We start from the raw sequence: 270,519 nt of genomic DNA, 5'->3' as shown, positions 1-270,519 counted from the left end.
TGTAAAGCGTCTTTGAGTGTTTGAAAAGTGCTATATAAATGTAATGCATTATTATTATTATTATTATTAAATGTACTGCTGTGGGCAGGTGGGATGGTCTTTAGATGTTGCATGTAAGGCACATCCTCTCGTAAATGCTCTATTAAATGAGTCAACAATGTCTTGTGGCTTGGCCTCTGAGCATGTTTACTGCAACTTCCCCACTGAGAATCACATGACCTTGGTTCAAGAGTTAGGTGGAAGAATTCTTCTTCTATTATTTCTGAAGGTTAGATCCATTTCCACTGGAAGCTTGTTGGAGGTGTTGTGCTGAAAGATTGAGGAAAATCTTGAAAAAAAATGATGCAGTCTTGTTACCCTAGGTATCAACAGGCAACACCTGGTGAATTTCTTCTGCACTCCTTCCAATAATACCACATCTTACCTGCAGTGTGGCAATCAGAATTATAATGATTTCCCATGTTTGGCTTGACTAATGTTTTGTGCAGCTGCAACATGATATCTCAACTCTTATACTCAAAGCCTTGCCTTGTGTATGCCAAAAACCTTTTGCACCCCAGATTATACCATTCACCTAAAAAACAGAGATAATATAGAGTGGCACATTTTGGGATGTGGGAGGAAACCAGAGTACCCAGAGGAGACCCATTCAATCACTGAGAGAATGTATAATCTCCACATAGACAACCAGGAAGTCAGGATTGAACCTGGGACACTGGAACTGTGAGGCAGCAGCTTTACTAGTTGCCCCTCTATTCTACCGATAACAGTAGCCAAAGAAGGCATACTGGAATAAACGGGTCCTTTTCGGAATGTCAGGCAGTGACTAGTGGGGTACCGCAAGGCTCAGTGCTGGGACCCCAGTTATTTACAATATATATTAATGATTTGGACGAGGGAATTGAATGCAATATCTCTAAGTTTGCGGATGACACGAAGCTGGGTGGCAGTGTTAGCTGCGAGGAGGATGCTAGGAGGCTGCAGAATGACTTGGATAGATTAGGAGAGTGGGCAAATGCATGGCAGATGCAATATAATGTGGATAAATGTGAGGTTATCCACTTTGGCGGCAAGAACAGGAAAGCAGAGTATTACCTGAATGGTGCCAATTAGGAAAAGGGGAGATGCAACGTGACCTGGGTGTCATGGTGCACCAGTCATTGAAAGCAAGCGTGCAGGTGCAGCAGGCAGTGAAGAAAGCGAATGGTATGTTAACATTCATAGCAAGAGGATTTGAGTATAGGAGCAGGGAGGTTCTGCTGCAGTTGTACAGGGCCTTGGTGAGACCGCACCTGGAGTATTGTGTACAGTTTTGGTCTCCTAATCTGAGGAAAGACATTCTAGCCTTAGAGGGAGTACAGAGAAGGTTCACCAGATTGATCCCTGGGATGGCAGGACTTTCATATGAAGAAAGACTGGATAGACTAGGCTTATACTCGCTGGAATTTAGAAGACTGAGGGGGATCTTATAGAAACATATAAAATTCTTAAGGGGTTGGAGAGGCTAGATGCGGGAAGATTGTTCCCGATGTTGGGGAAGTCCAGAAGCAGGGGTCACAGCTTAAGGATAAGGGGGAAGTCTTTTAGGACCGAGATGAGAAAACATTTCTTCACACAGAGAATGGTGAGTCTGTGGAATTCTCTGCCACAGAAGGTAGTTGAGGCCAGTTCATTAGCTATATTTAAGAGGGAGTTAGATGTGGCCCTTGTGGCTAAAGGGATCAGGGGGTATGGAGAGAAGGCAGGTACAGATTACTGAGCTGGATGATCAGCCATGATCATATTGAATGGCGGTGCAGGCTCGAAGGGCCGAATGGCCTACTCCTGCACCTATTTTCTATGTTTCTATGTTTCTATGGCTTGCAGGTTAAAAGTGAGAGTTAGGAGGTTGAGAGGCAATCTGCGGGGGGAGTTTCTCACATGGAAGGTAGTTGGAGTCTGAAATGCAGTGTGCGAATAGCTGATACTCTCAGTACATTCACAAAGCATCAGAGAAGTACTTAGGGTGCCAAGGCACAGAATGCTACAGACCAAATACAAGTAAATAGAACACAGTGGACATGGACTTCACCGTACAAAAACTTCAAGAAAATTACAGAAGCAACACCAGCCACTGTGCGCTGCTTTCTTGGATTTGGTGTGACACAGTAGGATAACAATTGAGGTAACTCTCAGCTCCAGCAACCTGGGTTTAATCCTGACCTTCAGTGTTGTGCGTGTTGAGTTTGCACATTGTCCCTGTGACTGTGTAGGTTTCCCTAGTTCAGTTTCCTCACATACCTCAGAGATATACAATTTGGGATATTCGCCAACTAATCTCAACTGCTCAATTATATAGGTGAGTGGTAGACTCCCCGGCGAACTAATGAGCATGTTTGAAGAATAAAATGGGATTAGTGTAAATTGGTGCTTGATGGGGTGCCAAGATGGGATTCCAAGCAGCTTGTTTCCGCACTGTATGACTTTATAACTTCTGTGATATAGAGGCAACTATTCGTCTTTGCAGCAGCACAGTGACACAGTGGTAGAGTTGCTGCCTTGCAGTACCAGAGACCCAGGTTTTCGATCCTGACAATGGCAGCTGTCTGTATGGAGTTTGTACGTTCTTCCTCTGACCTGCGTGCGTTTTCTCCAGTGGCTCCAGTTCCTCCCACATTCCAAAGATGTTGGTTAATTGGCTTAGTTAAAATTGTAAATTGTCTTAAGTGTGTAGGATAGTGTTAGAGTGCGGGGATTGCTGGCCAGCACGGACTCAGGGGACTGAAGGGCCTGTTTCTGTGCTGTATCTCTAAAGTCTAAAATCTAAAGGCTGGGTTCACGATCAACTTAGGGCACTTCTGCTCTCTCTGCAAGAAGCAGGATAGGATCTTGATTCAGCTTGAACAGAGCCTCTAAACTTCAGAAACTAGCAGAACAAAACAATTTTCAACGTTAGTTATGTCTCCAACCAGCCAGCAAAGAGCCAGAGGCAAAACATTCAGCATAATGTTGCTCTGATGGCGACACCAATGTAGTTCTGGCTTCACAGTTGTAGGTGTGTCAGAAACCTGTGAGGACCTGTTTACTGAGGTGGAATCTTCAGAAATATAGCTTTTGTGAAGTTTTATTGCTCCCCAAAAAAAAGGCAGTAGCTCCTTCTCCATTTATTCCTTCTCACCCATTTTTCCCCTCTTCTGGCAATATGCTCAGAGGGTATGATCTGTGAACCGCTGCCTCAAAAACTGTTAGAACCAGAGCAGAATCCACCAAGGCTTTCAAAAAGGGGGTGGATATCTCGATAAAAGGGGGGTGGAAATATTTTGCACAACAATAAACAAAGAAGTGGTGGTTATGGAACTTGGCTGACTGGATTGCAATATAAGGAGCTGGCATGGACTTGAGTTGAATTACTTTGTTAATCAATTTATGCTTCTCTGCTTTTCCTTTAGCAGTTTTTTCTTGCCATCTCTGGAAGACTAGAGCCACAGCCACTGAAGGCACAATTCCTGGCATAATTAGTGCAGGTGTAAATGCAATTCCACCCTGAGGCCGTGCACTCTCTTCCCTGAACTAAGACTTTTGTGGTATATCACCATAAATAGTAAACAAATTTGCAGAAAATCATTCAATTCATCACAAATATACCTGCATTACCTCAGCAAGGCCAGCAGCATAATCAACCCAGCTAACATTCCTTCTGAAGGAATCACAAACTACTGGCCAACCTCTATTACTTCTAACCTCTATTACTTACCAAACTACAAGTCCAACTGGCCAACCTCTATTACTTATCACTTTGATTGCATGAATGTTTGATTTTCTAAATGTTATTTCCTGTTTTAAAATTCTACGTGCCAGATGTTGAAAGGCATTTCCCTGATGTTCAGGCTTCATGGCATATGTGTTACACCTAGAAAGGAGGTTTTTCATTAGTAAGCTGGGCAGATAAAGAAAGAGTTTAGTTTGAGTCTAGTTTATTGTCGCAGTACCGAGGCATAGAGAAACAGTGAAGAAACAGACCCTTCGTACCAGTGAGTCTGCGCCAACCAGCCATCACCCCATACACTACACATTAGAGACAATTTACAGTTTTACCAAAGCCAATTAACCTACAAACCTGTATGGCTTTGGAGTATGGGAGGAAACTGGAACACCTGGAGAAAACCCATACGGTCACAAGGAGAACATAGAAACATAGAAACATAGAAAATAGGCGCAGGAGGAGGACATTCGGCCCTTTGAGCCAGCACCGCCATTCATTGTGATCATGGCTGATTGTCCGCAATCAATAACCCGTGCCTGCCTTCTCCCCATATCCCTTGATTCCACTAGCCCCTATAGCTCTATCTAACTCTCTCTTAAATCCATCCATTGATTTGGCTTCCATTGCCCTCTGTGGCAGACAATTCCACAAATTCACAACTTTCTGGGTGAAAAAGTTTTTTCTCACCTCAGTTTTAAATGGCCTCCCCTTTATTCTAAGTCGGTGGCCCCCTAGTTCTGGACTCGTCCAACATTGGGAAAATTTTTCCTGCATCTAGCTTGTCCAGTCCTTTTATAATTTTGTAGGTTTCTATAAAATCCCCTCTCATCCTCCTAAACTCCAGTGAATACAAGCCTAGTCTTTTCAATCTTTCCTCATATGTCAGTCCCGCCATCCCATGGATCAATCTCGTGAACCTATGCTGCACTGCCTCAATTACAAGGATGTCCTTCCTCAAATTAGACCAAAACTGTACACGATACTCCAGATGTGGTCTTACCAGGGGCCTATATAACCTCTTTACTCCTATACTGCAGAAGAACCTCTTTACTCCTATACTGAAATCCATTCGTTTTCTTCACTGCCTGCTGAACCTGCACGCCAACTTTCAGTGACTGGTGTACAAGGACACCCAGGTCTCGCTGCACCTCCCCCTTACCTAACCTAACTCAATTGAGATAATAATCTGCCTCCTTGTTTCTGCCGCCAAAGTGGATAACCTCACATTTATCTATATTATACTGCACCTGCCACGCATCTGCCCACTCACTCAACCTGTCCAGGTCACCCTGCAACCTCCTAACATCCTCTTCATAGTTTACACTGCCACCCAGCTTTGTGTCAAACTTGCTAGTGTTGCTTCTAATTCCCTCTTCCAAATCATTAATATATATGGTAAACAGTTGTGGCCCCAACACCGAGCCTTGCGGCATTCCATTCGCCACTGCCTGCCATTCTGAAAAGGACCCGTTTAATCCTACTCTTTGCTTCCTGTCTGCCAACCAATTTTCTATCCATGTCAACACCCTACCCCCAATACCATGTGCTCTAATTATGGTCACCAATCTCCCGTGCAGGACCTTATCAAAGGCTTTCTGGAAGTCTAGATACACTACATCCACTGGCTTCCCTTCATCGATTTTACAACTCCGTACAGACAGCACCCGTAGTCAGGATTGACCCATGTCTCTTGCACTGTAAGGCAGCAACTCTACCGCCGCACCACTGTTCTTCTGTTAGAATGGCCCAATTAAAATCAGCCACGTGCTGAAGCCATAACATATTTCTTCTTTAAGAGGTGATGTGTACTTTAATTAAAGCAGGCTGACCGTAAATGATATCAACTTATTATAATATTGTACCACTCATTCAGAGCAAGCAAAAGCTTAGCAGCAATGGGGGGCAGCTATTATCTTATTAATTAGCATGTATTCATTGAAAGCTACATACATGAATCAATCATGCATCGTGATCTTGTGACTCCGTACTCAAGGATTATTGAATCTTAATTTCATAATCTTTTAAAAGTTATTTATTTTGAAAGAAATTGCCTTCTTGGATATGGTACTGAGATGCTGTGCATTATCTATGAAAGCGTCACAAAAACTCATGAACAATACTTTCAGCCTTAGAGATCTCTGATTCATAGTATTTCTGTTCCTGGTCTTGCTTAGTCTGCTGTCCTTCCTCATAACCAAAATGCATTTCTAAGTATTCCCAATATTGGCAAGTAAGAGCAGAATTGTCTGGTTGACCCCAGAATTTGGGATTTACACTGCAAATTCTCCAACTTTGTCTTTTCCATTAACACACGTTTTGACTAGGTTTGACCTTATGTTTTCCTCTTTGTCTCAGGTTAAACTTTATCTTATTCATATGGTCATAAGTGATAGGAGCAGAATTAGGCCATTCGACTCATCAAGTCTACTCCGCCGTTCAGTCATGGCTGATCTATCTCTCCCTCCTAACTCCATTCTCCTGCCTTCTCCCCAATGCATCACGTATTATCTTTCCGCTGACTGGTTAGCATGCAACAAAAGCTTTTCACTGTACCTTGGTACCAGTAACAATATACTAAACTGAACGAAAGGTTGCAAGTTTGCAGATATTGGACAAATGGCTGAGAAGAAGAACCAGGGATCTTACCTCTGTGCCCTCAAGGTGGTCTACAGGAGGCGCCCCCAGGGCACCTACGTTAAAGGTGGCCAGGTGAGATGAGGGACAACTGTTCACGTGAGGTTCTAGATCATGGCGACCACTGCAATGGGCCTTTATGGCCAGCTGCAGATGGGACTTTGAAAATGGCGCCAAAACCTGGCGGCTCTTGCGTATGGACTCAGCGGGCTGTTTCTATGCATTCTGCACTTAATTGGGGATTATACTTGTGTATGACATTAATCGTACTAATCTGTATGTAAAAAAAAGAATTTCACTGTACTTTGGTACATGTGATAATAAAGAACAATTGAATTATTAAATAGGAAGAGAAAATGCCAAAAAAAATCAGCAGATCGGGTAACATCTGTGGAAAAATAAACTAAATTAATGTTTCATGTTTGAGATCTTTTTTCAGACTGGGAAAGAACCAAATTATGTTTTTGTAATTGCAGAGAGGCTAAGGTGGTGGAGGGATCAGTAGAAGAAAGGAAGTATCTCCAAAACGAGACCAAGTGTAACAGTTCGAGGCAGATTACAGGTCTTCATCTGTGTTGCTAATAGCCAGGGTGTGGGATGTTCAGAGTAAGCTTGGCCACAGGAATAGAGGAAGAAATGCTGAGCCAAAGTCACAGATGGACGACAGCCAAAATGGCCAGTTCGTATACAAGTTCAAAGAAAGTGCACTTTGAGAATTCAATATTGAGTCCCGATGGCTGCAATGTGGTCAGGCAGAAGATAATTTGCTGTTCCTCAACTCTGTGTTGCAACGGCGAAGGAGATGACAGACGATAGGCCAGAGTAGAAATGGGATGAAGCATGAAAGTGGCAAAGCCGTCGCCCAATCTATATTTGGTATCTCCAAACATGGAAGAGACCTCATTGGGAACACTGAATGCAGTACACTAGATTGGAATTAGTGCAAGTTAATCGTTAATTCCCCCGGGAAGATTGTTCAGGTCCCTGGGTGTGGGGATAGGTTGCATGTTGACATTAAAAGGTAGTTGCATTGGTGGTGGTGAAGTGCATAAAGGTGGATAAATCCCCAGGCCCTGACCAGATGTAACCCAGGACATTGCAGAAAGCAAATGAGGATATTATTAGCTCCATGGTGGCAATTTTTGAATCTCCATCAAAGATAATAGAGGAGCTTGATAGACCACTCAACCCTAAAAACCATATAGGTCATGGGTAAATTTCAGCGCCATTTTTGTACATTCTCCCCGTGACTGCGTGCATTTTCTCAGAGATTATCGGTTTCCTCTCACACCAAAGACGTACAGGTATGCAGGTACATTGGCTTGGTATAAGTGTAAGTTGTCCCTGGTGAGTAGGATGGTGTTAATGTGTGGGGATCGCTGGTTGGCGAGGACTCGGTAGGCCGAAGGGCCTGTTTCCGCACTGTATCTCTAAACTAAACTAAGTTGTGATCACTATCCCTCGAGTGCTCTTCCACTGCAACACCAATCACTTGGCCAGGCTTATTTCCCAACAGGGTCCAGTACCTTCTCTGGTTGGACTATCTACATACTGTTTTAAGAAACTCTCATGGATACACATAACAAATTCTATCTGATCTAATTGAGCAAGCCCCAGTCAATATTGGGGAAGTGAAAGTGACCAAATAAGACAATCCTGTAACTTTGACATTTTTCAGTAATCTGTCAACATATTTATTCCTCTATCTCTCGCTTACTATTGGGGAGCCTACAGTACAATCCCATTGGAGTTCAAGTACCTTCGTCATTTGTAACCTTTACCTTTATGGCCTCAGTGGACAAACACTCCAGAATATCCTCTCTGAGTGCTGCTGAAAGTGGTGGAATTAGATACAGTCGTGGCTTTCAGAGGCTTTCCGACAAACATAAATATGCAGTGAATGGAGGGATAATATGCAGGCAGAAGGGATTAGATTAATCAGGCATCATGGTCGATGCAGACAAAGTGGGCCAAAGGACCTGTTCTTGTGCTGTCCTCTTCTATATTCTATAAGGAGTTGGGAAAACATGTAGTTTGAACTCAATGTTTGATTTAAAAGCAACTAACTTGTAAATGACTTTATATGTCTGTATTTGGCAGCTGAGAGACTGATACAATGGCCACACAGTAGGTAAACTACTAACTGATAATCATCAGTTGGAGCTGCACCATGGACTAATCACAAGCAGCAGGCTTGTCGCTCCTGGTGCAGCCAAACATGAAACAGAGATAGCAAGTCTATTCATTTCATCTGTTGACTTTAAAAAAAGGATTGAATGGAAAAGCATACATTTCAAACATTGTTGTACATTCCAGAACAATGACAGCCTTTATTCAAATTGCCTAAATTCCTCATTTGTAAGGTTTGCACTGAATTAAATCATACAATGATTGAAGGCTTTACAAGGAAGTGGATAAGGTAGGGCCCGTTTTAACGTTACTATAGTCTGGATTGCTACATTAGAATGGCGGCAGGGTGCTTCAAAAGGTGTCCAATTACAGTAAGGTGATATGCCTCATTAACCACCAACTGGTGGCACTAACATCCGTGTGATGAAGTGCTTTCAGAAGGAATGGGTGACGTTTCGGGTGGAGACCCTTCTTCCGACCTCTTGACCCGAAACGTCACCCATTCCTTCTCTCCAGAGATGCTGCCTGTCCCGCTGAGTTACTCCAGCAATTTGTGTCCACCTTCAATTTAAACCAGCATCTGCTGTTCTTTTCTACACTAAGTACTTTGGGAGGTTGGTTATGGCGAATATCAACATAGCAAGAACCTGGAAGCAATACAAATTGCCTTCTGCCACAATAGATCTATGGGGATGCGATTTCACTGGCTCTCCACTCTGCACTGGACCGCTTGGACAATACGCACACAAACGTCTGGCTGTTGTTCATCAACTACAGCTTGGTATTCAACACCATTATCCCCTGAAAACATGTTACCAAACTCAATGAACCGGATCTCTCTGTATCCCTATGCAACTGGATTCTCGACTTCCTCACCAACAGAACACATTCCAGAATTGGCAACAAAACTTCTTTCTCGATAACCATCAGCACAGGAACACCCCAGGGCTGTGTGGTCAGTCCCCTGCTCTACTCACTCTATACTCGTGACTGTGTAGCCAAGTCCCAACTCCAGTTTGAGTTCCAACTCCATTTTTAAATTCGAAGACAACACCACTGTTATTGGACAAATTACGTAATGATGAGTCAGAGTAATGGAAGGAGATGGATTGTCTGATCGGAGCCAGGACAACAATCTTACTCTCAACAACAGCAGGACCAAGTCGCTAATTGTTGACTTTAGAAGAGGCAAAAGTGCAGAGTCTTTTATCTAGGTTTGGGGAATTAAGAACCAGAGAACTTGGATTTAAGGTTAGTGGGACAAGGTTTAATCGGAACCTGAGAGGCTATTTTTTCACACGAGGGTGATGGGTTCATAAATTCATAAGTGATAGGAGCAGAATTAGGCCATTTGGCCCATCAAGTCTACTCCACCATTCAATCATGGCTGATCTGTCTTTTCCCCTCAACCCCATTCTCCTGCCTTCTCCCCATAACCCCTGACACCCGTACTAATCAAGAATCTATCTATCTCTGCCTTAAAAATATCCATTCACTTGGCCTCCACAGTCTTCTGTGGCAATGAATGGGTATGTGGAACGAGCTGCCAGAGGAGGTCATTGAGGTAGATACAATAACAGCATTTGGATAGATACATGGATCAGAAAGGTTTATAGGATAAAGGCCAAATACAAGAAAATAGATCTAGCTTGGTCAGAATGAACATGTTGGGCCGAAGGGCCTGCTTCTGTGCTGTGTGACTCTATGACTCAATGAGTACAGAAGCACCCAGGCTATCAAATAACAGAGTTTACATCAAAAAACAGTTGGAGAGAAACAAAAGCTTCACCCAACATCCCTCTGGACAGGAATGGTTCTGTTCTGTCTGCAGGGGGATGGGCTGAGAACGGAGATCTGAGAGACGAAGGAAATGTGGGTGACAGCTTGATTGGCCACAGTGAAAAGGAAGCTATATATCTATACTGGCTCTCTCTCTCCTCACCACTCTCAGTTCTGGTCCACGGTTTTGACCTGAAACATCAACCTTTCCTTTCCTACCGATGCTGTTTGACCTGCTGAATTCTTCCAGCAGATTGTTTGTAACTACAAATGAAGGTTGTTTGAAGCACTTTGAAGTGAGTGAACGGGTGATAGTGATGAGAGAAAAGAAGCACAATGTCATTATGATAGGAACTTCCACTAAATCTGACATTTTCAAGGGGAGCAGTTTGCATATTGCTTCCTATTCGTAGACTACAGCTCTGATTTCTATACCATTATCCCATCCAAGCTCATCTCCAAACTCATGGAACTTGGAGTCAGCACTCCCCTTTTTGCAAAGTGAATAAGTTTAGGGTAAATCTTAAATCTTTTCAACTGGATCCTAGACTTCCTGACCAACTGACCACAATCAGTGAGGACAGGTGACAAATCATCCTCTATGATAATCAATGCATGTTCCCCACATGGATGCATTCTCAGCCTCCTACTATACTCCTTATATACGCATGTTTGTACAGCCAAATACCAATCCAACTCAATTTGCAAGTTTGCGGATGATAGTGGGTCATGTAACAATTAATGATGAGCGAGTAATTCATAAGTTCATAAGTTCTAGGAGCAGAATTAGGCCATTCGGCCTATCAAGTCTATTCTGCCATTCAATCATGGCTAATCTATCTTTCCCTCTCAACCCCAGTACAAGAAGGAGATTAAGAACCTTGTAACCTGGAACCAAGAAAACAATCTCTCCCTCAAAGTCAGCAAGACAAAGGATATTGTGATTGACTTCAGGAAGTGAAGCAGTACACACAACCCGGATGGAATACATTGATGGCGCAGAAGTAGCAATGGTCGAACGCTTCAAGTTCTTAGGAATATGTTCTGGAACAGCCACACCTGAAGTAATGGCCATGAAACCACACCAACGCCTCTATTTCACTAGAAGGCTTTGCAATTTGACATGTCCCCAACAACCCTCCCCAACTTCAGCAGATGCGCCGATAAAAGCATTTTATCGGGATGCATTACAACATGGTTTGGGAACAGCTCTATCCGAGACCGTACAAAATTGCAGAGAGCTGTGGACATAGTCCAGACCATCACACAAACAAACCTCCCTTCCGTGGACCATCGACACTTCATGCTACCTTGGCAAGGCCACCAGCATAACTGAGGACCAGTCTCACCCCAGCTACTCGCTCTTCTCTCTTCTCCCATGACGTAACAATAATGATAAACTAAATGAAATGAAACAAAGCAGTTACACATTGTTACCTATTCTCTTGCAGAAGGTGAACCAGTTACGTACAGGGCCTTTTGGTGTTACTCGTGAGCTATACTGCTGTGTGTGGGTGGAAACATTCCTGTTTCTGGTTCCAGCAACTGATTTTTGTTCCACTGAAAGGTCTGCAGTTTATCTACTAAAAAAGCATAGTGATCTGAGTGATGAAACACAGACTATAACCCATCCTTCTTTTCAGCCAGACCAGTGGCATAAAAGGTTAGCTTTGTGATAACCTTCAGTGCCATGTTGAAATCTGTGTGATATTTGATCTTGTTCTCTTGCAGTAATCGCACCTCTTCTTTACTTCCAACGCAGCTGTGCTCATGAAGATTTATCCTAAACTTGTGCAGTTTGTAAATTCTTGCAAGGATCTAATGCCATTATCAAAAGTGTCCCATATCATTCTCTATCTTGTCTTGCTATTCCCCTCCATGTGCATGAGAGGTGATCTAGTTGAAAACATTCAAGACCCTAAAGAGGTATGACAGGGTTGAGGTTGAAATGTTTTCACTAGTGGGAGAGTCTTGAATGAAGAGACATTTTTTTATGATAAGGGACTGGTTATTTAAACTTAAGGTTATTTAAACTTAAGTAAAACATAGGAATTACTTTGGAGTGGATGGAGAATCTCTGGAATTGTTCCAACCTAGAGGTTGTGAAGTTTCGGTCATAGGGGTTATTTAAGAAGGAGGTTGATACATTTTTGAAAGATCAGGGAAACAAGATCTGTGGGGATCTGGTACAGAAGAGGAGATGAGCCTTGGAGTAGTTCTTCCATGATCATATTGAATGGTGGGGCAAGCTTGAAGGTGGTTTACTGCGTGTTCGTACTACTGAAAACCTCTTGCTATGAATGATAGTGGAGGGGGTAAGAGAGGGGAACTGATGGAAGAGATAGATAGTTTCTTGATTAGTACAGGTGTCAGGGGTTATGGGGAGAAGGCAGGAGAATGGGGTTAGGAGAGCAATAGATCAGCCATGATTGAATTGTGGAGTAGACGATGGGCCAAATGGCCTAATTCTGCTCCTGTCACTTATGCCCTTATGACCTTATGAGTGGGCTGGAGTACTATTGGAAAACGCATATGGAAATGTCATGTTCTGGCGGGTGATGTCTTGAAAGACTGAGGAAATGGAACCTGCTGGTCATCATTGCTTCAGAGTGCAGGAACAAGATAATATTATTTCCTCCGATCTTGTTGTGGCTGCTTTTATAAGTGTTGCAGCCACACACCAGTCTTTACTTGTGCTAACTCTGTCAACACTCTCGAGCTTAAACTCTTCTGACCACAGGCATGAATGTATGACAGCTGTGGATTAGAACTAACATTGCCTGTACTATTTCCTGTGGCAGTTTCTGTTAACCAAGGATCTTTAATTTATCTACTCAAATAAATGGCACGATAAACACAGATATTCACAAAAAAAGGTAATTTACCACAACCCTGTCACAAATGGTTGAGGAACTGAAGGAAATCCACATTAGGCAGGAAATGGTTTTGGGTAGACTGATGGGACTGAAGGCTGATAAATCCCCAGGGCCTGGTGGTCTGCATCCCAGGGTACTTAAGGAGGTGGCTCTAGAAATTGTGGACGCATTGGTGATCATTTTCCAATGTTCTATAGATTCAGGATCAGTTCCTGTGGATTGGAGGGTAGCTAATGTTATCCCACTTTATTAAGAAAGGAGGGAGAGAGAAAACGGGAAATTATAGACCAGTTAGTCTGACATCAGTGATGGGGAAGATGCTGGAGTCAATTATAAAAGACAAAATTGCGGAGCATTTGGATAGCAGTAACAGGATCTTTCCGAGTCTGCATGGATTTACGAAGGGGAAATCATGCTTGACTAATCTTCTGGGATTTTTTGAGGCTGTAACTAGGAAAATTGACAGGGAAGAGCCGGTGGATGTAGTGTACTTCGACTTTCAGAAAGCCTTCGACAATGTCCCACATAGGAGATTAGTGGGCAAAATTAGAGCACATGATATTGGAGGTAGGGTACTGACATGGATAGAAAATTGGTTGACAGACAGAAAGCAAAGAGTGGGGATAAATGGGTCCCTTTCAGAATGGCAGGCAGTGACTAGTGGGGTACCGCAAGGCTCGGTGCTGGGACCGCAGCTATTTACAATATACATTAATGACTAGGATGAAGGAATTAAAAGTACCATTAGCAAATTTGCAGATGATACAAAGCTGGGTGGTAGTGTAAACTGTGAGTAAGATGCTATGAGGTTGCAGGGTGACTTGGACAGGTTGTGTGAGTGGGCGGATGCATGGCAGATGCAGTTTAATGTGGATAAGTGTGAGGTTATTCACTTTGGTGGTAAGAATAGGAAGGCAGAGTATTATCTGAATGGTGTCAAGTTAGGAAAAGGGGACGTACAACAAGATCTCGGTGTCCTAGTGCATCAGTCACTGAAAGGAAGCATGCAGGTACGGCAGGCAGTGAAGAAAGCCAATGGAATGATGGCTTTCATAACAAGAGGAGTTGAGTATAGGAGCAAAGAGGTCCTTCTGCAGTTGTATAAGGCCCTAGTGAGACTGCACCTGGAGTACTGTGTGCAGTTTTGGTCTCCAAATTTGAGGAAGGATATTCTTGCTATTGAGGGTGTTCTTAAAAATGTAGTCTTCACTTGGCCTTACAGGCTTGTTGTCCTGCGTGTCCCATCACTGTGTTGAAGCCTGGCCTGGCGATGATGTAGGTGCCCTGCACTGCTACTTCATGCTGCTGCAGGCCATGTCTGATTCACATGCTTGTCTGGCATCCATGGGGCCGCCAGCGGCGCCTGATCCAATTGATACCCAGCTGCTGCAGGGTCTCCAGTGGACAACTCCACTAGCACAGCGACCCGGACACAGTGACCCGGACACATCGTTCCTTGTCTCCGATCGCTCCGGCTCCATGCACTGCAGACCTTGGAATACCAAGAGCACTTCGGTGGGCGCAGGAGGGGAGCCCCAGACCACTCACCTGCACGGTACCTCTCCTCCATCTGCCATCACCGCCACCTGGCTGGGATGGATCCATCTTGCTATCTCTGGGTGAGTGTGATCACCAGCACTTTGTGATTTGATTGAAGAGTCATCACTCAATTCAGTTGACTGAGATAATAGGTTTTTTGCTTTCTTAGTTGTAACTATCTGGAAAAATATTACAGATGTTTACAATGACAATAAAGGGTAATTTTCCTAAAGAAGTGTATTTTTTGACATGTAGATTCTTGCTTTACATCTAATAGATTTGTCAGAGACAAACACTCACGTGACAGACGTATTATGGGCTCATATCTTGTGGTTAGAAGTTAGATAGTCATGACTGTTTTTGGAAATGAGTGGCGTATTCAGTGAATTCGATTTTGTGAGATGACATGTAAAGATGGATTGAGAGTCGTCTATTGAAGTAAATAGAAATTAAAATTCAAAGAGGTGTAATCTTCCATGACTGAATTTGAATCAGAGGATATGTGATGGAAATGTTGAACATTATTTCAAGGAAAAGAATATGAATCGTTATTAGACACGAATGAGGTACTGGAAGATTGGAGGGGGATTAACATGCCTCTATTGAAGAAGGGTTACAAGGAAAAGTCTGGGAACTATAGACCAGTGAGCTTAACATCTGTGGTCAGAAAGTTACTCTTCAGAACTGCTATATTGAGAAAACTAACATGCAGAAACAAAACAGAAACATAGAAAATAGGTGCAGGAGTAGGCCATTCGGCCCTTCGAGCCTGCACCACCATTCAATATGATCATGGCTGATCATCCAGCTCAGTAACCTGTACCTGCCTTCTCTCCATACCCCCTGATCCCTTTAGCCACAAGGGCCACATCTAACTCCCTCTTAAATATAGCCAATGAACTGGCCTCAACTACCTTCTGTGGCAGAGAATTCCACAGACTCACCACTCTCTGTGTGAAGAAATGTTTTCTCATCTCGGTCCTAAAAGACTTCCCCCTTATCCTTAAGCTGTGACCCCTGGTTCAGGACTTCCCCAACATCGGAAACAATCTTCCCGCATCTAGCCTCTCCAACCCCTTAAGAATTTTATATGTTTCAATAAGATCCCCCCTCAGTCTTCTAAATTCCAGCGAGTATAAGCCTAGTCTATCCAGTCTTTCTTCATATGAAAGTCCTGCTATCCCAGGGATCAATCTGGTGAAACTTCTCTGTACTCCCTCTAAGGCTAGAATGTCTTTCCTCAGATTAGGAGACCAAAACTGTACACAATACTCCAGGTGCGGTCTCACCAAGGCCCTGTACAACTGTAGCAGAACCTCCCTGCTCCTATACTCAAATCCTCTTGCTATGAATGCTAACATACCATTCGCTTTCTTCACTGCCTGCTGCACCTGCACACTTGCTTTCAATGACTGGTGCACCATGACACCCAGGTCATGTTGCATCTCCCCTTTTCCTAATTGGCCACCACTCCACTTTCCTGTTCTTGCCGCCAAAGTGGATAACCTCATATTTATCCACATTATATTGCATCTGCCATGCATTTGCCCACTCTCCTAATCTATCCAAGTCACTCTGCAGCCTCCTAGCATCCTCCTCGCAGCTAACACTGCCACCAGCTTCGTGTCATCTGCAAACTTAGAGATGTTGCATTCAATTCCCTCGTCCAAATCATTAATATATATTGTAAATATATATATTGTAAATAACTGGGGTCCCAGCACTGGGGTCCCACTAGTCGCTGCCTGCCTTTCCGAAAAGGACACGTTTATTCCTACTCTTTGCTTCCTGTCCACCAACCAATTCTCTATCCACCTCAACACTGAACCCCCAATACCGTGTGCTTTAAGTTTGTACCCCAATCTCCTATGTGGGACCTTGTCAAAGGCCTTCTGAAAGTCCAGATATAACACATCGACTGGTTCTCCCTTATCCACTCTACTAGTTACATCCTCGAAAAATTCTATAAGATTCGTTAGGCATGATTTGCCTTTCATAAATCCATGCTGACTTTGTCCGATGATTTCACCACTTTCCAAATGTGATGCTATCACATCTTTAATAACTGACTCTAGCATTTTCCCCACTACCGATGTTAGGCTAACTGGTCTATAATTCCCCACTAACTGGTCTATAATTCCCCACTATCTGGTCTATAAAGTAGGAAGAAGAGTGGTGGGAAGGATTTGCTCCAGTTTATATGTTGTTTTCTTCACCCCAATAATGGCCAATACTCTTCTTTAGCACTGATAATAGATATATATGACTTAGTTTTCAATCCTTGCATGCTCTAGTTTGCTGTGAAATAAAGTGATTGTGTACAACTTCCAGCAAAAGACAGACGTGCATTATTAAATGTCTTGTATATTGTTTTCTTTGAATGACATACAAGGTTAGAGATGAGGGTGTGAATATTGGAGCGTGGCCAAAAGTACGAGTGTAGGATATGAATCATCTGTTTGGGCACAGGACTTTAAGTGTGTCAGGTTGTTAAATCTGTTGCAACCATGTCGTGCGCACTTCACTTCTATATGTCATGTTGGGACATGACATATAAGTTAGTCTAGACCAGTCAGCCCTTGATGCCACTTCCCCATTGAAATCATGGGTAGTCTTCTATAGTGCCACTTTCCTGCACCAGCCCTAGCACCCACAATTTCCTTCACACCTTAAAATCTATCAATCTCCATCTTGAATGTACTGATTACTGAGTGATGGAGCCCCTCCCAAGCAGGGAATTCTGAAGATTCACTATAGTCTGGATGAAGAAATTCCCTAGCATTTCATTTGTGCATGTCCAATCTTTATTATGAGACCATGACCCTAGGTAAGAAGCAAATGACTACATCTAGCCCCATCAGAATTTTGTTCATTTCAAGTAGATTAACCATTGATCTCAAGAATGACTTATTTCCATGGACATTACGTGATGGATCTAGGTACCCTGGTGAGCCATCGTGCATAGAGGACATCTCTACTCCTCTCCTCTCCTTCCAGTGACGTATTGAGGTTGCATCAAAGGAACAAAAATAGGAAAAGATGATGGAATAAGCTATTATGTGGGTAAATAGTAATAGGTCAGTGCGACAGTTGTGATTTTTTTGTATGGCCTGCATTGAATCAGTTGTGCATTGTGATTCTACCTCTGGGTGTCCAGCCGCATCCATGTTCTCCACATTTAAGCACTGCTTTCAGCTGTGACCTGACAGGAGGCTAATCCGTCAGCATTTACATACATCTAACTGGTTAATGTGTTTAACCAGTTGGTACTTCTAGGACAAGATTCAATTCATGAAAGGTGTCAAATTCCTGGCTCCCACTCCACCTGGAGTAAGAATTCTTCTCGCAATCAATGAAGGTTGCAAAAAATTTTAAGTGTATATTTAAAGCTTGCAAAGGAAGAGGTTGACAATTCACACTGAGTGGTAGAATGTGACAAAGCTTCAAATGAGGTTATAATGACATTTTTTTGCCATCTTCTCCATTTTACATGGGATTAGATACATACTTTCATTCAATTTTGTTTTTTTGATCAAAAGATGCAACATGAAAACAGGACCTTCAGCCCACCAGAGACACGCCAAGCACTGATCACAGACTGACCATCAGTCTGAAGAACGGTCTCGACCCGAAACGTCACCCATTCCTTCTCTCCGGAGATGCTGCCTGACCTGCTGATTTACTCCAGCATTTTGTGAATAAATACCGATTTGTACCAGCATATGTGCAGTTATTTTCTTACACATTCACATCAGTTCAATGTCATCACACTTTCGCAACTACTCCCTACATACTGGGGAAAACTTAGAGGCCAATTTACCAACAAACCCGTGCGTCTTTGGGATGTGGGAGGAAACCAGAGCATCCTGATTAGACCAATACAATCATAGTGAGAATGTGCAAACCACACAAGCAGCACCCGAGATCAGGATCAAACCTGGGTTTTTGGTACCGTGTGGCAGCAGTTCTACCCGCTACAGCACATTCAAGGAGGAGTGAGTGATTGATTTATTCTGGATCTGGAGTTACTGAGCCTTTCCCCTTTAGGAGATGCAGGTTTTGTCTTCAATTAGCACCCTTTAGTTTCAGCTACTGTTGATCATCGAAATTGCACCCAGTTAATGTCCATAGACTTACTAAACAGCCTAATGGGAGCTGGTTGAAAGCTGTACTTAATACAATGATGCTCATTCAGTCATTTTAAATTAGGGCTGTATCAGGTCAACTGAGGTGGAGGTTTTCCAGCTTAGTATTCCAGTTCAACTTGTTCCAAATGTAATCATTAAAGGCCAATTTGATAACAGTGATTTCATTGCTTGTGTTAGAATACTCTGAATATTTTTCAGATAAAGTTAAAAATATTTCATTTAACATCATGGCCTTGGCTAAACATTGTAACATTCCTATTGTGCAGTATGTGGCATCGCATTCTTATATTCAGGATAAATTTGCTCTTGTGCATTCAACAAGCAATTGAAATGTCATAAATTCAGCTTCTGAAAGCAGTAAGATTTCCAACAGAATTTGAGGTTGAAAGAATTTTTTTTTAATCATCTTGTGACAACTCATTGAACTTGACTAAAGACAATCTTCACACAATCACTATTAAAATTTCAATGGCACTGCATTTTTCTTTCTGAAATTGTCACCCTGGACAGATAAAAACACAAAGAATGTAGAAAGGGACAAAACAATTTATTTTGAATATTTAAGTGCACATTACCGGATGTCTAAGGCCTTTGTAATCAAATAAACTATAAAATTATGTATACATATACAAAACAATTTATCTTGCATATCTCACATTCACTTTAATTTACAGCAAATAACAATGGTTTTGTGTTCAGTGCTTCTCTCAGTAGATGAAAAATGAAAAGTGTGAGTTGAAAATCTTTGATCAAAATACACTTTTCGATATCCTTCAACTCCCCTGCAAGTAGTTCAGAATAACATGGGGGCCTCATTTTTGCCAGACTACAGTATTAAATGTCTTAGATACAGTGTTTAAATTTCCCTAATAGTCAGCTTTATTCAATGTGACACAGATAGAAGGTTTATATTAGAAAGATACAATTAGTTATACTCCTTTGTCCAATTTCCCCAAGAGATATTCTCGGAAATAAAGCTGAAATCTCACAAATGTTATGAAGGCTAGACCACTAAAACCACAGGAAAACAAATGAGGGTCTAAATGATTTGCAAAGATAAAATTTAAACAAAAAAAGATGGGCTAAGTGAAAAGCAGAATACCAAAGTTAGGAATTTCCACTCTTTAGTTTCCAGTGAAATAATGTTGAGTCTAGCATGCTCAATGAACTGAAGGTTATCGGGCTCCATAAGGATACGAGGAGACCACTAAAAAGATCCAAGTGGGTAACAGAATAATTGTTGAATAAGATGCTAGTAGATAAATGAACAAAATGTAGGTAAAAATGCCTCTTAGGTAATGCTAAAAGGCTTTTCACCTGAATGCTAAAGTTGAAGCATAATCGTGTTATTACAGCCAAATTAGGGTCAAACATTTTCAGAGCCAGTAGACTTCACAAAAAACAGATAAATTAATAAAATAATTTAAAATGTTGGTGCAGTTCAATAGGGATAATTTTACAAATATTTTGGGAAATTAATCCCTATTGATGATTCACTTAAACAAAATCATCTTCATAAATACAAATCTTTCCAGCCAGTGTCACCAAAAGTGTTGTGAAGTTTAATGATTGACTGGAAACCCTATGAAGCAATTCACTCTTCCAGAGAATCAATTGCATCATTTCCCACTAATTCCATGAATCCAATAATGAACATTTAAAGTTTAACAACTTACTCAGCTTTGACCTTGGTTCTCACTCCATTTCGCTTTTGTTTATCTAGATAAATAGATGCTTCCACCACTCCTACTGTGAGTTTATATTAGCAGAGTTGGACTAGTTTCAAATAAATTCCTAGCCTTGGTTTCAGAACCTAACGATGCCTTTAATCATCAAAGTTAAATGTTTCTTGGATTGGCATTAAGTTTTTACCAATGCATATCTGGTACAAATATTTTCAAGATTTGGTTGATCTGATTAGTGTATTAAACACGCTACGTCACTAAACATGTCACATTAGAAGATCACATTAGTAAGTGTGTGGTGCAGGGGTCCATAAGCTCCAATGCAAAATAAAATAATTTTGCTCGTTCAACCTAAATGGGATACTTGTTTTAAAGATGCCAATGAAAATGATAACATTTGGTGCACTGGGTACTGTTATGGTGAAAGTCAGACAGAATATACATATTGAGGACAGTGATAGAAGAGTTTGCTCTACTATACTGTTTAGTATAACACAATCATAAAACAGATGATAAAGATCATATAAATAATTTCATCATATGTTAGGAACTTGATCACAATTTACATCTAAGCTGCAGTGCATTCATAAGTTACAATGTGCAGAGAGAAATACATATAAATGCAGTAAATAAGCATTCCTAAACAGTAAAGGATTTAGAACATTCAATACAAATGTAGTATGAGATAAATTGGTGGCAGAAGCAGGATTTTTGTGGCCAGTGTTTACCTTTAACCCTACTGGATTAAACACCATTCTTCAAGGATATTAAAATAGGGTTGAAGTAGAAACATTATTCTTTCCTTAACTCCAACAATATAACTATAGAAAATGAAAGGTAACAGAATGAATGTGGCAATTTTGAAATTAGGCTCAGGTTTATTATTGTCATGTGTACGGAGGTGCAGTGAAAAGCTTTGTTTCGCATGCTATCCAGTCAAATCTGATTATACTACACATAAATATAATTAACCTAAATTCATGTACAGTAAGTAAAGCTAAGGAAAAGATCAAGAGCGCAGAATATGATTCTCAGCATTTAAGCACAACAGTTCTAGAGACAAAGTCTAATGTCTGAAATGAGGTAGAGGAGAATCAGACAATACACCAGCTGATGGAAGGACCATTCTGAAGTCCGATAACAGAGGGGAAGAAGCAGTTTCTGAGACTGATGGTGTGTGCATACAAGCTTCTGTATCTTCCACCTGACAGGAGCGTGGAGAAGGAGGATTAACCAGGGTGGGGCATACCAAATTTCCTCAGTCTCCAATGGAAGCAGAGGCATTAGTATGTGTTCATTAGTATCATGTTACTTGTAGATGGACTTAGTGCACAATTTGGCCATGTAGTTATGAGTGTATAGGGAGTATAATATGGGACAATTTTGCAGATGGCACCACTGTGGTGGACCGAATCACAAACAATGACGAAATAGAGTACAGGATGGAGATAGAGAACTTAGTAACATGGTGTCAGGATAATAGCCTCTCCCTCAATGTCAGCAAGATGAAGAAGCTTGTTATCAACTTCAGGAAGCATTCGGTGGAATACATAAGTCAATTAGCATCAAAGGTGCCAAAGTGGAAATGGTCGAGAGGTTCAAGTTCCTAGGCGTAAATATTACCAATAATCTGTTGTGGACCAATTATATTAATGCAAAATTCAAAAAAACACACCAATATCTCCACTTCCCCAAAAGACTGAGGAAATCATGCATGACTCCAATCATTCTTACAAATATCTGCAGTTGTGCGTTAGAAAGCATACTGTTGGGTTGCATCACAGCTTGGTTTGGGAACAGCTCTGCCCAAGACTGCAAGAAATTGCAGAGTGTTGTGGATGCAGCCCAGTCCATCAATACAGAGTCCCCAATACCGATTCCATCTATACTTTTTGCTGTTTTGAGAAAGTAGCCAACATAATCAAGGACTTTTCCCACCCCTCTCATTCAACCTTCTCCCTACTCCTGTCAGGATACAGAAGCTTGAAATGGAGTACAACTAGACTCAGCAACAGCTTCTTCCCCTCTGTTACCAGACTTTTGAAGCAAGGTTACATAGAAACAGAAAATAGGTGCAGGAGGAGGCCAGTCTTCATTTGCTAACTAATGTCATTGTGCTCATTGGATTTTTTTCTCTGAAACTGCGATGCTACAATCAGGAAAAACTATATTCTGAGCTCTGCTACTTTTCTCTTAGCTCCAACTTTTGAGGTTGTGTTTGGCTTTATTGTATTCATGTATTGTATTATATTTTTTAATTGGAAATGATGAAAAACAAAGCCCCTCACTGTATTTCGTACATGTGACAATAATTATCCTAAACCTAAACCAACCAATGACTCCAATAAAAATGGAAATCACAAGTGCTGTTTTAAGGATGGCTGAACATAAATCCCTGGGACCCGACCAAGTGTATCTTAGAACATTGTGGGAATCTAGGGAAGAACCTGTGATGCCCATGGCTGATATATGCATCATTGATAGCCATGGGTGATGTCCTGGAAGACTGGCCAATTGTGTTTCTCTGTTTGGGAAAAGCTGAAAGGAAAATCCAGGAAACTACAGAATAGTGAGCCTAACTCCAATAGCGGCAAGGTATTGGAGGGGATCCTGAGAGACATTATCTGCATCCATTTGTAAAGGCAAGGGCTGATAAGTGATAGTCATCATGGATTTATGATTTGAAAATCCTGTCTAACAAATTTGAAGAAGTGGCCAAGAAGGGCAATGTGGTCATGGACTTCAGTAAGGCCGTGACAAGGTGCTCCCTGGTAGGCCATTCCAGATGGTTAGATTGCATGGAATTTACCCGAAAGTTAGTTTGTATGGCAGCTCGGGTAATTTAGCCAATTGGATGCTAAAATTGCTTTGAAAGTAGGAGACTGAGGTTGGTTGTTTTCAGACTGAATGCCTGTAACAAGTGTGTAGGAAAGAACTGCAGATGCTGGTTTAAATCGTAGACACAAAATGCAGGAGTAACTCAGCAGGACAGGCAGCATCTCTGGAGAGAAGGAATGGGTGACGTTTTTGGTAATTTGGTATCAACCCGAAACGTCACCCATTCTCTCCAGAGATGTTGCCCGCCCGCTGAGTTATTCCAGCATTTTGTATCTATCTGCCTGCCTCAGGTGGTGTGCCACATGGATCAGTGTTGGGCTTACTGTTGTTTGTTATTTATATCAATGATTTGAATGATTAGGTTATCTAAATGGAATCGCGATTAACTGGGCCAATGTGCCAAGAAATGACAGATTAAATTTATTTTAGATAATTGCGAGGTGTTACAGTTCAGTAAGGCAAACCAGGGTAGGACTTGCACAATGAAATGTAGGACATTGGTGAGTGTTGTAGTTCCTTAAAGTGGCAATAGAGGTGGCCACAGAAAGAAGCCTGCTTGGCCTCATTCTCAGGGTATTGAGTACAGGAGTTGGAACATCATGTTACAGCTTACAAGACCTTGTTAGGCTGCATTTAGAATACTTTGTACAGCCTTACTCCAGGAAGGATGCCATTAAAATGGAAAGGATGCAAAAAAAGTCTTACAAGAATGTTACAAGGACTGGAAGGATTGAGTTATAAGATTAGAGTCAGACTTTTTTCCCTGGGGCATGGAAAACTGAGGCGCTTCCTTATAGAGGTAAATAAAATCATGAGGGTCATGGGTAAGGTATATATTTCCCCAGTGTAGTGTAGTCCAAAACTAGAGGGCATAGGTTTAAGATGAGAGGGGACCTTAGGGGCAACCTTTTCACACAATGGGTGATATGGATCTGGAACAAGCTGCCAGAGAAAGTGCTAGAGATGGGTACTGTTACAACATTTAAAAGATACTTGAAGGTTTACAGATTGGAAATGTTTGGAGGGATATGGCCAAGTGCAGGCAAGTGGGATTAGCTTGGTTAGGCTCTGTCAGCATGGATGAGTTGGGCTGAAGGGGCTGTTTTCATGCTGTATAGCTAACTCTATAACGTTATGTCACTGGCTATGTGTCACCAGTCTATCAATAATTTTGTTCCAATTTACTTTCATATTTGAATGATCAAATGCTCAAGCCCAAATAACTTTACTTATCACACTGCAGGACCAATTACCCTGGGAAACATCTGTTGTTTCCGAGTTCTATACAGTGATCTGAATCATATACTTTTGAAAAGAGTGGGCTTTTTTGTTTTGGGACTTGCAATTAGAGGTTAGGAAATAGCAGCTGCTTCATAGATCAGAGCTTTGTCTGCAGTGAAGACCACTTGTGAGCCAAGAGGTTGGATAATGAGGCAAGAGACTTGGAGTATCCCTTTTAACTTCCCAAACGTCTGCATCTCCACCATCCCATCCGTCTGCACAATTGTTGAAAGTATCCACTTTTGGCCACCTGTAAAAATACTTCTTGATGTTGGAGTTAATTATTGTCTGATTATGCTTCTGTGAAGTATTCCGAGTTGTTTTACTATGTAAGTTCAAGTTGGTGTTAAAATAGATGAGGGAGGGCCATACAAATTCAGATAAATGCAGTGCCCTTTCCATCTGGTCCCTGAGAGCCCAGAAAAATATAAAGGAGAGGATGAGCCAACAATTCAAACTTTCTCCTCCGACCTGGTCTCTTTTCATTCAAGGCCTGAAGCAGTCCCTAAAGGAAGGGATCAGAACATTTGGGTCGTCAACCTTTGCAAAATAAATGTGCTCGAAAGGAGGTTAATATATGGAGCAATAGATTTGCATTAATAATTGGAATGTTGTGATAGGAAGAAAACTAAAACTACCTTTACTCACCATTATTAATGAATAAATAAATAATACAGCAGCTTCTGCCATGGAGTGACTGCCTGAGTTAGCTGGCTTCTCCAGGTAATTTGGGCTGCTAGGTTTGCCAAGTATTTATCAATGTGATTGATCAATGAGACAAAGCATTACTTGCATTATTCACGAGTCTCACATTTGTAACTATTATCTACATATTTCTGTGTAACAGCCCAGAGAGAGAAATAATGAGGGGGGAAGAGGGGCAATTGCTTCATTACTGACCATAAATATACTAGTTTACCATCAGGAACTCCAAGGTCAGTAAATGTTAAAATATAAAACAATTTAAGAGAAAATTGTATTACTCACTTGCGAAGAGGTTTTTTATATTCCTTACTTCAAGAATCACATAATTAGTAAAAAATTGACAGAAAAAGGTTGCTGGTTCCGATGCTGGCCCTCAAATATACAGTATTTCAATAGTGGAAGATAAGGTTTAAAGGCATCTGTTTCATTTACAGAGTCTGTCTTAAGTTCTAAGTAAAGATCTCCTATTAAATTCATTAGTGTAATTTTTTTGATGTTGTGTATTCCCCATCCATTATGAATCCCTTTTATCAGTTAGACATACCAGTCATGTTTTTCCTTAATCTTTAGCACATCTTTTGGTTATGAAATCCATTTACTTGACTCACCGAATGCCTTGCCATGTGAGTTTTTTTCGGTGTGATGGGATCATACCTGACCACTTATCTTCTTTTCCCTTCCTCTAGTCTGCAAGTTTCACCCCTTGACTCCAGTCTTCAATTACCAGGTTGGAAGCTTAGTGGAGGCCAACTGAGCCAGAGGTAGGACATGAAAGAAATGAGAGTTCCCTTCAATCCCTTTTAAATAAATTCTGGACAAACCACAATTCTCGGTACATGTCTGGAGTTTTTGATCTCCTGGTGGACAGCGAGAAAGGTCAAAACTATCTTGGCCGACAGTACGTCGTGTCACCACCATTTTGTACTGACAGCCTTGCAAAGATTGGTTAGTAACGTATGCAAGGGGCCAAAGCTAAGATCTTCTGGTGGATTACTGTGAACAAACGGCATGCCTCATTTTCGTTGGAAAAACCTCCCTCTTTACGTCTGTTTTCTCGCACTTCATTGGCTTCTGTTCCACTATGACACATTATTTTGTCTTTAGTGTTTCAACATTCCTGGCATTTCTTGTCATCTGTCTTTAAGGTTCAATGCACATTGCTATTATTATGGAGAATCTTTCTTGTAAGCACTTGTGTGCTTGCTAATAGAGAGAAACAAGTTGATAAATTCTAAATATGTACATATCATGTTCTACTGCTGTAAATAAAGATCTATTATAAAAAAGATATTTTAAAGTTTGCCACAAAATATTCCACATAATGTGAAAGTAGTTTTAAATCTATAATTCAAAAGCATCTGCCAGCATATGTAAGTGTAATGCGAGTTCAATCAAATGAATAGGATCTTTAAATCTAATAATGTCAACAAATATACACATTCACTGGGCAACATACACATTATGTTTATCTTCTGAAAATCAGGTATATTTAAAGTAACTAAGTCAGAGGAGAACAGGTAAACCTCTCATATTTAAAATCATTAATTCAAATGGTACATTTCATTGTGCAAGAATGTATTTTTTCAATAATATACAATAAAAAAGTTAAATATATACATGATATTAACAAATTATGTTCTGGTTAAGAAGACAAGAGTGGCTTTGTAAATTATTTTCACTACGAACATCATTTTACAACTCGTTCTTAAAGGTAGCTACCTACGAAACCTTTGCCTTGTATTGTCTGTTAATAACCTCTTGTGACCTTTCACATTTTTTCTTTTAAAGGCCTTCGGAAAAATCCAGCCTGCAAATAGAAAAGGTATTAATAATCTTGAAAAAATATTGCTTCAGCAGTTTGAACCTAACAGGTAGAAAGTTTCAAATGTCACATGTCAGATTGCAGGTGTGTAAAGTAGCATCAACTGTTGGATTACTGTCACATTTTCAATTTGAATTTTGATGGATGTTTAAAAGTAAGATAATTAAAAATTTAAAGTTGACTTTAATGAGCAGTTGTAACAATGCAGCATCTCCTCTTTCCATGATGATCAGACAACGTTAATTCAGTCATCAACACTGCCAGCTAAATAAAGAAAAGACGTTGAGACCTCTTTGTAATATTCTCTTGCAGCTGGCCAGTGCATGTCATTGCGATTTTAAGGCGACTTTAACAAGATAATGAAGATCTTGTTCCTGCACCAATATCAGGCGTTATACAATACAATATATCTTTATTGTCATTGCACAGGGGTACAACAAGATTGGGAATGCGCCTCCCATACGATGCAATAAATTAATTAGCTAGTCAGTATTAATTTAAACAATCAAATGAAACAAATTAGAACAGTTTTAAAACAGAATAAAGTGCAAGTAGATCTGTGCCGGTTCACTGTGCGATGTGACCATTCGGCTCAGCTGAAAGCCACCAATGTGATCATCTTTGCCTTATTGAATAAAATTGGTGGGATAAATATAACATTTGGAGCATTGTGCACAAGAGCCAGGAAGTCATGGTGTAGCTTTATAAGACTTTTGTTAGGATGCATTTGGAGTATGGTGTGCAGTTTAAGTCACCCTATTACAGGAAGGTTGGGGAAGGCTTTGGAGAGGGTGCAGACGAGGTTTACCAGAATCTTGCTTGGATTAGTGAGTACTGGAACGCGCTGCATGGAGGTAGATAGGAAAGTGGCATTTAAGAGGCATTTAAATAGGCACATGGATCTGCAGGGAAGGGTGGGGCATGGATCATGGGCAGGCAGATGAGATTAGTTTGTTTTGGCATCACAGATATAATGGGCAGAATATCTTGTTCTATACATTTCTATGTTCTATTTGATCATTACTTTAATTCTTATAAAACCATATAGAACACCGTGCAGCAAATCAGCAGGGAGACATAAATTAATGGGTCCCTGCTGGGGCATTAATATTCGGCTGTTTACATTTGCCTTCCAGAAGTTTTAATGTCTTGTACATTTCACGCATTACTGCAATTTGTAATTTAGAGCTCAATTTACCCAAAGATCACTTCGTTTGGGAGGTATGACCATACACTAAGAAGGCTCATATCCACAGATTCACAAGTTATAGTAGAATTTGGCCATTCGGCCCATTAAGTCTACTCCACCATTCAATCAGGCAGATATCTGCCTCCTAATCCCATTTTCCTGCCTTCTCTACATAACCTTTAACACCCGTTCTAATCAAGAATCTGACTACCTCTACCTTAAAAACATCCACTGACTTGGTCTCCACAGCCCTCTACGGCAATGAGATCCACAGATTAACTACCCTCTGACTAAAGAAGTTCATCCTCACCTCCTTTCTAAAAGAGCACCCTTTAATTCTGAGGCTATGACTTCTGGTCCTGGACTCTTCCACCAGTGGAAACATCCTTTCCACATCCACTATATCTATGCCTTCCATTATTCTGCAAGTTTCAATGAGGTCCCCCTTCAACCTTTTAAACTCCAGTGAGTACAGGCCCAGTGCTGTCAAACACTCATCATATGCTAACCCATTCATTCCTGGAATCATTCTTGTAAACCTCCTCTGGACCCTCTCCAGAGCCAGCACATCCATCCTCAGATATGGGGCCCAAATTTGCCCACAGTATTCCAAATACGGCTTGACCAGCACTTTATGGAGCCTCTTCAATACATCTGTTTTTGTATTCCAGTCCTCTTGATATAAATTAGCAAGTTCAGCAAAAGATTAGCAAGTTTGCTGATGATACAAAAGTGGGTGGTTTTGCAGATAGTGAAGATGGTTGTGAAAGATTGCAGCAGGATCTGGATCGATTGGCCAGGTCAGCTGGGGAATGGTTGATGGAATCTAATACAGAGAAGTGTGAGGTTTTGTATTTTGGAACGTCTAACAAGGGCAGGACCTACACAGTGAATGGTAGGTCTTTGGGGAGTGTTGTAGAGCAGAGGGATCTAGGAGTGCAGGTGCATGGTTCCTTGAAGGTCGAGTCGCAGGTAGATAAGGTGGTCAAAAAGGCTTTTGGCACATTGGCCTTCATCAGTCAGAGTATTGAGTATAGAAGTTGGGAGGTCATGTTGCAGTTGTACAAGACGTTGGTGAGACTGCATTTAGAATATTGTGTTCAGTTCTGGGCACCATTTTATAGGAAAAATATTGTCAAGCTTGAATGGGTTCAGATAAGATTTATGAGGGTGTTGCCAGGACTAGAGGGTGTGAGCTATAGGGAGAGGTTGAGTAGGCTGGATCTCTCTTCCATGGAGCGGAGGAGAATGAATGGAGATCTTATAGAGGTGTACAAAATCATGAGTGGAATCGATCGTGCAGATGCACAGAGCCTTTTGCCCAAAGTAGGGGAATCGAGGACCAGAGGACATAGGTTCAAGGTGAAGGGTAAAAGATTTAATAGGAATCTGAGGGGTGACTTTCACACAAAGGGTGGAGGGTGTATGGAACAAGCTGCCAGAGGAGGTATTTGAGGCTGGGACTATCCCATCATTTAAGAAACAGTTAGACAGGTACATGGATAGGACAGGTTGGGAGGGATATGGACCAAGTGCAGGCATGTGGGTCTAGTGTAGCTGGGACATTGTTGGCGGTGTGGGCGAGTTGGGTCGAAAGGCCTGTTTCTACACTGTATCACTCTGTGACGCTATGACTCCAAGTATTGGAGGAGCGAGGAGGATATTTTCCTTCTCCCAGAGTGTGTGGTAGGGTCTGGAACCCATTGGACAAAGGCAGTAGGGAGAGAAATTCTCTTCCCACTTAAAAGTACTTGAATGTACACGTGGAGTACCAGTATCTACAACCCTATGGACCTATTGGGCAGAACAGTGATGCAGCCTTTGAGTTGCTATCTTGCAATGCCAGAACCGGGTTCGATCCTGACAATGGATGCTATTGTATGGAGTTTGGAGGTTTTCCTTGTGACCACGTGGGTTTTCACTGGGTGCTCCGGTTTCCTCCCACATTCCAAAGACGTGCAGGTTTATAGGTTAATTGGCTTCTGTAAATTGTCCCTAGTATGCAGGATAGAACTGGTGATATACTATTGATCCATCATTGGTCAGCGTGGATTGAAGGGCTTGTTTCAACGCTGTATCTCCAAAAACTAAAACTACAACTAAAACTACCACTGGGAAAAATAAAGAGGTTGGCATGCTCTTTATTGACTTGCACAGAATGGCATCATTTTTGTCATTAATATTCTAAGATTCTATTCTACATTTCTTTAAGCTTCAATTTCTGTGCCAACTAGCAAGTTCTTCATTACAGTATGGAAATCAAGATTTAAAACATGCTTAAATCATGCTGGCATATCTAATTGGCACAGTACAACTTAACCCCTGCCTTCATTGTTTAAATCATTTCACTCCTGAGTTTCACAGTTTTCAGCATTGTGAATGCATCCTTAGGCATTCAAACAGTGCTGCCTGTGAAATATTTATCTTTCAAGCTTACAGAATCTGGCTTTTAACTATGCAACAAATCATTCTTGTTTGCATTTACATTTCTTAGCGTCGTTTTAATTTTGTGGTACTAAAAATTCAACAAAGGTTAATAGTGGATAACGTCTAGATAAATGAATTCCGATTAAGATCTGTTGGTATAAGTTGTCCATATTATTAGTAGGAATATGGATTAAAGATATGCGATCAGGCTGTACAATTCACCACCTACAAACATTAAACTAAAATGCCGTAAGTTATGATGGTTTTTACTATTAACATACTTAAAGCTCAGGATATTTCGATTCAGTATTTGTACCAATTTCACTTTTACTTGGTGTTTCATTAAACAATGCCAAGAGAGAGAGAGGAAGCATATAGTAGCAAAGCAGATTGGTTGGGAGTTTGTACTGCTGAAAGAGGAGGTTGTAATGTCACTTGAATACAATAATGATTCACTAACCTTCCACAGTGCCAATATTACAAGAGCTAGGAGCAGCAGGCCAGCAAGAATGCTGAGTACAATGACCCAGATTGGAACCCCTCCACGGGTTCCATCTTTTGATACAGTTAACGTCACCTGTAAATTGAAATAATTTCATTATTATTTGGGTAAAATCAGTTCAGAATAAAAGATCAAAAAGTCATTTAGAAATCTAGAACCATAGAGAATAGGTGCAGGAGTAGGCCAATTGGCCCTTCAAGCCAGCACCACCATTCAATATGATCATGGCTGACCATCCAAAATCAGTAGCCCGTTCCTGCTTTCTCCCCATATCCGTTGATTCCGTTAGCCCTAAGAGCTATATCTAACTCCTCTTGAATACATCCAGTGAATTTGCCCCCACTGCCTTCTGTGGCAGAGAATTCCACAGATTCACAACTCTCTGGGTGAAAACGATTTTCCTCATCTCAGTCCTCAATGGCTTACCCATTATTCTTAAACTGTGACTCCTGGTTCTGGACTCCCCCGACATCAGGAACATTTTTCCTGCATCTATCCTGTCCAATCCCTTAAGCAGCTTCCAAGTGGTTGTGTTCTGATCCTGTCTTGATCCTTCCACTTTCTAGAGGCTGCAGGTTGGGGTGATTTTATCTAGGATATCTTTCTGCAGTGCATCCTTTAGATGGTACAAACTGATGCTATTGAGCGTCACGACTGGTGATGTAAGAAAATAACTGCAGATGCAGGTCAAATCGAAGGCATTTATTCACAAAATGCTGGAGTAACTCAGCAGGTCAGGCAGCATCTCAGGAGAGAAGGAATGGGTGACGTTTCGGGTCGAGACCCTTCTTCAGACCCAGAGCCTGAAGAAGGGTCTTGACCCGAAACGTCACTCACTCCTTCTCTCCCGAGATGCTGCCTGACCTGCTGAGTTACTCCAGCATTTTGTGAATAAATACCTTCGTCACGACTGGTGACGTGAATGAACAGTTGTAGATAGGGTGTCTGTGTCCGAGGTGCCCGGCTGCTGTGTCCGAGGTGTCAAACCTTGAATGCCGTTGAAGCTTCACTGAAGCAGGCAAGTGGAGAGTATTCCATCAAACTTGAACCTTACAGATGGTGTACAGGTTTTATAGAGTTAGGAGGAGTGCGCTACTCACCACAGGATTCCTAGTCTCTTACGTGCTCTTATAACCTTATTACATACATAGTTGCTCCAGTTCAATTTCTTTAGTTTAGTTTAGAGATACAGCCTTTGGCCCACTGAGTCCATGCTGAACACTGATCACCCATTGACACTAATTCTATGTTATGCCACTCCCATCCACTTCCGACTCTAGGGACAATTTACAGAGGCCAATTTACCTACAAATCCGCACATCTTGAGGATATGTTTAGAAACCGGAGCACCTGGAGGAAACTCGCACTGTCCCAGGGAGACCGTGTAAACTCTGCACATATAGGTCGGGATCAAATCCGGGTCCTTGGCGCTGTGAGGTAGCAACTCTAGCGCTAAGCCATTCTGGTTTGTGGTCAATGATGAGCCTGAAGATATTGGTGGTGGGGCATTTAGTGATGATAATGCCATTGAATGTCAGTGGGTGATATCTGCATTATATCTTGTTGGTTATATCATTCCCTGGCAATTGTGTGGTATGAATGCTGCATGCCACCTAAAGCCCTGGCCTGAATATGGTCCAAGTCTTGCTGCATTTGGATGCATTTGGGTTAGGTGTTCAATGTTGCTTGATAACACCATTGAATATCCTTTCCATCACTTCACTAATGATGGATAATAGACAAATGAAATAGTAATTGGTTGGGTTGAATTTGGCCTGTTTTTTTGTGGCAATTTTCCACATTTTTGGGTAGACGACAATATTGTGATTGTATTGGAACAGTTTGACTAAGGGCGCAGGAAGTTCTGGAGTACATGTCAGTGAGGAGGATGAACTCTTGGTTTGGTTGCTTGCGCAATTTGGGGGAGAGCTGTGTTGGTGGGTGGGAGAGGAAGTCTAGATAGAGAATATCAGCAACAATGGTCAGAGACAGCCTTGATTAACACCATACGAGAAGAGAGGATGAGGTTAAATGTGGATGCCTAGAGGAATGTTTGTATAAAGACATATTTATTCAGAAACATGAATGAATATAGCCAGAATGGGAATAATGACAGTGTAGGAGTTGAACCCTAACCTACGGCACTACTACTTTCCAGCAGTTGTACGTTACATGTTTTCATTAGGTAAACTTTATGATGTTAGCAGGAGCACAGAAGAGCACTTTCTCACATCCCGTTCCTGCTCACTGGCTAGCTGCCACTTCCTGCCAAAATTCAAACAGAGATTGATGAGGCACAATCTCCTGGGCTACATGTGGCCGAGGTCAAAATGGTTTCCTGATTGCCTTGAACCCACTTGCCTAGTTTCCATTCCACTCCAACTGAGTCTTCTGTGACTGTCTTCTCTATGGTGATTATAAAAGATATTTAAATTTATAGAGCCACGCTCTTACCCTCAGAATGTGCCAAAGTACCAATAAGTAATTTGAAGTGACATTTTATGGTTATGTGGCAAAACAGCTAATTTGTGTTCTACAAGATCCTTCAAATAGAAACATAATAATAGGTGTAAATCTGTATTATGTTGATTGAAGGATAAACCCCGGTATGCACACTGAATTATTTTGATTTCCATTTCAGCTCCTTGCTTATTCAGGGAGAGCGTCATTGTATCATCCACCATGATTTAAGTGAAAGAGCTGTTGGCGCCGACAAAAATGATGTTAACTTCATTTGCCTGGACTTTTACTGGTGACTTACAGAGGACAAATTAGACTTCAGTCAGAATCAACTGGTGTCAACACTGAAAGGCTATTGACATAGAATAAATCGCACAGAAAGTAAAACTACTTACAGCCCTCACAGCACTTCTTTCCATTGCTTTGTTCAGAACCACAAGTGGAGAATCTTCAATTGTTAGTGTAGCTGTTACAATTAAACTGATTGACTTAAAATCTGCCTGTAACAACAAAAGACCTTGGTTTTGTCTCAAAATAGTCAATATATCACATATATTAGTTTAATATGTTAAAAAAAAATCATGATAGAAACATTACCAACAAACATCAAAGTGAAACTCAACCAGTTCCACAATACAAGAAGTACTCACGATTTTACCATTTGCAAAAATAGTTTACGGAGGTTAATTTATATGAATTTCAGCATCAAATCAATGTTCGGTAAAACCAAAACCACAGCGTTTGAATAAAACAGGGCTTTGTAATCGGAAGGTTATCACACAACTTACTCATACATCGAGCGGCACAGTGGCGCAGCTTGTAAAGCCACTGCACCTGGTAAAGCCGCTGCACCTGAGACCAGTTCAATCCTGACCGCCGGTGCTCTCCATGTGGAACTACATATTCTCCCTGTGAATAGAAGGGCTACCTCCCACATTCCCAATTTTCAGCCTTGTAGGTTAATATTTCACTGAAAATTACCCTTAGTTTATAGTTGATTAGTAAAGTCTGGAGGGGAGTTACTGAGGACAAGGGAAGCATAAAATAAAATGGGATCAATGTAGATTTCATGTAAATGGTTGGTTGTTGGTTGATGCAGAATCTGTAGGCTGATGGGCTTGTTAATTCTGTGTCCATACCTGAAACCACCACTGTATTAAGTTTTATCTTACTCAGAGCCAGATTACGTTAAAGAGAAATATAATTGAGAGCAATTCTAATCAGAAATCAAAGTGAATCAGAAAAGAAATACAAAATAATAGAAACGGCAATGCTAAGTGAAGAATGTATTGAATCAGAACTAAGTGAAGTATGTATTGAGTCAAACTGGAAATCAGTGATCCATGTAACAGGGATAATACAGTAATCATGGGAGACCTTCTCCTGCATATGAACTGTTTTATTAAAATTGCTGGAATGAGGTGGAAGATGAATTAATGGAATGTAAACAAGATGGTTTCCCAAAGAACTAGGTAGGGGAAGCAATCAGGCAAAAATCCTACAGAGCCCATAATCTACATCCCAGAGTTATGAAAGAGGTGGCAATAGAGGCAACAAACACTCTGGTAATATCTTCCTAAATTCTTCCTGTGACCCAACTATTTGAGAAAGGAGTGAGGAAAAAACAAATTCAAGCATCTGACCCCGAAGGTCAGCAGGAGGGAAAATGCTGGAATTTATAATGAAGGATGTAATAATAGAACACTTTGCAAAGAATAATAGGAATGAGCAGTGTCAACGTGGATTTATGAAAGGAAAATCACATGTGACTAATCGGTTGACACTCTTTTGAGCATTTGACTGTCGGAATAGAAAGAGATGAACCAGGTGATGTGGTGTATTTAGATTTCTGGAAGGCACTTGTAAAGTTCCTGCACGGATGGTTCGTCAAGGAGGTTAGAACACACATAATTGGGGGTAATGTAGAAATCTGGTTTAAAATTGGTTACTGGACAGAAAACAAAACATGAGAATAAATGGATCTTTCTCAGGTTGTCAGGCTGCAAATAGTGAGGTGCCTAAGAGATCCGTTCTTGGACCCCAGCAGGTGACCAAATATCAGGCTTCTGTGTTTGCCAAGGATATTAAACATAGTGGATTGTGAATTTGGAGAGGATGTAAAGAGCCTTTAGGAGATTGAGCACGATGGGTTGCTGTTAATTACTTAAATTATTGCATCGTATGGGAGGCGCATTCCCAATCTCGTTGTACCCCTGGGTACAATGACAATAAAGATATATTGTATTGTATTGTATTGTATTGTATGCTGACTCCCATTGTCAGAATTAGGTCTGTATCCCTCTACTTCTTATCTAGCCTGGTACCTGTCCAAATGCTTTTTAAACATTGTAATTGTATCAGGTTCTACCACTCCTTCTGGCTGCTCATTCCACATAAACACACCCCTCTTCCGATCTCCTTCAAATTTCTCCCTCTCACCTTTGCAACAAGTAAACACATTTCACTTACTTTAATAAATGAAGGCTTCCATATTCTTAACGACATATTAAACTGGACAAAACTTGATGGAGAAACAGTGCAGGAGACGGAGACACATCCAGCATTATTTTCGCAAATCTGCGAAGAAAGGAAAGACCATTAGTCAGTTCTTTGATGAATTGTTATCAAAAAATATGTTTTATTCTCACTTTTATTGGCAAAAAGAAAAGAAGAAGAAAAAAAATCTTGGTGACAACAGGAAGGGATAACTATATTAATATGCCCATAAGAACATAAACATCATAACAAAAGGAGGCAAGAATAGGGGATTCAGCCTCCTTTGCCTAATCCGTCATTCAGACCGTGTTTGATCTTTTATCTTTGCACTATTTTCTTCAAGTAACCCTGTAATCTTTGATTCTCTTAAGACCTATTTCAAGAATGGAAAAAAAACATACATTGTGGGAGTTCGGTTGTACTGAGGAGAGGCACCAGGTTCATTTCCTGAAATGACATTGGTGAATCATTTAGTTTGACTAAAGCCTGGCGTAATAGTTAATGTATTTCCTGCTTTCAATCCACATGGTGGATCATTTGTGGAACTAATCTGACGTTTCAGGGTTTGAACTTACAACCTCTGTTGTTAGCACAGTATTATGACTAATCTAGGTTTTGTGACGTGGAAATTCCATGCATTAAGGGCATGATGTAGCACCACATAAAGTCAGATATCCTATATTTTGGAATAATGTCACATTCATATGCCTTTTTATGTTATTCACTTTTCAACTGGGTGCAGAAATGTCATGGCTGGTATTTATTGCTTGTCCATAATGAGCCTGAAGCCCAAGGCCATTGGTGCCTGGGTCAATGGAGCCCGCGGTTGGGGCCTGGGTCGACGCCATGGAAGCACCCGGAGTGGACCCGACAGCCTTAATGGGGAGGACGGTAGTCGATGATGGCGCCGACCGACGGACGAGGACGGACACGTGGAAGTGAGGACGCCGCTGCAGAGGGAAGGAACAAAGGAGGACATGGCGTGGGGAGACGCTGTGAGGGAGGGGGAAGAGCAATGGGGACTCGACGTGGAGGGACCACTTTGAAGGGGGGAGGTGTAGAACAATGGACACAGGGTGGGGGGGCAGCTGCGACAGAGGGGGAAGAACAATGGGGACCCGGCATGGGGGGACTGAAGGAAGGGGGGGGGGGAGAACTGGTGCGGGGGGTGGGTTGGGGGAATTTGTAACTTTGTAAGCATCCTTTATGGGCAATTATTTGCATACCTTGGGTATGTATGCAAGCAAAGAATTTCACAATGACTTGACACAAGTGACAATAAAGTATTCAATTCAATGCAATCAATTCAAACCATCATGTTGAATAACTACTGTCCTTCTGAAGGACTATATGGGTGTTTATTGTAGTCAACCAAAACAACATTTTCATCCATGTGCATTGCCATGGCCAGGAAAGCACATCGATGCCTCAACTTCCTCAGAAAACGATGAAAATTTAACACTCATCATGAGAAGCATCCTATCGGGATACATTACACTTTGATTTGGCAATTGCTCTGCCTGGATAACAAGAAATTGCAGAGCTGTGTAAGTACCCCATGTCAAAATGGTCTTGCCACTCCCAATTAGTAAATGAAAACTTCCATATTCTTATCGTCATATTAAACTGGACAAAAGGATGGATATATAGTGCAGGAGAAGGTCATCCACAGATCATGCTTCCCAGGGAAAGCAGCCAACATGATCAAGTGGTGGGGAAGATGCTGGAGTCAATTATAAAAGACGAAATTGCAGAGCATTTGGATAGCAGTAACAGGATCATTCCGAGTCAGCATGGATTTACGAAGGGGAAATCATGCTTGACAAATCTACTGGAATTTTTTGAGGATGTAACTAGGAAAATTGACAGGGGAGAGTCAGTGGATGTGGTGTACCTCGACTTTCAGAAAGCCTTCGACAAGGTCCCACATAGGAGATTAGTGGGCAAAATTAGGGCACATGGTATTGGGGGTAGGGTACTGACATGGATAGAAAATTGGTTGACAGACAGAAAGTAAAGAGTGGGGATAAATGGGTCACTTTCGGAATGGCAGGCAGTGACCAGTGGGGTACCGCAAGGTTCGGTGCTGGGACCCCAGCTATTTACGATATACATTAATGACTTAGACGAAGGGATTAAAAGTACCATTAGCAAATTTGCAGATGATACTAAGCTGGGGGGTAGTGTGAATTGTGAGGAAGATGCAATAAGGCTGCAGGATGACTTGGACAGGTTGTGTGAGTGGGCGGATACATGGGAGATGCAGTTTAATGTAGATAAGTGTGAGGTTATTCACTTTGGAAGTAAGAATAGAAAGGCAGATTATTATCTGAATGGTGTCAAGTTAGGAGGAGGGGGAGTTCAACGAGATCTGGGTGTCCTAGTGCATCAGTCAATGAAAGGAAGCATGCAGGTACAGCAGGCAGTGAAGAAAGCCAATGGAATGTTGGCCTTCGTAACAAGAGGAGTTGAGTATAGGAGCAAAGAGGTCCTTCTACAGTTGTACCGGGCCCTGGTGAGACCGCACCTGGAGTACTGTGTGCAGTTTTGGTCTCCAAATTTGAGGAAGGATATTCTTGCTATGGAGGGCGTGCAGCGTAGGTTCACTAGGTTAATTCCCGGAATGGCGGGACTGTCGTATGTTGAAAGGCTGGAGCGATTGGGCTTGTATACACTGGAATTTAGAAGGATGAGGGGGGATCTTATTGAAACATATAAGATAATTAGGGGATTGGACACATTAGAGGCAGGAAACATGTTCCCAATGTTGGGGGAGTCCAGAACAAGGGGCCACAGTTTAAGAATAAGGGGTAGGCCATTTAGAACGGAGATGAGGAAGAACTTTTTCAGTCAGAGAGTGGTGAAGGTGTGGAATTCTCTGCCTCAGAAGGCAGTGGAGGCCAGTTCGTTGGATGCTTTCAAGAGAGAGCTGGATAGAGCTCTTAAGGATAGCGGAGTGAGGGGGTATGGGGAGAAGGCAGGAACGGGGTACTGATTGAGAGTGATCAGCCATGATCGCATTGAATGGCGGTGCTGGCTCGTAGGGCTGAATGGCCTACTCCTGCACCTATTGTCTATTGTCTATTGTCACTCACACCCTGGTCATTCTCTCTTCGCCCCTCTCCTATCAGGCAGCAGATACAAAAACTTGAAAGTATGTATCACTAGATTCAAGAACAGCTTCAGTCCCCTGTTATCAGTCTCCTTTAAATGGACCTCTCATATGTATTCCCGATCTCTTGATGTTACACGTTGCAGCTCTTGCACTTTTTTTTCAATCAGCAGTATCCTTGTAGCTGTTAGGATTATATTTTGTACTGTTTCCTTTCTCTTTTGGCACTACCTGCTGCACTTGTGGATAGTATGATTGTACATTTGTACAAATGGTATCATTTGCCTGAATAGCTTGCAAAACAAAGCCTTTTGATGTATCACGGCACACATGACAGTAATAAACCAACAGCAACGGCAAAGTGAAATCTGACAGGTTTATGATTACCCCCATGGTATTTATGAAACGCTCCTCTTCTGGGACTGGTTTCTGTGGATTTTCTGGGTGTATCTTCAGAGGATCCACAAAATGTGAGTCATGACACCTGCCTACATTATTCTGTCAAATGAAAAGAAATAAATTGAAATAAGTTTCAAATTAACCAAGACCACATTCATAAATTAGGCCAGATTAATACCGAGATATTTAGTACTTACTAAAATATCAATGGGTAATGATTCTGGTGAAATCGCTGCATTACATGTTACACTATAATCACAACTGAAAATGTAATGTGCAGTTTTGTGGTAGAAGTACAAATTATAATTATTTCATTAAAATTAAGACATAATGGCCAAGATTTTCTTCTGTGGCATTGCTGACTTGTAACTTTGATGTCCATGAAAACAAATAGAGCAGTGGACGAGCATGTGACTAAGGTTTTGCCCATTAATTAGAACTGGGTGGCATGGTTGCCTACATTTTTGTTTTACTCTCCCTCTCCGTCACGTGTCCCCCACCGTGGTCGTCAAACTAGTTTCACTATCATCCTGTTGAGTTTCATAGTCTGTATAACTCGTTATCACCTAACCCTTCAGCCACCAATGGATCATTGTGGGCTCTACGTTTCCTTGATCATCGTTACTTTTTTGCATATATTTCAATCATTTGTTCTACATCTCTATATCACCGTCTATATCTCTCATTTCCCTTTCCTCTGACTCTCAGTCTGACGAAGGGTCTCGACCCAAAACATCACCTATTCCTTTTCTCCAGAGATGCTGCCTGACCCATTGAGTTACTCCAGGTTTTTGTGTCTATCTTCGGTTTAAACCAGCATCTGCAGTTCCTTCCTCTTAATTATTTGTTGGGGTTGGCCTGTAATAGTCCAGATGCTACCTCATAGAAAACGTGGACTGCATGGGTACCTTTCCTTTAGGCAACTTTCCTAAATCACCCACTGATTGGCTTGATCTCAGATAAGGCCTTCTATTGACGCGATTAGTAAATGTTCTGGGGTTAAAAGGCATAATTGCTACCAACTCTGCATCTTGTATTTTCATGTAGTGCAGTTCATTTTCTGCATTGTGTTAATAATTTGTGAATACTCCAATTTCATTTTGGGGAAAATATATGCCATTGATCACTTAAATTTGCAGTCTCCAGCATCCTTTACTATTCCACATGTTTAGGCCAGTTTTATTTACTAGCGATACAGTACCAAAAATCTGGTACATAAAACTGGCCTAAATGTATGAAATAGTAAAGAATACTGGGGACTGCACCTTTAGAGGATCAGTGGGCATATATTTATCTCAAAATAAAACTGGAGTATTCCCAAATTCCACAAACATTTTGGAAATCACAAGCCACATTTTACAAATGATCATGATGGCATTCAGAAACCTTTGTCACATTCTTAGCCAGCAAGTTTAGCAGTATGTTCAACACATTGATAAGATTAAACAAAAATCTAACCTAGTTAGAGTTTCATTTAGCTCAACAAATAGAATTGTGCAAACAAAAATGGGGAACAATAACCAAGAAATCAATATTATTTATTTTAACCTATTTCCTATAACTGTGACAACATTCCATCACCTTCTAGCACCTCGTGGTGGCTTCAGAGGGCTGGGCCTTGGGCCTGGTCTGTGAGTCAGGGAGTTTTGGCATATTTGGGCTGCTCTGACATTGGCATGTCATTCTGCCAGCCAATCTGTGGAACTGAGTCCACATTGGAGGTCAGGTTTTATTCAGATTCTTTACAAATGGGACTAATGGGGCAAAGAAACAGTTTCTAGGAAGCTCCTGCTATTCCCTGTCTAGTGAGACCCCCCCTATACTGTGGAGATCGGGTTATTAAGAAACTTGTATTGCACTGCTTGAGTCACCGTTTTTTGAGCTGTATACCTTCAAAGATGATGTTAAGATATTTTCACCATAGAGATGATTTATTTAATTGGAGCAACCTTCTATTAATAGGAATAACCTTGATTATTAGATGTTTACGTTTCACTGAAGTCCACTGAAATGCACTGATATTTATGATGACTTTTAAATGGCTGACAAAGGCTAAAGGATTGCCAAAAAGGAATGCTAGTTTAAAGAATTTGAAGCTAGGAATACCTACTGGGGACAAACAGCATCACTCTGTATCAATTCGGAAATAAACTATTGTAAAGCTGATGTGCTGAAACCCAGATTTTCTGCTCTGCTCTGCTGGGAGCACAATAATTTAGAAACCTTGAGCACATTCTTATCCAGAGAGTTGGGCAATACCTTCAACACATTACTATGCAAGATTAAACATACATCTAATCTAGTTTGAATTTTATTTTCCTTAAAATTAAACGTATGAAAGCAAAAATGAGTAGAGATTACAAATAAATTAATACTACTCACTTCAACTTAATTTTAATTTTAACTAATCACTATCCGATTAAATAGAGGGTCATTAAATAGTTTTCAGGCACATTATTAACTTGACCCATTGGAAACAAACAAACCAATCCTCAAAATATAAAGTGGTAACTTACTGAAGATAATGTCATTCCCGTCAAATATAAAAGAGTATTATTTGCTGGAGATAAGTATGGAAATGCTACATTCATTGTAAGATGTGAAATTGGAAAATCTCTGTCATTCTCGATCTGCGAACAAACAAAAGTGAATATTTCAAGAGAGTTTGATTCTTTTAGCATTCTTAAACTTATTGGAATACACCACACACAAATAATATTTGTTCAGGCAAAATGAGTGAGAGTTAGAATATTACAGTCAAGAAATTATCTCTCTGCTAATACTAAAATCAAACAATTGTTATAAAACACAAATAACAATTTTATACAATTCCAAGAGCAATGCAAATCTTTGGAGTCCCAAGATTAACTTCGAAGGTATCACAAAATGCTGGAGTAACTCAGCAGGTCAGGCAGCATCTCGCACAGACAGAATGGGTGACCTTTCAGGTCAAGACCCTTCTTTAGACTGATGTCAGGGGGGCGGGACAAAGAAAGGATATAGGTGGAGATAGGAAGACAGTGGGAGAACTGGGAAGGGGAGGGGAAGAGAGGGACAGAGGAACTATCTAAAGTTGGAGAAGTCAATGCTCATACCACTGGGCTGTAAGCTGCCCAAGTGAAATATGAGGTGCTGTTCCTCCAATTTCCAGTGGGCCTCACTATGGCATTGGAGGATGCCCATGACAGAAAGGTCAGACTGGGAGTGGGAGGTGGAGTTGAAGTGCTCAGCCACCGGGAGATCAGGTTGGTTAAGGCGGACACGTGGCGGCGCCTAACGGCAGCGGCTGACTAGCAGTCTGTCCGTTTTTTTTTTTCCCTTTTTTTGTTGTGTGTCGGTGTTGGGATGGTTTTTATATATATTTTTTTGGTTGTGTATGTGTGGGAGGGGGTGGTGGTGTGGGTGGGTGGGTGTGGGGGGGGGGGGAACTTTTCTCTTCCTCACGGCGCGGGGTGCGGCTCGGCTGCGGGGCCTAACATCGCCCGCTGCGGCTCGGCCGCTGGACTTTACATCACCCGGTGCGGCTTGGCCGCTGGACTTTACATCCCGGTGCGGCTTGGCCGCTGGACTTTACATCCCGGTGCGGCTTGGCTGCTGGACTTAACAGTGCCCGGTGCAGCTCGGCTGCGGGGCTTAACATCGCCCGGTGCAGCTCGGCTGCGGGACTTTTCACCGCTGGTGCGGCTCGGCTGCGGGACTTAACATCGCCCGGTGCGGCTCGGCCGCGGGGCTTAACATCGCCCGGTGCAGCTCGGCTGCGGGGCTTTTCATCGCTGGTGCGGCTCGGCTGCGGACTTGACATCGCCCGGTGCGGCTCGACCACGGGACTTAGCTGCGCAAGGCTTGGTCGCGGGCCTTTCATCGCCCGGTTCGGCCGCGAGACGTTTCAGCGCCCGGTGCGGGGACTGTGCGGGTCGGTCGGGGATGAGCTGTCTGTCCGTGGGCGTGGGGAAGAGAGTGGAAGTTTTGTTGCCTCCATCACAGTGAGGGGGTGTTTGGAGTCACTGTGATGGACGTTTGTGTTGGGGTTATGTGTCTTGTGTTCTTTTTTTTTTCTATGACTGCTATGTAGTTTCGTTCGGTACTTCGGTACCGAACGACAAATAAAGCTCTGTTATACCTGTTATACCTGTTATACTGAGCAAAGGTGTTGAGCGAAACGATCGCCGAGCCTGCGTTTGGTCTCGCCGATGTACAGAAGTTGACATCTGGAGCAGCGGATACAATAGGTTGGAGGAGGTGCAGGTGAACCTTTGTCTCACCTGGAAAGACTGTTTGGGTCCTTGGATGGAGTTGAGGGGGGAGGTAAAGGGACAGGTGTTGCATCTCCAGCGGTTGCAGGGGAAAGTGCCTGGGGAGGAGGTGGTTTGGGTAGGAAGGGACGAGTGGTCCAAGGAGTTACGGTGGGAACGGTCTCTGCGGAACGCAGAAAGGGGAGGAGATGGGAAGATGTGGCCAGTAGTGGGGTCCCGTTGGAGGTGACGGAAATGTTGGAGGATGATTTGTTGGATACGCTGGCTGATGGGGTGGAAGGTGAGGACAAGGGGGATTCTGTCCTTGTTACAAATGGGGAGAGGGGGAGCAAGAGCAGAGCTGTGGGATATAGAGGAGGCCCTAGTGAGAGCCTCATCTATAATGGAGGAGGGGAAGCCCCGTTTCCTGAAGAATGAGGACATCTCTGATGCCCTAGTGTGATACACCTCATCCCGGGCGCAGATGCGGCGTAGACGGAGGAATTGGGAGTAGGAGACTTTTTGCAGGAGACAGGGTGGGGAGAAGTGTAGTCCAGATAGCTGTGGGAGTCAGTGGGTTTGTAGTAGATGTCAGTCACTAGTCTGTCTCCTGTAATGGAAATGGTGAGGTCCAGAAACGATAGGGAGATGTCGGAGATAGTCCAAGTATATTTAAGAGCAGGATGGAAATTGAAAGTGAAGTGTATGAAGTCAGTGAGTTCTGCATGGGTACAAGAGGTAGCACCAATGCAGTCATCGATGTAGCGGAGGTAGAGTTCGGGGATGGGGCCGGTGTACGTCTGGAACAGGGATTGTTCGAAGTACCCGACAAAGAGGCAGGCATAGCTAGGGCCCATGCGAGTGCCTCTGGTTTGGAGGAAGTGGGAGGAGTCAAAGGAGAAGTTGTTAAGGGTAAGAACCAGCTCTGCTAGGTGGAGGAGAGCGTTAGTAGATGGGGATTGGCTGGTTCTACGGTCGAGGAAGAAACGGGGCTTCAAGACCATCCTTGTAGAGTGACTGGACATCCATGGTAAAGATGAGGGATTGGGGGCCTGGAAACCGGAAGTTATCGAGGAGACGGAGAGCATGTAAGGTGTCTTGGACGTAGGTGGGGGGGGGGATTTGACCAGGGGGGGAATAGGATGGAGTCAGGGTAGGTGGAAATAAGTTCGGTGGGACATGAACAGGCAGAAACAATGGGTCTGCTGGGACAGTTCTGTTTATGGATTTTAGTGAGAAGGTAAAATCGGGCCATGTGGGGCTGGGGAATGATAAGGTTGGAGGCATTAGAGGGCAGAGCACCGGAATTGGTGAGGTCAGTGATGGTGTTGATGATTAAGGTCTGGTGCTCATCAGTGGGGTCATGGTCCAAGGATAAGTAGGAGGAGGTGTCTGAGAGTTGTCGTCTGGCCTCGGTCCGGTAGAGGTCAGCACGCCAGACTACCACAGCACCTCCCTTGTCAGCGGGTTTGATGACTAAGTCAGGGTTGTTGCAGAGTGAGTGGAGGGCTGTACGTTCAGGAACGGAGAGGTTAGAGTGAGTCAGGCGACTGGAGAATTTGAGGCGGTTAATGTCACACCGGCAGTTGGAGATGAAAAGTTCTAATGAGGGTAGTTGGCCAACCGGGGGGGGGCGGGGGAGTCCAAGAGGAGGGGGTCCGCTGGAGATGGGAGAAGGGGTCATCACTGGGGGGGGGTGAGGACTCCTTACCAAGGAAAAAGGCTCGGAGGCGGAGGCGACGGAAGAAGAGCTCCACATCATGGCGGACCCGGAACATGTTGATGTGGGGGCGGAGGGGAACAAAGGTGAGGCCTCTGCTGAGAACAGACCGAGATTAACTTCGGTGAGATGCTTGGATTGAAATTCTGCTTCCGATTCTTACCACAGGCTGACATCTTTTTGATGTCTATTTCATTACAGAGGCTGTGAATAGGCTGCCTAGAGGTATATTGAATAGATAAGGACAGTAAAGATGGAATGCACTTGTTATTATGGAGGGGCCAAGGTATCCTTTTATATGCAAGTTAATATGCAGATACAGTAAGCAATTAGAAGAGCAAATATGAAGGTATTTATTGCTGGAGGATTTAATTATAAGAGTATAGCCAGTTATGTATGCTTCTAAAGTATCCCTACCTGAAAAAGGTTAACCAAATTGATTCCTGATATGGGAATTTGTCATACGAGGATAGATTGAGCAGACTGGGCAGATACTTTGAACAAAAAACAGAATGCCAGAAGGTCTCAGTGAACGATAAAGCTTTTTATTTCAGGTCTTGACAGAATAGATGCAGTGATGCTATTTCCCCCAGCTGGGATATCTGTACCAGGTGTCACAGTCTCAAAATCGGGGTTGGCCATTCAGGTCAGACAGGAAAACAAAATATCTCCAACCTGAGGGTGGTGAAATCTTTTAATTTCTCCATGTAAGAGTGCTGCGAGACTCGGGCGTAAAGTGCATTCAAAAGAAAAATTGATAGATTTTTAGCTATTAAAATAATCAAGGGATTTGAAGTTAGCGTAGGGAAACAACATCGAGGAGAAATATCAGGCATGATCTTATTGAATGGCAGAGTATAAATGAGGGACAGAATAGCCTACTCCAGCTTCTATTAATTATTTTTATATTTTTATGAATGAAAGAGTTCAAGATTTGAAGGAACCACAATATAAGCAAACATGTAGCACTCTGCGGACTGGACCAGATAAGCCAAAACATATATAAATTAGGGGCAGATAATCTTCCACCAGACAGGTTTAGGATACATGTTAGTCATTCATAGCTGTATCACCAGTGAAGGAGAAATAAAGGCCAGGCCAATAAAGAGTGAGAAAGTGGGAAATAGGAGGAAAGGAAGGAAGGCAATTTCAGGCAAAATTAAATAATGGTTAACTATGACCATGTGTTGTATTTTTGCATTTGACATTCATTCATTCACAAAAGTATTCTGATTTTTCCATTTAATTTCTTTCTGTTGAGCTTTTTCAGGAAGTAACTTGGGCAATGACAAGGTAATTATTTCCTCACCTTCCTGAAAAATACTTGGTATAATATTATCATGTGCTCTTCTGATGTAAGACTGTCTAACACTACATCTTAACATCTGTAGTTGGAAAGTTACTAGAGAGTATTCTGAGGGATAGGTTATACAGGCATTTGGATGGGCAAGGGCTAATTAGGGATAGTCAGCATGGTTTTGTACGTGGGAGGTCGTGTCTCACAAATCTGATTGATTTTTTTGAAGACGTGATCAAAATGGTCGATGAGTGCAGAGCTGTAGATGTTGTGTACATGGATTTCAGTAAGGCGTTCGACAAGGTTCCGCATGGTAGGCTGCTCTGGATGGTTAGATCACATGGGATCCAAGGAGAGATAGCTGAATGGATAGCAAATTATCTTCATGGAAAGAAGCAGAGGGTGATGGTGGAGGGTTGCTTCTCGGACTGGAGGCCTGTCACTAGTGGTGTGCCTCAGGGTTTGGTGCTGGGCCTGTTACTGTTTGTCATCTACATCAATGCTTTGGATGAGAACATACAGGGCAAGATCAGCAAGTTTGCTGATGATACAAAAGTTAGTGGTTTTGCAGATAGTGAAGACAGTTGTGAAAGATTGCAGCAGGATCTGGATCAATTGGCCAGGTAGGATGAGGAATGGTGAATTCAATTTAATACAAAGAAGTGTGAGGTGTTGCATTTCGGGACGTCGAACAAGGGCAGGACCTACACAGTAAATGGTAAGCATCTGGGAGGTGAAGTAGAGCAGAGGGATCTAGGAGTACAGGTGCATGGTTCTTTGAGGGTCGAGTCGCAGGTGGATAAGGTGGTCAAAAAGGCTTTTGGCACTTTGGCCTTCATCAGTCAGAGTATTGAGTATAGAAGTTGGGAGGTCATGTTGCAGTTGTATAAGACATTGGTGAGATCGCATTTAGATTAATGTGTTCAGTTCTGGGCACCATGTTACAGTAAAGAATATTATCAAGCTTGAAAGGGTTCAGAAAAGATTTATGAGGACGTTGCCAGGACTAGAGTGTGTGAGCTACAGAGAGAGGTTGAGTAGTCTGGGTCTCAATTCCATGGAGCGCAGGAGGATGAGGGGTGATCTTATAGAGGTGTACAAAATCATGAGATGAATAGATTGGGTAGATGCCCAGAGTCGGAGAATCGAGGACCAGAGGAGATAGGTTCAAGGTGAAGGGAAAAAGATTTAATCAGAATCCAAAGGGTGGTGGATGTATGGAACAAGCTGCCAGAGGAGGTAGTTGAGGCTGTTCATGCTTGGTCCATTGTTTAAGAAACAGTTAGACAGGTACATGGATAGGACAGGTTTGGAGGGATATGGACCAAGCACAGGTAAGTGGGGCTAGTGTAGCTGGGACATTGTTTGCCAGTGTGGGCGAGTTGGGCCGAAGGGCCTGTTTCCACACCGTATCACTATGAATCTATGACTACACATGTCTGGAGAGATGGCAAACAGACATTACTGTTCAAATTGATGAACAAGAGATACTAAGTTGTTATTTAATTTCATCTGGGCTAAATTAAAAATATGTCTCCAGGTAAATTAAAATGCTGGTATTACTTACCATGTAACTGATGTCCACTGCATCACCAATCTCCTCGATGCTTTTAATAACATCAGGAATTGTATCATTGGTTGCTATTTTAAAATGATAATCTTTTAAATTGCTGAGAAGAAAGAATAAAACAAGTGCCCATCTTTATGTTTCCTTTTAGTTAATTGCCTGACTATACAATAAGCATCTGGTCCCTTCTTCAGAAGTCATCTGATGAAGGCCCCCAACCCGAAAAGTCACCAATTCTTTTTCTCCAGAGATGCTGCCTGACCCGCCGAGTTACACTTGCACTTTGTGTCTATCCTCCACAAAGTATTGTAGGAAAATAACTGCAGATGCTGGTACAAATCCAAGGTATCACAAAATGCTGGAGTAACTCAGCAGGTCAGGCAGCATCTAGGAGAGAGGGAATGGGTGACGTTTCGGGTCGAGACCCTTCTTCAGTCTGACCTGATGCTGCCTGACCTGCTGAGTTACTCCAGCATTTTGTGATACCTTCCACAAAGTATTGGTTACTTGATGGTAGCTCATGTTATACCAATATATGACTTTCACATAATGCCAACTTTTTGAAAGGTCAAGTAAAACTTATTTTAAATGTACCACTCCATATCTGAGTACGAAACTGAGTACGAACCATCAGGCATTATTTGCAGGGGGCAGTATTGATATGAATATTCAGTAACCATGCAGCAAAATTGGCCTAGTTGTTTCTGGTATGTAATTTTATATTTTCATGCACACTTATACCAAGGTAGCCTCAACAGAGGGCATATAGCTTGTTCTTTTAAAGCAGTAAGGATGTGTTACCTTGAAAAGTGCAGCCCAGCTTGATATAATAATGGAATGGAGATGGTGACTTCATTGTCACTCATTGTTTCATTTAATTCACTGCTGTCACTGAAATGTTAAAAATAATTTATATTTCATGGAATCTTTTCTCAGCATAATACTTTCTGCAAAGAATCAAACCAACTTTCATTTGTTTTAATGAAATGCAATGCATTAGGTTAAAAGATAACAAGGGGGTCACGATATACTTTTGAAAGGGTTGGTTACAATGAAAGAAAAACCATGATCTTTGATTTATCTTCTTTAATTTGTCACTTAATCCAGACACAGCTGTGAAACGAATAAAGGCTCAGTCAGACTTGCAATGGAGTAACTCTTAAAAAAAAATCTCTTGTCACTGTAATTTTGGGAGTGGTCCAATGGAACCACTAGCAGTCTGGCTGACTCATAGCTCCAATATTTTGGATTCACCCTTCGCCATTCTCTGTGCAGAGTTTGCATTCTTCCTGGGCTGTTGACCTTCCTTCTAAGTGACCTTCCATCCTTTATTCCCTGCCATGTTTAAAAGATGTCTAATTGATCGATAGAATAACAATTGCCCATTGTAAATTTCCCCTGGTGTGGCAAGTAGTAGAATCTGGAGAGAATTCAAGTAAATGTGGAAATAAAATGGGCACTTGATGGTTGTGATGGACTTGAATGACCTATTTCCGTGACATAAGTTGAAACAGAGGATACTGGAAACACACAGACTGATCTGATGAGTAATGCCAGCATCTTCTGTTTCTATTGCATTGACCTTTGGTGTTTTATCTGATTTTACACAAATAAATTTGACTCTAGTGAATTAAATATCGAGGGGGCATGCAGTAATTAATTATTTTTCCCTAATACTTTCTTAGAATTGGATGATTTGCTACCTTTATGTTTTTGTAGGCCTCAAATGCAACTTTCTGTTGCAGTCTTTATTCTATTAAACCATTTGGACAGACACTTAAATAGGCAAGGTTTAGAAAGATTTGGTCCAAATTCAGGCAACAAGGATTAGTATAGCAAAAAGGTTAGCATGGACATGGTGGGCTGAAGGACTCCTTGGTGAGCTGAAGGGCTCGTAGCTGTGCTGTATGTTTCAATGATTTTAGAACACTTGAAGCTGATTTATTGAACAAATAGTTCGCAATATTAACATTATGTGCTTTAATGTAGAGATTTCTATCCTCAGTTCTGCTTCATACTTGTTGCAGCAATTAAATTTGGTCTCTTCAAAATTCTTCTTTACCTTGTCGCCCCCAGGTGTATGTAAACATCACTAAGGAGATGAGTGGCATTGAATTCAAATTTCATCTTAAAGGAAATCTGAGAAAGAGAAAGAGAAAGTTAACATACAATAAAATGGCCATGTAATTATTCCAAATGTCTGAACAATTTTGATTATAAACTCATCTGTAAAACTCAGTGTCTTTTCTTTACAATTTACTCTGTTTGTGATCCTGGCCTTTGCTGTTAATGTGCCATGTAATTCAATTGTGTTTTGCTTCAGAAATAGTTCCGATTACCATCCGTCTTTGCTCTCAATTTTCTAATTTTAACTTGTAACCAAGACTATTATATAAATAAGAATCTATTAAATTATTCTATAAATTGATCTATACAATTAATTGAATCTTTTAATTGACACGGTACCAAATTATAATAATTTGTTATCAATCTCCTGCAGATGAGAAACAAACATTCTCAGAATGAAATCTGAATTCTGCAGCCTGATGGGTTAGGACCCGCAACGTTGCTTATTCATTTCCTTGTATTCTACACAACATTCCAGCATCTGCAGTTCCATGTGTCAAAAATACTTCAGATGCTGGAAATCTGATAGAGGAACAAAGATAAGTACTGAAGGACAAAACAGGACAGGCAGCATCTACCAAGAGAGAAAGACAATTAAATTTACCGATCAAAGACCTTCCATCAGAACTGGGAGAAGTTAAAAACAAACAGTTTTTATATCGCTGGGTTAATAAGGAAATGGGTGGAGAGAAACAAAATCAAAAGGAAAGGCTGGGTTAAGGTGGTGACCAGGAGAGACTGAATAACAGATGTGCTGGTTGGGCCAGCTGAAAGATGGAGGGTAGAGGGAGGGGATAGGGACCAAGGCTTTTTACAGTCAACCACAGCAGTTCCACACAGCCTGCTTAAAGTGCCAACACAACGTCCATGGCTTCCTAGCACCATTCCCTTGGAAGTATACTGCCTCATCTCCAGGACGAATCTTACAACCTGGCCTCCAATTTCACAACCTCCCACAAGCACAGGTCCAGACACCCCAAGCGTGAAGCATACAGTGCTAGGCATCAACCTCACAATTTCTTGATGTCTTGGATCCACCTGACTACCTAGCCCAACAGAGGTGGCAATCTCAGTACCCCTTCTTGAGACAACTTTAGCTACAGAAATGGGCGAATAAATCACAGATGGCAATTAATCCAAGCAGATGTGAGATGCTGCACTCTGCGAGGTTGAATGTAAATGGGAAGTGTACAGTCAATAACAAGACCCTTAGTAGCATTAATGTAGAGGAATCTTGGAGTCCATTCCATAGGTCCCTAAAAGTGGTGACACAAGGAGACAGAGTAGTAAATAGGGCACATGGCAGCCTATAGTGCTGTAAGGCAGCAACTCTACAATTGTGTCCCTGTGCCATCTCTTGATCCTAGACTATAATCTCCAAGCAGTCTTTCTGCGCAAAATTTAGATTTAGTATTTTCATCTACACAGAAAGTTAGCAGCAGTGAAGAAGTAGCATCTGAATCCTTGGGCAGTGTTGAATTCTATTTCACCTACCTCACGGAAATTGTCAATAACTACACAATTAAATCTGCAGATGAATATTGAGGCCCATATGCTTCAAAGAGTGGAGATCACCAGCTATGTTAAATAAATACCCTGAACTCTGTGTCCCTCTCTCTGCCCCTCTCTCTGCCCCTCTCTCTGCCCCTCTCTCTGCCCCTCTCTCTGCCCCTCTCTCTGCCCCTCTCTCTGCCCCTCTCTCTGCCCCTCTCTCTGCCCCTCTCTCTGCCCCTCTCCCTGCCCCTCTCCCTGCCCCTCTCTCTGCCCCTCTCTCTGCCCCTCTCTCTGCCCCTCTCTCTGTCCCTCTTTGTCATGTTTATGAATTGCATTATATTACAAAACATTCAATTGGACATGACATTGTAGGTTCATCTAAAAATAAAAGAATAGTGTTGTCCAAATTCTGACCTTTTCTTAACAGTGCATAAAACTTTTAATTCATATGTTGTGCTAACCTATAAAAATAGCTTTCGTAAATTTTGTAAAGTGCAGGTAAACTGGTGAATACATGTTATCAGAGAACTAGTCAAAATACTCTTGAACCATTCAAACCAATTGAAATCATAATTCAAATTGTCACCATTTTGTATGCAAGCACAAGACAGTTCTTCTCTTCTCCCCGACAAACGTCCAACCGAAGTGATTAACCTAACATTCCATGACATTAAGGATGCATACTTGTGCCCCTCCAAAAGCCAATAGATTTAAACTGCTCTGCATCCTCCTGCTCCGATTTATAGATATACACTTACCTCGGCATCTGGTGTAATAAATGGATATCCAACTTTGCATGTTACATTGTTTGGTCCTAATTGTGTGCAATCATCATTTTGCTACAAGAGAGCAAGAGAGATATCTCATTATCTAAACAGAATAATTGTACTAATTATTTCAAGATAGCTGAAAATCATTTAACCATCTAGCTGCTGGTTTCTGTTCAGTTTGGCAGATTCATTTTGTTTTGCACTCAAGTTAGGTATTCTCTGTACACAAATTGCTCCTTAGCAAGGTAGGTTGTGTAGCTAATGTTACCCAGGTTTGTGACTGTGTTATTTGATGTGTGGGCTGCATGCACGTAAGCACTTGTCTTCAACTTGTGACAAAGACCTGTTCAAAGACAATCTTTGGAAGTGCTGGATTGCAGCAGTGTATGGTGGATGACACTGCATTGGCAAATATTTATCCTCGTGTCTTCACATTCTAACAGCCACAGAGACATGCTGCTGTACAGCATTGTAACATGCCTTATGTTAAAAGATGATGCAAATGCTTCTGCATGGGGATCTGCAGGTTTCTCAAGGTCTGAGGATGTACTTGATCAGGTCCTAGGGATTTTAATATGCTTTAAAACTGCCAATGCTTCTTCCTCTTTGGTAGTTTGTTTATGAGCTCAAATATTCTTACGTTACAGCTTAATAAGGCACTGGTGGGGCACAGTTAGTGAATTGTGTTCAATTTGGGCCACCCTGCCATAGGAAAGATGTTGATAAGCTCGAGGAAGTGCAGAGAAGATTCATGGGGATGTTGCCAGGACACGAGGGCCTGAGCTTTAGGCAGAGGTTGGGCATGCACAGAGCATAGGATGATGAGTGGTGATCTTAGAGAGGTGTATAATATTATGAGGGGAATAGATGGGGTAGATACCAGAGTAGGGGAATAAACAACTAGAGGACATAAGGTTAGGTTGAGAGGGGAGATATTTAATAGGAATCTGAGGGGCAACGTTTTCCACACAGAGGGTGGTGGGTATATGGAATGAGGTGCCAGAGTCGGTACTTGAGGCAGAAACAATAACGCCATTTAAAATACTTTTTGGCAGGTATGTGGATGGAAAAGGTTCAGAGGGATATGGGCTAAACACAGACAGGTGGGACTCGGGTAGGTGGGGCACCTAGGTCAGCATGGGAAAGCTGGGATGAAGAGCCTGTTTCCATGCTGTATCACTATGATATCACAACTCTTATGGCTCAGTTGCCCTTAGCTCCCATGATCTACTTCTCAGTGAAAATGGGTGAGATGTATTCATTTAATATCAATCCCCTTCTCTTGTGGTTTTACAGAAAGACAGCCATGCTGATCTTTGAGGGTACCTAGTTTTTTGCCAAGCCACCCTTTTGCTTTTAATACACGCACAGAACCACTAGATTATATTGACTGGTTGCATCTTGGCCTGGTTTGTCAACTCGAACACCCAGGAATGAAGATTACAAAAAGTGGTGAACATTGCCTGGTCCATCTCCGGTACTGACCTCCCACCAATCGAAAGGTTCCAAATGAGATGCAGTCTCAAAAAGGCAGTCAGCATCATCAAGGATCCAGACTATCCTGGCCATGCTCTCATTTCACTTCTGCCATCGGGCAGAAGGAAAAGGATACGACAAACTCCAACACCCGAAATTCTGAATATCTTAGTGGCCAGACACCCCCACATCTTGATAGTCCCTATTCCTGGTTCTCTGATCCCCTGATGGTTAAAGCTTTTCTTCTCTCTGATTCCCTTTGGTCCAGATTCCCCAAATCTCCTTTTCCCAACTCCTTTTGATTGGCAATCCCAAGAGCTATCCCAGTTTGCCTTCTTGCTCCTTGTACAGATCCTTGATGAAAACCCTCTCCCCTTATCTCAGCTTCTACTTCTTAGCCTTGGTTTCAGTCCCAAGTGGTTCAATTTCCATTGATGGTAAATGCAATAGCCATTCTTTAAAGTTCAAGGAATAAACATTACTGAAATAGGCAGTGGCAATCCAATGTCCAATGATTTTGGTGCCATGTTCAAATGCCCACCCTGCACACCCATTTGAATTCACTAGAATTTCAAGCCCAGTGAATTTGAACGGAGCAAAGAGAAGAATAAATGACACAAATGAATAAAAATTATGAAAAATAGCAAATGTTTCATTGTTTTCATTGTCAAATTTGAACTCCTTTTCTCCTGTGGACTACATGGATAGGCTACATTTCAGTTGGGACCCTTCTTCAGATTCAAACTGAATCAGAAATCAAAGTGATTCAGTAGGGTCCCGACCGAAAACATCACCAATCCATGTTCTCCCAAAATGCTGACTGAGCTGCCGAGTTACTCCAGCACTTTGTCTTTTTTTTTTTTACACAAGATCCAGGGGCCACAGTCTAAGAATAAAGGGGAGGCCATTTAAAACTGAGTTGAGAAAAAACCTTTTCACCCAGAGTTGTGAATTTGTGGAATTCTCCGCCATAAAAGGCAGTGGAGGCCAATTCACTGGATTAATTTATAAGAGAGTTAGATAGAGCTCTTGGGGTGAGTGGTATCAAGGGATATGGGGAGAAGGCAGGCTCGGGACACTGTGTGTGCATGATCAGCCATGATCACATTGAATGGCGGTGCTGGCTCAAAGGGCCAAATGGCCTCTTCCTGCACCTATTTTCTATGTTTCTAAGATTCCAGCACCTGCAGTTCCTTGTGTCTTCTATTCCTTTTGTCGTCTGTGGTTCAAATTAATTCATTGTATTGCCCTACAAAAAAGTTGTTATCTTATTGTAACAGTTGCAGATTCAATGACACAGCCAGGATCAAACCCGGGTCGTCGGCGCTGTAAAGCAACAACTTTACCGCTGCGCCACCATGCCACCCCTTTCACAGAGGTAATTTCACGTTTGAGTGATGCTTTGAGCTAATATATAATAGTACACTATAACTCTTAACTAATTAAATTGCAAGTGGGATCTCAATGACAGTAGATTAAAAATATAATAATATGACTTTGTTCCTTACCTCAACTCCAGCAAAATAGATATTCTTAGAAAATATCACTGCTATTCTTGAGTTGTAGGCATTTTCCTTTTGGTTTATTAATTTTATCATCAAATTGAATTTTTTCTGATCGATTTGCACAATATAAGGATGCATCCTGGAAACATGAAGATTTTATTTGGATTAATGGTCATAAAAATGCTATTTCTATTTGATAATTTGAAACAAAGGTTAGGACATTGTGCTTAAAAATATTTTCTACGCAAGTAATTATAGTCAAATTATAATTATGACCAAAAAACTACATTTGTATTTGCACTGACTATTTGAGAGTAACAATAGAAACATACACAAGAGTACTTCTGAGATAGAAGAAGCAGTATTCAGATTGTACTAATCTGCTGGTTTAAACCCCAAAGGATTGCAGGAGGATGGGAAGATGAAAAGAAACAAAATGGTACAACTTTGCATCTTTGGAAATAACTGCAATAGTAAAAGAATGAGAAATAGAGCTCAACTGTCATAAACTGATTGGAGAAGATGGAAATCGGTTAGCTCAGGAATATCAATAACGCTCCAAAGAGTAACAGCTAAAAACACAATGGTATAGCAAAGATATACAAATATTTTGGCATCAGTAAGAAATTGAAGGCTATAGTTGAACAGGAAAAGGTCCATTAAGCAGTAGGAATTTACATAATAATAATAATAATGCATTACATTTATATAGCGCTTTTCAAACACTCAAAGACGCTTTACAGGGATTACTAGAACATAGAGAAGAAAATAAATAGATAAATAAGTAAACGAACATAAAAAGGAGACAGAAGGTGAGGTGACGGTCAGTGGTTGAAGGCAGTGCTGAACAGGTGAGACTTCAGTGATGTTTTGAATGTGGTGAGTGAGGAGGAGTCTCTGACGGTTTGGGGTAGTGAGTTCCAGAGGGTGGGAGCAGCGATGGAGAAAGCCCTGTCCCCCCAGGATCTGAGTTTGGTCCGGATGGGGGGGGACAGGAGGTTGGCAGCAGCAGAGCGGAGGGTGCAGGTGGGAGTGTGTCTGTGGAGGTGGTCAGTCAGGTAGGATGGGGCCAGGTTATGGAGGGCTTTGTAGGTCATGGAGGATTTTGTACTGGATTCTCTGGGGGATGGGGAGCCAGTGGAGCTTGTAAAGGACGGGGGTGATATGGTCACGGATCGGGGAGTGGGTGAGTAGACGGGCAGCGGAGTTTTGAATGTATTGAAGTTTACTGATGATTTTTTAGGGTGAGCCATAGAGGAGGCTGTTGCAGTAGTCCAGACGGGAGGTGATGAAGGCGTGGATGAGGGTTTCTGCAGCTGTGGAGGAGAGGGATGGACGGAGACGGGCGATGTTTTTGAGGTGGAAGAAGGCTGTCTTGGTGATGTGTTTGATGTGTTTGTCGAAGGAGAGGGTTTGATCAAAGATGATTCCAAGATTCCGGATGTGAGGGGAGGTGGATACTGGGAGACCATCAATATTGAGGATGAAGTTTTGGGTGGATTTGGTGAGCATTTTTGGACCAATGATGATGATTTCGGATTTGTTGCAGTTGAGTTTGAGGAAATTTGATTGAAGCCAAGATTTTATTTCAGTGATGCAGTTTGTCAGGATAGAGTGTGTGGTGGTGGAGATTGACTTGGTGGAGATGAGGAGCTGGATATCATCGGCGAAGCAGTGGAAGTTGAGACCATGACGGCGGATTAATTGACCAAGGGGGAACAGGTAGAGGATGAAGAGGAGGGGGCCAAGGACTGAGCCTTGGGGGACACCTTGGGGGAGGGGAGCGGTGGGGGATTTACAGTTGTTAATGGAGATGAACTGGTGCCTGTCGGAGAGGTAAGATTTGATCCAGGATAGGGCTGTGCCGCCTATCTATAAATTACTGCCTGAGAGAATGGGTGACAGCATTCGATTAGCGTCCAGATGAACACTTCACTTACTTAGGCATAGAGGACATCAAATGAAGTGCTAGGGACAAAGTTAATACAGAAGGATGCCCACTGGACAGTATAGAAAGTTGGATCAAAGGGCCTAATTCCATGCAATACAATTAATTGCATGATTCTTTGAAAGATCATCAATGTGAAATCTTAATTCTGATTCTCCACAGACACAGTTAAACTACCACGTATTCCAGCAACTTTTGATTCCATGTTGTAAATTACCTGTCGCCCTTTATGTCTGCCTGGGCACTAAGCTTTAGGTCATTGATGCATTCTCCATCCTCTCCACAATCTTTTGTGAAAGGCACCTGGTGGAACACGGAACACAATAAAATGATCTCTTGCATGGTCAGAAAACTGGAAGACTTGTATATTTTCCAGTAGTAATTAGAAATAGAGTCATAGAGCTGTACTGCACCAAAACAACATTCCAACATCTACAGTCTCTTGTCCTCCATATCATCCAGTTTACTTCATTGGTACCTCATCCATCATTCAATGTAATTGCATCCACCAACATTGTATTATGTCTACACCAACAAAATGCACAGCAGTTGTTTGCCCAAACTACTCCCAAGTCCACAACATCTACCACCAAAACGACGAGGGCTTCAGACATAAGAAAATACCACTATCTATTGGTCATGCATTATCTTGACTTGTAAATGGTCCTGGATCTAATAGCGCAGCGGTAGAGTTGCTGCTTTACAGCGAATGCAGCGCCGGAGGCTCAGGTTCGATCCTGACTACGGGTGCTGCACTGTAAGGAGTTTGTACGTTCTCCCCGTGACCTGCGTGGGTTTTCTCCGAGATCTTCGGTTTCCTCCCACACTCCAAAGACGTACAGGTATGTAGGTTAATTGGCGGGTAAATGTAAAAATTGTCCCTAGTGGGTGTAGGATAGTGTTAATGTACGGGGATCGCTGGGCGGCACGGACTTGGTGGGCTGAAAGGGCCTGTTTCCGGCTGTATATATATGATATGATATGATACTGTGGGATTATCTTCACCAGACAGACAGCAGTAATTCAAGGAGATATCTCACCACCACTTATCGATGAATAAAAAATGCTGACTTTGCTGCTCACATCTCCAAAAATAAATTAACTAATAAAAACACCCGAGCACCTGGAAATTAGTCCAGATCAATGAAATATTGAGTTCTGACTTTAATTTGATGTTATTTAAGAGATTCCGTTGTCTTTGCAGGAGTCCCAGACAGATGGATAGGAAGGGTTTAGAGGAATATGGGCCAAATGGGACTAGCCCAGAGTGCTAACTTGATCGACATAGACAAATCAGGCCAAAGGCCCTATTTCCATCGGTCTATGGCTATTCTTTCTATTCCAATGAACTCAATGGAATGCGACGTTGTGAAGAACTATTCCTCAAATTCCCACTTCACAGATAATTCATGTCTCCTTGACAGTGGTAGGCCTGGCTTTCAGGTGACACAATAATATTTTTTGTTGGGAATCATTTCCACGAATAAGTAAGCAACCCTTTGACATGTTATTGAGTGTTTCATTTTTTAATCTGTGCTTTGGTCTAAGTTAACCACTAGATGGCAGTAACTTCCATTCACAACAATCTAACCAACAATGAAGATAGACACAATAAGCTGGAGTAACTCAGTGGGACGGGCAGCATATATGGTGACATATGGTGAGAATATATGGTAACATTTCAGGTCAAGACCCTTCTTCAGACAATTATCCCAGTTTTAAAGAAAGGAAGGTTTGTATTTGTATATTTGAGCAAGTCTGCTTCAAATGCATAAATAAAACTTACAAAACGATATAATAATGTGATAAAAGTTCCACCTGCAAAATACATTCAATCTGTTTCACTTGTAAAAGACAACAGTTAACTAGCAAAATAATAGGCAACTAGTGCCCAGTACGTAGGTTTCTATGCATTGTCCTCATCTACCATTGCAAATTCCTGGCATTTATACTATACTGATAAATTCTTTAATTGAAAATATTAACATAATTCAGTTGTAGAATAGGTGAGGAGATACTCAAGGGTAAAGCATGTTTATTTTACTTACTCCATCAAAATCCTTCTTAACATTCACTCATTAGTCAGCAAAATACTGCCTCTAATCACGTCTTCCAACTTTGTTAGGAAATATAAAATACTACTGGAGCATTCTCACAGAAATATGTCATTCAATAATTATGCCTGAGCTAATGTTATTGTTTTGAAAATGACTTCACTTAACGCACCTTTTCAGTCAATAGTTCCACAGAATTAATATTGTGGGTTCATGGCCCTTATCCCCTTGCTCAGAAATATTAAAAACATTTCAAATGCATTAAAAAACATTCAAACTATGAAAAATTTAGGAAACTATAAATCTGAGGTGCTTAATAATATTCAAATAAACTCAATTCTGAAACAAAATTATGGGGAGAGAATCCAGAAATCGGAGGTGCAAAGGAGCTTGGGTGTGCTGATGCAGGATTCCCAAAAAGTTAATCTGCAAGTCAAATCGGTAGTAAAGAAAACAAACTCAATGCTTGTATTTATTTCAAGAGGGATTGTATACAAAAACAGGGAATGTAATGCTGAGGCTCTATAAGGCGCGGAAAAGGCCACATTTGGAATATTGCGAGCTATTTTGGGCACCATATCTAAGGAAGGATATGCTGGCTCCGGAGAGGGTCCAGAGGAGATTTACAAGAATGATCCCAGGAATAAGTAGGTTAACCTATGATGAGCATTTGTCGGCACTGGGCCTGTACTCGCATAATACTTGGACTTTAGAAGAATGAGGGGGGACCTCATTGAAACATACAGAATAGTGAAAGGCTTGGATAGTGTGGATGTAGAGAGGATGTTTCCACTAGTGAGGGAGTCTAGGACTAGAGGTCATGGTCTCAGAATTAAAGGGACGTCCTTTTAGGAAGGAAATGAGAAATTTCTTTAGTCAGAGGGTGGTGAATATGTGGAATTCATTGCCACAAAGGGCTGTGGAGGCCCTTTGTATATTTGTACAGTCAGTGTAGATTAGTGTAATGGTGTAATGGTACTTTCCTTCAGTTTGTCATCGATTGTTATACATGACGTGCTTAGTTTATGGGTCTGTATCACTGTTGATTCTTTAAGAGGGGGATGTAGATTAGTGTAATGGTGTCACTCACGCGATGCGTCATGATTTTGTAGTTACGCCCCATTAGCTTTTGAGTGACCACTGCTTGCGAAATTCGGGTTAGTATAAGTGGAACGTGTAGGCGTGAAGTCGTGCTTGCTATATAGTTAATAAAGTATTTGGATCATTATCCAGGTGTAAGGCTCCTGTTATTATACGGTCACCACAACAATCAGTGAATATTTAAGGCAGAGATATAGATTTTTGATTAGTACAGGTGTGAGTGGCAATGGGGAAAAGGCAGGAGTATGGGGTTAGGAGGGAGAGGTAGATTAGCCATGATTGAATGTGGGAGCAGACTTGATGGGTCAAATGGCCTAATTCTACTCCTATCACATGACTTTATGAAATCTAAAACTACTAAGTTCTCTATCACTGATAGACATTCTGATCTATTTAAAATCAATGGAGTAGATCACCATGAGATGGACCATCTGCTGCAGGCTGCTCATGTGGCATTCCCAGCACATGTACTGGGCAATTGCCACATTTTAAAACTCCTTTGCTGGATTTAGTAAGAATTTGAGAGATTGCCTGTATTCGTGGAATGGCCAAGAAATGGCTGCAAGAAACTTCTAAAACTTTTGCATTCAGAATTTGCTGACTGCTTCACAGAGAAACACCAACATTTCTGCATGGACTTGCTGTCAGTTCCCAGCAAAATATGACCCAGTTTGCTTTAAATTGTTTGATTACTCTCAATGGCAAAAAAATAGTACCAATATAATGCCATGGTATTTTACTGTGATACAGCTCAGACACAAGGAACTGTATATGCAAAGATAGAAACAATGTGCTGGAGTAACTCAACAGGCAATATCTCTAGAGAACATGGATAGATGACATTTTAGGTTGAGATCCTTCTTCACACCGATCTTTTGTTATTAAAGGATAGCATCCTTGCAAGAGAGGATGGGAGGGGGCGTAGTTCAGATAACTGTGGGAATCGGAGGGTTAGTAGTAGATGTTCGTCAATAGTTTGTCCCTTGAGATGGCGACAGAGAGATCAAGAAAGAGGAGAGAGGTGTCAGAGGGTATCACCAGACATTGGGATAATGAAGGAGGTGGCACGAACCATTTATTTTTCTTTATAAATTGATCATTCCACTGTCAACAATTGGACCAGGCACTTTTTGTATATTGCATGAGGGTTGCATATAACGCTTATGCCAACACAGAAATTACAAAAAAAATAAATAAAATTAGTACTTCCTTGCTTTAAGAGACTGTTATCATGGTTTGTTTCTCTATTACTGAAGTAAAATCTGGTCACATTTTACAGAAAATAGTTGTTTTATGAAACAAATGCAAAATATATGACCGGAACTGCCCATTCCAATTATCCAATGGGTAAGGCCAAGTGGAAATGGGTGCAAAAGCAGCTGCAAACCATTTTTTACCTGTGATTGATGCAAATTGATACAATTTTCACAGAATAGATTTAAAAAAAAAAAAAAATCCCATCCGACGGTCAAATTCTTGTCACATTTAAACAAAAATACCAAATTGATTATACAAGTGTAAGTTGTTAAATTACCAAAGCTTTCTTTGTTTTTGGCAGGTCAACATCCAGAACTGGTCCGTCCTCTGGATTTATGGTCTCAAACTCCACCAGAATCTCTACAGGATTTAGAAAATCTGGAGCATCCTATAATATTGCAAGAAATGAACAACCATTGGTCAAACTTGAGGATGGCCAGTCAATCAAAATGAATGTTGACATATGAGGAAAAGTCAAAAACAAATGATAACATGTTCAACATGAATGGGGTGACAGACAAATGGTAATAAACAGGTATAAATTCTCTACATGGAATTGAAGTGAAAACATTTTATTAGCCAAGTATGTATACATACAAGGAATTTGCCTTGGTGCTTTGCTTGCAAGGATAACAACACGATATACAGTAGACAATTGAAAATAAAACATTATAATTTAAACATGTGAAGAATAAAATAAAATACCAGAGCAAAAGGAGGCTACAGACTTTTGGCTATTGAGTAGAGCTACTGCTTGTTGAAAAAAGCTGTTTTTATGTCTGGCTGTGGCGGCTTTGACAGTGCGGAGTTGCCTCCCAGAGGGAAGAGCTTCAAAGAGTTTGTGGCCAGGGTAAGAGGGGTCAGAGATGATTTTACCCGCTTGCTTCCTGGCCCTTGCAGTGTACAGTTCATCGATGGGGGAGAGGTTGCAGCCAACAACCTTCTCGGCTGATCGAATGATGTGCTGCAGCCTCCGGATGTCGTGCTTGGTGGCTGAGCCAAACCAGACCATGATGGAGAAGGTGAGGACAGACTCTATAATGGCTGTATAAAACTGGACCATCATTGCCTGTGGCAGATTTTGTTTTCTCAGTTGCCGCAGGAATTACATCCTCTTTTAGGCCTTTTTGACTGTGGAGTCGATGGTGACCCCCCATTTAAGGTCCCTGGAGATGATGGTTCCAAGGAACGTAAATGACTCCACAGATGTGACTGTGGTGTTGTTGATGGTGAGTGGGGGGAGGGGGGGGGGAGCTCTCCTAAAGTCTACAATCAATCCCACTGTCTTAAGAGTATTAAGCTCCAGTTTGTTGCAATGGCACCAGGACACCAGCTGTATCACTTTCTGTCAGTAGGCAGATTCCTCCCCATCCTGGATCAGTCCAATCAGGGATGTGTCGTCTGCAAACTTGAGAAGTTTGACAGAGGAGTCTGTGGAGGTGCAGTTATTGGTGCAGAGAGAGTAAAGGAGAGGGGAGAGTACGCAGCCTTGCGGTGCTCCTATGCTGATGGTCTGCGCGTCCGAGATGTACTTTCCCAGCCTCACATGCTGCTTCCTGTCTGTCAGGTAGTTGATGAGAGGTTCAGGCACAGTCAACTGGGAGACTGCTATGAACACTAAATTAATGGCTATCAAAAACTGTTCTCATTATAATTCAGGAATTTGGAACATTGGTGATAACTTCCAATTGTTACAAAATGGCTGAGTTTGGATCGGGTGAAATTTTGGTATTTTGACTATCTGAATCTGAAGTATCTTGCCCATTTCCAGCTTTGATTCAGGCAGGACAAAACATTGTTATTCTTGCACCAGAATCACGTTTGCCTACTTCACCACCATTAATGCCCTCCTCTAATTACATTGGATTCTATGGTGGGACCAGTTAAATTAGGATTGGAGTTTGGTTTCCCAATTGGTGCTTGATTCCCTCCAACCTATGGTCTCTCTTGGGTTACATCTTTTTCCTAAGATCATTAACAATTTCTCTCCCAAATTCCACCTGATTTGGTCTGTGTTGCTGTTTTGTTAAAAGTTAAACAAGGATACAGTTAATAATAGCAGATTATATTCTGTATACAACATAACATTGGCAATACTAAAAAAAAGATAATTTATCCCAATTTCAGTTACAACTATTGTTGATGTTTCAGCAAAAGGCTTGGTACTTAAAAGTCTAGTTCAAGGAAGTGCTAAAGAGCACAAGTGAGTGTTTTCACCGCAGTTGGGGAATGCTAAGGAAGTTAACCATCCTAAATCATCACTGGTATTAAATATTGCAAATATTGTATTGTAATTCATTTTCTACTTAAGTACCTTGGTACACATGGCAATAAACTGAACTAATTTAATTATGCTTTGAAATGTCCATAGGTTTGTGCTCATTTCTGGCCAACAAATATACTTGTGTTTCTGAACTGAGGACAGGGGGGTGGAAGAGAGTTGAGTATTTCATGGAGAGAGAAATCAGCACTGGAGAAAGGAACACTTTTCCATATCTAGAGACAACGCTTCGATGTTCATTCCCCATAGTCTACTCTAATAATTGATTGCGATCACAGAACTGCAACCCTTGTCGCAATCATGAATATTTTCATTTCTTCAACCTTATAACTAGATGTCTGGCTAAAATGTTTGTCAATTAAGACAATGGGTGAGAGACATAGGATTTATATCATCTGGACCTTGGCTGGCACATGAGAAGAAATTGTCAACCTAGATATCCGTGATCCATTCTAAATCCCACAATGAAAATAACATCCTGTGTTGCTGAGCACTCCATGGACTGTGTAGATCTATTCTTAAACAACTGTGTTGATTCCAAAGATGCATTAATTCCTTTCCCATAAATAAATGATATCATTCTGAAGAAAAAATGAATGATTTGTAAAAAAAAATGTCTTTCAGAGATACGAGCCCGATAACTGTAAGGAACGGACAATAAATGTTCTTATTCATTTAAAAAAAAAATCTTTTTTGTAGCCAGAGATTTGTTTTTACAGACATAGGACATTTTCTGGAGCATCAAACTCACATAAGGTTCTGCCAGTGGGTGGATCTGGGCTATTATAGTTAAATCCAATGCTATCCTTGCCTGCTATTCAAATATGTCTTTGCATGAGGCGTTGCTGGTGGTTCTATTTTGTTATCATACTTTGGAATGGTTACCCACTGAATCACAAGGAAAGCTATTTCCATGTAAGTAAAAGCATTGTTTAAGAAAAAGTATAGTTTACTTGCCAACATGTAGATGATGTGTTCAGTGCAGTTATGGAAGTGTAGGGTGATATTTCCTTGGATATTTCTCTCATGTGTTTCATTGAAGAGTCCTCTGGTGACATGTCGTGCGGAGTCTAGTTTGACTCTATATTCAAGAACTGCAACAAAAATTAGTACACTCTGTCAACTCAAGTCATGTCAAGAGTCAAGACTGTCCATTTATTAAATGTACCGGATCTGAACCGCAATATGATTTTTTTTAAAACTTGCTATGGCTTTGCATGCGTCATTAGATGCTGCAATAACAAAAAATACAATTAAATATGTTATTCTAAGTACACTAGAACACGATAGTGTAAAAACCAAAGTACGCAGGGTAACCATAGTAACATAAAGTCCATTATTCCTCATTATAACAGCTCATTGGCTATCTGCAAACCTCCACACTCAAAGTCTGTCCCTGACTCCTAGGATCCTGAGTTTTTTCTAACAAATATACATGTGTCTAAGTACATATTAAAGAACCACTCATTGTATAAATAAGGTGATTAACTTCCAGACCACTTATGTCACGAGGCTCCCTGCTGTACCCTGTTCTAACAGAGAACGGGCTTTGTTTAGATAGCTGCATCTTGTGATTTCAAAACAGATCACTGCTTGGAAGTTGCAATGGAATTAGCTGTTGGCAAATGTCATTTTCTTTCAGGTATTTAAAAATGTTAATGTTAATTTATGTGTATGAATACATTTAAAATTATAGGTTATATTTATGGACATTTGTGGGTGCATTGGGTGGAAAGGAAACCACCTTAATTAGTGGTATTCGATCTTTTTGGTGTCTGCATGAGGTCTGTGCACTAATCCTTTCCCAGAAAATAAGGATATGATATATAAACATTGTGTGCTATCAGGCCCTGAAATTGGGAACTTCAGATAGCAACCTTTTATTTGTGAATGCATTTGTTAGTAGACACAAATTTGAAAGCTGTCATTGGGCAGGCAAATTGACGTGCAAGAGGGAAACTCATGGTATCATATATATATATATATGGCTGTTGAGTTCACACTAACCACCAAATACCCAGTTACACTAATTCATGCTATTCTCACCACATTCTCACTAACTGTGCCCCTATTCTACCTCCCACCTACACACCAAGAGCAATTTATAATGACAAATTAACCAACCACATACAATAGACACATATCTAATGGCATGAAACCCATGCCATTAGCGAGACTGCGACCTCCACACAGACAGTATGTAGGACAGGGATGAACCCAGGTTGCTGGAACTGTGTGGTAGACGTTAACACTGTGCTGCCAGAAATTGAATTACCAGCTGAGCAATAAAATGCCTTTGTAGTATTAAGAATTAGGCCTGATATTAAACTGGCACTAGTACTTTAATTATTTTCAAAGTGATAATGTGCATAATGATATTTTAGAAAATAGTTAAACCAAGGGAGACAGGAGTTACCCTCACATGCCAAACGTCTAATTTAATTTAACCTTTTTAACATTCAACTGGAGCTTCCAAGCAATAAATGCTTCAGGGTTATCAAGGATGATATTGCCGTGCTGATTAAAATTCCTCCTTTTCATGATCTTGAATAAGCACACGTTCTATAGTTTATACAAACTCAAAGGTTATTTACTAAGAGTTGATTATGTTCCGAATAATCTAGACTGTATACATACAGTCAGCAGACTTGTCTTTTTATTGAGTAACCTCAGATAATAAATTAAAACTCATCGGGACACCAAAGTCAAGCATGGGAGAAACCCGAGAATGATAAAATCATCTTGTTGGCATGCGTAGATATTTTTAGTGGACAAATCCCTCATCAGCTAATTTTTGATTAGTTTTCAAAGCTCATTGCTAAATGGTACTGCTATTGATAAAAATAATAACCAAAACAATCAAGCTGTCATTGCATTAAAATACAAAGTTATTAAAATTCTATAACTAGTTAACAGACTCATTAACAGGGTCGACACAGTGTCGCAGTGGTAGAGTTGCTGCCTTAGAGTGCCAGAGACCCGGAGTTTGTACGTTCTCCCTCATGGATTTTCTCTGATTTCCTGGCACGCTCCAAAGACGTACAGATTTTGCAGGTTAATTGGCTTTGGTAAAATTATAAATTGTCCCTACTTACTAGGTCCAATTTACAATTTCACTGAAGCCAATTAACCTACGAACCTGTATGTTATTTGGAGTGTGGCAGGAAACCAGAACACCTGTAGGAAACCTACCCGATCACAGGGGGAACATACAAACTCTGTACAGACAGCACCCATAGGATCCATAGGACCCATTTGATCCCACAGGATCGATCCTGGGTCTCTGGCGTTGTAAGGCAGCAACTCTACTGCTACGCCACTGTGCCGCCTAAAGGTGATGTAATTGAAGGAGATGAATAAGAACAGAGGCGAGAGAAAAAGTGCTGGCACTCAGGGATATAAAATACTCTGGCTGCTGGAAATTTGGAATGCAAGAGAATGCTGAAATTACACAGCTGCTCAGGAAGCATTTTTGGAGAAACAAAAATCGGGTTATCACTAAGGAAGATACAAACAATCTCCCAGATGTTATAGTGGCAAGAGATCCTAGGGTGACGGAGGAACTGAAGGAAATCCACATTAGGCAGGAAATGGTGTTGGGTAGACTGATGGGACTGAAGGCTGATAAATCTCCAGGGCCTGATGGTCTGCATCCCAGAGTACTTAAGGAGGTGGCGCTAGAAATTGTGGACGCATTGGTGATCATTTTCCAATGTTCTATAGATTCAGGATCAGATCCTGTGGATTGGAGGGTGGCTAATGTTATCCCACTTTTTAAGAAAGGAGGGAGAGAGAAAACGGGAAATTATAGACCAGTTAATCTGACATCAGTGGTGGGGAAGATGCTGGAGTCAATTATAAAAGACGAAATTGCGGAGCATTTGGATAGCAGTAACAGGATCAATCCGAGTCAGCATGGATTTACGAAGGGGAAATCATGCTTGACTAATCTTCTAGACTTTTTTGAGGATGTAACTAGGAAAATTGACAGGGCAGAGCCGGTGGATGTGGTGTACCTCGACTTTCAGAAAGCCTTCGACAAGGTCCCACATAGGAGATTATTGGGCAAAATTAGAGCACATGGTATTGGGGGTAGGGTACTGACATGGATAGAAAATTGGTTGGCAGACAGAAAGCAAAGAGTGGGGATAAATGGGTCCCTTTCATAATGGTAGGCAGTGACTAGTGGGGTACCGCAAGGCTCGGTGCTGGGACCGCAGCCATTTACAATATACATTAATGACTTGGACGAAGGGATTAAAAGTACCATTAGCAAATTTGCAGATGATACAAAGCTGGGTGGTAGTGTGAACTGTGAGGAAGATGCTATGAGGTTGCAGGGTGACTTGGACAGGTTGTGTGAGTGGGCGGATGCATGGCAGATGCAGTTTAATGTGGATAAGTGCGAGGTTATCCACTTTGGTGGTAAGAATAAGAAGGCAGATTATTATCTGAATGGTGTCAAGTTAGGAAAAGGGGACGTACAATGAGATCTGGGTGTCCTAGTGCATCAATCACTGAAAGGAAACATGCAGGTACAGCAGGCAGTGAAGAAAGCCAATGGAATGTTGGCCTTCATAATAAGAGGAGTTGAGTTATAGGAGCAAAGAGGTCCTTCTGCAGTTATACAGGGCCCAAGTGAGACCGCACCTGGAGCACTGTGTGCAGTTTTGGTCTCCAAATTTGAGGAAGGATATTCTTGCTATTGAGAGCATGCAGCGTAGGTTTACTAGGTTAATTCCCGGAATGGCGGGACTGTCATATGTTGAAAGACTAGAGCGACTCGGCTTGTATACACTGGAATTTAGAAGGATGAGAGGGGATCTTATCGAAACATATAAGAGCATTAAGGGGTTGGACACGTTAGAGGCAGGAAACATGTTCCCAATGTTAGGGGAGTCCAGAATCAGGGGCCACAGTTTAAGAATAAGGGGTAGGCCATTTAGAATGGAGATGAGGAAAAACTTTTCAGAGTTGTAAATCTGTGGAATTCTCTGCCTCAGAAGGCAGTGGAGGCCAATTCTCTGAATGCATTCAAGAGAGAGCTAGATAGAGCTCTTAAGGATAGCGGAGACAGGGGGCATGGGGAGAAGGCAGGAACAGGGTATTGATTGAGAATGACCAGCCATGATCACATTGAATGGTGGTACTGGCTCGAAGGGCCGAATGGCCTACTCCTGCACCTATTGTCTATTATCGATACAGATTAATGGCACTTCAGAAATGACCAGTTTTGATATAAATTACCAAGGCTGATTGCCTAAAATTATTAGATTTAACTTTGAATCCCGAGTGTTATAATTTACCCAGTTGGAAGATGAGTTGCTGTTCTTCAAATTTCCATTGGCTTTGGTGGAGCAGTGAAGAAAGTCAAAGACAGAGGAATCATGGTAGGAGTAGGATGAAGAATACAAGTGAGGGGCAACTGGCACCTACCACAATGACCATTGCTGACTGATCATCTAAAGTGCAATTGGTTTCTTCAATGTCGAGGAGATCATACTGTAACTATCTTACACGGTACAGTAAAATAAGAAATGCAAGTGAAGATAGGCACAATAAGCTGGAGTAACAGCGGGACAGGCAGCATCTCTGGAGAGAAGGAATTGGTGATGTTTTTGGTCATTTGGTATCGACTTGAAATGTCATCCATTCCTTCCCTCCCGAGATTCTTCTCTCCAAATGCAAGCAAATCTATACTTCAACTGGACAGAGTGTTTGAGTCCCTGTATCATGGGAAAGGAAGAGCTAAAAGTGTTTGTTTGCATCCTCTACAGTTGCCTGGAAAATGGTTATGGGAAGAGAAGCAGTCATCAAAATCTAGGAAATAATCGCTGTAAAATTAAGCAGGCACAACATAAGCAGGTTTGAGCCAATGGAACTGGCGCAATACTGCTTCTGACCAAAAATCCCAGACAAAAAGCTTGGGCTTTTAAAGGCCATTAATATCTGTTATCTTGACAAAGTATATATTGCTTCTGTAATAATTTATCCTGTTACTTAGTTTTAAAGAGGCTTGATTTGCTTCTGAATTATTCACCCTTTTACTGAGATTGTAGCATGGGTATCGTGCCTTGAAGATATTTATCCCCACAATATTTCAAAAACACATTAAGAATTGTGACTAATTACACTATCCTCACTTGCAACATCCTCATGTGGAAATATATTCTGAGAATTCCAAAGACATAGCAATCAACTCTGCACACTGTTTGCATTGTGTTTATATTGTTGAATCAAATCATAATTACTACCAAACATCCTCCTGCTTCACTAAACACAAATATTATTGTTATATAAATATACATATATAAATTATTGTATTAACTACAAGAGCAGTTCCCTCCATTCGATGAAATAAATTCTGCCACATTTTTAAGTTTGTGCATTTCATCTTTTTTGAATAAAGCACACTCGTCCCAGTCCTTATTTTGCTTTCTGTAAAATCTTGGATTGCTATCTGGGAGTACACTTCATTCTACTTGCCTACTCAGCCCTTGATAGTCTTGCTGCACCTAGATGCTCCATGCTCTCTACAGATTGCATCATAGAGTCATACAGCATGGAAACCGGCTTTTTGGCCCAACTGACCACGATGCACCATCTACACTAGTCCCACCTGCTCGCATTTAGCCCATATCCCTCTAAACCTTCTCTACTCGCGTACCTGTTCAAATGTCTTTTAAATTCAGCTCGAGAGTCACATCAGAATAAGGAAAATTGATGGTCTGGGGTCTGCAAAAGCTACTCAAACCAGTTTATCTAGGTGAACATTAAATCTGAGTTGTTATCTTTATGCTTTCAGCCCATTTTTTTGCATACTTAGAAACTAAGAATATAACAAGTAGGAGTAGTTTATGACACCTCAAACATCTCTCCATCCAATAAGAACTTGAACTTAGCTCCACTTTCCTGCTTGTTCCTCATAACCTTTGATTACAGTGGAAGCCAAACGTACTTTACTTGGCCTTAAATAATTTTAAAATATATTATTTTTCCAAACTTCGTGGCATTTCAACTTTTATGAAATCTGAGGAAAAATACATTGCTCCATACATAATTGTGTTTTGCATCAAGAATGTTATGCCAGTAAACATACCAATTGGCTCAGGTTTGTTCGACTTCAGCCTGACATTAAAGCAGATATCTGCAGTGATGCACACGGATTGTTTTTCATCGATTACACAGTTCTTGTTCTGGACATTGATTTTGTGGGGCCTGAACTGCAGTTCATTAATCGTCACTTGAGCTATGTTCCGGGACCTGATAAAGAATGTTTTAAAAGACAGTCAATTTACAGTAACCTTTTAATACTTCACTGCAACTCTGAAGAAACTAATCAAACTCAGTATGTGAGAATCACATTCTATAAAACATTGCAAATAATTTGTAAATCAAGGCTTGGAACGGATGCTTTCGGAATAACAGAAATGTAATGTTCAGTTTATACTTCAGTTCACAGCTACAACAGGTCTGGTTGTAATTTTGTACCACTCACCATGTGTTATGTAGCAGAGAGAAGGACTGAGAAAGATCTTGTGGCCAAAAGGCATGGAATAGATTTTATAATAATGGGATTCCAGTAAATTAGCAAATCTCAAAAATTCTGAGGATAATTTAAAAGGATTTTTTAATAAAGGGTATTATGAATTCCTACACAAAGGAAAGGCATATTAACCTAGCAGCCTGAAGAGAGCACATTTCATAGGAGGGCAGGCTGCTGCAAAATTCGACTGTGCATGAGGCCTGAAGCAACCTCAAGGGTTTGTCCACTTCAGGTGATTAGGATCGGCTGCTGGGAGAGGGGGGAAACAGGTGCGAATCTGTGATTGTTTGAGGGCAGGTTGTTGCTGAGATTTAGAGTTGAGTTTAGTTTAGAGGTACAGCATGGAAACAGCCCTTTTGGCCCAAACAAGTCGCTGCCAACCAGCGATTCCTGTATACTGGTTCTATCCAACACAGTAGGGACAATTTACAGAAGCCAATTAACCTACAAACCTGCATGTTTTTGGAATTGTGGGAGAATGTGTGATGAAGGTGGTGCTTGACACACTTGCCTTCTTTGGGAAGGGTATTGAGTAAAAACATTGGTACATCACGATGCAGTGACAAGTCGTTGGTGACACCACTTGGAGTACAGTGTGCAGTTCTGGTCACCTGCCTATAGGAAGGATGTCACTGAGGTGGAAAGGGTGCAGTAGAGATTCACCAAGATGTTACCTGGTCCCGCAGGATTGATTTGTAGGGAGAAGTTGGATAGGCTGGGACTAGTTCTGCTTGGTGCATACAAGTCTAAAGTGTGACTTTATTGAGGTGTGCAAGATCATGATGGGCTTGGATAAAGTGAACACACAGTCGTTTATTCCCAAGGTAAATGAATCTACTCTGGGCAACACTTTTACTCAGAGGGTAGTTGATATCTGGAATGAGCTGCCAGAGGAGGCTATAGGCTATATACAATTACCATTTGAAAAGGACATTTGGACAGATATATGGATAGGAAGGCATAGATAGGTTATACAGTCAGAACCTTTTGGCATAAATAGGTGAGAAAAACCAGGATGGAAATGTCAAAGACGAGATGGCATTTCTTTAAGGTGAGAGGGGAAAGTTTCAAAGAAAATGTGCAGGGCCAGATTTTCTTTTTATAAAGAGGGTCGTTGGAGCCTGGATCTCAATAGCAGATTCAATAGTGGCATTTATGAGGCTTTCAGATAGGCTCATGGAGATTCAGGGAATGAAAGGTTGTGGAACAAGTGCAGGCAGATGAGATTAATTTAGATGAGAAGGATTGAGATGAGACTATCATTACATTTGGCATGGACATTATGGGCCAAAGGGCCAGTTCCTGTTTTGTACTTTTCCATGTTCTAAGAGTTTAGAGGGCCAAGGACCAAATGCAGGCAAATAGGACTAGCCCAGTATGCCAATTTGATTGGCATCGACAAATTGGGCTAAAAGGCCTGTTTCTATGCTGTGCATCTCTACGACCCTGGTGCATGTAAATATTGTGCAACGTGGCAGGTGATAGTTGCAATGCAAATCCACTACAAACCAGAAGAGGGCGGCACCACCTATTGCTCCAACAGTAAGGTCCACCAGACCATCATCATTCAAATCCATCTGCCCATCGATCGATTGGCCAAAATATTTGAAACGGTCATTCGGTAAAGAAGCAGAGATGTGCTATTAAGAGAAACATTTTATTAATTAACTTAAAATAAATAACATACAAAAAAACCTGCTAATCATTATGTGCTCTTTGGTGTTTTGCTGTAACATTTTAAAAAGCTGCTTGTTTATGACTATTTTGGACCAAGTTTTCATTGGTATTCACTATTTCCCTAACCGTTGGAATTCATGCAGAAAATAATGATATTTATTTTCACCTTATTGATGAGCTAAATAGTTTCATGTCCATGTTCACAGTGAAGTCAAAGTTAACACTGCCTCTTATTTACCTTCTATTATCTATCTCATTGGAGACTCTTGGACTATCTTTGATCAGCTTAACTGGACTCAATCTTGCACTAAACGTTATTTGTTATTCCCTTTATCATGTGTCTATACACTGTGGATGACTCGATTGCAATGATGTATTTTCTTTAGGCTGACTGGTTAGCAAGCAACAAAAGCTTTTCACTGTACCTCAGTACACATGACAATAAACTAAACTAAATATTTGTTTGATTATTGTATCAATTTCATCAATGGAATACAGAATCAACACATGCTTTTCTTTTTAGTCCAGTAGTCTAAAATGACCAGTCCTTTCAGTTTCATTCCAGCTTGGTACAAACAGTGGGAGGAATAATTCGGGTGGTTTTGACTTGGTGAGTTAATTTAAAATTGGGGACGGTAGTCATAGGACTCAGACAGCACAAAAACAGGCTTTCAGCCCACTGAACATGTTGACCATTGAGTTCCCACCTCTATTCCCGTTTTGCAACACTTGTCTCTAGCCCCTTATACCTTGGATTCCTACCTTAGATTCCAATTGAATCCTTCAGATATTAACAATCTTAAATGGCCAATTGAGTCCACCACCCATTTACGCCGTCTATATTAATTCAATTTTTTACTCTCCCCAAATTCTCCTAATCTCTCCCCAGATTCTACCACTCACTGATTCATGAGCAGCAATTGGAATTGGCCAATTAACCTACAACCTGCACGACTTTGAGATTGGGCAGAATCAAGATCACGGGGAGAAACCCACGCAGAAAGAATGTGCAAATTCCATACAGGCAGAAGCCAAGGTCAGGATTAAACTCAGGTCTCTGGCACTGTGAGGCAGCAGTTCTACTAGCTGCATCACTGCCCTACCCTGCGGCACTCAGCTGATAAAGTCTGAGGAAAGCATTGAATATTGCAAGTGGGATTGGATGTTAGTGGCTGAGGGAGAGTTGTCATTTGGAAAACAGACTTGGAGGTCAGCAGAGGGAGATGGGCGTTAGAGGCTCATGGTAGTGGAGGATTATTGGCTATTGAGCATCAAGGAATGTAATGGATATTGAGTGCAGGGGAAGACATTGGAGGTTGCAAGTTGGGGAGAGAGTTATTGTTGGACATTTAGGGGAGATTGTTGGAAATTTGTTAGTGGGGTGCTGTATCAGAGGAAGGTCAGTTAGAGAATGTTGAGAGTATCTAAATGCAGGAGTCACTCATGGCAGAGTGAGAAGAAAATTAAGCAGGTAAGCTTGTCGAGCTGCCCAAGAAAGCATTCCTACAATTATTTTCCCACATGCAGTACCAGAAGAGCAAAGAAGTGTCCTGTCTAGACGTTCCTGCCTCACTCCACCACTTGAGCATCTCAACATCCTGAACGCCTGACAACCAAATGCTAAATTAACAAAACGATGGCAACACACTGCCTATGAAAACATTTAAATGATGAAAAGAATGATAATGACTCTCTTTTGACTCTTTGATCTCTCGGGTGGTTATCAAAGTCCTTTAGATTTAGCTCATTATTATCTGATTGAACCATTGGAGCTTCAAAGGTGTTTTATATTGAAATAAAATCAAAACTATTCCTTCAGATTTTACCAATCTGTAAGGTACTCTGTAAACTATAAATGTACTCGTATGAATATCAAGAGTAACTCTCCTTTGGCAGACTTTAATAAATGATTAACAGAAGGGTTTGAATGTGCTGACCATATTTAGGTTTCCTGTGCACTTTACAGGAAGAGTGGCTATCCAGAGTAATTGATTCTATGAAGCAAACTTTCACCCCTTATAAACCTAAACCATTATTCTGTGCACTTTAAATTTAGGTGAAGGGTTCTTAGAGTTACATTTAATCAACATCTCCTACAAACAAAACTACTTCCATTTACAATTCTTTTACTTGTGTTAAAGTTTTGTTTGATCAGTTAGTGTAGAGGACAATGTAACCATTGGAACTTCTGACTGTTTTACCCCACTTTGCAGCTGTGAGGACATCAAAAACGTCTAACCCAATATTGGATCTTTATGTGTCTATTGTTTTCTTTCTTACAGCAAATGAGGGGAAAAAGCATTGCAGAACACAATTAAAAACTGGCTGGCGATGTCTAACCAATCCCACTCAGAATTCTGATTTAAAATAACCAAGGGTTAAGTTTCTTAAGACCCGATAGCCAGCGAGTTCCACCCAATGGCACAATTGAAGCATTGTCTCTCACCTGTCCCTGCTCCAGTCTCACACCCCTGGATCTACTATTGAGGGGCATGCCTTGCTGGCAGCAGGTTGACAGGTTACGATACAGAATAAATCCGGTAGAACATTATTAATCTGAAATATTGACTGTTTCTTTCTCCACAAATACTGCAAGTCCTTCTGACTATTTCCAGGATTCTTTGTTTCGATTGTAAAAGGTTTATCTTGTTTAAAACACCCAAGGTGTTTGTGGGGTCCACATAGGTGTTCATACCACACCATTATGATTCATAGAATATATGTTTAATAAAATCAAATGGAGTCAACATCAAACCTGTGAATGCTTTTTGTTAATAGTTGTGCCAGATCCAAGGAAGAGATAGACCGCCCCCTGGTGGTTCCCTTCCAAAGGTGCTCCGATTGCAACATCATTGTAGTTATCTAGGTTTATGTCTGAAATTGCACTTATGGCTGTTCCAAAGCGGGAACCACATGGTTGCCAGATGGGCTGAGTGCACTTCTGGTCTTCTCCTGTAGCCTATGAGAAGTAACAGAGATAAAATATGTGGTGTTAATATTCACAATGATAAAATCACTTTTCTTTTCTATTCTTTTTTTCCTATTTTTGACAGAATATGCAGAGACGACAATTATATTTTATAAAAAATGATTGATTAGTATGTGATGTCAATTACTATTGGAAATCTGGCATGTTTTGCCAATTTCTAAAGATGCAACATATCCCTATCTGGGTCCATCACAACTTGATATGGCAAATGCCCTGCCCAAGAGTGCAAGATATTGCAGAAGGTTGTGGATGTAGTCCAGTCCATCACACAAATCAGCTTCCTCCACACCTTTGACTTCATCTACACCATACTGCCTTGGGAAAGCAGCCAACATGCTGCAAAAATCACTCCCATCCCAGTCTGAAGAAGGGTCTCGACCCAAAACGTCACCCATTCCTTCTCTCCTGAGATGCTGCCTGACCTGCTGAGTTACTCCAGCATTTTGTGAATAAATACATTCGATTTGTACCAGCATCTGCAGTTATTTTCTTACCCATCCCAGTCATTCTCTTTTCTCTCTTTCCCATTGAGCAGAAGATACTGTAGCTTAAAAACACATTATCCCAGATACAAAAACAGCTTCTTCCCTGCTGTTATCAGACTATTGAACATGACCTTGCACAACCCAAGAATGTATTCCCAATCTCCCAATCTATCTCACTGTGCCCCTTGTATATTTTACCATCACTTTCCCTGTACTTGTAACACTATATTCTGCACTGTTCCCTTTCTCTTCTTACACTACCCTGTTGTGTTCAAGCATGTATTGATTGTGATATGGTGTGATATGCCAGAAAAGCACACAGAACAAAGTTTGTCACTGTATCTCAGTACACGTCAATAATAAACCAATACATCCTTGCAAGAGGAATGATTATATTTAAACCATTGTGTACATAGAAAATTAGTCTTTTCCATCTTTTTTAATGAATGTTTAATTACATACATTGCCTTAGAGAATTTGGCTGTGTATTCTGTCCCCGAGTGAGTATTGCTAAATGTTATATAGTAGAATCAGAATGTTGTACTCTGTCTCTGAATTCACCTTTTTCACTCTTACTCTTAATGCTACCTCATTCGATTATTTCATTATTGTACTTTAATGTATTTTTGCATTACTTCAGACTGCAGTACAATTGTCCACCGTTTTGTTGTTTCAAGAGTCGCGTAAAGAGTGTTTAATTGTCATATGCACTGGGGATTGAATAAATAAATTCTTACTTGCTGCAGCGTTACAGGCACATTAATGTGGCACCACAAGAAATAAATAGTAATATAATAAATTATCTGTAATGTTAGGTAACCAGACCACAATAGTGAAGTATGTAGTGCAATGTGTAGAAAGTCTAAAGTATATTATTGTTGAGGTAAACTTGTAGTTAGGGTTGTGCAGTGTGGTTCAAGAGTGGTTGATGGGAAAAAGTTGTTTTTGAACCTAGAGGTAGCGTTTTTCACACTTCTTTACTTTCTTCCATTCGGTAGCAGCGAGATGAGAATGTGGCCAGAGTGGTGTGGGTCTTTGATGGTATCAGTTGTCTTCTAGAGGCAATAGTATTAGCAGCCTTCTAACATGCAGCAATAAATACAACAATAAATATAACTGTCTATTGTTGTATCTGTTTATTACTGTTTATCTGTGAGCTTCACATGAAGGAGGAATGCACCCTGTTTAAGATGACTATAAACTAGATAATCTGATAACTAGATAACAAATTTGAAATAGTGTTCAACATAAATGTTACATGTGTAACAGTGCACAACCATGATGCAACTATATATTGAGTTTGGAACTAGTGACCCAGAATAAAATTCAAGATTATTACAGAGATTTAAACGTTGAAATAGTTCTGGACCTTAATGTGGAAAACAAAACAAAACAAGGCAAACTACTTGCAAATCTTAGTCAGCTATGAGAAAAATGTAAAGTGAAAATACAGTAGGAGGAAAAGAATCAAATATCAGTTTATTGTGCTTAGATTGCATGGGATCCAAGGAGAGATAGCTGAATGGATAGCAAATTGGCTCCATGGCAGTTCATTGCTTTTAATTGGGGTTATGACTGGGATGAACAAACTCTAGCATACAGCATGCACTTAAATCCCACACCAAGGAATTGCTGAATCCATTCTGACCAGGTTAATTACATTTTATAGGGGGCCCATTCTAAGGGAATTTGCTGAAAATAGTTAGGCTGGAAATTATTTTCTACTGCATAAAACATTGTCTACACCATACAAGTTAGCATGTCTGGAGGGCTTGAGTTAGAAGGATAGACTGGATATAGTGGGGACTGTTTTCCCTGGAGCGAAAGAGGTTTAAGAGGGGATTTACAATTTCCATATTACATCTAAATGAACCCGTGGATAAATCTATCACATTTACTTAAGGAAAATGTGAGGAACATTGAATTAAAATTGGATTAAATTGTTTGTTAAATTTAAAAAAGTATTTTAAGATCAAACACATTAATTTATTGAGAGAAGGAGATGATGTTATTGAAAGAAGGAAAAGACCTGTAAAAGATTAAGGACCAGACGCCCATCCAAGAGGCCGGGCAGGTGGACTGCACGCAGCCTACAACAGCATGGAGCGGAGGAGCAGCTAGCCTTGGCGAGGCAGACACTGCAACACTACTAGGACAATGGGCCTTCAAGGTCAGGCCAAGAACCCTGCACATACAACACTGGGACTTGGAAATGTCGCCAAACTGGCGACTGTATACTGTCTCAGTGTACCACTGCTATACATCTGTACTGTATCTGAGCTTATCTAATGTGTATCTAAATGCTTATGTATAGTAATATTTGTACTGAACTGTATTCGAAAATGAATTTCACTATACCTCGATACATGTGGCAAAATAAAATAAAGTACCATACCAAATAGAACATTTGGGCTACCTGTCCAAAATAAAATTCCAGGTAAATATGTCCGTGTATGCCTGAAATGGTATACTTGATTTGCGTGTGCAAGTTGGGCTGAAGGGCCTGTTTCCATGCCGTATGACTCTGAATCTAAAGTGGAAACTGTGGACAATGAGCACTAGATTTCATTAAAGATATTTGGGCCAGGTGTTTTTATGAATGGCAGATAAGCAAAAATGGTTGCCCAAGTCTAAAGTAGTCATGATTGGTATCTTTGTCTTGTTGCTGCTCCACCTTTGAGCTCCTCAATAATTTGTGGAATAGGCACTAATTGCCATTTTGGACAATTGCTAGTGATACCCGAAGATTGGCCAGATCCACGATTAGATTGTTCATCTTTCAGGTACTGGATGACTGTGGAGTTTTATTCTCCAATATCGCTCACTGTGCTGTTTATTCATAGAATGGGGTATTTATCTGAAGTCGGATTTCTGCCTTGCTGGGTAATTGTTTAGCTTGATCAAAAACTAAAATAAAAGTATATACAAAAGAAACAAAACTTAGTTTTAATGCCATTAAAAAAAAACTTTTTCAACAAAGCACAAAACATTGGTCTTTACCTCATTGAATCTGTCACTCCGGAGACCCAAGGCATAAATGCAACTGCAATGCTGTTTTAAGGGCTCAAGAATCATTTGGTATTGAAACATATTCTGTAACAATATAAAAAGAATAAAGCATTAAACAGATGTTAGTATTTTTAACTTGTTTGTACCTTTATGACGTGGACATATATAGGGGCAATTGATACGATATCCGACATGAACCATAAGAACTATTATTCAATTAATGTGCAGTTGGTATGTGATTATCAGCAATGCAGAAGAATATCTAGCCTGTGGTATGTTAGTCACTTGTTAATAATGTACATGTATAATATCATGGAATCGTTTTGCAGATATAATTTGGAATTAAAGTATCAATGGCTTGAGCTGATTTTAAAATTGGCTTATAACTTTTCTCCTCGATAACTGATGTATGGTTTGTGAATATATTACCTCTTTTAAACTGTATACGTAAACTCTTCCTTGCTCTTCTTTTTCAGTTCCCATGTACATTGGAGCTCCAACTAAAAGGATATCAGTTAGAGAATCTTTATCGATGTCAACAGCACACACAGTGCTGCCAAAGTAGGAACCAATCTGGGAAAGAAAATATATCATTACTGTCAAGTGAACAGACATGTCTATTGATTCTGTCAACATGCTGGAAGGACATTTAGTTATTAATTAATACTAGAGCACTGTCTTTTGCATCTTTCCCTACTGAAAGGTTCCGAGCAAATTTTGTTTTGGGTTAAAGATACCAGAGCTTTACATGATTTTACAAATAGTGGCGAATAGACAATGACCAGGATAAGGCTGGAAAAAATTAGCCTAGAGGTGTAAAATAAATGTCAGAACATGTCAGCAGAGAAAGGCAGAACGAGAGTCATGAGTCACACAGGTCATTTGGCTTCACTCTTCCATGCCGAAGAAGATTTCCCCATCAAAGCCAGCCCCATTTGCAAGCACTTGACCCATATATCTCTAAACCTTTCCTATCCATGTACCCGTGCAAATGTCTTTTAAATGCTATTATTGTACCTGGCTCAACTACCTTCTCCAGCAGCTCGCTCCATATACCCACCACACTCAGTGATAAAGTTGCCACTCGGGTGCATATTAAATCCTTTTAAATCGTGCTAGCTCTTGCCTACATCTTCTGTCATCTTTTTCAATCAGCTCTCTCCCCTTCACTTTATCAGTCTGAAGCAGAGCCCTGACCCAAAATGTTGGCTGTCCATTTTCTTCCACAGCTGCTGCCTGACCCATTGAGTTCCTCCTGCAATGTTACTTTTAACTTTGGAGTAACTGTTTGGTACACTTTCGGTGAGATGTGAATATACACATCTCTCAATGATAATAAAACTGGAAATATTACCTGCAAATTTTCCTTCTACACTCATTGTACCTTCATCATTTTGCAGGACTATTACACCTGAATTTCCAATCAAATAAAGGGATGGAAGCAGCAGGAGTGCCAAAGATAAAGCAGTTGATGGAGAAGACCAGCACCACTTTCCCAGGGATGTGAGGAAACAGCCACTCCAACACTGGCTACAGCACAATACCACACTTCTAGTTAAGAAAAGTGAACTCTGGAGTGTTGAGCAGTAATTTCAAATGTTGAGGTCATTACGGGAATCTAGTAATAAAAATGTACTCAAACCATCATATAACCATAAATGCAATCCATATTTAACTGAAGATCCCTGTGTAAGGTTATCCACTTTGGCGGCAAGAACAGGAAAGCAGAGTATTACCTGAATGGTGACCGATTGGGAGAAGGGGAGATGCAACGTGACCTGGGTGTCATGGTGCATCAGTCATTGAAAGCAAGCATGCAGGTGCAGCAGGCAGTGAAGAAAGCGAATGGTATGCTGGCATTCATAGCAAGAGGATTTGAGTTTAGGAGCAGGGAGGTTCTGCTGCAGTTGTACAGGGCCTTGGTGAGACCGCACCTGGAGTATTGTGTGCAGTTTTGGTCTCCTAACCCGAGGAAAGACGTTCTTGCCTTAGAGGGTTGACAGAGAAGGTTCACCAGATTGATCCCAGGGATGGCGGGACTTACATATGAGGAAAGACTGGATAGACTGGGCTTGTACTCGCTGGAATTTAGAAGACTGAGGGGGGATCTTATAGAAACATATAAAATTCTTAAGGGGTTGGAGAGGCTAGATGCGGGAAGATTGTTCCCGATGTTGGGGGAGTCCAGAACCAGGGGTCACAGCTTAAGGATAAGGGGGAAGTCTTTTAGGACCGAGATGAGAAAACATTTCTTCACACAGAGAGTGGTGAGTCTGTGGAATTCTCTGCCACAGAAGGTAGTTGAGGCCAGTTCATTGGCTATATTTAAGAGGGAGTTAGATGTGGCCCTTTTTGCTAAAGGGATCAGGGGGTATGGAGAGAAGGCAGGTACAGGCTACTAAGCTGGATGATCAGCCATGATCATATTGAATGGCGGTGCAGGCTCGAAGGGTCGAATGGCACCTATTTTCTATGTTTCTATGTAAATTGCTAAGAGCCCCACTTCCTCTGATCTAAATAAGTTTTAACGATTAATACGTCAACAATGTACTGATTGTTGATTCCCAAGCTGAAAGTAAATAACATATTAGATAGTCGTAGGTCAACCTTTTGGCTTGAACCAGAATTTGGGGAAACAAGCTATATATTTAGCTACTGAACACTGCGTGTGGAACACACATAATTATTTGGATACAAGGATCTGCAGATGCTGGTTTACAAAAAAAGATAAAGTGCTGGAGTAACTCAGCAGATCAGGCAGCATCTCTGGAAAACATGGACAGATGACATTTTGGGTTGGAAACTTTCAAACTTGTATTTATTTTTGATGTCATCATATAACATTTGATCAAAAAAATACAAGAAAAATGTAAAAATAAAACTATTATGGTTAAAATGCATAAATAACATAACAGCTTTCAAAGGTATTTATTCACAAAATGCTGGAGTAACTCAGCAGGTCAGGCAGCATCTCAGGAGAGAAGGAATGGGTGACGTTTCGGGTCGAGACCCTTCTTCAGACATGTCTGAAGAATGGTCTCGACCCGAAACGTCACCCATTCCTTCTCTCCTGAGATGCTGCCTGACCTGCTGAGTTACTCCAGCATTTTGTGAATAAATACCTTTGATTTGTACCAGCATCTGCAGTTATTTTCTTATACTAACAGCTTTCAAATGTGCATGCTTGACATTAGTCTTAATATCGAAGTTATTATGGGATAGAGCTTAGCATAATAGGAGCACACATTTCTCAATTCTATTTGTAAAATACCTGTTCTCCTTTCAGGGTTTGTATGACGCTCGTCTTCTTTCCCCTTGAACTGTAAATTACAACTTGTCCAGTATGATTATAGCGAGGTTGTCCAGCAACATACCACACATCTCCAACAACTGAGACAGAGCTGACGGAGTAACCTAAACATTGCAATTGATAACTTGAGATTTCCACATATTAAAAGTGCATCAGAGTGTTGTGTCAACATCAATCAGTTTATCATCAGATTTATAAGCATAAATCACAAATATCTGACATATCCCATGTGTCACAAGGTAAAATACCCTGGGTTTGTTTGGTGGGAATATTCTAATGGTATTATCAAGTGTACAACTTCTAACTGCAGTTATGGTATCTTATGTTAAATTTGTGGTGAACAAGGCAAGAAATCTTTTTTTTAATTTTTAATTTCACCTTTTCACTCCTTGGCAAATACTGCAAAAATGGGAAATTTGTAACAATTGAATTTGTTATGAGGTTCACTCAATAATGGCCAATGGTTAACTAGTTAATACTCTCAAAATGAAGGTTCCCAAAAATAAAGACTATAATACATAATAACACATCAAGCAGAATAGAGGACAATAAAACAATTAACACATTGAACCCATGCATTTCTCGTAGAGTATGAATGGTTTCTGTACTTTAAAACTCCCAGGTTGGGAATGTCAAATACTAGAGGGCATAGCTTAAAGGTAATTATACAGAGCTTAGTGAGTGTCTGAAATGTGCTGCCAGGGGTGGTGGTTGTAGCAGATACAATGGTGGCATTGAAGAGGCTTTTCGAAAGGCACAGGGATATGCAGGGAATGGAGAGATCCTGGGTTATGTGCAGGCAGAGAAGAATTAGTCTTGGCACCATGTTTGGCAGAGACACTGGGCTGAAGGACCTGTTCTTGTACTGTACTTTTCTATGTCCTATGTTCAAACTGTTATGTGAAATAGAGAACTTATTCGTTTTTAACCTGAAACAAACATTTTTTGACCAACCTTAACTGTCCTTGAATCAATTTACTTGTCAAGTCTTTTCAGAGGGCATTTGAAAATTAAGCATATTGATGGTTTGGAGTAATTATTGCCCAGAATGGGTGGAAAACAGATTTCTTTTTCAGAAGGCATTCGAAGGGGGGAAAAGAAGATAAGACTTTATTGCGTTCCATCACAGTGAGGAATGTGGAGGAGGCGTTGTGGTGGATGTTTATGTTAATTTTTATGTAGTTGTGTGTCTTGTTGCTTTTTTGTTTTGACTGTATGGCAAACAAAATTCCTCGTATGTTGCAAAACATACTTGGCTAATTAATTACGATTATTAGGATTATAATTATAAAACCAGATGTATTTTTATGACAAAGTCATAATGTTGTGACTATTGTTATACTAGCTTTAAACTTCAGATTTATTTGATTGCTTAAATTTAAAGTCCCCAGTTACGAGATGAACCTTGTGTCTGTGAATCAACAATCCATGGATTTTATTGTGGATAAGTTTGTTCATACCACACAAATGTCCCACTGAAGGTCAGCTGAGACTTCTATTGAGATTCACAAACTAGTTTACTCGAAACCTTGCATTTCCAAACTTAAAGGTGGGAAGGTTACCAAAGATCCTAAAAGGCTTGCCCCAACCCTTCAATTAACCCTACACTATAGTGAGAAACAGTCATCCATGCAATTAATTTTTTCTCCTAACATCATTTTTTTTAATCGACTAGTACTTATTTAGAAAGGCTTAATTCTGTACTTGTAGTTACAGCCGACTCAATGACTTACTTACCAAAATACCCAGCAAGTGGTTCATTACTTTCTTCGGAACTGTCAAAAAAAGTCTCATTTTCAGGGATGATTGTTTCATTGTCGTTCACCAAAAGGACTGTTCCATTCCAGTCATAGGCTCCAACAGCTCCCAGCATGATGCTTTCCTACAGAGAAATGCACATAATACTGTGGAAAGACACAAAAGGCTGGAATAACTCAGCGGGTCAGGCAGCATTCCTGGAAAACGTAGATAGGTGATGTTTGCGGACGGGACCCTGCTTCAGACTGATCAGTCTGGAGAAGGGTCCCAACCCAAAACATCACCTATCCACATTCTCCAGTCTGACCAGTCTGGAGAAGGGTCCCAACCCAAAACATCACCTATCCACATTCTCCAGTCTGACCAGTCTGAAGTAGACATGGCAAATTAGAACGTGGATTCAGAAGTACTTATAGGTTAATTCCCAGAATGGCAGGACTGTCATATGTTGAAAGACTGGAGCGACTGGGCTTGTATACAATGGAATTTAGAAGGATGAGAGGAGATCTTACCGAAACCAAAAAATAAAGTACATCAATGTTTTGTTCAATATCTTACCTCCGTAATGTGTGTACTGAACCCCACTTGTGACATTTCCATCTCAAAGGAGGCAGCCTGGTTGTCATTTGTTGCTGATAAATGGGAAGTCATCATTAGAAAACAAAGCAGATTCTTTTCAAATAAATTTTACAAAATACGATTTTGAAAAAAATGACGGTAACTGAAGGGAAGTTATTCTGTAGCTTATTACACCATGATTAGCCCGTTTTGTTTTACACATCAGCACCTCAGACAGATGTTCACTTCTTCCCTGTCACACCCTCTCTATATCACTCCTAGTGCTCCAGTTGGTGCCTACTACACCTGTTGCCTCTGTAATTTATGTCCACTGGGCAGGATCCCTCACTTCACTCAAATCCCACTGCTGACTTATAAGCTTCAGATTCTCTTTCCCTCTGCTACTGGAAGTATAGGTCATCCTTCACTCAAGCGCTCTCTTCAATCCATTCTTAGTCCCAAGCGCCTACTTCCACCATCACCATTACCACAGGGTAATAAGCACAGAAACAGGTCCTTGGGCTCAACTCATCCATGCTGACCAAGATGCCCCACATAAGCTATGCCCATTTGCATGCATTTGGCCCATATCTCTCTATACCTTCCCTGTCACTCTAGTAGATCTATTCTACATTCTTGAAAACCTTTGCATTCTTCCTAAAATCGTAAAACCCTCCAGTTGGATTCCTTCCAATATTCTGCTTGGATTGGATCAAGATTTAAGATTAAGTGTTTTAAGATTTTCTCGAAATCTAAACCAGAATATATTCACCCCACAATATATCTCCCCACAAACTCCACATTTCCAGAGAAAAGAATCCAAGTCTGTCCAACCTCTCCCCCTTTCTATGCACAAATGACCTTTGAGATGTGGAAATCAGTTTTCCCATGCACCATGACGATATTGAGGTTCTCTCTGCATCACCCTCTATTCAACTTACAAACATTGTTCTATGGGACTAAAACATCATATTGTTTAGTAACGGGCTCTTCGGCCCACGTTTGTGCTGAACATAATGCCCAGTTGAACTGGTCTCATCTACCTGCACATGTCTATCTAACAGGCTCTTAAATGCCACTATCATATCTGATTCCACCACCAGCCCCAGGCAATGCGTTCCAGTTCCCCATTACCCTCTGTGTAAAAAGCTTACCCCGCATATCTCCACTAAACTTCCCCCTTCTCACCTTATAGTTGTACCCTCTAGTATTGGACATTCACACCCTTGGAAAAAGGTTCTGAATGCCTACCCTATCCATGCCTCTCATAAACGTATACAAGTCTATCAGATCTCCCCACAAACTCCACATTTCCAGAGAAAAGAATCTAAGTCTGTCCAACCTCTCCTTTTAGCTAATACCCACTAATCCTGGCAGCATTCTGGTAAAAAGGTAGAAACAAAGAACTCCAGATGCTTGTTAGTACACAAAATTCTGGAGTAACTCAACAAGTCAGGCAGCATGCCTGAAGTAGGGTCTTGACCTGAAACATCACCTTTCCATGTTCTCCAGAGATGCTGCCTGACCTGCTGAGTTACTCCAGCATTTTGTATCCTTTTGAGCATTCTGGAGCAAGCCACTCAATAGGATTTTTCAGGAAATGATGGAAAGAATCCTATCAAAGGAGGCAGAGCGAAGTGCAACATTGGGAACCCTACTCCTAATTCCTGTTTACAGCCTTTCTTCTCCTTTAAGAACCACAACATGAAATCCAAACTCAACAAACTGCACCTTTCAAATGGGTGCTGAGCAGTGCCGTAGTGGTAGAGTTCCTGCCTTACAGCGCCCAGGGACCTGGGTTTTTATTAGATTTTTTTATTAGACAATAGGTGCAGGAGTAGGCCATTCAGCCCGTCGAGCCAGCACCGCCATTCAATGCGATCATGGCTGATCACTCTCAATCAGTACCCCGTTCCTGCCTTCTCCCCATACCCCCTCACTCCGCTATCCTTAAGAGCTCTATCCAGCTCTCTCTTGAAAGCATCCAACGAACTGGCCTCCACTGCCTTCTGAGGCAGAGAATTCCACACCTTCACCACCCTCTGACTGAAAAAGTTCTTCCTCATCTCCGTTCTAAATGGCCTACCCCTTATTCTTAAACTGTGGCCCCTTGTTCTGGACTCCCCCAACATTGGGAACATGTTTCCTGCCTCTAATATGTCCAATCCCCTAATTATCTTATATGTTTCAATAAGATGCCCCCTCATCCTTCTAAATTCCAGTGTATACAAGCCCAATCGCTCCAGCCTTTCAACATACGACAGTCCCGCCATTCCGGGAATTAACCTAGTGAACCTACGCTGCACGCCCTCCATAGCAAGAATATCCTTCCTCAAATTTGGAGACCAAAACTGCACACAGTACTCCAGGTGCGGTCTCACCAGGGCCCGGTACAACTGTAGAAGGACCTCTTTGCTCCTATACTCAACTCCTCTTGTTATGAAGGCCAACATTCCATTGGCTTTCTTTACTGCCTGCTGTACCTGCATGCTTCCTTTCATTGACTGATGCACTAGGACACCCAGATCTCGTTGAACTCCCCCTCCTCCTAACTTGACACCATTCAGATAATAATCTGCCTTTCTATTCTTACTTCCAAAGTGAATAACCTCACACTTATCTACATTAAACTGCATCTGCCATGTATCCGCCCACTCACACAACCTGTCCAAGTCACCCTGCAGCCTTATTGCATCTTCCTCACAATTCACACTACCCCCCAGCTTAGTATCATCTGCAAATTTGCTAATGGTACTTTTAATCCCTTCGTCTAAGTCATTAATGTATATCGTAAATAGCTGCGGTCCCAGCACCGAACCTTGCGGTACCCCACTGGTCACTGCCTGCCATTCCGAAAGGGACCCATTTATCCCCACTCTTTGCTTTCTGTCTGTCAACCAATTTTCTATCCATGTCAGTACCCTACCCCCAATACCATGTGCCCTAATTTTGCCCACTAATCTCCTATGTGGGACCTTGTCGAAGGCTTTCTGAAAGTCGAGGTACACCACATCCACTGACTCTCCCCTGTCAATTTTCCTAGTTACATCCTCAAAAAACTCCAGTAGATTTGTCAAGCATGATTTCCCTTTCGTAAATCCATGCTGACTTGGAATGATCCTGTTACTGCTATCCAAATGCTCAGCAATTTCGTCTTTTATAATTTACTCCAGCATCTTCCCCACCACTGATGTCAGACTAACTGGTCTATAATTACCCGTTTTCTCTCTCCCTCCTTTCTTAAAAAGTGGGATAACATTTGCTATCCTCCAATCCACAGGAACTGATCCTGAATCTATAGAACATTGAAAAATGATCTCCAATGCTTCCACTATTTCTAGAGCCACCTCCTTAAGTACCCTGGGATGCAGACCATCAGGCCCTGGGGATTTATCAGCCTTCAGTCCCATCAGTCTACCCAAAACCATTTCCTGCCTAATGTGGATTTCCTTCAGTTCCTCCATCACCCTAGGTTCTCCGGCCCCTAGAACATTTGGGAGATTGTGTGTATCTTCCTCAGTGAAGACAGATCCAAAGTAACGGTTTAACTCGTCTGCCATTTCTTTGTTCCCCATAATAAATTCCCCTGCTTCTGTCTTCAAGGGACCCACATTTGTCTTGACTATTTTTTTCCTCTTCACGTACCTAAAAAAACTTTTGCTATCCTCCTTTATATTATTGGCTAGTTTACCCTCGTACCTCATCTTTTCTCCCCGTATTGCCTTTTTAGTTAACTTTTGTTGCTCTTTACAAGAGTCCCAATCCTCTGTCTTCCCACTCTTCTTTGCTATGTTATACTTCCTCTCCTTAATTTTTATGCTGTCCCTGACTTCCCTCGTCAGCCACAGGTGTCTCTTACTCCCCTTAGAGTCTTTCCACCTCTTTGGAATAAATTGATCCTGCAACCTCTGCATTATTCCCAGGAATACCTGCCATTGCTGTTCTACCGTCTTCCCTGCTAGGGCCTCCTTCCAGTCAATTTTTTTTATTTTTTTTTAAATTTTTTATTAAAAGCATATGTACAAATCGAAATAAAAAAAAAAACACATTTGTTACAAAGTTCTTACATAGCTTCAATTTTTAAATTTTTGAAGAGAGAAAGTAAAAATAAAAATATAAAACTATAAACTTGGGAAGAGAGAGTAAGAGGGTTAAAAAAAAAAAAAGGATCTAACAATAAAAATTAACGGGAGTAGATCCGGGAGACAAAAACCACAGCTGTACATCCAACCCCCAACTCAAGTTTCAACTTTTTATTTAATTTTTTTTTTTTTTTTTAATTTTAGTCCTGTGCCAAACCCATTTACTTTTCTAAAAATTCAATAAATGGAGACCATATTTTTAAAAATAACTCAGGTTTATCGATTAAGGCAAACCTTATTTTTTCCAAATGGAGGGTCTCTGTCATTTCCATAGTCCACATTTTAATTGTGGGGGTTATTGGTTTTTTCCAAAATTTTAGTATTAGTTTTTTCGCAGTTATTAGACTGTAATCAAGAAAATGTACCTGACTTACTGTAAAATTTGTAGTATGTTCTGATAATCCTAATATAATTAATTTTGGGTCCATATCTAATTTTTTATTAATAACTTTAGAAACTATTTTAAAAATCTCCAACCAGAAGTTTTGCATTTTTATACAAGTTACGAAAATATGAGTTAAATTAGCTTCTTGAAATTGACATTTATCACACATAGGAGAGATACTAGGAAAAATCCTATTTAATTTCGTCTTCGAATAATGTAATCTATGTATTATTTTAAATTGTATTAAGGAATGTCTAGTATTCAATGAACATTGATGTATATGTTGTAAACTTTCATCCCATATATCTTGCATTATAAATTGATTCAATTCGTCCTCCCATGCTCGTCTATAAGATTCTGATGACGGAATGTCAATGTCAAGGAGAATATTGTAAATAAAAGATATTAATTTATTTGAGTTATAATGTCGATTCAGGCATACATCATGTGTTTCTGGACCTCTAAACTTATATTCTTGCATGTGTGATTTTACATAATCTCTAAGTTGTAAATATCTAAAATAATTATTAACATGTAATCCGTACTTCTGCTGTAACTCCTGAAACGAAAGAAAAGTTCCCTTATGATAAAGATCTCCCACCCTTTTGATTCCATAACTTTTCCATTGAGCAAAGCCTCTATCTAAGACAGACGGTTTAAAAGAAGGATTATTCGCAATAGGAAGGAAAACAGATAATTTACTCAATTTTAACGTAAGCTTTAATTGTTTCCAGGTACGGATAACACTATGTATAATGGGATTACCTCCATATGTTTTTTTATTTAAATTTATTGGAGCGAAGAGGATCGCACCAATATCGAATGGTAAACAATCCTCTTTCTCCATCTTTAACCAATCCGGTTGTTGATCAGAATCATCCAACCAGCAGGTTATATTTTTAATATTAACCGCCCAATAATAAAATAAAAAGTTAGGTAAAGCAATTCCTCCATTAATTTTAGACTTACATAAGTGTCTTTTATTTATTCTATGAGTCTTGTAGTCCCAAATAAAATTAGTAACAATTGAATCAATTTTTAAAAAAAACTTTTTTGGAAGGTAGATCGGAATTGCTTGAAATAAGTATAGTAGCTGTGGAAGAAAGATCATCTTTATAGCATTACTACGACCAACTAATGATATAGGAAGTGTTTTCCAAAATTGGATATTTCTGTGTAATTTAGCAAGTAAAGGAGGAAAATTTGATTTAAATAAAGAAGTATATTTCCTAGTCACGTAAATTCCAAGATATTTAAACTTTTCATAGGCAATTTTAAAAGGAAATTGTTGAAGTATGGCCGGATTATGCTCCATTATTGGCATAATTTCACTTTTATACCAGTTAATTCTATAACCTGAAAATGAACCAAATTGAGTTATGAGATTTAATAAATTCGGAATGCTAATTTCTGGCTTTGTAATATATATTAATACATCATCCGCATATAAAGAAATTTTATTGGTTGTATGTTTAGTGTTGTAGCCATAAATATCTGAATTTGATCTAATACTCTCAGCAAGTGGTTCTATAATAAGGGCAAATAAAAGTGGTGATAGTGGACATCCTTGTCTACAACCCCTAGCTAAATGAAATTTAGATGACAGCATTTGATTAGTTAATATTCTAGCTGTTGGGGATGTATATAAAAGTTTCACCCATGCACAAAAATTTTCACCTAGTTGAAATTTTTCCATCACTGAGAAAAGATAGGGCCATTCTACTTGATCAAATGCTTTTTCAGCATCTAGCGAGATGATTGCTAAATCTTCATTTAATAGTCTATTTGAATAAATTATATTAAACAAGCGTCTCAAGTTGAAAAATGAATATCGTTTGGCTATAAAGCCTGATTGATCGGGGTGTATCAATTTGTCTATAACTAGACTTAATCTCTGAGCTAAGATTTTCGCTAATATTTTCTGATCAGTATTTAAAAGAGCTATCGCCCTATACGAACCAGGGTCTTCAGAATCCTTATCTTTTTTAGGAATGAGGATTATTGTTGATTCAGTCAGAGTTTGTGGCAATCTCTGTTGTTTAAAGGCGTGACTATATACAGTTTGCAAACGTGGAGAGATCAAACCACTGAATATTTTATAAAATTCATTATTTAAGCCATCAGGGCCAGGAGTCTTCCCATTTTTCATGGATTTAATAGTCTCTTCAACGTCTTTCATAGTTATTTCTGCGCCCAGTAAATTTCTATCACTCACATTCAAACCAGGAAGGTTACATTCCTGCAAAAACTTTTGCATCTGCGCAGAAGTATCTGTTATTTTTGATGAATATAATGACTGATAAAATTGCAAAAATCTCTGATTAATATCCTTAGGTAGTTTAAGCAAATCTCCATTTTCTGATCTAATTTTATGAATTGTAGAATCATCTTCTAATTTACGGAGTTGACGTGCTAGCAATTTCTGTGGTTTATCTCCAAATTCAAAATGTTTTTGTTTAGTATATTGAAAAAGCCTTAAAATATGAGCTGAAAGGATATAATTTAACTTATATTTGAGCACTGCAATTTTATTATGTATTTCAATAGAGGGAGCGATGGCATTTGTTATGTCTAACTGTCTTATCTGACTTTCCAGGTCATTCTGTTCAGCTCGGTTCTTCTTGTTTTGAGACGCTTGAAAAGCAATAATACATCCTCTCACAAACGCTTTAAATGTTTCCCAAAGCAGGGACGCAGGTGTTTCAGGAAGGTCATTTGCGTTAAAAAAAATCTCAAATTGCGATTTAAGATAGTCATAACATGCTTTTTCATTTAAGATTTGCGGATTAAATCTCCAATTAGTCTGTTTCCCCGTTACTCCTTGGAGTTTTACCCTAAATGTTAAAGGGGCATGATCGGATATAATAATATTATGATATTTTGAATTATACGTATAAGGAATAAGTTTGGAGTCCACCAAGAAATAATCAATTCTTGAATAAGTTTTATGCACAGGTGAATAAAATGAATACTCTCGGCCTGAAGGATTATCAATCCTCCAAACATCTTTTATATTTGCATTATTTATATAAGAGTTTAATAATTCACACGACTTGGATTTTGTTTTCCTTTGAGTTGAAGATCTATCCAAATAATGTCAGCCACAGGTGTCTCTTACTCCCCTTAGAGTCTTTCCGCCTCTTTGGAATAAATTGATCCTGCAACCTCTGCATTATTCCCAGGAATACCTGCCATTGCTGTTCTACCGTCTTCCCTGCTAGGGCCTCCTTCCAGTCAATTTTGGCCAGCTCCTGCCTCATGCCTCTGTAATCCCCTTTGCTATACTGTAATACAGACACTTCCAATTTTCCCTTCTGCCTTTCCATTTGCAGAGTAAAACTTATCATGTTGTGATCACTGCCTCCTAATGGCTCTTTTACCTCTAGTCCCCTTATCAGATCAGGATCATTACACAACACTAAATCCAGAATTGCATTCTCCCTGGTAGGCTCCAGTACAAGCTGTTCTAAGAATCCATCTCGAAGGCACTCTACAAACTCTCTTTCCTGGGGTCCATTTCCAACCTGATTTTCCCAGTCTACCTGCATGTTGAAATCTCCCATAACCACCGTAGCATTACATTTTTGACACGCCAATTTTATCTCCTTATTCAACTTGCATCCTATGTCGAGGCTACTGTTTGGGGGCCTATAGATAACTCCCATTAGGGTCTTTTCACCCTTACAATTTCTCATTTCTATCCATACTGATTCAACATCTCCTGATTCTATGTCACCGCTTGCAAGGGAATGAATATCATTCCTTACCATCAGAGCAACCCCACCTCCTCTGCCCACCTGTCTGTCTTTTCTATACGTTGTGTACCCCTGAATATTCAGTTCCCAGCCCTGGTCCTCTTGTAGCCATGTCTCAGTGATCCCTAGAACATCATACTTGCCCATGACTAACTGAGCCTCAAGCTCATCCACTTTATTTTTTATACTACGCGCATTTAACTTCTGTATTTACCTCCCCTCTCACATCGGTCACAATTGGCCCTGCCCTTAATTTCTTTTCCCCTCTAGAACTTCTGTTCCCATTCTTCTGAGAGTCTTTTGCAATATCTCCTGTATTCCCTTTTACCTCATCTTCATATTCACAATTTGTTAACCCCTCCCCCCCACTACTTAGTTTAAAGCCACAGGTGTCACACTAGCAAACCTGCCTGCCAGAATGTTTGTCCCCCTGCTGTTAAGATGTAACCCGTCCCTTTTGTACAAGTCACCCCTAGGCCAGAAGAGATCCCAGTGGTCCAGAAATCTAAATCCCTGCTCTCTGCACCAGCCCCTCAGCCATAAATTCATACCCTCTATCTCTCTGTTCCTGGCCTCACCAGCACGAGGTACCGGTAGCAGTCCAGAGATAACCACCTTCGACGTCCTACTTCTCAGTGTTTTTCCCAACTCTCTAAACTCCCGCTGTAGCACCTCCTTCCTCTTCCGCCCGACGTCATTCGTGCCCACGTGCACAACGACTTCAGGTTGATCGCCTTCCCTCACTAGGATTTTCTGAAGCCGGTCCGTGATGTGTTGAACCCTGGCACCTTGAACCTGACTACAGGTGATGTCTTTATGGAGTTTGTGGGTTCTCCCTGTGACCAAGTGTGTTTTCATTGGGTGTTCCAGTTTCTTCCTACACTACAAAGATGTGCAGATTTGTACGTTAATTGGCTGTAAAATTGTAAAATTAAAAGCTATGTTCTATAACCTCAGAATTAAAGGACGTTCTTTTAGGAAGGAGATGAGGAGAAATTTCATTAGTCAGAGGGTGGTGAATCTGTGGAATTCTTTGCCACAGAAGGCTGTAGAGGCCATGTCAGTGGATGTTGTTAAGGCAGAGATAGATAGATTCTTGATTAGTACAGGTGTCAGAGGTTATGGGGAGAAGGCAGGAGAATGGGGTTTGGAGGGAGAGATAGATCAGCCATGATTAAGTGATGGAGTAGACTTGATGGGCCGAATGGCCTAATTCTATCCCTATTCCTTACGACCTTATGATCTTTAGCGTTGAACAATAATAGCATTTTCATCTCTGAATGAATATATTTGTGGTGGCACCATCATGCATTCTGTCATCAATCATTTCACTCCATATTCTTGCCACTGGTTACTCTACATGGCCACATTAACTCCACCATACCAAATGGAAAGTGAATAGAAATTTCCATATCCAGTTGGATAATTATCGACTGATTCAATAATTGACTGGAGTGACTCAGTGGGTCAGGCAGCATTTATGGAGAACATGGATAGGTGACGTTTCTTATGGACCCAAAACCTATCACCTATCCATGTCCTCCAGAGAAGCTGCCCATTGAGTTACTGGAGCGTTTTATGTTTTTTTTTGTGCACCAGCATCTGTATTTCCTTGTTTCCCATATCTATAATGTTAAAAATAAAAAATAAAATGTTTTAAAATTGTTTTTGTTATTTTTATCCTGGGTTGTTCACAGCAGTGTTCTGAAAATCAGTTCTGATTTTCTGGTAACCACAGGACATTTGGAGTATTGTTAACACTAATACACTATCCACATCAGCCATCTGAAAATCTAACAGATATAATGTGATGAGATAAATAGCTGATTTTTATGTTTTTTATCCATTAAATCTTCATTGCATTTATATGCATTGATATTTCAATACCATTTGGAGCAAACAGTATATGAGACTTTTGCTTTACACCCGCAAAAACTAAACTGACATAGAAATATGGCTCAAAATTAGGTTCATAAATCTCTGTACAATTTACAATAGTCATGGAAGAAACACATCCTACCTTCCAAAGCAAAGATTTGTTCTCCAAGGGCCTCTGCTATTGTCACCAATGCTTTTTCATCTGATACATTGAAAAAATGTTTATCTTTTGGTGAGCTTGCAATAAACTCTATTTCTTTCAGAAATCTTTCAGTACTCTGATTCCCTCTGTTGTAACTGCCAAGCACCTAAAATAAGATGCAAACTTAAATTAAAATTAATTTAGCAATTTCTCAAAGAATTAAAAAAACTTGATTTTTCAATAACAAATTAACATTTTGGAATAGACCAACATATGGTATCTGGACAGAAAACCACTCAAGCCTGAACCAAGCTAAATATTTTTCAATTCAGAAAAGGATGGCATGATATAATATTACACTGTCAGAAATACTGCACCCAAAACCACACCTAATATTAATTACATTTAGTAAATAAGCATTAAATCCAGGTGCTAAATCTATCATGGATTATAGGTATCCAGAGTAATGCTTTTCTATTTATGTTGGAAAAAAGGAGGTGAAAATAATTGAGTTGGACAACACAAAGCCAAGCAATGAATGGAAATGAGGTGAAGTTCAAGAAAGGATATCTGGCTTCCATCAGTCTTCCACATAACTACCAGGTACAAAGCAATGGTGTTCTGCTCTGAATTGGACACACCTGTTTCGTTCCCAGAAATGTTTGCTTTCATCTTTTAGAACATTGATTGGACAAGGCAAGTTGAGTTGAAGATTGTAATCGTTGCATGTGAGCAGAACAGAGGTAGAAAGTGGAATTAATTGAGGACAGCTACCGCTGGGTGTTCCTGGAGAGCATGATAAAGAATAAAAACTTGTTTCTATGTTTCTAAAAACATTAGAACATAACATAAAGAATAGGCAAGAACCATGAGGAAAAAGTGGATTGTTCAAAGGTGACAGAATAAAATCTAAAAATATTATCTGGTTTATCCTAGTCCAAATATACAAAGGAAATCAAGGTTCAAGTTGACCTAAAAATGGAATATTAATATATTCTTGATTAACATATTGGCAATATTTTTGTGCATTATTTTAATGAAAATAGTAATTGTTTATAACAAAATTATAATTTGCTGCTAATAATGCAGTGGGGTGCAGGAAATTAAACTTGAAAATGTTACATTGTGTTTTAGAATCTAGTTGTTATTCAACCAAGACTAATTATGTATTTTTATCAAGAAACATTGCTTTCAGATAATGTTGTTTAACAAATTGTAGACTTGTACCTCTTGAACAGAGTGAAAATTAGATAATTTAGGTCTCAGTTCCTTTGTAATGTTTCCCCTAGGAACACCTCATCTGGAAATGAACTGAATAGCTGCAATATACAAAGATTACAGTCACTTACGGCAATAGCAAACCTCCTAATGTTGTCCTTTTCACAATTCTTGATCACATTTGGTAGATTGTAGCTATCATGTGATTCACCATCTGTTACCACAACCATCACCTTTGAAACTCCTGGACGCATGCCTTTCTCCACTGTGAATTCCTTTGTCCTAGAATGGACAGAGCTTAGTTTAGAGATACAGCTTGGAAACAGATTCTTCAGCCCACTGACTCAGTGCTGACCAGTGAACTCAAAAAACACTAACACTATCCCACACACACAAGGAACAATTTACAATTATTACCAAGCCAATTAGTCTACAAAGCTGTAGATCTTTTGAATGTGGGAGGAAACCAGAGCACCCGGAGAAATCCCACAAAGGTCACGGGGAGAACATATAAACTTCATACGGACAGTACCTATAGTCAGGATCTCTGGCGCTGTAAGGCAGCAACTCTACCATTGTGCCACTGTAGAGTTGCTAATTGTGAATGTACATTTCTATATTTTACAAGCTGAAACAATCAAAATTCTTGAAGCTGAAAATTGACTGTTTGATAAATTCAAGACCCATTCCATAAGTGGTGATGTGTGCCTATGCCAAAACTCATACAGTAGACCAATTAGCCACACATATTTCCAGAGAAGAGTGCACATGAACTTACATTTGATAAGTGCTGGGTCCTGAAAATTTAAGTGACATAGGCACTGAATGATATTTTGATCTGAATGTCATGAAAATGAATTTAAAAAAATTAAAAAATTTAAACCATTTCCTATTTGGAATACTTTGTTTTCATTTTGATATTTGAAAACAAGAAGCCGCTGGCGTCCTAGCTTGGCAACAATAACCTATTGTAACATTGTTGTGACTTTCACAATAGTATCTGATTGTAGTCAGTGATCTGCCAAGGTCTAACAGAAGTGGAGAATTGGTAAATTCCTTCCTCCTGTTCCGATAATTGTACTAGTAAATATGCACTTCATAGTTACAAATACTTTTTGTGGGTCTAATAAGAATGAAGAGGGTCCAAACATAGCATTGAGTAACAAAGTCTCCATTTCCAGCATTACCCGCAGCTATTGTGCTTTTGGAGCTAGTGTTTGACAGCATGTTTTTTGACTCGGTGGCAGGGTTTGTTGTCCTGTACGTCACCATGTTATTTCCATTGGTTTTCTGTATTCTGTTATCATGAATCAAGAGTACCAAAATTTCCTTTTGACCAGGAAATGGAAAATGAAGCTCCCCAGTTTTTATAATGAACAAAGATAGACACAAAGTGCTGGAGTAACTCAGCGGGTCAGGCAGCATCTCAGGAAAGAAAGGATAGGTGACGTTTCGGGCTGGGACCCTTTTTCAGTCTGAAGAGGGAATTGACCAGTAACGTCACCTATCCTTTTTTCCAGGGATGCTGCCTGACCTGCTGAGTTACTCCAGCACTTTATGCCTATTTTTGGTATAGACCAACATCTGCTGTTCTTTGTTTCTACTTTATAATGAATAAGTTTAAAAAAAATCTTCAAAGAGTTGCGAATCAATTTCCCTTTTTTTGCCAATTTTTGTGTATCCTAATTCTTATTTGGTCATAATGCCAGAGGCAGACATGTGCTAAGCACATAAAGATTTTATTGCTTCAAAAAAGTTCTATTTATATATTCGGTGTAAAACATTTTGCAGTTTATCCCATTAAAATTTGCACTCAGTAAACTCTTGCATAGACCCAAGGTAACAGCAATGTTGTCTGAGAGCGTTTAGTCTCAGAAGACTGGTAACTTGTGTCAAACGGGCAGCTGTTACAGTCAGTTAGAGCCCGAGTCATGTAGTTTAGAAAAAGGCCCTTTGGCCCAACTCATGCCAAACAATCTACTTCATTTTCCATGTGTTTGGCCCATATCCCTCCAAACATTTCCTCGCACCAACTAAGATGCCTCATCGAAGCCAGTCCCATTTGCCAACGTTTGGCATTTATCCCTCTAAAGCATTCCTATCCATGTATCCAAATATCTTTTAAATGCTATTAGAGTCAGCTAGCACAGAAACAGGCCCTTCAGTCAACTGATATGCCCCATCTAAGATAATCCCCTTTACACACATCTCGACCATATTCTTCTAAAATATTGTTATTCCATCTTTCTCAATTAGTCCTTCTGGCAGCTCATTCCATACATCCAGAACCCTCTGTATAAAAAAAATTGCCCCTCAGATTCTGATTAAATCTTTCCTCTCTCAATAGACAATAGGTGCAGGAGTAGGCCATTCGGCCCTTGGAGCCAGCACCACCATTCAATGTGATAATGGCTGATCCTTCTCAATCAGTACCCCGTTCCTGCCTTCTCCCCATACCCCCTGACTCCGCTAACCTTAAGAGCTCTATCTAGCTCTCTCTTGAATGCATTCAGAGAATTGGCCTCCACTGCCTTCTGAGGTAGAGAATTCCACAGATTTAGAACTCTCTGACTGAAAAAGTTTTTCCTCATCTCCGTTCTAAATGGCCTACCCCTTATTCTTAAACTGTGGCCCCTGGTTCTGGACTCCCCCAACATTGGGAACATGTTTCCTGCCTCTAACGTGTCCAACCCCTTAATAATCCTATATGTTTAGATAAGATCCCCTCTCATCCTTCTAAATTCCAGTGTATACAAACCTAGTCGCTCCAGTCTTTCAACATATGACAGTCCCGCCATTCTGGGAATTAACCTAGTAAACCTACGCTGCACGCCCTCAATAGCAAGAATATCCTTCCCCAAATTTGGAGACCTAAACTGCACACAGTACTCCAGGTGCGGTCTTACTAGGACCCTGTACAACTGCAGAAGGACCTCTTTGCTCCTATACTCAACTCCTCTTGTTATGAAGGCCAACATTCCATTGGCTTTCTTCACTGCCTGCTGTACCTGCATGCTTCCCTTCAGTGACTGATGGACGAGGACACCCAGATCTCGTTGTACGTCCCCTTTTCCTAACTTGACACCATTCAGATAATACTCTGCCTTCCTATTCTTACCACCAATGTGGATAACCTCACACTTATCCACATTAAACTGCATCTGCCATGCATCTGCCCACTCACACAACCTGTCCAAGTCACCCTGCAACCTCATAGCATCTTCCTCACAGTTCACACTACCACCCAGCTTTGTGTCATCTTCAAATTTGCTAATGGTACTTTTAATCCCTTCATCCAAGTCATTAATGTATATTGTAAATAGCTGCGGTCCCAGCACCGAGCAGCTACATTACTTTATTGCCTAAAAACGAATCAGGCTCAAAAACAAGTGTAACCTCCTCACCTCACCAAAGACTCGCAGCCAAAGACTGACTCATTTTGTCACAGCGCACTTCCCTCGTCAGGGCTGCACCCCTTGTGCAAGCCTTGTTTATACCAGTCACTAAATTGTCTAATTGGCCAATTTACCAAACTTCTAATTTAATTGATCAGCCAAACCACGTACTCACTCCGATCCTGCCTTCCTGACGAGCTTGGAGGTATGCGCTTCACTGATTGCCTGCTAGCGTTCCTTTGACTTAAACCTTTTCCTTCTTGTTCTTGATTCCACTACCTTGAGAAAAAGACTTTTGCCCAAACTCATCTCCTCATCTATCCATACACATCTATAAGAGCATTGTCAGCCTTGTGTACTTCAAGGAATAAAGTACTACCTCTCCCAACAGCTCAGGTCTTCAGGTTCTGGTAACATCTTTGTATATCTTTTATGCACTCTTTCCAGCTTAATTACATCTTTCTTATAGCAGGGTGACCAAAATGGAACACAAAGTTCCAAATGCGGCTTCACCAATATCTTGTACAACTGTAACATAACATACTAATTCTCCAGTTAATTCCCTGGCTGATGACAGCTAGCATGCCAAAAGCCTTCCTCACCGTCCTGTCTATCTGTGACGCCTCTTTCAGGGAACTATGTACCCGGAATCATAGATTCTGATCTAAAACACTCCTCTGCATTTCACACCTCATACTTTTCCGAATTAAACTCAATTTTCTACTCCTCAGCCCACTTGCCCAGAAGCTCTAGATCCCACTGTAATTCTTGATAATAGAAACATAGAAAATAGGTGCAGGAGTAGGCCAATCGGCCCTTTGAGCCAGCACGGCCATTCAATATGATCATGGTTGATCATCTAAAATCAGTATCCCGTTCCTGCTATTTCCCCATATCCCTTGATTCCTTTAGCCCTAAGAGCTAAATCTAACTCTCGCTTGAAAACACCGGGTGGCGCCACCAGCAGTGGCTGCCTCACCAACAGTCTGTCTGTCCTTTCTTCTTTTTGTTATTTTTAGTATGTGTTAAAAGTATGTTTTAGTGTTCCTTGGTTTGTTTTATGTGGGGGGTGTGTGTGTGGGGTGGGCGGGGAACCTGCTTACATTTCTAGCCCCTTTATAATGTACCACTTTTTTCTGGAAATGTTGGCTGCCCTGTGTTCTCACAGTCCTCCATTGAAAGAAATGTTTAATACTTCAGATGACTTATTCCCTAGCTACAAAGGGCCCCATCATATGGAACTTGCCACCAGCAAAGATCACCACGATCTTCCACAGTACCACATCATACAGAAACTACAGAACATTCCTCTCGGCAAGATCACTTCCTCTGAGCTGTATTCAATTTGCACCCAGCAGGAAACTGTAACCCCTTCATTTAGTTTCCTACAAGTCCGCAATCTCACCACCAATGCAGTTGCCTTAAATGGATCAGGAATTTAGGAGTTAAACCCCTTACTAAATGCCTTTAAACCCTTATTAAATATTAACCCCTTATTAAATATTCTTTCTGCTATAATTGAACTCTCACAATCTATGTTTTTATTGATATAAATTCCAGCTCAGTGTAAATTCTATTTTTGTAAGTGGGCTTTAAGTCGCAATTTGGCAAGGAACGTGTTATGGAAAGGATAAGACAGCATAGCTTTTGTCATCATATACAAACACCAATCTAATCATTCATCTCCAGCCTATTATGTTGTGAGAATGTTCATGATTGTTTGACCAGGAAGATTCACACCCATGCTTCAGCAAGTGAAATCTATCACCAGTACCTGGCCCTGCTCACCAACATCTGACCTACACTTCAATTAGTTGATGCTCTATCTGCTGAACCATGGAAATGTACAAAATTGGCCTGGAACTACCTCATCTGCCCAATCAACATGTACAATTTAATCATGAGTGACTATTTTTCTCGATATCATAGTTCCACTCTCACCTCTTGATGCATTGAGTCCGAAAATGTGCCTATATTCTTGAACAGATTCAGTGGCAGTGTCTACAACCAATTCTCCTCATCTCATAGATTTTTTCCTCTTTCTTTCTGTCCTTTTCCTTCCTTAATCTATCAACAGTTTAGATTTCTTGTACCTTTCTGATACCTTTTTAAAATTAAAAAGAACAATTAAAATATACTTGTAAACCTAATTAAACAACCAGGTGATTTGATGTCTTGCTCAACAAAATCCAAACAATCATTTCTGTAATCAAAATTACTTTAGTTTAGTTTTGAGATTGAGCATGGAAACAGGCTCTGCATCTAGGCCGACCATTGATCACCTATTCACACTTGTTCCATGTTATCCCACTTTTGCATCCACTCCCTACACACAAGGGGGCAATTTACTGAGGTCAATCAACCTACAAACCTGCATGTTTTTGGGATGTGGGCGGAAACTGGAGCACATGAAGGAAATCCACAGGTGAATGTGCAAACTCCACTCTGGCATCGCCCAAGGACATGAGTGAATCCATGTCTCTGGCACTCTGAGACAGCAGCTCTACCGTTGTGCCACTGTGCCGACCTGTTCCTGTACCTTTATATGCTGCAAAGAATTAGTAAAACCCAAAAGTGCTTATTTTGCTTTCATGACATTTTTTCTAGCATGCCTTCATGTTAGTTCACAAACTCATTAACTGATCTCCTTCAGTCTGTTTGGCAGCAGTGATCCCTGGAGATTCATTCCTCTATGTTGCATGATCGTGCCAGCATTTTCTAATCTGCGTCTGCCATTCAATACCATTATCTTCAATGGAATGATTTACAGAGCATAATATCATGCACTAATATAGTTGCATAGCAGGTCAGCACGACCAACTGTGGATGGATTTCTCAGCAATCTTAGTCTACTTTGTGTGGCAATAGTCAACTACAATAAAACAATAATGAACTCCCCAACATTCAGAAATCCCCATTGTTCAGCATTGGGTTTACCAGGTGATGATCCTCATGTTGTCCACCCATTAGCCAGGTGCACCCAACTACTTGGTGGAGACTTGGGCCCAGCACACACCTGGGACCCAATGTCCTCTTTAAACTCACCCCTTTCTGTTTCCTGCAATCCCATGAAATTAATCAGGCTGACTGACGTGGCAAATTAATATCTAAAAGAAGGTGAGTTAAAAATATATTACTAATTCATGGCACAAATCGACTATTGCCTCAGAAATTACTGGAGTCCACTTCAATTTGCCTATCACCACAATGGGTCAACAACAGATGCAATCTCACTAGATCTCCACTCTACTCTGGAACATCTGGCTTACAGAAACATATACAGCAGGATGCTGTTTGTTGACTACAACTCAGCATTCAACACCATCATCCCCTCCAAAGTCATCACCAAGTTCCAATGCCTGGTCCTTGTAGTCAGAGAGTGATACAGCGTGGAAACAGGCACTTCAGCCTAACCTGCCCACACTGACCAACATGTCCCAGCTTCATTAGTCCCACCTGCCCGAGTTTGGCTCATATCCCTCCAAGCTGTCCTATCCATGCACCTGAATAACTGTTTCTTAAATGTTGGGATAGTCCCTGCCTCAACTACCTCTTCTGGCAGCTCGTTCCATACACCCACACCCATTGTGTGAAAATGTTACCCCTCAGATTCCTATTAAATCTGTTCCCCTTCACCTTAAACCTATGTCCTCTGGTCCTCAATTCACCTACTCTGGTGATCATCTACCTGATCTATTTCTCTTATGATTTCATACACCTCTATAAGATTATCCCTCATCCTCCTGCGCTCCAAGGAATATAATCTTAGCCTACTCCACCTCTCTCTATAACTTAGACCCTCAAGTCCTGGCAACGTCCTCGTAAATCTTCGCTGTACCCTTTCCAGCTTGACAACATTTTCCTATAACATGGTGCCCAGAACTGAACAAAATACTCTAATTGCAGCCTCAAGAACACATTATGTAACTGCAACATGACCTCCCAACTTCTATACTCCCTTTCTTCTTCGGTGCCTCCCTTTGCAACGGGATCTTTGACTTTCTCGTCAGCAGACCCTCATTCAGTGCAGATCGGTAACATCTCCTCACTGACCATCAGCATAGTGCACCATAGGACTATGTCCTGAGCCCCCTGCTCTATTATCTTTGTGCCCATCACTGTGTGGCTAAGCACCGATCCATTGCCACCTATAAATTCGCACATGACACCAGTGTGAATCAACAATGGTGATGAATTAGCCCCATGAGAGAGATACAACACCTGGTTGAGTGTCACTGCAACAACCTCTCAACAGTTTGCATTGGTGGGTTGATGGTAATGAGTGTCTGGTGGAAGCTTCAAATTCCTATTTGATAACAGCCCAGATAACCTCTACTTTCTTAAAAGTTTAAAGAGATTTGGTATATCTCTGAATACTCTAGCAAACCTGCACCATAGAAAGTATCCTGGCCTGGAATGGCACTTCCAATGCAGTGTTGCAAGAGCCTGCAAAGGAGAAGTGGACTCAGCCCAGTCCATCGCGGGCACAGGCCTCCCCTGCATCGAAAGGATCTACATGAGATGTGCCTCAAAAGGCAGCATCGATCATCAACAATCCCCGTGATCTGGGGCATTCTCTCTTCTCACTGCAACCATTGGACAGGAGATGCAGAAGCCAACAAAAAACAGGTTCAGGAACACTAATGTCCTACAGCTATTAGGTTCTTGAATGTGCACGTGTGGAAAAGAAGGCAAATGACCTACGACCTTTCATATGTCGGAGCATTGAGTATAAGAGTCAGGAAGACATGATACAGTTTTATAGGACTTTGGTTTGGCAGCGTTTGGCGTATTGTGTGCAGTTCTGGTCGCCCCATTGCAGGAAAGATTTGAAGGCTTTGGAAAGGGTGCAGAGGAGGTTTACCAGAATGATGCCTGGATTCTGATCTAAATTTACAAAAATAAAACCACTGGAAAAGCTGATTACTTTAAATTGGATCTGCTGTGCTTTGTACTCAATGCAACCACCAGATAGTGTATTTAATGATGCACGCAACCTGTCGGCCAATATATGCAGGAACCAACCCATGATGTTTACATCCCCATCTGGGCATACACTAGCACTTCCATGATGAAGTATTCTGTGAATGATGAAACCCAACTTCAATGGCCCAAGGGTGTAGGTACATAGTTGCTTGAAAGTGGTGAAGGAGGTGTTTGACACACTTGCCTTCATCGTTCAGGGTTGGAAAATCATGTTACAGCTGTATAAGACATTGATAAGGCCACATTTGAAGCATTGTGTACAGCTCTGGTTGCCTTGCTATAGGAAGGATGTCAAAGAACTGGAAAGAGTGCAAAAAAAATAACACGAATGTTACTGAATCTGAAAAGATTGAGTTTAAAGAGAGGCCAAATAGGCTGTGTTTTTCCCCCTTGAAACTAAGAGGCTGAGAGGTGATCTTACAGAGATTTATAAAATTATAAGGAGTATAGATAACGTGAATAGTCAGTCTTTTCTCCAAAGTAGGGAACTCTAAAACTACATTGCGAGGGGGACAATCTAAAAGGATCCGGAGGGGCAATTTTTCACACAGATGTTGGTACATATATGGAAGTGATAGAGCAAGGTACAACTGGAATACTTTTGTACAACATTTGAATGATATAAGGCGAGGAAAGGTTTTGAAGGATATGGGGCAGGTGCAGGCAAGTGAGACTATCTTGCTTAGGCAATCTGGTCAGCATGGGCCTCTTGGGATGAATGGCCTGTGTCCGTGCTCTTTAACAGTATGGCTCTACAACTGCTTCTGCCACCCACCTAGCCTAGTTCCAAGAGCAAATCACAGTAGCCAGTTAACTTCCCAACATATGTTTTGGATGTAGCAGGAAATCAGAGCACCACAGGGAAACCCATATCCTCACAGGGAGAACTCTGAATGTTCTCTCAGATCTCAGGATCGGTAAGACAGCAACACAAACTGTTACACCAATGTGTAACCATCTATGGTAAGATAAATAAAGTTACTATTTAATGTGAACGAGCCTTCGACAAAATATAAGTATTGTGGTTTGAATTCATTTCCTGGCAGGGTGAGCTCAAAGCTCAATGTCAAGTTTTCTGGTTTCACTAAGATTGGCTGAATAAGGAGGAATGGACAAAAATAAAATTGAGCAGTGCACAAGTATTATTCATGAAATATATATCTTAATAAGGCATTGTATAAGGAGTGACACAATGTATCTAATCATGTAATGGAAAGATCGATGCTGATACCATGTGCACGCTATCAATTCCCAGCAATAACATCCTTCCTCTTAATAAACAAAAGAGTAGTATGCACAACCACACAAACTTTTGTATTTGCTTGTTAATAAACTCAAGGATTAGTTGCCTGTGAGAAGTTATCCCTGAAGGCCATTTGCAATACTTGGTGTGGCTCCCACTTTGATGCATAACAATTAACTTGATGAACCAATGAGTGATTTTTGACCACCACTTATGGAGAGAGAGTTAGAGCTCTTAATGATAGAGGAGTCAAGGGTTATGGGGAGAAGGCCGGAACGGGGTACTGATTGTGGATGATCAGTCACGATGAATGGCGGTGCTGGCTCGAAGGGCTGAATGGCCTCCTGCACCTATTGTCTAATTGATGTTGGCAATGAAGGTACAATAGGATAGTGGCTCATGATGTATCAGTTGGATCTCAGATAGTTCAAAAATGTCAGCTGTGCTAACGTGAAATGCACATACAAGTGCACAAGCTAATTTCCTGAACACACAATTTTACTGCAGGTGTATGTTAGCATGGTCTAATCCAGGTAAAGTGATATGTTTGTGGAAACAAATGTAAATCAGTTCAATTTCTAGGTTTAAGAATATCAAGCAGAAGCCATGGAGCAGGTCACACTAAGTACGAGTTGCAAGATCTTTTCCCTTAAATCCATTGTAAAACTTTGGGAGAGCTCCAATAAATCAGCAGCCTTGGGATTTGATGCTGGATCAGTGGATTTTCCAGATTATTGGATATTATTCCACTCAAACTCCAACACACCTTTAATTTACTATTTTGCAGATATAGAACATTAACACTTCCAGTCAACCAAGTGAGTTTAAAAGTATTGTGGGAAACAGGACCCTTGTAAATTAAAAATGAGCATGGCATCAGGAACCTCGAGAATTAAAAATGAGTGTGGAAATCAGGGCCCAAGCTAGTTTTGTGGGAGCAAGGCATCAGAGCCCCAGAAAGTACAAAGGAAATGTGGAAAATTAGACCCTAATGAGTTTAAAGGAAGCATGGGAAACAGGGCCCTGGTGAATTTCAATGGAGTGTGGGAAATTAGACCTTTGTGAGTTTAATGGGAGCACAGCAAATGGAACCAGGTGAGCTGGATGCTGGACCATTGGGAATGCATATAGCAACTAATCACTGTTTTACTACAGTTGTGGTTTTGCAACAGCACATGCATCATGCTTTTTTTCTCCCTTTGTGGAATCCCATAAATTTAGCAGATTTATTAAGTTCATTTATCAAGTTGCCACGATTGTATATGCCTCAGCACCTTTGGCTTGGCTGTCTTTTATCATATTTTACACAGAACATTTTGAGAGCGTTAGATCCCACCCAAGAAGTAGTCTGAGACGCAGAAGCACAAAAGCTAGTGTTAAACCAATATATAAACTCTAAATGTAACATTTATTATCTCCGCTGAAAAGTTTTTTGCACAGAATAAGCCATTTAATCTTGGAAATTTAACATAATTACAAAAGTGTTTCATATTCTGCCTAATTTATTTTACAGTAAGGGCCCAATTGCAAATTGTGCCTTCATCTTGCTTTTGCTCATTCTGTAACACTATAATGAAAGCTGAATCCACCTACCTTGATAGACTCAGTGAGTTTAAAGGATGATTTTGAATATCCAAATGTAAAGTAAACAATTATAATTGAATAATTTAAAAATGGTTCATTTATCTACATGAGGATATGGATTTTATGACTTCTTGTATGTTGACAGTTGACAATGTGGGAGAAGACAATATCATGATCAGGCAAACAGGTGAAAGTTCTGTCCTTTAAGTTATAATGAAATGTCTGGACCCTTTTATTTTACTCTTAATTGGTTAAATTGGCTTGGTATCACATCTGGGTGAGCTGATCATTTAATTACCTATCAAATTGCTGACGAAAGATGTCCAATATCACTCTACTCATTTTTTATCCTGCATTAGACATAAATAAGTTTTAATAAAGAATAATAATGGGAAATATTTATATTTTCTCTCATGTGCACAAGATTTGGTTCATGAGCATTTGAAAATTCCTAAGAACTTTTACTGCTGCAATTAAACCTTTGATTTATTTTGTTTTAGCTTGAGTGAACATTGAGTGTAGAAATGTTTTATTTCCAAGAATTTCAAAATAAAATTATCAGTCTTCACTGAGGAGTTTTCTCATTTATAAATAGATCATTTATAAAAAGCAAAGGAGCATACTAATAACATTGTAGTTCTTTATTTTTTGTTTGTGATCAGGTTCATGTGAATTATTACTATACCAGCAACAGATTTCTCTAACTGCACACAATTTCCTTGGTGTTTTAACCTGCTGCTACTAGGTAAAGCAAAATATATACCAAATAAGCAGAATTTCTGATTACTTTATTTTAGTACTTACTGGGGAAAAAAAATCTGGAGTACCATCTTGCATTATTCTGCATTACAGTTCCGCATGCCACAATACTCCAAGACCTATAAAACTCACATACTGGGGATCTATGGTGCTGAAGTCATTATGTAAGCACATTTGCCAAGTTTTAAGAGCAACTCTGAGTTCTGCCAAATCTAAGGACCCTTTACACTAAATTTCTTAATTGATAACTCTATTAATACTCTAAATTGTGTTGAATGCTAATCACAACACATTCACTGCTAGTTAAAAAACCCCATTTATTTACTCTGAGTAAGATGAAGGCTCAGGATCTGTGTTGACTAAGGAAAATAGCATTTTGGATTCCAGTCCTATATTCATTCTTTGGAGAATTGCATTATTTTCACTACATGCAGTTGAAAAAAGCAACTATTTAAAAATATTGTATAAAAAATGGAACTTCTGTGCAGATGCTGCTTTATAAATGGTCGTTAACTATAATTCTCAGCCCCAATTCAAGATGTTTGAGAGGTCAGGAAATCTGAGAGGCACATTGAATCAGATGTGTTACACTCTGGGATAAGTTTGTACATTCCAACTGATTTTCATGCTGGGAACATGAAACTATGTGTACATTTGTAGACTCTGGTGATCAAGATTTAAAAAAAACATCTGGAAAAATAACATATTTGCTGAATCAAAGCCGAAGTATAAGCATATTCAAAACTTTCAGCTTGAGACTGCAGAATGCTATATCTTTGAATATGGGAAATTGAGTTAGGCATCTGGATGAAATACCACACATAGTAATAGGACAAAGGACATGGTTCTATTTTAAGACAAAATTTATGTGAATTTCCATAAAAAATTCAAAGTAGTTGGATATGAATTGAGAATGGAGAATACAACAAATTGGGAATGTCATACTTCATATCCTTAAGTTATTTCCTATGCTATGCTATTGTATGTGGCCTACTTGCACAATTCAGTAGAATAAAAACAGTTAAAATAATAGAAATGTTTTGCTGTGATTATTACATGGCATTTTTTTAAATTCATGCGCGACACCATAAGAAGAAATGCAACTCTATTGACTGAGAAAGGGAGAGAATAGAAAGCAGTAAGACGGATCAATGGAATGCTTTAATTCTGTCTCAATGCTGTTCTTATTAGCAAATCTAAAGTTCTCTCAGCCAGCATTGCCACTTGACCTTTCCATGTTCCAGTTTAAAGTTTTTCATTCAATATCCCAAATAGATTGGATGCATTTTTCTTGAGATTGTCTGCCAATTTATTCATAAATGTACAAAGATCTGTCCTTTTATGACTTAAATGTTTTATTTGAGACATTGGGTTTGCACAAGATGGATCTAAAAATCCTCTGCAATAAAGTCTTAGCTGCTGAGAAAATAAATCTAAGGTAAACACAAAATGCTGGAGAAACTCAGCGGGACAGGCAGCATCTCTGGAGAGAAGGAATGGGTGACGTTTCGGGTTGAGACCCTTCTTCAGAGAAAATAAATCTTGTATTTTTTGCGAAAAAATCTAACCATAAGGTTTTTCAAAGATATATGCCATCTGCATTCAGAGCATGAAGTAAAATAAAGAATAACCTGTATGTGGAATCAGAAATCTCACATTCAGGTAATGCATTTATGGAATCACTGTGCATGACATTTCTAGTATATTTCGAAACGGAGGCAAAAATGATTTGTACAGTAAATTATGTAACTTGTATCTGTACAAGTAGTTTCATTGTAAACATGTGTGAGGGGTTTGTAGGGAATATGTAAAAGGAACTGAAGAACAGGTATAGCTTTTTCTCACTGAAAGGTAGAATGTTATCCAGCCAAAGTCTTCCTCAATAATCTGAAGATAGACACAAAAAGCTGGAGTAACTCAGCGGGACAGGCAACATCTCTGGAGAGAAGGAATGGGTGATGTTTCGGGTCAAGACCCTTCTTCAGTGGTTAGCAATGAGTGAAACAAGAGATATAGATGGTGATATGGAGAGATAAAAAACAATGAATGAAAGATATGCAAAAAAGTAACGATGATAAAGGAAACAGGCCAGAGTTTGTAGGGTGAAAATGAGAAGGTAGTGCGACTTGGGTGGGGGAGGGATAGAGAGAGAGGGAATGTCGGGGCTACCTGAAGTGAGAGAAATCAATATTCATACCACTGGGCTGCAAGCTGCCCAAGCGAAATATGAGGTGCTGTTCCTCCAATTTGCGTTTAGGCTTACTCTGACAATGGAGGAGACCGAGGACAGAAAGGTCTGTGTAGAAATTGGAAGGAGAATTAAAGTGTCGAGCAACCGGGAGATCAGGTTGATTCAGGCGGGCTGAGCGAAGGTGTTCCGCGAAACGATCGCCCAGTCTGCGTTTGGTCTCGCCGATGTATGAGTCTAAATCCTGAACAATGGATACAGTAGATAAGGTTGGAGGAGGTGCAAGTGAACCTCTGCGTAACCTGAAAGGACTGTTGGGGTCCCTGAACAGAGTCGAGGGAGGAGGTATAGCGACACGTGTTGCATCTTCTGCGGTTGCAGGGGAAGGTACTTTGGGGAGGGGGTGGTTTGGGTGGGAAGGGATAAGTTGTGGAGGGAATGGTCTCTGCGGAAGGCGGAAACGGGTGGAGATGGGAAAATGTGGCTAATGGTGGGATCCCGTTGGAGGTGGCGGAAATTTTGGAGGATAATTTGTTGTCCAACTGTTATCACAGCTGGCAGTATGTGTCAGTGCTGGGGCCAGTTGAGGCCAGTTCATTGGCTATATTTAAGAGGGAGTTAGATGTGGCCCTTGTGGCTAAAGGGATCAGGGGGGTATGGAGAGAAGGCAGGTACGGGATACTGAGTTGGATGATCAGCCATGATCATATTGAATGGCGGTGCAGGCTCGAAGGGCCGAATGAACTACTCCTGCACCTAGTTTCTATGTTTCTATGGCCTTCCTCATCTTACTCATCCCCTTCATCATCTTGCTCCTTCACTACTTCTTCCTGCACTGAGTTCAAATCCTGGCCCCTTCAAATGCAGACTTACTCCAGAATTCCAGCCAACTGTTCCTTGGATGCAGAGGATCTATAGCTTGTATAATGTGATGTCTTACTTTATTTTGCAAAAGGTGGCCATCACCTGTTCCTGGGTTCCTGCCAGAACTCAGGAGCCAGTTTTAGAGGAATCATTGGTTTCTCGAAGGAACCTGCTCCAGTATAACCAGTATGATGCTCTAGGCTGAATATGGAATGTTGACAAGGTATTTTAATTACACGGATACTGTGCACAGATCTGAATTGTTTTAACAAAGGGAAGCAGGCCACTAATAGTAGAGTCATTGCTTACACAAAGAACCAGGCCAAACTTTTTTTTTAGTTTCCTGATATTTTTCAATGCTTTGGTCCCTGGCATTTAGATCAGTGGTTTAGAAATATTATATGTTTTGAATATGAATGTTGAAACAGTATATTACTATTTTCAAAACAATAAGACAGACACAGCTGGCATCCCATCATCAGCACTGCAACAATCTGCCCAAATATTTGTAAGAAAAAAGATCACAGAAAATAAATTAAATTAACTATTTCTCCTCAAATAATTATGGAGTGGTTCATAGTTAAAGATCTTCACAACAGCCACACATATCATTAACTTAAACACTGGTAGTTGGACATCTAATTATTTTAATCTGCTCCTTATTCAGCGAGTGAAAAATACACCCATTGGAGTCATTTACTTATTACAATGGCGTGCTCCTACTCTCTGAAGACAAAGTCTAGGCTACAATCATGTATGTAACACTATGCAGAGCACACTTTGATTTGTAGACCTGTAATCTTTTGACTGTGTGCGGCATATACCAGAAAAAAATAGAATATTATGGCAAAAAGAGTTGACAAAAGGTTTATAAAAGGTGTTTAAAAAAACCCCAATCAATATACTGCATTTACAAGTATCTGTAATATAAAGCAATTGAATACTAACCTGGCATACTCAATTCCAAGAGCTGTCTTTGTCTCATTTCCACCCCATTGTTTTATCTGTTTTGCAACCTGGAGGAGATCTTCTGTTGTGTTGTATTCATTGAGACTGACTTCATGTATGACTTTGTAGCCATACTGTATAATTGCAACCTAAATTATAGGTGAATAAAAGAACATTACAGCATTGAAATTATAAGCAGTGATCTTTCATTTCTTCTAAATGCCAAAGAACATTGGAAAGCAATGTAATTGTTTTCTTATGCCAGAAGAATGGCTGTAGGCTCCTTTGCTATCTGCAAAGTCTGTAGTATGGTATTCAAAATAATAAATCTTATGTTAAATCACAACAATCAACTGGGGTTCAGTTTGCAAGAAAAATTCTCTACTTTAAGATCCAGATGACTTTAATATGGTTCTCCACCATGGCCTTACCGCTTAGAACAATAGGGTCTAAGTATCATCCACTGCCCTCTTGCTCTAACTTGGATATACCATCAAAAGGATCAGCATTTAGGTTAAAGTGCACATACACAGTTGTAGCCATGCAGGAGCATTATGGCATGGTTTTGCAACTTGGGGAAAGTTTCCAAATGCTGTATGATGACCATAACATAAGACGAGAGAGCGAGAGGCGAAGAATATAAGAGTTCCAATACCACCAGCCACTTTATCCAGTGGGAAAAAAAATCATTGGCCAGTAGGCTTGGTGATCTCAATAAACTAGGCCGTCAAACTGCAGCAACAATGTCTATGTGGAATTGGGGCAATGCCAAAGTAGATTCATTTATCTTCCACAAGCATGAAGTGTAACAGTTCTGTGTACCTAATAGATACTGTGGACGAAAGGAAGGGGCATTTGTACACCCCTGTAGCTGGCTCTTCTGTGAGATCTTCTGGCTCATCCATGAGTGAGCATTCCAGAGATCCTTTGTGCCGTGCAAAGTAGAAGTTACCCCTTAACTCCGCAGTTTCTGCACTGCCAATACTATCCATCTCAATGCTTATGCTGAAACAGCAGCCACAGGATGGATTTTGGCAATATTATTAATGGAAAATATATTCAGAGAAAGTGATTGAAATGAACTGGTGGAATTGGTATGATTTGAGTGTTGATACGTTTGAAGATTTCAGTATTCTTGTACACAAAGCTCCCAGCAGGTTATGGCTGGTAGGGGGGAAGCCGCAGGCCCCTGATCATCCCCTGCCACCAGATGCACAAAGACCCAGCGGGCAGCAGTCAGTAGGAGTGAAGTTGCCGAGCAGGCCCGGCTCGTCCCCGAAGACCAGAGACCGGGGAGGATGGAGTCGGTGATGGGCGGGGAGCAAGACCGGTAGGAGATGGACCACGGCCTGGCCTACCGCACCCTCAAGGTTGGCTACGGGTGGTGCCCCGGGGGCACAAAGGTGGATGGGCGAGGAGAGGGACGTCTGTTCACTGGTTGAATCAGACATCCAAGGAAGGCGATGGCTGGAGACCTTGCAGCAACTTGCGGCTTGCCTGGACTGGAAGCCTCTCATGAGACCCAGAGCACGGACTGGATTTTGAAAATGGCGCCAAAACCTGGTGCCTCATGAATGCAGGTTCAGTTGACTATTTCTGTACGCTTTGATAATCCGGGATTGTGCTTACGTTTGGCAGTACTCTACTAGACTGTATGTAAGAAAGCAATTTCAATATGTGTTCATGTGACAATAAAGAATCATTGAACCATTGAACAAATCATCTTGCACAAATATCTACAAAAAAAGCAACACAGGAGTTAAGTGTAGACACAGGGAAATGCATGCGGTGGTTAACCAAAAAAGGAAACAGTGATAATGGAATGTTTATCTGAATAAGGATAGTGTAATGAACCAGAATAGGGAAGATTTCCTGAAATTTTACAAGGAACATTTTCCATTTTCCACTCAAGGACAGAACCAATGCCATATCTAGGCTAATTGAAAATTCTACAGCAAGATTCAACATGAGAACTTCTGAAAAACAGCAAATGTCATATAGTGGAATTTAGAGTAAGAAGTGGAAGTTAAATTACCGAAACTGCAAATCATTTCTATAAGTGAAAAGCGGATTTGGCCTAAAAGAGCTGGAAATAAAAATTGACGGCTAAAATAAAGAATGGAGATAATTATGGTGCAAACCTGTTGCGGTTTTACTTGTGAGAAATGAAGACATAGAAATTTTGAGTTCCCAACATGAATAAAGAAATTGAGCAAGTTGATGTTGTGAATGGAGACATAAAGAAAATAAGGTTGAAAATGTATCAAAGAATTGAGCAGAAGCCAGATTGTGCAGAGCAAACGGAAACCAATAGAAATAAGCAGGACAATAAGGGCCTATGAGAAACAAATACATAACATAAAAGGTAACAAAATAAAATTTCATAAATACCGTATCGGGACCAAATGGATGCTGAAGCAATAGTGGGAGTAAATGTTTTTTTCTTGTGGAAGCAGTTTGAGGTGCTGAATATGTGCTTCACATTTGGTTTATAATCGAAGAGGATGCATTTGAGAAACTCAAAACGTATGCCAGGATGGCATAAATGATTCATATGGTGCTGTCATTTTTTTTAAACGTTTAATCCAATATGACAGAAAATTGGCATAATCCTTGTTGGTAGCAGTGTGGAATTGCGTCACAAGTCACAAAATTCAACAACGTGTTTTCAAATAGAAGAGGTAATTTATGATGGGTGAAAAGCTTCTTCAAAGCATGAATGTTACTGGGCTGTTAACGCACATGCACATCACTGCATATGGTGTTTAGCTTTTACTCTTGCAAGGCACATGCTGCAATCTCTTTATTTTAAATACTACATTCCTGCCAAATGTTTACAACATGAAGATAAGCAGAGAGTGATTATATTTCAAGAAGATGCCTTGATAAATAAAATTAGAGTGGAAGGAGATGGAAGTTTGGCACAGCACTGTAAATGGGAGGTTGTTAAAGCAGATTCCTCTTGGAACAAGCTGTCTTGTTCAGTTTCCTGTGCAACAAAAGGCAGCTGATCAAGACCAGATGTACAAAAGCTGCATTTATATGAAACAGGGATTGTAACTTGTAAGTTACAGAGTCCTGCTCCAGATGCTTCTTTCAGCACTTTCACCAAGCAAATATTGTAATAATGCCACCAGTAGCAATCGACAGAATTCTCTGTGATTTGTGGAAACAAAATATAGAGCAATAAACAGAGTAAAACCCATGGCTGTTATCTTTTTTTTGTTTTAGTTTTAGAGATACTGCGCAGATACAGGCCCTGCGGCCCACCAAGTCCGCACCGACCAGCGATCCCCGCACATTAACACTACACTTGGGACAATTTACACTTATCTCAAACCAACTAACCTACAAACGTGTAATTCTTTGGAGTGTGAGAGGAAACCGAAGATCTCGGAGAAAACCCATGCGGTCATGGGGAGAACGAACAAACTCCGTACAGACAGCACCCGTTGTCGGGATCGAACCTGGGTTTCCGGCACTGCAAGCGCTATAAGGCAGCAGCTCTACCACTGCGCCACCGTGCTGCACTCTATTTCCTAAAGAAGATTGCAAATGTCCTTGGCAGTTGCATTACCAACGTAATTTGGTTAGAGAAGTTAAGAAAGATGTGAGCATGTTTGAGTGGAGACCTGATAGAAGTATATAAATTGTGAGAGCCATAGATAGGGTAGACAGTCAAGACAGGCTGGAAATGTCAAAGACTAGAGTGCATAGCTTTAAGGTAGAAGGGAAAAGCTTAAAGGAGATGTGTGGGGCAAGTTTTATTTTCACATAGAGGATGGTGAGTGCCTGGAACATGGTGCCAGGGGTGGAGGTGGTACTGCAGGTAGATAGGGGCATTTAAGAAGCTTTTAGATAGGATGGATATGCCAGTGGAGGGAAATAGATCATGTGCAGGTAGAGATTAGTTCAACTTGGCATCATGTTTGGCACAGACAACGATATCCAGCGATAGCAGTATTGTACTTTTGTAACTGGTTCTCGTAAACCCCTTGGAAAAGGTGTAGACTAAATGGGCCAAAGGGCCTGTTTCCACGCTGTATCTCTGAACTGAACTGAACTAAGGAATACAGCCATGCTGGCCAACCTCATCATGAAGAATGACTCCTGACTAAAGTGGCCAAGTAAAACACTCATATTCTAGAGATTTGGGATAGGCATTAATGTCAAACTTGCTGGCAATGTAAGCATCACAAGAATGAGTCCTATTAAATGTCACAGAAGAAATAAGAACAAGCACTTCTTACAAATGCACACTTTTTCTGTTATCAGTCTCACCCAAGGAACTTTGAAGCACTGTGTCAGGCATTTATTGCAAAGGGGAGTGATGCAAAAGGTTATATTTGTGAATGTACACCCACTGAAGCAAATATAAGAAAGCATAAAAATACATTCTCAAACAGAGAAAAAACGTGAAAAAATCATTTATGAGATATAACTTTGAGATTAAATATAAGAGAAATTGCAATAAAAGTAGTTGCAACTTGTGTTGGTGGGATATAAAACCTTGACAATTTAGTTTGTCCAAGTTGCTTTAGTTGAGAAATGTTTGGACCTTTGCCAGGGTGTGTGGCTGTTATCAGCCATGATCATAATGAATGGCGGTGCTGGATTGAAGGGCCAAATGGCCTCCTCCTGCACCCATTTTCTATGTTTTCTATGTTTCCCTTAATTCATTCGTGGCAAGGATACAAAAACAGAAGCTTGGAATCAAGTGGCTTCCGACATTGATGGCGGGTTGAATAATACTTCTGGGATTAATCTCAATAATTTACAGCAGTTATACACCTTGAATATTTGGCACTCTATAGATTAATAAACTATGTCAGTAATAGGCAATATGTTTTCTTTTGTTGCTAGACTGAAAAGAACTTTCGAAATAACAACGTTTTAGACAAGGAAGCACTTAGAAATGCTGTCTAAGTTACTCATTAACTAGAGAAAATGTGTACTTGGGGACTGTTTTTCCAGAAGGAATACTGGGGCGTTACCTAGATTGGGCAGAATGTTATTGTGTCTGTCTGGACAAAATAATTAAATAATACAGATTTTGAATTAGATCCAAGACTTTAACATTACATTGTCTTGTAAATTTGCCTGACGTATATTAGTTAGCGAAGATCTCCTGCTGAATGTTTTTAGTTGGAAAAAGTAAATAAGTCACCGATATTAGATTACACTAGGCAAGCAACATATGTTGAATTGAAACAATATGGGTGTGGGTGATGTGAAAGAAACTGGCTTGAAATCATTTTTAGAATTTGACCAGTTTTCTTCAAAGAAAACATTATTGTATTATCCAAATACACTACACCATTTCTATATTCACTTTCACAGTGCTGTTGCTGCACACATTTGACATCTGATTTTTTATGGAGGCATTGACAGTGATATTTCAAGAATCACTAGAGACAGGAGAGGTCCCAGATGATTGGAAAATTGCCAATATTACCCCGCTGCACAAGAAGGGAGCAAAGCAGAATAGTGGGAACTACAGGCTGGATAGTCTGACTTTGGTGGTTGGTAAGATTTTAGAGTCCATTATGAAGGATGAGGTTAAGGAGTGCTTAGAAGTTCATGATAAAATAGGCTGAAGTCAGCATGGCTTTGTGAAGGGGATGTCTTGCTTGACAAATTTGCTGGAATTCTTTGAAGAAATAAATAGCAGGACAGACAAAGGAGAGTCAGTAGATGTTGTTTACTTAGATTTTTAGAAAGCCTTTGATAAGGTGCCACACATGAGGATGCTAAGGAAGATGAGAGCCATGTTACCAAAGGGCAGATACTAGCATGAACAGCTGGTTGGCTGGGTGACAGAAGACAAAGAGTGGCAATAAAGGGAGCTTTTTCAGATATGGCTGCCAGTGTCTAGCGGAGTTCTGCAGGGGTCGGTGCTGGGGCCATTGCTCTTCACGTTGTATATTAATGATTTGGTTGAGGGGATTGAAAGCTTTGTGGCCAAGTTTGCAAATGATCTGAAAATAGGTGGAAGGGCAGGTAGTGTAGAGAAAGCAGGGACTCTGCAGAAGGACTTGGACAGGTTGGGAGAGTGGGCAGGGAAGTGGCAGATGGAATATAGTGTAGCAAAGTGTTGAGTTATGCATTTTGGTAGTAGGAATAAAGGTGTAAACTATTTTCTAAATGGGGAGAGAATCCAGATATCGGAGGTGCAAAGGGACTTGGGAGTGCTGGTGCAAGTTTCCCAAGAGGTTAATCTGTAAATCGAATCGGTAGTAAAGAAAGCAAACTCAATGCTAGCATTTATTTCAAGAGGGCTTGTATACAAATACAGGAATGTAATGCTAAGGCTCTATAAGGCCGCATTTGGAATATTATGAGCAATTTTGGGCACCAAATCTGTGGAAGGATGTGCTGGCTCTGGAGACGGCCCAGAGGAGGTTTGCAAGAATGATACTAGGAATGAGTGGGTTAGCATATGATGAGCGCTTGACAGCACTGGGCCTGTACTCACGGGGGTTTAGAACGTTCAGGGGGAATCTCATTAAAAATTGCAGAATAATGAAAGGCATAGATAGAGTGGATGTGGAGAGGATGTTTCCACTAGTGAGAGAGTCAAGGATTAGAGGTCATAGCCTCAGAATTCAAGGACATTCTTTTAGGAAGAAGATGAGGAGAAATTTCTTTAGTCAGAGGGTGGTGAATCTGTGGATTTTTTTTGCCACAGAAGGCTGTAGAGGCCATCAGTGAATATTTTTAAGGCAGAGATAGATAGGTTCTTGATTAGTACAGGTGTCGGGGTTTTGGGGAGAAAGCAGGAGGTTAGGAGGGAGAGATAGATCAGCAATGATTGAATGTGGGAGTAAACTTGATGGGTTGAATGGCCTAATTCTACTCCTATCACTTGTAACATTTCTGTTGGGTTATGTGGCAGGAAAATCAATTAAAATGGTTAATCAAGATGCTGAACACTTTATGGAACTACAGAGCATTGGAAGTGGACATAATTGCATATCTCACTCTATTACAATCACAAGAAATAACACAGCATAGAACTAAATATAAAACTACAGCTGGAGATTTAATGCTGGCATATGAAAATGAATGCATCCATTATGAGAAGCAAATGCCATTTAATTGATGCATGCCTGCCAGAACTCTTTCCAAGCTTGGCCATGGCACACACTGTGTATTCATTTCTAGTAAATTGATGGATTGTCATACTTGAATTGGTTACAGTAGTATTTAATGGTGTCAACTATATTTCAGTCATAGCAGCTAAACCTATGAGTTTGAAGGTTACAGATTCAAGTTAAACTCTAGACACTAGAGCAGTTAATCACATTCTACACTCCAATCTAGCAAAGAGAAAAGTAAGAAACATTCTGGAAGTGCTATCTTACAGATGAATTATTACGAATGAGGTTTATTCTTTCTCCTCAAATTGTGGTGAAATACTCCGGCCTTCTATTCAATGGGGAACTGGTGAGCTCATTCTTGTTTTCTAGTTAATATATAATCTTCAACCAACACTTTTAAAGATAGTTGCGTGGTCTTTAATTTATTTCCACTTTTGTGATCTTAACACGTGAACATTGGCTGAATCACTTCCTAAATACCAATGAAGGTTCAACTTCCAAATCAAAACATTTCATTCCTTGTAAACCTTTGAGATGTTCCAGAAAGCAGCAAGCTAATTTTGTCACCTATTTTTGAGCTAATGCAGGATGTGTGTATTGATATTATAATTATTTTATTTCATTAGGCATATCTTGCCATCACTGCTGCTAAAATCACATGGTGCCCAAATAGGTATGTGGTGTCCACAAAAAGCAGAATAATCTGCTTAAGTACTTTCTAATCCACTGATTCTTAATCATCAGGAAAGCGATAGAAAATATCATTCACTTTGCAACTAATTGGCACTTAGCAACAACTCACTCCATTATGCCCGGTTTGGATGTCAGCAAGACTGCTTAGTTCTAAAAATCTAACATGGAGCTGAATTACAGATGCGAGATGAGAGTGCCTGGCCATGACACCAAGGCAACATTTGATTAACTGTGGCATCATAGGAGTCCTGGTAAAACTACATTCAAATGGACATTAAGAAGAAAATACCATAATAGTTGGATATAACGTTTACAAAGGAAGATGATGGTAGTTGTTGGAAACAATCACCTCAGTCTGTGATTTAATTGCCAGATTTTTTTAGAGCAATGATTTAGACCCAACCCCTTGTTCAGTTGCTTTATCAATGACCTTTCTTAAATAATTAGATCGGAAGTAGGGATGCTTTCTGATGATAATGTAATGTTCATTTGCAGCTCCTTGGGAAATGTAGTTTAAACCTGCGAGCAGTTGACTATGGCAATATTTAGACAAGGCCTGGTAAATGGCAAGTAACATTCACACAGATGCCAAGCAATGACTGTTTCCACCAAGAATGAGTCTAACTGCTCTGAATTGTGAAGGATAAGATATATATATGTTTGGATAGACAGAGGCTGATAAGGGTTAGTCTGCATGGTTTTGTATGTGGGAGGTCAAGTCTTACAAATTTGAATGAGTTTTTTGAAGATAATAAACCAAAACGGTTAATGAGGACGAAGCCGTAGATGTTGTCTTTCTGGACTTCAGTGAAGCCTTTGATAAGGTTCTGCATGGTAGGCTGCTCTGGCAGGTTACATCGCATGGGATCCAGATATAGCAAGCTAACAGGGTAGAAAATTGGCTTCATGGTAGGAAGCAGGAGGTGGTGGTGGAAGGTTATTTTCCAGACTGGCAGACTATGACTAATGGAATGCCTCGGAATAAAGAGGATGCCATTTCAAATTGGGATGAGAAAAAACTTTTTCACCCAGAGAGTTGTGAATTTGTTGGAATTCTCTGCCACAGAAGGCAGTAGAGGCCAATTCACTGGATGAATTTAAAAGAAAGTTAGATAGAGCTCTAGCGGAAGTTAGCTAGCGGAATCAAGGGATATGGGGAGAAGGCAGGCACAGGTTACTGATCATGGATGATCAGCCATGATCACAATGAATGGCAGTGCTGGCTCGAAGGGCCAAATGGCCTCCTCCTGCACCTATTTTCGCAGGGATAGGTACTAGGCCATTGTTGTTTGTCAACATATCAATGATTTGGATGAGAATATGCAAGATGATTAGTAAGTTTGCTGAGTGTTGTACCTCTATGTAAGAAGGACTGCAAAAAAGAACCATGGGAACTGTAAACCAGTGAGTCTGAAGAAGGGTCTCGACCCGAAACGTCACCCATTCCTTCTCTTCCGAGATGCTGCCTGACCTGCTGAGTTACTCCAGCATTTTGTGAATAAATCGATTTGTACCAGCATCTGCAGTTATTTTCTTATAGCCTAACATCTGTAATAGGTAAGTTACCACCGATCAGGTAGGTAAAGATTTTAGAGTCAATTATAAAGGATGAGGTTATGCAGTACTTAGAAGATCACGATAAAGTAAGCTGAAGTCAGCGTGGTCTTGCCTGGCGAATCTGCTGGAGTTCTTTGAGAAAGTTAATAGCAGGACAGACAGAGGGGAGGCTGTAGATGGTGTTTACCTAGATTTTCAGAAGGCCCTCGATAAAGTGCCGCACGTCAGGCTGCTAGGGAAGATGAGAGCCCATGGTATTAAAGGGAAGATACTAGCATGGATAGCGGGTTGGCTGGATGGCAGAAGCAAAGAGTTGTAATTAAAGGTGCTTTTTTAGGTTGGCTGCCAGTGACTAGTGGAGTTGCACAAGGGTCAGTGCTGGGGCCGCTTCTCTTCACTTTGTACATTAATGATTTGGATAAGAGGATTGAAGGCTTTGTGGCCAAGTTTGAAGATGATGCTAAGATAGGTTGAGGGGGCAGGCAGTGTAGAGGAAGCAAAGATTCTGCAGAAGGACTTCGACAGGTTAGGAGAGTGGGCAGAGATGTGGCAGGTGAAATTCAGTGTAGCAAAGTGCGGAGTCATGCATTTTGGCAATATGAATAAAGATGTAGATTATTTTTTAAATGGAGAGAGAGTCCGGAAATCGGAGTTGCAAAGGGACTTGGGAGTACTGGTGCGGGACTCCCAAAAGGTTAATTTGCAAGTTGAATCGGTAGTAAGGAAGGCAAATTCAATTCTAGTATTTATATTAAGAGGACTGGAACACAAAAACAGAGATGTAATGCTGAGGCTCTATAAGGCACTGGTCAGGCCGCTTTTAGAATACTGTGAGCAAATTTGGGCCCCATATCTGAGGAAGGATGAGATGAGGAAAAACTTTTTCAGTCAGAGAGTTGTGGATCTGTGGAATTCTCTGCCTCAGCGGGCAGTGGAGGCCAATTCTCTGAATGCATTCAAGAGAGAGCTAGATAGAGCTTTTAAGGATAGCGGAGTCAGTGGGTATGGGGAGAAGGCAGGAATGGGGTACTGATTGAGAATGATCAGCCATGATCACATTGAATGGTGGTGCTGGCTCGAAGGGCCGAATGGCCTCCTCCTGCACCTATTGTCTATTGTCTATTGTGCTGGCTCTGGAGACGGTCCAGAGGAGGTTTACAAGAATGATTCCAGAAATTAGTGGGTTAGCATATGATGAGCGCTTGACAACACTGGGCTGTTCTCATTGGTTTCGAAGATTGAGGGGGGACTTCATTGAAACTTGCAGAATAATGAAAGGCATAGATAGAGTGGATGTGGAAAGGATGTTTCCACTGGTGGGAGAGTCTAGGACCAGAGGTCAAAAGATCATGTGACAGGAATAGAATTAGGCCATTCGGCCCATCAAGTCTACTCTGCCATCCAATCATGGCTGATCTATCTCTACCTCCTAACCCCATTCTCCTGCCTTTTCCCCATAACCTCTGACAACTGTACTAATCAAGAATCTATCGATCTGTGCCTTAAAAATATCAACTGACTTGGCCTCCACAGCATTCTGTGGCAAAGAATTCCACAGATTCCACCTTCAGAAATAAATTTCTCCTCATCTCCTTCCTAAAATCTCCTTCCTACAAGAACATCCTTTAATTCTGAGGTTATTCATGGCCTCAGAATTAAAGGGTGCTCTTTTAGAAAGGAGGTGAGGAGGAACTTCTTTAGTCAGAGGGTAGTTCATCTGTGGAACTCATTGCACAGAGGGCTGTGGAGGCCAAGTCTGTGGTCAGAGATAGACAAATTATTGATTAGAACGGGTGTCAAGGGTTATGGGCAGGAAAATGGGATTATGAGGCAGAGATCAGCCATGATTAAATGGCGGAATAGAATCAGTGCTGGGCACATTGCTGTTTATGTTTTATATCCACGATTAGGATGAGAATGTACATGGAATGTAGATGACGCTAAAGTAAATGGTATCATAGACAGTGAAAGTAGTTATCAAAAACTACAATACGATCTTGATCAGCAGGGCAAGTGGGCTGAGGAATGGCGAATGGAGTTTAATAGTGATAAATGTGAGGTGTTGCATTTTGGGGAGACAAACCAGGGCAGGAACTGCACAGTGCATGGTAGGATCCTAGGGAGTGTTGCAGAGCAGAGGGACCTCGGAGTTCGGCTACGTAATTCCCAAATGTGACTGCCTTAAATGGAGCATCTTGATCGTCATGAACACGTGGGCCAACGGGCCTGTTTCCATGCTGTATGACTTGAGGCAAAACATTAGTCCAGTCTTCTGGTCTTAACCCTTCCAGCTTCCAGGTGTCTAACGAGGTTTCATAGATCTCAGCCAGGATAACTGCATTTTTTTAAATCCGCTTCCTAGAGTCCTTGGATATATTTCATTATAAGATCAAAGGCTTTTTTTAGAAATTGCAAGTAAAATCTGAAAAAGAAAAGCTGTCTGAAACATTGATAGTGACCATCCTGGATCAATCCAGTGTTTGCAGCTCAGAGAAGATTACCTCCTCTCGGTAGAGTGAATTCATCAAACAAGTAGTATTGGAATCCAAGCCACAAGTCTTGTCATTAAAAATAAGAAGTGATAAACTGGAACATTAAAGTGTGAAATTATTAGAAGTCAGTGGTTTGCATGTATGTATAAGAAACTCGAATGCTAAAGATTAAGCTGTCCAAAACCTTATTTGAGAATCTTTTGTTTGACACATCGGTTGATAAACTATGAAGCTCAACAAATGACCAAGACCTTTAGAAATACAAGGAAAGCATTTGACTAACCTGAGTTTGCTGACGTCCAATTTCAATTTTTTCCAGTAATTTGATGAGAAAATTGTTAACACTGGACCAAGGGTAGATGCTGTTGGAACCATCAAGTACAATCACAATGTCAAGTCGTGACTTGCATGCTGCAATTACAAACATGGCGTATTTTGATGGAGGTTGACACCAAATAATATTTAAAATGTTTAATGTTATATCAATATGCATATAGTTTGCAAATGACAGCATACTGAACGTGGAAAAGGAAGTGGAAAATAATGCTCAGAACCACTAACATAAATGCGCATGGAACAACCTTGGAAACAAGTATTCCTAGTCAATAATCTCACCTTCCAATGTTTATCAGAAACACTCTTTATGGGCAGATAATGCATTAATTGCACTTACGACAGGCAAGAGCTTCCAGTGGAAGCTGGAAAAACAAAATTATTTCCATTTTACTTAGTTCAATTTGGCATGATGCAAAGTGCAGAGCGATTCTATAATCTCTGTTACACAGAATAATAGAACCTTCATTCATCAGCATCTGGTGCGTCATAAATTACACCATGTAACTGGAAGAAAGCTTGATTAAATGTGTAGAACACAAAGTGCTGGAGTAACTTGCCAGGTTAGGCAGCATCAGGACGTTATGGCAGGAGACTGGGGAAAGTGGCAAGCATTTATCAATAAAATATCAAAAGCTTAGCATTATTATCAGTATATTTTATTAAAAGAATTGGGGTAAAATGGGATGAACTATCACTGTAATTTGGTACAAAGCAAATGAACCAAGACAGTCATAGAGACATGGTTACAGGAATATATATATTGGATATTGAAGTATATGACATTTAAGGAGGACATGGAGCTATGAAAAGGTGAAGAAGTACTGATAATCAATGATGATTTGTATAAGAAAATAACTGCAGATGCTGGTACAAATCGAAGGTATTTATTCACAAAATGCTGGAGTAACTCAGCAGGTCAGGCAGCATATAGGAGAGAAGGAATGGGCGACGTTTCTGGTCGAGACCCTTCTTCAGACTCGACCCGAAATTGTCGCCCATTCCTTCTCTCCTAGATGCTGCCTGACCTGCTGAGTTACTCCAGCATTTTGTGAATAAATACCATCAATGATGATTTAATACAATTGAGACAGAAGACCAAGAAACCAGGATGTAGACGCCACTTGCAAGGCGATGAAAAATAAAGATTTTCAGAAAGATACAACAATAGTCATAGGGTTATTGATTTGTCGTCAAAACTGGTTTTAGAGTTATGTTCACTGCAATTCAACATAGGATATTTTGTGTTAGTTCAATGCAATGACTCTTGAGGTTTATTACATTGTGGCAGAGATAAATATCTTGATAGAGTAATCAAAAATGTTTAATTTTGTAATAGGACTACTTTCACTTGCAATAATCAATTTATAATTAGTTATTAATCTAAAATAATTCAAGGATGATTTAAAAGGTAAAATTCAACAACATTCAAAATAAAAATGGAATACTAAATTAATATCCTCTTTTTTAATCAATAATCAGCAGAAGCAGACTGTTAGAGAACATTCAGGAGTTGTGGAATTATGTGGGTTGCAGGAATTAATTAAAATGTGAACCAGGCTTCATAAAAAAACTATTCATAATTTAACTTTTACTGATACTTAAAGGCCATTGAAACCAGTGTGAGACATTCTGAACCATTGTAACTGTGCACAGGAGGACAATAGATGAATGTTTATGTCAATCCACGTCTCCATGATACAATCAGGGATCAGGGAAGGCATTAACTGGCCATGTCCTGTCATTGTTAAAGAGAAATCCCTACCACTTAATACATAGTTCAGAACGTGGCTGTTTGTCACATAATATTCTGTCTGCATATCCAGGAAGCCATCCCTCAACACTGTAACAAAAGCAGTATGCTTTAGGTGTCTGGTGTTTTCAAGAGTCAAGTGTTTTATTGTCATATGTCCTAAACAGAACTTGCAGAGTAAGTAATTCCACAAATTATCCCTCTCCGCACATGATATTCATATTCATAAGATTATGATCATAAGTGATATGAGCAGAATTAGACCATTCGGCACATCAACTCTACTACCACATTCAATCATGGCTGATCTATCTCTCCCTCCTAACCCCATTCTCCTGCCTTCTCCCCATAACCTCTGACACCTGAACTAATCAAGAATTTATCTCTCTCTGCCGTAAAAATATCCACTGACTTGGCCTCCACAGCCTTCTGTGGCAAATAATTCCACAGATTCGCCACCCTCTGACTAAAGAAATTTCTCCTCATCTTCCTAAAAGAACGTCCTTTAATTCTGAGGCTATGACCTCTAGTCCCAGACTCTCCCACTAGTGAAAACATCCTCTCCACATCCACTCTATCCAAGCCTTTCACTATTCTGTGTGTTTCAAGGAGGTCCCCCCCTCATTCTTCTAAATTCCAGCGAGTACAGGCCCACCACTGTTACATTTGTAATTGGGGATCCATGCTATTCTCCATTGAATACAAGCACAGCAATTAATTTATACAAGCACACGATAATACTTGGATTATTTAAATTATTTTCCAGTTAGACTGTTCCTGGTGGAAAAGAAATCCAAGGTGAAATCTCTCACTTGTTGACCTTTGGAGAACTGTGAGCAAATTTGAGCCCCATATCTGAGGAAGGATATGCTGACTCTGGAGAGGCAGAGGTGGTTTACAAGAATGATTCCAGGAATGAATGGGTTAACACATGATGACCATTTGACAGCACTGGGGCCTCTACTCACTGGAGTTTAGAAGGTTGAGGGTGGACCTCATTGAAACTTACAGAATAATGAAAGGCATAGTTAGAGGCGATGTGGAAAGGATGTTTCCACTGGTGGGAGAGTCAAGGTTTCAAGGTCAGATTATTGTCACATGTACCAATTAAGGTCGAGTGAAATTTGAGTTACATACAGCCATACTAAGTGAAAAGCAACAAGACACACAACCACATAAACGTTAACATAAACATCCATCAGAGTGGATTCCACATTCCTCATTGTGATGGAAGGCAATAAAGTTCAAACTACTTCCTCTTGTTCTCGCACAGTTGGGACAGTCAAACCACCCGCAGTCGGGGCGATCAAAGTCCCCGCAGCCGTTGATCGATGCCCCCGTCGGGGTGATCGAATCTCCCGTGTCTCTCCGTGGCATGGAACTCCCGAGTCGGCCTCTTCTTATCAGAGACCATGGGCTTCACGATGTTAAAGTCCACAGGTCCCGCGGTTGGAGCTTCGATCCCCGGCAAAGGGATCGCAAGCTCCGCGATGTTAAAGTCCAGCAGCCTCCCGTGGCTTAGAGCCCCCGTCGGTCTCCAGGAAAGGCCACCATCTCCACGATGTTAGGCCGCAGTGCGGACAGAGATACAATACGGAAAAAAATCGCATCTCCATCGAGGCAAGAGATTGAAAAAAAGTTTCCCCCAAACCCTCCCACCACCCACATAAAACAAACCAAGGAACACTAAAACATACTTTTAACACATACTTAAAATAACAAAAATAAGAAAGGACAGACAGACTGTTAGCGAGGCAGCCCTCGCTAGGTGGTGCCACCCCTCCTCCTTCTCAGACCAGAGGTCATAGCTTCAAAATCAAATGGCGCTCCTTTAGAAAGGAGGTGAGGAGGTACTTTAGTCAGAGGGTAGTTAATCTGTGGAACTCATTGCCACAGAGGGCTGTGGAGGCCCTCAGTGGATATTTTTAAGGCAGAGCTAGACAAATTCTTGATTAGAACGGATGTCAAGTGTTATGGGGAGAAGGCAGTAAAATGGGATTAGGAGGCAGAGATCAGCCATGTTTGAATGGCGAGGTAGGCACGATGGGCCGAATGGGCTAATTCTACTATAACTTGTGAACTCTCCTTCCCATGCTGTCTATTCTGTCCCTGGGCTTCCCCCATTGCCAGAATGAGGCCACATGCAAACTGGAGGAACAGCACCTCATATTCTGCTTGGGTAGCTTACAACCCAACAGTTTGAACAATTTAATCAACTACAAAACCATCCCCTCCTCCTTTTCTCTCCCCCCCCCCCACGCCCCCCACACCATTCTGTGCATCAGCTGAACTTGCACGTATTCCTCCCCAACATTCCTTCCACTTGCCACCGTAATTCACAATTCTTCAATCGTTGTGTCTCACACATGTCTTTTCATCTCGATCTTTCACTGACCATCTGCCTATCAAAAAGTCCTCTCGCCCCTATCCATCTATTACTTGCCAGGCTTTGTGTGCTCCTCCTCTCTTCCAGCTTTCTGTCCCTCCCTCCCTCCCTCCCCATAATGTCTGAAGAAGGGTTCAGACCCAAAACGTCACCTATCCATGTTCTCCATAGATACTGGTTGAGCCCCTGAGTTACTCCAGCACTTTGTGTCCTATTTTTTGTAAACCAGTTTCTGCAGACCACCAGGTGGCGCCACATGATGGCAGGCTTGTCAACAGTCTGTCTCGTCCTTTTCTTCTTTTGTTGTTTTTAGTCTGTTGTTAAATACATGCTTTAGTGTATCTTTAGTTTTGTATTATGTGGGGGGTTGGGGAAACTTTTAAAATCTCTTTCCTCGACAGAGATGCGACTTTTTCTGTATCATATCTCCGTCCGTGCTGCAGCCTAACTTCGTGGAGCTGGCGGCCTCTTGCTGGGGATCGACTTTGGGAGCTCCAACCGCAGGATCCTGCGGACTTAACATCATGGAGGTCGTGGTCCCTTGGTTAGGGACCGACTTCGGGAGCTCCAACCGCAGGAGCTTAGACCGTCCCGATCGCAGGAGCTTCGACCGTCCCGACGCGGGAGCTTCAATCGCCGACTGCGGGAGCTTCCATCGCCCCCACTGTGGATGGTTCAACTACTTTGACCGCGGGAGAAAAGGAGGGAAGAAGATAATACGTTATTGCCTTCCATCACAGTGCGTTATGGTGGATGTTTATGTTAATTTTTACGTAGTTGTGTGTCTTGTTGCTTTTTTGGTATGACTGTACGGCAAATCAAATTCCTTGTATGTTTTTACATACTTGGCTAATAAAATAATTAGAAATTACAATACAATACAGTTCCATATTTCTACATCCTCGTGATTTTAGTTCCATCTCCTTTAAAGGATTAGAGGAAAAGCACTCTTGAAGTTATAATGGTTCCTTTCTTATCTCTTTCAGCTTATTGCTTGCTTGATCTCCACAAGCCACAACTGTGATTGGGGGTTCAGAATATGGTTGCTTAATTTTTATCACATTGGTACACAGTTCCAGTCAACATTTTGAAGCACTGATAGGCACAATTTTGGGTGGCAATGAGTCACTTAACCATCAAAGCTTGAAATGCAGGTTTAGCACTGCATTAACAATCCAAGGAATGTCCCACCTGATCCAATAAATATGCTGCACTTAGTGTCAGCAACCTATGCAACATCTCTGCCCCACAAGTGGAAGTCATTATTTCATGCCTCAGAAGCATCTTTCATCAACAAATAAGCCAGAACAACACCATGCAGGAATTTGTAATTAGAGCCTTTAAATTATGCACTTTGTACCTGGAGCTCTGGGGTAGTTGCAAGATCATAATTCCTACCCGCTGTCCACTAGGTGCCTGGGATTAAAGTTAACCCAGTGTTTTTTTCTTTGCTCACATTACACTGCTTTACATTCACGATTACTCACTTTATTTGCATATGAACTGTGGGTTCATTTCCAAATGCTCTTTTCTTATACTTCAGGTGTTTATACCAAGTTCATTTGTGTTTCTTTTAAATTTCAGATATTAATTTTAAGTTCATTAAGGAAGTACACGGGACAAATTAATGTGAACATATAATGAACTCCTGCAGGAAAAGTGAATAGAAATTTTGAGTCCCCAATTTTTGGAACATTCCATTATTTTGATTGGGAATAGATGATATGACAACATTTGCTCTGCTCTTGATGTCAACTAATAAACAGATAAAATGCCTGCGTGAATGTACAACAGAACACTAATTGTTATGTAGCTTTGAAAGCGTTGAAAAACAACACATTTTGATTGTTTATCTCCATGTAAATGCTTAAGGCAGAATCAATATTTCTCTGGTCAATATCTCTAACAACATAATAGATTTGTTAGTGGAAATGTTTTCAAATAAATAACAGAGATATAGGTTTGTAAGGAGGCACATGTGATGCTGAGAGTTTTGTTAAACCAACAGCTTGAAAGCATTATGTTATCGGAAACCACAGGTCAGTGGCATGTCATATTCAGAGCACCATTCAGTTCATGAACTACACTAAGTGGATAAATATGTCACAATTTCTCTCAGGGGAGAATAATTATATGTTGCTCAGTGAGCAGCTACAGTACATCAGTCTGTTTTCCTTGATTGAATAAAGTTGAAACTTGAGACTTTAGAGATACGGGCCCTTCAGCCCACCGAGTCTGCGCTGAACAGTGATCACCCCGCACACTAACACCATCCTACACAATTTGCAATTTTACCGAAGCCAATTAACCTACAAACCTGTACATTTCCGGTGTGTGGGAGGAAACCGGAGCACCCGGAGAAAACCCATGAGGTCACAGGGAGAATGTACAAACTCCGTACAGACAGCACATATAGTCAGGATCGAATCCGGGTCTCTGGCGCTGTAAGGCAGTAGCTCTATCGCTAAGCTACTATGCAGCCCTGAAGACTGTTGAGGTTCTACCCCTCCAAAATATCAGAGATATTGCTTGGTTGGGTATGCTCTACCAGATTATGACTTTAAACTGTTGTTCCAAATTGGTATTTATGCCAGCAACTAGAACCAAAAAGGTCTGCATCAAGTAGAAATCTTAATATACTGGTTGTGGAAACATCTCTTTTTTTTTTACAAAGGCTTAATTGCAAGTTAAATCTTCCTGACAATAAGATTTATAGTCTTCTCAGAAATGTGTGGCATGGGCAAGTCACCACATTTAAGGGAAAGAACCTTAAAAAGTATTTTTGATTAGATGCAGGCATTGCAGGCAAAATCCACTTTTATAGTATAGAACAAAAACCGAAAAGATGCAGAATTTGCTGAGAAAACTAGATTATTTCAAATCTATTCAGTGCATGCACCACTAACAAAGCCAACATTATCGTCCATGCTTAAGGTCCAATGTAATCTGGAGTCGTCACCATTTTGGTGTTTTAACAGGCCATTTCATTACTGTGGCCTGGAGTCACATACAGCCAGATAAGGTAATGGCAGGAGATTTCCTCTCCATGGGCCATAAGCAAACTGAATGGGTTTTACTGTAATCAGTGTACAGTAATCAGGTCGTTTCTTGGTTACCTTTAATGACACTGTCTTTCAAAAAATGCTTATATCATTAAAAAAAAAAAGAATCAGCTCAAAGGAGAAGCTCTGAACCACTTTGACTAGATAGTAGGGAATTGGCTCCTTTAATTGGTGCTTTTGCCTGCAAAATCCAACTCCAACCATCTTTTGTCTAATACCAACATGTTTCCCTTGGCCAAGTTGAGAACTTTAACGTGGACCTGGCCTGTCCTTATCTGTAAATATTTAAAGCGAATAGACTATGGTTGTTGGTCCCAAAAGGCTCGTCCATTGACATTTTGGTCACTTGCCCTTCCCAATTCCCTAAGATCAAATCTAATAATTCCCAAATAGTAGCTTCTCATTCATTGAGGAGGGAAACAAATTGGCCTTAATCAGATTGTTACAACAATTTTCTTAAAGAACCATGAAGGTATGTAGGTTAATTGGCTGGGTAAATGTAAAAATTGTCCCTAGTGGGTGTAGGATAGTGTTAATGTGCGGGGATCGCTGGGCGGCACGGACTTGGAGGGCCGAAAAGGCCTGTTTCCGGCTGTATATATATGATATGATATGATATGATAATTTGATAGTATATTCAAGGACGAGTATAATCAAGAATGAGTCTCATTCTGGACACTCCCTCTTCTCCCCGCTCCTATCCAGCAAGAGATACAGATGCATGAAAATGCATACCTCCAGATTCAGGGACAGTTTCTTCCCAGCTGTTAACAGGCAACTGAACCATCATCCTAACACCAACTAGAGAGTGGTCCTGACCTACCATATACCTCACTGGAGATCCTCAAACTAACTTTAATTGGACTTTTCTGGGCTTTATCTTGCACTAAACCGTATTCCCTTTATCCTGTACACCATCCTGTACACTGGGGAACGGCCTGGTTGTAATCATGTATAGTTATTCTGCTGACTGGACAGCATGCAACAAAAAACCTTTCACTGTACCTCAGTACACGTGACAATAAACTAAACTAAACTATTCCTGATACTTAAGCCTGAGTTACACTCAGCCAGCTAGGTGGAGTAGAACATATTCTTTGCATGCCTAACACCAGACACCTGGAACACATATCCGGTTATGAACTCTGTCATGGCAAGAAACTACCAGATAGACAAATAAACATTTCAAGGATATGCTCAAAGACTCTGAATAACATTTTGCCTATGTTTTTCCAACATTGAAGGAGGTAATTTAATCCATTTTCTCTGCGCTGGCTTTCAGAGCATTCTCATGAGTCCTCGTCTCTCATTTATTTCCCTTCATCCTATTCCCTATTTGATCAATTTCCCTCCTGGGATCAATAAAGTTCTATCGTACCGTATTGTATTCTCTTTCACACTCCTATCAAGATCTCCTGACATTTCCTGCCACCCTTCTATTTCAGGGGTAAATTACAGCCGACAACAAGCACTTCCACATATCTCAGGGATATGGCTGGTAATCAGTGCACCCAGGAGTTAACCCGCACTGTCAGTGAGAGAATGTATTAACTCCCCACTGCCCACACCCAAGGTCAAAATCAAGGTATGGATTGATTTGTGGACTCATTTCAAAACCTAGGTCATTTGAGCTGTGGGACAGCAATTATATCTACCCACTGGCATCTCTCCCAACTCCTGGGCACTCACCCATTATTACTCAGTGTGCAGGGGAGTATTTGGGATGGGATGGAGAACTTGTGTAAATGGCAGGCGGAGCGCATCACCCATAAACTATCCACCCACCTGTCCTGTCTAGCACCTTGCTGCCCATCTGGGATGAGTCTCCGATTTTCATATTGGCTTTATTGGCATTCTCAGAACCCATAAAACTGAAATGGGAGCAAGCCTTACTCCAGTCTAAGGGGCTGTTTATGTCAAAGCGTAAATGTTAATAATATTAATATTTTAATAATAACAAGTAATAAGTAAAATGTAAAAGCAGAGGCCTGAGGTTGTTTGGCATGTTATTACTTTGGTCGTTGTCCTCCAAATTAAAAACCATTTAAAGGGTAAAGTTAAAAGACTAACATATTTTCACACTCACAAATGTATATAGAAACACTTCCATTGCCAGCAACAGCTTATCTTGAAAACTGTTAGCATTATCTGAAAGCAAGCTTTCATGAGAAAACCACCCTTTTCATGTCATAATACGTTTTCTGGCAATACCCATTATGGGAAATGTTTCACAAAAATGATCAAGCAGTCTGGGATTTGCATCTGCTTCTAAATATTGAGACTGTTTTAGTTTCCCTAAGTTGGTAATTCTGTTGACCGAATCCTCCATATATGTTCATTTAAACATTATGTCTGTGTGGACTCAATTGGCTTTGAAACCATACAGAATTGTACTGCTTTGCCGCATACCTCTGACTGTAGGCGCTATGGTGTTTACAACTTGAAAAGTGGAGCTTACGTTCGAACAGGCACCGACTGTATAATATAGGCCGCCACACTTGTAAGAATAAAGTGGTCCACATGTCTGAAATAAAGAATGTGAAGTAAACATACTTTACAATTGTTGTAAAACAGTAACCACCACCTTCATCTATTTTTTTCTTCTGTTCTGCAGGCGGTTACACACACAAGCAAAAAAGGTTATCCATTGTGGTCATGCCAAAGAATGAATCCAGACAGCATTCACAGTTTATATAAGCATGGAGATATCAAAGCCAAAAACGATTCTAACAGCAGCAAATTTTCCAATAGAGACCACGAGAAATCAAACAGCAGCAGATAGTCTTGTAACTTTATTTTATTCCACAGCAGGGATTGAATCTCAACTTATTTTATTCACCGCCCTTACAAAAGCATTTATGCAGATTAATATATTTAAAATAAATTCATAAGTGATAGGAGTATAATTAGGCTATTCGGACCATCACATCTACTCTGTCATTCAATCATGGCTGATCAATCTCTCCCCTACACCCCCATTCCCCTGCCTTCTCCCCATAACCCCTGACACCCATACTAATCAAGAATTTATCTATCTCTGCCTTAAAAATATCTATTGACTTGGCCTCCACAGCCTTCTGTGGCAATGAATTCCACAGATCCACCACCCTTATTGCATCTTACTTACTGCAGGTTTTTGTGTAAACAGACCAAGAAAACTCACTAATAAGACTTGGGGACATCACAATCCGAGTAACAGATCAATTTCCACTTGATCAAATGTATGGTTATAGCAAAATACTAACAGATATAAAAGAGCAGCTTTTGGCATTGGTATATTTTGCATTCACTGCAGGGGGGGGGGGGTACTGACAGTGCATGGTTCCCCAAGAGGGTTTAGTCTTTGACAATTTATTTGGCCATTTGTCATCATTTTGGAACCAGTTAGAATGCTGTTGGTCAAGCTTAAATCAATTTCTGGACACAAGGGACTGCAGATGCAGGTTTACAAAAAAAAGATATAAAGTGCTGGAGTAATTTAGCAGATAAGGCAGCATCTCTGAAGGGTCCCGATTGGGAAAACTAACTGTTAATTTACTCCAGTGATGCTACCTGACCCGCTGAATTACTACTGCACTTTGTGTATTTTTAAAATCAATTTCTGCTGTAAACATTTTAAAATAGCAATAGGCTTGAAAATTAAAACAGATTATATAAACTTGAAAAGAGTTTTAAAGATGAAATTAATACCAATGCATGTTAAATTAATACAAATGTTATTCCTGCAAATTGATTCACAAATGCACATCAGATGTGTACGTTTGTTACAGAAACAAATTGATAAAGTCAATAAATTGGCAAGTTGGAGAGTATTTTGTGGAAAGTCCAAGTCTGGTGACCTCAAAATGTCCCATCAGGGCAGCACAGTGGTTGATCCTGACTATGGGGACTGTCTGTACGGAGTTTGTACATCCTTCCTGTGACTGCGTGGGTTTTCTCCGGGTGCTCCGGTTTTCTCTCACATTCTAAAGACGTGTGGGTTTGCAAGTTAATTGACTTCTGTAAATTGTCCCTAGTGTGTAGGACTAATGTGCGGGCGATCACTGGTCGGTGTGGACGGTGGGCCGAAGGGTGCATTTCCACACTGTATTTCTAAACTCTAAAATCAGATTCATAGACCAATATAGTTGAATTCCTAATATGCATGTTCTGATGCCATACAGTTTGAAGGTAGGCTGCTGTGGAGGAGCTTTTATTGCTCGTTACTTAGTTGCATTAAATTTGTTAGACTATTTACCATCGATCGAATGTATAGTTTTCGAAAAATCCTAGGGTATAAAAGAACAGCTTTCGACATGAGTGAATATGACATTTACTGCAGAGAATGCTGACGGTGCATGGATCCTGAGAGATTTTGTATAACCATTGTGTTGCTCAAATTGTAGTCTTTTATAGAAAGACAAAATGAACCAGGACATGCTACAAATGTTCTATACTGTTATCATGGATAACAGTTTTTACAGCATACAATCCAAGTAAGCATGCAGATACACAGGCAGTGAAGAAAGTTAATGGCATACCCGCCTTCATAACGAGATAAGTTGAGTATAGGAGCAAAGAGGTCCTTCTGCAGTTGTACAGGGCCCTAGTGAGACCACACCTGGAGTATTGTGTGCAGTTCTGGTCTCCTAATTTGAGGAAGGATATTCTTGCTACTGAGAGAGTGCAGCATAGGTTCATGAGGTTAATTCCCGGGATGGCGGGACTGTCATATGATGAAAGAATGGAGCGACTGGGCTTGTATTCACTGGAATTTAGAAGGATGAGAGGGGATCTTACAGAAACATATAAAATTATTAAGGGATTGGACACACTAGATGCGGGAAAAATGTTCCCGATGTTGGGGGAGTCCAGACCAGGGGCCACAGTTTAAGAATAAGGGTTAGGCCATTGAGTACTGAGATGAGGAAAAACTTTTTCACACAGAAAGTTGTGAATTTGTGGAATTCTCTGCCTCAGAACGCGGTATAGGTTGATTCATTGCATGCATCCAAGAGAGAGAGTTAGATAAACCTCTTAGGGCTAGCAGAATTAAGGGGTATGGGGAGAAGGCAGGAACGGGGTAATGATTATTGAAGATTAGCCATAATCACATTGAATGGCCGTGCTGGCTCGAAGGGCCAAATGGCCTCCTCCTGCACCTATTGTCTATGTATCACTTGCCGTGACAGCATTTTTTGTCAGGTGTTTCCAGCCTGCTTTGCTGCAATGCACTGAAATTTCATTAACCGGTTCCAATCTTAAACCATCATTAACGCAGCAACATGTGGAATCACTTCACAGCAGATCACAACCCAAAATTATTGGTGAATCACCCAGACATCAGAACACATGATCAAAGATTTGCTCATGGAATGCCTTTGAAGAGTTAAGTGAGGTGGGATGGCAGGGATTCATGGAGAGATTTCCAGTGCAAAGGGCACTGCAGCTGAGAGTCTGGATAAAATCAAGAATCTCTATATGGAATTGTAATGACATGGAGAAAAAATATCTAATCTTTGACCAGTCTGAGGATCTCTGTGCATTTCATTCTTTTACAGTATAACAGACTTCGGACACTTACCAGAAAGCCTCCATTAAGATTTGTGGTCAGTGATATTCCGAGTGTCATGTTTTCCTTTACTTCAGTGATATTAGGGACTGTTAAGAATTCTGCAAAATGAAATAAGAATACAATTACATTCAGAAGTCTTGTTAAATCCTGTCAGCAGATTAGGTTTGTTTAAATGCTGTATTCTGCAGAATTCCTTAATAGATCTGTCGGTGCTGAGGGAGAAGGCATTTCCAAATAAGAATTAAAACTGATATTTGCAGAAGTTACATTGCCTAACTATTACTTCAACCACCAAACCCTTGCTTTCTGTCATCCTCTCCTGAAGGCATATTATCATTGTAGAGCCGAGTTTGTTTGGTCCAGTCTCCTGCTACTTGTGTGAGAAAAGCAGCATGGAAAAGTCTTAGAGTTGTCGCCTGGTTCAACGGTGTGAGTCAGAAGGGGATGTCAAGACTTAGCATTGATGCTGATTCCTGGAACAGAGGGCACTCAGATCAGCAGACAGCTGAGCCCAATATCATCAATTGTATCCTGCAGGATCCAAAAGGTTTGAAAGCCAATGGTCCAAATCATCCTCAGGTCTGAGGACCTCTGTCAGGGGCAAGATGGAATTAATTATGGAAACATAGAAACATAGAAAACAGTATTTTTTAATCTTTTGTTTTAGGGACTATTTAACTTATTTTTCCGTTTTACATCCTCTCTAGATCTTATTCAACTGGATCCATTAACCTTTTTATTACTTAATCTCTGATATAAAATTTTACAAAATCCTGCATATGCTGGAAATCAGAAATAAAAAAGAACATGCTGAGTACTTAGCAAGACCGGGTGGTGCCACAACCAGTTATTTGTTATTTTTAGTACGTGTTAAAAAAGTATGTTTTAATGTTCCTTGGTTTGTTTTATGTGGGTGGGGGGGGAGGGGGGGTTGGGGGAAACTTTTTTTCAATCTCTCACCTCGACGGAGATGCGATTTTATTCTGTATCGTATCACTGTCCCCACTGTGGCCTAACATCGTGGAGTTGGCGGCTTTTCCTGGAGACCAACTGGGGCTCCAAGCCACGGGAGTCTGCGGGGCTTTAACATCGCGGAGCTTGCAATCCCTTTGCCGGGGATCGAAGCTCCAACTACAGGGCCTGTGGACTTTATCATTGTGAAGCCCGCGGTCTCTGGTAAGGAAGGGCTGATTTGGGAGCTCCATGCTGCAGAGAGAGTTTCAACTGCCCCGACGCGGGAGTTTTGATCACCCTGATGGGGGCTTCGATCGTCGGCTGCGGGGGCTTTGATTGCCCCAACTGCGGATGGTTTGACTGCCCCGACCGCGGGAGAACAAGAGGAAGAAGTTTGAACCTTATTGCCTTCCATCACCGTGAGGAATGTGGAATCCACTGTGATGGATGTTACTGTTAACTTTTATGTGGTTGTGTGTCTTGTTGCTTGTCACTTAGTATGGCTGTATGGTAACTCAAATTTCACTGTACGTTAATTGGTACATGTGACAATAAACTGACCTTGAAACCTTGAAACATAGACAGGATCTGTGAAAATCTGAGAAATTAAGTTAACATTTTGTGTCTGTATCTGAATACTAGCTCTGTTTCTCTCTCCTCAGATGCTGCCTAACCTGCTATACGGTTCCAACAATTTTTGTTGCCATTTAATCGCTCCTGCCTTGCGTTCTGTCGTAATCTCTATAAATACCCATGATGTTACTACATGAAATATTTTATTACGAATGTATTAATGCATGTGCACAATTTGAAAATAATCTTGAATAAAACAAACACATCTTTCAGACATTTCCATGCTTCTATTGCATTATATATAGTACTTGTACTGCATGTTCCTACACTACTGGTAGGAACAAAAGGGGCATGCAAAGACTTTGAGTCCTCTCTGACCTTCCTTGTTGCCCTAATTTTAACATTTGTACCGTCATTAACTTTTACCAGCTCTGACACCAGGTCATCCACTTAACACACTAACTCTATTTCTCAATTTCTACAGATGCTCCCTGACTTATGACCATACTCAGGGGGTGTGGGGAGAAGGCTGGAACGGGGTACTGATTGAGAATGATCAGCCATGATCACATTGAATGGTGGTGCTGGCTCGAAGGGCCGAATGGCCTACTCCTGCACCTATTGTCTATTGTCTATTGTCATTTGCAGCATTTTATATTTTGTTTTAGGTTGAAGACTGATATTAATTGATTTTTGGCCTCTAAGGGAAGAATGGATACTGACATTGGGGCACATCTCCTTCAAGGTATACTGCTGGTCGTCTACTGTTCATGATATACTGTAAATAGAAGAATGTAGATCAGTAGGAATTATGGGTGGAGAATGGGCAGATGGAATTTAATCTGAACTAGTGCGTGGTGTCGTACTTTGATAGATCAAGTGTCCTTTAGGAACATTGATGTGCAGAGCAATTTGAGGATGGAAGTTCTTAGCTCCCCGAAGGTGGCAATGCAAGTAGATAATGTGGTAAAGAAGGTATATGGCATACTGTTGCAAGTGTAGAAAATTTTGGTTACATTTGGAGTATTGTGTGCATTTCTGGAAGTCCCATTACATGAAGGATATTGATGCTTTCGACAGGGTGCAAAAAAAGTTCACGTTGTTTTTGCCTGGATTAGAAAGTATCACCTAGAGGGAGCAGTGGGAAAAACTTAGATTGACTTGTCGAGAGCAACAAATGCCAAGGGGTGACCTGGTAGAAGAATCTTAAATGATGCAAGGAGTAGATAGCGTACATAATCAGAGACTTTCTTCCAGGTGAAAATGGCAAATTCTCAGATGCTTCAAGGTGAAAGGGGGAAAGTTTGAAAGTAATTTATAGGGAAGTTAATTTTGTCCACAGTGAATGGCAGATACCTGAAAAGTACTGCCAGGGAGATGGTAGAATACAACAATAACATTTAACAGGCATTTAGACAGGCACACGGAGAGACGGGGAATGGTAGGATACAGACTATGTGTAGGCAATTGGGATTAATTTAAATTCTCAACACAGTCGGCACTGACATTGTGGGATGAGAAGAATCTTCCTAATCTCCACTGCTCTCTGTCCTTCATGGCTGGTCTAAGGTGCCTGCCAATAGACTGCAAGAGTTCAAATGGCATTTATTAACCCAGATTCCAGATGCATCATGAGAGCATGCCTGTGATTTTAACTTCATACTAAAAGAGGACCCCACCACTAGTTTAATTCCCTTTCTCAGCATTGAGTACCAGAATAAACTGTTTAACTCTCCTGTGTTTCATTTCTCTTTCTCACACATAACATTTTTTGTAATGTGATACAATAGCCTAATCAAAGTTAATGAACTTTTTATTCTTGTGCAGTAGTTTATATGTAAGAAAATAGACTTCATTTTTACCAGGCAAGTTAAGTTTCACACATTCTGGATTGTTGGTCTTGAATGTTGGACATTTGTAGACATCACCAGTTCTGTATTTGGGCTGTCCTACCCAAGGAGAACCAATCAGAAGCCTAAATACAAAGAAAACAAAAAGTCATAATGATCTTGTATCATAATAATTTTAAATGGTAGAATGAAAGATATGCTCAAACACGGGGTTTCAAATTGTGGTGGAAAACATCTCTGCCATTTACGATGACACTCAGCAACCCAACATAACTTCGCAGATTTCAGATGCCAGATGCACTTGGAATCTAGATCAAAACACAAAGTGCTGGAGGAACTCAACGGGCCATGCAGCATCTCTGGATGGTGTAGACAGGCAACTTTGAGGCAGGACCCTTCTTCAGACTTGGAATATATTTCACATTACTTAGTGGTGGTATACCGCATGTTGGAGATGGTCCTCATTGTGAGGATGGAACATATTCTCCTCAAACACCAGTGGTTCTTCTGACCAATAGTCTCTTGGATAGATACACCCATGACAGGCACACCAGTGAGTCAAAGCCACATAGATTTATCCTGCATGTTTGATGTTAATTTCAACCACAGATAAGTCCTTTGGCTCTGTCAGCTTTGGCAGAGACACCTTTTGGCGTCCTGTCAAGCCCAAACATCTGGAAAGTGTACGAAAAAATGTTCCACCAACTACATCAGTAGTTTCAAAAATTGCTTAATGCACAACTGGAACATCACTCTTCTACCAACAATCTTTATCAATCACCACCTGTCGCTAATATCCAATGTTACATCACACTCATAGAAACCTTCATTATATTGAACTGCACACATACCTTACATCCACTGCCAGTTATTCAGCCATGGCAGGCAAGGCAAACACACACCCAAGCACATTCTGCACCACTCATTAACACATTTACGGGACAAAGTAAAAAAATAACCTATGTAAGGAACAAACGTGGACCAGAATGGCTGTAATTCCTTGTTTTCCTTGAAAAGAGAATATCCAACATAATTGGATTAGACAATAGACAATAGACAATAGGTGCAGGAGGAGGCCATTCGGCCCTTCGAGCCAGCACCGCCATTCAATGTGATCATGGCTGATCATTCTCAATCAGTACCCCGTTCCTGCCTTTTCCCCATACCCCCTGACTCCGCTATCCTTAAGAGCTCTATCCAGCTCTCTCTTGAATGCATTAGGAAGCACGGAGCTTAGCGGCTCATATTTTAAACTCCTCCTTGCATCCCAATTCCCTTCTCAGTATTTAAACTGTTTTGATGTACAAATGGCATAATCATGATTTCCTTAGAAGATAGACACAAAATGCTGGAGTAACTCAGCGGGACAGGCAGCATCTCTGGAGAGAAGGAATGGGTAATGTTTCGAGTCGAGACCCTTCTTCAGACGATGTGGGATCTCTCCTGGGATGCTGCCTCTCCTGCTGAGCTACTCCAGCATTTTGTGTCTATCTTCCATTAAAACCAGCATCTGCAGTTTATGATCTGCAGTTCATGACCTACACATCATGATTTCCTTAGTTTGCCCCTTGCTCTCCTCACCAAACCATTTCTTCTTTCAGATCAGTAGTCTTGGAAATCAGCAGCAGGAAAATAAGTGTGTGATGATGGAAGTAACATTGTGATCAAGTTTGTTGCTCGTGGCCATCAAAAGTATACTGGGCTCAAACAGCACATTGGGCTGCCACAGGTGGACAACATCGTGACTGCTCCCCATGAAAACGGGGCACTAATCTGCATTATGCACTTCCCTCTCTGGTCATTGAGGAAACACTTGTTCCAGTACATCTTACATCCAGTGCAAGCATATTAACATGAACATTGAATTCTCCAATTTTAGGTAACTTAAACCCACCCCTCTTCGCCCTGCTTCCCCACCTGGACACCCACCTATTTCTCCCCTTCCTCCTCCCTTCCACCTGCATCCCTTCATCGAGCTTCACAATTTGCAACTCTTCAATCCTTTTGTCTCACACCTTCTGCCCTTTCATCTCTGGCCTTTGTCCAATCATCAAAACCACCCCTCACCTCTATCCACCTATTACCTACAGGCTATGTCCCACCCCTCCAATATGCCAGCTTCTCCAGTAATGCTGCCTGACCTGCTGAGTTACTCCAACACTTTGTGTCTTTTTTGGTAACCAGCACCTGCAGTTTCATGTTTCTACATATTAACACAAATTCAGTCAATATTACCTGGCTCCATAAGCAAGCCCACTGTCCTTGCAAGGCCAAGTACTTGTTCCTCTTGCAGCTTGCTGGCAATGTGAATGATCGGTATTCAACTCCTTCACACCAGAGAATGACTTTGAGTTTCCTTATGCGACGCAAACCAACAGATTGTAGCTTCAGGCTAGATCGAGCCACATCCATAGAAGTTGATGGCCCCTGTAAACTTAATATCATGAGCTAAATAGTTTTAGACAAGCTTTGTGACTGAAGGTGCAGATGGCTTATTTCAGCATGACATTAACCTTAATTCTTCTGAAGTGTGTAACCACTATGACATATCACATCACTCAAAGAGATGGAAGGGAATTTCTCCCTAAAATAAATCAACGACATGCTTAGGAGATAGGATCTGCTTTTGCCAATCGGAAGTTCAGATGGTATGACTGTTCATATAACAAAGTTGTCAGGATATGGTATACATAATTATTGGTATCACAAAATGCTGGAGTAACTCAGCAGGTCAGGCAGCATCTCGGGAGAGACGGAATGGGTGACGTTTCGGGTCGAGACCTTCTTCAGACTGATGATACATAATTATTGATATTTTAGAATAATATATATCAGCATATTATATACATACATGTATACTATATACATAACATACAGCCTCATACTATATACATCATTTTTATTGGGAAATGTTACTTTTGTGCCCCAACCTTACGAGTTTTGGTATTCGTCAATTAAAATAAAAACTGTTCTACCTTTACAGACCTTTTTGCAATTTCTATACACTTAAAGCACAATGCACATGATTGACAGGGATTGCAATGTGGAGAGACATTGTTTTTATTTGTCCAATTATGTAAATTAATGAGAACATGCCTCAATTCCTGTCACTTGACTTATATTTACAGAAACATTCTGTGCTTTCTGCACTCCATCAAAATCAAACTCTCATTTGTGTTTACATTTCTAAAATGTAAGAAAAGTCCTTCACAATTCCCATTTCCTTCAAGTGAGAGTCAATCAAGAGAGCTGTTTTGCCCTCAATTTGCAATGGTACGATTGCCCTCATGCCAGAACTCCAGGTCTATTTTCTCCCACCTGCATCCATCTGTCTCACTCCCTCTGGTGGGTTCAAGGTCAAGGTCTCAAGGTCAGTTTATTGTCACATGTACCAATTAAGGTACAGTGACATTTTAATTACCATACAGCCATATGAAAAAAAAAAGCAACAAGACACACAACTACATAAACCTCCACCACAGCAAATTCCCCACGTTTCTCACTGTGATGGAAGGCAATAAAGTCCAGGTTATTTCTTCTTTTATTCTCCCATGGTCAGGGCAGTCGAACCATCCATTGGGATCGAAGCTCCCGTAGCCGGTGGTCGAAGCCCCCGTGCTGGGGTAATCGAAGCTCCCGCGTCAGGGCGATCGATGCTCCTGCGTCAGGGCGATCGAAGCTCCCGCGTCGGGGCGGTCGAAGCTCTCGCGTCAGGGCAGTCGAAGCTTCTGCGGCTTGGAGTTCCCGAAGTCGGTCTCTAACCAGAGACCACGAGCTCCGCAATGTTAAAGTCTGCCGGCTCCCGCTGTAGAGCTCAGAGGTCGATCCCTGGCAAAGGGATTGTGGTCTCCGCGATGTTAAGTCTGCAGGCTCCTCACGGTGGAGCTATCGAAGTCGGTCTCCAGCAAAGGCCGCCAACCTCTCAATGCTAGGCCGCAATGCGGACGGAGATACAATACGGAAAAAAATCGCATCTCCGTCAAGAGATTAAAAAAAGTTTCCCCCAACTCCCCCCTCCCCCACACCCTCATTAAACAAGCTAAAGAATTCTAAAAACATACATTTAACACTAACAAACAAACAACAAAGAAGGAAGGGACAGAAAGACTGTTGGCGAGGCAGCCATTGCTGGCACCACCCAGTTTGTCTTGCCAATAGGAGAGGACATACCCAAGGATTGTGATGGAGAGGTCAGTCATCTGGCTGTGTGGCCAACTATGGTAGGTTGTGCATTTTGGTAGTAGGAATAAAGGCGTAGACTATTTTCCAAATGGGAGAGAATCCAGAAATCTGAGGTGCAAAGGGATTTGGGAGTGTTGGTACAGGATTCACAAAAAGTTAATCTGCAAGTTGTATTGGCAGTAATTAAAGCAAACACAATGCTAGCATTTATTTCGAGAGGGCTTGTATACAAAAACAGGGATGTAATTCTCAGGTGCTGGCCAGGCCGAATTTGGAATATTATGACCAATTTTGGGCACCATGTCTGAGGAAGGGTGTGCCTTCTCTGGAGAAGGTCCAGAGGAAGTTTACAAGAATGATCCCAGGAATGAGTGGATTAACATCTGATGAGTGTTTGACGGCACTGTGCCTGTACTCGCTGGAGTTTAGAAGAATGCGGTTGGACCTCATTGAAACGTATAGAATAGTGAAAGGCTTGGATAGAGTGGATGTGGAGAGGATGTTTCCACTAGTGGGATGGTCTAGGGTTAGAGGTCATAGCCTCAGAATTAAAGGATGTTCTTTTAGATGAGCAGCAATTTCTTTAGTCATTGGGTGGTGAATCTGTGGAATTCTTTGCCACAGAAGGCTGTGCAGACCAAGTAGGCTGATATTTTTAAGGCAGAGACAGATAGATTCTTGATTAGCACGGGTGTCAGATGTCATGGGGAGAAGACAGGAGAATAAGGTTAGGAAGGAGAGATAGATCAGCCACGGTTGAATGGCGGTGTAGACTTGATGGGCTGAATGGCCTTATTCTGCTCCTATCACACGATCACTTATGAACTTTATCTATTGTACTTGCCGGTGCTTGCTAGGTCATTTCAGAGGAAATGTCTGCATTAGTCACACACAGGCCAGACCACACAAGGATGACACATTTCCTCTGCTGGTTAGCATAAGAGAACCACAGTGACAAAACAAATAACTATTTTTATGGTGATCATTACCAATGACTGGTATACTTTTAAAATCATCTTACTTTAAATTCTAAATTTATCATGGTAGGATTTAAAATTGAGTGTCTTGGATTGTTAGTCCAAACATTCCCTGTCTTATTCAGAAGTAACTTAGTAATTAAGTGTGCATCACTACCATTACAAGTACATGAGAGCTGAATCAGTCTGACCACCTTGGTGGAGGAGGAACAGGATAACTCTGAGCAACTTTCAAATAAGAGACATCAGGAACAGTAGAGGTTGGTTTAATCAATAGGACAGAAAGAGCTGGATAACTAGGCAAGGCAGGCAGCATCTCCGGTGAACATGGATAGGTGATGTTTCAGATCGGGACCCTTCTTCAGATTGATTGTAGGGGGAAGGGAAAAAAGCTGGGAGAGAAGAGGAGCCGGACAAGCTTTGGCTGGTAATAGGTGGGCAAAGGCAAGTGGGGTGGGTGGGTGGGGTGGGGGGTTAAAAGGCAGATGGTTGGAACAAAGGCCTGAGATTAAATCAGAAGGTGTGATAACGACTGATTAAACAGTCGCAAATTGTGAAGCCAGAGGAAAGAATGTAGGAGGGAGAGGGGAGAATTAGGTGAGAGTTCAGCTGGGGCACAGGGAAGGGAAGGGGAGGACGGGGTGTCGTTAGAGATTACCTACCATTGGAAAATTCAATGTTTATATAGTTGGGTTGTAAACGGTCTAAGGTGCTGTTCCTCCAGTTTGCACGTGACCTCACCTGAGTAACGGAGGATGCCCAGGACAGAAAAGTCAGTATGGGAATATTAAAATGGTTATTAACCAGGAGATCCAGTTGGCCTTGGCAGACCGAATGTGTGTAAGTGTGTGCGAGTGTGAGCAATAATTTTCGCTAATTCTCTTGACGGCTACTGCTGTTCACCGGTGATGAATGCTCTCCTCCCCCTCCCCCTCCCATCCCACCCCATCCCACTCCACCCCACCCCACCCCACCCCACCCCACCCCACCCCACCCCACCCCACCCCACCACACCCATACTCCTAACCTGTTTTGCAGAAAGGCCACAGGGGTCACGTACAGTCTCTGTCTACACCCTCTCCTGGTCATCACCTATCTACTTTCTGCCTTACCCTAGGTGTGATCACCTCACTATAACTCTTATCCATGAGATGATATCCATGAAATGCTGACATCATAATGTCAGCAAAACTAAGGAGATTGTTATTCTCAATGTCAGCAAGACTTGGAGATTGTTATTGACTTCAGGAAGTGAAGCAGTACACACACCCCATTATACGTTGATGGCCTTGCCAAGGCAGTGTGAAATTTAAATGGTGAGCACGTAGAGTTGGTCGAAAGCTTTAAGTTCCTAGGAATAAATATCACCGGCAATTTGTCTTGGACAAGCTATGACCTAGAAAGCCTAACACCTCTCGTTCTTTAGAAGGATTAGGAAATTTGGCATGTCCCCAACACCCCTCACCAACTTCTACAGATGTGCCGTGGGTAGCATTCTATCGTGATGCATCACAGCCTGGTTTTGGAGAAGCTCCATCCAAGACTGCAGGAAATTGCAGAGAGTTGTGGATGTAGCCCAGACCATCAAGCAAACCACCCTCCCTTCCATTGACTCTGCCTACACTAGGCATTCCTCCAGATTTAGTCCGTTTCTTCCCAGCTGTTATCAGGTGATTGAACGGTCCTCTCACCAGCTTGAGTGTGGTCCTGACCTCCCATCTACCTCATTGGAATCCTTTGAACTTCTTTAATCAGACTTTATCTTGCACTGAATGTTGCACCTTTATCCTTTATCTGTGCACTGTGGGTGGCTTGATCGTATGGTCTTTTCTTTGACTGGATGGCATGCAGATGAAAACCTTTCACTGTACCTCGGTACATGTGACAATAATAAACTAAACTAAACTATCATGCTCTCCTTCCCCCAGTCGATCATGAGGTTGTTCATCTGCGACTCCAATTCCCTAATACTGCTTTATTATAACCCCTTCTTATAAAATCCATGTCACTGAAATTGTATTGTCTTTACTCTTGTGTGCCACATTTTTTTCCTGTCCAGATTTCTCCAACGTGTTGTCTAAATGATGTGTTTTGGAGATCTTGGTTGCTGATTAACACAATAAGCTCTAAACCATGATGAAAGAACTCAAAGTTATACTAAACATACAGACTACTGACTGCTTAATGTAGTAATTAGCATGACAGGGGATTGGGTGGTAAGTACTTATTACATGTGATTTTTTTTGTTATGACTTGCCTCATTTATTATTTCTTCTGAGGATAATAGTTTAGATGGAAATTTTCAAACAAAAACATCCATTACATCTCACAGATGTTTTCTTTTCAACCAGGGAGGGGAGAAATAGTTGCAAATCAAAGTGGTAGAAAGAGTTTGTGTGTCAGCAAATGAACATGCTTGTGGCAAGATGATTATCCAAACCAATATTTAATTTATATGTAACATGAAGAATAATTTCATACATTTTAAAAGATTGACAAGAGTGAGAGCAAAAAAACATAGTTAAGTATCCTTAACAATTCACACAATGGATGAAATCTGACATATTTGAATGAGTTATGGTTGTAAAGATTTGTACTGCTTGCTAGAATCTTAATCGTTACTCTGGATGCATGGTTGCCACTGCACACAGAGAGCAAGGAGAGAGCATCTAGACCAAATTAGACAAATTAGATCATCTAACCTTCTCCTGAGGGGTTAACATAGAAACATAGAAAATAGGTGCAGGAGGAGGCCATTAGGCCCTTCGAGCCAGCACCACCATTCATTGTGATCATGGCTGATCATCCACAATAGACAATAGACAATAGACAATAGGTGCAGGAGTAGGCCATTCGGCCCTTCGAGCCAGCACCGCCATTCAATGTGATCATGGCTGATCATTCTCAATCAGTACCCCATTCCTGCTTTCTCCCCATACCCCCTGACTGCGCTATCCTTAAGAGCTCTATCTAGCTCTCTCTTGAATGTATTCAGAGAATTGGTCTCCACTGCCCTCTGAGGCAGAGAATTCCACAGATTCACAACTCTCTGACTAAAAAAGTTTTTCCTCATCTCTGTTCTAAATCGCCTACCCCTTATTCTTAAACTGTGGCCCCTGGTTCTGGACTCCCCCAACATTGGGAACATGTTTCCTGCCTCTAACATGTCCAACCCCTTAATAATCTTATACGTTTCGATAAGATCCCCTCTCATCCTTCTAAATTCCAGTGTATACAAACCTAGTCGCTCCAGTCTTTCAACATAGGACAGTCCCGCCTTTCCGGGAATTAACCTAGTAAACCTACGCTGCACGCCCTCAATAGCAAGAATATCCTTCCTCAAATTTGGAGACCAAAACTGCACACAGTACTCCAGGTGCGGTCTCACTAGGGCCCTGTACAACTGCAGAAGGACCTCTTTGCTCCTATACTCAACTCCTCTTGTTATGAAGGCCAACATTCCATTGGCTTTCTTCACTGCCTGCTGTACCTGCATGCTTCCTTTCAGTGACTGATGCACTAAGACACCCAGATCACGTTGTACGTCCCCTTTTCCTAACTTGACACCACTCAGATAATAATCTGCCTTCCTATTCTTACCACCAAAGTGGATAACCTCACACTTATCCACATTAAACTGCATCTGCCATGCATCCGCCCACTCACACAACCTGTCCAAGTCACCCTGCAACCTCATAGCATCTTCCTCACAGTTCACACTGCCACCTAGCTTTGTATCATCGGCAAATTTGCTAATGGTACTTTTAATCCCTTCATCCAAGTCATTGATGTATATTGTAAATAGCTGTGGTCCCAACACCAAGCCTTGCGGTACCCCACTAGTCACTGCCTGCCATTCTGAAAGGGACCCATTTATCCCCACTCTTTGCCTTCTGTCTGTCAACCAACTTTCTATCCATGTCAGTACTCTACCTCCAATACCATGTGCTCTAATTTTGCCCACCAATCTCCTATGTGGGACCTTGTCGAAGGCTTTCTGAAAGTCGAGTTATACCACATCCACCGGCTCTCCCCTGTCAATTTTCCTAGTTACATCCTCAAAAAATTCCACTAGATTAGTCAAGCATGATTTCCCCTTCGTAAATCCATGCTGACTCGGAACGATCCTGTTACTGCGATCCAAATGCTCCGCAATTTCGTCTTTTATAATTGACTCCAGCATCTTCCCCACCACTGATGTCAGACTAACTGGTCTATAATTTCCCGTTTTCTCTCTCCCTCCTTTCTTAAAAAGTGGGATAACATTAGCTGCCCTCCAATCCACAGGAACTGACCTGGAATCTATAGAACATTGGAAAAACATTATTAATGCGTCCACAATTTCTAGAGCCACCTCCTTAAGCACCCTGGGATGCAGACCATCAGGCCCTGGGGATTTATCAGCCTTGAGTCCCATTAGTCTACCCAAAACTTTTTCCTGCCTAATGTGGATTTCCTCCAGTTCCTCTGTCACCCTAGGATCTCTGGCCACTAGAACATCTGGGAGATTGTTTGTATCCTCCTCAGTGAAGACAGATCCAAAGTACCGGTTCAACTCTTCTGCCATTTCCTTGTTCCCCATAATAAATTTCCCTGCTTCTGTCTTCAAGGGACCCACATTTGCCTTGACTATTTTTTTCCTCTTCACATACCTAAAAAAGCTTTTACTATCCTCCTTTATATTATTGGCTAGTTTACCCTCGTACCTCATCTTTTCTCCCCGTATTGCCTTTTTAGTTATCTTCTGTTGCTCTTTAAAAGAGTCCCAATCCTCTGTCTTCCCACTCTTCTTTGCTATGTTATACTTCCTCCCTTTTATTTTTATGTTGTCCTTGACTTCCCTTGTCAGCCACGGGTGCCTCTTACTCCCCTTAGAATCTTTCCTCCTTTTTGGGATAAATTGATCCTGCAACTTCTGCATTATTCCCAGGAATACCTGCCATTGCTGTTCCACAGTCTTCCCTGCTGGGGCCTCCTTCCAGTCAATTTTGGCCAACTCCTGCCTCATGCCTCTGTAATCCCCTTTGCTATACTGTAATACTGACACCTCCGATTTTCCCTTCTGCCTGTGCCTGTCTTCTCCCTATATCCCTTGATTCCACTAGCCCCCACAGCTCTATCTAACTCTTGTTATGAAGGCCAACATGCCATTAGCTTTCTTCACAGCCTGCTGTACCTGCACACTTACTTTCAGTGACTGGTGTACAAGGACACCCAGGTCTCGTTGCACATCCCCTTTACCGAATCTGACACCATGGAGATAATAATCTGCCTCTTTGTTTTTGCCGCCAAAGTGGATAACCTCACATTTATCTACATTATACTCAATCTGCCATGCATTTGCCCACTCACTCAACCTGTCCAAGTCACCCTGCAACCTCCTAACATCCTCTTCGCAGTTCATACTGCCACCCAGCTTTGTGCCATCTGCAAACGTGCTAGTGTTACTTCTAATTGCATCAATCAAATTATTAATATATATTGTAAATAGTTGCGGCCCCAGCACCAAACTTTACGGCACTCCACTCGCCACTGCCTGCTATTCTGAAAAGGACCCGCTTATTCCTACTTTTTGCTTCATGTCTGCCAACCAGTTCTCTATCCATGTCAATACTCTACCCCCAATACCATGTGCTCTAATTTTGCTCACCAATATCCCATGTGGGACCTTATCAAAGGCTTTCTGAAAGTCTAGATACACTACATCCACTGGCTCTCCTTCATAAATCCATGCTGACTTGGACCATTCCTTTTATTGCTATCCAAATGTGCTGTTATTACCTCTTTAATAATTAACTCCAGCATCTGCCCCACCACGGATGTCAGGCTAACTGGTCTATAATTTCCCGTTTTCTCTCTCGCTCCTTTCTTGAAAAGTGAGATAACATTAGCTACCCTCCAATCCACAGGAACTGATCCTGAATCAATTGAACATTGGAAAATGATCACCAATGCGTCCACGATTTCTAGAGCCACCTCCTTGAGTACCCTGGGATGCAGACCATCAGGCCCTGGGGAATTATCAGCCTTCAGCCCCATCAGTCTACCAAATACTGTTTCTCGCCTAATGCAAATTTCTTCCAGTTCCTCGGTCTCCCTAGATCCTCCGTCCTCTAGTACATCTGGGAGATTGTTTGTGTCTTCCTTAGTGAAGACAGAACCAAAGTACCTGTTCATCTCTTCTGTCATTTCCCTGTCACCCATAATAATTTCACCCGTTTCTGCCTTCAAGGGACGCACATTTGTCTTTACTAATCTTTTTGTCTTAACATACCTAAAGAAGCTTTTACTATCCTTCCTTATATTCTTGGCCAGCTTCCCCTCGTACTTCATCTTTTCAGCCCGTATTGCTCGTTTTGTTACCTTCTGTTGTCCTTTGAAAGTTACCCAATCCTCTGGTTTCCAGCTACTCTTTGCTATGTTATACATCTTTTCTTTTAGTTTTATTCCATCTCTAACTTCCCTTGTCAGCCACGGTTGCCTCTTATTCCCCTTAGAATCTTTCTTCCTCTTTGGAATGAAACGATCCTGCATCTTCTGGATTATGTTCAGAAATTCCTGCCATTGCTGTTCCACCATCATTCCTGCTAGGATCCTTTTCCAGTCCACCTTGACCAGCTCCTCTCTCATGCCTTCATAATCCCCTTTGTTCAACTGCAACACTGGCACTTCCGATTTAACCTTCTCCCTCTCAAATTGCAGATTAATGCGGGTTGGTGCATATGAGTCATGCCATTACAGATGGTGATTTGTCCAGTGTACAGTATTGGCTCCTTACACCAACACCCTAAAATTGGTCTTGTCAGTTCAAATATAATTCAATAGAAAAAATAGACAATAGACAATAGGTGCAGGAGGACACCATTCGGCCCTTCGAGTCAGCACCGCCATTCAATGTGATCATGGCTGATCATTCTCAATCAGTACCCCGTTCCTGCCTTCTCCCCATACCCCCTGACTCCGCTATCCTTAAGAGCACTATCTAGCTCTCTCTTGAATGCATTCAGAGAATTGGCCTCCACTGCCTTCTGAGGTAGAGAATTCCACAGATTCACAACTCTCTGACTGACATGAAAGGGGTAGAAATTCATTTCATAGACACTGGAGAAATGTATCCTGGCTCTCTATATGCATGTATAGTAGTAATTGTGCATTGTACTCTGCTTTTGGAATCTAGCCCCTTATACTTCATGTAACTGAGTTTCAGTAGCACAACTACTACGCAGAATTTATTCAGCATTTAGCCAAAGTGGCCGAGGTCAAATTTCTACCCCTTTAAAAGCAGAATTAATTTAAAAAAATACGAAAAACATAACTACTTGCCATTTTCCTTCTTTGTTTTCAAATTGTTTAACGGTATATCCAAACATATCTCCTTGTGAACCATTAAATATCATCGGGTTTTTCATGTCAATGTTGAATGAATTGGCCTGCTGCAGAATACCTGTGAGAAAAGCAAGCAATAAAATAAATGAACGATGTACATTAGTCACATATAATACTTAAACTTAAAATATGGAAAATTTAATCATGGATTTATAAAGGTACAGATAAAGATAGGTCAAGTATGGCAGTCGAAAATGAAAGATGTAAAGGTTGCCAAACAATTTAACTCTGTCGTCCAATTCCCACACTGACCTTTCTATCCTGGACCTCCTCCACTGTTAGAGTGAAGCCACATGCAAATTGGAGGAACAGCACCTCATATTTCACTTGGACAGCTTACAACGCAGCGGTATGACCGTTGATTTATCTAATTTCAAGTAACCCTTGCGTTCCCTTTCTCCCCCCCCCCTTCCCCACTCTAGTTGTCCTACAAGTTCCACAGTTTACATCCCTGTATCCCCATCGTTATCACTGCTTCCATAGCCACCAATGGACCATTGTGGGCTCCATCCCACCTTGGTCATTTGTTGCCGGTCTTGATTTGTTCTGGCCTTTTCCTTCTTCCAGTCCCCCCCCCCTCCCCTACTTTCAGTCTGAAGAAGGGTTTTGACTTATCCTTTTTCTCCAGAGATGTTGCCTTGGCCGCTAAGTTACTCCAACACTTTGTGTCTAATCTCAATTTAAATTTGTTTATTTGTTACATCATTGCAGTCTTCAGCCTGTGTCAGGGGCACATGCTCTGATACAATAGTGGACAAAAATAACAGGCCAGAGACACACTACCATAAGTCTGTGACATTTAACAAGCGGTAAAATATTGGTAGCGTTTCAAACGTTATTTCCAAAGACACATTGGTACGAGTCATTTCCTGCAATTAATCCTTTCCATAATCAATTAATCTGTGACATATCCAAAGGCCAAAAATACCAAAACTGATCTCTTGCCAGTTGTGAGATTTGTACCCGAGTGCTCTCAATCAAATGAGTCAGTCCCTCATTTCCTAATTTCAAGTTTGAGTTTGGGTTTAGTTAATCGTCACAGGTACCGAGCGAGGTACTGTGAAAAGCTTTTGTTGCGTGATAACCAGTCAGTGGAGAAATAATATTTTATTACAATCGAGCCATTCACGGTGCACAGATACATGATAAAAGGATTAACGTGAATAATGTTTAGTACAAGATAAAGCCAGTCTCATCAAAGATAGTCCAAGGGTCTCCAGTGAGGTAAATAGCAGTATAGAACTGCTCTCTAGTTGTTTGTAAAATAGCTCAGTTGTCTGATAATAGCTGGGAAGAAACTGTCCCTGAATCTGGAGGTGTGCGTTTTCACACTTCTATACCTTTTGCCCGATGGGAGAAGGGAGAAGAGGGAGTGGCCGGGTAGCGACTCTTCCTTGATTATGTTGGTGGTCTTGCTGAGTTAGCGTGAGGTGTAAATAGGGTCAATGGAAGGGAGGTTAGTTTGTGCGATGGTCTGGGCTGTGCACAATTCTCTGCAATTTCTTGCAATCTTTAATGGAGCTGATCCCAAACCATGCTGTGATGCATCCAAAAATAAAATGCTTTCTGCAGTGCATCTGCAGAAGTTGGTGAGAGTGTTGGGGACATGTCGAATTTCCAAAGCCTTCTAAGGAAGTAGAGGCATTGGTGTGCTTTCTTGCTTTTGGTGCTAATAAGGAGCTGAACTGTATACAGACAGACACCACATTGGGGCGGTCCTTTTATTTCCTTTAATATTTCCTGTCCCTGAGGATGTTCACAAATCTATGATCATAGTTCGTATATAAATGTAGGAATAACATTTGATGTAATTTCCACAACGACACCTTAAGAAGTACAGGATACAGGATGCAGATCTCTTCTGCATTCTGCTATTGAAAAGGCAATTGAAGGCACACAAATCAAACAACCTATTCAAGAAACAGGAAGTTTTTTTTAGAAAGAAACAATTGTGAAATTATCTCCCTTACACCGTGGCTGAATGAAACTTAGTTCCTGAGTCATAACACAATTGCTTCTTTGTACAGGTCCACCCTGGGTTACAGAACAGTTGCATTCCTGTGAACTGTTCATAACCTGGACAATTTGCAGGCAGTCTTGAACTGAGTTACCAGGAGGCAGAAGATGCCTGCAGCTCCACAGCCTGCGGCCAAGTCAGTTGTGACAGCCTTGGTGCGTTCAAAGTTCAATTGTATTTATCCTCTGAATTGACATTGCCAAAAAAACAAGAACAATTTATGAAAATAATATGTACATAGTTGTTAAATATTGTTTGCAAGTATGACTGATCTTCCCGTAGAACAAAGATTGTTATGTAAACATTTATCTTTGTCAAAAATTGCACTTTGAAGAAAAAATGTTTGAATCCAGTTTTTTAATAACTGTGTCTATCTATCACAGCTATTATCTCAAAAGAGCTTAAAATTGGCTTGTATTAAGTCATTGGTGTGAATAAGAATTCACAATTCAACATTTGCTGATCTAAAATCATCAGAACAAATCAAATGTAATTTTAATGTAATTTTATGACAGCATTTAACTCTGTTGAGAGACTGCTTTCCAGATAAATCAGTCTAAGATACTTAGAAGATGTAAAATAAATGAAACAAACAATCACAATGTTAATAGACACAAAATCCTGGACTAACTCAGCAGGACAGGCATCATCTCTGGAGAGAAGGAATGGGTGACGTTTCGGGTCGAGACCCTTCTTCAGAGTGATCACAATGTTAAAGTCTGCCTTGGTCATTATCACATTTGCCTTGGAGTTAGGTGGTCACATCCAAACCCCATTTTGAGGATTAAAATACCTGGGATGTATGTGAATCCCATTGCTGTATCAATAAGATGATCTTCACTGTTCCCTATCAGCATCCATTTCATTCATATGATTAAGGCAGTGGGGACTTTCATAAAGTGAATAATTGTCCAAGCCATTCGTTGCACACTCAGGTAGAAAGATGGGGAAAGGAGTCACAGGTAGTTAGAGTGCAAGATAAGTACATGCCTCTTAGTGTTCTCAAGGCTAGTTGTTTCATTTCACAAATTAGCTGCCAGTCTTGAGGCACTTATGTAATCATTTGCAGTTAAAATTACTGAGGAGTTCCCTATTACATGCGACCCATACTTTCATATTCCAGTGAGGGTGAAAGCAAAAGACAATTATCTGAGATAGTGAAAAGCACCCAAACCTTGAACCCTCTGCTAATCACCATGATCTCACTGAATACGTTCACCTGCAGAGGACCCTGCCAGGACTCAATACGAAGAGACTCTAACTCAGGCGACATGACCCTCAGAATGCTGGGGAGATAAATAACCTTCAGGGCACGAAGGAGGTCCAAATTGATGGTAATTGGGAATGATAAAGGGGATCTGCTGGATGGTTTGAACAAGAGTACATGGAGAGACGAGAGGCACCCAATACGTTTGCTAACTAATTATGGATACATTTTTATCGAGTGCATGGACCATGTCTAGACTGACAACACCTATGGACAATTAATGGCACGAGAAGGACCAGGACCAGGACCCACCCCCCCCCCCCCCCCCACCCTGTATCAGCCAATGCTAGGCAAACATATGAACATTCTAACCGAAGCATTTCACACACAGAAGCAGGAGTATTTAGACATACAGTACAGCACAGACTTGGATAAAGGAGGTTACAGAGGCTGGGAAATTAAAAAAACAAATTGGGAAGAATGAAGCCTGTTAAGTGCCAAAGCAAAAGTGCCATAGTGGAAACGAGAGAGGGGGAAAAGATGGCAATGGTCTCTAGGGCCACCCATCCCAATATAGACCCCTAGCTGGAAGAGGACAAAATTAATGTCAGAAAGCCAACCAGCATGAGGGTCTTGGACAGCAGGGTCGTTGTGTTCCAGTTGTGGGAGCTTCCACGCACTATTGAGTCCGACCAAGGTACCCATTTCACTGTCCAGGTCATGCAGATTACTATGTCCTTATTCAAAATCTCTCCCTGTAGCTCACACTCTCTAGTCCTGGCAACATCCTCATAAATTAAGGTGGTCAAAAAGGCTTGAGTATTGAGTATAGAAGTTGGGAGGTCTTGATACAGTTGTATAAGATGTTGGTGAGATCGCATTTAGACTATTGTGTTCAGTTCTGGGCACCATGTTACAGGAAAGAGTAGGGAAATCGAGGACCAGACGACATAGGTTCAAGGTGAAGGTGAAATGATTTAATAGGAATACAAGGGTTAACTTTTTCACACAGAGGGTGGTGGGTCTATGGAACAAGCTGCCAGAGGAGGTAGTTGAGGCCATCGTTTAAGAAACAGTTAGACAGCTACATGGATAGGACAGGTTTGGAGGGATGTGGACCAAACACAGGTAGATGGGACAAGTGTAGCTGGGACATTGATGGCTGGCATGGGCAAGTTGGGCCGAAGTTCCTGTTTCCACACTGTATCACTCTCTGACTCTCTGATCGGGAGTGATAACTCTGGAATAATCTCGGTATGAAGGAGAATCAGAGTTCAGAAGACAGAAGATTATCACCTCCGAAGTTCTTTGTTCTTTCACAAAAATTATAGTCAGGCCACCTAATTAGTTCTTTAATCTGATGTTTGCAAAGATGCCATGACATTTTCCCCATCCAACGAAAGAGATAATGTATTCTCTCAAAACATGAAAGGTGCATGTGAAATCAAGTTGTTTTCTTTCTTATTCTACAAGTTTCAACTAAATTACATGGTTTGGTTAATTATAGAACATACAGTAATGAGATTAGAGCAAAAAATGTACACAATACTGACTGAGACGGACACATAAACTAAACTCTTGGGGTTGGAATAAGTTATACAAGAAAATTTAGCCAACACTACACTTTTGATAACATTAATCCATTTTCCGATGAGCAATCCCTTGTTGGGGAATTTGTAACCTTGCTGAGATTATCGATAGACTTTAAATGTTTGGCTTCAACTGATAGCATCAGTTATCATTTAATGACATTATCCAGCTCCCAATATCTGCACATGGTACACTGGGTTCATGGACACATGCCCAAGTACCAAAATGGAAAATTTATTGGAAAACAAACTACGATATCCAAGCATTCTTATGTCTCTCTACAATAAATGATCTTACATACCTGTAAATATTCACCACCCAGATATTTTCCATGTTGTTACTGCTTAATTAAAGCTCATCATGCTTTACCTCTCTGCCAAAACATCCAACCTCATTTTAATATGGAACAAGCCTTCATTCTACATGGTAGGTGAAACATCAATGATTTGGATGAGAACACACAGGGCAAGATTAGCAAGTTTGCTGATGATGCAAAAGTGTGTGGATTTGCACTTAGTGAAGCTGGTTGTAAAAGATTGCAGCAGGATCTGGATCGATTGGCCAGGTGGGCTGTGGAATGTTTGATGGAATTTAATGCAGAGAAGTGTGAGGTGTTGCATTTTGGGACGTCTAACAAGGGCAGGACCTACACGTAAATGCTAGGCCTCCGGGTAGTGTTGTGGAGCAGAGGGGTCTAGGAGTGCAGGTGCATGGTTCCTTGAGGGTTGAGTCGCAGGTAGATATGTTGGTCAAAAAGGCCTTTGGTACATGGGCCTTCAACAGTCAGAGTATTGAGTATAGACATTGGGAGGTCATGTCGCAGTTGTAGAAGATGTGGGTGAGACCGCATTTGGAATATTGCGTTCAGTTCTGGGCACCATGTTCTAGGAAAGATATTGTCAAGCTTGAAAGGGATATACAAGGCTGTTGCCAGGACTAGAGTATGTGAGCTTTAGGGAGATGTTGAGTAGCTGCGTCTCTATCTCTTGGAGTGCAGGAGGATGAGGGGTGATCTTACAGAGGTGTACAAAATCATAACAGGAATAGATCGGGTAGATGCACAGAATCTCGGACCAGAGGACATAGGTTCAAGGTGAAGGGGAAAAGATTTAATAGGAATCCGAGGGATAACTTTTTCACACAAAGAGTGGTGGGTGTATGGAACATGCTGCCAGAGGAGGTAGTTGAGGATGGGACAATCCCATCGTTTAAGAAACAGTTAGACAGGTACATGGATAGGACAGGTTTGGAGGGATCTGATGAAAGGATAGGTCACTGGACTTGTATTCACTGGAATTTAGAAGGATGAGAGATCTCATAAAAACATGGAAAATTCTTAAAGGATTGGACAGGCTAGATGCGGGAAAAATATTCCTGATGTCCAGAACCAGGGGACACAGTTTAAGAAGAAGGGGTAGGTCATTTAGGGCTGAGATGAGGAAAAACTGTTTCACCCAGTGAGGGGGGACCTCACTGAAACATAGAGAATAATGAAAGGCTTGGATAGAGTGGATGTGGAGAGGATGTTTCCCCTGGTGGGAGAGTCTAGGACTAGAGGACATAGCCTCAGAATGAAAGGACGTTCTTTAGGAAGGAGATGAGGAGAGATTTCTTTAGTCCAAGGATGGTGAATCTTTGGAATTCTTGCCACAGAAGGATGTAGAGGCCGTCAGGGCATATTTTTAAGGCAGAGATGGAAAGATTTTTGATTAACATCGATAGAAAATAGATGCAGAAGGAGGCCATTTGGCCCTTCAAGCCACCGCTATTCATTGTGATCATGGCTGATCATCCACAATCAGTAACCTGTGCCTGCCTACTCCCCATACCCCTTGATTCCACTAGCACCAAGAGGTCTATCTAACTCTTTTAAATTCATCTATTGAATTGGCCTACATTGCCTTCTGTGGCAGAGAATTCCACAAATTCACAACTCTCTGGGTGAAAAAGCTTTTTCTCATCTCAGTTTTTGTAATCTTTCATTTTAAAACAGTTTGCTAGTAATATTTGTCATGATAAACATTTCTGAATGGCAATCTAGTTAGAAGCTCCGACAAAATCAGAAAAACTTGAAAAAAAATTGTGGAATATTTTGGCTTTTCTATGTTGTCTGGATGATCTTTTATGGAGCTACATGATTCACACGTAGAATTAGGTCATTTGGCCCATCAAATATACTCCGCCATGGCTGATCTCTGCCTCCTAATCCCATTTTCCTGCCTTCTCCCCGTAACTTTTTTTTTAGATTTAGATTTAGAGATACAGCGCGGAAACAGGCCCTTCGGCCCACCGGGTCACGGGGAGAACGTACAAACTCCATACCTATGGCGCCCGTAGTCAGGATCGAACCTGAGTCTCCGGTGCTGCATTCGCTGTAAGGCAGCAACTCTACTGCTGCGCCACCGTGCCGCCCTTGACACCTGTTCTAATCAAGAATTTGTCTATCTCTGCCTTAAAAATATCCACTGACTTGGCCTCCACAGCCCTCTGTGACAATGTTCCACAGATTAACTACCCTCTAACTAAAGAAGTTCCTCCTCACCTCCTTTCTAAAATAACGCCCTTTAATTCTGAGGCTATGACCTCTGGTCCTAGACTCTCCCACCAATGGAAACACCCTTTCATTAATCTGTAAATTTCAATGAGGTTCCTCCTCAACCTTCTAAACTCCAGCGAGTAGAGGCCCAGTGCTGCAAACACTCATCATATGCTAACCCACTCATTCCTGGCAATCATTCTTGTAAACCTCCTCTGGACCCTCTCCAGAGCCAGCACTTGCTTCCTCAGATATGGGGCCCAATCCAAATGCGGCCTGACCAGCTCCTTATAGAGCCTCAGCATTGCATTACTGTTTTTGTATTCCAGTCCTCTGGATAAAAATGCCAGCATTGAATTTGCCTTTCTTACAACCGATTCGATTTGCAAATTAACTTTTTGGGAGTCCTGCACCAGCACTACCAAGTCCCTTTGCACCTCCGATTTCTGGATTCTCTCTCCATTTAGAAAATAATCTACGCCTTTTTCCTTATTTCCAAAATGCATGACTCTGCATTTTTCTACACTGAATTTCATCTGCCATTTCTCTGCCCGCTCTCCTAACCTGTCCAAGTCCTTCTGCAGAGTCCTTGCTTCCTCTACACTGCCTGCCCCTCCACCTATCTTAGCATCATGTGCAAACTTGGTCACAAAGCCTTCAATCCCCTTATCCAAATCATTAATATACAAATTCCTCATTGTTTCTTTCCCTTCCTCACTAAATGAATAATGTTGTTCAATGTTTAGTTGCAAATCCTATTGTTTCTGTAGCCCTGTTTCAATCATAGCTACTTTATCCAGATTCTGTCTGCAAATTGTCTCCATTTTGTTTTGAATACTGCATACATTGCTGTACAGCAGTTTAAACAATTTCCAATTTCATCTTTTCCATATCATTAATAATAATTATATATATTCAAGCCACCTTTAATCTTTATAGCCACCTAATTTATATATATTTTTTGTCATTTCCATTTCTGTTTTCTGACCTTGGTTATTTTACTGTTGTTTCTACTATTTCGAGGAATTCGCGTCTTCTGCTCATTAGTTCATTATTTTGCTTATGATCCTATCTCGCCTTTCTGCTAAAATCTTAATGTCATTTTGGTTTAAGTGTAATTCATTCAAATACCATAGTGCCAATGTCCTATGAAACAATATCCTTCCAACTCACAGACATGCACTATCCAGTGGCTGTCCTTCCTAATGTGTTTGTTCCTTAGTTAATTTGTAGGAACCTTGCCTATTGATCCTTAGTTTATTAATTGTGTAATTCCGTTTTTCATTATACCATCTAACATTTGACTATTCCTCAACAGAACTGTTTCTCAAACCTTTTCTTTACTGTTGGCTCTGGCACTGATTCCAACAGCTGCATCTGGATTCTATACCTACCACGTCAAGATTTCTCTTATCCCTCTAATAATAATAATAATAATAATATATTCCTTTATTCATCCCACACCGGGGAAATTTACAGTGTTACAGCAGCAAAGTGGATAGCGAGAGCAAGAGATCATTCATTATAAATAAAAGATACATAAATTGTCATCAGTTTTCTGTGTGTTCTTAGCTGTTATTGTTGACTCGTCTGCTGGGAGCTGTGCTGGTTGTGCAGTCTCACAGCAGCGGGAAGGAAGGACCTCCTATATCTTTCCTTCACACACTTGGGGTGAAGGAGTCTGTCACTGAAGGAGCTACTCAGTGCAGTGACAGTGTCCTGCATGGGGTGGGAGTCGTTGTCCAGCAGCGATGTTAGCTTTGCCATCATCCTCCTCTCTCCCACCACCTGGACTGAGTCGAGGGAGCAACCCAGGACAGAGCTAGCCTTCCTGACCAGCTTGTCGAGTCTCTTCCCTTCTGCCGCTGAGATGCTGCTGCTGCAGCAGACCACTCCATAGAAAATGGCCGATGCAACCACCGTGCTGTAGAAGGTCCTTAGGAGTGCCCCCTGCACTCCAAAGGACCTGAGTCTCCTGAGCAGATAAAGTCTGCTCTGGCCCTTTCTGTTTAGTGCATCGGTGTTTTCAGTCCAGTCCAGTTTATTGTTGAGGTAGACACCCAGGTACTTATAAGAATCCATCCTCTCGATGTCCATTCCCCGGATGTTCACCTGTGTCGGGGGGACTTGGCTGCGCCTGTGGAAATCTACCAACATCTCCCTGGTTTTCCCCGCGTTGATCCGGAGGTAGTTCCACTGGCACCAGTCCACAAACATCTTGATCAGTTCTCTGTACACCCTGTCCTCGTCGCCCGTGATGAGGCCGATGATGGCAGAGTCGTCAGAGAACTTCTGTAGATTGGAGTCTGCAGGTCTGTGCCTGAAGTCCGCAGTGTACAGGGTGAACAAGAATGGAGCTAGCACTGTTCCCTGCAGAACCCCAGTGCTGCAGACCACCCTGTCCGAGACCAGGTCCTTTGCCCTCACATACTGTGGTCGGTTGGTGAGGTAGTCCAGAATCCAGGATGTGAGGTGGTGATCCACTCCTGTGCGCTCCAGCTTGCCCCCCAGAAGCCCCAGCTGGATGGTGTTGAACGCACTGGAGAAATCAAAGAACATGATTCTCACAGTGCTATCCGGCCTCTCCAGGAGTGAAAGAGCTCTGTTCCGCAGGTAGATGAACACCCCGATGCGAGTCTGGTAGGCGAACTGCAGCGGATCCATTGATGGTCTCACCAGGGGGCGGAGATGGGCGAGGACCAGACGCTCCAGTGTTTTCATCAGGTGTGATGTCAGTGCCACCGGCCTGTAGCTGATGAGTTCCTTCGGGTGTGGCGTCTTTGGTACCGGTACCATGCAGGATGTTTTCCACAGCTGTGGAACTCTCCACAGTTTCAGGCTCAGATTGAAGACATGCTCCACTATTCCGCACAGCTGATCTGCACAGGACTTGAGGAGCCTCGAGCTGATGCGGTCCGGACCAGCCGTCTTCCTCGCATTGATCTTCCTGAGCTCATTTCTCACCTGGTCTGTGGAGAAAGACAGATTGGAGCACAAGGGGTGGTGCTCAAGGGTGTGAGAGGAGGAGGGGGTGTGGGGGGGGGGGGGGGGGGGGATGGTGTGGGGGGAGGAGGTTGGGGTGGTGGGGTTGGGGCAGGAGAAGCAGAAGCAGTGGGTGGTGACTGTGACCCAAGTGCTGTGGGAGGGGAGGTGGGGCAGTGTACTAGTCGTGCAGAGAAGGGGGGCTGCAGCAGGGGTGACTGGACCAACCAACATATCATTTGGAAGTCGATTCCCATTTCAAGGATTACTTGCTGTACTCTTCTGAATTTTTGCATTTTCTATATATCTACCAGAGTTCCATTTTGCAAATCCAGTCAAATTTCATGGTGCTTTTGTTAGCATTTTGGCTGTTTCTCACATAGTTTTTTTCTTTATCTCACAGCTACCGAAGGCATTGTATGTTTTGGACAGCAGCCCATGCATTCCTATGTTTGCTAGGTAGTGCTGACTACCTCTCCTGTGGAAGTCAATCTTGGCTAACTGGTGGATGACTGATATTCCTTCCACTTCCTTTGCCCGGGTGACTTCCAGCTTATTCAAGTGGATTCCAACCCATTGATTTTCAACCAGAGCACAAAATCATAGACATATTATAAACAGATTGCCTGTGAAGAACAGCTACAAAGTTCTCATGTACAATACTGCAAGCACATCATATTAACTGCACTGCAATGCCTTAACTCATGATGCAAGTGAGACATTAATTTCTTAATTTCTATCCAGTCAGATCATACTATACAAGGGTACAATCACAACAACCACAAGCACAGCAGCTAATGTAAAGAGAAATATATCAGACTGCAGAATACAGTGTTACAGCCTTGCAATGTTACAACTACAGAGAAAATAGAGATTACAAAAGTGCAAGGACTGCAAAGAGATAGATTGAGAGATCAGGACTTCACACTTAGCTTATGAGAGGACCGTTCGGTAGATTAATAACAGCAGGGAAGAACCTGTTCCTGAATCCAAACTATGGATTCATAAATGGCTTACTGATAGAGACAGAGGATTATGGTGGAAGAACGATATTGAGGCTGGAAATCTGTGAACTGTGGATTTCCACAACAATCTGTGGTCTAACCTTTGTTGTTTGTGATGTATATAATGATTTGCGCTTAAACATAATGTGCAGGAAGGAACTGCAGATGCTGGTTTAAATCGAAGATAGACTCAAAAGCTGGAGCAACTCAGCAGGTCTAACAGCATCTCTGGAGTAAAAGGGTAGGTGAGGTTTTGGGTCAAGAGGCTTCTTCAGACAATTCTGTCTGACCCACTGAGTTACTCTAGGTTTTTGTGTCTATGGATGTAAACATAGATGGTATGGGTCTAAAGTTTGCAGATGACACCAAGATTGTTCATGTTCATAAATCATAGGAGCAGAATGAGGCCATTCCACCCATCAAGTCTACTCCGGCATTCAGGCTGATCAATCTTTCCCTCTCAACCCTATTCTCCTGTCTCATAACCTTAGACACACTAACTAATCAAAAATCTATCGATCTCCACTTTAAAAATACCCAATGACTTGGCCTCCACAGCCATCCATGGAAATCACTACCAGAGTAGGCTTGATGGGCCGAATGGCCTAATTCTGCTCCTATAACTTGTGAATGACCCTCTGACTAAATAAATTGTGGTTACAAAGTATGAGGATGGCTGTAAAAGTATACCGTGGGATATAGACCAGCGGGAAATAGATAAAGTGGGAAATATACAATTAATGACAAAATCCTTAACAGTGTTGACGTACAGAAGGATCTTGGGGACCACATTCATATCTCTCTGAAAGTGGCAACGTACGTAGATAGAGTGCATAGTTATGCTTGCCTTTATTGACTGGGGTTTTAAATATAAGAGTCACAAAGTTATGATGCAGCTTTATAGGACATTGGTTAGGCGCCATTTGGAGTAGAGTGACAGTTCTATAGGAAGGATGTGGAGGCTATGGAAAGGGCACAGAGGAGGTCTATCTGAATGTTGGCTGGGTTAGCTTCGGGGAGAGGTTGGACAAACTTGGATTGTTTTCTCTAGAAGTCTGGGGTTTGAGGAGAGACCTGATAGAAGTATTAAAAATTATGCGAGGCACATAATCAGCACACAGTCAGAATCTTTTTGCCAGAATGGAAATATCAAATACAAGAGGCCAGAGCTTTAAGGTGAGAGGGGCAAAGTGTAAAGGAGATGTGCAGGGAAAGTTTTGTTTTTACAGGGTGGTGAGTTCCTGGAACTTGCTGCCATGGTTGGTGGTTGAGGCAGATATGATAATGACATTTAAGAGGCTTTTGGAAAGGCTTATGGATATGCAAGGAATGGATGGAGAGAGATTTTGGCAGATAAGAATTCATCTCGACATCATGTGCAGCACAGATATTGTGGGACGAAGAGCCTGTTCCTGTGCTGTACTGTTCTATGTTCTATGGTAGATGGTTTGATGGCTGATGTTTATTCTTCAGACAAGCTAGGAGAACACTGCTCAGTTATTCATTTTGAAAGGTACAAAGATTATAATTTGATAACACCTATTTTAGATGAGCACATATTATGAAACAAGATACAGTGATTCAATCCAGATGTTTGTGTGAGATGATGGAGCTTTCAAAACGATCTTGGAGCAGAGGGAAGTACAAGTTAAAATATACTAATTATTGAAAGCCATTGATAAACACCAGGTCATATAAGGAATTGTTTGCAAATAGCAAATTCCACAATTGTAAATTGTAATATGACACCACTTAAAATTAGGGAAAATAAATCATATCATATCATATCATATATATACAGCCGGAAACAGGCCTTTTTCGGCCCACCAAGTCTGCACCGCCCAGTGATCCCCGCACACTAACACTATCCTACACACACTAGGGACAATTTTTACATTTACCCAGTCAACTAACCTACATACCTGTACGTCTTTGGAGTGTGGGAGGAAACCGAAGATCTCGGAGAAAACCCACGCAGGTCACGGGGAGAACGTACAAACTCCTTACAGTACAGCACCCGTAGTCAGGATCGAACCTGAGTCTCCGGCGCTGCATTCGCTGTAAAGCAGCAACTCTACCGCTGCGCTAGCATGCCACATCAACTTTCCAACAATTTTTTAGTAGTCGTTTCCAAGCACAACTGGTAAAGAAGCTAAGCAGGCACTTTAGAACATCACTACCTGCAAGTTCCCTTTCACACACTTATTTGAAAATAGATGCCATTTTTTCACTGCTGATGAGTTAAAATTTTGGATATCCCTTTCTAAAACTTTTCAAATTTGCTCATCAACTCAGCAGCAATTCAAGTAGCCAGCTGACTGCTCATTGGTAATGCATTGTGCGTGCTGGCCTTTCATACAATCCTCCCACTAAAGGAAGATTAAAGCAAAAGTGATGAATGTGGGCTGTGGAACAGGCTTGCCCCGCTGGCAGTCCATGTTGCAGGAAGGATGACTAAAGGCAAAGACTGTAAATTGTTGAAAGCTTGTGAGTGCCTTAGTTACATCAGCTAAATCAGTACAAAGTAAAAGCAATCTCTACATAGCTTAGTACCACATAAAAGCTATACTAAGCTAGCCCCAGGAAGAATGTTTATAAAGTTCACCACAATTACATTCAGAATAGTTAGAATCTTAGTGAAATGTAGAGTTCTCTGACACACAGTTTTTGAGTTCAGAACTGAATTTAAGTAGTGACGTTTCCTTACATGGCAGATAAATGTCCTGGTATACTTGCAATGCTGCACCCTTACTTTGTCCTGCTCTCTTGATTGTGAACCCGTATAACACTTGGATTGCAGCCATTGCAGTCTGTCTACTTTACAGAACAAACAACGGAGACACAAGAGATGTGGAACCTTGAGCAAAGCACAAAGTGCTGGAGGAATTCACCAGGTGAGAAAGCATCTGAGGAGGGAATGATAGGTGACATTTCAGGTTAGGATCTTTCATTCAGACTGACTGCAGTAGTGGAAGAAAATGTATTTTCGTTTAGTTTATTGTCACGTGTACCAAGGTAGGTACAGTGCAAAGCTTTTTGTTACGTGCTAACCAGACAACGGAACGACAATACATGATTACAATCAATCCGTCCACAGTGTACAGATACATGATGAAGGAACTAACGTTTAGTGTAAGATAAAGTACAGTAAAATCCGATTAAAGACAGCCCAATGGTCTCCCGAGAGATAAATAGTAGCCCAGGACCGCTCTTTAGTTGTTGATAGGATGGATCAGTTGCTTGATGACAGCTGAAAAGAAACTGTCTCTGAATCTGGAGGTGGGAGTTTTTACACTTATGTACCTCTTGCCTGATGGGAAAGGGGAAAAGAGGAAGTGACCAGGTTGAGACTCGTCCTTGATTATGTTGGTGGACTTTCCAAGACAGCGTTAAGTGTTAAATGGAGTAAATGGAAGGGAAGTTGGCTTGTGTGATGGACTGGGCTGCGTCCACAATTCTCTGCAATTTTTTTGCAGTATTGGATGGAGCTGTTCCTAAGCCATTCTGTGATGCATTCTGATAAAATGCTTTCTTTGGCACATCTGTAAAACTTGGTGAGAGTTGTAGGGGACATGCCAAACTTCCTAAGCCTTCCAAGGAAGTTGGTAAACTTTCTTGTCCAGTCAGTCAGTAAAGGTCGGGAGAGCAGGAGCAAGGACGACCGTTGGCTGAAAGAAAGTAAGTGTTAATTGAAGGTAAAAGTCCGTTTAAAAAGAGTGCCAAAGGGATGCTAGCGGTCAGTCAGTAAAGGTCAGGAGATGGGAGGACGAATTGAATCAACCCATAATGCAAGATATATGGGATGAAAGTTTACAACATATACACCAATGTTCATTAAATACTAGACATTCCTTAATACAATTTAAAATAATACATAGGTTACATTATTCGAAGACGAAATTAAATAGGATTTTTCCTAGTATCTCTCCTATCATTTGCAGATGATACTAAGCTGGGGGGTAGTGTGAATTGTGAGGAAGATGCAATAAGGCTGCAGGGTGACTTGGACAGGTTGTGTGAGTGGGCGGATACATGGCAGATGCAGTTTAATGTAGATAAGTGTGAGGTTATTCACTTTGGAAGTAAGAATAGAAAGGCAGATTATTATCTGAATGGTGTCAAGTTAGGAGGAGGGGGAGTTCAACGAGATCTGGGTGTCCTAGTGCATCAGTCAATGAAAGGAAGCATGCAGGTACAGCAGGCAGTGAAGAAAGCCAATGGAATGTTGGCCTTCGTAACAAGAGGAGTTGAGTATAGGAGCAAAGAGGTCCTTCTACAGTTGTACCGGGCCCTGGTGCGACCGCACCTGGAGTACTGTGTGCAGTTTTGGTCTCCAAATTTGAGGAAGGATATTCTTGCTATGGAGGGCGTGCAGCGTAGGTTCACTAGGTTAATTCCCGGAATGGCGGGACTGTCATATGTTGAAAGGCTGGAGCGATTGGGCTTGTATACACTGGAATTTAGAAGGATGAGGGGGGATCTTATTGAAACATATAAGATAATTAGGGGATTGGACACATTAGAGGCAGGAAACATGTTCCCAATGTTGGGGGAGTCCAGAACAAGGGGCCACAGTTTAAGAATAAGGGGTAGGCCATTTAGAACGGAGATGAGGAAGAACTTTTTCAGTCAGAGAGTGGTGAAGGTGTGGAATTCTCTGCCTCAGAAGGCAGTGGAGGCCAGTTCATTGGATGCTTTCAAGAGAGAGCTGGATAGAGCTCTTAAGGATAGCGGAGTGAGGGGGTATGGGGAGAAGGCAGGAACGGGGTACTGATTGAGAGTGATCAGCCATGATCGCATTGAATGGCGGTGCTGGCTCGAAGGGCTGAATGGCCTACTCTTGCACCTATTGTCTATTGTCTATTGTCTATTGTCCTATTTGTGATAAATGTCAATTTCAAGAAGCTAATTTAACTCATATTTTCGTAACTTGTATAAAAATGCAAAACTTCTGGTTGGAGATTTTAAAAATAGTTTCTAAAATTATTAACCAGCAATTGGATATGGATCCAAAATTAATTATATTAGGATTATCAGAACATACTACAAACTTTACAACAAGTCAGGTACATTTTCTTGATTACAGTCTAATAACTGTGAAAAAATTAATACTTAAATTTTGGAAAAAACCAATAACCCCCACAATTAAAATGTGGACTACGGAAATGACAGAGACCCTTCATTTGGAAAAAATAAGATTTGCCTTAATTGACAAACCTGAGTTATTTTTTAAAATATGGTCTCCATTTATTGAATTTTTAGAAAAGTAAATGGGTTTGGCACAGGACTAAAATAAAAATTTTAAATTAAAAGTTGAAACTTGAGTTAGGGGTTGGATGTACAACTGTGGTTATTGTCTCCCAGATCTATTCCCTTTAATTTTTATAGTTATATCTTTTTTTTTAATCCTCTTATTCTCTCTTCCCAATAGTTTATAGATTTTTTGTTTTATTTTTGGTTTTTTTTTGTGGTTTTTTTTTCTTTTCCTTTCTTCTTTATTTTTTTTATTTTCTCTCTTTAAAAATTTAAAAATTGAAGCTATGTAAGAACTCTGTAACAAATGTGTCTTTTATTTCTATTTGTACATATGCTTTTCAAAAATTAAAAAAAAAAAAAAAAAAGTAAAGGTCAGGATAGCAGGAGCAAGGACGACCGTTGGCTGAAAGAAAGTAAGTGTTAATTGAAGGTAAAAGTCCATTTAAAAAGAGCGCCAAAGGGACGCTAGCAGGCAATCAGTGAAGAGCATACCTCCAAGCTCGTCAGAGGAAGGCAGGATAGGCTTGCGCAAGGGGTGCGGCCCTGTTGAGGGAGGCGCCCTGTGAGAAAAGTGCGAGTCTTTGGCTGCGAGTCTTCGGCGAGGAGGCTGAGGTGAGGAGGTCACACTTGTGTTTGAGCCTGATTTGTTTTTAGACACTAAAATAATGGCAGATAAGTTGGTGCAGTGTGTTTCCTGCAGGATGTGGGAAGGTAGGGACACCGCTGGAGCTTCTGAGAGCCACACCTGCAAGAACTGTGCCCAGGTGCAGCTCCTGAATGAACGTGTGGTGGTGTTGGTAAAGCAGCTGGATGATCTCAGGATTAGTCAAGCATGATTTCCCCTTCGTAAATCCATGCTGACTCGGAGCGATCCTGTTACTGCTATCCAAATGCTCCGCAATTTTGTCTTTTATAATTGACTCCAGCATCTTCCCCACCACTGATGTCAGACTAACTGGTCTATAATTTCCCGTTTTCTCTCTCCCTCCTTTCTTAAAAAATGGGATAACATTAGCTACCCTCCAATCCACAGGAACTGATCCTGAATCTATAGAACATTAGAAAATGATTACCAATGCGTCCACAATTCCTAGAGCCTCCTCCTTAAGTACCCTGGGATGCAGACCATCAGGCCCTGGGGAGTTATCAGCCTTCAGTCCCATCAGTCTACCCAACACAATTTCCTGCCTAATGTGGATTTCCTTACATTCCTCCGTCACCCTAGGATCTCTGGCCACTAGAACATCTGGGAGATTGTTTGTATCTTCCTTAGTGAAGACAGATCCAAAGTACCGGTTCAACTCATCTGCCATTTCCTTGTTCCCCATAATAAATTCCCCTGCTTCTGTCTTCAAGGGACCCACATTTGCCTTGACTATTTTATTCCTCTTCACATACCTAAAAAGGTTTTTACTATCCTCCTTTATATTATTGGCTAGCTTACCCTCGTACCTCATCTTTTCTCCCCGTATTGCCTTTTTACTTATTCTCTGTTGTTCTTTAAAACAAAAGAATTGATGAATAGTTGCCATGGACATCCTTGTATATGGTCCACCGTATCGTCACAGTACACCAATGATGGACTGAGTGAACGTTTAAGGTGCTGAGCTATTTCAACCAGAGGGATTCATTGTGTAAGACTGCCCTGCCATTTCCTCCCTCCCATATCTTTCATGACAGACATTTGGTGGATGAATCCCTCACTGTGTCTCCTCTGTGTCCCGCAGTTTTGCATTCGTTCTCCCTCCACCCCAAGCAGAGCAAGGATAGAGTTCCCCCAGTCCTCACGTTTCACATCACCAGCCTCTGCATCCAACACATCATTCTCCGACATTTATACCACCTTCAAAGCAATCCCATCATCAGTCACATCTTCCCGTCCCCATCTCGTCTGCAGCTCCTGGCATGTGATAAATGGACACATCCCTTCCCACCCAAACTGCCCCTCCCCAAATACTTTCCCCTGCAACCACAGGAGATATTACACTTATCCCTACATGTCCTCTTTCACTTCTATTCCTTTCCCCCATCTTTCTCCTCTCCACTTCCAGCATTACATTTCACTCCTCCTCTCCTGATCTGATATCCTTTAGTCTCCTTTTCACCTCCACCCTTTGTTACTTATTCCACCCATCTACCAAATAAACTCCTCTCACCTGTACCCACCTATCACTTGCCTGGCCTTATCCCCCTCTCTTTTCCACCCCCTCCTCTACTCCAATCAGTCTGAAAAAGGATCGCAACCAAAATGTCACCTGTCCATTACCTCCCCACATCCTGCCTCACCCGCTGAGTTCCCCCAGGACGTGTATTTTGATAAAAACAAATAACTTAAGTGCAGGGGGTAAGCCAGTGAATTTCTCGAACCAGCAGAGTTATTCAGTATAATTATGGCTGATCTGATTGCAATCTCAATATTTCCATACTTTCATTCACCAGCAGTAACCATTCTCCGTGTCAGGACCTCGCACGATCTAATATGTTTCAATCAAATCACCATTTCGAATACCCAAAGTAGTGGAAGCAGAGCTCTCAACACATGGAAATGATTTAGAAAAAAACAACTGCTTTCATTTCTTTCTTGCAAATTCATAAATCTATAAATCCAGAGACAAATTCATAAATCTATCGTAAATCTTGTCAAAAAGGAAACACGGCAAAAAAGGATCCGGACTTATTATTTTTTGAAAATGACTGTACAAATATAATAATTGACTTGCCAAGGCTTCTGCAAACAAACCCATTAGTAACTGCTCTCGAGAAGATATGCAGTACTCAATTTCAAAGTGAATGCAATAATAAACTTAAATCCATTATTAAAGATCCTTAAGTGAGCTCTAGTGCAGTAACCCATCATGAAATAAAACTAGTTGGCACCATGCCCCAGTGAAGAACGACTCTACTGCGGGGCAACCAAGAACAGAGGGATGGATGCTGGTAGTAACATTTAGTTCCGACAATATGTTTCTAATAAACTTAGCACAGTATTTCCTTCATTTCATCATCACATCCGTTTTCCCCCCTTTCTTGTGTTTTACATTGTACATGGCAATGAAGTTATTAAAAATAAACCAAACTGTAGAAAATAATGGTACTCCGGGTCTGGTAGTGTCCGACAATAACATTAAGAAATGGACTCACAGTTAAATCTTAATGATCACCAGCACTGATAACTGTAGAGTAACTCTAGCTGTTCAGTCCAAAAATAAAACCTTTTCTTACCGACAACCAGGATCAGAAGCGAGCATTGGAGCTTCCGCGACATGGCTGGTTGTTATTATCACCAAAACCTTGTAAGTTTATTTTTTTAATTCTCCTGAGAGAGGAGAAAGCAATAGAGAAAACAGCCCGGTCCGCTTGAATCCAACTTGCTCCAGTGACAAGTTCTGTAAAGTTGTGTGGCACTCGGAGTAGGAGCTCTATGAGGAAATCTGCAGGCATTTCCTGTTTGCCCGAGATGACAGAGGATAAAACCCGACTCCACATATTCCGCCCTCAGACTGATGAGCAGGGCTTGGGATGTACACAAGTGGCCCGCGGCCGGAGGGAGGGAAGCGAAGGGAAGCGGAGCGCCACATGAAACTTCACCCCACATGTTCGCATCAGAATCAGCGCGCAGACCATTAAATCTTTCTTACAATGAAGAGAGAGGGAGGGAGGGGAGGGGAGGGGAGGAGAGGGCAGAGTGGGAAGTAAATCATTCGAGGATCACAGGGCTCGATTTAAAAGAGCTCCTCACAGTAAATATAAATGTTTAAAGTTGTTTTTTCCCCCCCACAGAAACCCCCCAGAAAAAGGGACAGACAGCGGGAGAAAGCATGTGCTGCCCTCCATCATTGACAATAGACAATAGACAATAGATAATAGGTACAGGAGGAGGCCATTCGGCCCTTCGAGCCAGCACCGCCATTCAATGTGATCATGGCTGATCATTCTCAATCAGTACCCCGTTCCTGCCTTCTCCCCATACCCCCTGACTCCGCTATCCTTAAGAGCTCTATCCAGCTCTCTCTTGAATGCATTAAGAGAATTGGCCTCCACTGCCTTCTAAGGCAGAGAATTCCACGCATTGGCGGGAAGGACAAAGCTTGCTCCTCTCGGCGTCGACCCGCTCCAGTCTCCGAAGGATTACGGCCTGGGGTCACTTACTCCGAACACGCAAGAAATGCTGCAAACCTTATTAGGAGACCGAGCTCTTTTAAAAAAATCTTATCAGCACTTCAAAAAAAAGATAATTTTATTTTTCCAGGACGAGTTCCAGAGGGGAAGAAATGACGACGCGTTTTCAAGAAGTGCAGTGGTCATCACAGATTTCACCCCCTTGTTTTAATTCCATTTGGTTTTCTGCATTCCATGAGCAGATATATTTGGCCACAAAGAACATTTGAAATGCATCGTGCTCTGGCATGAATTTGAACCCTAATTCTCTCCCTACATTGCTGCTGCTGATTGCCAAAGGAACATAGGCACACGTTGCACCCACAACACAAGGGAACTTGGCCTTTGGACCATCTGGACCAGAGCAGAGCAGGGATTGCTTCTGACTCTTAAGAAGGCCCCTTGCACAATATAAAACAGTACAGCATTGGAACAGGCCCTTCATCCCACAATGTCCCTGCTAAACATGATGCCAAGTTAAATTCATCTCTTTCTGCAAGTCCATATATTCATCCATATATAAGATCATAAGTGATAGGAGTAGAATCAGGCCATTCGGCCCATCAAGTCTACTCTGCTATTCAATCATGGCTGATCTATCCCTCCTAACATTCTCCTGCCTTCCCCACCATAACCTATGACACCCATACTAATCAAGAATCTATCTATCTCTGCCTTAAAAATATCATTGACTTGGCCCCCACAGCCATCTGTGCAATGAATTCCACAGATTCACCACCCTCTGACTAAAGAAATTCCTCCTTCTTAAAAGAACATCCTTTAATTGTGAAGCTATGATCCCTAGTCCTAGACTCTCCCTCTAATGGAAACATCTTCTCCACATCCACTCAATACAAGTCGTTCACTATTCTGTATATTTCAATGAGGTCTTTGCATAACTCTACATTCTCTGCATAACTATGTGCCTGTAGTAAACCAAGCGTTGTGAATCAAACGGGTTTTATTAACGAAACAGTCGTCGAAAACACGTGCGCTTAGTTTGGAGAACAATAAGATGCTAGTTGCTGTTGAGAGGAGCACCACACGTCTGTTCACTCGAGGGCTCGAGCTGGTTTCTCATCCCCAACTGTCAACTGTCATCTCCAACTGTCAACTGTCATGTGATCATTCCAGTTCTGGTGACGAAGGTTCGATCAGTAAGTAGCTTGACCCCTAGGTGGCGCCACATGACCCCACCCGCCCCCCCCCTCCAGAACTGGAGGAAGGAAAACGAGCAGGGGCCCGAGTAAGACATCCAGACCACGTGTATAAGCCACTATCGTATCTGCCTCCAACAACAACCCTTGGCAGCATGTTCCAGGCACCCATCACTCTCTGTGCAAACAGAAATCTTACTCCGCACATCTCCTTTAACCTTTGCCTCTCTCATCTTAAAGCTATGTCCTCTAGTCTTCTTGACTTCTTGACATTTATGCCCCAGGAAACAAAATGTTCTTACTGTCTATCCTATTTATGCCTCTCATCATTTTATATACCTTTATCAGGTCTATGCCTGCTTTGAACAGAAAGTCGGTGAAAGAATGTCACCCACCTCACAATCTTGGGTGTGCCTGCACCAACGGTTACTGTGGCAGATGTACAATTGGCCATCCTGAGAGGGAATTTGCAGAAAGCAACTGGTCCGGATCGAGTCTCTGGCCATGGCCTCAGCACCTCCTCTGATCATCTTGACAGCGGTATTCACAGACATCCTTAACCTCTCACTACTCTATTCTGAGTTCCCCACCTGCATCAAGAAGATGACTATTATTCTGGCATTAAATAAAAGTAAGGTAGTGTGTCCTAGACAATAGACAATAGACAATAGGTGCAGGAGCAGGCCATTTGGCCCTCCGAGCCAGCACACAGTGAATGTGGTGTATCTGGACTTTCAAAAAGCCTTTGACAAGGTCCCACACAAGAGATTAGTGTGCAAAATTAGAGCATATGGTATTGGGGGTAGGGTATTGACATGGATAGAGAACTGGTTGGCAGACAGGAAGCAAAGAGTAGGAATTAACGGGTCCTTTTCAGAATGGCAGGCAGTGACTAGTGGGGTGCCGCAAGGCTTGGTGCTGGGACTCCTGTATTTACAATATAAACCATTTAGACAAGGGAATTAAATGTAACATCTCCAAGTTTGCGGATGACACAAAGCCTAGGTCCACCAGGTTAATTCCCGGGATGGCGGGACTGACATATGATGAAATAATGGATTGACTGGCCCTGTATTCACTGGAATTTAGAAGGATGAGAGGAGATTGTATAGAAATATGTAAAATTCTTAAAGGATTTGACAGGAAAAATATTCCCAATGTTGGGGGAGTCCAGAACCAGGGGGTCACAGTTTAAGAATAAGGGCAGGCCATTTAGGACTGAGATGAGGAAAAACTTTTTCACCCAGAGAGTTGTGAATCTGCCACAGAATGCAATGGAGGCCAATTCACTGGATGTTTTCAAGAGGGAGTTAGATTTAGCTCTTAGGGCTATAGAAATCAAGGGATATGGGGAAAAAGCAGGAACGGGCTACTGATTTTAGATGATCAGCCATGATCATATTGAATGGTGATGCTGGCTCGAAGGGCCGAATAGCATACTCCTGCACCTATTTTTTTTCTATGTTTCTAATTCATCCAGTCAGGATTTCTGGAGAACATGGATAGGTGACATCCGGACCCTTCCTCATACAGTTGAGTTACTCCAGCACTTTGTGTCATTTCACTTTAAAACTTTGCACACTGTGGTGCTCCCTCCCTCTCACCTGCTGTTGCTTCCAAGGTAGAGTATGTCGACGACTCCGGGGGACAAGGAGGCAGGGGTGGGGGGAGGAGGAGTTGGGGCAGAAGGAGGGCAACTGGACAGAGCGACGAGAGAAGCAGGTGGTGGTGGTCAAGTGGGGAGGGGATAAACAGCAGCAGGTGAGAGGAACGCACTGATGCACCTTGCAAGTCGGGAGTGGAGAAGGAAGCCGGGGCTCTAAACGGCTGGGGAGATGGTGCGAGCTGGGGATGGGTCGGCTGGTCAATCCATTCACATTCAGTTTACATTTTATAACTGTTCTTTTTAAGTTTCAGCCACTCCATGGTGTTTTAGAGGCACATGGGGGGGGGGGGGGGGTGACAAGAACGGATAATCCAGAAAGGCTCTGGAACCGTGGGTGCCTGGAAAATTGATGTTCAATCTGGACACTGTAAACACCACAATAAACAACAAAGAATTTCAGCATATATAAAAAACAAACAAGCAATAATAGTGTAAATACAAAAATAATGCCCTCCATGTCTGTGTAGTTTGGAGTTTATTTGACGTTTGTAGTATCTGTTGAGAAGAAGCTACACCTGAACATGGATGTTACAGGCATCCAGAGATTACTCCCTTTCAGTATGGTGTGCACAGTAAAATATATGCAACTTTGCTACTTACAGTATGGTGTGTATGACGTCCAAGTCATCCACATCCTTTGACTTTAACATGCTGGTTTCCAGTCTTTTAGTCCCTTCAATTTCAAATCCTCATATTTAAAATATTTCTCAATTCTAGCAATTCGAATGCTCAGCCTTTATTATCTCTACGGCATCCAGCAGATGTATAATCCTGCCTTCCTTCCCTGCAGAACATTCCAATACTCCACATTTTGAGGCTTTTAAAGTCTTGGTCTTGGACTCCCTCTCTTATAAACCCTACATAAGTTGCACTATCTTTAACTAGTTTTTCTATTAACTATCTTTGGATCCATGCCAAACTTTTTATCCTTTGCTTTGTGGACATTTTTGACATTCGAGGAATTAAATCATTGCAAATTATAGTAGTTTCGTTTCTGGTCTTAACTATGCCAAATGAACATATTCCCTGCTGCTAGTAGTATTAAAATAGACGAATAAATAAGCATAGTTTATTTAAGTTTTAAAAATATATTGAAAGCATAAAATGCTTTACTTGATTTAAGGAAAATTTGATGAAACCATCCAAATGGAATACAGGAAAACCTAACTTTAAATCATAACTTGTGGATTGGGAGTTACTTGAGAAGACAAAGGGAAGGATTCTTTAAGTCTTGTGGCAAAGCCAAATATATTCTGTGGTATGAGCAATGTTGGTTTTTGTAAAAACTGCTATACCACCACCGTGGCACTCTAGTGCTTCACTGCTAAGGAACAAGGAGAAAATGACTAAGTTAACAGTTTTGTGACTGGGTTTGATCATTTTCTTCTGAGCTCCTTAGCTCTGATTACTCTGTAATTCATCTGCATATTTTTCCTTTTTCTTTGTGGATAAAGACATTGAGCAGTGAATGTAATGCTCTCGAAGCAAAGATTTATAGAATTCCGTTCAGTCAAATATCTTGCTCTAGACAGGTATCAATTCATAAAGACAAGCACTGTAATACAGCAATTATTTGAAACTTTAACTTACATGTAGACTTTACAATTTGCTTTTCTAAAATGGAAGATGAATTCATAAAATGCATAAAAGGTGCTTTTCTTGTTCAATATGTTGTGAAGCTATCTAGGGACCTATTTTATGCAAAAAAAACAATTGTCAAGGGGCCTTTGGGGAACAATGACCATAAAAGGAATTTGGCATTGTGTTTGCAAGTAATGTATTTAATGCCAAACATGTCTTCATTCCAAACAAAAGAAAGCACAGAGAGTTAGTTATGCTTCATTGAGAGAAATCTTTGAAAAGTCTGATGGTGGAAAGGCAATGATTAACATTGAAAAAAATGCATGTTGCAAAAAAAAATTCTGTTAATGCACAAAACAGGGAAAAGATTAATCTTTCGTGAATAAAATACTTAAAATCTGTGTTAAAGGCCAGGAAGAGGCTGATTTATTTGCCAGCAATGGCAGTAGGCCTAATGATTGAGAGCATTTTTAGAACTTCGGCATCGACGACCAATATATTGATAAGATTTTAGAATATCAGGGTTTATAAATATGTGGCAAGAAAAAGTCTAGTGAGGGAAAACAAGGTGCACTTAGGACTGAAACATGAGCATTTCTAATGGGGAATAAGCAAATGGCAGTGGAATTAAACATCTAATTTACATCTGTGTTCAAAAAAGAAGACGCATATATTAGAGGATTAAGAATTCATTGTCAATGAGGAACTGAAGGGGCTATTAGTCAAAGTTAGTACGAGAGAAGGTGGTGAGCTGCAAAGCTGTGAAATCCCAAGGACTCGATGATCCACAGAACTCAAAGACAATGACATTGTGGCCATTACAGAAACTCAGTAGCGAGAGGGATTAGCAGCTCAAAGTTCCAGGATTTCAATGATTTAGAGATGATGGTGAGGGAGGTGAAAATATAGTTGCTCTACTAATCAGGGAGACTTTCACAGCTAGAGGACGCCGTGGAAGGTGCATCTGCTGGGGTGACAAGGGTAGAGCTCAGAGGTAAGAAAGATGCAAGCACTCTTCTGTACTGTCGGCTCCCAATAGCCAGCATGAGCTAGATAAACAGAATATGTGAACAGCTTAAGGAAAGAAGCAAAAAGCAACAGTATTGTCAGCAACTGTAACATCCCCAATGTTGACTGGGACTTACTTAGTCCAGAAAGGTTTGATGGGATGGAATTTGTTAAGAGGTCTTTCAAAAATAGTATGTGGACATACGAAGTATGGAGAAATAACCCTGACCAGCTAACTGGTGATTCAGTGAAAGATATTTTTGAAAATAGTGATCACAGCTCCCTAAGTTCTGGAGAACCTATCCATGTTCTCCAGAGATGCTGCCTGCCCTTCTGAATTACTCCAGCACTTTGTGTCTTTTTTGTTGTAAACCATCGTCTACAGTTCCTTGTTTCTCCCTGTTTTATTTTGAATAAGGATAACTATTCATAAGGTCATAAGGAATAGGAGTAGAATTAGGCCATTTGTCCCATCAAGTCTACTCCACCATTCAATCATGGCTGATCTATCCCTCCTAACCCTCTCTTACCATAACCTCTGACACCTGTACCAATCAAGAATCTATCTATCTCTACCTTTAAAATATCCATTAACGGCCTCCACAGCCTTCTGTGGCAAAGAATTCCAGATTCTCCACCCTCTGACTAATGAAATTTCTCCTCATCTCCAGAAAAGAATGTCCTTTATTTCTGAGGCTATGACCTCTAATCCTCGACTCTCCCACTAGTGGAAACATCCTCTCCACATCCACTCTATCCAAGCCTTTCACTATTCTGTATGTTTCAATTAGGTCCCCCCTCATTCTTTCCAAAACTCCAGCGAGTACAGGCCCAATGCCGACAAATGCTCATCATAGGTTAACCTACTCGTTCCTGGGATAATTCTTGTGAAACTTCTCTGGACCCTTTCCAGAGCCAGCACATCATTCCTCAGATTGCTCACAATGTTTTGGGGGTATTTACTAAATTGGAGTAAGGCAGATTACAATGTTATTGAGCAGGAGCTAAGGAGAGAAAATCAGGAGCAGTTGTTGGGTAAGTCCAGATGTAACATGTGGAATTTGTTTAAAGACCAGCTGATCACAGACTTGGACCAATATGTTCCAGTCAGGAGGAGGGATACGGATGGAAAGATAAGGGAACCTTGAGTGAACAAAGATGTCATAAAGGAAAAGGGCTTAAGTAGATGAAATCAGGCAGGTTCTTGGAGGAACATCAAGCAAGTAGGAAAGACTTTACCTTGCACTAGGAGCCAGCGCTGTCGTCGCAGCTGCGGCTTGCCTGCAGTCCGTCTGTCTTTTGTGTTTTTTGTTGTTTTTGTATGAGTTGTAGTTTTAATATGGTTTAGTGTTTATATGTTATGTGGGGGGAGGGGGTGGGAGGGAACGGGAACGGTAAATAAAAATCTCTCTCCCGAACGGAGACACGAACTTGTTTCTGTGTCGTGTCTCCATTCCCGTTGCGGCCTACCAGCGGCCATGCACCTGGGACCACCTGGGGCTCTGGTTCGCAGAGCCCACGGCCCGGACTCACCACCTGCGGCACTGGCCGCCTTCGGATGCTGCGGGAGCGGCTGCGACTCGTCTCCGGAGGTTCCGGCGCGGGCCGCGTGGACGTCGGAAGCCCGCAGGCCCCTGGGTGGGGGCCGACATCGGGAGCTCCGGCAGAGGCAGCGTGTTCGCCCGCCCCGAATCGCGGGGCTTGGGTCGGCCCGCCGCGGACCTTTCACCGTCTGGCGCGGCCTGGAATAGGCCGTGGACCTTTCACCGTCCGGCGCGGCGCTCCAATGTCAGGAGCCCCGACCGCCCCGACGTGGCAACTACAACATCCTGACCTCGGGAGAAGACGGCAGGGAAGAGAAAAGACATTTTAGCCTTCCATCACAGTGAGAAGGGACTGGAGGAGACTCACTGTGATGGATGTTTCTTTTGTTTGGTGTTAGTGTATGATTGTATGTGTTATTGCATTTTTATTGATTATTCTTATTGGTCTTAATGTTTCAACTGCGGGTAATGTTTCATTTCACTACACATTTATGTGTATGTGACAAATAAATGACTATTGACTATATTGACTAAAAGTTATTTCCTCATAATATATCTGTACACTGTGAATGGCTCAATTGTAATCACGTATAGTCTTTCCGCTGACGAGTTAGCACTAGTTAACAAAAGCTTTTCACTGTACCTCGGTACATGTGACAATAAACTAAAACTGAACTGAACTGAAGACCTCAAGGGCAATTAGAAGGCCACAAGGGGCCATGAATATCCTGGTGAGTTCCAGTAAGAAAATCCAATCAAGGATAAAGAAGGGAATTTGTACATGAAATCAGAGGATGTAGACGAGGTTCTACAAGTAGAACCTTGCCTTTGATAAGATCCCACACAGGAGATTAGTGGGCAAAATTAGAGCACATGGTATTGGGGGTAGGGTATTGACATGGATAGAGAATTGGTTGGCAGACAGGAAATAAAGAGGAGGAATAAACAGGTCCCTGTCAGAATGGCAGGCAGTGGCGAGTGGAGTGCTGCAAGGCTCGGTGCTGGGGCTGTCAAAATAGGCCCTCACCTCTCCTCCACCATTACACTGAGCACCGGCTCACCACAGGGCTGTGTGTTGAGCCCCATCCTTTACTCCCTCTACACTCACGACTGCGCCCCCACCCATCCCACCAACACCATCATCAAGTTCGCGGATGACACGACTGTGGTTGGACTCATCTCAGGAGGAGATGAGACAGCCTACAGGGATGAAATCCAAAGGCTGGCAGCATGGTGTTCAGTGAACAATCTTGTCCTGAACTCCTCCAAAACAAAGGAACATAATTGACTTCAGGAAAACCAGTGTAGAATACGACCCACTCTACATCAATGGGGTCTATGTGGAAAGGGTACCCGCTTTCAGGTTCCTGGGTACGCACATCGCAGAGGATCTTACCTGGTCTACCAACACCATCACCACAGAGAAGAAGGCACAGCAGAGACTCCACTTCCTGAGGATCCTCAGGAAAACCAACCTGCAGGAGAAGCTCATGATGTCCTTCTATCGCTGCTCCATCGAGAGTGTGCTGGCATACTGTATAACCACATGGTATGCCAGCTGCTCAGAAAAGGACAGGAAGGCCCTTCAGAGGGTCATCACGACGGCCCAGAAGATCATCGGCTGCTCACTGCCCTCCCTGGAGCACCTGTTCAGCCTACGCTGCCTCAGTAGAGCAGACAAAATAATAAAAGATCCATCCCACCCCGGCCACTGTCTGTTTGTTCATCTGCCCTCTGGTCGACGTTTCAGGTCGATCAAATCCCGAACAAACAGACTTAAGAACAGTTTTTACCCCAGGGCCATACGAGAACTGAACACTACCTTCTGCACTAGGCAACACTGTTAAAAAATCTTTTGTACTTAATATAATTGTATTTATTTGTTTTTGCATTTATTGCATATATGTTTTTACGCACCGTCAGGATTGGCTATTTTTAAATTTCGTTGTACTCGTTGCAATGACAATAAATGAATATTATTATTATAATATACACCGATCAGCCAAAACATTATGACCACTGACAGGCAAAGTGAATAACACTGTTTATCTTGTTACAATGGCACCTGTCAAGGGGTGGGATATTGAACAGTAATTTCTTGAAGTTGATATGTTGGATGCAGGAGAACTGGGCAGGAGTAAAGACCTGAGTGAGTTTGACAAGGGCCAAATTGTTATGGCCAAACGACTGGGTCAGAGAATCTCTGAAACGACAAGGCTTGTGGGCTGCTCCCAGTCAGCAGTGGTGAGTACTTACCGACAGTGGTTCAAGGAGGGACAAACCACAAACCGGCAACAGGGTGTTGGGCGCCAAGGCTCATCGATGCGTGAGGGCAACGAAAGCTATCCCGTCTGGTCCGAACCGACAGAAGATCTACTGTGGCAAAAGTCACAGAAAATTTTAATGGTGGTCATGGGAAGAATGGGTCACAATACACAGTGCATTGGACCATGCTGCATATGAGGATGCACACGGAGGACCAACAGCATATTAGGCAGGTGGTCCTATTGTTTTGCCTCAATAGGTCTTAATGTTGGCCGATCGGTGTATATTAATGATTTGGATGATGGAATTAAAAGTAACACGAGCAAATTTGCAGATGACATAAAGCCAGGTGGCATTGTGAACTGCAAAGAGGATGTTAGGAGTTTGCAGGGTGACTTGGACAGGTTGAATGAGAGGGTAGATGCGTGGCAGATGCAATATAATGTGAGGTTATCCACTTTGGCGGCAACAACAAGGAGGCAGATTATTATCTCAATGGTGTCAGATTAGGTAATGGGGAAGTGCAACGTGACCTGGGTATCCTTGTACACCAGTCACTGAAAGTAAACGCAGGTAGAGCAGGCAGTGAAGAAAGCTAATGGCATATTGGCCCTCCTAACGAGAGGATTTGAGTAAAGGAGTAAAGAGATCCTTCTGCAGTTGTATAGGGCCCTGGTGAGACCACATCTGGAGTATTGTGTACAGTTTTGGTCTCCTAATTTGAGGAAGGACATCCTTGCTATTGAGGCAGTGCAGCATAGATTCACGAGGTTAATCCCCGGGATGGCGGGACTGTCATATGAGGAAAGATTGTATTTTATATGATTATATGAGGAAAGACTGGGCTTGTATTCACTGGAATTTAGAAGGATGAGAGGGGATCTTATAGAAATGTATAACATTATAAAAGGATTAGACAAGCTAGATGCAGGAAAAATGTTCCCTAAGTTGGGGGAGTCCACAACCAGGGGCCATAGTCTAAGAATAAAGGGGAGGCCATTTAAAACTGAGGTGAGAAAAAAACTTTTTCACCCTGAGAGTTGTGAATTTGTGGAATTCTCTGCCACAGGAGGCAGTGGAGGTCAATTCATTGGATGAATTTAAAAGAGAATTAGATAGAGCTCATGGGGCTAGTGGAATCAAGGGATATGGGGAGAAGGCAGGCACGGGTCACTGATTGTGGATAATCAGCCATGTTCACAATGAATGGCGGTGCTGGCTCGAAGGGCCAAATGGCCTCCTCCTGCACCTATTTTCTATGTTTCTAAGTAGTTGGTATCTGTATTCACAAAGTAGGACACAAAGGACAGTGAGTTCAATGTGAAGATTACTAATGTAGAAGGGCAGTGTGAGAAGTTCATGAAGGTCATTAAGGTGGACAAATGCCCATGGCCTGATGGGATTTATCCCAGGTTATTAAGAGAAGCAACCAAGGAGATCTGTGCAACTTCACTGGCCACAGGAAGGGTTCTGGGAAATTGAGAGTTGTTCCTTTGTATAAGAAAAAGGAAAATGTGATAATACAAGCAATTATAATTTGGAGAGGCACACGACAGTGACAATAAAACTATTGTAGAGGATTCTTCATGATAGTATTTACTCTCTTTTAGGAGGAAATAAGCTAATTAGGGACAACCAGCATGGCTTTGTATGTGGCAGGTCATATATTACTAACTTGATTGAGTCGAAGACTAGTTTAGTTTAGTTTAGTTTAGAAGTACAGCGCAGAAACAGGATCTTAGGCTTAACGAGTCCACGCCAATCAGCGATTCCTATATATGTGTAGATAACACTATCTTAAACTCGAGGGACAAATTACAATTTACAGAAGCCAAATTAATCTGTAAGTTTTTGGAGTGTGGGAGGAAACCGGAGCACCCAAGGAAAACCCGCACGGTCACGGGGAGAACGTACGAACTCCATACAGACAGCATCCATAGTCAGGATCGAACCCTGGTCTCTGGCGCTGCAAGGCAGGAACTCTACCGCTGAGCCAACATGCCACTGCCAAAAATGCATAGCTTTAAGCTGAGAGGGGCAGAGTTTAAAGGAGATGTGCAGTGCCAGTTTTTGATACAGTGTCTGGAACACACTGCCAGGAGGTGGTGATGGCAGGTGTGATAGTGGCGTTGAAGAGGCTTTTAGATACGCAAGGAGTGAAGTGATATGGATCACATGAAGGCAGATGAGATTAGTTTATCTTAATGTTATGTTATGGTTATAAGACTTTATATTTGGTTCAGGCATTGTGGTTCGAAGGGCTTGTTGCTTGCTGTATTTTCTATGTTCTATGTTTTTCTTTACGTCCCAGAGTTTGGAGAAGCAGCGGATATTTTGGTTAACACCTTCCAAAAATATATTTGAAATCCTGGAATTGTTTCTCTGGATTAAAATATGATCCCACTTTTTAAGAAGATGAGGAGAGAGAAAACAGTAACCTCTTAACCATATGATAGTGTTCAGGAAAATTCTAGAATCTGTATTGAAACATACTATAATAGAACACCTTGAAAATAATAACTGACTAATCAAGGATATATGAAAAGGAAATAATTTTGGACTAATCTGCAGACGCTGATAAATTCGCTGAGTAGAATATATAAGGAGAACCAGCGGAAGGTGTTTGATAAGCCCTTGCACAGGCCAATGTCAAGAGGCATCAAAGGCAGAAGTGCAAGCTGAGACAGTGAGCAAGAAAATTACACGTGGAATAAAACATGCACAAATCTGAGGTTTTCACTGATGCAAACATCTCTGAAAAGAGAAGACACAGGGAACTGCAGATGCTGATACATATAAAGACACAAAGTGCTGGAATAATTCAGTGGGTCAGGTAGCATCTCTAGAGAACATGGATACAAAAAAAAGGTACAAAAGTCTGAAGAAAGGTCCCAACTCAAAACGTCGCCGTTCATAGTTCTCCAGTGACGCTGCTTGAACCTGCTGACTTACTCCAGCACTTGGTATCTTTCTTGTTTTCAGAAAGGCAGAGTAGGTTTCAGTCAGTTCAACGAGCTGAATGTAACATTGATTATCATATAGAGCACTTGGTCACATCAATAATTCATAAAGAGGCATGCATCTAACATTATATCAGCAATATGTTATACACCCAGTCCTAATGCCCATATTTTCAATACACCGAATTAAGTGCAAATGAAAGTTACTGATATCCGAGCAAAGGAGTTGTAACTTGTTTTGGAAGGCAGTGTTTAGGTGAGAGATTGTATGACTGGAAAAAAGAACCCGAGAAAATCTAGATATAATAAAGCTTTGATTGCAACTTGCCTATGCCCAACATATTCAAGTTATCTGTTTAACTTGTTGCAGATTATACCAAACTGTGCAGAAAACTGTAGGTCAATATGTTCATTGCAGGAATACTTTCGGTGGCAAGAGGTTATTGCCCAGGTCACATTCATCTGTTCATCTGTGGAGTATAATGAAAGACAGGAACCATCAAAATCCACCAGGGGTGTGACAAAGACAAAAATACACCAATATAAATAAGCATGGTCACATCAAAGGTAAATAAAGGCCCATTAGGGACAAGAGTCCATTTGAGGGATCCCTGATGTTGCATACCAAAGGATCATATCCAGTGTAAATATTTCAAGAAAAACCATCAATAATAAAATAAGCACCAAAGAAAATGATCAAAGTGGCAGAAAATGTGAAAAACAAAATCTAATGAAAATTTATGGTTGAATTCATATATCTTGGGGTCAGAAGTCATTCACGAGCCATAGCATACAATTATAAAATAAAAAGGATGTGGAAAGTTTTGCAAAAAGATGCTATCTATGGGAAGCTACTGAAAATTGACCCTGAAGTATTTGAGAAGGTCTGGCTTCTTCAGATAAAAGCTGGTGCACACTTTCAAGTACAGCAAAAGCAACTTTGGAGATGAGATTATTGATATTTATTTTACCAATTGAATTGATTTTATCCATAAATAACATTAGCAAAATTAGTTTCACAGCTGTGGATTTGGATTACTATGAAACCATAATTATCAAGTTACTAAACCATAGATTTTGTTTCCTCTTTTATTCAAGAGCCAAGAGTGTTTTATTGTCATGTCCCATAACAGAACAATTAAATTCTTACTAGCAGCATCACAACATATATGTAAACATGTACTCTGTAAACACCATATTAAACAACCAAAAAGAAAAGAAAAGTTCCGTATATAAAAAATAAACAAACAATGATAGCACTGACAAAAACAATGTCCCCAATTCTATGTAGTTTGCAGCTTAGTTAGAGTTAACAGTGTATAATGTCCCGATGGTTGTTGGGAAGAAGCTGCTCCTGAAGACAAGTATGAGGATCCTTGACCTTCCTCTTCTAAATCCAACAAGCAGTTCCTTGGTTTTACTGGCATTGAGAGCAAGGTTGTTGTTCTGGAAGCTTATGGTGGAGTCCACTAGGGAAAAGGCAATTCTGGAATTGGTGTTGTGCAATGAACCACACTTGATGAGGAGGCTTAAGGTGAAGGAACTCCCTAGGCCATAATATGAAACCTGCAGTTTGCGAGGCAGAAACTGAAATTGGATGTATCAGTGGGACTGTCGAGTAAAAGTAACTATGGAGGCATGAGGGAGGAGCTGGCTAAAGTTGATTGGAAGGGGACCGGGCAGGAATGATGGTGGAGCATCTATGGCAGGAGTTTCTAGGAATAATTTGGAAGACGCAAGATCTTTTCATCCCAAAGAGGAACAAACATGCAAAGGGGAGAATGGCTGACAAAGGAAGTCAAAGATAGCACTAAAGCAAAAGAGGAGGCATATAACATGCTGAAGATTAGCGGGAAGCTGGAGGATTGGAAAACTTTTAAAACCAACAGAAGGCAACTAAAAAAGCAATCAGGGGAGAAAAGATGTAATATGAATGGAGGCTAGCCAATAATATAAAAGTAAATACCAAAAATTTTTATTGATTATATAGAGTAAAAAAGAGGCAAGGGTGGACATTGGACCCCTGGAAAATTTTGCTGGAGGAGTAATATTGGGGAACAAAGAAACTGTGGATAAGCTTTTTGCAATAGTCTTCACAGTGGAAGACACCAGCAATGTGCCGGAAATTTAAGAGAGTCAAGGGGCAGACATGAGTGAAGTCGCTGTTACTGAGGAGAAGGTGCTTGGGAAGCTAAAAGGTCTGAAGGTGGATAGGTCACCTGGACCAGATGGACTACACCCAGTGTTCTGAAAGAGGTAGCTGTCGAGATTGTGGAGGCATTAGTGGTGATCTGTCAAGAATCACGAGAGTCAGGAATGGTTCCAGAGGACTGAAAAATCACAAATGTAACTCCACTGTCTAAGAAGCGGAGCAAGACAAAAGAAAGGAAATTATGGGCTGGTTCGTTGATTTCTGTGGTTAACATTTTAGAGCAATTTGTTAATGATAAGGTTTCTGGGTACTTGGAAGCACATGATTAAATAGGCCAAAGTCAGCATGGTTTTGTTAAGGGCAGATCTAGCCTGACAAATCTGTTGGAGGTTTTTTTGAGGAGGTAACAAGCAGGATAGACAGGAGAGTTAGTGGATGTTGTTTCCTTTAATTTTCAGAGGGCCTTTGATAAGGTGCCACATTTGAGGGTGCTAAACATGATAGGAGCCATGATATTTGAGGCAAGGTGCTAACATGGATAGAAGATTGGCTGATTGGCAGAAGGCAGAGAGCGGGAATAAAGTGGGCCTTTTCTGTTTAGCTGCTGACGACCAGTGGAGTTCTGCAGGGATTGGTGCTGGGTACATTACTTTTCACATTATATGTTAATGATCTGTGTGATGGGATGAATGGCTCTGTGGCCAGGTTTGCGGATACAGATGCTCCCCGACTTACAATGTTTCGACTAACGATATTTCGACTTTACGATGGTGCAAACACTGGGCAACGGCAGCGAGCAGCAGCTCGCTTCCGGTCACGTGATCACATGTATTCAATGCATTTTCGACTTACGATATTTTTGGTTTGCGATGGGTTTCTCGGAACGTAAGCCCATCGTAAGTTGAGGAGCAGCTGTAATACAAAGATAGGTGGAGGGGCAGGTAGTATTGAGGATGCAGGGGGGCTGCTGAAGGAATTGGACAGGTTGGGAGAGTGGGCAACGAAGTAGCAGATGGAATGCGGCATGGGAAAGTGTACAGTCATGGACTTTAAAAAAATTAATCAAGGCATAGACTACTTTGTAAAAGGGGAAAGGATTTAGAAATCATCATTGCAAAGGAACGGTGCAGGATTAGGATTCCCAAAAGGTTCATTTGCAATTTCACTCTGTGGCAAAAAGACAAATTGCAATGCTCATATCCATTTTGAGGGGCCTAGAATTTCAAAGAAAGGATGCAATGCTGAGGTTTATATATGGTACTGCTGAGGCAACATTTGGAATAATATGAGCATTTTGGGGCCCCATATCTGAGGAATGATGTGTTGGCATTGGCAAAGGTCCAAAGGAGGTTTACAAGAATGATTCCAGGGATGATTAGGTTAATGTATGATAAGGGTTTGAAGGCTCTGGGCCTGTACTCACTGGAGTTTAGAAGGATGACGGGGGATCACATTGAAACCTACCTGATTATGAAAGGCCTGGATAGAGTGGACGTGGAAAGGATGTATCCAGTAATGGGAGAGTCTAGAACCGGATGGCACAACCTCAGAATAAAGAGAGGTACCTATAGGAAAGGAGATATGGAGGAATTTCTTTAGCCAGAGTGTGGTGAATTTACGGAATTAATAGCCACAGATGGCTGTGGAGTATTAGGTATTTTTAAAACAGATTTTGATAGGTTCTTGATGAGGAAGGACGTCAAAGGTTATGGCGTGAAGGCAGGAGTATGGGTGGAGAGGGAAAATTAGATCAGATGATTGAATGGCGGAGTCGTCTCAATGTGCTGAATGGCCCAATTTTACTCCTATCTCGTATAACCTTTCAACTCCTTGCATATCAAAACTTCTTCTTTAGATCAAATGGGAGCTGATTGGAAATAGACTTACAGGGACACAAGGTAAAGTAAATCAATGCACAATACAAGGAGTAAGGACACTTGTGGTTTAATTGTTCCTTTTAAATATTATATAAATATTGTATTTTAAATATTATACGCAGAGAAAAAGGAATTGGATATTTTATTTTCTTGATTTTCTGCTAAAGTGATTGAAAAATTGCTGAGTTTGAGCTATACCAATGCAATTGAATGGGAACGGTAAGGCTGTCCAAGGAGTATTAATGTGTACTGGAGATGGCAAAGGTGGTTCAGGGTGAGTGGAACTCCTGCTCTCACTGCATTTCTTGCTGCCCAGTAGATAATGAAAGCAGATCCGCTTAAAGACAATGTTATGCAACATAAAGTACAAATGAAGGTAGATTGATCTAAAACGTTAACTTTGTTTCTCGTTCCACAGATCCTGCCTGACGTCCAAAGTGTTTCCAGCTTCTTCAAGCTTTATTTTCAATTTCCAGCACTGGGCTCGAGGTGCTTGCAGTCACTGGGGGGAGCTCGGGCAGAGGGCAGGTGGGGAGCTCGGGCAGAGGGCAGGTGGGGAGCTCAGGCAGAGGGCAGGTGGGGAGCTCGGGCAGAGGGCAGGTGGGGAGCTCAGGCAGAGGGCAGGTGGGGAGCTCGGGCAGAGGGCAGGTGGGGAGCTCGGGCAGAGGGCAGGTGGGGAGCTCGGGCAGAGGGCAGGTGGGGAGCTCGGGCAGAGGGCAGGTGGGGAGCTCGCAGAGGGCAGGTGGGGAGCTCGGGCAGAGGGCAGGTGGGGAGCTCGGGCAGAGGGCAGGTGGGGAGCTCGGGCAGAGGGCAGGTGGGGAGCTCGGGCAGAGGGCAGGTGCTCGGGCAGAGGGCAGGTGGGGAGCTCAGGCAGAGGGCAGGTGGGGAGCTCGGGCAGAGGGCAGGTGGGGAGCTCGGGCAGAGGGCAGGTGGGGAGCTCGGGCAGAGGGCAGGTGGGGAGCTCAGGCAGAGGGCAGGTGGGGAGCTCGGGCAGAGGGCAGGTGGGGAGCTCGGGCAGAGGGCAGGTGGGGAGCTCAGGCAGAGGGCAGGTGGGGAGCTCAGGCAGAGGGCAGGTGGGGAGCTCGGGCAGAGGGCAGGTGGGGAGCTCGGGCAGAGGGCAGGTGCTCGGGCAGAGGGCAGGTGGGGAGCTCGGGCAGAGGGCAGGTGGGGAGCTCGGGCAGAGGGCAGGTGGGGAGCTCGGGCAGAGGGCAGGTGGGGAGCTCAGGCAGAGGGCAGGTGGGGAGCTCGGGCAGAGGGCAGGTGCTCGGGCAGAGGGCAGGTGGGGAGCTCGGGCAGAGGGCAGGTGCTCGGGCAGAGGGCAGGTGGGGAGCTCGGGCAGAGGGCAGGTGCTTGGGCAGAGGGCAGGTGCTCGGGCAGAGGGCAGGTGGGGTGCTCGGGCAGAGGGCAGGTGCTCGGGCAGAGGGCAGGTGCTCGGGCAGAGGGCAGGTGGGGAGCTCGGGCAGAGGGCAGGTGGGGAGCTCGGGCAGAGGGCAGGTGGGGAGCTCGGGCAGAGGGCAGGTGGGGAGCTCGGGCAGAGGGCAGGTGGGGAGCTCGGGCAGAGGGCAGGTGCTCGGGCAGAGGGCAGGTGGGGAGCTCGGGCAGAGGGCAGGTGCTCGGGCAGAGGGCAGGTGGGGAGCTCGGGCAGAGGGCAGGTGCTTGGGCAGAGGGCAGGTGCTCGGGCAGAGGGCAGGTGGGGTGCTCGGGCAGAGGGCAGGTGCTCGGGCAGAGGGCAGGTGCTCGGGCAGAGGGCAGGTGGGGAGCTCGGGCAGAGGGCAGGTGGGGAGCTCAGGCAGAGGGCAGGTGGGGAGCTCAGGCAGAGGGCAGGTGGGGAGCTCGGGCAGAGGGCAGGTGGGGAGCTCGGGCAGAGGGCAGGTGCTCGGGCAGAGGGCAGGTGGGGAGCTCGGGCAGAGGGCAGGTGGGGAGCTCGGGCAGAGGGCAGGTGGGGAGCTCAGGCAGAGGGCAGGTGGGGAGCTCGGGCAGAGGGCAGGTGGGGAGCTCGGGCAGAGGGCAGGTGCTCGGGCAGAGGGCAGGTGGGGAGCTCGGGCAGAGGGCAGGTGCTCGGGCAGAGGGCAGGTGCTCGGGCGAACACCGGACCAGCTGGTTAGTCTGTCCGCAGCTCTCTTTAAGCAGCTATTACTGTGATTTCTGGCCCTGGCTGGTAGGATAAATTGGTCACTTTATAGTGCTTCTCGTGTGTTGGTGAGTTGATGATAGCATCGAGAGAATAAAGGGAGTTGCCATAATGATGACGAAGGACACTAGGAATGCTCTAACAGCATGGAAACCCATCAGCTCTCGCCTCATCTCACAACCTTCAAAACCAACACCAAGAGAGTGAAAGCCCACATAATCCAATGTTATGCACCCACCAACGATGCAGAGGAGGATGTCAAAGACAGGTTCTATGACAGCTTGAACCACCTACTTGGTAGTATTGGAGCCAGAGATCTCATTATCCTGATGGGTGACTTCAACGCCAAGATTGGAGGCCAAAACGAGGGATATGAGGCAGCAATGGGAAAACATGGAGTGGGAAAAATGAATGAAAATGGTGAGATGTTTGCTGAGACCTGTGTTAACAATAACCTAGTTATTGGGGGAAGAGTATTCCCCATAAAACAATCCACAAAACAACTTGGGTGTCACCAGATCATGTCACAAAAAATCAAATTGACCACATTTGTATCTGTAAAAAGTTCAGAAGGTCCATGGAAGATGTCAGAAAAAGAAGAGGGGCAGATGCAGCTTCAGACCACCACCTCCTGATAGGGAAATTCAAGCTAAGGCTGAGGAGACACCACAGGGCCAAAAGCCAAAGAGCAAAATACAACACTGAATACCTCAGCAGTGCTCAAGTGGTGAAGAAGTTCAAGAATATCCTCTCAAGGGAAAATACAGAGCTACAGCTGAGGAGGAAGGAAGAATGCACAATAAATGAGGAGTGGGAACACCTAAAAGCTGCTTGGAGCTCAACCTGTAAGGAGGCCCTAGGGAGAAGGACCCAAAAGCACAAGGAGTGGATAACACCAGAAACCCTCAACACAATCCAACAGAGGACAAAGTTCAAAGAGAAAGTGAACAACTCCAGAACAAGAGCTGAAAAGGTTTTGGCCCAAAAGGAGTACAGCAGATGCAACACAGAAGTGCGAAAGAACATCAGGAGGGACAAGAGAACACTGGTGGAGAGGCTAGCCAAGGAGGCAGAAATTGTGGCAACTCAAAGGAACATGAGGGAGTTATATAGCATCACAAGGAAATTGTCCGGGACATACCTACACAGTAATAAACCAATTACAGACAAGAACGGCCAACTGCTTTCAACCCAGGAGGCACAGCTCGACAGATGGGTAGAGCATTTCGAAGAAGTTTTAAACAGGCCACCACCGGCAGTACAGCCACATATTCCCCAAACCAGGATACCACTACATATTAAGTGTGATAGACCAACAAAATCAGAAATAAAGGCTGCAATCAAGCAACTGAAAACCAGCAAGGCAGCTGGCCCTGATAATATTCCACCTGAAGCCCTTAAAGTAGATGCAGACTCATCAACAGACGTGCTCTATGGCTTCTTTGGGAGAATTTGGGAAGAGGAAAAGACACCCGCAGAATGGGCAGAGGGATACATTTTAAAACTGCCAAAAAAAGGTGACCTAAGAAAATGTAACAACTACCGAGGGAGCACCCTACTTCCTGTACCCAGTAAAATTCTCAACTCATAGAAACATAGAAACATAGAAACATAGAAAATAGGTGAAGGAGTAGGCCATTCGGCCCTTCGAGCCTGCACCGCCATTCAATATGATCATGGCTGATCATCCAGCTCAGTAGCCTGTACCTGCCTTCTCTCCATACCCCCTGATCCCTTTAGCAAAAAGGGCCACATCTAACTCCCTCTTAAATATAGCCAATGAACTGGCCTCAACTACCTTCTGTGGCAGAGAATTCCACAGACTGACCACTCTCTGTGTGAAGAAATGTTTTCTCATCTCGGTCCTAAAAGACTTCCCTCTTATCCTTAAGCTGTGACCTCTGGTTCTGGACTCCCCCAACATCGGGAACAATCTTCCCGCATCTAGCCTCTCCAACCCCTTAAGAATTTTATATGTTTCTATAAGATCCCCCCTCAGTCTTCTAAATTCCAGCGAGTACAAGCCCAGTCTATGCAGTCTTTCCTCATATGAAAGTCCCGCCATCCCAGGGATCAATCTGGTGAACGTTCTCTGTACTCCCTCTAAGGCAAGAACGTCTTTCCTCAGGTTAGGAGACCAAAACTGCACACAATACTCCAGGTGCGGTCTCACCAAGGCCCTGTACAACTGCAGCAGAACCTCCCTGCTCCTAAACTCAAATCCTCTTGCTATGAATGCCAACATACCATTCGCTTTCTTCACTGCCTGCTGCACCTGCATGCTTGCTTTCAATGACTGGTGCACCATGACACCCAGGTCACGTTGCATCTCCCCTTCTCCCAATCGGTCACCATTCAGGTAATACTCTGCTTTCCTGTTCTTGCCGCCAAAGTGGATAACCTCACATTTATCCACATTATATTGCATCTGCCATGCATTTGCCCACTATCCAAGTCACTCTGCAGCCTCCTAGCATCCTCCTCGCAGCTAACACTGCCACCCAGCTTCGTGTCATCCGCAAACTTAGAGATGTTGCATTCAATTCCCTCGTCCAAATCATTAATATACACTGTAAATAACTGGGGTCCCAGCACTGAGCCTTGCGGTACCCCACTAGTCACTGCCTGCCATTCCGAAAAGGACCCGTTTATTCCTACTCTTTGCTTCCTGTCCGCCAACCAATTTTCTATCCACCTCAACACTGAACCCTCAATACCGTGTGCTTTAAGTTTGTACACCAATCTCCTATGTGCGACCTTGTCGAAGGCCTTCTGAAAGTCCAGATATAACACATCGATTGGTTCTCCCTTATCCACTCTACTAGTTACATCCTCGAAAAATTCTATAAGATTCGTCAGACATGATTTGCCTTTGGTAAATCCATGCTGACTTTGTCCGATGATTTCACCACTTTCCAAATGTGATGCTATCACATCTTTAATAACTGACTCTAGCATTTTCCCCACTACCGATGTTAGGCTAACTGGTCTATAATTTCCCGTTTTCTCTCTCCCTCCCTTTTTAAAAAGTGGGGTTACATTAGCTACCTCCAGTCCTCAGGAACTACTCCAGAATCTAAAGAGTTTTGAAAAATTATCACTAATGCATCCACTATTTCTGAGGCTACTTCCTTAAGCATTCTGGGATGCAGCCTATCTGGCCCTGGGGATTTATCTGCCTTTAATCCATTTAATTTACCTAACACCACTTCCCGACTAACCTGGATTTCCCTCAGTTCCTCCATCTCATTAGACCCCCGGTCCCCCGCTATTTCCGGCAGACGGTTTATGTCTTCCTTAGTGAAGACAGAACCAAAGTATTTGTTCAATTGGTCTGCCATCTCCTTGTTCCCTATGATCAATTCACCTGTTTCCGACTGCAAGGGACCTACATTTTATCTATAAAAGCTTTTGCAGTCAGTTTTTATGTTCCTTGCCAGTTTTCCCTCATAATCTATTTTCCCTTTCCTAATTAAGCCCGTTGTCCTCCTCTGCTGGACTCTGAATTTCTCCCAGTCCTCTGGTATGCTACTTTTTCTGGCTAATCTGTATGCTTCATCTTTTGTTTTAATACTATCCTTGATTTCCCTTGTTAGCCACGGATGCACTACCTTTCCTGGTTTGTTCTTTTGCCAAACTGGGATGAACACTTGTTGTAGTTCATCCATGCGACCTTTAAATGCCTTCCATTGCATGTCCACCGTCAACCCTTTCAGCATCAATCGGTAGTCTATCATATACATATAACCATATAACCATATATACAACTACAACATGGAAACAGGCCTGTCCGGCCCTACCAGTCCATGCCGACCACTTTCCCTGACCTAGTCTCATCTACCTGCACTCAGACCATAACCCTCTAATCCCCTCTTATCCATATACCTATCCAATTTACTCTTAAATAATAAAATCGAGCCAGCCTCCACCACTTCCACCGGAAGCCCATTCCATACAGCCACCACCCTCTGAGTAAAGAAGTTACCCCTCATGTTACCCCTAAACTTTTGTCCCTCAATTCTGAAGCTAGGTCCCCTTGTTGGAATCTTCCCACTCTCAAAGGGAAAAGCCTACCCACGTCAACTCTGTCCGTCCCTCTCAAAAATTTAAAAACCTCTATCAAGTCCCCCCTCAACCTTCTACGCTCCAAAGAATAAAGACCCAACCTGTTCAACCTCTCTCTGTAGCTTAAGTGCTGAAACCCAGGCAACATTCTAGTAAATCTCCTCTGTACCCTCTCCATTTTGTCGACATCCTTCCTATAATTTGGCGACCAGAACTGCACACCATACTCCAGATTCGGCCTCACCAATGCCCTGTACAATTTTAACATTACATCCCAACTTCTATACTCGATGCTCTGATTTATAAAGGCAAGCATACCAAACGCCTTCTTCACCACCCTATCCACATGAGATTCCACCTTCAGGGAACAATGCACAGTTATTCCCAGATCCCTCTGTTCCACTGCATTCCTCAATTCCCTACCATTTACCCTGTACGTCCTATTTTGATTTGTCCTACCAAAATGCAGCACCTCACACTTATCAGCATTAAACTCCATCTGCCATCTTTCAGCCCACCCTTCCAAAAGGCCCAAGTCTCTCTGTAGACTTTGAAACTCTACTTCATTATTAACTACACCACCTATCTTAGTATCATCTGCATATTTACTAATCCAATTTGCCACACCATCATCCAGATCATTAACGTAAATGACAAACAACAGTGGACCCAACACAGATCCTTGGGGTACTCCACTAGACACTGGCCTCCAACCTGACATACAATTGTCAACCATTACCCTCTGGTATCTCCCATTCAGCCATTGTTGAATCCATCTTGCAACCTCACTATTAATACCCAACGATTTAACCTTCTTAATCAACCTTCCATGTGGAACCTTGTCAAATGCCTTTTCGGCCCACCAAGTCCGCGCCGCCCAGCGATCCCCGCACATTAACACTATCCTACACACACTAGGGACAATTTTTTACATTTACCCAGTCAAATTAACCTACATACCTGTACGTCTTTGGAGTGTGGGAGGAAACCGAAGATCTCGGAGAAAACCCACGCAGGTCATGGGGAGAACGTACAAACTCCTTACAGTACAGCACGCATAGTCAGGATCGAACCTGAGTCTCCGGCGCTGCATTCGCTGTAAAGCAGCAACTCTACCGCTGCGCTACCGTGCCGCCCTATCTTGGACAATTCACGCCTCATACCCTCAAAGTTACCTTTCTTTAAGTTCAGAACACTTGTTTCTGTATTGACTTTGTCACTCTCCATCCTAATGAAGAACTCCACCATATTATGATCACTCTTGCCCAAGGAACCTCGCACAACAAGACTGCTAACTAACCCTTCCTCATTACTCAATACCCAGTCTAGAATGGCCTGCTCTCTCGTTGGTTCCTCGACATGTTGGTTTAGAAAACCATCTCGCAAACATTCCAAGAAATCCTCTTCCTCAGCACCCCTGCCAGTTTGGTTCACCCAATCTATATGTAGATTGAAGTCACCCATTATAACTGCTGCACCTTTGGTGCATGCATTTCTAATTTCCTGCTTGATGCCACCCCCAACCTCACTACTGCTGTTAGGTGGCCTGTACACAACTCCCACTAGACGTTTTCTGCCCCTTAGTGTTTCGCAGCTCTACCCATATCGATTCCACATCCTCCGAGCTAATGTCCTTCCTTTCCATTGCGTTAATCTCCTGTCTAACCAGCAACGCTACCCCACCTCCTTTTCCTTTCTGTCTATCCCGCCTGAATATAGAATATCCCTGGATGTTGAGCTCCCAGCCTTGGTCACCCTGGAGCCATGTCTCCGTAATCCCAACTATATCATAATCATTAATAACAATCTCCACATTTAATTCATCCACCTTATTACGTATACTCCTTGCATTGAGACACAAAGCCTTCAGGCTTGTTTTTACAACTCTCTTACCCCTTATACAATTATGTTGAAAAGTGGCCCTTTTTGATTTTTGCCCTGGATTTGTCTGCCTGCCACTTTTACTTTTCACCTTGCTACCTGTTGCTTCTACCCTCATTTTACACCCCTCTGTCTCTCTGCTCATGCTCCCATCCCCCTGCCACATTAGTTTAAATCCTCCCCGACAGCACTAGCAAACACTCCCCCTACGACATTGGTTCCATTCCAGCTCAGGTGCAGACCGTCCTGTTTGTACTGGTCCCACCTCTCCCAGAACTGGTTCCAATGTCCTAAAAATTTGAATCCCTCCCCCTTGCACCATTTTTCAAGCCACGTATTCATCTGAAATATCCTCCTATTCCTACTCTGACTAGCACGTGGCACTGGTAGTAATCCAGAGATGATTACCTTTGAGGTCCTACTTTTAAGTTTTTCTCCTAGCTCTCTAAATTCACCTTGTAGGACCTCATCCCGTTTTGTACCTGTATCATTGGTGCCAATGTGCACCACGACAACTGGCTGTTCGCCCTCCCCCTTCAGAATGTTCTGCAGCCGCTCTGAGACATCCCTGACCCTTGCACCAGGGAGGCAACATACCATCCTGGAGTCTCGTTTGCGGCCGCAGAAACGCCTATCTATTCCCCTTACAATTGAATCCCCTATCACTATAGCCCTTCCACTCTTTTTCCTCCCCTCTTTTGCCGCAGAGCCACCCACGGTGCCATGAACTTGGCTGCTGCTGCCTTCCCCTGATGAGGCATCTCCCCCAACAGTATCCAAAATGGCATATCTGTTTAGGAGGGAGATGACCGCAGGGGACTCCTGCACTACCTGCCTACTGCTATGCTGGCTAGTGGCCACCCGTTCCCTTTCTGTCCGCTTATCTTTTACTTGTGGTGTGGCCAACTCACTATACGTGCTATCCACGACCTTCTCAGCATCGTGGATGCTCCAGAATGAGTCCAACCGCAGCTCCAACCGTTCAATGCGGTTTGCCAGGAGCTGCAGCTGGACACACTTCCTGCACACGTAGTCATCAGGGACACCGACAATATCCCTGATCTCCCACATGTTGCAGGATGAGCATTCCACGGGGCCGATCTCACCTGACATGTCTTACCCCCAAATTAAATCAAATCCCTCTTAATCCTTTAAACTGTACCTTTACTAAAAAGCACTGAACCCTTAACTCACTGAACCCTTAACTCACTGAACCCTGAACTCACTGAACCCTGAACTCACTGAACCCTTAACTCACTGAACCCTTAACTCACTGAACCCTTAACTCACGGAACCCTTAACTCACCGAACCCTTAACTCACCGAACCCTTAACTCACCGAACCCTTAACTCACTGAACCCTTAACTCACTGAACCCTTAACTCACCGAACCCTTAACTCACTGAACCCTTAACTCACTGAACCCTTAACTCACCGAACCCTTAACTCACCGAACCCTTAACTCACTGAACCCTGAACTCACTGAACCCTTAACTCACTGAACCCTTAACTCACTGAACCCTTAACTAAAAGTACGAACAAAAAGCAGAAATACAACCCCGGGGTTACGCCCAATCAGCTGCTTCCTCTAGTCCGCTTCCACCATCCTCAACCATCCTCAACCGTCTTCAGGAAGCTGTAGATGAGAGGCTACGGGACCAGCAAGCAGGATTCAGGACGGATCACTCATGCACAGACCACATAGCAACACTACGCATCATCATTGAACAGTCTATTGAATGGAACACGTCCCTGTACATCAAATCCATCAACTTTGAGAAAGCGTTTGACAGTTTAGACAGGACAACACGATGGTGCCTAATGGACCACTATGGAATTCCCACCAAGATCATAAACTTAATCAAGAACTCTTATGATGGAACCTCATGTAAAGTTATGCATGCAAGCCAGCTCTCCCAGAGCATTAGTGTCAAGACGGGCGTCAAGCAGGGATGTCTACTGTCACCATTCCTGTTCCTCCTGGCAATTGACTGGATCATGATGGAAACAACTGAAGGGAAAAGAAATGGAATTCAGTGGACAATGTGGGAACAGCTAGATGACCTTGACTTTGCAGACGACATAGCTCTCCTTTCACACACACAGGTATAAATGCAGGAGAAGACGGACAGACTCTTACAAGCTGCAACAAAACTTGGTCCTTCACCCAATACAGCAAAGACACAGGTGATGAAGATCCACTCCAAAACCAGCAACCCTATCCTCATGCACAGCACTGCCCTGGAGGAGGTAGAAACATTCACATACCTAGGCAGTATTGTGGACACCACCGGAGAGGTAGATGCAGACATAAAAAGCAGAATCAATAAGGCTAGGGTGGTGTTTAACATGCTCAGGACGATCTGGAGCTCAAAATACATCTCAATCTACACCAAAATATGCATCTTTAACTCAAATGTGATGCAGGTAATGCTTTATGGATCAGAGACATGGAAAACAACAAAACACACACCAAACAGGCTGCAAACATTTATTAACACCTGCCTCAGGAGAATACTAAACATCTGGCGGAGAGACAAAGTAAGCAATGTGGACCTGTGGAAAAGAACAAGCCAGGATCCCATTGACTTACAAATTTGAAGTAGAAAATGGAGTTGGATTGGACACGCCCTCAGAAAACCTGCCACAAACATCACCCGGCAAGCTCTGAAATGGAACCCCCAAGGAAAAAGGAAAAGAGGTCGCCCTAGGAACAGCTGGAGAAGAGGTGTCCAGGCAGAAATGTCTGGGAGCGGGCTCAACTGGGGAGATCTTGAAAGAACCGCCAACAACCGAGTGAGGTGGAGGACATTTGTCAATGGCCTATGCTCCCTAGAGGAGCAAAGGGCTTACGAAGATATTTGGACAGATACATATATTGGGACAGTTTCGAAGGTTATGGGCCAAGGCGGGACAAATGGGACTAGCTTAGATGGAGCACCTTGTTGAACATGGAAGAGTTGGGCCAAAGGGCCTGTTTCTGTGCTATATGACTCTATCCATCTAATTCTATGTCATTGTGCTTCTACACTAATCTGTGCACTCTTTCCAGCTGTGCTGTTATCCTTCCCCTGAAATCTCCTTGAACGGAAGTACAGCTTGACCACAATGAGCTTTTTAAAGACATTTGTGGAGGCGGACTGCCTCATGCTCTCAGACTGCGCTGCAGATGTGGCCTTGTTGCTAACTTCAGTAATTAGAGGTATCTGAAGGAATGTCCTTTATCACTCACTTACCAGACTGTAATTAGTCATGCTAAATCCAAAATCACTGAGAAATGGAATCTAATTTTGATGCCTCTAAACGTCGGTGTTTGCACTAATCCCCAATACTTACCCTTGTACCCTCTCTAGATCTTTTTATTTGCAATATCAACTGTCTTGACATCTCGACTCCTTACCCACTGTAATCTCGCCCCCTCTGAACACACAGCCCTTCGCTCACTCAGTAACAATCCCAACATTGTTTTGAACCCACCAACCAGGCAGATGCCGTTGCCTGTCAGGCTGATCTCTACTGTGCTGAGGCCAGGTGCTGGCTCTTGGACACCTACCCCTTGACCATGACACCACAGACCAACACCAGGCCACCATCTCCCAGATGGTTTCCAATGTCATCACCTCTGGGCCTCTCCAGTCCACAGCCTCCAACCTTATTGTTCCCAGCCCCGTATTGCGCCCTTCTATCTCCTCCCCAAAATCCACAAACAGGACTGCCTTGGCTAACCCACCATTTCTGCCTGCTCCTGCTCCACTGAACTGATCTTCACATATCTTGATGCCATCCTATCCCCATTGTCCAGTCCCTTCCCACCTACATCTGAAACATCTCACATGGCCTTCAATTCATCAATTTCAATTTCAACTTTCAATTTCTAGGCCCCCTCTCGACCGCGGATGCCCAGTCCCTTTACACCTCTGTCCACCAGGAAAGCTGTAAGGCCTTCCGATTCTTCCTCGAACAGAGACCCAATGAATTTCCCTCAACTAACATTCCCCTCTGCCTGGCAGAACATGTCCTCGATCTCAACAAACTTCTCTTTTGACTCTTCTCACTTTCTCCAAGTTAAAGGTGTAACCCTGGCCACTCACATGGATCCCAGCTATGCCTGGCCTTTTGTTGGTTATGTTGAACAGTCCTTGTACCAGGTGCCACACTGGCACCATCCCACAACCCATTCTCCACCACATTGATTACTGGCATTGGGGTTACCTCCTGCACCCATGCAGAACCCGTTGATTTCATTAACTTCACCACTAACTTCCACACTACTCTTAAATTCACCTGAGACAGAATATCAACTGACATCTACTACAAACCCACTGAATCCCACAGTTATCTGGACTATACATCCTCCCATCCTACCTCTTACAAAGACGCTATTCCCTACTCTTAATTCCTCTGTCGGCCGCATCTGCTCTCAAGATAAGGCTTTCCGTATGAGGACATCTGAGATGTTTTATTTCTTCGGTAAAACATGTTACCTATGGCTGTCATTGATGGATCCCTCATCCACATGTCCTCTGTGTCCCGTAGTTTCCCCCTCCCCCAGATGGAACAAGGATAGAGTTTTCCTCATCCTCACCTTTCACCCCACCAGCCTCCATCACCCTCCAACATTTCCACCATCTCCAACGTGATCCCACTACCAGTCACATCTTCCCATCTCCCCCCTTTCGGCTTTCCATAGAGACCACTGCAAGTCCCTAGTTTACTTATTCCTTCCCACCCAAACTGCCCCTTCCCCAGTACCTACCCCTGCAACCACAGGGTATGTAACACCTACCCCTATGCCTCCTCCCTCAACTCCATCCAGAGATCAAACTCTAACCTCATCTACTGTATCCGGTGTTCCCAATGTGGCCTCCTGTACATCAGCGAGACCAAGCGTAGAAGGCGACTGTTTTGCCGAACATTTGTGCTCATTCCACCAAGGCCTACTGGATCTCACGGTTGCTAACAATTTTAACTCCCTTTCCCATTCTCATACTGTCCTTTCTGTCCTGGACCTCTTCCATTTCTAGAGTGAGGCCACACCTCATATTCCCTCTTGGGTAGCTTATGGTACGAACATAGAATTCTCCAATTTTAGGTAACATCTAACAACCCTCCCCTTCTCCCCCTCTCCTTCTCCCCCAAACCCCCTTACTTTCTCCCTCCCCTTCCCCTGTGCCCCACCTGGACTCACACCTATTTACCCCTCCACCTACATTCCTTCCTCTGGCTTCACAATTCTCAAATCGTCAATCCTTTTGTCTCACACCTTCTGTTTTTTATCATCCCAGGCCTTTGACCAACCATCTGACTATCAAAACCCCTCCGCACTTATTACCTGCCGCGCTTTGTCCTGCCCCTCCTCTCTTCCAGCTTTCATTTCCCCCTCCCCCGATCCCTTACAATAAGCCTGAAGAACGGTCCCACCTGTAACGTCACCTATTCATGTTGTCCAGGGATGCTACCTGAATCACTGGGATACTCCAGCACTTTGTGGGTTTTTTTGTAAGCCAGCATTTGCAGTTCCTTGTTTCTACATTGTTCTGCCGTGTTGGTGTAGAGCACCAGAATGTGGAAATGGTCACAGGGTTTGCAAGGGAAAAGTTTATTCTGAAAGATCCTCAAGAAAATTATCCATCTGGGAGTATCTTATATCTTATGCAGACAATTCCTAACTCCTCAGCTCAGCAAGAAGAAGAGGTCATGTGTAAGAAGGTACTACATATGCAGGTTTACACTGAAGATAGACACAAAATGCTGGAGTAACTTAACAGGTTAGGCAGCATCACTGCAGAAAATAAACAGGTGACATTTCAGGTTGAGACCCTTCATCTGACCGACCCTTCATCAAGAGGACATGGATGCCGAGCAGGAACTTCTTGGTGGCTTCCTTCTTCGTTCTTGCTGCTCCCTGTCCTGCTGCAATAAGGCCTTCTTATACCCGTACTAAAGTCTTCTCATTAAAAGACTAGCATACCAGTTCCTCACCTGTTCATCTGTAAGCTGGCAATGGGCAATTTGTATGAAAAGATCCCAGATCATTTTGAACATCAACTCTCTATTAATTTAGCAAGGACTTGCTTCGCTGTTCACCAAAATGGATCCCCATTGAATAAGTGTCTCAGCCATTAAGTTGTAGAAAAGCACTCCTCGTTACTTGTAAATAGATCTGTGGCCTTCTGTCAACTTTGAAGATTCCCAGTAAGCTTTCTTGATGTCAGCAGCATTTATTTAAAAAATCAAAGAAAGCAACAAATTGACACAATGTGTTCCTCTTTCTACTGAGACCATTCCATACTGGTTGTAGGTTACAGCTCTCTGCTCTAACTTACATTACTCTGGGTGGAATTGGGTGTTATGTGAATTCTGATATCACTTGGTGCATGCCTGATGTCTGGGAAATGTCAGGCATCCTAATGCGAACAGTGCACAGGGCTGCCCAGTCCAATTTGTGTCTGGGACAATTTCACCTGGAAATGATCTCCTGCTCATTCTGCTCAGAATAAAGTTAAATTTGGACCAAGTTGCGCCAAAAGATCTGATACAGTGCCACTGAATTTCTAGGCTCTGATTCAAGATAAATGGCATTTTGATAAAGTTGAGATGAGTTCCTATACCCTGTGGATTGCTCAATCAACACAATGTTTCATTTACACTGATAATTTAAAAAAACACTGATGCTAGAAATCCAAAATAAAAACTGATGAAGACACCCGAAAGTTTCACTGTTTCTCTATCCACATATGTTGTTTGACCCATTGAGTGTTCCCAGCACTTTTATTTTATTTTAAAAAAATATTGTCTAGCTTACAGTTAAGTGGAATCCCTTACTGATGTGATTGTGGTACAACATGTGGACGATATAGGGGTTTGACTCAGCATAAGAAAATAACATAACTGTGTAATGTGGTTGCCTTTTATCATTGTTCAAATATGTGGTGTGCATTGCATTTGAATTCTGGCTGTGCCCGCATAAATCATTTTTTCCAAATCATTTTGGGGATTCTAACATGTAATCATGACTCAAGAATATGTCAGAACAGGATGCAAGTAAACTATACTTGTGCCACAACAAAGTTAATTATTGGAAGGATTCTGTGGAACATTAAGGAGATATCCCTGGATCAGTGCTGAAACTCACAGGATATCTGGGCGCAGTAGATATAGTAAAAAAGGGCTGATCAGATGTATGACCTAAAGGCCCAAGTTTCATCCATTCATTAAACTTAAAGGAAAATTAGATTATTCCATTACAGACATCTATTTCAATTAACTAGGCTGTCTGGTACTGATTGTGCCTAAATAACTTTGCTGCTTTGGCATAAAATTGAGATGGTATACCTCTTTAGAACGGAGATGAGGAAGAACTTTTTCAGTCAGAGGGTGGTGAAGGTGTGGAATTCTCTGCCTCAGAAGGCAGTGGAGGCCAGTTCGTTGGATGCTTTCAAGAGAGAGCTGGATAGAGCTCTTAAGGATAGCGGAGTGAGGGGGTATGGGGAGAAGGCAGGAACGGGGTACTGATTGAGAGTGATCAGCCATGATCGCATTGAATGGCGGTGCTGGCTCGAAGGGCTGAATGGCCTACTCCTGCACCTATTGTCTATTGTCTATTGTCTATTGTCTAAAGATTCGGTAACACTATGTTCAAAACAGGTTACGTAGTCCCTTAATAAGTGGCAAAGTTCCTTGTGGTTAATTAAGTAATTTTGAAATATAGTCATTACAATAGTATAGGAAATGCAACAGCTAATTCACGCATCAATATCCTACAGATAGCAATTTGTTAATGACCAGACAATCTCTTTTGGTGAAGAAGGTAACCATGAGATAAATCTTAATCAGGATGCTGGGATAAGCCACAGGATTTTAATCAGTGTCAAAGGATCTTTTATGCTCACGCGAAACAGCAAGTGGAGCAAAGGCTTATCATTTCTATATTTTGCTGGGGTGAAACTTAAAAACGTCTGACTCAGAAACTGGATTTTTTTCTCTGATCCCTAATTAAATTAAGAAGCTAATTAATGTCATCACATAGAAAAGAAATATTGTGGTTTCTAAAACATCAATTTTATTTCTGTTTTGGACTAGCTGATGTGTTTTATGTTGTTCAGATTCAAGTAAAATGCAGACTAAAATGTTTTACTCTCGAAAGATGCCTTAATTTGACATGTTACATGTTAATTACTTGTTTGTCAGAAGTATTTAAAATGTGTGTGAGTTCTTGCTTTTAGTGTAGGCCACAGCACAAAGGAATACAGAATAGACAAGTGGATTGTATGTCAGCAAACCCAATTCTGCCCATTCCAACCTCTTATTCAGACACATTGACCTCTGGTATTTAATATAATATTACAGAACTGCATTGAATCCAGAGCAGAAAAAAAAATAGGTCATTCATTCCATTTGGTGATGAGATGGAACATGAGCCTTTTAGCAAACGATTAACAACTTCCCACCTAGACAACACAGACTTCATCATTCATACCAGGGCCGTCTTAACGCATGGGCCTGATGGGCACTTGCCCGGGGCCCCACGAGCTTGGGGCCCCATGCTGATCTGTGTATGTTAAGTGACTTGCAATAAATAAATACTACTTTAAAAATGTAGGTTCAATAAGTGCTTTTTTCTCAACATTTTCGGTCACTAAGTGCTTCTCACAGCGATCTGTAAGTGCTTTTCGCAACAATGTAGCACCCTAAGTCCATCGCTAAGTGCTTTTCGGTAAGTGCTTTTCGCCGGCACGACAGGGGGGGGCTGGTAGGGAAAGGGGGGTGGGGGAGAGTAACGGTAGGGGCCCCAGTACACTGCTTTGCCCGGGGGCCCATAATGCTGTAAAAACGACCCTGATTCACACATCAAATCATGTGTGGCTTCATCAACACTATCAGAGAGCTCATGGGACAGTAAGTTCCACGTTTTCACCAAACTTTGTATGAATAATCTCATTCTAAAATCTTTGATGTTACCAGCTGTTTATACTTACAAGACTTGTCATGATTATATAATGCCAGCCAGGAACTGTGTGGAAATCTTTACATTGTGTGGAAGATGCCTGGAGTGTGCTGCCAGGCTGGTAATGGAAGCAGATATGATAGTGGTGTTTAAGAGGCTTTTACAGAGGCACATGGATGTGCAGGGAATTGAAGAATATGGATCACATTCAGGCAGAAATTAGTTTAATTTGCGATTGTGTTCAGCATAGACATCATGGGCCAAACGGCCTGTTCCTGTGTTGTACTGTTGAATGTTCTAACAATACAGTATTTTGAACACAGAACCCAATGATTCTAGAATGGAAATACCAATGCTCAAAATAATTAGATCAGGCAACTTCCGTGGTAGGAGAAATGAAGCCAAACATTCATTTTAAATGACCCATCATGAGAAGGCTGGTGATAGGTTCCAGCATTTTCTGTTTTATTTTTAGAAATTTCCAGCATCTGCAGTTATTTTGCTTTTGAGTTAGTTGTGTGAAAGTTGAATATATACATTTTTGCCTTTGCAAATCATTTCACTATGTTTTGTTTCGTGCCTGACTAATTTGTTAGTTCCTTCATTTTAATGGCTACACAGACAACTTACTTTTCTCATCCATGTGTTTTGATGGGAATGTTACCATATTATTCAACTCCAATGGCATCACATCTAAACTCACTCCTGTCCTCATTATTTGCACATTGAGCAGCTATGGTGTATGTAGGAAATGAGGAGAGAGCCTCAGTCTTCTCACTTCCCTATGTCGAAGTCTCGTTCTATTGTGCCCAGTGAAAATCATCGTACTCTACACATTAGTTACAGCAATCAAAGTTGAGATTTTTCCTGGTGGTACAATTAAGCTTTTCACTCTCAGTTTAATCGTGACTTCAGGCAACAAACACCTAGTGGACATTTTAATTCTCCTTCCCATTCCTACACAGACCTTTATGTCCTCGGTTTCCTCCATTGTTAGAGTGAGGCTAAACGCAAAATGGCGGAACAGCATCTCATATTTCGCTTGGGTAGCTTACAGCCCAGTGGTATGAATATTGATTTCTCTCACTTCTTTCTCAGGTAGCCCCGGCATTCCCTCTTTCTCTATCCCTTCCCCACCCAAGTCGCACTAGCTTCTCATTTTCACCCTACAAACAGCTTACCATGGCCTGTTTCCTTTATCATCGTTACTTTTTTGCATATCTTTCATTCATTGTTCTTTATCTCTCCACATCACCATCTATATCTCTTGTTTCCCTTATTCCCAACCAATAAGAAGGGTCTCGTCCCGAAACATCACCCATTCCTTCTCTCCAGAGATGCTATCTGTCCCGCTGAGTTACTCCAGCTTTTTGTGTCTATCTTTGGTTTAAATCAGCATCTGCACTTCCTTCTTACACCTACTTCCTACTAGTGCTTGATTAAATATTTATGAATGCACTGTACAATATGACTCTATAAATGTGTTACATTGCCAGAAGGAAACTGATGAGGTGGAGACCCAAATGAATTCCTGGTTTAATTTTTTATTCACTCTATGAGACCAGGACCTCAGCGATCTTTAATTATATATAATGTTATTTTCACTTGAATTGTCAACTGTGATTTTCAGAATAAGGCTGCATATTATCCTGTGCTTGGTAAAAGGTTGGATATAGTTTGTGTGTTTCCTCTGTAAGATCTCTGGCAAAATATTAAAATATGTTGTTTTTTCCACTGCATTTATCTTTGCCTCTATCAATCTTAACAAGAGTAATTTCCTGTTCAAAAAGGCTGCAAATGGAATTTGGAGGATCTTGCAATAGGGTAGGGATGGAAACTGCATTATGGGATTTTGAGATGTTTGACCGAAAATAATGTTAACTCTTTCATGAGGGTGGTAACATAGACAACTATCATCCTCTATCTATGTTGAGAGGGGATCTTATTGAAACATATAAGATTATTAAGGGATTGGTCATGCTAGAGGCAGGAAACATGTTCCCGATGTTGGGGGAGTCCAGAACCAGGGGCCACAGTTTAAGAATAAGGGGTAGGCCATTTAGAACAGAGATGAGGAAGAAATTTTTCACCCAGAGAGTTGTGAATCTGTGGAATTTTCTGCCTCAAAAGGCAATGGAGGCCAGTTCTCTGGATGCTTTCAAGAGAGTTAGATAGAGCTCTTAAAGATGGCAGAGTCATGGGATAGGTTGTAACTTGGACAGGTTGTGTGAGTGGGGGATGCTTGGCAGATGCAGTTTAATGTGGATAAGTGTGAGGTTATCCACTTTGGTGGTAAGAATAGGAAGGCAGATTATTATCTGAATGGTGTCAAGTTAGGAAAAGGGGACGTACAACGTGATCTGGGTGTCCTAGTGCATCAGTCACTGAAAGGAAGCATGCAGGTACAGCAGGCAGTGAATAAAGCCAATGGAATGTTGGCCTTCATAACAAGAGGAGTTGAGTATAGGAGCAAAGAGGTCCTTCTGCAGTTGTACAGGGCCCTAGTGAGGCCGCACCTGGAGTACTGTGTGCAGTTTTGGTCTCCAAATTTGAGGAAGGATATTCTTGCTATTGAGGGCGTGCAGCATAGGTTTACTAGGTTAATTCCCGGAATGGCGGGACTGTCATATGTTGAAAGGCTGGAGTGACTAGGCTTGTATACACTGGAATTTAGAGGGATGAGAGGGGATCTTATCGAAACGTATAAGATTATTAAGGGGTTGGACACATTAGAGGCAGGAAACATGTTCCCAATGTTGGGGGAGTCCAGAACCAGGGGCCACAGTTTAAGAATAAGGGGTAGGCCATTTAGAACAGAGATGAGGAAAACCTTTTTCAGTCAGAGAGTTGTGAATCTGTGGAATTCTCTGCCTCAGAGGGCAGTGGAGGCCAATTCTCTGAATACATTCAAGAGAGAGCTAGATAGAGCTCTTAAGGATAGCGGAGTCAGGGGGTATGGGGAGAAGGCAGAAATGGGGTACTGATTGTGGATGATCAGACATGATCACAGTGAATGGTGGTGCTGGCGTGAAGGGCCGAATGTCTATTGTCTATCCAAACGCAATCTGGTCCTCGAAGACACAAGAGACTGCATTTGCTGGAACCTTCTGGAGGAGCTCAGAGGGTCAGGCATCATCTGTGGAAGGAAATGAACGTGAGTCTGAAGAGGAGTACCAACACAAAATGTCATCTGTCCATTTCCTTCTACAGCTTCCACCTGCACTGCCCGTTTCTATTTCAGGCACAAAATCCACAAGCAGAACTGCCCTGGCAGACCCATTATTTCTGCCCGAGGCTGTCCCACTGAACTCCTCTCCAAACACTTAGATCATAACCTATCCTCCACTCCCTTCTGACCCACATCAGAGACAGTTCACACATTGTTCAGGACTTCAATAGCTTCCAATACCTAAGCTCCCATTGCCTCAGGTTTGCCATGGACGCCCAGTCCATTTACTCCACCTTTCCCCATCAGGTTGTCTCAGGGCCCTCCTCTTACTTAAACAGAGAACTTCCAGTTCCGCTTAACCAACACTCTCATCCATCTGATGGAACAGGCAGAGCTGGTAGAGCTGCTGCCTCACAGTGCTAGAGACGGGTTTGATCCTGACATCGGATCCTTGCACATTCTCCCTGCGATCGCGTAGGTTTCCATTTGGGGATCCAGTTTCCTCTCACATCCCAATGCTCTGTGGGTTTGAAGGTTATTAGGCTGCTGTAAATTGCACCTAGTATGTAGGGAAGGGGAAATAGGATAACATAGAACTAGAATGAACGATGATCGATGGCCAGCGTGAACTTGGTGGGCTGAAGGGTTTATTTCCATGCTGTATCTCTAAACTAAACTAAACTAAACTTAACTGGATTAAACTTGTCATCACTCGTAACAACTTATCTCTTGACTCCTCTCACTTTCTACAAGTCAAAATTGTAGCCATGGGCACTCACATGGACCCAAGCTGGGCCTGTGTTTTTGTTGGTTACGTTGAACACTCCTTGTTCCAAATATACCCACGACACTGTACCCAACTCTTTCTCCACTATATCAGCGATCGCATTAAGCTTCTTCCTGCATCTGTGTGGAACTTGTTGATTTCATCAACTTCATTACGAACTTCCCCCCTGGGATGTATCACAACTGCAAGAAATTGCCGAGTTTTGGATGCAGCACAGTCCATCACACAAACCGTGTTCACAATGGGATGGGGGTGTGGGGTCAGGGGAAAGGGGGAGGGGGGGGGGAGGGCAGAGGGGTTTCACTTGAAATTGGAGAATTCAATGTTCAGACCATGAGTCTGATGAAGAGTCATAGAAACATAGTTAATAGGTGCAGGAGTAGGCCATTCGGCCCATCGAGCCAGCACCACCATTCAATATGATCATGGCTGATCCTCCAAAATCAGTCCCCCGTTTCTACTTTTTCCCCATATCCCTTGATTCCTTTAGCCCTAAGAGCTAAATCTTACTCTCTCTTGAAAACATCCCCTGAATTGGCCTCCACTGCCTTCTGTGGCAGAGAATTCCACAGATTCATAACTCTCTGGGTGAAAAAGTTTTTCCCCATCTCAGTCCTAAATGGCCTACCCCTTATTCTTAAACTGTGACCCCTGGTTCTGGACTCCCCCAACACCAGGAACATTTTTCCTGCATCTAGCCTGTCCAATCCTTTAAGTATTTTATGTTTCTATAAGATACCCTCATCTTTCAAAATTCCAGTGAATACAAGCCCAGTCAACCCATTCTTTCATCACCCAACCTGAAACATTGTCCATTCCCTCCTCAGATGCTGCCTGACCCATTGAGTTTTTCCAGCACTTTGTGTATTGCTAAATACTCCAGCATCCGTAGTTTCTTGTCTCTCATTCTTCATGTCATTGGTTTGTCGGATTCCCAAGCTAAATATGAGGTGCTGTTCTTCCTCAATCTGGCAATGGAAGAGGCCAAGCACAAAATGTTAGAGATGAGAATGGGAAAGGGGGTTAAAACACAGAAACACAGAAAATAGGTGCAGGAGTAGGCCATTCAGCCCTTCGAGCCAGCACCACCATTCAATATGATCATGGCTGATCATCTAAAATCACTACCCCATTCCTGCTTTTTCCCCCATATCCCTTGATTCCTTTAGCCCTAAGAGCTAAATCTAACTCTCTCTTGAAAACATCTTGAAAACAAACAGTTTGCAACAAGAGGTCCCCAGGCCATGGCAGGCACAGAGCAAATAAATGCTCTGCTCGCCCAGGTACCAGAAGGATGTCATTAAGCTGGAAGGATTTATGAGGATGTTGACACAAGAAACAGCAGATTCTTGGACAAAAAAAGAAAGTGCTGGAGGAACTCAGCAGTTCAGGCAGCATCTGTGGAGAAAATTACAGATGGTGTTTTGGGTTGAGACCCTACTTCAGACTGATGGAATAGGGGTGAAAAAGGTGGAAAATAGACATAGGGTTGGGGAACACCTGGCAAGTGATAGATGGATGCCAGTGAGGGGTTGGAGGATGATTGACAGACGAGTGGAGAAAGTGACAAAGTCTTGAGGTGAAGAGACTAAAGAGCGTTGTGCTCACCAGGCTGTTCCAAATCGACTCCATCTATAGTTCGTGCTGCTCCAGGAATGTAGCCATGCTCATCCAGGATCACTTATATCCCGTTTATTCCTTCCTCTCTCCACATCCAACAGGCAGAAGATACTAACCCTTGAAAGTATGTGTCACCAGATTCAGGAATGTCTTCTTCCCCTCTGTTGGAGTGTACATCTCATAAGCTAAGGATGTAGTCTTAATCACCCAGACTATCTTATCACAACCCTTGCACATATTTTAACTGCACTGTCTCTTGGTATAACGCCATATTCTGGTATTTTTCTCTTTCTGTAATCTCTTATACTTATGTATAGCTTGATTGTACCCATGTGTGATATGTTTTGACTGGATAGCATGCAAACAATATTTTTCACTATATCTTGGTACACATGACATTAACAAACCAAATACCAAAAGAAGCTGCAGAATTCTTTGCTGATATTAGCAAACAGTGCTTCAACCTCTTCCCTTTTTCTCTTGGATGCCTGTAACAGCTGATTGATACTATTTTATAACTTACAATTTCAAGTGGGAAAATACAAGATTTTAAAACTTTATTAGCATTTATTGTTTGCTGTTGAATGAATGCAAACTCATGCCATGCATGAACAAACAATTTCAGCATGTCAATATTTCTGAAAGCTTCTTAGGATAAAATTCAAACAAAGGGAGCCTTTGTTTACAGCAATAATGTGAAGCCTACATGAGGCCTTATATTCATGACCGGAGATGCCAGTTCCCCATTGTCATGGGGCTGTTTTGCACAGCCTATATTCAGAGCCGTGAAGCTTGATTCTCCTGCCATGTAAGGAAGGGGAGCACACTTTTTCAGTTGATTCCCCATATGTGTCACAAACTCCAAAGTTCCAGCCCAGCCTTTTTGTTCTGTTAATCAAGATACAATGAGCCTGTCTCAGGATTTATCCCAGCGTCGCATGTTAATGCACAGAAATTGGAGGATAAAGCAAAAAATTGCATGACCGGAAAAGTGATGCAGAAGGGAGGGCTTTAGATTTCTGTGTCCCACTATATAACAGGTAAATATGCAAAGTTAAAACAATTAAGTTGATGCAAAGGTGTGAGAAAGAAAAGATTGCTGGGATATAGAGAAAGAAGGAGTGGGAGTGGTATTAATGAGAATGATACCGTGAGAGTGAGCTTGGACCTCAAGATCTGAATGGCCTCCCTCTGCATAGTTACTGGGAATATCTGCGTTAAAGCTGGTTGAGTTAAAGAAATCCACCTTTACAGAATTCACAAATCACTGCACAAAAATTTGAGACAGAATTAAATTTGCTCTCACACAATCACACAATCACACAATCACACAATCACACAATCACACAATCACACAATCACACAATCACACAAACCAGCTCCCCTTCTATTGACTCCATTTATACCTCACGTTGCCTCGGCAAGGCCAGCAGCATAATCAAGGACAAGTCGCACCCTGTCCACTCCCTCTTCTCCCCTCTCCCATCAGGCAAAAGGTATAGAAGTGTGGAAACGCACACCACCAGATTCAGGGACAGTTTCTTCCCAGCTGTTATCAGGCAACTGAATCATCCTACCACAACCAGAGAGCAGCGCTGAACTACTATCCACCTCTTTGATGACCCTCGGACTATCCTTGTCATTCGGTACCAAGGTACTGAACGAAACTACATAGCAGTCACACACGATACTACATAGCAGTCACACACAAAAAAGAACACAAGACACATGACCCCAACACAAACGTCCATCACAGTGACTCCAAACACCCCCTCACTGTGATGGAGGCAACAAAACTTCCACTCTCTTCCCCACGCCCACGGACAGACAGCTCGTCCCCGACCGACCCGCACAGTCCCCGCAAGGGGATGGAAGTCCCCGCGGCCGAGTCGCACCGGGCGCTGAAATGTCTCGCGGCCGAGCCGGGCGATGGAAGGCCCCGCGGCCGAGCCGCACCGGGCGCTGAAACGTCCCGTGACCGAGCCGGGCGATGGAAGGCCCCGCGGCTGAGCCGTGCGCAGCTACGTCCCGCGGCCGAGCCGCGCCGGGCAATGTTAGGTCCTGCGGCCGAGCCGCACCGGGCGATGGAAGGCCCCGCGGCCAAGCCGCACCAGGCGATGTTAAGTCCTGCGGCCGAGCCGCACCAGCGATGAAAAGTCCCGCGGCCGAGCCGCGCCGGGTGATGTTAGGTCCCGCGGCCGAGCCGCACCGGGCACTGTTAAGTCCAGCGGCCGAGCCGCACCAGCGATGTTGGGCCCCGCGGCCGAGCCGCACCGGGCGATGGAAGGCCCCGCGGCCAAGGCGGGCATTGTTAAGTCCAGCGGCCAAGCCGCACCGGGCGATGTTAAGTCCAGCGGCCGAGTCGCGCCGGGCGATGGAAGGCCCCGCGGCTGAGCTGCACCCCGCGCCGTGAGGAAGAGACCTAAAAGAGAAAGGTTTCCCCCATCCCCCCACCCACACCACCACCCCCCCCCACCCACACCATCACCCCCCACACATACACAACCAAAAAAAACCAAAAACCATCCCAACACCAACACACAACCAAAAAAAAGGAAAAAAGACGAACAGACTGCTAGCGAGCCGCAGCCGTTAGGCGCCGCCACTTCCGCTTTTACCTTGCACTATACATTATTCCCTAATCATGTAATCATACACTATAAATGGATCGATTGTAATCATGTATTGTCTTTCTGCTGGCTGGTTAGCAAGCAACAAAAAGCTTTTCACTGTACCTCGATATAGATGACAATAAACTAAACTGAACTGAGCTGAACTGAACAGAATTTATACGAAGCACAAGTAAATAAATCAACCCATTTTTAAAAAAAACTTCATTTCTTGACATATGCACAGATGAAGTGACTGCATTATGGAAAATCACAATATGGCTGGTTTTCTAAGAATAATACAACCCTGTGTAATACAGGGCCTGCCTGTACAGGTGTAAGATGACCAGACACAATGGTTTTTTTAGATGCAAGATTGCATCTCAAGAAAATTCTGGTCTCTGGGTAAGCCATTTGATGCTGATGATTGGTGTGCATTCATCGGGTCAAATGACTTCTATCTGTGCAAGCACGTAACATTGTGCTGACACATGGATTAAAAATTAATTAAATGTCAAGAAACAGAGTATGAGTCAATGAGTTTTTCAGGTTGACAGACTATGGCAGCTGGGATGCCGTAGGAATCAGTGCCTGGGACCAAATATTCACTATATATATGTATAGATATATATATATATCATGGATTTTGATGAGGGCCCTGACTATTATGTCTGTTTCCCATTAGCAAGTGGGACTGTGAGTTGTGAGTTGCAAGCTGAGTGTGTGAGCAAATTTATCTTCAAATGTAGGTTTATCCACTTTAGCAGAAAAAGAGAAAGTCATGGTTTTGTTTATATCGTGATAGATTGGGAAACATTCATATACAAAAGGATCCCTATGACTGCTTACGTTTCTTCTGGGTGTTCCAGTTTCCTCTCATTAACCTCTGTAAATTACCCTCCAGTGTGTAGATGAGTTGTAAAATCTGGAGAGGGAATTGATGAGAATCTGGGGAGAATAAAATTGGATTAATATAGGATTAATATGAATGGGTGACTGATGATTGGTGTGGACTTAATGGACCAAAGAACCTGTTTCCATGCTGTATAATTTATGGAAGGGGATGTTTGTCGCTATTTTTCTGACTTCACATCAAGCCATTGGGATAATTTTATAAAATGAATCACAGCAATATCAATTTTTTCTCTATTCGTTCATAAGGAATTGGTAACTTATGGCCGTTTTCATTTCCAGGGTTTCCGTCAGTTGTTGGCAGTCATGGATAGCTAAAAGAGTACAGTAACATGGGCGGCATGGTGGCACAGCGGTAGAGTTGCTGCCTTACAGCAAATGCATATCCGGAGACCCAGGTTCGATCTCGACTGCGGGTGCTGTCTGTACGGAGTTTGTGCGTTCTCCCCGTGATCTGCGTGGGTTTTCTCGAGATCTTCGGTTTCCGCCCACACTCTAAAGACGTACAGCTTTGTAGGTTAATTGGCTTGGTAAATGTAAAAATTGTCCCTAGTGTGTGTAGGATAGTGTTGGTATGCGTGGATTGCTGATCGGCACGGACCTGGTGGGCCAAAGGGCCTGTTTCCGCAGTGTTTCTGTAAAATAAACTAAACACCCTAAAATATAATCTCAAACTAATTCTGAAATCTAATTAAATACAGAGAGTATATATTCAGCAACACAGGCAGCATCTGTGGAGATAACTATTAACGTTGTGTTTTGTGCTGATACTTTCTTCAGAACTGGGAGGAACTAGAGAACAAACCTATTTTGAATTGCTGGGGAGTTGGGGTGGAATGAACAGGGAATTTATCTGATTGGATATAGATCAAGAGAGAGTGAATGAGATAAATAGTGGTAGTGGCCGCTGGGAGGGGAGAAAGTTTGTTAACCAACTAATTGCCTAGATCAGATCGCAGCCCAGCAGGGCTGGAGAGCAAAGATCTGCCCGGTAGAAGTTGGATGTCGGGGATTCGTGGCAACACCAAATGAATGAGATAAATAGTGGTAATGGCCGCTGGGAGGGAAGAAGGTTTGTTAACCAACTAATTGCGTAGAGCAGATCGCAGCCCAGCAGGGCTGGAGAGCAAGGTAGAAGTTGGATGTCGGGGATTCATGGCAACATCAACTGTAAGACTGATGAAGGACCTGGGGATCAGCAGACAAGCCCCACGCCAGGCCATCAAGGAAACATCAGGGGTTGCAGAGCAGAGTAGCCAGTGGCTCTGGCTGAAGAGGAAAGACCGCATCTTGTCTCACAATGAAGCTGACTAGGCAGATGCAGAGGGAGGTGGTTCTGGGACATCAGAACGCACTGCTGAGCCTACTGGAGACGTCGTGGGCCCAGTCAGCGAAACGTCGATGAAAGTAGGTGCCCACTTGATAACCCCAATGACGTGTCTGCCCAGCCTTTCTCAACATCGGAGGAGCATAGGTGAGTGCTTAAGCCTCCCATCACCAGTGGGAGCAAGTTGACATTTGGCACTTTAGATTTTAACATCACGTCCTGTGTATTTGAAAACATAAATAGCTGCAGGAATCAGTGCGTGGGACCAGATATTCACAATATATATGTCACTGATTTGGATGAGGCCACTGACTATTACTTCTTCTTCCCATCACCAAGTGGGACTGTGAGTTGTCAGCAGGATCCAAAGAAGTTTCAAAGTGATTTAGACACACTGTGTGTGTATGCAAACTTACAAAGATAAATGTGGATTTATCCACTTCAGTAGGAAAAGAGCAAGTCAGGGTTTTGTTTATATCGTGATGCATTGGGAAGCATTCATGCACAAAAGGATCCCTATTACTGCTTAGGTTTCTTCTGAATGTTCTAGTTTCCTCTCATTGGTCTCTGTAAATTGCCCTGCCATGTGTAGATGAGTGGTGAAATCTGGGGTGAGAATTGATGAGAATCTGGAGAGAATAACATTGGATTAATATAGGATTAGTACGAATGGGTGATTGATAGTTGGACATGAGGACAGAGTAGAATCAGTTAAAAATATGATGAAACTGAAATTGATTTTGCTGTAGTTGCTGGAAATCTGAAAAATACATCAGGTCAGACAGTATCTGTGGAGGGAGAACAGATTAATGATACATCATGCAGAACTAGAAAAGTAATAAAAGTTGATGAATGCAAGAAATCCCAATAACTGCTGTCTCACTACTTTATTAATTTCGTCATAGTTTCAGAGTGATCTGGTTTGAATTCTAACTGCAGCTTTTACTTGCCAAAAAAAAGGGTTGTGACACATAGATACATAGATACATAGACAATAGGTGCAGGAGTAGGCCATTCTGCCCTTCGAGCCAGCACCGCCATTCAATGTGATCATGGATGATCATCCACAATCAGTACCAGCCTTCTCCCCATATCCCTTAATTCCGCTAGCTCTAAGAGCTCTTTCTAACTCTCTTTTAGATGCATCCAGTGAATCGGCCTCCACTGCCTCCTGAGGCAGAGAATTCCACAAATTCACAACTCTCTGGGTGAAAAAGCTTTTCCTCATCTCAGCTCTAAATGGACTCCCCTTATCCTTAAACCATGGCCCGTGGTTTTGGACTCCCCAACATCGGGAACATGTTGCAGAACATGTTGTGATCTTTGCTGAACTGAGGTTACTGCCCAAATTGAGACTGATGTTGACATGGTTATTTTTGTTCATGTTACTGGCAATGACTATAATAATTTGCCTGTACTCTCTTACTGGGGGGTAAATCTTAATTGGCAACAATGTGGCCGACAAGATTTCAAGGAAAAACTCTTATTAATTCATCAGTTGTGGGACTTTATTTCCTGGGATGAGAGTGATTAAACTGTGGAGCAATGGTGCATGTAGGCATCTGGAGGATTTTGCTATTTAACTTCCTCTGTAGAGTGTTCTGTGGTAGACTTCAGGGTGTGTTGTAAATGCAGATCTTGCCAAAAAATGTCCAAATCTTGAAAATGAACGAAGTAAAACTGGTTAATGTTGTTCTAATGCATAAACCTCAATTCCAGATTTCTGGCTCAGCTGATTTTGTGGCGTCTCAGTTTTGTCTCATCAAGGGTTCTTTGTGGTTCATCTTCGTCATTGATTTACATCATAACATTCCCACCCATTGCTGCATTGCACAGAATACAAAATCTACTGTGATTTGCCCCATTACAGAGTTTGCACATTAACTTTCTTCAAATATTCCAAAACTTTGTTCCATATTGCTAATCATATTCTGATTTGACACAGATGTATAGGATTTACTTGTTAGAATTATTAATCCTCTTTCCAATAGATAACAGAATGACAGAGTTTCTACTCTGAATCCTGAACAAGAATTTGTGAAATGATCCAAGGTATTTTTAGAGGTTAAAGTAGAATCAATGTTAGGATTATTAGATGCTGACCAACTAAAGATCAAGTACAGATGTTGGAAAGCAATGTTACACCTTCTGGCCAAAATACTTCAGCAGTGTGCCAGAACATTGGCTGACTCTTGTAAAGTCTCCTGGCGACAAATTAAATGAGTGACAATTCTAAAACAAGCTGAGGTTTAGTTTTCAGCGTCAGAGCCTGACTCATATTATTCATGGGCTGTAACTAGATTCCAGTAATGATTCTAGTTTATTCAGCACACACCCCTTCTAAGCAAGCTTCCTGAAGCCAACTCAGTTATAGAACCTGGACCACATTTAAAACCAAGACTTGACGGAATCACTTCTGACAGTGCTTCAGTTCTTTTCTCCGTTTCTCACTATTCAAGGCTTTTTTTTCTTTATTCTGCCTGCTATATTTGCAGTGACACATTCCACAAGACACAACTTCCAAGATGGGTTTTTTAAGCAGTCAATTGATAGAAGTCGGGCACTTCTCCAGCATTTTAATGTTATAGTCTCTTAATGGACAGTTAATGCGTGCATTGTCTTTTAGACTTTTTTTACTTTGGACTTTAGAGATACGGCGTAAAAACAGGCCCTTCAGCTGACGGAGTCTGGGCTGACCAGCAATCACCCCATACACTAGCACTACCCTACACACTAGGGGCAATTAACATTTTACAAAAGCCAATTAGCTTACTAACCTGTACCTCTTTGGAGTGTGTGAGGAAATTGGAGCATCCAGAGAAAACCCATGCGATCACAGGGTGAATGTACAAATTCCATACAGACAGCACCCATAATCAGAATCAAACCCGGGACTCTGGCGCTGTAAGGCACCAACTCTACCGCTGTGCCACCCTATACGCAGATAAATATTTATTTCCCTGAAAGGAGAAGACATAAGTGTTGGATACAAGAGAAAATATACCAGAGTGCTGAGTATAGTGTTACAGCAATTTTGCGTTACTGTTACAGAGAAAAAATGCAAGATCCACAGTGAGGCAGGTTTAGTTTAGTTCAGTTTAGAGATACAGCGTGGAAACAGGCCCTTTGGCCAACCGAGTCCACGCCGACCAACGATCCCCACACACTAGCACAATCCTACACAAATTAGGGACAATTTACAATTCTTACCGAAGCCAATTAACATACAAAACTGTACATTTTTGGAATGTGGGGGGGGGGGGGGGGGGGGAGGGGAGGGGGAGGGGAGGAGTGGGGGGGGGGGGAGGGGAGGGTGTGGGGGGAGAGGGTGAGAGGGGGTGGGGTTTAGATTGGAGGGGCCAGTGGGGGTGGGTGGGTGTAGGTGGGGGGAAGGGGGAGGGAGGGGAGGGGAGGGGAGGGGAGGGGAGGGGGGAAGTGAGCGGGGAGTGGGGGGGATGGTAGGGGAGGGGAGGGGGAGTGGGGGAAGGGAGGGTGCTAGACCAACGCATGAGAGGTTTTGGGGAGTTTTAAGGGCGGTTGAGGGGGGATGGAGTGGGTGGGGGGAGGGGAGGAGGGGGGATTGAGTGGGTGATGGAGGGCTGGGGGGAAAAGGGGGGTTATGGGGGGATGGAGTGGGTGAGTGGATGAGGGGGGGGGGAGGGTGTTAGACCAATACAGGATAGGTTTTGGGTTCACGGCTCACTCTGGCTGCAGCGCTGGCGGCATGGGGCCAAGGTGAGTGGCACCTTCTCCCCTTCTCCGTACACCCTCGCCCGCCCATGGCCCAGGGGACACGCCCCGCCCGGCAATGGGCTTCGTCAGTTGGAGATGGTTGCCGGGCAAGATCATCAGTTGGGGGAAGGTTGCCCCGGGAGAGGCCGGCAGGAGAGATTTGGACCCAGCGGGTGCACCTCAGTCTAGTTGGTCATCTCCAAGCCATGGTGCTTTTTTGGGAACTTATCTTGTACCTCTGTTTATAGGAAGGAACTGCAGATGCTGGTTTAAACTGAAGATAGACACAGAAAGCTGGAGTAACTCAGTGGGACAGGCAGAATCTCTAGAGAAGGAATGGGTTACGTTTCGGGTCTTGAAGCAAAACAACCCTAAATGTCACCCATTCCTTCTCTCCAGCGATGCTGTCTGCCCCGCTGTTACTCTAGCTTTTTGTGCCTCTCTTTGTTCTTTGGAAGACACAATTTTGGATGATCATTGTAAGGGCTGTATCTGCAGATGCATGCACTCATCAGGCTTGAACAAATTTCCAAAGGATAAAACTCAGCCTCCACCATCTTTATACAGTATGTTTAAATATAATGTATTGTGGCGCAGAAAATTGTTCCCGTAAGGCAGAAGGTAAACTTTTTTAAAAATTGGGTGTGGAATGGAAAGTCAAACAACTGTGGGCTAAAAATAAGTGGAAGGAAAATGGCCACACAATAGCCATGATGACAGTACTTTTTACTTATAAACCCAGACACAGAAGGAATATTGTGTCATATTTCTTGGCTGCAAATGACATTGATGGTGAAAATAAAGAAAGATCTATCTAAATGTGGTGGGAACTCCCACATTTAGTTTAATGAGAAATCTATTGACTCTGGAGAAGCTTGGCTAAAAATAAATAACAAATTGGTGGATGTGACGAAGAATTAATTTAACTAAACAATAAGCGAGATTGTGCAAAAGTTTAAGTATGATTTATGGTTAAGAAAACACAATGAAAGGAGTCACAACTAATGCAGATGCTGGAATCTTGATTAAAACACAAAGTGCTGGAGGAACTCAACGGGTCAGGCATCATCTGCGTAAAGAATGGACAGGCAATGTTTTTTTTTTTTTGGCCTTTTCTCAGTTTCCCATTGAAACATAATTTGAAGAAGTTTCTGATAAGATATAATTGCCACAGATGTTCAGGGCTAAATTACTGAGCTGAATCAATGATGATTCAGAGACAGTTCTCATAAGAGATGAATCTGACCTTTGAGGTTAAACTGCAAGTTTTCCAAGCAATGGATATTCAGGTGTCAGAGGTTATGGGGAGAAGGCAGGTAAATGGGGTGAGCAGGGAGAGATAGATGAGCCACGATTGAATGGCGGAGTAGGATTGATGGGCCAAATGGCCTAATTCTACTCCTATTCCTTATGACCTTATGATATGCAAGTAAAACATGCTGGACTTGCAAGTGAAACTTGATCTTATATGTAACAGTGCCCACTGGAGATCAGTGGTGAAAGCCAGAAAGAAAATAATTGAACCTGTTAGTTACTCTGTTGTGTCAGTGTTAATGTTGGATCTCAGTGGGTCAGGCAGCATCTGTGGAGGGAAATGGACTGATGATGTATCAGAACCAAAATGTATCAATTTCCCTCCATGGATGCTGCTTGACTTGCTCAGTTCCTCCAGCACTTTGTATTTTGCTCCAGATTTCAGCATTTGCAATAATTTAATGATGGATTGATTGGCACTTGTAGAGATTACAAGCTGAGTGTTAATCAAGTATCATCCCTACAATTCTACAATTGCTACAAGCCACCCATTCCTATAATTGATGACTTATTGCCATTTTGTCTGAAGGGGAACTAGTTATCAAATTTTAAATGTGACATACAGATCCCGAAGTAGTGTTTAATTATTTTTGAGTTCAGACATACAGCAAGGAAACAGGCTCTTCAGCGCACTGAGTTTGTGCCGACCAGCGATCCCTGCACACAAACACAATCCTACACATTAGGGACAATTTACAATTTTTACCGAAGCCAATTAGCCTACAAACCTGTACATCGTTGGAGTAGGGGAGGAAACCGGAACACCCGGCAAAAACCCACGTGGTCACAGGGCGAATGTACAAACTCCGTACAGACATCACCCGCAGTCAGGATTGAACCCGGGTCTCTAGCGCTGTAAGGCAGCAACATTACAGTTGCGCCACTGTGCCGCCCTTTGAAAATCAGACTCAAATGATTTTGACTATCAACACACACAAGGGCTTTTCACATATAAGCGACTATATCTTGGGGTTTTGCCTATGACTACTCTCTTTTAGAGAACCATGGACAAGATGCTGCAGGACATTTCCAGGGTATGTCGTCACTGTATACTCGGATGATTTCCTGGTTCAAGAGCTTAGAGAGATGTGCAAATCTAGAATTAGCGTTGAGAAAACTGGAAAAGAAAGGCCTACTTGTATATCTAAAGAGCAACAAGAATACTTTCATGATGAATTAAATGCCGTACTTTGACCCGATGTGGTTTCAGAAGGGCTACACTGAATTCAAAAGAGGATCAAAGCCATTATGAATGCTCCACAATTAATATAATTCTTATGCAGATGTGTATGTGAATTGTAATAATCTTTTGCCAATCAAACCAAAGTCACAGCTCCAATGCAGTATTTGCAGTGAATTGATGTGGTGGAGGTGGAATTGCAAAGAACTGCTTCAGACTCCTGATGTGCCAGTCCTCAACGCACAACTCAGAGCTAAACTTCAGATAGACACAAAATATTGCAGTAACTCAGCAGGACAGGCACCATCTGCATAGAAGGAATGGGTGATGTTTTGGGTTGAGACCCTTCTTCAGACTCAGAGTTAAACTTGCCTTGTGCCACATCACCACACACTGGTGGTGTTGCTGTGTTGCCTGAAAAGCTAATATCATTTTAAGAACCACAGTCCCCTTGAGTCATACAGCACAGAAACAAGCCCTTTGACCATCAATTTAACACTGACCAAGCACTCATCTAAATTAAGACTACTGCTTACTTGCAATTTACAGTGGCCAATTAGTCTCATTTCAGACTGTAGGCATGAACAGAGAAAAAGTGCCCTCAGCTGGATAAAAATAGAGTTAGGAAAGGACAGGATGACATGAAAGAGGCACACAAGGGTGGAATTTACAATGATAAGGTCTTGTTTACAACCCACTACCTTCTATTAACATGAATTCAAGCATTTCCATGTTTTGAAAAGGTTCTTGTAACTTTCTGAAAGATGATCCCACACATTTATGGTTGAACATCAGTAGCCCAGATGGAATCCCACACATTTATGGTTGAACATCAGTAGCCCAGGTGGAATCCCTGCACTATTGTGCCACCCATTGTAGCATCTGTAGAAAAATGTTCCCAATGTTGGGCGAGTCCAGAACCAAGGGCCACAGTCTTAGAATAAAGGGGAGGCCATTTAAAACTGAGGTGAGAAGGAACTTTTTCACCCAGAGAGTTGTGAATTTGTGGAATTCTCTACCACAGAGGGCAGTGGAGGCCAAATCACTGGATGGATTTAAGAGAGAGTTAAATAGAGCTCTAGGGGCTAGTGGAATCAAGGGATATGGTGAGAAGGCAGGCACGGGTTATTGATTGTGGACAATCAGCCATGAACACAATGAATGGCGATGCAGGCTCAAAGGGCCAAATGGCCTCCTGCACCTATTTTCTATGTTTCTATGTTTCTATCTGTATAACTGATGCAGCATCTGTGTTCTCGAAGGATGCAATACTGTAGGATCTACTAAATCCCACGACAGAAAGGGGCATACCAATAGTGCAGCGGTAGAGTTGCTGCCTTACAGCGAATGTAGCACCGGAGACACGGGTTAGATCCCGACCACGGGTGCTTTCTGTACGGAGTTTGTACGTTCTCCCCGTGACCTGCGTGGGTTTTCTCCGAGATCTTCGGTTTCTTCCCACACTCCAAAGACGTACAGGTTTATAGGTTAATTGGCTTGGTAAATGTAAAACTTGCCCCTAATAATAATAATAATAATAATACATTTTATTTATATAGCGCTTTTCATATACTCAAAGACGCTTTACAGAGATTTTGAGAACATAGGGAAATGAATAAATAGATAAATAAGTAAATAAATAAATGAACAGAGAAAGGAGACAGAAGGTGAGGTGACCTTCAGTGGTTGAAGGCAGTACTGAACAGGTGAGACTTCAGCGATGTTTTGAATGTGGTGAGTGTGGGGGAGTCTCTAACGGTTTGGGGTAGTGAGTTCCATAGGGTGGGAGCAGCGATGGAGAAAGCCCTGTCCCCCCAGGATCTGAGTTTAGTCCGGATGTGGGGGGATAGGAGATTGGCAGCGGCAGAGCGGAGGGTGCAGGTGGGAGTGTGACTGTGGAGGAGGTCGGTCAGGTAGGATGGGGCCAGGTTATGGAGGGCTTTGTAGGTTATGAGGAGGATTTTGTACTGGATTCTCTGGGGGATGGGGAGCCAGTGGAGTTTATAAAGGACGGGGGTGATATGGTCACGGATCGAGGTGTGTGTGAGTAGACGGGCAGCGGAGTTTTGAATGTATTGAAGTTTATTGATGATTTTTGAGGGTGCGCCATAGAGGAGGCTGTTGCAGTAGTCCAGACGGGAGGTGATGAAGGCGTGGATGAGGGTTTCTGCAGCTGTGGAGGAGAGGGATGGACGGAGACGGGCAATGTTTTTGAGGTGGAAGAAGGCTGTCTTTGTGATGTGTTTGATGTGTTTGTCGAAGGAGAGGGTTTGATCAAGGATGATTCCAAGATTCCGGATGTGAGGTGAGGTGGATACTGGGAGACCATCAATGGGGATAGTGTTAATGTACGGGGATCGCTGTTTGGCGCGGACCTGGTAGGCTGAAGGGCTTGTTTCCGCGCTGTATCTCTAAACTAAAAGCAAAGAACAAATGACACTTAGCTGAGCTAGACACCTTGTGTCACGTTTTATTCCAGAAGCCCCTTTTGCTTACATGCTTACCAATCATAACCCATGTGCAGATAAGGCCAATCAGTGCTTCTGACCTTGGAGTTGTTATTGAGCTCTTATTGCTGGACATTCTCATGAGGCTGCTTGCGAGTCACCAGGGATGACAGGCTGTATGCAAAACTAATGTGAACATGAAGGCACCATAGCTTCCCCCTCAGCTACCAAGTTATACAAGGTGGCGACTGCCTGGCTTTGTCCTGCCCCGTACCGGTCTGGCGGGTTGATTTTACGGCCTCATCTTGTACGGTACTGCAGTGTGGGAGGTCTTTGACAGGAAGTGTTGGGGTCTTGTGACTTTGCCGGTTCGGTGGGTGAGGTGGTCGGTTGGTTCTCGACGTATACTGGCTTCAACCGGTCGATGTAGGTGTCAGTTTCTCTGTTCCGATAGATCACAAAACTTTTGGGTAGGCGTTGGATGACTAGGTAAAGGCCATTGTAAGCTTGCTAAAGATGTCAGCGGATGGCGTGTGTCGGACCAAAACACGTGTGCAGCGTTGGAGGTCAGCCGGCACATGGACTATTGCGGGTGTTCGCCGTGTCGGTGTTGGCCTGAGTAGCTGCATAGTTCACATAATCGATCAACATACCTGCTTGGCTCATAGGATCTGTCTGTGGGGATAAGTTCTACAAATTCGCCGGGTGGCTTCAGAGTTGTGCCGTAAACCATTTCCGCCGACGAGCATCCTAGGTCTGTTTTCACCGCCTTACGAATGCCAAGCAGAACCAGAGGCAAACGTTCACTCCAGTTCGACGCATCTCCGGCTGCCACAGCAGCTTTCAACTGGTGATGGAACCATTCAATCAGGCCGTTCGCTTGTGGATGAAACGCAGTCGTTCGAATCTGGTTCATACTCAAGAGATCAGTTTGTGTTTGAAACAGCGCAGACTCGAATTGTTGACCTCAGTCTGTTGTGATCGTACTTAGGACCCCAAAGACCGAAATCCATCGGTCAACAATCCATCGGCTATTGTTTCCCCTGAAATGTTGCTGACTGGGATAGCATCTTGCCATCTTGTGAACCGGTCTTCACAAGTGAGCAGATATGTGTAGTTTCTTGACGGTGGGAGTGGGCCGACCAAGTCCAGGTGCACGTGCTCAAAACGGATGTTTGGTACAGGAAACTCACCGATAGGGGTCCTAGAGTGACTGGACATCTTGGATTGTACACACGGTAGACAAGTCTTCGCCCATGATCCAACGTCATGCTTGATGAAAGGCCAGATGAAAGGTTTGGAGATTCAGTTTTATCGTAGCCTTCTTGCCCGGATGTGATAAGTTGTGCAGCGAGCTGAAAACTTCTCGACACATCGTCCTTGGCACAAACGGCTTTGGTTTGCCAGTGGAAGTGTCACATTCAATGGTTTCTCTCATGTCACCGATAGGTACATCTTCCAATTTTAGGGCTGTATGCATCCAGTGGTAATGGATAAGATCATGATCAGTTTGCTGCTAGCAAGCCATGGCATGAAAATCGATGATTGTGGCCGCATTCAGTGCATCCATCTCCAGTCTTGATAGGGCATCGGCAACCAGATTTGCTTTTTCTTGAATGTGCCTGATGTCGCTGGAGAATTGCAGAACAAAGTCCAAGTGGCGGATTTCCCGTGGTGAATAGCTCCCCACACTTATACGAGTAGTGTACTGTATGTGAGCGGTTGGTGATCTGTAGAAATAGTGAAGGGATGGCCTTCCAACAGATGGCGGAAATGCTTGGCGGTGAGGTACATGGCCAAAAGTTCTCGCCTGAATGTACTGTACCTCATCTGAGGGGATAATTTTGCCGAAAATAATGTCAGAGGCTCCCACCTGCCGTCGACTCGCTGCTCCACGACAGCTTCCACGGCGTTGACAGAGGCATCAGTGGTGAGTGAAAATAAGGCACTGGGCCTCTGATGGACCAGCATGGTTGCGTTGGTGAGAGTCCTCTTAGCGGCATTGAAAGCTTACACTGCATCCTCGGGCAAACACAACAGTTTCTTTGAAGATGATTTGACCGATCCATTGAGTAAGTTGGTCAAGGGTAATAGGGAACCAGCATTCGGTAGACAGCGGCAGTAGAAATTCATCATCCCCCAAAATCACCGTAATTGGTTTAACGAATTTGGCACTGGGTAGTTTCGAATTTCATGCACCTTTGCTTCACCGGGCAGGATGCCGTTCTCCATCACGTGATGCCTGAGGAAAGTGAGTTCACGAGCGCCAAACACGCATTTGTTTGTGTTGATGACAATACCATATTCGTCGAGACGCTGGAACAGAAATCCGAGGTGTTTCTTGTGTTTGTCTTTGCTGGAGCTCGCTACCAACACTGTATGCGTAGATGAGATCAAGGCTGGAGAGTACATGGTCCATGAAACGGAGATGAGGAAGAACTTTTTCAGTCAGAGAGTGGTGAAGGTGTGGAATTCTCTGCCTCAGAAGGCAGTGGAGGCCAGTTCGTTGGATGCTTTCAAGAGAGAGCTGGATAGAGCTCTTAAGGATAGCGGAGTGAGGGGGTATGGGGAGAAGGCAGGAACGGGGTACTGATTGAGAGTGATCAGCCATGATCGCATTGAATGGCGGTGCTGGCTCGAAGGGCTGAATGGCCTACTCCTGCACCTATTGTCTATTGTCTATTGTCTTTTGAAACGCTGGTACGATTGTGCTGCGTTCCCTAAACCAAACAGCATCCGTAGAAATTCGAGCGTCCCGAACGTAGTGACTGTGGTAGTGTTGGGAATATCGGCAGGCTTGACCGGAATTTAATACTACACGCACACAAGATCAATGCATGCGAACACCCGCTTGCTCTGTAGGCTTGCAGAGAAATCCTGCAAATGTGGGATGTTGTATTGAGCTGGAATATTGGCATTGTTTAGTGAATGGTAGTCGCCGCAGGGTCGCCAATCTCCGGGACCATGTGAAGAGGTGGTGCCCAGCAGCTCTTAGACCTGCGGATGATCCCGAGCACCAACATATAGTCAAATTCGGCCTTTGCGACTTTGAGGCGATCTACGGTTAACCTGTGTGCTCTTGCCAAAACTGGAGGGCCGCGGGTCTGAATATGATGCGTGACAGAGTGTTTGATATCGTTGTGTCGGTAAGGTGGAGTTAATAGTCGTGGAAATTGTTTAAGTAACTCCTGATATGGGCCAGTGCTGTGTTGGAGGCTGGTAAGGTGAGAGATAGTCATTGCTGGATGGCAGATGCAGTTCGCCTGTGTGCGGGTGCAGTAATCACTTAAGCAGCGATTTTTTAATCCACCCGCAAAGAAAAGTGTGAAAGAAAATCTGCTCCGATAATGGGTTTTGAAACTTCGGCGACTGTGAAAATCCAGCGAAACGTTTTCTGCAGACCAAAAGTCAAGCATGACTGATTTCTGACCAAATGCCTGAATTTTTCTCGCCGGTGAGAACACAATAGACAATAGACGATAAACAATAGGTGCAGGAGGAGGCCATTCAGCCCTTCGAGCAAGCAGCGCCATTTAATGTGATCATGGCTGATCATTCTCAATCAGTACCCCGTTCCTGCCTTCTCCCCATACCCGCTGACTCTGCTATCCTTAAGAGCTCTATCCAGCTCTCTCTTGAATGCATTCAGAGAATTGGCCTCCACTGCCTTCTGAGGCAGAGAATTCTACAGATTCACAACTCTCTGACTGAAAAAGTTTTTCCTCATCTCTGTTCTAAATGGCCTACCCCTTATTCTTAAACTGTGGCCCCTGGTTCTGGACTCCCCCAACATTGGGAACATGTTTCCTGCCTCTAACGCGTCCAACCCCTTAATAATCTTACACATCGGGGGTTAGGGTGAAAACGCTCTTGGGAACTGGGAGGAACTTGGCGCCAGAGTCAATGAGATACTGCATATCCGAAAGGCGTTCGCTGAGAAAAAGGCGGTGGTTAGTTTGCCCACGGACAGCAGTCGCCTCTACTGCTGAGCCTCGTCATTTCCCGGGTGTTGATGTTTGTAGAAAGAGCAAGGAAGTTGACACGACTGGGTCGCTGCTCCATATTTCCGGTGTTTGCAGCAAATGTGTTGGGCATCGCCTCGGCCCAGTCCCCGACCCCAAGGTTTGCGTTAAACCTGAAACGGGGATGGTTCTGCTGGGCTGCCAAAGCCTCGACTTGCGCAGTGAGCACTGCAATTTGCTGTTCCCGCTGTGCATATTCTGGCTTTACTGTTGTTGCATTAACCACAGTCATCTGCAGCGCAGTGGTTGTCTCCATGACAACGTTGGCCTGTTTTGCAAGCTCGTCTATGCTGGCCGATTGCAACATACCTATCAGGTGCCCCTGCACCAGAGTAGGCATGCAGCGGAGAAACATCTGTTTCCAGACATCGCCGTCAATCTTTTTGTCTACTGCACGGTCTCCGTTGCATTTGTGCTGGCCTCCCATCGCCGAGATTATCACCTCCTAGCAGCTCCGAAATGCAGGCTTACTTCGAGGGCTCCAAGATAGCGGATTTAAGCATGTCATATGGCATCATTTCTTCAGGATTAAGGAGCACATCCTCTACTTCCCATGTGATCTTCTCTGGGAGACGAGCTGCTAGGAACCAGAATTTTGTCCGTTGTCTCGTGACATTGAGGGAGTGAAATCGAGCTTCCAGTATTGAAAACCATGCTTTCGCGTTGGTTGTAAAAAGAGTTGGGGCGTCGAGTTTTATTTCGTCGACTGACACCATGTCACTTTTATCATCATACATTTCGTGAGTAAGTGGGAGGTTGCGAGTCGCAATGGGGCCACCAGTTGTAGGATTTACTGAATCCCATGACAGAAAGCAAAGAACAAACGACACTTAGCTGAGCCAGACACCTTGTGTCACATTTATTCCAGAAGCCCCTTTTACCTACATTCTCACCAATCATAACCCATGTGCAGATAAGGCCAATTAGTGCGTCTGACCTTGGAGTTGTTATTGAGCTCTTGTGGCTGGACCTTCTCATGAGGCTGCTGGCAAATCGCCACTGGTGACAAGCTGTATGCAAAACCAACGTGGGCATGAATGCGCCACAATACGATACGATACGATATGATAGAACTTTATTTTTCCCAGGAGGGAAATTGATCTACCAACAATCATAAAACACAAGATACATGAAATTAAAATAACGAGTGAAAAGGATTGAGGATATGCAAAGATTTAGGGGGGTGGATGGGGGGAGGGGAATCAGTCTACCCACGACAGAAGGGGGAGGTGTTGTACGGTTTGATAACCACAGTTAGGTGAAACTCACACTACGGATCATTTCAACTGAGTATTTTAGTCTATTGTCGCTGAAACTGAACTAATAACTGTACAAAAACAGTCAACTGTTCAGGCAGCATCCGTGGAAAGTACAGGAAAGTCAAGTTGAAGATTTTCTTTGAAAATTACATCCTATTAATAACCTAATAACTAATAATGAACAATCTCACATTAGACAATAGACAATAGGTGCAGGAGTAGGCCATTCAACCCTTCGAGCCAGCACCGCCATTCGATGCGATCATGGCTGATCACTCTCAATCAGTACCCCGTTCCTGCCTTCTCCCCATACCCCCTCACTCCGCTATCCTTAAGAGCTCTATCCAGCTCTCTCTTGAAAGCATCCAATGAACTGGCCTCCACTGCCTTCTGAGGCAGAGAATTCCACACCTTCACCACTCTCTGACTGAAAAAGTTCTTCCTCATCTCCGTTCTAAATGGCCTACCCCTTATTCTTAAACTGTGGCCCCTTGTTCTGGACTCCCCCAACATTGGGAACATGTTTCCTGCCTCTAATGTGTCCAATCCCCTAATTATTTTATATGTTTCAATAAGATCCCCCCTCATCCTTCTAAATTCCAGTGTAACAAAATTGTAATTTGGTCCAATCTTCACATTTTTTATTAAAAATTCCTTTGCAAGCTTTAAGCAGATGGTAGGATAGTGCAGATTCAGATGCTCCACAGCAGGTATATAAGATTTTAAATAATTTAATTGCTTTACATCTAGTTTTTGTCATATGGTGAGATTACAGACTCTCTCAAGCCATAAGCCATTTCTTAAAAATGAAATATCTTATTTCTGTAGTTTCCTTGTGAATCAAATCTATTTCTTTTACTTTCAGTCTAGAGGTGGCAGATAGAGGAGAAGAAATAGTGGCACATTTAGATAGCAGTAACAGGATCAGTCCGAGTCAGCATGGATTTACGAAGATGAAATCGTGCTTGACTAATCTGCAATATTTTGAGGATGTAACTTGGAAAATGGACAAGGGAGAGCCAGTGGGTGTAGTGTACCTGGACTTTCAGAAAGCCTTTGCTAAGGTCCCACAAGGGAGATTAGTGGGCAAAATTAGAGCACATGGTATAGGGGGTAGGGTACTGACATGGATAGAAAATTAGTTGGCAAACAGGAAACAAAGAGTGGTGATTAATGGGTCCCTTTCAGAATGGCAGGCAGTGACTAATGGGGCACCACAAGGCTCGATGCTGGGACTGCAGCTATTTACAATCTACATTGATGACTTGGGTGAAGGGATTAAAAGTAACATTAGCAAATTTGTAGATGACACAAAGCTGAGTGGCAGTGTGAACTGTGAGGAGGATGCTCTGAGGATCCAGGGTGACTTGGACAGGTTGTGTGAGTGGGTAGATGCATGGCAGATGCAGTTTAATATGGATAAATATGAGGTTATCCACTTTGGTGGCCAGAACAGGAAGGCAGATTATTATTTGAATGGTGTCAAGTTAGGAAAAGGGGAAGTACAACAAGGTCTGGGTGACCTTGTTCATCAGTCATTGAAAGTAAGCATGCAGAAACAGCAGAAAAAAGCTAATGGCATGTTGGCCTTCATAACAAGAGGATTTGAGTACTGGAGCAAAGAGGTCCTTCTGCAGTTGTACAGGGCCCTAGTCAGACCACACCTGGAGCATTGTGTGCTGTTTTGGTCTCCAAATTTCAGGAAGGACAGTCTTGCTATTGAGGGAGTTCAATGTACGTTCATGAGGTTAATCCCCAGGATGGCGGGACTGTCATATGAGGAAAGATTGGAAAGACTGGGCTTGTATTCACTGGAATTTAGAAGAATGAGAGGGGATCTTATTGAAACAGGATTCGACACGTTAGAGGCAGGAAACATGTTCCCGATATTGGGGGAGTCCAGAACCAGGGGCCACATTTAAGAATAAGGTGTAGGCCATTTAGAACGGAGATGAGGAAAACCCTTTTCACCCAGAGAGTTGTGAATCTGTGGAATTCTCTGCCTCAGAAGGCAGTGGAGGCAAATTCTCTGGATGCTTTCAAGAGAGAGCTAGATAGAGCTGTTAAAGTTAGTGGAGTCAAGGGATATGGGGAAAAGGCAGAGACGGGGTACTGATTGTGGATGATCAGCCATGATCACAGTGAATGGCGGTGCTGGCGCGAAGGGCCGAATGGCCTCCTCCTCCACCTATTGTCTATTGTCTATCTCTGTGAATAGCTCGATTGCAATCATGTATTGTCTTTCCACTGATTGGTTTATTTAGTGAATAATAAACCAATAAACCAATACCATTACCTATACCTTAAAACCTATACCAAACAATAATATATCATCGAAGATCGACACAAAAAGCTGGAGTAACTCAGCGGGATAGGCAGCATCTCCAGAGAGAAGGAATGGGTGACGTTTCTGGTCGAGACCCTTCTTTCATCAATTTCAATTTCTCGGTTAACATATTTGCAAAAAGCACTTCTAGTGGAATAAGTTCCAGCTTTTCCCTGGGGGTACAAATGATGTTGGATACACTTATGTTTTTACCATAGGCTTTTCAATATACCACTCCCCCCCCCCCCCCCCCCCACCCCCAACACTATCAACCCACAGGTACAATCATTCCTATCACTTACCTTGGGCCAAGGACTCGCCACCTTTGACTGATTTTCAACGCAGCCAATTTCTTTCAAGGCTTTCTTGGCCATTTTGGTGGGGAAGATGGTCAGTAGTGTGTTCATATTCATATAAATGGGTCGGGGTGGCTGATTCACTGCTGCTTCCAGATGATCTGTCCATCATCAGCCCCCTTCAAGTTGATCTTCAAAAACGATCTTCAAGTTTAAACGAATAACTTTTGCAAATATCCTGCAAACACTTAATTATATATTTTACATTTTCAATAAGAGTGTATAATATTTATTGGCGCTTCCAATGTCACAGTTTGTGTTGAAAACTATTCTCGGCACAAAACAGTGACATTTTTCCGTGATTGGGTAAAAAAAACCAACATTTGTTTAAAGAGTTCATAAACTAGGGCATCCTTGGATTGTGAAAGGAAATATCATTGGTTTTAAAATCTAAAAGAGAGACCGGGGACCTTCGGACTCATCTGTACAACTCTTGATAGTTTCCGACAACCTTCTGTTTCCTTCCAATGAAAATAATTACTTTCACTAGGAGTCTGGGAGTTTTCTGCTCCAAAGAACTGTATCTGGGAAAATAAGTACTCAAAAATTATCTCAACATCTGTCAAAATCCTATATCCGCTTCAGGAAATGAAAAGATAGATGGATACAAAAACTGATTTTGTGTAGATCATGGGGGTTTATAAACATTTAGATTAACAATTACATTGTTACATACAACAAGGATTAGAAATCTAGCTGACTTTTCTCAGTAATTATTTTCAGTTTAATCTAGGCTGACAGGTTCATAAGATCATAGGACAAAGGGGCATTGTTAGGCCATTCGGCCCATCAAGTCTTCTCCTATTATTGTGTCAGGTTTATAATGAATAGTTTTCTGGATGCAACCACAGAGGTATTTATGAAGCTTTCCATTTGTAATATTGCCCTGTGTCTTACCTTCTGTTTTAAGAGTTATTGATCAATATCCATTTGATGGGACAACAAGGAAGAATTGTCTTCAATTTTATTGAGGGTCTTAAAGAAATTTATATCTCTGTTAAAATATCAGTCAAGATGAATGTCTCACAGACAAGGTATTGATTAATTGATCTAAAGATACAACATTGAAACGGGCCCTTCGGTCTACCAATGGCCAATAAACCCACAAACCTCCACGTCCTTGGAATGTGGAAGGAAACCAGAGCATGCAGAGGAAACCCATGTGGTCACATGGAGAATGTGCAAACTCCACACAGACAGATTGCTACGGTAGCGCAGCGGTAGAGTTGCTGCTTTACAGCGAATGCAGCGCCGGAGACTCAGGTTCGATCCTGACTATGGGTGCTGCACTGCACTGCACTACGAGTTTGTACGTTCTCCCCGTGACCTGCGTGGGTTTTCTCCGAGATCTTCGGTTTCCTCCCACACTCCAAAGACGTACAGGTATGTAGGTTAATTGGCTGGGTAAATGTAAAAAAAAATAAAAAATTGTCCCTAGTGGGTGTAGGATAGTGTTAATGTACGGGGATCGCTGGGCGGCACGGACTTGGAGGGCCGAAAAGGCCTGTTTCCGGCTGTATATATATGATGATATGATAAGAATAGCTTATTCCCATCAGACTTGTGAACGTCACGCAGCACAACCTCAACTATGGCTAATGAGCTGTCTTTCGTTGCATTAAGGACTTCAGGTTTTTTGCACGAGTACTTGGGTTATTAATTTATTGAATTTTAGTTTATTATATATTATCTGTGGGTAGACACAAAACGCCCACAGATAATATGTGTAGGAAGGAACTCCAGAAGTTGGTTTATACCGAAGATAAACACAAAATGCTGGAGTACCTCAGTGGGTCAGGTAGCATCTCTGGAGAAAATGAATGGGTGACGTTTCAGGTTGGAACCCTTCTTTATACTTAAGTTCTTTAATCTTTGCCTCAGGCCTCATGTTACAGGCATAAAACCTCAGAGACTAAAATTATTGAAACCAGATCGTCATTACCGCTTCAGGGCATTACTGGAAAGAGACTGCAGAGACTGGATTGCTATCTACTTTTTCCGACACAATGGAGCTGCTGTGTCCTTCAACAGTGTTTCAAAAGATTCATTGGTCATAATACATTTTATGGCATCGTAAGCAGTAGCAATACTCCAAAAAGAGCAAGATGTTTTATTCTTACTTTTACAAGTGTTCCATCTTATTTCCGGTGAACAGAGCCACAGAACAACTTCCCTTGGATCCAAACAACCAGTGCAAGGAGATGCGAGACACACCCAGTGTGGTTTGCAATTACACTTTCCTAAATTCTGAAAATTATTATAATCCAGTTTGGATTGAGTTAAGTATGTGCTACTTTAGCCAACAAAGCAAGTAAGTATTTTAAGCGAGAGTATTTTTATAGCTACAAAGCAGGTTTTATGACATTTCTACTCCCAAAGAACAAAACATTAAACTCAGCTAGAGTAAAGCAGATCTTTGTATTGGTTTCAACAATTAATTTAGCATCGACCTGCAGTGAATTTATTTTGACTCCAGCATTTTGTGAATAAATACCTTTTATTTTGTATATGTCCATGCGGCCATCATCAGCAATCTATGCACATTGCTAATTGCCTTGAAGATAGAATGGATGTGCAGAGGATGTTTCCACTAGTGGGAGAGTCTAGGACCAGAAACCATAGCCTCAGAATTAAAGGACACTAGATGACCCCTGGACCCGTTGGGTCCAAACTTCAACCCGGGGACAGGGCCTGAGAGAGCGGGCAACCCAGGAGGGGGGGGGGGGGGGAGAGAAGGCACCGAGAGCGGTGTGAGCCTGGTGACATGAAGAGAGAGAGAGAAAGAGAGAAAGACAACGAACATGGTGACCCGGGGAGAGAAGCGTCGAGGCCAGGGTGAACACGGTAGCCCGAGCAGAGAGAAAGGCGCCGAATGCAACATAAGCCCTGAGGAGGGAGAGAGAGTCGCCGAGAGCAGTGTGAACCCGGTGACCTGAGGAGAGGGAAAGGCGCCGAGAGGAAGGCGAGCCTGCTGTCCCGAGGAGAGCGGGAGAGAGGGCACCGAGGGCAGGGTGAACCCAGTGACCTGAGGAGAGAGGCGCTAAGCCCCATGGGAAACAGCAGGAGGGGAGAGAGGGTGTCAGAAGAGAGGGCGTCGCGGACAGGGTGAACCCGGTGACCTGAGGGGAGAGAGGGCACCGAGAACAGGGTGAACCCAGTGAATTGACGAGAAAGACATTGAGGGCAAGTGAAACCCCAGGAGGAGCCTGGTGACCTGAAGAGAGAGAGGGGAATCAAGGAAGGGTGAGCCCAGTGACCTGCGGACAGAGAGCGATGACGACCCGTGGATCCGTTGCCGGCCGGGGAGTCTACCCCGGGGCCGGGGGCGGGTGAGGGGGAAGAGGAAAGGGGAAAGGGAGCCACTCACCCTGGCCCCGGATGGCCATCGTGGCGGCCAGCAGCAGGAGAGCAGCCGCAAGGCGCTGCCGCATGTTTGTCCTGCCGGGGGCCATCTTCTTTGACCCTATGCCGCCGCGTTGCACCACGGGAGGAAGGTTCTGCGCGGGGCACGCCAGGACGGGTGCTGGCCATCCTGGTACTGCTGTGCAGGGGAGGGGGGAGCACATTTATAAAGTTTATTAAGTTAATAACTTTTAAAATGTAACAAAACTTGATCAATGCACACAGCAGGTAAATGGTGGTAAATTGTTGTACTATCGTGAACCGTTTTGGCTGCATTTCCGGAACTCACATGCATACAAATATATATGCATACATACAAGATGAGCGTTTTAGTTATATTATATATATATATATATATATACTAGACCATGTGGACCCGTTGGGCCCAAACCTCTCCTGCATTGGTCCAGCACCCTCTCCCCTTTCCCTCCCCCACCCCACTCACCCACTCATCCACTCCATCTCCCCTCAACCCCCTTATCTCCCCCCTCCACTCACCCACTTCATCCCCCCTGAACCTCCTTATCTGCCCTCCTCCCCCCCACACACCCACTCCATCCCCCCTGAACTCCCCTTCTCCCCCTCTTCCCCTCCCCCACTCATTCACTTCATCCCCCCTCAACCTCTCTCCTCCCCTCCCACCCTTACCCACTCACCCACTCCATCACCCCTCAACCCCCCTTATTCCCCCCCTCCCCTCAATCCCCCTCCGTCACCCACTCATCCACTCCATTCCACCTCAACCCCCATTCCCCCCCTCCCCTCCCCCCGCCCCCTTCACCCACTCAACCACTCCATCCCCCTCATGTGGCCGGAAGCGAGGTGCAGCTCGCTACGGGTCGCTGCCGTTTGCACCATCGCAAAGTCGAAATATCATTGGTCGAAGCATCGTAAGTGGAAGCATCGTAATTCTGGGAGCATCTGTATTAGATCGACGGGCCCCAACTTCGAGCGGACTGACGTCGAAAACGCAGCTCGTTCCCCCAGCGGAGGGCGGGGGAGCACATTTATTAAAGTTCATCAGCACCCCCCCCCTCATTGGCCGTCACTCCCGTTAATCTGGTGGGTCCTGCCCCTGGCGGCCATCATCCCCCCCCCCTCATTGGCCGCCACTCCCGTCACTCGGGCGGGTCCCATTATGACGTCGAATGCTGCAGGCGGTGAGTGTAAGTTGAAAAAATAAATTTTTAAAGCTTTAAAATGTTTATAAATGTAAAAATATGACCAATTTGAATGAAACTTGTTACTACAAACCCCAGGCCAATAGTCAGTAAGGTGGGCCTAAAATTGTCATGCCATCGTGTGACGGGGCACAAAGATAAGGCACGAACATACAGAGGGATCAAACAACGGAACAAACAAGATGAGAGTTTTAGGATGGGGGGAATTAGGGGGGTTACTAGACCAAATGGACCCGTTGGGCCCATTCCTCGTAGAGAGGGGGTAGGGAAGGGGAGAGGGTGCCACTCCCCTCGGCCCCTTGGCGCCAGCACTGCAACCAGAGCGAGCCGTTGACCCAAAGCCTCTCCTGTATTGGTCTAGCACCCTCACCCCCACCACTCAATCCTTATCCCCCCCTCCTCCCCCCCACTTATTCACTCCACCCCCCCTACCCCCTCCCCCTCACTCCCCTCCCTCCACTCCCCCATCCCCATCCCCCCCACCCCAATCCCCGCTCCACTCTAATTTTTTAGAGTGTACAATTTTTAGCCGTTAAAATTTATGCACCCAGAGAAAATCCACATGGTCACAGGGAGAACGTAAACAACACCTGTATTCAGGATGGAACCTGCGTCTTTGGCACCGTGTGACAGCAGCTCTTTCCACACAAAGGGTGGTGGGCATATGGAATGAGCTGCCAGAAGAGGTCATTAATACAGGTATTATCGCAACATTTAAAAGACTGTTGAACAGGTACATGGACAGGAAAGGTTTAGAAGGATATGGGCCAACTGCAGGTAAGAAGGACTACTGTGGATGGAGCATCTTGGTCAGCATGGGCAAGTTGGGCCGAAGGGGCTGTTTCCATGCTCTATAACTCTAAGATCTAAACATAAGTGTTGTTGCAGTAACAGTAATCATGTGCTTGGTCCTCATCTTATCAATTGTGAGCTCCAAGGTGTGAATGGTGGGGGATTTGGTGCCATTGATCCTGAAAGAGAGATGGTTGAACTTTGAGATAAGATAGACATGTTCAGATGTTTTTAATTGGAATTGAAGTATTATTAACCTGGATTTTACCGCAGCACGCTTGTTCCTTTCTCCCTTGTTCCTCTTCTTCTTCTCCTCCTCCTTGTGTTCTTTGACTACATGGCCCTCCTCCTTCATCAACTTTGTTGCATATAGACAGGAACTATGTTACTTTTATCACTGTATTACTGTGTTCCTGTAATTCACTTCAGCACACTGCAAACATTATCTGTTTTTCATTGCTACATCCCGCACGTTTGGAACTACACAGTCTTAAAGAGGAAATGCACACAGCAATCTTAATAAAAAAGAAATGTACTGACACAGCATTACAATATCATAACAGAACAACACCACATAAACTCCCATTTTAATTGAAAGAATGATTTTTACTTTTATCACCTTAATCTCACTTTATTCCTGTCTTTCAGATATGTGAGAGGCTGCCACATGCGTCTGACAATATTTTAATACTTTGAAGAGCACATGATGTGTTTTGCATAGGAAACAAACTGCAGATGCTGGTTTAAATCGAAGGTAGACACATCAAAGGTGTCTACCTTTGATGTGTTTTGCATGATGCTTTGAGAACATGCAATCCTGTAAGCATGTATCCTTTTGCAGGAACAAGGAACTACAAATGCTGGTTAATACACAAAAGGACACAAAGTGCTGGAGTAACTCAACAGATCAGGCAACATCTCTGGAGAACATGGATAGGTAACGTTTCGGGTCAAGACACTTCTTCAGACTTATTGTAGGGTTGTAGGTGGAGGGGGGAACTAGAAAAGGGGAGAGGCAGGGGAAGGCAGGAGAATAGATGGACACAGGTGAGGGGGAGGGGGGAGGGGGTTTCAATAGGCAGATGGTTGGAACAAATCCAGAGATAAGCACAGAAGGTGTGAGACAGGATTGTAGAGTTGTGAATTATGAAGCCAGAGGGAGGAAAGTAGTTGGGGGGAGGGGGAGGGGGGGAGGGGGGGGATAAATAGGTGAGACAAGTCGTACAAACAAGAATATGAAATACAGGCGCAGAATTAGGCTCATTGTGGCATTGTGTTTGTTGCCATTCAATAAGATTATGGTTGTTCTTCCATCTCAATGCCCTTTTCCTGCCTTTTCCAACATCCCTTGATCCCTTTAATATCCAATAATCTATCAATCTTGATTTGAGAACAATAATGACTCAGCTGCTGCATTCTGCTGGGGATGAGTTCCAAATATTCATAATTTCTTGAGTGAACAAGTTTCTCCTCATTTCACTCCTAAATGGGCTACCTCTTATTCTAAACTGTTGTTGGCGATACAGGTTACTGTCTTCACAGACATTTTTTCACTTCCACGGTCAGAGCCTGGATTGAACATGCAAAGTGTGAAATCTATGTAGATTACAAACTTCCTGAGTTCATCACAGTGGAACAGGGTTCTATTATGTGTCTGCACAACAAAAACATAATCAATCTTTGGGAATGGGCACTGTGGTAAATATGGAATTGATGATTTCTACTCTTCTCTGTAGTTTTTTCAAGCCTGGTCAACCCAGTGTGTAACTCGAGCAGCATGTCAGTTTGGCTGTGATGGTATCAAAACTCATTGAGAAAGGATTGGTGACACCATCTTTTACAAACACTCCACTGGATGAATTCAGCAGGGCAAACAGTATCTGTGAGGTAAAAGGAATTGATGACATTTTGGGTTGGAACCCTGCTAGTCTATAACGTACTGGTGTGAGTGTGATACAAGTGGACAAGCTAAATCGGCACAAAGTTGGTAAATTGAGCAATAAATGTCTGTGCAGAATTTAGACTTTAGACTTTAGAGATAAAGTGTGGAAACAGGCCCTTCAGCCCACCAAGTCCACACCGACTAGTGATCACCCTGCACATTAGCACTATGATGAAATTTGTGGTGGAAATTGGAATATAGTTGGCATCCAAGGTGCTGAATTATAAATACCATGCTGTCCAAATCAATAGTTTACTCATTCTATATTTTAATCTGCATCAAAATCTCAGGATTTTCTGATCCATGTGACTGTCAAACTGTACAACTCCTCCCCCTACTGTCATGGGTAGACTGACACCCATTCCCCCCCTCCCTCCCCAATCTGTGCACATCTCCAATCCTTTCCACTCATCACTTTAATTTCATGTTTCATGTATTTTATGTTCTATGACTGTTGGCAGATCAATTTCCCTCCTGGGATAAATAAAGTTCTATCGTATCATATCGTTTGTGCCATTCAGTTTGAAGTGCAGGAAGCTATAATATTGGAAGCAATGAAAGCTCAGCAGGAGAAACAGACTCAGTGATTATTATTTTCCTATCAGCACTGTTAAGAATGGATTCTGCTTCCTTCTCCATGACCGATAATGTAAAATACTCACATGTTTCACGGTCGCACTTATTGTGGATAAAATTAATTCCATGATTCCTTTCAATACTCTTGAAAAAACCTAATCTTATGAATTTCATCATAAGGACATAAGGTCATAAGTGACAGCAGCAGAATTAGGCCATTCGGCCTTTCAGGTCTACTCCGCCATTCAATCATGGCTGATCTATCTCTCCCTCCTAACCCCATTCTCCTGGCTTCTGCCCATAATCTCCGACACCTGTACTAATCAACTAACCTCACCCTTATTGATATCACCCCTACCTCACACTGCCTTGGGAAAGCAGACAACATATGAAGGAGCACTCACAGCCTTATCATTCGCTCTTCGCCCTTCTCCGTTTGGATAGAACTTACCAAAGCTTGAAAGAATGCACCGCCAGAATCAAGAACTAGCATCTTTCCTGGTGTTATCAGAGTCTGGAATGGATCACTATGGATGAATTCCCATTATCTCATTGGACCATTCGCACTTTTTGTTTATTTATTCAGCATGGAAAGAACCCTTGGTCCACTTATCCATGCTGAGCAATGAACACATACACACATATCCTCAACTTACGATCCTTTGACTTACGATATTTTGACTTTTCGATGGTGCAAATGCTGGGCAACGGCAGCGAGCCGCAGCTCGATTCCAGTCACATGATCGGGTATTTAAATGTGTTTTCGACTTACGATATTTTCAGTTTACGATGGGTTTATTGGAACGTAATCCCATCGTAAGTTGAGGAGCAACTGTACACATATAAGCTAGTCACGTTTATTCATGTTTGACCCATATTTCTTGAAATGTTACCTATCCATGTACCTGTCCAAATGTATTTAAAAATTGTTATTGTATGTGCCTCAACCATTTTCCCTGGCAGCTCCCTCTGTATAACTTACCACCTCGGTGTGAACAAGTTGTCCCTAGAGATACCAGAATAAATCTATCCCCTCTCACCATAAAGCTGTGCCTTCCATTTAGTTTAGAGATACAGCTTGGGAACAGGCCCTTCGGCCCACCAAGGCCACACCGACCAGCGATCCCTGTACACTAGCACTATCCTACACACTAGGGACAATTTATAATTTTTACGAAAGCCAATTAACCTACAAACCTGTACATCTTTGAAGTGTGGGAGGAATCCGGAGCACCCAGGGAAACCCAGGCGGTCATGGGTCTGTGGTGCTATAACCCGGGTCTGTGGTGCTATAAGTTAACAACTCTTCTGCTGCGCCACCGAACCTCTAGTCCTACTTCCCCAATCCTGGAATAATGGCCACATGCTTTCACCATACCTATGCCACATGATTTTATACACATCTTTAAGATCTCGATTTGCTTCGTTGTTCTTTGTCTCATCATTATTGTAGATCTGGCTAACAACAGTGGTATCATCAGTGAACTTAAAGATCGAGTAGCTGTTGTACTTGGCCACACTGTCATGGCTGCACGGGGAGTAGAACAAAGGACTGAGCATGCAAACCTGAGTGGCATCAATGCTAAGGGTCAAAATGGAGGAAATCGTATGATCAATTCTAACAGACTGAGGCCCAAGACCCAAGACTGAGGCCCAAGACCCAAGACACTAATTCAGACCCAAGACTGAGGCCTGCCGGTCAAGATGTCTAGAAGGCAGTTGGAGTTGGGAATGGAGGTTCCACAGCACAAGTCCAGACATTTAGGGATGAGCTTGTGCGGAATTGTGGAAAGGAAATTTGAAAGATCCTGACCACTAGAGTCATAGGGTCACAAAGTCATACAGCATGGAAACAGGCCCTGCAGCCCATCTTGTCCACACTGACCAATATGTCTAAATGTTTTGTAAACATCGCGATATTGCCAGCCTCAGTTACCTCCTCCGGCAGCTAATTCCATACACCCAGCACCCTTTGTGTGAAGACGTTACCCCCCAGTTTCCTGTTAAATATTTCCCCCCTCACCTTAAACCTATGTACTCTGGTTCTCAATTCCCCTTCTCTGGGCAACAGACACTGTGCATTTACCTGATGTATTCCTCTCATGTTTTTGTACACCTCTATAAGATCACCCTTCATCCTTCTGCACTCCAAGGAAAAGAGTGCTAGCCTGCTCTACCTCTCCCTCTAGCTCAGGCCCTCGAGTCCTGGCAACATCCACGCAAATCTTCTTTGTACCCTTTCCAGCTTGACAACATATTTCCTATAACATGGTGCCCAGAACTGAAAATGATACTCTAAATACTACACTACACTAATGAACTACACTAGTTCAGCCAATTTTAAAATAATTTTAAATTATCTGCATTATATTCCTTTTCTAACATTATTTTTTTTTAAATCACCAATGCTTTCCTAATCGGTAGTCCCTTTCTCTGCTTCCCAGACACAGTAAAAAGAATCACATCAGTCTGGGTCACACCAACATCTGGTTGCCATTTAAAAAGCTTATGGTATTTGCTTGTTTCTGTTCTTCTATAAAAGACTTGCAGCTGTCAGTGAGAAAGCCTTTATTTACATTAAATGTTATATGCACTCTGGATGTCCAGAAGCATTTTACTCCCAAAGAAGTAGTCTCAAAGTTTACTTACTGTGACAATTTAGTAAATGTAACAATCGAATTCTGCAAGCTGTAACACAGAGAACTGAAATAAACTCAAAGCAATGGTTTAGTACCACTGACTGATGGCTAAGCATGAGTGAGAACCTATTTCGTCTTTCATGAACAGTGTTGTGGGAATTTTTTACATCCGCCTCAGAGAACAGCCGTTTATAGTTTCATTTGAAAGATGGCATCAAAAACTGTGCAGGGCTCACAAATTCATTTATTCATACTTATACAGAAAATAAACATGCCCTTCGGCCCAACTCATCCATGTTGACCAAGTTGCCCGCCAAGGCTAAAATCCATTTGCATGCGTTTGGCCCATATCCATCTAAACCATTCCTATATAAATATCTGGCAAAATGTTTTTGAGCGTTGTAATTGCATTCATGTCTGTACTTTGTCCCGCCCCCCTTTGTCCCGCCCCCCTGACATCAGTCTGAAGAAGGGTCTCGACCCGAAACGTCACCCATTCCTTCTCTCCCGAGATGCTGCCTGACCTGCTGAGTTACTCCAGCATTTTGTGAATAAATCGATTTGTACCAGCATCTGCAGTTATTTTCTTATACTACATGTCTGTACTTGCTCTGCCAGCTCATTCCATTTACCCACCAAAAACATGCCCCTTGGTTACCCTTTAAATTTTTACCCTCTCATCTTAAACCTTTGCCTCTAATTTGCTTAGTCTGGGATGAAGACTGTGGCCATCATTACCTACGTCTTTCATGATTTTGTAAACTTCCACGAGGTTACCACTCAGCCTCCTTCACTCTGGGGTTCCTCTTTAGAACTCAAACCCTCAGGTCAAATCAACATTCTTGTCAATTCTTCTGCACCTTCTCCAACTTAATCCTTTAGCCTGGCGACCAGAATTGCAGACAGTTCTGCAAGTGCAGCATAACCAACTGTAATTCGACATCACAACTTCACAGCTGATGAAGGCAAGCAAGCCATATGCATTTCTTGTCTAACCCTGTAGTATAAGAAAATAACTGCAGATGCTGGTACAAATCGAAGGTATTTATTCACAAAATGCTGGAGTAACTCAGCAGGTCAGGCAGCATCTCGGGAAAGAAGGAATGGGCGACGTTTCGGGTCGAGACCCTTCTTCAGACTAATGTCAGGGGGGCGGGACAAAGGAAGGATATAGGTGAAGACAGGAAGATAGATGGAGATCTGGGAAGGGGGAGGGGAAGAGAGGGACAGAGGAACTATCTAAAGTTGGAGAAGTCAATGTTCATACCACTGGGCTGCAAGCTGCCCAGGCGAAATATGAGGTGTTGTTCCTCCAATTTTCGGTGGGCCTCACCATGGCACTGGAGGAGGCCCATGACAGAAAGGTCAGACTGGGAATGGGAGGGGGAGTTGAAGTGCTCGGCCACCGGGAGATCAGATTGGCTAACACGGACCGAGCGCAGGTGTTGAGCGAAGCGATCGGCGAGCCTGCGTTTGGTCTCGCCGATGTAAATAAGCTGACATCTGGAGCAGCGGATGCAATAGATGAAGTTGGAGGAGGTGCAGGTGAACCTCTGTCTCACCTGGAAAGACTGTTTGGGTCCTTGGATGGAGTTGTCTAACCCTGTTGTCACTTTCAGGGACCCGTGCCCTCAGAGTAGAAAGAAAAACGGTAAATGAAGATATTCTCCCAAGTTAGAATAATATAGATGCTGGGATAACAGGTTTTCTAATATTTTCAAGTTGTTTTTTAAGAACAACATGTAAATCATTCATTTACACACACATAAGGAATGCTTTGGTATTTGGCATAGTTTGATGTCATTTTAAAAATGATGAGCAGCTTGATTTCTTATTTGGAAAACAAATAAAACTACAGCTGTTGGAATCTGAATGTGGGAAGAATCTACATCAAAGTGTTTTGGGTCGTAAACTCTTCATCAGAAATGGTGAAGTTCTATGTCCTGAAACATTGACTGGGTTGTCTTTCCACAGATGCAGCTTGACATGCTGAGTTTAGTTTAGTTCAGAGATACAGCGAGGAAACAGGTTCTTCGGCCCACCGAGTCTGCGCTGACCAGCGATCCCCGTACACTAACGCTATCCTACACACACTCGCGACAAATTACAAATTTTCCAAGCCAATTAACCTATAAACTTGTACATCTTTGGAGTGTGGGAGGAAACCGGAGCACCCGGAGAAACCCCACGAGATCACATGGAGAACGTACAAACCCCATACACGCAAGTACCCATAGTCGGGATCGAATCTGGAACTCTGGTGCTGTAAGACAGCAACTCTACCATTACGCCACCATGCCGCCCTTCCGAGTTCTTCCAGTGTTTCTGTATTTGTTTTGATTCCTTATTTTTGAAAGCTTTTCACAGGACGTAAAGTAATTTAAAGCTCCCAAATGTCAGATTTTCCATTTCTATTTATAGAAACTATGGTAACATGGCAATGTATGTTGCTGTACTGCCACTCTCTGGAAGAACAACGCAACTACAAAGAGAAACATAATCCTGGCCAACAATAGACAAGTTAATGCACATTTTAGGGGGCAGATTAGTAGCCATTTACTGCATTCATTTGAATCAAATCAAACTGTACAAGTTCCACAGACTGCTTTGGATCACATTCCCACTTGCTTGCCTTGGTTCTGTGGGTTTTCAGTCACCAAATTTCTCCATAAATCATTTTAGTGGCAGGCTAAAGAGACTCAGCAACTTTGGCAGACTAATCTCAGCACATTCCGATTAATCACAAAGCAACATTGAGAGCAGTTGTGGGAATATCCATAAACCAGATCATCCAAGGTCATTTTAAAGGGAAAGAAGGTTGCAATGAGGCAGTGAAGGACTTTGTTAAAAATAATATGTATATAAACTATTTCCTGTGGCATAAAAACAAGGCTATACTAGTGACCAGAGTGACTACTTTACACTCAACTTATTTAATGCTGTTGACAATTTTATGCAATTCAAAAGCAGCAAATCTCTGCAAGAGATACCAGGAGTCTAAGAACGAATGTGATCATAAATCTGTTGATTGGTTCTTTATTTCTGAGCAACTCAAGGCAGTAAAAGATTGCCAATCTGAAATTAATCAGTAAGAAACCATTCATACACACTTAAATTTCTCCATTTGATTTTGATGAAATTAAATGATGAATAATTAAATCAAATGTAAATGTTTGGCACCTATATAAATATTCTCATCTTGAATAGAGATGATTAGATTACGCCTCAATAAATTATATATGGAAGCTGAACCATAGTTTTGGTTACTGAAGAATTATTTTTGCTATAGTTTGTAGGAACTCTGTTCCAGAAGACATATTCCAACCCCATCTTCATCCAAAAATAGATACAAATTGTTGGAGTAACTCAATGGGACAGGCAAGATCACAGGAGAGAAGGAATGGGTGAGGTTTTGGGTCAAGACCCTCCTTCAGACTCCAATTTCCAAATTCACTTGAACCATCTCCGACATCTCTGTTTCGTTGTTTGATCTCACAGTCTCCATTACAGGAGATAGACTATTGATTGACATCTATTATAAACCTACTGACTCCCACATTTATCTAGACCACACTTCTTTCCACCCTTCCTCCTGCAAAGACTCTATCCCCTACTCCTAATTCCTCCATCTACGTCACATCTGCAGATGAGGTGTTCCATACCAGGACATCCGATATGTCCTCATTCTTTAGGGAACGGGGGTTCCCCGCTTCCATCATAGATGAGGTCCTCACAAGGGTCTCCTCGGTATCCTGCAGCTCCGCTCTTGCATCTCTCCCCCCAGTCGCAACAGGGACAGAATCCCCCTTGTCCTCGCCTTTCTTTAAAAAATCCAGACCACCCATCTCCATCCAGGTCATTGAATTGAAATAATGGATTCTCCTAAACATTTCCAATATTTTCAGTTTTGTTTTCCACTCACAGCTTGATGTTTAATGTGTTGGAGAACCTGTTCCAGTGAAACCTTTGCACCCTTTACACAAGACCTAAGAATGGCTATGTGTCTGTGCTAACTGAAACCTGAGTTGTTCTTTGCTATTCTTTTCTATTTCTAGACCTGTGACTTTCAGTCCTACGAGGTTAAAGGCTCGAGTGCAGGAATGTGCTTGGCTGCAGGCACCTGGATGTGAGGGGCCAACACTCCAGTTGAAAGTGCTACTGCTAACCGATGATTAGTTATTGTAAGATGCTGGTACAAATCGAAGGTATTTATTCACAAAATGCTGGAATAACTCAGCAGGTCAGGCAGCATCTCAGGAGAGAAGGAATGAGTGACGTTTTGGGTCGAGACCCTTCTTCAGACTGATGTCAGGGGGGCGGGACAAAGGAAGGATATAGGTGGAGACAGGAAGACAGTGGGAGATCTGGGAAGGGGGAGGGGAAGAGAGGGACAGAGGAACTATCTAAAGTTGGAGAAGTCAATGTTCATACCGCTGGGCTGCAAGCTGCCCAGGCGAAATATGAGGTGCTGTTCCTCCAATTTCTGGTGGGCCTCACTATGGCACTGGAGGAGGCCCATGACAGAAAGGTCAGACTGGGAGTGGGAGGGGGAGTTGAAGTGCTCAGCCACCCAGAGATCAGGTTGGTTAAGGCGGACTGAGCGAAGGTGTTGAGCGAAGCGATCGTCGAGCCTGTGTTTGGTTTCGCCGATGTAAAGAAGTTGACATCTAGAGCAGCGGATGCAATAGATGAGGTTGGAGGAGGTGCAGGTGAACCTCTGACTCACCTGGAAAGACTGTTTGGGTCCTTGGATGGAGTTGAGGGTGGAGGTAAAGGGACAGGTGTTGTCTTTGGATGGAGTCCCAGGGAGCTCACCTGCAATGATCCATTTCACCATTTTGCTTGTAAATATTCGCAGGATATTTCCTGACATGATTGTGATTATAGCAATATTTCCAGATGTTTGCTGGGGATTTAGCCAACCATCTTTATTCTGACTGAAAATATTAGTGACCATATCTGTAGCCAAATGTGTACCAAAATATTTTAACAAGTCTTATGTTGTGGGAAATGATCTGAACTGATGCTCCAATTTAAGTTAATCCACATCTGTGGAACCATGCGTTATCATATCATATCATATCATATCATATACAGCCGGAAACAGGCCTTTTTTCGGCCCTCCAAGTCCGTGCCGCCCAGTGATCCCTGCACATTAACACTATCCTACACCCACTAGGGACAATTTTTACATTTACCCAGCCAATTAACCTACATACCTGTACGTCTTTGGAGTGTGGGAGGAAACCGAAGATCTCGGAGAAAACCCACGCAGGTCACGGGGAGAACGTACAAACTCCTTACAGTGCAGCACCCGTAGTCAGGATCGAACCTGAGTCTCCGGCGCTGCATTCGCTGTAAAGCAGCAACTCTACCGCTGCGCTACCATGCCGCCGTTAGTTAAGCTTCAACCATTAAGAAGTCACTTTAAGAAGAACAGCTAAAAACACTGAAGGATACTGACATTGTCTCAAGAGGGGATTGTCACGTAGAAAGTTGCCAGCTGAATCAACCTTTTAGGGCACTTTGATGTACAGTAATAGTTTTGGTGTGTTATCAGGAAGTTGTGTGTGCTATGCATTGGGACCCTCCAGCTATGTAAACCATGAGAAGTGTCCAGGCGGAATGCGTAACAATTGAACAAACAAAAAGTGCATTGTCTTGCGCAGTGGCGCAGCGGTAGAGTTGCTGCCTTACAGCGCTTGCAACGCCGGTGACCCGGGTTCGATCCCGACTATGGGTGGTGTCTGTACGGAGTTTTTACATGACCTGCATGGATTTTTTCCGAGATCTTTGGTTTTCTCCCACACTCCAAAGTTTGTATGCTAATTGGCTTGGTATAAATGTAAATTGTCTCTAGTGTCTGTAGCATTAGTGTGCGGGGACTGCTGGTCGGTGCAGACTCGGTGTGCTGAAGGGCTGTTTCCGCGCTGTATCTCTAAACTAAACTAAACTAAATCCGATAAGGATCACCTGCTCTCAGCAGTTTATGTTCAAGCCCACCTCATCCTTCCACGCGTGCAGGGTCAAACTCAGAAGTCTGATCCATGTTGAAGGTCAGATGTTGATGCATTTGACTCTTTGTTCCGTCATGTGATCAGTGGTGGAACAATGACTTTCTGAAGAAGGAGGCTGGATGCGTATGTACTTGATTAACCTTTCTTTACTCTAATGTTTTGAATTATTTATTAGTATTTTAGTCACATGCGTTGTTTCCTTTTTAATCAATTGTTTAAATTATTGGTCTTACAGCGCCAGAGACCCAGGTTCCATCCTGACTACAGGTGCTATCTGTACGTACATTCTCCCTGTCATCGCTGGCTGCTCTGGTTTCCTCTCACACTACAAAGACGCACAGGTTTGTGGGTTAATTGGCTTTGGTAAAAATTGCAAATTGTCCATCGTGTGTACGATAGTGCTGGTGTATGGAGATCGGTGGTCGGCACGGACTCAGTGGGCCGAAGGGCCTGTGTCTGCGCTGTATCCTTACACTAAGCTAATTTAAATTTGTTCGAATAGTTTTAAGATGCCGCTCTCTGACTACTGGAGGCTGCTTTTAATTTTCATGTCAACTGAATAACTACAGTTCAGAAACTGGATCATAGCCAACCTCCCAATCAACTCTGATGAGGCCTTTGAGTTTGGTGGCTTTTACTTCGGAGCTTCTTTATTAACTTGCTGTGTTATTACTCTCCACCAAAAATGGAGTTTTTGACAATTGTTCCTGTCTATATTTACGGTGGGAAGCAGAAGTGGAAAGAAGGTATTACTCATCCAGGCCACTACACAGACAAAGCGAGTGTAGGAAAACCTAAGCAGCAGAAGGTCTGACAGCCATTAATGCGCCAAAAGCCAATGGAATGTTGGCCTTCATAACAAGAGGAGTTGAGTATAGGAGCAAAGAGGTCCTTCTACAGTTGTACCGGGCCCTGGTGAGACCGCACCTGGAGTACTGTGTGCAGTTTTGGTCTCCAAATTTGAGGAAGGATATTCTTGCTATTGAGGGCGTGCAGCGTAGGTTCACTAGGTTAATTCCCGGAATGGCGGGACTGTCGTATGTTGAAAGGCTGGAGCAATTAGGCTTGTATACACTGGAATTTAGAAGGATGAGGGGGGATCTTATTGAAACATATAAGATAATTAGGGGATTGGACACATTAGAGGCAGGAAACATGTTCCCAATGTTGGGGGAGTCCAGAACAAGGGGCCACAGTTTAAGAATAAGGGGTAGGCCATTTAGAACGGAGATGAGGAAGAACTTTTTCAGTCAGAGAGTGGTGAAGGTGTGGAATTCTCTGCCTCAGAAGGCAGTGGAGGCCAGTTCGATGGATGCTTTCAAGAGAGAGCTGGATAGAGCTCTTAAGGATAGCGGAGTGAGGGGGTATGGGGAGAAGGCAGGAACGGGGTACTGATTGAGAGTGATCAGCCATGATCGCATTGAATGGCGGTGCTGGCTCGAAGGGCTGAATGGCCTACTCCTGCACCTATTGTCTATTGTCTATTGTCTATAAGATTCACCTCCAACGTATTGGCAACTCATGAACGACCTCAGCAGAGCACTCAATACTGTATCTGTCCCACAAATTGAGCCAATGAATATTACAGGTAACACAAGTTGCATATCTAAAGAGGGATATGCAAAATTCTTTTGTGATCAAAATGCAGAGAATATTCAATGGTGTGACATCCAAGGCATTTTAAATTACAATTTTTTTTATAATGATGGATCTTAAATTCTAATCTGTCTTACCCACTGCAACTTCTGCAATTGCTTCAATTCTATGTCAAGAAGACCACTATCATTTTGCTTTCTAATCTTTCTTTCAGATCCTCTTTGCAAGCACATTACATAGTGTTTCATCTGTCTCTTATTTAACAACAATTCTGTTTTATCTTGATCACTCTTGCAGTCCCCCGCCTTCTTTTACTCTATATCATTTGCAAGGTTCGTTACCAGGCTTGTAATTCCTGGCACACAAAGGCTTAAAAGATAACCAAGAGAGATTGACTAAGAAGATAATAAATTATTTCCATTAATTTCCACATGGTTTATTTTCAACCCATTCTTTCTGGAGGAACTGATTCAAACGTTTTCATGGGATCCCAGTACATCATGTTTACTGAGTTACCACTATCAACTTCCTTTGTTGGCTACTTTTGATTATTGTATGGTCCGAATGATCCATGAGATTGTTTTTTTATTGTTTTTCATAACTACTGTAAACCCTTGTTTTAATGGACCTCTTTGTAATGGATTTTGGTTACAGCGGTTGTAGCCTACCGACCTTCACTGCCACTACCTGCTGCCGACGCCACCGCTGACACGCACCGCCTCCCCGCCCACTGTCTCTGTCAATTACTCTGTCGATCCTCGCCTAAATGTTTAATTGAAATATTTAAGTATAATGGCAGGTACGCTAGTGTAGTCCGTATGCTGCAGGATGTGGGAGGTCAGGGGCACTGCTGGTGTCACTGACCACTGCACCTGCGGGAACTGTGTCCACATGCAGCTCCGCAAGGACCAAGTTAGGGAACTGGAGCAACAGCTGGATGATGTGCGGTCCATCCAGGACAACGCAAGCTTCCTGGGCAGGACCTACAGTCAGTTTGTCACTGCAAGAGTGCAGGAGATGTGGAGGGTAGGGACGGAAAGAAAGTGGATGAAGCGGGTGCAGGGGACCTTGGTGGAAGTTTCTCTTGCAAGCAGGTACACCCTCTTGCGAGCAGTCGGGGCAGATGACGCTTCCAGTCCGAGCGGCGGACAGGTCGGTGGCTCCAATCCTAGCGATGAGACTCGACCGGTAAGACTGACATTGGGCAGAGCCATAGTGGTGGGTGGCTCCATTGTCCGAGGTGCGGACAGGAGATTCTGTGGTGGCAGGCAAGACTCGAGGATGGTGTGTTGCCTCCCTGGTGCCAGGGTCCAAGATGTCTTGGACAGATTTCAGAACATCCTCGAGAGGGAAGGTGAGCAGCCAGAAGTGGTTGTGCATGTAGGCATAAATGACGTTGGGAAGAAGAGGAAGGAGGTTCTGCAATGTGAGTTTGGAGACAGGAAGAAGGCTGAAAAGCAGGATTTCTAGGGTGGTTATCTCTGGATTGCTTCCAGGACCTCGTGCTGGTGGGGGCAGGAACAGAGAGATAGGGGATCCGAAGGGGCTAGTGTAGGGAGAAGGGATTTAGATTTATGGACCACTGGGATCTATTCTGGGGTAGGGGTGACCTGTACAAAAGGGACGGGTTACATCTTAACTGGAGGGGGACCAACATTCTGGCACGCAGGTATGCTAGTGCTACACGGGTGAGTTTAAACTAAATAGCGGGGGGGGGGGGAGAGGTTGACATTGGAAGTATAAGGGTGGAGTTAAAGGGGAAGAGAGTAGAGGGAAAGTTATGAAAAACACCCAAATTAATGGGACGGAAAGTTCAAGAAGGGATAAGAGAGAAAGGTCAGGTGAAATAGGAACCGGTGTGAGAGGGGAGGTGAATACCGAATTAAAAGTATTATACATTAATGTGTGAAATATAAGAAATAAAGTGGATGAGCTTGAGGCTCAGAAATTGGTAGGTATAGTGAGTTAGAAATTGGTAAGCATAATGTTGTGGGAATTGCAGAGACATGGCTGCAAGAGGATCAAAGCTGGGAACTGAATATTCAGGGGTATACGTCCTATCGAAAAGATAGACAGGTGGACAGAGGGGGTGGGGTGGCTCTGTTCGTAAGGAATGAAATTCAGTCCCTTGTGAGAGGTGACATAGAATCACAAGACGTAGAGGCATTGTGTTTAGAACTGAGAAATTGTAAGGGTAAAAATACCCAAATGGAAGTTATCTACAGGCCCCAAACAGTAGCCTGGAGATAGGGTGCAAGTTGCATCAGGAGTTAAAATTGGCATTTTTCAAAGGTAATGCTACGGTGGTTATGGGTGATTTCCACATGCAGGTAGACTGGGAAAATCAGGTTGTTAATGGACCCCAAGAAAGGGAGTTTGTAGAGTGCCTCCGAGATGGATTCTTAGAGCAGCTTGTAATGGAACCTACCAGGGAGAAGGCAATTCTGGATTTAGTGTTGTGTAATGAACTGGATTTGATAAGTGAACTCAAGGTAAAGGAACCAGGTAGTGACCATAATATGATAATTTGTAATCTGCAATTTGAGAGGGAGAAGGTAAAATTGGAAGTGTCAGTATTGCAGTTGAACAAAGGGGATGATGGAGACATGAGGGAGGAAGTGGTCAAAGTGGACTGGAAAGGGACCCTAGCAGGGATGACGATGGAACAGCAATGGCAGATTTCTGGGAATAATCCAAAAGATGCAGGATCATTTCATTCCAAAGAGGAAGAAAGATTATAAAGGGAGTAAGAGGTGATCATGGCTGACAAGGGGTCGAGGACAGTATAAAAATAAGAGGAGACGTATAGTCAATAGTCAATAGTCAATTTATTTGTCACATACACATAAATGTGCAGTGAAATGAAAGGGCGGCACGGTAGCGCAGCGGTAGAGTTGCTGCTTTACAGCGAATGCAGCGCCGGAGACTCAGGTTCGATCCTGACTACGGGTGCTGCACTGTAAGGAGTTTGTACGTTCTCCCCATGACCTGCGTGGGTTTACTCCGAGATCTTCGGTTTCCTCCCACACTCCAAAGACGTACAGGTATGTAGGTTAATTGGCTGGGTAAAATGTAAAAAATTGTCCCTAGTGGGTGTAGGATAGTGTTAATGTATGGGGATCACTGGGCGGCACGGACTTGGAGGGCCGAAAAAAAAAGGCCTGTTTCCGGCTGTATATATATGATATGATATGATGATTACCCAAGTCCAACAATAAGACCAATAAAAATAAGCAATAAAAATAAGCAAGAAACATCAATGATGGTGAGTCTCCTCCAGTCACCTTCTCACTGTGATGGAAGGCCAGAATGCCTTTTCTCTTCCTCTGCCATCTTCTCCCGCGGGCAGGCTGTTGAAGTTGCCACGTCGGGGCGGTCGGGGCACCCGACATTGAAGCCCCTGCCGGGCAGAGAAAATCCCGCGGCCTATTCCAGGCCATGCCAGACGGTGAAAGGTTCGCAGCGGGCTGACCCAAGCCCCACGATTCGGGGCGGGCGAAGACGCTGCCGCTGCCGGAGCTCCCGATGTCGGCCCCAATCAACAGAAGGTAACTAAAAAGGCAATACGGGGAGAAAAAATAAAGTATGAAGATAAGCCAGCCAAGAATATAAAGGAGGATAGTAAAAGCTTCTTTAAGTATGTGAAGAGGAAAAAATTAGTTAAGACAAATGTAGGTCCCTTGAAGACAGAAACAGGTGAATTTATTATGGGAAGCAACGAAATAGCTGATGAGTTGAACAGGTACTTTGGTTTTGTCTTCACTAAGGAAGACACAAACAATCTTCCAGATGTACTAGTGGACAGAGGAACTGAAAGAAATTCACATTAGTCAGGAAATGATGGGACTGAAAGCTGATGGGCCTGATGGTCTGCATCCCAGGGTACTCAAGGAGGTGGCTCTAGAAATCATGGACGCATTGGTGATCATTTTCCAATATTCTGTAGATTCTGGATCAGCTCCTGTAGATTGGAGGGTGGCTAATGTTATCCCACTTTTTAAGAAAGGAGGGAGAAAGAAAGCAGGGAATTATCGACCAGTTAGCCTGACATCAGTGGTGGGGATGATGCTGGAGTCCATTATTATTAATGTAATAGAGGCGCATTTGGATAGCAGTAACAGGATCGGTCCAAGTCAGCATGGATTCACAAAGGGGAAATCAGGGAGAGGTTAGGACTTTATAACTTAGAGCGCAGCAGCTGAGGGATGACCTTATAAAAGTAGACAAGATCATGAGAGGACTAGATATGGTAAATGCAGTATTTTACCAAGAGTAAGAGAATCAAGAATACAATACAATACAATACAATATATCTTTATTGTCATTGTATAGGGGTACAACGAGATTGGGAATGCGCCTCCCATACGATGCAATCATTTAGTTAGTTTAAACAACAGCAACCCAGCGAAACAAATTGTAACAGTTTTAAGACAGAATAAAGTGCAAGTCGATCTGTGCCGGATCACTGTGCGATGTGACCATCCGGCTCAGCAGGACCGGTTCATAGCAGCTATGGCCCTGGGGATGAAGCTGTTCCTGAGTCTGGAGGTGCAGGCGTAGAAGGCCTTGTATCGTCTGCCCGATGGAAGGAGTTCGAACAGACTGTTGCAGGGGTGTGAAGAGTCTTTGTGGATGTTGGTGGCTTTTCTGAGGCACATAGATTGAAGTGGAAAGATTTGGTGGGAACCTAAAGTGCAACCTTTGTAGAACTAGTGTAGATGGAGCATCTTGGTCGGCTGGGGCAAGTTGGGGTGAAGGGCCTGTTTCTGTGCTGTATGACTGTGATTTGTCTGTGGGTAATTGTCTGATGTTACAAGTGTTCCCAGATGTCGGCTGAAAAGCACTGAGATCCAAGTTTAGGTTGGTCTAAACTTCCCTGTACTAACAATGAAGTGCCTCTCATGGAGGAAGTTTGGGGGACTGGATAAAATCCCAACATTCTTCCTGTGCTGCCTCCTGCCTCACAATGTAAGTGTTGCTCTGTGTCTGATATCCATAGAAGTGCTTTGGTCCATGGAAGAGCCATGTGTACTGTTGTCTGTCCGATTGGTTTGGTATGTGGTTGTATATTCTCCTCATCCAGCACTTGATAACAAAAGCAGAGGAGATCGAAGTAAAGATAAATGCCTCCTCTGTTGAACATCTCAGTGTGAAAGGGAATATCCATATTATCAAGCAGGAAGCTAACGGCGATCGCTTCGCTGAACACCTGGGCTCGGTCCGCATTAATGCAACTGATCTCCCGGTGGCCCAGCACTTTAACTCCCCCTCCCATTCCCAGTCTGACCTCTCTGTCATGGGCCTCCTCCATTGCCATAGTGAGGCCCGCCGGAAATTGGAGGAGCAGCACCTCATATTTCGCCTGGGCAGTTTGCGGCCTGGTGGTATGAACGTCGACTTCTCCAACTTCAGATAGCTCCTCTGTCCCTCCCTTCCCCTCCTCCTTCCCAGATCTCCCTCTATCTTCCTGTCTCCACCTATATCCTTCCTTTGTCCCACCCCCCTGACATCAGTCTGAAGAAGGGTCTCGACCCGAAACGTCACCCATTCCTTCTCTCCCGAGATGCTGCCTGACCTGCTGAGTTACTCCAGCATTTTGTGAATAAATCGATTTGTACCAGCATCTGCAGTTATTTTCTTATACTAGCATATTGGGTTTGGATTTACAAAATTTAACAAAAATATAACAATAATATTTGCAGTAATTATCCAGAAGCGAATTTAGCTAATATCCATTTAGATCTGCAGTTCCTCTCAGTAGCTACTTGCAAACACTGGGAGTCCTTTACAAACCAATGTTTAATACATAATGTAGTCTGTAGTTGGAAAAGGTCAGTAAAATTGGCAGCTGATACCATGGCAGCATTTAACTGTAAATTATTTACAGGCATCAGCATTATGGAGTGGAGGCTAAGGCCAAGTAGTCTCACATCTGGATGTCCTTTCAGGCTAACTGGCAGCATTATGCTCTGTTGTCTCATCTGTCTTTCCCAGCCACCCACGAGTTGCATGAACGTGGTAGGAAAGGGAATAAAACTCAACCTAGTCTGCAAAAAATCATGTTATATTTCATACGACAATGTAGTCTGGAAATATAAAAATAGGTTTAGAGCAGGAAAGGGATTTGATTTATCAATGTCATCAGTGAACTGAAATACTGATATTTTGAATATTCAATCTCAGTTTCTTACTATTTTCTAAAATCATTCACTTCAGTCTCTGAGCATCTTGCAATGTTGTCTAAAATGGGCAGAACATATTTAACACTCATGATTTATTTTGCTCTTTTGGACATTTGTAAGCTTTGAAATTCTAAACATTGGTTCAGTGTCATCACAGGTCATTGATAGCAGATAGATATTTTTATGTTTGTTTCTTGTAATGTGGACCTCCATGCAAGGCTACCCTTTAATGCTCTTCTATTATTGTTCTTGGGAAGATGGCAGTAACTCGCCTTCTCCCACTGTACTATTGGGTAAGGAGTCATAACAATTTAAGAAGAGGTGGCAAAGAGATGTTTGATATATTCTCAGTCATGATAGTGTGACACTTAAAAGGGATTTTGCAAATGATTTCCCTTTGTGCCTGCTACCCATAATCTAGGAGGTGATAAAATGTTTGGAAAGTGAAGTAAACCAGTCTATTTTATAGGTGACAAATAACGCAGCCAAAGTGCACTGGTGGCAAAGGGGATGAACACTTAAGGTGATGCATGGATGCAGGCAGCTTCGTTTTAGATGTTGTTGAGCAAGTTGAATTTGGAAGAAACTGCATTCATCCAGGCAAGTGGAGGGTATCAATTCTGATACCACACGCGTGACACCGTGGCGCAGCGCTAGAGTTGCTGCTTACAGTGTCAGAGACTTTAGTTTGATCCTGACTACATATACTATCTATATGGAGTTTGTACGTTCTTCCTGTGTCCATGTGGGTTTTCTCTGGGTGCTCTGGTTTCCTGCGACATTCCAAAGATGTGCAGGTTTGTCAGTTAATTGATTTCATAAATTAGGATAGAACTAGTGAATAGTGAACTCTTATTGTGGTCAGTATGGACTCGGTGGGTCGAAATGTTTGTTTCCTCGCTGTATCTCTTAAACTAAACGAAACAAAATGAATGCAGTGGATAAGTTACCAGTCTTATGGCCGGAACATTGAATCCAAAATCATGAATACAAATCTAACCACAACAGCTGGGACATTTAAATTCAAATAATTAAATAATTTGGGATTATGTAAGGAGAAAAGGTAATCTCACTTTCTTTGAAAATGGCGTCCCAGGTAGATTGCGTGGTCAAGAAGGCTTTTGACAGATTGGTCTTCATCAGTCAGAGTATTGAGTATAGAAGTTGAGAGGTCATGTTACAATTGTACAAGACATTGATGAGGCCACAGCTGGAGTATTTTGTTCACCCCTGTTGTGGGAAAGATGTAGGAAGACTTGCAAGGATGTTGCCAGGACTCGAGGGCCTGAGCTACAGGGAGAGGTTGATTAGGCTAGGACATTATTCCTTGGAGCGCAGAAGAATGAAGGGTGATCTTATAGAGGTGCATAAGATCATGAGAGGAATTGATAGGGTAAATGCACAGAGTCTTTTACTTAAAGTAGGGGAGGCAGGAACAAAGTATACTTTGTTGAGGCACCTTTGGCAGCGATTACAGCCTCAGGTCTTCTTGGGTATGACGCTATAAGCTTGGTACACCTGTATTTGGGTAATTTCTCCCATTCTTCTCTGCAGATCTTCTCAGGCTCTGTCAGGTTGGATGGGGAGTGTCGATGCACAGCTATTTTCAGGCCACTCAACGACATTCACAGACATCACAAAGCCACTCCTGCGTTGTCTTGGCTGTGTGCTTAGGGTTGTTGTCCTTTTGGAAGGTGAACCTCCATCCCAGTCTGAGGTCCAGAACGCTCTGGAGCAGGTTTTCATCAAGCATCTCTCTGTACTTTGCTCCATTCATCTTTCACTCATTCCTGACTATTCTCCCAGATCCTGCCACTGAAAAACATCCCCACAGCATGATGCTGCCACCACCATGCTTCACCGTAGGTATGGTATTGGCCAGGTGATGAGCGGTGACGCTTGGCATTCAGGCCAAAGAGTTCAATCTTGGTTTCATTAGACCAGAGAATCTTGTTTCTCATGGTCTGAGAGTCCTGTAGGTGCCTTTTGGCAAACTCCAAGTGGGTTGTCATGTGTCTCTTTCTGAGGAGTGCCTTCTGTCCGGCCACTCTACCATAAAGGCCTGATTGGTGGAGTGCTGCAGATATAGTTGTCCTTCTGGAAGGTTCTCCCATCTTCACAGAGGAACTCTGGAGCTCTGTCAGAGTGGCCATCAGGTTCTTGGTCGCCTTCCTGACCAAGGCCCTTCTCCCCCGATTGCACAGTTTGGCCGGGCGGGTAGCTCTAAGAAGAGTCCTGGTGGTTCCAAAGTTCTTCCATTTAAGAATAACAGAGGCCACTGTGCTCTTCGGGACCTGCAATGCTGCAGAAATTGTTTTATACCCTTCCCCAGATCCGTGTCTCGACACAATCCTGTCTCGGAGGTCTACGGACGATTCCGTTGTCTTCATGGCTTGGTTTTTGCTCTGACATGCACTGTCAACAGTGGGACCTTATTTAGACAGGTGTGTGGCTTTCCAAATCATGTCCAATCAATTAAATTTACCACTGGTGAACTCCAATCAAGTTGTAGAAACATCTCAAAGATAATTAATGGAAACAGGATGAACCTCAGCTTAATTTTGAGTGTCATAGCAAAGGGACTGAATACTTATGTAAATGTGATATTTAAGTTATTTCTTTTTAATTACTTTGCAAAAATTTCTAAACACCTGTTTTCGCTTCTTCATTCTGGGATATTGTGTGTAGATTGATGATAAAATAAAAAGAATTTAATCCATTTTAAAATAAGGCTGTAACATAACAAAATGTGGAAAAAGTGAAGGGGTCTGAATACTTTCTGAATGTGCTGTTCATGACAGCAGATCCCCCAGTATAGTTGAATGTTCACTGTATCTTCAGTTCAGTAGCACATATTGGTGGTTAATAAATGCTGACTTTGAGAGCCACATCCATATGTTTCAAATGAATTGAAGAGTGCTGTGCAGATGTTTGAAAGGCCTCGAGAACTAGGAAGTAGCAACTGTTGAATGCAATGCTCCGGCTTACATTTTTTTGCCATTATATTTACATGACTGGGTCACATAAGATGCTAGTCGATGTTAATTTGAAGTTTGATCTAACCTCACCAGTGGACAAAACAATTCACATCCGAAGAGAAATGATCTAACTCACACTGGCTCAGAACATCCTTATTTTCTGCTCCAATGTGAATTAATTTCTTGCATTGCTGGACTTGTTACGTCTTGCTAGTCCAAGTAATTTCTAGTTGCCATGTTGTTCTGTCATGAAGCTAATCATAGTAGAATGATTCATTTTATGTCTGTACTTCTTTGACAGAGCAGTTGCCTCGTGATAAAATGCTCCATTGTACAGTCACCGCCTAAAGACGAAGATGTTGCCAGTACTCGAGGGCGTGAGCTATAGGGAGAGGTTGAGCAGACTAGGACATTATTCCTTGGAGCACAGGAGGAGGATGAGTGATCTTATAGAGGTGCACAAGATCAGATAGGATAAATCAGATAGGAGTTTTTTACCCTGAGTAGGGGAATCGAGAACCAGAGGACATAGGTTTAAGGTGAGGGGGGAAAGATTTCATAGAATCCCGAGGGGCAACTTTTTTACACAAAAAGTGATAGGCATATGGAATGAGCTGCTTGGAGGAGGTTGTTGAGGCAGGTACTATCACAACATTTAAGAAACATTTAGATATTTAAATGTAGGCAGGTGGAACTGGTATAGATGAGGCATGTTGGTCAGCATGGGCAAGTTGGGCTGAAGGGCCTGTTTCCTCGCTGTATGACTCTTTGACTCTCTGATTCTATGATCTTTGTCACATTTGCACAGTTGAGTGGAATTATCAGTTGCTTCCTCTAGATGGCAGTGGTTCACTTCACCTGGCTAGTTTTTGACACCAGCTATTGGATTTTATGAGTCTTATTATTTTACCTGCTGGGCAAGAATAATGCAGAGGTTGTACTTAGAGGTCAAAAAATAAAGCTCAACATCTTTGATTCAGTAATATAAAATTTGTACTGAATAAACATTAAAGAATCTAGATGCTTGTTTACAAGATAAAGACACTAACTGCTGGAGTAACTCAGCAGGCCAGGCAGCATCTCTGGAGAACATGGATAAGTGACATTTCCAATTGGGACCCTTCTTCAGACCCAAAACATCAGCTATTCAAGTTTTCCAGAGAGTTGCTGTCTGACCCGCTGAGTTATTCCAACACTTTGCCTTTCATTAACATAGAAGAATATTAGTTTCATTTATTAAACTGACCTTTGAAATGTGCAAATTGCTAGTAATAAAGGTCACGGTTTCTCAGCATTGTTCTGTTTCTGTCATAGACCAGCAACCATGTGAATCCCTAGTCTAATTAATGCACATTGGATATAAATGGACACAAATGGAAACGGGCTTCAGTTTGGTGCACAAAATAGAACAACTCTAAATCCTTGGCACTCTCCTCTGCAACTTGACCTCAAATGACCCATAAACTCCATAATCAGTAAGGATAGGCAACAACACATTCTCCAGGATAATTCTCAACAACCCCGTGTCCCGCAAGAATATGTCTCAGACCCTTACTAACACACATGCCTTTGTGGCCAAATTCTGTTCTAAATCCATTTACAAGTTTATAGATGACACACCACAGTAATGGGCTGAATCTCAAACAATGGAGTACAGGAAGGTGATAAATAACGTAGTAATATGTAGGAAAGAACTACAGATGCAGGTTTACACAGAAAATAGACACAAAATGCTGGAGTAAGTCAGCGGAATAGGCAGCATCTCTGGAAAGAAGGAATAGGTTTTGGGTAGAGTACCTTCTTCAGACTGAGTCAGGGGAGAGGGAGTCATAGAGATATGGAAGGGTAAGGTGTGAAAACAAGAAATCAAAGGGGACGGTGCTCAAGGAAAATGTGGAATGGATTATTGTTAGCTGAGGGGAAGGTGACAACGAGGTATACACTCAGTTAAATTTAATCAGGACGACAGTGAAACTAGTTGGAGAACTTGGATTGGGGAGGGATGGAGAGAGAGAGGGAAAGCAAGGGTTACTTGAGGTTAGAGAAGTCAATATTCTTACCACTGGGTTGTAAGCTGCCCTCCCCCATCCTAGTGGTTCATCCCTGGCGTAAGGGTGCAAGATACCATTGAACAACTGCACTACATTCTCAAAGGGGATGGTGAGCAGCCAGAAGTCTGTGCATCTTGGCACAAATGACATGGGTAGGAAGTGGGATGAGATTCTGCAAAGTGAATATAGGGAGTTAGGCAAAATGTTAAAAAGCAGGACCTCCAGGGGAGGGGAGGGGTCTCTGGATTACCCCCCAGTGCCATCTACTGCCCCCTTCTTGGCCTCCAGGGGAGGGGAGTGATCTCTGGATTACCCCCAGTGCCAATTACTGCCCCCTTCTTGCCCTCCAGGGGAGGGGAAGGGCCTCTGGATTACCCCCAGTGCCATCCACTGCCCCCTTCCTGCCCTACTGATGTCCCTCTTACGTATGCTCCAGCGAGGAGTTTAATCCAGTCAATAGACAATAGACAATAGACAATAGGTGCAGGAGTAGGCCATTCAGCCCTTCGAGCCAGCACCGCCATTCAATGCGATCATGGCTGATCCCTCTCAATCAGTACCCCGTTCCTGCCTTCTCCCCATACCCCCTCACTCCGCTATCCTTAAGAGCTCTATCCAGCTCTCTCTTGAAAGCATCCAACGAACTGGCCTCCACTGCCTTCTGAGGCAGAGAATTCCACACCTTCACCACCCTCTGACTGAAAAAGTTCTTCCTCATCTCCGTTCTAAATGGCCTACCCCTTATTCTCAAACTGTGGCCCCTTGTTCTGGACTCCCCCAACATTGGGAACATGTTATCTGCCTCTAATGTGTCCAATCCCCTAATTATCTTATATGTTTCAATAAGATCCCCCCTCATCCTTCTAAATTCCAGTGTATACAAGCCCAATCGCTCCAGCCTTTCCAAATACGACAGTCCCGCCATTCCGGGAATTAACCTAGTGAACCTACGCTGCACGCCCTCCATACCAAGAATATCCTTCCTCAAATTTGGAGACCAAAACTGCACACAGTACTCCAGGTGCGGTCTCACCAGGGCCCGGTACAACTGTAGAAGGACCTCTTTGCTCCTATACTCAACTCCTCTTGTTACGAAGGCCAACATTCCATTGGCTTTCTTCACTGCCTGCTGAACCTGCATGCTTCCTTTCATTGACTGATGCACTAGGACACCCAGATCTCGTTGAACTCCCCCTCCTCCTAACTTGACACCATTCAGATAATAATCTGCCTTTCTATTCTTACTTCCAAAGTGAATAACCTCACATTTATCTACATTAAACTGCATCTGCCATGTATCCGCCCACTCACACAACCTGTCCAAGTCACCCTGCAGCCTTATTGCATCTTCCTCACAATTCACACTACCCCCCAACTTAGTATCATCTGCAAATTTGCTAATGGTACTTTTAATCCCTTCGTCTAAGTCATTAATGTATATCGTAAATAGCTGGGGTCCCAGCACCGAACCTTGCGGTACCCCACTGGTCACTGCCTGCCATTCCGAAAGGGACCCATTTATCCCCACTCTTTGCTTTCTGTCTGTCAACCAATTTTCTATCCATGTCAGTACCCTACCCCCAATACCATGTGCCCTAATTTTGCCCACTAATCTCCTATGTGGGACCTTGTCGAAGGCTTTCTGAAAGTCGAGGTACACCACATCCACTGACTCTCCCTTGTCAATTTTCCTAGTTACATCCTCAAAAAATTCCAGTAGATTTGTCAAGCATGATTTCCCCTTCGTAAATCCATGCTGACTCGGAATGATCCCGTTACTGCTATCCAAATGCTCAGCAATTTCGTCTTTTATAATTGACTCCAGCATCTTCCCCACCACTGATGTCAGACTAACTGGTCTATAATTACCCGTTTTCTCTCTCCCTCCTTTCTTAAAAAGTGGGATAACATTTGCTATCCTCCAATCCACAGGAACTGATCCTGAATCTATAGAACATTGAAAAATGATCTCCAATGCTTCCACTATTTCTAGAGCCACCTCCTTAAGTACTCTGGGATGCAGACCATCAGGCCCTGGGGATTTATCAGCCTTCAGTCCCATCAGTCTACCCAAAACCATTTCCTGCCTAATGTGGATTTCCTTCAGTTCCTCCATCACCCTAGGTTCTCCGGCCCCTAGAACATTTGGGAGATTGTGTGTATCTTCCTCAGTGAAGACAGATCCAAAGTAACGTATGAGGTGTTCCCTTTGGGAGGTTAAATGCAAGGGTAAAATACACAATTAATGATAAGAACCTTAGTAGTAGTGATGTACATAGTGTTCTTGGGGTTCTATGTCCATAACTCCCTGAAAGTGGCAACACTTAAGCAGAAGATAAGTAGAATTGTAAAAAAGTAGAATTGTAAAGGGTATGTTTTCTTTTGTAGGGCCGGGCATTGGGTATATGAGTCAGGAAGTCATGATGCAGATTTATAGAAACTTTGGTTAGGCCACATTTGGAGTATTGTGTACAGTTCTGGTTTCCCCATCACAGGAAGAATGTGGAAGCTTTGGAAAGGGTGCAGAGGAGGTTTCCCAGAATGACACCAGGATTAGGTGGTATTAACTGCAGGGAGAAGTTGGTCAGTCAGATTGTTTCCTTTGGAGTGCTGGAGGTTGCAGGGAGACTTTATAGAAGTACGTAAAATTCTGAAAGACATAGACAGGATAGGCAGTCACAACCTTTTTCCCCAGGATGGAATAATCAAATACTAGAGACCATTGCTTTAAGGTAAGAGGGACAAAGTTTAAAGGAGAATAGATCGGGTAGATGCACAGAGTCTCTTGCCCAGAGTAGGTGAATCGAGGACCAGAGGACATAGGCTTAAGTGAAGGGGAAAAGATTTAATAGGAATCTGAGGAGTGACTTTGTCACACAAAGACTGGTAGGTGTATGGAACAATGGACCAGAGGAGGTAGTTGAGGCAGGGACTATCCCAACAATTGAGAAACAGATTGGTACATGGATAGGACAGGTTTGGAGGGATATGGACCAAGTGCAGGCAGGTGGGACTCGTGTAGCTGGGACATATTGGCCGGTGTGGGCAAGTTGGGCCGATGGGCCTGTTTCTACACTGTATCAAGCCGTTTCAGTGACAATTGATTTTTGCCAGCTCTTTGCTGTGTTATTTCATGTTTCTGTCAATGTAAAAGGATCGCATTCCACAAAACTCAATGTTCTCTATTTTTCTCTGAATAACCTGCCGACTGAATGGAGTCAATTAGATTCAAAGCCCCTCATGTCTAGCTCAGTGCTAGATATCGCTGAACCTGGTCTCAATTTATAATAAACAATATTAGACATGGAAAATAAAATAGCTTTGAAAATAGAACGTAGAACAGTACAGCACAAGAACAGGCCCTTCATCCCACAATGTCCGTGCCAAACATGATCACAAATCCATCTCTTATGTAACTGCATATAATCCAAAGCACTCCATATACATATGCCTATCCAAGGGGGAAGGAGAGGGTGCTGCACCAATGCAGGAGAGGTTTGACCCAACGGGTCCACTTGGTCTAGTATCCCTCTAGAACTGTCCTATCCATGTACCTGTCTAAATGTTTCTTAAGCGTTGTGATAGTACCTGCCTCAACTTCCACGTCTGGCAGATCGATCCATACATCTACCACCCTTTGTGTGAAAAGGTTACCCCTCAGATTTCTGTGAAATCTCTGTATGCCTAACCAACAGTCTCTTAATTGTCACTATTGTATCCACTTCAACCACCACCCCAAGCAGTGCACTCCAGGCACCCATCAGCCTCTGTGTAAAATAAGAAGTTCCCTGCACATTTCCTTTAAATTTTGCCCTTCTCACCTTAAATCCATACCCTCTAGTATTTTATTTTCTCCATCCTGGGAAAAAGATTCTGATTGTCTACCCTAACTTTGCCCCTCATTCTTTTATACTCTTCTGTCAGATCTCCCTTCAACCTCTGGTGATCCAGAGTAAACAATCTAAGTCTGTCCAACCTCCTCGCCCTGGAGATAATACCTTCTAATCTGGGCATCATTCAGTAAATCTCCTCTCCAAAGGTTTCACATCCTTCCTCTAATGGGGTAACCAGAACTGCACACAATACTCCAATTATGGCCTAACCAAGATCTAATAAAGCTGCATCATGACTTCCTGACCCTTGTACTCAATGCCCCGACCTTTGAAAGCAAGTTTACCACGTGCCTTATTTACCACTCTATCTACCTATGTTGCCACCTTTAGGGAGTTATGGACTTGGAGCCCAAGATCTATTTGTACATCAATGCTGTTAAGGGGTCAGGCCATTAATTGTATATTTTCCCCTTAGATTTGACTTCCCAAAATGCAACAGCTCACACTTACTTGGATTAAACTTCATCTGCCATTTCTTCACACATTTCTGTAGCTGAGTAGAACCTGTTGCATACTTTGCAGCCTTCCCCATATTCCCCAACATGATTAATATTGGGCGTCCACATCTCTCTGATACTACCTACTTTAGTGTTGTCTGCAAACTTGCTAATCATGCCTTGTACATTCTCATCCAAATTGTTGATATAAATGACAAACAGCAACAGCCCAGCACCGAACACTGAGGTACACAATTAGCCATAGCCTTCCTGTCCAAAGAGCAACCTTCCATCACCGCTTTCTGCTTCCAACTATGAAGTCAATTCTGTATCCATTTAGCTGGATCGCCCTAGACCTCATGCTATCTGACATTCCAGAGTAGCCTACCATGTGGAATTTAATCAAAGGCCTTGCTGAAGTTTATATAGGCTCTGCCTACATCTTTGCCCTCTTCAGCCTTCTTAGTTACTACTTTCAAAAACAATCAAATGTGTGAGGAATGATTTCCCTCAGCCAAAACAATGCTGTCTATCTCTGATTAACTCCCATCTATCCAAATGCATATACATATCTTATCAGAATCTGGGGAGAAGGCAGGAGAATGGGTTTAGGAGGGAGAGATAGATCAGGCATGATTGAATGTGTAGAAAAAAGACTGCAGATGCTGGTTAAAATCGAAGGTCGACACAAAATGCTGGAATAACTCAGTGGGCCAGGCAGCATCTCAGCATTTTGTGTCTAGCAGGCATGATTGAATGGCGGAGTCGACTTGATGGGTCGAATGGCCTAATTGTGCTCCTATCACATGATCGTTAGATTGAGCTCTTGGGGCTAGTGGAATCAAGGGATATGGGGAGAAGGCAGGCACGGGTTATTGACTGGGGACGATCAGCCATGATCACAATGAATGGCGGTGCTGGTTCGAAGTGCCGAATGGCCTCCTCCTGCACCTATTTTCTATGTTTCTATGTATGATCTTAGGAATCCTCTTGTAACTTTCCCACAACAAACGTGGGATTTACTGGTTCGTAGTTCCCAGGTTTTTCTTTGAAGCCTTTTTTAAATAGAGGCAAAATATTAGCTACCCACTTATCTTCTGGCACCTCACCCGTGTCTAAAAATGATTTGGATGCTTCAGCCAGGGCTGCTCCAATTTCTTCTCTAGCTTTTCATGGCATCCTTAGTTATATTTGATCTGGCCTAGGAGATTTGTATGGCTTAGGTCATCCAACTCCTCTTCACCTATATTACAGATTGTCCTTAAGAAATGTATCTTTCTCCATAGTAAAAACAGAGGAAAAGTTTTCATTGAGGACCTTGCCAGTCTCCTGTGACTCCACAAATAGCTGCCTTTATCACATCCTTGGTTCAAACATAGGGAAAATAGCTGTATTTCCGAGGCATGGTGGAAGTGGCTGCTTTTGACAACATTTGAATGAGTGCACAGAGTCTCTTGCTCACAGTAGGGGAATTGAGGACCGAAGAACATAGGTTTAAGGTGATGGGGAAAAGATTTGATAGGAAT

General features: G+C 42.5%; 1 protein-coding gene and 1 pseudogene across 1 annotated transcript; one reads left to right on the top strand and one right to left on the bottom strand.

Moving 5' to 3' along the window:
- Window positions 1-27,100: 27,100 nt before the first annotated feature.
- itga1 (integrin, alpha 1) lies at window positions 27,101-174,173 on the bottom strand. The gene is made up of 31 exons (XM_078410053.1): window positions 174,079-174,173; window positions 154,202-154,322; window positions 141,732-141,844; window positions 138,352-138,440; window positions 135,198-135,312; window positions 125,538-125,665; window positions 113,413-113,561; window positions 97,577-97,727; window positions 96,228-96,393; window positions 85,926-85,999; window positions 85,347-85,491; window positions 83,571-83,713; window positions 80,729-80,872; window positions 80,291-80,383; window positions 76,572-76,775; window positions 73,649-73,779; window positions 71,693-71,856; window positions 65,551-65,687; window positions 62,590-62,700; window positions 58,118-58,203; window positions 55,956-56,091; window positions 52,960-53,040; window positions 50,643-50,719; window positions 49,382-49,471; window positions 48,581-48,683; window positions 42,281-42,394; window positions 39,753-39,863; window positions 36,227-36,334; window positions 34,153-34,257; window positions 31,256-31,372; window positions 27,101-27,164 (listed from the first exon to the last, which is right to left on the bottom strand). The coding sequence occupies exons 1-31, from the start codon at window positions 174,119-174,121 to the stop codon at window positions 27,126-27,128; spliced, it is 3,588 nt and encodes a 1,195-aa protein (XP_078266179.1). The 5' UTR covers window positions 174,122-174,173; the 3' UTR covers window positions 27,101-27,125.
- A 17,293-nt stretch (window positions 174,174-191,466) lies between these two features.
- Window positions 191,467-217,662, top strand: LOC144597551 (uncharacterized; annotated as a pseudogene).
- Window positions 217,663-270,519: the final 52,857 nt, after the last annotated feature.

The sequence above is a fragment of the Rhinoraja longicauda genome, chromosome 1, assembly GCF_053455715.1.
Source record: "Rhinoraja longicauda isolate Sanriku21f chromosome 1, sRhiLon1.1, whole genome shotgun sequence".
Classification (NCBI taxonomy): domain Eukaryota; kingdom Metazoa; phylum Chordata; class Chondrichthyes; order Rajiformes; family Arhynchobatidae; genus Rhinoraja; species Rhinoraja longicauda.
The sequence above is the reverse complement of the archived record's forward strand: the minus strand, read 5'-3'. Positions and strand labels throughout refer to the sequence as shown.

Excerpts from the sequence above, each read along its gene's own strand:
- itga1 (XM_078410053.1), bottom strand. The coding sequence starts at position 174,121 with ATGTCGCGGAAGCTCCAATGCTCGCTTCTGATCCTGGTTGTCG. Across the intron at positions 138,441-141,731 it reads TGTGAAACTTAACTTGCCTG|AATTCTTAACAGTCCCTAAT; the intron begins GTAAAAATGAAG and ends TTCATTTTGCAG. Across the intron at positions 76,776-80,290 it reads GGAGTGACAGATTCAATGAG|GCTACAGGAGAAGACCAGAA; the intron begins GTAAAGACCAAT and ends TACTTCTCATAG.